Source organism: Anser brachyrhynchus (genome assembly GCF_964034855.1).
Source record: "Anser brachyrhynchus genome assembly, chromosome: 6".
In the NCBI taxonomy this organism is placed as follows: domain Eukaryota; kingdom Metazoa; phylum Chordata; class Aves; order Anseriformes; family Anatidae; genus Anser; species Anser brachyrhynchus.
Genome location: NC_137700.1, coordinates 37,614,583 through 37,902,940, shown reverse-complemented (window position 1 = coordinate 37,902,940; position 288,358 = coordinate 37,614,583). Strand labels below are relative to the sequence as shown.

At 41.7% G+C, this 288,358-nt stretch overlaps 5 protein-coding genes and 1 long non-coding RNA gene across 16 annotated transcripts; 4 read left to right on the top strand and 2 right to left on the bottom strand.

Moving 5' to 3' along the window:
- Positions 1-380: 380 nt before the first annotated feature.
- Positions 381-6,936, bottom strand: KCNK18 (potassium two pore domain channel subfamily K member 18). The gene is made up of 2 exons (XM_080597220.1): positions 5,763-6,936; positions 381-2,891 (listed from the first exon to the last, which is right to left on the bottom strand). Exons 1-2 carry the CDS (start codon positions 5,902-5,904, stop codon positions 2,065-2,067), a joined length of 969 nt encoding a protein of 322 aa, XP_080453346.1. The 5' UTR covers positions 5,905-6,936; the 3' UTR covers positions 381-2,064.
- Positions 6,937-37,927: 30,991 nt separating this feature from the next.
- On the top strand, positions 37,928-44,930 carry VAX1 (ventral anterior homeobox 1). Of its 2 annotated transcripts, XM_080596700.1 has the most exons (3): positions 37,928-38,761; positions 40,173-40,360; positions 41,457-44,930. In XM_080596700.1, exons 1-3 carry the CDS (start codon positions 38,524-38,526, stop codon positions 42,012-42,014), a joined length of 984 nt encoding a protein of 327 aa, XP_080452826.1. In that variant the 5' UTR covers positions 37,928-38,523; the 3' UTR covers positions 42,015-44,930. The 2 variants fall into 2 exon arrangements, with proteins under 2 accessions (XP_080452826.1, XP_080452825.1); XM_080596699.1 differs by having other exon boundaries at positions 40,173-41,595.
- Positions 44,931-90,641: 45,711 nt separating this feature from the next.
- SHTN1 (shootin 1) lies at positions 90,642-152,417 on the top strand. Of its 3 annotated transcripts, XM_080597618.1 has the most exons (17): positions 90,642-90,843; positions 98,968-99,020; positions 106,262-106,322; positions 110,737-110,831; positions 112,970-113,138; positions 115,971-116,068; positions 117,074-117,155; positions 119,199-119,293; positions 130,385-130,531; positions 131,812-131,965; positions 132,879-132,984; positions 134,663-134,745; positions 138,117-138,226; positions 138,886-138,939; positions 141,161-141,281; positions 142,179-142,362; positions 150,447-152,417. In XM_080597618.1, exons 1-17 carry the CDS (start codon positions 90,786-90,788, stop codon positions 150,658-150,660), a joined length of 1,884 nt encoding a protein of 627 aa, XP_080453744.1. In that variant the 5' UTR covers positions 90,642-90,785; the 3' UTR covers positions 150,661-152,417. The 3 variants fall into 3 exon arrangements, with proteins under 3 accessions (XP_080453744.1, XP_080453745.1, XP_080453743.1); XM_080597619.1 differs by lacking the exon at positions 98,968-99,020 and having other exon boundaries at positions 90,822-90,843; XM_080597617.1 differs by lacking the exons at positions 90,642-90,843; positions 98,968-99,020 and adding an exon at positions 104,364-104,765.
- ENO4 (enolase 4) lies at positions 151,369-174,048 on the bottom strand. 6 transcript variants are annotated; one of them, XM_080597621.1, is made up of 15 exons: positions 173,883-174,043; positions 172,369-172,927; positions 171,171-171,299; positions 169,826-170,016; positions 168,184-168,311; positions 165,938-166,107; positions 165,567-165,704; positions 164,051-164,116; positions 163,258-163,320; positions 160,707-160,874; positions 159,170-159,295; positions 156,768-156,963; positions 155,705-155,772; positions 155,049-155,166; positions 151,369-153,177 (listed from the first exon to the last, which is right to left on the bottom strand). In XM_080597621.1, exons 2-15 carry the CDS (start codon positions 172,513-172,515, stop codon positions 153,002-153,004), a joined length of 1,884 nt encoding a protein of 627 aa, XP_080453747.1. In that variant the 5' UTR covers positions 172,516-172,927; positions 173,883-174,043; the 3' UTR covers positions 151,369-153,001. The 6 variants fall into 6 exon arrangements, with proteins under 6 accessions (XP_080453747.1, XP_080453748.1, XP_080453746.1 ...); XM_080597622.1 differs by having other exon boundaries at positions 165,567-165,698; positions 172,369-174,048; XM_080597620.1 differs by having other exon boundaries at positions 172,369-174,046.
- Positions 172,235-180,966, top strand: LOC308197346. Its single transcript, XR_013952834.1, has 3 exons — positions 172,235-172,364; positions 176,927-176,974; positions 179,935-180,966. It is a non-coding gene; the product is annotated as an uncharacterized lncRNA (long non-coding RNA).
- A 5,399-nt stretch (positions 180,967-186,365) lies between these two features.
- On the top strand, positions 186,366-277,414 carry HSPA12A (heat shock protein family A (Hsp70) member 12A). 3 transcript variants are annotated; one of them, XM_080597611.1, is made up of 13 exons: positions 186,366-186,398; positions 193,334-193,445; positions 229,362-229,447; positions 231,750-231,877; positions 238,517-238,703; positions 239,615-239,719; positions 242,341-242,457; positions 264,484-264,655; positions 267,398-267,484; positions 268,036-268,140; positions 269,244-269,502; positions 270,782-270,885; positions 272,324-277,414. In XM_080597611.1, the coding sequence occupies exons 1-13, from the start codon at positions 186,381-186,383 to the stop codon at positions 272,956-272,958; spliced, it is 2,115 nt and encodes a 704-aa protein (XP_080453737.1). In that variant the 5' UTR covers positions 186,366-186,380; the 3' UTR covers positions 272,959-277,414. The 3 variants fall into 3 exon arrangements, with proteins under 3 accessions (XP_080453737.1, XP_080453736.1, XP_080453738.1); XM_080597610.1 differs by lacking the exon at positions 186,366-186,398 and adding an exon at positions 189,911-189,943; XM_080597612.1 differs by lacking the exons at positions 186,366-186,398; positions 193,334-193,445 and adding an exon at positions 214,628-216,137.
- Positions 277,415-288,358: the final 10,944 nt, after the last annotated feature.

The following is a 288,358-nucleotide window of genomic DNA, read 5'->3' as shown; positions in this document are numbered from 1 at the left end:
CTAATTTTCCTTTACCCTTTGTGAGGTGAAGGACCAGAGCTGCACATTGTATTCAAGAGGCAAGAACATCATGATCTTACAGAGGGCCATGGTGATGTGATTTGTTCTCTCTACTTCTATAAAATATTCTCTTATCCCCCACAACTGACATGTTCTATGTTAAGTAAAGCAGTTTACTGCCATCCCTTGGCCATAATGAGAATGATTTTATTCATGACCCTTTTTGCAAGTCCAGCCAAACTTCCCTAAATCCTTAAAATAAATGTGATGATATGAAGGTACAACATCTATGAGAAGTCTATAGGGGCCAGATTCTGGATTAATCCTTTGGCATAAAAGACATCTCAATGATATGGGAGAGACTCGTCCTTTGGCAGAAAGACCAGTTCTTACTAATGCTGGCAGTGTTAGGCATATCACAAGGAAAAACCCCGAGGAGCAGGAAGTGTAGTCCTCTGATCCAAAGCCCATTAAATAATATGAAACTTTCCATTGATTTCTGAGAACTTTGGCACAGGTCCAAAGTCCTACACTGATTTTAATCCAAAGACATAAAATGAGGTAATATGAGAGTAGTCTGTATGGAAGGACTTTGTACACGATATCAAAGTCAGGGCAGACATTAAAAAGTTAACCAGAGTTCCTTCCAAATGCTATCTTCTTTATTGTTGTCCTTATAAAGCACTTTTTTATATACCCTCATTCATTATATACATTGCATATCACCAGTTCTTAATCTCAGTTAATTAGTGATAACAAGGACAATATATGTTACTGTTCACAGTGATTGTAACAGAGTTAGGATGTCATGTAAATACTCTGAACTTCTCATCTTCAAATGGCAAACTTGCTATGGAAAACAATGTACATTCTCCCACAATCAAGCATGCTTTAATATCTAATGATGTCATTCACATTCAGTGTGCATGCATATAATTTACACACTAAGAGGCAGTTAATTAAAGTCAGTGGTTTCTTTTATAAACTATGTTTTTTTGACATAAAAAATGATAGCTTGACTCAAATTATGAATAATATAAGCAAAATCTTGAAAAAACATATTCCCACACTTCTGTGCTTCAGTACAGAATCCTTACCACATCCCAGAGAAATAGGTAGACTTCTCTTTCTATGAGTGGGTGAAGGACCCACAGAAGTCAAGCACTTTGTGCAGAGTAAAACCCGAATTAAAGGAGAGAACTTTTGGGATTGGTGTCCCCAGGCCATCACATTTCTTTAATGGCAAAGGTGGAGTTTCATTCCATGGCTACAGTCACCCGGAGGTCCTTCATGCCTTGACCCAGGTGGCCCTCTCAAGGGCAGAACTTGTCTCAGGCACTGTTATGGCTGGACACCATGAATCACACCTTGACTCTGGGCTGAGTACAGATGTGATAAGTGAAGGTGGAAAATAGTACAGAGAGATGAGCAACTTTCTGACTGATTTATGGACCAGGGACAGAGAAAGAGGTGAAAATACCTTTCTTTAATTTTAAATTTTCTCTGGACGGCACAAAGATGCTTGCAATACACGCAACCATGATGGACCAGCAGCTGGGTTCACACTTCTTCTCCCCAGCTCTCTCTGCTGATGAATCCTGTTACCACAGCATGTGCTCGCAGTTCGGCACGGACAGCCACGACCCAGCTGTCCCTGGCTGCAGGCAGGGTGCCAGGACGAGACAGGGATCTGGGCTCTGCATGGAGAAGTGCTAAAAAAAAACCTCAGTTGGCTTGTTGTGGAAGAGAGGACAGGAAGCCTGCTGAAAGTCAGAGCTTTGCAAAAGGTGCTGGGGAGCGCCGGCAGGGAGAGCTTTCTGCTCTTTCATCATGCATTATCTGCTTTTATTATTTAGGAGATGGGACCCTTGTTGGAAAGTACTCCCTGGAGATGCCTACACCAAGTGTCTCCTGAGGCATCCAGCCAGTTTACAGCAGATTAGCATGGGGAATCAGAAGAAAATGTGCCTTCTGCAAGCCCAAGGCAGAGAGTGGAAATGCACAAGAACAGTTTCATCTCATCGCAGGGGCAAATGCATATGAGTGAGGGAGAAATGACTACGCTTATTTTGGATATAACTTCTTTGGATATACCTTCTTTGATGGCATCTTTTTCTCTCCACAAAATGAAATCACCTTTTTATATAAGACAATTAAGCGGTCCTGGCCCAGCTTAAAAGCAATGAAGACAATTTCCATGCCGATAATAATATAGAGGGAGAAAAACAAGAAAAACTTGGGATGTTCCAGTTGTGTATCTCCAAACCCAATAGTTGTCAAGGTGATAAAGCAGAAATAAAAGGCTTCCTGAAAATCCAATCTGGTTTCCCAGTTTGGAAGAATGGCAGCTGCACAGGAAATGTACACGAAGATAACCAGAACCATTAACACAATGGGCACATCTAATTTTTCTAACTCTTTTCCTATTTTGTCAAAATTCTCAATTACTCTGGACATTGTTTTTCCCCTGTCTAGTTCAGGACATGAGCTCCATCTCTCTATGCTTTTACTTCTTGATGGCTTTTTGTATTCATTTTCTCTGGCAATTAACAGCTCAAAAATTTCAGCATTGCGATATTGGACCGGCTTTCTTTTAACAGCTGACTGATTTTTCAACATTTCCACAATATTCAAGGGTTCATTTGCAGCTACTTTAGACAGCACTCTGGATTTTGATCTATCCCCTCTGTTACATGTGGATCCGGAACAGAGTTTAAAGGCTAGAAGTTTTGACTGTAGCTTTCTGAATTCGTTGTAAGACTTGGACAAGACAGTCGCAAGGATGTCTCCCATGTCTGTCAGGACCAAGAACATCAAAGGGATGCCAAATAAAGCATACAACATGCAGAGATATTTTCCAGTCCTTGTCACAGGATAGGTATTACCATAACCTTGAACAAAAAAAAAAAAAAAAAAAAAAAGTGAAAGAGAGAGAAGGGAGAAAGGGAGAGAGAGAGAACGTTACTTATTACACCTGTACTGGACTTTTTACTGACATCAATTTTACTGAGCCATTTTTTAGTCCAGAGCATACTGTCTTTTTTGGCTTTGCTTTGAAGCTGTTCAAATTTCTGCCTTGCAGCCTGGTTACTGATGCAGGCATCTGCCCTCTCCAGGACCGTGGAGGTTTGGAATTTCCCAGTTCTGTTGAATTAACTCTTCCTACCATACCCGCATGGGCTCTTTGACTTACCTGACTCTTAACAAGAGGCCATTTAGGGAGAAGAAGCTAGAATTTGGGGCAAGTCCATGACCAGGGTCCAACCCATGCTCTGATGGAGAAGAGGAAGATTTCCATATCTGGGAATATTGGCTAGGCAAGGTCCAGAGGGGGAGACAGCAGGAGAGATCCTGCTTTTCTTTGCCAAAACTGCTTATCGTGAATGGTAAGCTAGTAGTGTAATATGAAATTGTTCCTAGTTCATCAGATCTAGCTCTAATGGCATGCCTTGTATTGACATTTTATTTGTACTGGCTTCATAGTTCTCAGAGGCTCTTACATGTACACAGAAAAACAAAGGATCAAGTGAAGAAACATCTGTTTATCACATGAGGAAATGCATGCTTATCCCGGAGTACCAAAGCTTACAAATATCAATTACAACACATAGGAAAGTACTACCAACCACATGGCCTTTGTGATCCATAAAATGGTAGCAGAAGATATACCCTCTCCCTAAATTCAACTTGGGTATTTAATTTTTCTTCCCCTAACAGTTGGATGTGAATGTCAGTTTGTAAATTAGTGCTTTTCCCTTACAGTGTTAGAAAACATCTGCATTACATTAATTTTATTAGTTTAACAACCATTTTTCTCCTCATCCTCCAGAAAGACATAAAGCATTTCTTCTCCCCGTTCAAGCACATTGTTCTTTTTTAGGTGACCTCCCAGGTCAGGTACTCAGCCCGTGAGGTTATCAGCTGGGATGCTGGAGTGTGGATTTCTTCCTGTCCTCCGACCATTCACTAATGGTCTGAATCCAGCCTTGGCCCCTGCTTTGCTGTGGGACACTGACAGACTATTTATTCTCTGTCAGTCTGTTCTCCAGTGGTTCATCGGGAATGCTAATACTGCTGAAACAACTGGGGAAGATTAATTATAGCAGTTATTGCACAGAGTGACTTCTCAATTTCCATACATTAGAAATACCTTATGAAGTTCTGACCACCGATCTCTAGCCTGGATGCTCGCTTCTGCTAGATAATTAAAGGTAGCTGGGTGGGCTCTCACCTGAAGTGATTTACCAATTCCTAATACTGCAGATAACAAACCCACCACAACAGAAATAGCCATCTCTTAGCAAGAAATAATCCAGGCTTCCTACCGGTCCCAAAACCCAGCTCAAAACCTGAGGCTCCTGTGTGAATGCTCACTGCTATGAAGACCAAAAATAATGTAGTTTAGAAATTTTAGAAATAAATGGATCGCTTGGGCCAGTGTGTATGGAAACATCTCTACAGTCCCACGTAAATGGAGATGGGAAAGTATTTCTAGGCAAGAAGTCTTCAACAATATGGTTTTCCACCTGTTTGCTGAAGTCAAAGCTTTCTGGTAAGAGGCACTTCGAAATGTTTCTGGTGTTGTGTTTGTACTAAGAAATATTTACTTGGAGGAAGGTACAAGTCTGTATCTCCAGCATGTGTCTGAACTCTTAAGCTATTCAAATGTGCCTGTGGAATAAAAAATGTGTCATTACCTCCCTGAGACAGAAGCACTCCAGCGTGTAGCACTGAGAGAAGCACACTCTACGAGAGCCAGCTGTACTCAGGGGCTGCAGTACGCTGCTTGAAGGCAGTCACCAAAGTCATCAGAGACAGAGGTTCAAGCCTCTGCTGTGACTGAGCCAGCAGATCCTACATGCTCCAGTGAACTTATTAACTCTCTCCTTATTCCTTGTGGAGAATAATCAGGTTTTATTTTGCCTTAAGATGCATACCTGTGCTGGGATCTTGAGTATATCCTAATGCGGTGGAGAAACGTATTTGTAATTTGATCCAATGCCGTGGGACTATTTCCCACCCAGCCTTAATGCTGACAAAATATTTAGATAGTGTCTGCATTCGCCAGCATTTGAGAAAGATTAGCAAAAGGACAAAAGTAACTTTGGAAATGAGCATGAGGAGTTGTATTTAGCAATGCAGCGTGAGCCAAAACCGTAACAGATGTTCCTATTTGATCTAGGTCATGCTTTGAAATATGAAGGCAGAAGGAAAGATTTCAGAGGTGTGATTTAAGCAGCGCTGTGTGCTGTTAGCCCAGAGAACTGTGAACAACAACAACACAGTCAATTATAGATCCAGAGGTTTACAAAGCAACATTAGACATAAACAACAGGGAAGCAATTTAAAAACAATATACACATAATGAATTGCCTCTTTCAGTAAAGAAAACATTACCCAGCATAGCACACAATAGCGGCAGGAATAAGGTTTGATTGAAAAATTGAGCTTTCTTTCATTTCAATGTAATAGTTCTGTGCATATGTCATATATGAGCACATGCTACAGTATGCATGCAATGCTGCTACTAATCAGCACATAGCATCGCTATTGCTTAAATTCTGACTTGTCCCTGGGGCTCAGCTACACCTCTGAAACCCGTGTTTGCTGCACCCCTCGCAGACCCATTATCAACACGCATGAGAAAAATTCAGGTGGGGTTGGAGGTTCTTTTTTTTTTTTCCTAATTCCCTGGTAGAAATACATTAGAGAAAGCAGTGTGGCATTTGGTTCTGTAAGGGTTACTTTACCTCTGGACTTACCCACAGTGGTGAATACTGTGCAGCAGAAGAAGAGAGACCCAAAGAAACTCCATATATCTTTTGGATTGACAAACCAGTCTCGTTTAGCTGTGCTGAGCAGTCTATGGATTTCTTCCTTAAACGACTCCTCGTTTTCCGTCATGTTATCTGTTACGGTAACAGCAGAAACTGAGAGTTTGCAGAACTCCAGTCAAGGAGCAGCCTAGGTTTATTATTCCAGGGATTTTACTCCAGCTGAGCGTTTGCTCCTAGTCCTTTAGAAGATAAAAAGATTCACCTCACACACCCCATTGAAAAAATGAGGTGGGTCCACTGGCTCATTGTGATAGCACAGCTTCCTGAGCAAAAGTCCAAGCCCACGTATGATCCCCATCACAGATCCAGGAGGGTTTCGAGCCCATATCCTCCACTCTACCCCTCCATCAGCACAAGTGGGTCTGGGGAGCAGCACCACACCTGCCTGCACCCGAGCGTCCCATCGCCAGAGGGATGCCCAGGTAGGGATCCTCGGAGCTGGGACAAGGGAGCAGGGAGAGACTTTCTGAGACAGAGAACCCAGCCCCCAGCAGGCAGAGGGAAACAGCACGGAAATCTCAGCTGCTCCTGGACCTTAGGGAACTAGGGCAAAAAGGGACAACACAAGCACATCACAAAAAGTCTTTTAAGTATTTACAGGCAGGAGCACAGGGACCAAGGAAGCTTGCAGTCAAAATCACAGTTAAGGAAGATAAGCAGGCAACAGCAGTCATCAGCTAAGCACAGAGAAAATCCCATTTGCAGGCTCAGCCGTTATTACTTTGAAGAATGTCTTCAAAAGCCAAAAATCTCATTCAGAAAGCAAAGGAATGAGTAACTCTGTGTACAATTAAGTTATTTTGCTGTTCTGGTACATACCTGATAAATTTCTGGAGATGTACCACAGATTCTGCAGAAAATTTCTATATTCTTCACTTAAATTTACCTTCCGGTTACCTTCAATGTGGGAAAACATGAGAGCCCCAAGAAAAGCATAGATCACGAGAGACAGAATGAAGCAGGCATGTGGAAATACTGCCCAAAATATTTTTTTGCATGCCCTTTTACCTCGCAGAGGCTGTGATGTTGATGCCATCCTAAGCTCTTTTTTTTTTCTCTCTTTTTTTTTTTTTTTAATTTTGTGGAGAAGATAGCTTTTAGAGACAAGGAGGAGGACGTGAAAGCTTTTGCATCCTAGAAAAGCTTCTCCCGTGAAAACAGGGATTGTTCTGCCTCAGGCTTTCAGATCACATGTCTTATAAGTGAAGATTGCACTACAGTCCCAATGGAAAAGGAGCACAACTCATCAAGCCTTGAAACATTTCTCAGTCGAAAATATGCCCCTGTATCCCCGAACCACTACTGCCCAGCCACTGCTGCAATGCACGTGGATTACCAGCTTCAGTGGGTTTCTCTTCGGGCCAATTTGTCTTTAAGGTTTCCTTTTCTGAACTACAGTTTCTCACTGATACAGAAGAAACATATTTCTAGCTCCCCAGAGGGAAAATGCACACTGTGAGTGACAGATTTCTATAAAGATTTCTCCCAGAAGTGGAGAAAAAAAAAAAAGAGCTAAGAAGGTTTTTGGTCAGTTCTCATGTGATTAAAATCTTCCCATTAATTTGAACTCCCATTCACCTTAGTAAGCAAGAACTGACATTCAGTTCAGGGTTACTGATCCTTTCAAACTGTATCCAACATTAAAAATATTTTTTTTCCTTTCATCCATCACTGTAAAACACTTAGAGCAATGAACACTGCTCTTGATAATGTTAATAGTGGTAGTAAGGGGAGTTGGACTTGCCTGAAAGAGCTGTTAAATATTTCATTAAAAACGGAGACAGCCGTGCCCAGCCAAGACCTTCTGAGATATTTGCAAGCTAAACGTCCACGCTATGAAGAAATACTACATGGTTGTAGTGATTTCTTCTGGGTCAAACTCTCAGCAAATTGGATCACAAGATATCACATGCCTGTTAGTATGGCAGCCTCCACTATAGAAAAGAGGCTTTCAGGGCTAAGACAAAAATAAGCCTGTGTGCTTGCTACTTTTCTGGTTTTCTGATTATTTGACCCAGTAGTGCTTTTTTTTACAATACCTTCATAAATCCTCTTATTGCAATCTTTTTTTTTTTTTTTCACCGTCCTGAAACACGGGGTTAAAAACTGTTAATATTCATACTTAATGAAAAGCAACAGGACCTTCTGGGAGGCTGCACTTCAAGACAGCGTGCTGAGATTCAGTGCCCTTACCAGGGGAACAAGGGACATGGAGCAGCCAGCGGGGCAGGTGACAGAGCAAGGTGGCGGTGGGCAGCGTACCCCATGCTGGAAGGACAAGGCTGGCTTCTCTGGGCGAGTTTTGTACAGAGTGGGTAACAGTGACGTACAAGCTGGCAGAGGTTACTTGGATTTCTACAGATGTGTTGACAAAGTCCCTCGTTCTCAGAAAGGGCTTATTAAAACTGGAGAAATTTCAAACAGCGATGAGCACGATTGAAAGTACGGACAGCTTTCATGAGGAATGACCAAGCAGTGTCTTTGACCCTTGAGAAAAAAAAAAAAAAACCAACAAGCAAACAATGAAACAAGAACACAAACAAAAAACCTGAGGGATATGTAGGAGCAGTCTTCAAACTCATGCGTGGTCCAAACTAATGGAGAGAGTGGGTAAGGGATCAGCTCTTCTGGGACCAGAATTGGGGACCATCAAATGAAGCAAGTAGAAACCTGGTTCAAAACAAACAAAAGAAGATGATTTTCACCTAGCTGGAAAACTCCAAAGGATGTTGGGTTTCTATACATTAAAGAAGAGGGTGGAGAGAAGTTTAGAAGCACAGTCATTCAATGTTACCAACAGGTAAACCAAAGTGGGTTCAGCAACCCTCTGAACTGAAAATAATTGGCAACTGGGAAAGTGAAATGGGACACTGGGCCAAATGGGCCTTATGTCTGAGGCAGTATACTCACATTTGTGTCCTTATAAAAAAGGCTCTTTGCCCAGTATGGCAATTCTGACACAATTTGTCCTGTGGATTTTTTCATCTGCATCTCAAACATAAGCCTCTTTCCTCCAAAGTGCTTTAAAAACTTCTTGGCCTCCTATACATGGTAGGATTGCAAAGTATTGAGCAATTCCCAGGAGCTTCTCAGCCATTTCCAACACCAGAATCCGAGCTTGTGACAACAAGAAAATTTAATAAAAATACATTTTGAAATGATTTTTACATTATTTGCTTAATCTAAACCATTTCCCACTATTGCCGTATTACATATTCGAACTCAGTTGCTTAAAAGCAAATCCCACTAACCACAAGTTATTCCAAATTGAGTTACTGTTACTTCTATTGAGAGATTTTTGCAATATGCATTTCCTATTCTTGTTAATGGACAGCAAACCTGCACTTTTCCTAACTTCCATTACTTTGATTAGGGCAAATGTGGGTGTTCTGAAGGTGCTCCTTGAAAGGAAAGTTTGTGACCACAGCTGTAAGGTTTAATTATTCCAGTACAAACACACACACATTAGAAGTCATGCTTTATCTGACTTTCTTGGATTACAGAGGTTAAATGAGGAAGGTCACTGTTTGTGCAGTGAGAAGGTTTTCAATAATCGATAAAGCTCATCAGGCATCGAGACACCTAGCACGCTGTCACAGACCTGCTGTGTTTATTTCTGCTCTACGAAGGGCTGTTGGACCCCGTGCACTGTGCTGGCCAATACTCAACAGTATGACACCTTCCTCTTTTTTTATGAACAAAGCCAAAGACTTGAAAGGGAGTGATTAAATAAGTAGCCTTATTAAAAAATAAATGAATAAAAGGCATCAGACTAAACTTTTTGCCTTTTTTTTTTTTTTCGCGTCCAGCACTGATGGTTTGATAAAGAACTAAGACCCCAGCTTGGCAGCACTTCATGACCAAGAGAATTTAAAATGATCAGTGTGAGACTGGATGTTAACAAGGATCACAGAGGATTTTATCTATTGCTGCTCACATACACACCACGGAGAATATTTCCAGAATGCCCTGAATACTCAGCTCCCCGAGCAAACAGGAGTGTTTCCGTATAACAGTGATATCAGCCCCCCCCGCAACAAACAAGCCACAGGTAGCAGCAGGAGTTGTACCAACACGAGCCCAAGTCTGGGTTCTGGGTGAGCATCACTGTATTTGCCCCCCAGAAGCAGGTCACCCCACCCAGTGAGGATGGACGGGGGGTGTCAGTGGGGTTTCAGATGTGGTGTTTGGGGGCCTTGCCAGCTCGCATAGACCCCGCTCCTTCCCACCCACTGCCCCTTGAGACCTGTCCCTGGGACAGTCCACAAACAGCACAGCATGCACAACCCGCCAGACGAGTGGCACGTGCTTTCCAAGCACCCTGAGCTCATTTTTCTCCTCCCTACCCCAATAATATTCCTCTGGAGGATGAATTCCCCTGTTCCCTCCTGGCACCTCCTGCTTTCCCCGCCGGCCCCTTGCACCTCGGACGGCTGGGGATGGATGGAGAAATGCGCTAATTGGCTGTGTAGAGTCTCTTGGATTCCCCGGGGGAAGGTTTAGCTTGCTTTGTATCCACCTGTAAAAGTCTCAGCTCTTGCTTGAGTCAAGTGCTTGAGCTTATAACCTCTGGGAATATTTGAGAGCACTCAGGACTAGCATCCTGACACTGCATATAATGCTAAGTGGATTCAAAGATGTCCAGGACTCTCACCCTGAACTGGAGAACTTCCTATTGCATTCTTTGCTCACACGAAAGCCAAGCAAACAGTACCCATCGTTTCATCTATGAGAGACAAACCCACTTCACATCACCCCCATGCTCCAGGAGCAGCCCAGAGTCAAGTACTCCTCCCCAGTCCTTCTCTTTTTTTTTTTTTTAGCACAGATGAAAGTGTCATGGCCAGAAAACACCCCAGACCTCTCACTTCTTCACCTGGCGACTCAGCAGCAGGACCAGCCACCCGATTCATTCTTCACCCCTTCTCCCCGTGCTGGTGGGCTGGGTAGAAGGGCTGCCCTCTCCTTCATCCTGCCCCTGCTGTCGGGGCCGCGTGCTAAAGGGGACTGACGGGTGCTTGAGCCCAAGCGGGGAAGCTGCTCCTGGACAGACAAGACCCCCTCAGCCCCCAACCTTCCTTCCCGGTCTCCAGCCCCTTTCTCAAGTGCCGTGGAAGAGCAGAACCGACCCCTGACAGACGCAGTGCAGCAATTCCTAATTAGCGCGGGGAAGGCTTTGCAAATGAAGCTGGGCACCGCTACCTCCCAGCGACGCGTACGCTGCTCATTTATCGGCGTGACTCACTTGGATGATGCGATAACACTTCGTGGTGTTGCAGCAGGCAGAAAGGTTAATATCGCAGTGAGTCACCGGGGTAAGACCTCACCGCAAGTGAGAGGCGGCGCAGGAGCCCTGGGCTTGCAGATAAGCAGAGGGGATTACCGAGGTTCAGCTACATGTCTTATGCCAAAGTCTTTACTGAGTTAATGTAGTGAACGTAATGCTGGTATAGTGGAGGCTATCTCAGCCCAGTAGTTTCATTTTAAGGCAAACAAGCTCCCCGTGGAGAGATCGGAAAACTGCTTCTTTGGAATTTAATTAACATTAGAGCATGTGAGATTATATGCTGCATAAAAGCTAAGCATCATGATTCATGTCAACAGAGCAATTTTACACCATTTGAACTGAAAAAAACCCACAACCCCACAACTTAGAGTCAAGACGACTAGTCCACTCTGCTCCTTAAATAAATAAAGAGATTTATTCTTTGTTATTATTAATGTGGCACCATACGTATATAAGCAGTTTAACAGAGGGGATTGTAAAACCTCATATACAGGAACAAGCTTTTAGCTGTCAATATCCACCAGCATGCATCCCACATCGTCTCCGTGAGTGGCAGAGACCCTCGCAATTCTCAGCATGCGGAGTGCTAATGTAAAACCATCTACTGAACTTCTTTCTAATGTCAGAAGCATGTTCATTTAAACCCAGCACAGATAAGCAGGATGTAGCACTGGCTATTACCAATAACATTGAGGTCAAAGCTGTATCTGAAACAACTCCAAGGCTGAAGAACAATTAATCCCAAAACTACGACGTGCACAGTACTTTCTACTCTCAGCCGTCCCCTGCGCCGTATAAACCGCAGGCTGGAGGATGCTGACGATCAGACACCTTTCTGCTTCCCATCACTGGCAATCAGATGTGATTTGTCATCAGATGGGATTTGTCAATGGCCCAGAGTTTCCTGAACTTCAGGCTAAATTTTCCACCACTTACTTTCATCCCAATAATTCTAATGACACTCTAAGCTATTTCTCTTCCCCTTTCTGTATTACGTAGTCTTACAATATTTTAATTCCATTATCCTACCGCTCATTAGTCGTTGTGGATGCAAGGGGTGGAAGATTGTTTCAGAGATGGGTGTGCCTTGCGCTATCATCGAGTTGACACTTCAAATTTCTTTCAGTTCTGCTGATTTCCTTTAGCTCTGAGCAGGGATACACGAATTTTTCAAACCCTGTCCCACCCATTTCAGCTAATACACCATTAATTAGCTTACCCTTTGTTATGTTGGCCCCTTTAAATGTTTTTAGCAGGCATGGGAATAGCTCCTAAGTGCTTTTTAGTGACTCAGTAAACAACATTTTACCACGTTAGTGGGGAACACTCTTTCAAGCTCTATACCCGTCAAGTGTAGCTTCACATGTTTAATTAGTTTAAGCCACAATTCCTTAGTGATGCGATCCTGGCTGTGTTGATGAGGAAGACTGCATTACAAAAATGCCTTCTACAAAAATGATATATATTTTTTTCTTTGATGGAAAGGAATGTAGCATCAAGAACTGCATGCAAAATTGCCCATCACTTCTGAGGAACTTGTTATAAAAAAACAAGTGCGTGGAATGAAGCCTTTTCTGCCACCCATCTCAATAATTAAGTATCTTGCAGCACTGCAGGATGAGTCACCTGGCCCAAAGGCTCTCTCTGTGCAGCGAACCCAGCAGGATCACGAAGGCCACCTCGCGCCACCGAGACTGTCTGGCACCTCCTGCCCAGCACTCAGCCTGCTGGCCCAAAGCCACAGAAATGGCACTGACCCAACAGAGCCTTCTCCGTGGCTGCCAGGGAATCTGAGACATAGGGTGGAGCGGGTTAACGGCAGGCTGAATGTAAATTCGGGGGGGTCATGGTCATCCTGTGCTCTGTAAGATGGGGCCTGAGGACAGAGCTACAGCCTGGTGCAAGCTTGGACTGGGAGGTGGGGGCTTCGGATTTGATCTAAACTAAAAGGTGTGCGAAACTATCAGAAAGAAAAGGGTCATGGGCTGGGCAGCTGAGTGAATCGTTTGCATAGGCATTATACCAGGGGGTTCAGAGGGACCCGAAGGTCCTGGGTGTGCACAGCAGGGGGGAGGCAGGACTGGAGGTGAGTGCATGTCCCTATACAGCACCTTACAGCCCCAAGTGCCTCTGTTCCCCCTCTGCCTTCCTCACGCTATGAACTGGAAGGCGATGTAGAGCACACCAGCTGCATTTCACACACACAGGAGCTGGAAAGGCTCCGTGTCCCCACCCCACCGAGCTCCTGGCAGCCAGCACCAAACAGACATCCCTTGGCAGACTGCCTCGCGAGGGTTGCTGCCTTGTCCCAGCTTTTTCAGGCTAACTGCTGGTGACACAAGGACTACAGGTGGTAGCTGTTCTCATGCTGCCCTCTCGTGCACTCTTCAAGAGGTTTTTGCTCAGCCACTTACCTCCACCTGGCAGCACAAGGCTATCATCTCACTGGAGCTGGTGGGTAGCACATCGCGCCTGCCAGGATTTCTAGGTCATTGTGCCAGCACTTCCTTCCAGATTATCAAAGACCTCTGCCTGTGGAGGCATGCATATACACACCAGATTTCGGTAGTGTGCAGAACTCAGTATGTTCTCCCTGGGTCACCCCATTGCTAAGGAGAGGTCAATGGGATCCTTTCTCCCGTGCAGCCCGTGAAAGCTGCTGGAGCCTAGGAGGTCCTGAGAGAAGAGAGATCTGGTCACAGCACTGGACAATTTAGAGCAAAACAGAATAGTTCACTTGGAAAGGATCCGCAAAGGTGATCAAGTCCACCTGCCTGATCACTTCAGGGCTAACCAGAGGTTAAAGCATATTATTAGGGGCATTATCCAAATGCCCCTTGAACATTGATAGGCATGGGGCATCAATAAGGTGTTAGAAGACCAGCCTTAGCAGCTGGCTCAAATGCTTGCCCCAAAGCAGTCCCCATCACATTACACCTGCAGAGCAGCTCCTCTGGCTGATCAGCCACATCTCAAATAGCTCAGAGGTGCAGCACACAACGCGGGCCGCCTGCAAGAGCTGCAGAGCCACAGGCTACGGACAACAGCAAGGCCTAATGAGAGCACATTGCTCAGGGAGGCTCTGGGTAACGGGGGGGCCTTAATGCCCTTAAGGACAAGAGGCAATGGCAAGGAAAAATGTGATTAAATACGAGGGAGAAAAAATGACAAGGACTGTGGTTAAATGGCAGAGAAGCTGTAAAATCTCAGTCCTTGGAGACTTTCACCATCCAGCTGGATTAGGCCATGCGCAGCCTGATCTAGTTTTGAAGTTAGGACCAGAGACCTCCAAAGAGCCCTTCCAACCTATATTCCTCTTTAATTCCATTTATTCTAGCACCAAGATATGTTTTGTTTCCTTGTCCAAGTACAACCATTAGAAAGCAGCCATCTCTAAGAAATTAATCAGTCATTAGATCAAATCTTCCACAGCACAGCAGCTGCGATGCCGGTAGTGTTGTAGGCACTGCTCTTTAAAACACCAGCAGGCAGGCAGCTAGAAATGGTCAGGGAGGATCCGTCTGGGACCCCAAAATCTGTGGCAAAAAGGAGAGGATCTGTATTTTTTTTTTCCTGAACTTGGTTCCTGCAGCTGCAAGTGTTTGTGATAGGGCACTTGCAGCTGGGATGACAGCTCAAAAGCCAAAAAAAAGTAAGTAGGGAGCATCACAACCCATGCTCAGACCCCAGAAACATGGAAGAAGTGGCCAGATGCTCCTCCTGAATCTGGATTTCAGAAGACACTGCTCTGTAGCCTTCACCTCCCCCTCTGCAGGTCCCAGCTCCCTTCCTGATGCCAGAGCCAGGACCCCGGTTCTGCTGTTCAATCCAAGCTGTCACCATACAGGAACAACAGCCTCTGAGCTTCTCAAAGCACACTTTTATGTGGAGGGACTAAATCCTGCCCCATCTAAGCACTTAGATGACACACAGTAATTTCTGGTGCATTACCTGCTGGCCGAGTTCTCTGAATGCTGCTCTCAGGTGATTTCTCTGCATTTACTGGTACCTCTAGGAGTTACCCTGAGAAGGAACAAGAGCTGCCAGGACATGTTACAGGCCAATATTTGTAAAAACATTTCCACTGAACAAGGAATTTGCTAAAAGCTGCAGAACGTTTCAGCCTGTGTGTCATCTCAAAGCCAGTAGCCTTGGCCAGAAGTGAGATTTGCTCCCAAATGTGCAGGAAGAGGGATACCAAAGGACCCCTTTCCTGAATTTCATTTCAGCCTTGCAGAGAAGCTCTCTCCTTCCTTGCGGTCAGATGTTTACGTAAATAAAAGTAAATTGTCTTGGGAAGTGCCCTCTGCAGTTTTGGACCTTTGTCACCCTTCTGAGAATATCATAATTTTTGTTCATTAATTTGAGACTGAGGTTGCTTGCAGTCCAACACTAATAGCAGAAATATTCCATTTATACCAATTAAGCATTCAACTTAATGCTTTTATATAGCTGATTTGTAGCAGAATTTGGTCAGACTGCTTCCATTTAAACTTATGTAACCCATTTTAATGGGTATGAAAGCAGAACTAGCTTTTTTCCTTTAATAAGGCATTGCAGATGTTCTGTCTGTAGACTCATCACTCCGACCATGCTCCTGCTTCCTGCTTGTCTTCTCTCTCACTTCTGTCCCAGAACTTGCTGCTCTCTGCTGTCTTTTAGGAGAAGCGTACACCCTGTATGCCATGCACTATTGCAAAGGGAGTTCTACCCAGCCCAGGCCAGAGTGGACTATTTTAAAGCCATGCTTAAGATGGGCGAGTTGAATATTCAGAATTGTAAGGGTAAAGGCTGCTAGTGTAACATTGACACATCCCCTTTCACATTTCCATGGACTTAACATGTTTAATTTATATGAACACATCCTATTCTTTTTTTGCCAGGATTGTGGCCGCATTGAATACACAACATGGGTACAGCTCACTTAGTGACCACCTACACAATATTTATTTCACCTTTAGGTCTATTTATTAAATGCATTTCCTGCAGCAGACCTGCAATATGACATATTTCAGTCTGAACATCTAAGCTGCGATCGTGCCTCCAGAAAAAGCACAATCTGCTTCTCCTTGGGGATAGCCCTGACCGCTTTCTTTCCTGTAACATCCAGTTCCTCTCACCATGGTAGGGCAGACACCCCTGGAGGAAGATATGGGGGGTGCAGGTTGAGGCTGTGGTCACCACCGCCACAAAAAGGAGGTTGGTCAGGAACAGGACGTGTGAATTGTTCATGCCACAGCGAGCCATTCCTGCCAGCCCCTTTCCCAGAGCAACTCCAGGGCATCCACAGGCTGAGCTTGTGCTACCTAACACGTACCCAAAGTATTTGTATCAGCACGACTGCCCCTGCTAAGAAAGAACACGCTGGCTGCATGGCCCTGTTGTGCCAGAGGGAGTTTCTGTGCTGCAAAACCACCTTGGGCTTCCCTACTGCAAGCAGCTGGAAGCAAGTTCCTATGAACAGAAAGCATGAAGTGGCCTTGTTAAGGATGGGATGTGTGAGAAGCTGAGACAGTGAGACTGCAGGGCACATCTGTCCACTTTAAGATGAAACCTCTACCTTCCTGAAGAAGAAAGCCAGTTTAAGATGTTCTCACCTCTACATATGTATTCCCACCTTGCCCAGTTCTCAGCAAGCTCCTGCAAACACTTGTGCTGGACCAGCAGAGCAGGGACGAATTGTGGGGTAGGAACAAGCAGCCAGAGCACTGGATTCACGGCCAAAACACCTGGGTGTAGAAATGCACCCTGGCAACAAACACCTCTGTCTGTGCAGCCCGATGGCAGAGGGCTTCCCATGCAGCACGTCTGACATCCCTCACCCAGAGCTTGACATCTCCCCCTCCTCTTCCCATCTGCAGCAGCTTAGGAGAGGGTAGGAGAACACGGCAAGCACGGAGTTCTTCCCCAGAACAGCCTTTCAGCCTCGAGCACCCTGAAGTTCGTGGACTCCCCGGGCCAGCGGTGGCCTCTCTGTGAGGGGGGAACCATCTCAAGCATCCCCAAGACCTCGAGTGGGACAGGCGCCCACCGAGAGCGGGAGGAGGCTGCTGAGGAAACCTGCCTCCGGGCCGGGCTGGGGGCGTTTCACCCACATGCAGGGCACGGTTCGGGGCAGAAAACAGCAGCAGGCGCCCGGGAGCGGGCGGCAGGAGGCAGCGGGGCCCCGACATCCCCCGAGCAGCCGCCAGAGGGGGCTCGGAGCCCGCCGGCCTCGGAGGCGGCCGCGGCGCGGGGGGGGGAAGGCAGGAGCCGGGCTTCGCCGATGCCGCCCGGGGGCCAAGGCTGGGCCGTGATCCGCTGCCGAAGCCCCTGGCAGCCCCGTTTCCAGGGAGGGTTTTTATTTTTCTGGCAGCCATCCGTGTGCAGGGGGCTTTTCGTGGAGGCGTGGGGGCACCTGCCGTGGTTGCGCGTAGCCCCCCGGGAGGGCGAGCAGGCCGATGTGGCGGGGCACGAGCAGTGCCCTGGGAGCCTGCAGGGGAACTCCTGGCACCACCTACACACACAGCGATGCGTTACCTCCCCTTCCATCTCCCCTCGTAGATCCGTGCTTGAAGGGCGGGTAACGTTGCTAGGGCTCAGCTGGAGGTATTTGGGGTTGATCTGCCGCTGCCGTGAGGTGTAGCCGGAGAAGAGCACAGACAGCAGTGCCAAGGGGTTATCGGGCACCGCCATGCCTGTGCTTGCCCTTGCTTTCCTGGGTGCACTGGCTCCTTTCTTTTCGTCTGGAGCACAGCTCCAAAAGGCAGGCCCCCTCCTTTTGCAGGCAATGCAAAGGAAACCCCCAGAGAACCAGCTTTTTGCAACTGTACCTATGGCAAATGCTGGCTGGCTATCCCCTAGCCGGCCTGCAGCCATCCAGCTGCTTGGAGAAGTGTCATTTTAACCATAAAAAGCGAGAACCCAAGATAACATTAATCTCCCCCTTGAATCTCATCTGGATCTCGCTCCCATCTGACCTCTAGGCTACTGTGAGATGAACGAGGGACGGAGAGATACCAGGACAGCCGTAGGCGAGCTTCGCATCCCCTCACCCAGCTTAAGAGCATCTTGCTTCCTCCTCGCCAGCTCTCCCCCACACCACACAGGGGTACGTGGGCCCTGTTGTGGTGCCAGCGATGTCCCCTGCCCGGGGCAGCCTCTTGCCTTCCCCGAGTTGTGTCCCCATAGGGGATGAGCTGGCTAAGGGCAGCTGCTCTACCACACCCCCTTAGGATTTCTTGCCACATGTTCCCGACACATTTAAAGGATGAAGGGCTCATAAAACCCTGCTGCTGGGTTTCATTCATGCCCACACCACTTTGGGGTCTGTCACTGATTTTTTTTTTGACAGGCGGTATCCCTTCTAATCACCTCCCGGCCAAGCCAGGTCCTGTTCCAGGTTGTTCCTGACCTGTGGAAATAAACCTGTGGGAAATGAGAAGCTAATGTGCACAGTTCATTGTGAGACAGATGTAAAACTGCCAGAACAAGCCTTTGGATCTGGGCATGGATTTTAAAGTAGGATTATCAGCCTGTTGTAAGTGAAATAGGAAAATACATCTCCTACAGTGGTGTAAAGTGTGGAGAAGGAGAACTTTCCTTTCTGTAGTCCCTCCCTCACTCTGGGATCAGAGCTGCTTGTACTGCCTTTCCTTTGAACCACTATTTCAGTCATTTAAGAGAGATTCCAGATGCGCTCGGAAAACCACAAATGTCATAGGGGGCAGAACCACATTTCTGTTACAAATCTGGGTGTGTTCTTTCATTTTGGCCAGTGGCTGGAAAGAAGTCCTGCCCCAAGCCGGATGGGTTATCTCTTTCAACACATGCCTAGCAAGCAAAGTGAGGGGCGAGTTCTCCTTTTAATTTCTGGGACTGGGACCTGAACTGAGCTGCGATGTCCACAGGCCAGCCAGTGCCAGGGGTCTGCCCCGTGCCGCAGGGTATGACACCGCTCAGCATCCCTTAGGCTGAACTTTTGTGTAATTATTCCCCTTGCAGCAAAAGCTTTGAAAATACTGGAGAGGGGGGCCCTGCTTTACACAGGTCTTTTCTCCCCTTCAGCAGTTCAGCTGGGTGTCAGCCCTGGCTCGGGTGACTTCGGAAATAAACACGAGGAGCAAACCTCGCAGTTGTTGAAGCATCTCCCAGGGTTGCCTGTAACGTATTTGCCAGCATCAAAGACTTTTCAGAAGTCTGTAAAATATAACATTTTACTGTGATTTTTTTCTTCAATAGCTACACGAATTGGTTGTCCCAGTTGTGCAGATTCCACTGGGGCAGGAGGTGTTCTGATTATTCCCTTTGTTTATGGTATTAGACTTAGACTATTGTTGATCTCATTGTTCTTATTTGCAACGTGTTTGCCTCACCGGGACAGTAATTGTGGCAGGCAAGTTGGAGACCAATCCACAGAGCTGAACGTTCAGAACTGCAAAAGAAAGGCTCCAATTTTTCAAGCAGCGGGCGTATTACTCCTCCACTTGGATTATTAAATTCTAATTATAGCCTGTTGATACAGTTACAATGTTGTTTGTAAATCTAAATACAGTTCTCCAAAGCCTGTACTGATATGCATTTTATTTCTTAACCTGTTGATGCTTGGTAAAAAAAATACGAGCTTGCCTAACCGAGCAGGTGGAGGCTGGTTTGCTCCCAGTGCAGCTCTCTTTTCCTCTCTTCTCTTCTATTGGGTGTGTTGGTGAATGGTGTGGGCAACGCCGAGAACAACAGGACCAATGCATTGCACACGATGTGGTGGTACCTGTGCACTCACCAGAGCAGGGGTCGGGAAGAAATTTTCCCTTAGGTAAGAGTGGCAAGGACTCGTGGGCTTTTTGGAGCTGGGGAATGGCAGTTGGTCTTGTTTTTTTCTGCCGCTCGGGCAGTTACCCAAGCTCTTCTGGGAACGGCATCTTAACAATTCCCCCCTTACACTAGCAATTTCTTTAGTGCCTTCTGTTCCTTTTCTGTAATGTTTTCTGGGTTTGGGGCTCTTTCAAGAGAGTTCTGGTTCATCGCCCCGCGGAACAAGGTGTTTAGAAGGGCATATTGTGCAGTAGGGTTGCTTGAATCCACAGGCAGGGAATTCCTATAAACCAAGTATCAATGAGGCTTTCATCCCTGATGGCCAGGATGAGACTCCGTGCCCTTTCAAGCCCTTTTCTTCCCCCTACCCTAATGTTAAGCACAGGGAAGGCAGAGATGCCTGAGCCAGGCGGTGCGAGCAGCACTCCCAGGCGCTGTGTCTCACACTGTCTCTGGAGCTCTGTGCACTTGCAGCATCTTCCCTCACCTAGACAAGCAAAGGAGGGCTTCACAGTGAGACTTTGCCAGCATGGATGATTGCCGACATGTCGCAATAGTGGGAAGGGCCGGGGAGTGTTGAGGGGGTTTGACAGATGGAGGGGGGGAAGCGACCCAATTCCTCCCTTCACCCTTGTCACTCAGGGTGCACCAGGGAAGGAAGGGAGGGAGCAGCCCCTCCTGGCAGGAACGAAACAAAGGTCCCCGAGAGATCTTCACGGAGCTAACTGCCCGGGACAGCTCCGACAGGGATTTGGGATGCCGAGGTGTGAGCAGTGGGCAGCCGCAGCAGGTACCACCGGGGGCTGGGGGGGGGAATCCTGCCTCCTCCCCTCCTGAGAGCATCCAGCCGAGCTCACAGGCTTGGCCTGAGCAAGCGTGGGGCAGGGGAGGGGTAATAGGGGCTGGAAGATCCAGGACATGCTGACGGCTGGGAGGGGGACTGGGACAGGGACGGGGACTGGGACGGGGACGGGGATGGGGACGGGGACGGGGACGGGGACGGGGATGGGGACGGGGACGGGGACGGGGATGGGGACGGGGACGGGGATGGGGATGGGGACGGGGACGGGGACGGGGACGGGGATGGGGATGGGGATGGGGATGGGGATGGGGATGGGGATGGGGATGGGGATGGGGATGGGGATGGGGATGGGGATGGGGATGGGGATGGGGATGGGGATGGGGATGGGGATGGGGATGGGGATGGGGTGCCTGTGTCGGGAGTGGGGGGGGGAGCAGAGGGCTCCATCTCCTCCAGCCTGCCTCCACATCTCACCAGAGCCCGCACGGAGGACACTTTCCGCCTTGTGGCAGCACAAAACTACCAAACCCGGCTGAGGGGTTGCGGGGGCTCCTGCTGGACGTCAGGGCCGGCCGGGGCAGCCAGGCTCTGCTTCACCCGAAGGGCATTCGTGCGGCTTACAAACACCTCGAAGGCCTCCCGAAAGCCGGAGGGACAGGAGGTAACCCATCGCACTGCCCCATAGCCCAGCTGCAGCCGTGCCGAGCCGAGCCGTGCCGTGCCGGGCGGGGCCGCTGCCCGCTCCAAGCGCACCCCCGATAAGAAAAGGGCCGTCGGGGGAGCCGGGGGGACCCGTGCGGCTCCGGGACTGGCCTGCCCACCCTGGACCCCCCCCCCCCCCCCCCAGCACCCCCCCGGCTTGGCTGCTCGGCGCGGGGTGTCCCGGGGGGCGCGGATCCGGCCCGGAGCCCCCCCCCCCGACGTGCGGCCGGCGCCGTGTGCGAGGCCTGCCGGAGCCCGGGGAGCAAAGAAGGGGGTGAATCCAAGCCCCAAACCGCCGGCTGTGGGATGAGGAGGCGAGGGGAGGGAGACGGGGCCGGGTCCTGAGTGCGGTTGGGCGCTGGAGCCCACCCGCGGCTCCGGCGAGAGGACACGCAGCGCCTCCCGGGCACGGCATTAACGCTTTAAAACGGGTTGCCAACGCCGCTCAGTCCCCCCGTGAAATAACCAGCCGGTGGGGCTCCGCTGGGGGACGCTGGAAACGCAAAGGGTCCCCCCACGGCATCATCCGGCGCTGGGGACCGGCCCCGCTGCGCCCCACGCGAGTCCCCCGCGCCCCACGCGTGCCGCCCGGGCTGTGTCCGCACGGGGGTGGCGGGGCTGGGGCTTTCCTTCCTTCCGTCTTTCCATCCCTCCTTCCTTCCTTCCATCCTTCCTTCCTTCCATCCTTCCCTCCCCCGAGAGATGCTCGGCGTGGCCTCTCCTAAACCCACGCCGCTGGGGTACGCGAGGAGCGTCGAAGACGGAGAAAAACGCTTTTAGGGGAAAAGTGGGAAATATCACACGAATGTTTCAGCGGGGTTTGCTTTTCAGAAACCAGCCCCGCCACCGGCCGTTCAAAAGGCAAAGGCAGACCCCGCAGACTCGTCTCTCCGGGAAGGTAAAAGTGGGGCGGCCGCCACGGGCCGGGATTTTAAAGCAGCCCGTGAAGCGCCCGGTGCCCCCAGCTAGCTAAAAAAATCCTTCCCTTAATTCTCCTGAACTGCTCAGCATCTGAGAGGGGTTTGGCTTCAAAGCAATGGTTTCAAAGGGGAAACTGCCGGCACCTGAAACGATTGTGGCTGCGCTCCCACGGGCGGGCACGTTGCTGAGCCACGGAAACGTGTCGCGAACCTCCCCAAAGTTGTCTCTACTCGAGAGAAATGAATTCGCTTCACGTGCCAAAAAGGATGTCAAAGCCGCGTTTCTCGTTTTCTGTATTTTCCTCCTCCCCCGCTCTATTTTCGTTTCTTCTTCTTTTCCTGTTAAAAACCTGCTCTGTGCTCTGAATGGGATAAAGGAGAGGGGGCTAAAGGAAACCCCACGAACTCCGCCTGCCATTTATCTTTTCTTTCCTAGTTTCCCCCGAGCAGAACAAAACCCAAAGCCACGGTTTTCCCCCGGATGCCGGACCCCGTCCTCGGCTGCTTCTGCGACCGGTGACGGTCTCTGGGCTGGGGGGGAGCCGGGCCGTGAGCAAGAACCGGGGAGCCCATCCCCGTGTGGGCAGGGGGCGCGCGGCCCTAAACCCGCTCCATCCTGGGAGGTGGCATGCATGGGAAAGAAAAACAAAAAAAAAAAAAGGAAAAGAAAGGAAAAAGAAAAAATAAAAAAGGGAAAATGTAAAAAAAAAAAAAAAAAAAGAAAGAGAAAAAAAGAAAAAAGAAAAGAAAAAAAAAGAAAAAAAAAGAGGGAAAGGGAAAAAAAGTGTGGGGGGGGTGTTTCCCCATTGCGCCCGTGTCCTCAATAGGAACCCTGCGGCTCCCTCCCCGACCCCCGGCCAGGGGGCGTCGGGGGCTTCGGCCCCGGGGGCTGCAGGAGCGTGGGGCGGCCACGCAGGGGCGGGGCGCGCGTGGGGGCGGAGCGGGAGTGGGAAGGGACGGGACGGGACGGGACGGGACGGGACGGGACGGGACGGGACGGGATGGGATGGGATGGGATGGGACGGGACGGGACGGGATGGGATGGGATGGGATGGGATGGGATGGGATGGGATGGGATGGGATGGGATGGGATGGGATGGGATGGGATGGGATGGGACGGGGGTGGATGGAGCAGAGCGGGCGGGATACGCGTGGGGACAACGGGTCGGTCCCACCAGGATGGGCAGCCCCGGGACCGAGGCATCGCCGGCCCGCAAGCACCGCCCCGGCACAGCCCGCTTTACGGGAGAGCTTCCCCTCCACTCCCGCCTTTTCCTTTTTTTATTTTTATTTTTAAAATAAAAATATATTTTTCCCCCCAGCTCTAACTTAGCACAGCTTAAAGCAAAGCTAGAGCCAATAAACATCAAGCAGCACTCTCCCACCGAACCGCTTCCTAAAAGAAAGCCCTCCAACCTGGGGCTGGTGCCTGGTGCTGCAGGGTGCGGGGGGAGAAAGAGCTGCTCCTGCCGGCACAGGGAAGGGAGCACACAGCGGAGCCGGTGGACTCTAAACCCTCTGGTGTATGTGGCAGGTAAATGAATGAAAATGTTCTCCAGAAAAAGAAAAAAAAAAAAAAGAAAAGAAAAAGAAAAAAAAGTTATTAGAAACCACCACCTATTCCATCCCCCCAAGACTGTCTGTACAATTTCCCGTACAAGATCTATCTAACACACCAACCGGAGACTGGTTTCTGGGTTGGGTGGCCCTCTGCTCTGACCGTGGTCCAGATGTGCAGTACTTGCTGTGCCATCCCACTTGTTCCGTATCAGCTACGGTTCCCCCAAACCGGAGTGAATAACCAAACCAATCCCTGCTGATCCTGCTTTCCCCGCCGCAAACGAGGTGATCTCATTGTGCAGCTAATTCTAAACTGCCTGGCAGCTTGCCTGTCAGACCACGAACGTACTAAAATCAGAGCAAATTCTCCATTTAATAGCGCCTGGACGGAGCAACTAATCCATGCTAAACTGGTAATGGACATCGGTGTCAACAGGTACGCAGTGAAAGCCAACTACTCTGCACTCAATGGAAGACACTTGCCTTCTGAATGAGGAATTATGTGCAAAACGCAATGTGCTAAAGGATCCAAATTAAATTCATGCTTCGGTTAATTCAGATTAATTTTCCTTATTGCCCTTGCCCACCAGACAACCAAACCTCTGTTTATATCTGCTCTTTTTCTTTTAAGCAGTTGATACAAATCCCTTCTCCTGGGGAGTGTTGCAAGATGCACACATTAAGGATTGTGATTCACTCAGGCACTAATTAGAGTTCTATAAATACCTGGGATGGATTTTTATATCACTGTTATTACTACAAACATTATTTGGAGATATTGGATCCACTGTAGGACTGTGTTTCCAGTGCTTTTTCACTAATATGCTGCAAGCAACATTCCAACTAATCACCTTAATGGAAATTAGAGATGAAAATGGTCTATTAGGCTATCTAATCTATCCTCACTCAGTAGTATTTTCTTACATTTTTCAGTCCAGCTTTAAATTTAAAAACAATCCATGAGAATTACTCTGTAGTCTTGAGAGGCTGTTATACCACCAAGTAGTTCAGAAAAGAGACAAAATATTAAAAAGACTTGCTGGAAAACGTTTTCTGATGGTCAACAGTACAGTCTTTCTTTGGGTTTTATTTTAACCCATAGCTTTAAGTTGCTCATTCCTCTGACAACTTAAATATGTGTTCTCTCTTCTCCGTCTGTACACCTGTCACCATGACCCTATCACGTCCTTAATGTCATTTTTATTTTCCCCAAAGAAGGTTATTAAAGAAGTGCAGGTTCAGCTCGGACCTCATTCCAGACAGGAAATTGACTGCTAAATATGTACAAAATCTTAATCTTTTTATTTATTTATCTATTTATTTATTTCATTAGGTACATTGATGACAAGAATCAAAATCTTTCTTGCAGATTTTTTTCTCTGAAGTGACAGGAGAAGTTGGATTTATTTATTTATTTATCTATTCATTTATTTATTTTGGTTCAGCCCAGCATGCATTCACTGCTGTTTTCTCTATCCAGCCTTTACATGTACCCAAAGAGAACAAATGTATGGAGCTTTCTGGGTCAGGTTAGTACATTTTATGTCACATTTTCCATGTAATTTTACCTCCCGAGTAAGGGGATGGTGCCATTTACCCTTTCCTTGGCGGCGCTCCTCCTGGCCTGGGGAGCTGCTGCCCATCCTCCCCATAACCACCCTCCATCACACTCCCCACCTGACACAGCAGGGATACAGAAGATGGCAACTGGGGAAAAAAAAAAGCCATTTTCTGGGAATTGTTCGATTACATCTGCCTCATCACCTAGCCCCTAGCTGTGGAGAAGCAGCCATGGCATGAGGATGACGTGCAAGGGCAGGGTGAGGAAGCAGCTCAAGCAGGTTCTGCCACCCACATGGCGCTCACCGTGCTGTCACACACCTTTCTCTTGCCCAGTAAAACCATGGCCCATTTCTTTTGTACTCTGGTGTGACATGGCCTAGCCCTTTTGTTGTTGGCCGGAGGATTACACAAATTTAGGCACGAAACAAGCGTGTTCCTTAATGGCCTCCTTTCCTCCGTGAGCTGTACTCTGATTAGGTGACACGCGGTTCTCTCCTCCAGTCTAAACTGAATGCAGCCCGGTAATTGCCCGAGAAACAATAAAACATATATGAGACAAAACATTCATTTACACCACTTTATTTCTCTAACAATGAGAGAATCTGGGATGGGTCATTGTTAAAGATTACTATTTCCTGCGCTGTAATAAATGTCTCGTCTTCCCTGATGCTTGTTTATTTTATAAATGTCTCTGCTTTGGCTTTCATATTTAGCTACCAGCAGGACACCATTATCCCCTGACAGCATTCTGTTCCTTCTCCATTGTTATTACCGCTGAAGCGATGCTATATTGCTGTGCCCGGCCCGGATGGTAGGGCTTTCTTATCTTGCTTTTCCCATTGCTTTTCTGACCTGGACTCCCGACGCGGCACAGAGCATAGGTGGCGGTGTTTAAAAAGCAGTGCTTTCATGAAGTATTAGCAATTCTGGCTTTTACTTTAAAAAGCCAAAAAAAAAAAACCTGTTCTTTATTATTATTTTTTTCAAGCAGCATTGGGAAGGAGCTGGGTTTACCTGCACTGCAGACCTGAGGCTGGAGGGCACATCCCTGCGGTGCCTGGGCAGCGGGGCCACCAGGGGACCCAGGGGGCAGCCGCAGGGGTGGCAGAGGAGGGAGGTGAAACTGCTGCCCCATGCAGGGATGCAGCCTGCAATGGACCAGGAAGAAGTGGCAGCAAGGGCTGGGACAGGATCCTGACCCTTGCCCGTGCACTTTTGACAAGGACTCGGGGTGCCAACCCTGCTGGGTCCACATGTCTGAACAGACCTGAGTGCCTGCGAGACCAGCAGCGCAGGGCCGGCTGCAGAGCTCCTTGAAGTCAATGAGAGCATCTCCGCTGATTTCAAGGACTTTGGATTAGACTCTTTAACATCCACAAATGAAAGATACTGTATTAGAGCGAGCTGCTATTATTTAGGGCCATGCTATCCGCTGCCCATCTGTTCTGTTGCTCTCGGGGCATCAGCGACAAACCAGCAAAACCAACAGCAGCCTATCTGTCAAAGCCCCATTATGTACCACACTCTTCTTCTTTTAAGTGCTGAAATCTAATAATCCACCTAACTCTCATGGCCTTCAGAAGCGCACACTGCATTCCCTTTAACATGGCTATCTCCCTCTTATTTATTTATTTATTTTTAAATGAAATTCCCAAGTGGAGGTATCAAGGTTTTCCTACAGCCCCATTTCATTTAAAAAAATAATTGGATCGTTATTTACTTTAAGAACCAAACTTCAACAGTAAGTAATTTCTAGAGATGTGTCAAGTGGCTCAGCATAAAAGTTAATCTTGATCTATTGGTTTGTTAGATATGTTTACATCCAATCAGTTAGCTCTCCTTAAACAAAAGTGATTTAAAGCTCTTTCTGGAGAGCATGAAAATGATTCCCCCAGCACTTACATTCTCAGGGCCATAATCCAACAAAAGCAGGCTTATCTTTAAGCATATGAGTAGTCTTGCCAAAGTCAATGGGGCTCCAGATGTGTTTAAAGATAAACACATACTTAAGTGCTTCACTGTATTGGAACTCTTTGAATGTTTTGTTTACATTTCATTTCAATAGTGGACTTTAAATTTTGTATACAGCAGAAGAGGATTGCGGCTGGATGTTATTTTAAAATATGATTTTTAGGAGGGTGAAAAGGGAGTTCCTAGCATCTAGCATATATTTTTTAATGATTCACTTTGGTTATTTCAAATGTTACAAGTCAGTATGGTTTGATTTGATTTACTTCGGGCTTCAGGACAGAAGTGCGGCAGGCATGGAAGTGAGCAGCAAAGCCCCGCAGGTCTCTGGTCCTGCACTGCTCCAGGCTCCTTTTGCCACTCCAGGAATGTCACCTCACCTGCTTTTGCCCCGTCTTACCTCTGCAAAAATGAAGAACTTCAAGATTTCCTTTACCTCTTTGCAGCTGCCATTTAATGCTTGGGCAGTGATTTGACAATAGAAGAATCTGAAAGCTTCTTCTGCAGAAAAAATAAAATGGAGAGAGATAAGTGATCGCAAAACTACTTGGGCAAAATATGCTTCTCTGAGTCATCTACATGTCCCAGGGATCAACTTATTAAACAACAACTTTGTGTAAACATCTTAGCATTTCTGAGAATGAGCCCAGTTATGCTGGATGACTGAGCTCCTGATGAAGGCGTAGCAGCAAAATCACCCCAGCGAGGCAAACCAAGTGAGGTGAGCTTTCTAACACAACTACGCATGGGTAGCTGACCTGTGGTGCTGGATTCGTGGAAAAGCTCTGGGCTGGGTTCAGTGGGAGGAAAGCTGCATGGGTTACTCCAGCCCAAAGTTCTACAAATCTCTCTGGTTTTGCCCATCTGACACGCAGCTCTTTTCAGCAGCTCACCTTTCCTTTTCTCCTTTGCCACGTCTGTTCTGCTGGGAAACTTGCTGCCTTCTTTATTGCCTTGAAGTCCGGCTTTTCTGCTGTTCTCTACATCTGTGCAGTCATTTCTCCTTTTCCTTCTGAATCAGAGCACCACTCCAAACAACTCCGTGAAGTACATCTATTATCCCTTTTCTCTGCAAAGCATTTTTGACTCATCATATGTAATGCTCTATATAAAAATAAAACACATTGTGCTGTCTTAATAGCATAATTCTTAAACAGTTATGGCCTCATTCTCCTTCATTCAAAGCGCATAATTCCCGTTGACAGTAGTAGGAGCTCTGCCAACACAATGGTGAATTAGTTCCCATGATAAAGGGAGAGAGTCAGACACTGAAAGGTCCAATTCTGCTCTTCATTAAAAGGAAATGAAGGTGTAACGTGCCCCAAGATAGACAAAAATTACATGCAATGGCTTCATACTAACCAGGCAGTAGGCTGCTGGCTGAACTTGCATTGGAATTGACCGTCACTTGGCAGAAGTCTAAATTAAGAGTAATTTTAATAATGTGAGCAGCCTTGTGTCTCCATGGAAGAGCTTCAGGTCAGCTCTCAGAGCTGGGTTGGGGAAGGCTGCGATGTCTGAACCTCAGCTTCGCTTGCAGGTATGTGGGGATCTGAGCGAGCCTTCCAGGAACGTGCCCTTTGAGCACACAACAAGTAATATTTGTCCTTCACAGTCAGCTGCCACATGTGTGTGTCGTATGTGCCTTACAAAAAGGCAGGGAGTGGGTAGCATCGTTTCCAAGCCTTACAACTCAACAATGTATCTTGGCAGGTATTCAACATCCCCACTGAACAACAACTCTGCTTTCTGAATATTTTCTTTCCTTTCTTGGTGGATGGTCTTAGATTTAGAGCACGGCCCGAAGGATCTCATTCTGTCCTGTTGGCATCACTGACAAAACACAACATTCTCTGTGCTTCTTTGCTTCCACAAATAATAAAATAAAATAAAATAAAATAAAATAAAATAAAATAAAATAAAATAAAATAAAATAAAATAAAATAAAATAAATAAAATAAAATAAAATAAAACAAAACAAAACAAAACAAAACAAAACAAAACAAAACAAAACAAAATAAAATAAAATAAAATAAAATAAAATAAAATAAAATAAAATAAAATAAAAATCTTATTCCATCTATACAAATAAAATAAAACACCTGTCTTCTCTTACACACTTAATCTTGTTCAGGTTGCGAATACAGTCCCAAAGCCAGTGCTCAAGACTTCAACAGTCTTTGCTTTACAACACACAGCTTGCTGAGCCATCCTCCAAGTCTGGGGTTACGTGCCAGCAGAAGATAGCTCGCACCCTTAGCCTCACACCATACTAGACATCGGTTGCGCCTTCCCACCTCCAAAGTCCCGACCATGCGTAGAACTAGTGGAGAAGCTTCCACTGGCTCGATAGAAGCATATTTTGGATCCGATAATCCCTACACCTCTGCCATTCCTACTAAGGCTAAAGCTGAAGCTAAAATGTGGTTTCCCACACTTTTGGTAGCAGAAGACACCTAAGAAAATGGTTTCATGAACTGTTTTCCCACTTCCCCTGTGATGTGATTATGCCGAAGTGCTTGCCTCTCCCACTGATCACAGGCTTACTTTTTTCTTACTAGTGGCACAAGTTAGGTATCAGTAAGTAGTAACTTACTACTTACTCAAAAGTACCAAGCTAGTCATTTCCTACACAGTGCCACCAGGCTTGCTGATATATTATAGACCGTCCAACTCAAGATACTTCAAAGAAGAACAAGCCAAAACCCCAAACCAATGCACTTCTTTTTGTGCATCACTCCTTTGGATGATGAATTTCCAGCCAGGGGTGTAAGACTCAATCATTCTGATCACTGTCTTCAACCCCGTGTAATGAGATAATCCTAACAATGTCCAATTCACTTTAAAATCAAGCCAAGGTATTTGCCTCCGTAACCTTCTGCAGCAGCAACTCCCATAGGTGACAAGACATGTGTCTGGGCACTTGCTCTTCATTCTCAATTTGCTGCTTTTTAATTTAACTTGGTGCTTGTTTTCATACATTGTGATAAAATAAAAAGAAAATCTGATGCTATGTTCTTGAGAACTTTGACTTCCACAATCAGCTCCACTTTAATCTTCTTCCCTGCAAATAATTCCAGACTTTGCCATCTCTCATGTATTAATCCTATCAGCACTGTAATTATTTTCATTATCATTTCTTGAGCATTTTCGGACTCTGCTATATACTTAACAAGAGAAGAGGATAAAAATATGAACAGAGCATTAATGTGGATCTGTGGTATAATCCTGTGTTATCCTGGTAGCTTTGGCATTCTGCTGTATCTTTATTTAATAAATAAAAACAAAAAAAAATTTTAAGCTGCTGCCATAGATTGATGGGAATCAGACACTGATGACTCCCGGTGCAGGTTCTTTTTCCTCAGAGATTCCTGGAAATTCAGAGCTTTTGTGATTGTTGGAGCTATATGGCTAGTCACTGATGATACCTTGCATTTAGCCATGTTCAGACTTTTCTGCCACCATGATCCTCAGTCTCCCAGTGTGTTTAAATCCATCATGTAAAGTATCCACCATAAATTCACCTATTCTCCTATAGGTTTTAACAAATCAGATTACATTGTTGTTGGTTTTTTTTTTTTTTTTTTTGCTACATTTTCCATCATTTTCCTTGACAAAGAGTTAGGAATTCTAATGAACCGTTACTTCAGGTGTCCTTTTAAACATTGTTATATTTCAGGTAACAAAATCCCTCCAGGATTCAAGCTACAGATTCAGTCTAAAAGATTACTGCAAATGTGGCCACATTTCTCTTCATGGTATGAATTAACCATCAAGATCTATAGTTCAAGATTTCCCTATGTAACCTGTAGATCAGCATTCTTGTTTGTTGGACATAACCAAAACACTCAGGTAGACAAACCCCTCCAAAGCAGATTTGATTTTTTTTATAGTTTGTCCTTGTGGCTTCTGTTGAAATTGCCTGTTTTCCTATGGGAGAAGTACTAGATAATAGGGTAAAAACAACAATAAAACATCAAAATATGTAATTTCAATATTTCCACCAAGTCTGCTGGATATTATGTCACACTGGCCTTGTGATGATGGCAGAGTTTATCTCACTCCAGCGTGAAGGGCTGCCTTCTGTTCTCTGAAATCACCCTGGTTGTTGGATGGTGCCTCTGGAGCAGATTGTGCTCAACGAGACAGTCCTGTCCAGCCTTCCCCTGGCTCCTGGAGACCCTGATGACAAGTATTTGAGACATGCTTTGTGCTGATCTGATCCACCTGAAGCTTCAAAATGAAAGAATTGAATTGTTTTAACTCAAACTGAGCCAAAAGTTTTGCTTTTGATGCAGAATAAATGTTAAATGTTAAAAATCGGGGTGCTAAAATGAGCACACATCAGGTCTGCTCCCCTGACCACATCACCTTAGCAAGCTTTTTGTGAGTTGTTTAAACCTTCAAGCTTGCTTGTATTTACTATGGGAATGAATAGGATTGCAAGAGCTTCAGCACCAGTAGTGAGGGCTCGTGGGCTAGCAGCTTTTGAGGGTTTTACTCATGAGTGCTGAAGCAAAGCTGGTACGGCTAATTCCCCTGTCTGCAGAGGGAGAAGTGAAGGCAGAGGGAGTTTGAGTGTTCAGGTGCTGATGGCTACAGAGGGAGTTGGTGACACGGCCAAGGCTGAAACCAAAGGCTCTCAATTTGCTGTCAGAGAACAAACAGTATTTCCCCTTAATTCACAGTTTTCCCTGATGAAAAGAATCATGTCTCACAGTTTTCTCTCGCCATTGTTCAGATGACTCACATATGCCATGGGCATGATACAGGCAATGAAGCTTTGCATTAATCTACTGTCCAGATTGATAACTCTAAGGGGCAGCTCATAATGACCAAAATGTGATTAATCACGAGACACATGTGATACCCATGCTCATTATTACTGGCTTCCAGGACAGCACTGCTGACTCCTGCCAATACGCTCAGTTTCGTATCTGGAAGAGACAATGCTGCAATTACTGCCAAAGTATGCAGGAAAATTAGGCAGTAACTAGTTCTGTATTCTGCATCAGGCTAGGGAAAGGGAGTGTAGAAAAGAATGGGAATGTAATAGCTACAAGGAATATCAAATCCTCTCTGGATCTGATGCTTTATTTTAAATAGATGTTGTCTGATATGGCCCTGTAGTTTAAGCAGTTGTCTTGTAGAATGCTTTGTTGAAGAGGAACGTATAGGGCACTGGCATGATGGGTACAGCACCTGAAAAGGAGCTCATGAGGCATATTTGGAAAAAAGCTTCTTCATATCAATGGACTTTTCCTGCAGATCTATTTTTATGATGTTGCCTCCTTGTAAGACAGAGAGAGATTATTCTCTTGCTGTACTACCTGTTAGAGTTCTCATGCTCCTGTAGTAATAATTTCTCATAAACCACCCCGATATCTTTTGTACCATGTGTTGGTGATCAAAACAAATACATCTGGGCATCAGTCCTTAGGAAAGTGGAATTAATGATGTTTCTATACATTTCAACTACCACAAACATGAGAGCCTTTTCTTCCACCACTCAAAGATGACCTGAGTCAAAGACTTCAAACCAAAGACCTTGTAAAACTTCCAGATACAGACATGATCCTATTTTTTAAGGATCTTGCTCACCTGTGTTGGGAGAGGCACATTTTCTATTCTCTCTGGCAGGCGATGGGGCCAGTTCCCACTAGAACAACTGACCATCTTCTGTTACAGATTAAAGTGCATGCCTCCTAAATGTCTCCCAAACACACAGTGGTGTTTATATGCTGAAATTTCCAGAGTTCAGCTTAAATTGAAATGACTGTTTCCTCCCTAGGAGTGAGTCAAGTGCCAGAGCAAGACAGTTGTTAGTTAGACTGTGCTTTGTGTTTCAGGAAGGTGCTCAAAGCTCGTGGCGACTAGCATAGCGCTGGAACCTGTATGAAAGGAGAGGAACTTTGCGATGAGCTTCTTGTCATCATGAAGACCATCTTCTTCTCAGCTCAGAGGTTGTGTCTCTCACTCTGGATGGAAACCTCCTGTCCCAGAGAAACATTGTGTGTGCACACAACAATGAGATTTGTTGTTTCTCCTACATTTGCCTTTCACAGTGACCAGGAGGTTGGATGTGCAGTAACAAGTCCTTGACATTTCCCCACAAAGTGTCATTATGAGTAACTCTACCGTATTCCCTGCTAATTAGGAATAACCAGGAAGGCGCACAGGGCCCAAGATACCCGTTCGTTTCCCCTGTGCTAAATGCTTAACCAAAACACGTGCCTTGCAGTCAACTGTTTCCAAATGCATCTGTAAGTTCAGAAGATGCATCTCATCAAAATAATTAGGCAAATGAACGGAAGGAAAATCTGCTTAGGGATATTAAATATAGAGAAAAGTCTTTTGATTCAGAATGTCTCTGAGCCGTGCATTTTCAATTCAGCACAGAGAGTGTGCTGGCAAAGCTTCTGCTCTTCTTACATCCACTCCTGCTGGGCAGCGATGGGTGCCTGTCACAGGCAGCATACCAGCATGGATGTTTAGGTCAACACACCTTTCTTGTGAGTGCTGGGCTGGCTCCGCCTTCCTCTTCAGCTTAGAGGACCCACCAGAGACAGCCACCAAAGAAAAAGCCTGTTAGGATGACTCTGCAGTCCAGAAATAGCAAAGGAGGGCAAGAGCAGACTCCTCCACCAGATGGAAGCTCAAAAGGAACATTATTTGGATAGGAATCCATGTTACATAGTAAATTAAGTGAATTAAGCACAGGATCATTTTGGTTAATCTTCACGTGCAAGCCTTAACTGTGGCATAAAACAGTTTAGGAAGTAGTAGCATAATGGGCACCTTTCCTACCCATTGTTCAAAAGACCAGGAAATAGAGATAAAAATAGCAGAAATAATGGCAGTCAATGAGAAACAAAGTTCTCAATTTTTTGCATTCTGGTACTCCACAAACTAATGAACTACAAATGCAAAGCAACAAGGTGGTCTACTTAGCAAAGTACGGTCAGGGAGTACGTGTGGAGTGTGCTAAGGCATTTGTAAGCAATATTTAAAGGGAAAAGAGGTAACCCCTAATCTGCTTATCCAGTGGTACATGGGTAAGCGTGCTAAAGCTAAGGAGATCCCTGGAGCTATGGAAGTAAGAAGGGAAAGTCAGGAACCTTGTTTCAGGTCACAAAAGAACATCATATACAAGAATGTTTTGTATAAGTCTATTACAGAGAAAAAAAAATGAGAATAGGAGAAAAGAAGATTAGTGACCCAAAGGAAGCTGACATTATAGATGGTAAATTTTTTAATTTCCCAAGGTTGTTCTGTACTTTGCTGTTTGTTCCAGATGAGTGGACTTCAATTAAAGTAACTGAGCTGTATGGAGATGAAATTGTCTGCTCACTACTGGTTTCCTGCAGGATTGGACTCATAATTTGAATAACAGATCTTCAGCAATACTGTGTGTTTGTAATGTATGGAGGCAAATTTAGCTGATTTGATGGGGAAAGCTTTCTTATAGAACTGTTTTCTGTGGACCAAATGGGGTTTGTAATGCAGTAATTACATACAAAATTCCCTTGTCCTTCACTGAGCTTTGCACAAGTCCTCATTGTACATAAAAAAGGCAGATTATCATACAAATAAAATATTTAGTGTCCAGATATTCTGCTTCAAACAGTGTAATTGAGTTCAGTAGCTCCGTGTTTATTATTATGACATATGCCTAGACATTAGCATAAGGAATAACATGGGGTAAAATGTCATACATACTCCCACACATCCATACAAATATAATTATAATTGCTTTCTGTATTTCACAAACCTTCTACATGATTCATTATGCCTGTTATTTCTAAAAAAATATATATATAAATAAATTATTCGTGATGTAAAAAATGTTTGAAACAGAACTTTGTTTTATTTAGCATTAAGTAAACATGTCCAGCAAGGATTGTTGACGCTGCCTTGCCTACGTATGCATGCGCACATATATATTTATGTGTATCAGGCAGCAAAGCTTACTAGTTGCTTACCTGCCAAACACAAACCTACACCTCAGCCACATGAAAATGTTCTCACTAATCAGCAGCCACTTGTTGCACCTCTCCTGAGACGACCAAAGCTCTCTTAAATGTACAGTTCTGCAAGCATCCCTTCGCACAACAGGCCTTCACACAGCATCACAGGCTCATGGAGGAAACGAGCTCACTCCATCCTCTCTATGTATCTGCATGAAGCCTCGCACAATGGGGCTGTGATTTATTTGGGGCCTCTGGGTACGACCGCCGTACAAGTAGTAACTAATGACAACAGACCACCAGAGATTGCCGACATTCAGCTGCTGTAAGGAAAAATAAAAGCTGGTCCATAACATCTGGTTATATCCATAAGCATTCCTGAAATGGCAGGACCTGATTAAACTCTTGGGGGCGTCTCCGCAATGGCAGGCTGACTTCTCAGACAACCACAATAAAAAGAAATTATTTTGTTATTTGTGGAAAAAAGACCAAGATCTAAGTTCTCCAGTAGAGAACGACTCTCTCAAATGTATTTGTGAACTGTTTTTCTTTTCTTTTCTTTTCTTTTCTTTTCTTTTCTTTTCTTTTCTTTTCTTTTCTTTTCTTTTCTTTTCTTTTCTTTTCTTTTCTTTTCTTTTCTTTTCTTTTCTTTTCTTTTCTTTTCTTTTCTTTTCTTTTCTTTTCTTTTCTTTTCTTTTCTTTTCTTTTCTTTTCTTTTCTTTTCTTTTCTTTTCTTTTCTTTTCTTTTCTTTTCTTTTCTTTTCTTTTTCCCTTTCCTTTCTTTTTCCCTTTCCTTTCTTTTTCCCTTTCCTTTCTTTTTCCCTTTCCTTTCTTTTTCCCTTTCCTTTCTTTTCCCTTTCCTTTCTTTTCCTTTCTTTCTATTCTTTTCTTTTCTTTCTATTCTTTTCCCTTCTTTTTTTTTACTTTTGTTTTCTTTCTTTTTTCCTTTATTTCCTTTTCCTTCCTCTTTTCCTTCCTTTTTTCTTTTTTCTTTCACCTTCCTTAATTTTCCATTCCTTTTTCTTTTTTCTTTCTTTCTTTCTTTTTTCCTCTTTCCTTACTTTTCTTTTTCTTCCTTTCTTTCTCTCTCTTTCCCATCCTTTGTCGTCCTTTCTTTTCTTTCTTTGCTCTCTCTTCTTTCTTTTCTTTCTCTTCCTCTATTTTTCTTTCTTTTTTTCCTTTCCTTTCTTTTTCCCCTTCCCTCCTTTCCTTCCCCTTCTCCTCCCTTCTCCCCCTTTCCTTCTCTCCCTTACCCATCCTTTCTTTTCCCTTCCTCTCCCTCCCTCCCCTGTTTTTCCCTCCCCTGACGTTCCCACTTAGGACTCCCAAGCCCAGGCCGACTGGGACGGAGCAGGAGGTGCTGGGTGGCGCAGGATGAGGCCCTCAGGGTGGGCTGGGGCGCTGTGGGGGTGCAGCAGGCTGGTGGCCCCAGGTGGGTGCCCCGGCCCTGGGCAGCGCCCGGTGGCGGCTCGGCTGCGGGGTGAGGCGTTCTCAGGGAAAATTCCTCCCGTCGCTCTCAGGCCCCTAAACTCTTTGTGAATGGGGCCAGTGCAACATGTGGCCTTTCACCTCGCCCGAGAACCACTGCCAGACAGCCACACTCAGAGAATTGTTTGTTAATAGTCCAATTAGATAATTGCCATCTTTCACTCCTTTTGCTCTACATTTCCCATAAAGGAATGAATAAGGAGAGCAGCATGAAGAGGGCTTCTGCCCTGCAAGGTGACAAGAAGGACTGGAGCATGCTCTTTGCACAAGGCCATTTGCTTGAATTGAATCATTGTAGCCTAATCAATGGTCTTATTGGATTACTGGCTGTTGCGGTTCTCAAAGATATTGTAGCAGAGACAATGAAATAGCTAGAGTAAAACTTTTTTCCCCTTTAGTGGATCACGCAGTTGAGATTTTTCACGGGCTATCTCTCCCTCTCCCTCTTTCTCCCCCTCTCTCTCCTTCTCCCCCCCTCCTGGATCCACTGCACACAAAGCTGGCTCTTTTTTTTTTTTTTTCCCTTTTTTTTTTTTTTTTCCTTCAATGAGCAGGCTCTGCGAATAGGTTCAGTGTTGGTGAAGGTGCAGAATTAGCACACACACACACACACGCCCGCCCGCATGCACACACACACACACACACGCAGAGGGAGAAGCACAAAAAGCGAGTGTCGGGACTGAAATAAGGAGAGGTAGGAGTTTAAGATGGCTGTCTGTGGGGAGATGTGTTGAGGAGGATTTCTGCCGGCCAAGAGGACCTGCTGCCTCGGACAGAGCTGCCTGGAGGAAGAACTTTTTGGGGTGTGTGCGCGCTGGCGATCTGTTTGTTTGTTTGGCATCCAGGGGGCTGCCCCCCCCCTCCCTGCAACTGCATTTTTCCAGCCCTTCCTCGCAGCTTTATTCAGATTTATTTGGCGTGCTTTGGAGAAAGCCACTATATAATCGGGAGGTCAAAGGCATACTGAAGAAAGTTAATAATGGCTGCTAATGGTGCTAACAATTCAGGGTGAATCTTGTCAAAAGTTTTTTTTTTTTTTCCCTCTCCCCCCCCCCCTTTTTTTTTTCCTCTTTTTTTTTTTTTTTTTTCTGGAAGTCTCAGTCTTTTGATTGTGTGTTTCCTGAAAGCAAGACCAATCATTTCAGTTTATTCACTGGCTAAACTCTACTTGATTGGGGACAAGCACACAAACCATCCATTACGATCTGATATATTATCCAAACAATTTAGTGTATTCATGAGGTAACCTAAATGTGGAGGCTGCAAAATTACCCGTAATCAATTGAAACAGCGAGTGCGCGTCCCTCTGTGTGTCTAACAACTACATGTCTCTGTAATAAGGCAGACATTAAATCATTTTAGAGTTGTACTGTTGAGTACCTGATCACTGGGCGCTCTGGGAAGCTGGACAGTCACATTAGGACGCTGGGACTGAGGAAGCCGCTGCTTTTCCAGTGGGATAAAACCCGACCTTCCTTACTCGAGGTGCTTTACAGATCCCCACCGATCTGACCCTAAGCCGTGCAATATCCAGCATAGACTTCGTCTTCTTCTGCTATCGCTACTCCTTTTTTTTTGTTGTTGGTGGTGGTGGTTTTATTTTTGCTCGTTTTTGCTTTTTTGTTTTTTATTGCACTACATGTTTGGGAAACAAGACAAAATGGACGTTAGATGCAGTTCAGAGACTGAAGCTAACCGGGTCTCGAAGAACGGACATAAAGAGGGCAAGGAAAGCAAAGGGTCTGAAGGAAATATTTCTACTTCTTTTTTGAAGGATCAGCAAGGGACTTTTTCTGCCTCTGCAGCTACGGAAGACTGTAATAAAAGTAAATCTAGTTCTGCTGACCCGGACTATTGCAGGAGGATCCTAGTTAGAGGTATGACTCGGAGGTATTTCGGGGAGGGGGGGGAGAGGAAGGTGAGCAGCGCTCACACCCGGCCGATTTATTTCTCCCGTGGGCTCGGCTTTGCCCTGTCCCTGCTCTTGGACACCCGGGGGCCAGAAGCCCCCGAGCTGAGCCCGCTCCTGCGGGGGGCTCCCCGCAGCCCCCCGAGCGGAGCTGCCCCCGCGGAGCTGCCCCCCGAGCCCCGCATCCCGGGGGCAGGACGGATTTTTAATCAACCATCAGCCTTCAAATGGACGGAGGGGTTTGTTGGGTTTTTTTTTCTTAATTTTTTAATTTTATATAATTTGTTTTCCTCGGCCCTCGTCTCCCTCGCGGTAAACGAACGAAATCGTTCGGCCGGGGAAAAAAAATAAAAATGAAAATGAAAATCGGGTTTGCCAAGGTGCGTTTGGGGGGAGGAGGGAGAGAACGGAGCGGTAACAAAATTAGCGAGAAGCAGGCCTTGTAAACAATAATTAATCCTTGCGCGACCGAGTGACCCAGAGAAGGGTCAGATTAAAATGATGTGCTCGGCTCTGCTTTAACACGTACCGGGGAGGCAAAATCCCGGGAAAGAAGTTGGGAAGGTTTTAACGTAGCGCGAACCTGGCCCTGGCTTGACGGTCGCCTTAATAAGATTTGTCCCGCTTTCTTTCGGTCTTCGGTGCTACCGGAAAAGTGAGGTTTCGGCGGGCCGTCGGGTGCCTCGTTTTGTGTTTCCTTTTTTTTTTTTTTTTTTTTTTTTTTTCCTCCTGTTCGCCAAAAAAAAACAAACCCCGGCAGCGGCGGCTGGAGGAGTCCCCGGGGTGGCGGTGGGCAGGCGGCCAGCCCGTGCCCGGGAGGCTCCCGCCTGCTTTGGCGCACGGGAAACTTTTAAAAAATTATTTTTATTTTTTTAATTAAAAAAAAAAAAAAAGACGATTTTATATTTTAAAGGCAAGCGGGAGGGGGCTTCCAGCAACCCCCTACCCGGAGCCCGGGGGGAACAAAGGGTAGCCCAGCCCTGCGGTCACAAAGCCCGGCCTGGAGCATCTCTCCCCGGCCTCCCAGAGGGGCCGGGGTGATGCCGCAGTGCCGTACTGTCAGCGCGATGTGCTCAAGCCAATTTTAAATGGGCTGAGGGGATTATTTCCAGAGCCCTGGGCCCCATCGCCCCCTCCTCCCTTCTCTGGTGGGTTGTTGGGTTTTTTTTTCGTTTTTTTTTTTTTTTCCCTTCCTTGGGTGCAGTGGCCAGGTGCAATCTGGGGGTCCCCTCTCCGTCCTCCCTCGGGTCTCGGTCTCGAAAGCGCTGCCAGCGGCTTTCTGCTTGCCTCGGGAAGGAAAAAAAAAATAAAGAAAGGAAAAAAAAAAAAAAAAAAGGAGGTTTCCTGGGTGTAAAACTGCCTGCGCCTTTCTTTGCCAGATGCCAAAGGTTCAATCCGAGAGATTATTCTGCCTAAGGGGCTTGATCTGGACCGTCCCAAGCGGACCCGCACCTCCTTCACGGCCGAGCAGCTCTACCGCCTGGAGATGGAGTTCCAGCGGTGCCAGTACGTCGTGGGGCGGGAGCGCACCGAGCTCGCCCGGCAGCTCAACCTCTCCGAGACTCAGGTACCCCTCGGGACGGGGTCTCCGGTTCCTTCCGTGGGGCTGAAAATGGGGCCCGGGCCGGCCCCGGTCTCTCCGCGGCCCTGCGCGTTTTTTGCGCGCCCCCGCGCAGGCCCCGGGAGCCGTGGCGCAGGGCTGGAGGGGCAGAGCCGCCCCCGGGAGCCCACCCACGCGTGTCCGGCCGTGGGGGGGCCTCGTGGTGGGGGGGGAGCAATAAGGGGAGGCCCGCGGGGATGCGCCCGGGGTGCCCCGGGGGATGCGAGGGTGGCCGGGGACACGCGTGTCCCCGCGGTTGCGTGGGGTCGTGGGGGCTCGGCCACGCAGCCAAACCCACCCGTGGACAAGGGGAAGAGAGGGGAGGCCGAGCCGTCAGCTCCTAAATTTGGGGGGGGGGGGTGCCTTCCCCTGCGGGCTGCTGGATTTAGGGACCTGTCCTCTGATGGCTGCGCCCTGCTGGGTGCCACGGGTCGGGGCCGGGGGCTGCAGGCTCCGAGCCCCGCAGGGCTGCTGGGGGAGGGGGGGGGCTCGCCCCGTCCCACCGCCCCCGTCCCGCCGGGAGACGCAGGAGCGGGGCAGAGCCACCAAAAGACGGGCTTGTGCGAGCCGGTTTCATCCTCCTGCAAAACATCACCCAACAAGAAATGCCCCTGACAAGCTAATTAGCTTTTTTTTTTTTCCTTTCCCCTGCCGGCTGGGAGTGACAAGTTCAATAGCTGGGGGGTTCCGGGCACCTCCGTGCTGTTGGGTTTGGGTTGTGTTTTTTTTTGAGGGGGACGCTTTTTTGTTTTTATTGTTTTTTAGGGGAGAGCAGGTTGAGCAGGTTCCTTTGGAAAGCCAAACATTGCGCAAACGGGCCAGGAGGCGACGCCGCCCGGGGGTGCCCCGAGGGGCTGCTCTCAGCCCAGGACCCGCACCCTGAGCAGGGCCAGGGAGGCCCTGCGGGGACCGGGGGAAGCACCGGGGGCCTGCCGGGGAGACGACCCCCCCCCCGAGGGCACCCGACGGGGGGGGCAGCAGGCGGGATGCGGGGCGCAGCGCCGCGGGACCCCCCTCATTTTCCCCTCTGACCCTGCCTTTCCCCCCCCTCCCCGTCCCGCAGGTAAAAGTGTGGTTCCAAAACCGGCGCACCAAGCAGAAAAAGGACCAGGGCAAGGACTCGGAGCTGCGCTCCGTCGTCTCCGAGACCGCCGCCACCTGCAGCGTCCTGCGGCTGCTGGAGCAGGGCCGCCTGCTCTCCCCGCCGGGGCTACCGGGCCTCCTGCCCCCCTGCGGCACCGGGCCGCTGGGCTCGGCTCTGCGGGGACCCGGCCTGGCCGCGGGCACCGGCAGCTCGGCGGCGGCGGCGGCGGCGGGGGCGGCTCCCCCCGGGGGCTCCCCGCATCCTGCGGCCGGCGGCAGCGCGGCGGGGCCGCCCCCCCCGGGGGCGCTGCACGGAGCCGCCGCCGCCGCCGCCGCCGGCCCGGGGCTCTTCGGGCTGCCGGTGCCGTCGCTGCTGGGCTCGGTGGCCGGCCGGCTGGCCTCGGCGCCCCTGGCCGTGGCCGGTTCCCTGGCGGGCAACTTGCAGGAACTGTCGGCCCGCTACCTGAGCTCGTCCGCCTTCGAGCCCTACTCCCGGACCAGCAATAAAGAGAGCGCGGAGAAAAAAGCGCTGGACTGACTCCGAGCGACTCGGCCCGTATTTATATTTAGAGTATCTATTTGTGGCGGTATTTATGGGACAGGCGGCGGCCCCCTCCCGCCCGACCTTCCTCCCTCCCCTCTTCCCCTTCCTCCCTCGCCACCGCCTTCCAGCCCCGCGGCTCGGCTCGGCACGGCACGGCACAGCTTGGCACGGCTCGGCAAGGCACGGCTCGGCACGGCACGGCACGGCTCGGCTCAGCTTGGCACGGCTCGGCACGGCTCGGCACGGTTCCCTCCGCGGGCCGGGGCACAGCGAGGGGCGAACCCCCCCCCCACTCCCCCCCCACCCCGCCTCCCCCGGCTCTCCCTGCCCCGCCGGGCCCGGGGCGCGTCTGTCGGCCCGGGGAGGGGGGTCAGTCTGTCTGTCCGTCTGTCTGTCTGTCTGTCTGTCTGTTCGGCTGCTCTGACACCGGGAGGAAAGGCAGAGCGGACGGGGCGAGCTTTGGCCGGGCTGTCGGGGACCGGCTCCGGCCAATGCCAAGCGAGGGAGAAGGATTTCGGGGAGAGGAAGATGGAGCTGCCAGGTGACGCCCGGTTATTTTTATTTTCCTTTTTTTTTTTTCTTTTTTTTTTCTTTTTTTTTTTTTCATTTTTCCCAGACTTCAGTGACTCTTAAGCACAAAGGTCGGGGGGCTCCACCTGGGGCCCCGTCCCATACACGCTCGCTGCACTCCGCACCGACATCCTCGCTGCTTGCCCTTCGCACCAGCCAGGAAAACCTCCAGCAACTTTTTTTCTTTTTTTTTTTCGTGACAAATCTTGAATGTGGGAAGGGCCGGAACGGACTGCCTCGAAAATACACGCACGGAGCGGGGAGACAGAAATCAGTGGCTGTAGAGATTTGGGATCAAACTCTCTCCCTTCGAGAAATCACAGCGTCCCTTTTTGTATTCCCACGGGTCAGTCCTGCCGACCTGGTCTGCAAAAGCAAAGCTGCAGATAAATAGTGGAAGTCGCGACTCGATTTGCTTCCACATCTGTTGCGATGGTAATTTTTTTTTCCTATTTGATTTTTTTTTTCCCAAATAATTTCAATGCGCATCTAAATCAAAAAAATCGTTAGCCTTTCTTCCTCCTTAAAAAAACCCTCTCGTATATCGCTCACACTTCAATTAAAACGAACGTAAAATATACGAAGCATATCTTTTCTTGTTATTTTTGTACTTTAAAATACACCTATGTAACAATTTTTTTTCTTCTTCTTCATGATCCTTACTGCTGTCTTCTCCACAGACAAATGTATTTCATCTTATAGTATTCCGGATTGTTTCTTGTTCAATTTCAGTACTTGAATTTGCCAGAAAAGGGATGCTGTACTTAGCTAGTTACTCGGGAAAATTATTTCTTTGCTTTGGTTTTAAGTTTCTTTCCTTTCTTTAAACTTTAACACATGGCGTTTACAAACTGTACAAATACGTGCCACCAAACTGTAACCAAAAAAAAAATTACAAAAAGTGGAATGGTTGCTGTAGTATATAGAATTAATTATAGACCAGAACTGGACAGAAAGAGCTGGACAGAAAGAAAATAGTAATTTTATTGTAAATTATTTACGTCTGAAGTTTCTAGGCAACTAGTTGGAAAAATAATGAATGAATCGAGCGCTGAGCCCTTGCTACTAACTTTTGTTCTGAATGTTTTGGATATTTGGATGTTTTGTATTTATGTGGTGAGAGTGAAATATATTATATCTATATGACAACGGAATTAGGTGTATTTTCGTCTTATATTTGGAGCACCCAACTTACCTTCACCTAATACTTGCGCTGCCAAAAAAAAAAAATCCTATCCCTCCATAATAGTCCTAATTTTAATTTTTTATTTAAATTTATTCATTTTGTTGTTGTTGTTAAATTTTTATGTTTTGTAGTGGGTGGCTGAGAGGTCTGTCTCACGGGGCGGGAGCTCCTCTCCTTGCCCTGAGCAGCCGGGGTGGTTCGGGGCACCACGCTCCCCCGAGCCCTGGCATCCCCGGCTCCCACCCGGTGCCCGGGGTGCCCCCAGCCCCATCCCCGGACCCCATCCCCTCTCGGGGAGCTGAGGGGGTGCCTGGCGGGGCAGGGGCTGGGCCTGGTGCGGACCAAGGACCCCGCAGTGTGCGTGTGCCGGCGTGTGGGGATCCCCACACGTACGTGCACATCTCTGGGTGGGCAGAAAGGGGTTGTATGGGGTTTATCGCAGCCATTGCTCCCAGCCCCCTTGGCAGCCCAGCCCCGAGACTCCCATGCAGGGCAGCCGGAATGGGGCAGAAACCACGTTTTTCAGAGCCCCCCCCCACAGGCCCTGGCTCTTGCAGGGCCACTGTGAGGCGTCAAACTGCGGCCACCCCGCACCAGTACCACCCAGTACCACCCCACAGCACCCCATACCATCAGCCCTGCCTGGTCCTGGGCTCTGCTGGGCACCCAGCCCACACTGGGCGCATGTACTGCTCAGGGAGAAGAGGGAATGGTGTGGTGGTGATGGTGATTTTTGTGTTATTATTTACTTTTTGTTTTTTGAAATGTGTTGAAATGATTTGGGGACGGAAAGGCAATGTGGGCGAAGGAGGGTTTCACAGGTGACATTTGAAGAGGTGACATAGAAACTGATGGTCAAGGCTGAAAAAGTTTGGGGAGGGGAAGCAGTGTTAAAAAGAGCTGAGTGTGACAGCACGGACCTGCCCGGGGGAGATGATAGTTTTTGGTCTCTGCTTTGCCTGCATGGGCTGCGTGGCCCCAGACAAAGAGAGGAGCCCTGGCTCAGGCTGCCCGTGCCAAGGAGGTGATCCCCGACCTTCCCGGGCTCCTCTGCCATGAATTTACCTCGCCTCGCAGGGACCTCTCTGCTGCTGAGACAGGGCCACTTTGTCACCCAAATCTGGGGTCACACCACATCACAGAGCTGCCTTGTGTGCCTCCACCCAAAAAGAGAATTTCTCTGCTATTTTATTTTTTTAGCTGGAGTCAGTGGGGTGTTTCATGTCTCCTCACGTATGTACTGTGAGGCCCTTTCTCCTGGCCTGAGGTCCCTGGGCTGGAACCACGTTCAGTGAAAGCCCTTTGCTCCTCACCTAAAGCAATTTAAGCCAGTGTCCAGCTAAATTGTCCACACAAACAGTAAAGCAGCAATTTTACTTATTTTACAGCTCTGCAGTAAACACATGAAGAGTAAATATTTATATGATTACCACTATTATTAATTATTTCTAAATATTTCTGAATAAATGCATGCCTCTAGGTGCAATGGGGACTTGTCTAAGCATTCAAGTAAAGGAACAGTTGAAGACTTTTTTTTTTCCCTTGTCCTTTTTTTTTTTTTTTTTTTTTTTTCTGTCTCCTTCAAGTCCCACCTGTCCCAGCTTCCTCCTGGAGGCTGCCTTCAGCTGGAAGCAGAGCAAATGCCTCTCCACCCCATCAGGGAGGGAGGCAATTTGAAGCTTCCCGCACCTCCCTGGGCTTCCTGGGTGCCCGAATACCCTCTGTGCAGCAGGAAAAACTGAAACACGTTGGTCTGATTTCTGTAAAACGAGGGTGGGAATGCCACCTGTGGCTGCTGTTGCACAGAACGAATTAAAAACCATGCACACACACATCCCCGCGTGCAGGACGTCTGCATCAAAAGCCTGCTGACAAGCGGTAGTCCCATTTCTTTTTTTGCCAGCCGCACCAAAGCTGTCCCGAACCTGGGTGCTTGTGGTTATTGATATGTTGAATTTCGTGCTTCTGGAGCAACAAACACGAGCCACCTTCCTGAAACTATCTGCTGCTGAAGGGCTGTGTTGCGTCTCGTGCAGTACCTCTATTTGTGCCCATCACCGCAGCATCTGAGCTCAAACTGGGGGATACTGGGCTCGTGCAGAGGGAGCACAAGTGCGTGTGAGTTGTGGGGGGGTATATTTAGCAGGAAAGCAAGTAAACAAAATATAAACCTATCCCCAGTGTGATTTTTTTAAAGGAAATCATAAAAAGTACTTCTGCGGCCGGCAGACTTCATCAAACTTTCCTTTAACAGCAGCCACACTTGGGACTTAGGGTGGTGAAGCAGTAACAAAGACAAAGGACTATTTCAGTTCATTCAGCTGCACCCGAGGAATATTTTCACAGGTACCTGGACACCAGGCCTGGTCCTGTGGCTCTCAGGAAGGCAAAACTCCCAGGATCAGCTCCGGAGCACCCACGGAGAACACAAAACAATGTTAGCCAAGTCCATGTAGGGAAAAGAGGAATTAGTCTATTTAGAGGATTTTTTCAAAAGCATTTGCCCACCCACTTAACATAGGCCCTGCTTTATTTGCTGCTCCTCCGTATCCCTCATGCCAGGGATTAGTGCAGCCTCTGGCCACTTTGTCTCCATTTGCAACCCTGTCGTCAGCCCGAGATACATGACCTTGTGACATGTAAAAAAGCACACAAGGTCCCTGATTAACTTCAGAGTATTTTATTTCTTTAGAGAAAAGAAAAACACTTCAAAAGAATAACTCTTGAACAGAATCAAGTCACAGTCACTGGCAAGTGTTTAACAAAATTACCGGGGAAGCTGAAGTGAAATCCATCGATGTAATGCTGTCGATGCAGCAGCCATACTACGAACCGTGACCCTGCATCGTAGCCATGGTCCAGAGGGCTGCCAACAAGAACCATTTCTGATGCATATGTAAGAACTCTGGAATAAGTACTTTATTCCCCACATTATTTTTTTTTGTAATAATTACTCAGAAACTTAAGCACAGTGTTTATTACCCTTCTATACGTTGCTCTTAGTATCAATGTTTTTCTTCCTATCAGTATGAATGACATTCTAATTCGAATGTTAACTCTTAACAATTTCTAGTGGCAGTGAGTTGCACAGTCAATCATAAAGAGAACAAAATATATTACATTTTGCATATCCATCTTCTACTTTTTATCACCATGACTAGTTCCATGTTCTGTCATTAAAAGCAGGCGAAACAGATGTTCACAAGCTACCTTCTGAAACCACTTCCTTTTTAATTCTCTTTTAATGTTACCTCTTCTTAGTCTCCTTTCTACATGAACAATCAGAATCCTTTCAACTTCTTTTCATACACAGTTCTTGCAAACTGCACTTAATATAACTGTTTGCCGAGAGGGGCTGCCTTTTCTTTCTTATTCTCCCCGTGGAAAAAAAAAAAAAAAAGTGATAAATTCCCAGAGCCTTTTTCTCCAACTATCTGCAGCCCATTCTTCTGTTTGATCCCCCTGCTGTGAGCAAAGATGAAAACATCGCACCAGTAAGGACTCACCCAGAACACAAACCTGGGCCTGGCACATGGTGTTATGGCCAACAGAAGAGGACTGGATCACAGGCCTCATCTTCTGTGTTGCCAGAGCCTGGGTGAATCAAATGGGATTTCTATCTTTCTACTGAAGCAGCTACTCGAGGAACCAAGCGTAGCAGAGGAGAAATAACGCAGCCCAGCCTAAACAATGTGGAGCCATAGGGTTTGTTGCGAAACAGGGTACGTTTATCCCATAGCAATGTCTTGCTGAAACGCATCATGGAAAATGCATGAAAAACAGACTGTGAGATTGTCTGAAAACCAATGCGAAACTGATTTTAAATTTATCCCACCCACTCCCCCTCCCCCCGAAAAGAAAAGAAAAGAAAAGAAAAGAAAAGAAAAGAAAAGAAAAGAAAAGAAAAGAAAAGAAAAGAAAAGAAAAGAAAAGAAAAGAAAAGAAAAGAAAAGAAAAGAAAAGAAAAGAAAAGAAAAGAAAAGAAAAGAAAAGAAAAGAAAAGAAAAGAAAAGAAAAGAAAAGAAAAGAAAAGAAAAGAAAAGAAAAGAAAAGAAAAGAAAAGAAAAGAAAATGAATGCTAACACAAATTTGAATATTTTCTAAGGTGGGTATTCCTTACATATTCAGTAATTCTCTTTCAATTTCTATTGGCCTGTTTGCACATGGTGACCCCTGTGAATCTGTAGAAGGTTTTGCAAGGAAAACCTCATGGTGTTCCTGTTTTGTTTTGTTTGTTCGTTTTAATCTTTCTTTTGTTGTTGTTGTTGTTGTTGTTGTTGTTGTTTGTTTTTGTTTTGTTTCCCCCCCCCCGTAAATTCCTCTCCTTAGTTGTTTTGTTTGTTTGTTTGTTTGTTTTGTCTTAATTTAGAGCACAGAAAAAGCAGAAATATAGAAAGAAACTCATGCATGTCAGGGGTTGGAGCTTCAGGGATTCAGACTGGACATTGGGAAGGAAGCCAGCTAGAACAGACAAAGCTGAGGAAGGTTAATGAGATCACATCCAGGAAAAGGTTGAAGATAGCCATACAGCAAGTCAAATGAAAGAAGCCCTCAGCCTGCAAACAAAAATGCTGTCAGAGAGAGAAGGGGAAGGACAAAATTGCTTGTGTACAGAAGAATAGAAGGATGTCCTCGTGGCTTAGACCCTAGCCTGAAATTAAGGACAGGAGACCAGCCCTTGTTTCTGTCAGATTTTCTGTCTAACCCTAAGGTCATTGTCAGCTATTGGTCAGCTACTTTCTTGCTGTCTTTCCTGTGGAACAGGAATACCGATACTCATTTAAACATATGTAGAAGGTAGTATCAATGTGCATTACTTCAATGAAGGTGAGGCACTGTGACCAAAAATTTAACAGCCACCATAGTCAGTTCCTATTCATTGCTTGCCATCATTCCCTGACACTAGCCCTGATCTTTCTTCCTTCTTCTTTTCCAGCTCAGTCTCCATAATTTAAAGCCTCCAAAGTGTGCCTACTACTAGATGGTCATAATCTCCTTGAGGCCTTTAAAGAATTTCATGAACCTAATCCTAAATGGAAATCAGAAGTAAGTAGGAGAAGAAATTATGTCTTTCCATAAAGAGCTAAGGAGGGATAAACAGGCAATCCTAGGCATTCTGAGTGCACACTCCGAGATAATCTCTATACTTTTCTGGACACGGCATTGTGAACATCTTCAAGATCAGCTGATTACTGAGATGAATTAGTAAATAAGAACCCATTTCATCAGGTGTTGAGGAGGACTTTAATTGTGCTCAAGCTCCAAATGTGAAACTTCATACCATGGCCACAGCTGTTAAAACAACAGAGTCTTATGGAAACAGTCTTGGATTACTGGCCCCATGGAGTGAAACATTTTTAATGAAAAGGGATTATGCTTATTATTTCTTAGTGCCTTGTGTCTTCTTAGACATTCTGATTGTATTATTTTTATTTACTGAGAGAACTGATATTCACTCCCACTTAAATGTGGTTTTGTGCATATATAATACTTTCTTCCTTGGCATAGTTCTGATATTGTCTTACAGAAAATAGTGTGAGATAAATGAATTAGTTGTTCTTTATTAAGTCCAAGATCCCAAGAAACTCGAGGTGTTTATTTCCCTCCCACTTGCCAATTCTGCTATTGATTTACTCGATGAAAGCAGATCCCTTGTCACATAGAATTTAAATAGTGTTTTGTGAGCAGATGATCTCCACAAATAATATGGATACTTCAGTCTTAGTACAGGCCCTTTATGTTCTGGATAACTTTTCTTTTTCAAGTGCATCAAGAGAGCCAATAGGGGAAAAATCCAGGGAAATTATTTAAACTTTTAAGCATGAAATTTATCTCTTGCTAAGAGAAAGCACCAGACATAAACTATATTTCCAGCTCATACCTTAGGCTGTATTACGTTTCTAATATGAGCTCCTGAAGTTTTTATCCAGAATCATGGTAGCCAGATTTACCAGCAAAAGTTCTCCAGGGAAACTTCTTGTACTGTTTACATGGAATCTTCACAGACACAAAGTCTAAGATCTATACATAAAAGAAGAAATATCTATATGACTACCTCATCAGGCAATGGAAACTTTCCTATGGCACATCTCTTAAATGTCTAAGAAGTATGTACATCACTAACAACAAACATGTCAAAGCTATTTGAGCAGGCCAGATTAATGGGAAAAAGATGAAACTAAACGAATATAGTATTTGCTATAAATCTACTTCAAAAAACAAGTAAAGAAGAAATATTTTCATTCTAATGGAAGATGCCGAAATTCTGTTCTTCAGAATATGTCCCCAGAAATTTCTGTGAACAGGAGTTCTGACTATGCAGTTACCTTTTGTGAGCTCTGGGGGACAGTGAACACTGCCTCTGTGATAGGATGGTGTTACTGTCTCAAAACTTTTTCATGCTGAGCCAAACCTTGCATCCATGTGGACATAATTAGTATGAAACCTAAGGTTTGAGCTTTATCTCTGTCTTGTCATCTGTTGGACAGCCTGTCCCATGAATCTAAGTGGGGAAAACGCAATGCAGTCCTTCAGAGCGCCAGCTCAGCCAATGAGCACAGAAGGCATGATGCTTTCAGATGAAGGCTATTGTCTTTTTCTACAAGAGTGCCCTGAGAACCGGTGATGCTACAAAAATAAATAAATAGCAATATCAGTAATATTCCCAGGATGCCTTTGTGTATGCTCAGAGAGAAACCTGCTCCCATGCAGTGTAGCAAGCCCAGTCATGCCTGGGAAGCTGCTGAGGGTCCTCACGTTGTCTTTCTCCATAAGGAGCCCAACGAAGGCACAGACTTAACCGCGGCTGAGAGCGTGCCCACAACCTGCCATCTCCACCGAGCACCATTGCAAGAAGTGTGCCAATGAAGCACACCCTCCTGTTTCCATGCAGGGAGACAGCAGAGCCCCATGCCCTGCATCTCCAGTAGCCCCCACGTTCCCTGCATCCCCAGCAGCCCCACATCTCCCGCATCTCCGCATCCTGGAGCTCAGCACCGCGGACAGCGGCGGCCCCAATGCCCGGCTCTGGCTGAGCCCGGCAGGCACTGGGCACAGTCCTGGCCCCCGGCCACCGGCCAGAGCAGGCTCACAGCCTCGGCATCGCTCACAACAGGCCTCTGAGAGCTCTGGGCATGCGAGGTCTTTAATTAGAAGTGTTCGTAGCCCTTTCCAAATCTACAGTTGTTGCACGTCTGGGAATCTTCCACTGGGAGGTTATCACGTGTTGGTGGAGCCCGCGGGACCAGGACATGCAGGTCTTGACTGGCGTTCACCGAGCCCCAGTTCCAACACTGTGCCCATTTGCATTCCCTGTACACTCTGCTCCCACACTTGTTTAGTTTATGCTGTAAGATTTGCAGGTATAAACTCTCTCCTGCTATGCATTTGCATAATTAGGCCAGTCAGTAAGCAGTGCTTTAATATGAATAGCAATAATGCACAGCTTTTCAACACCTGAACATATAGTAAATACTGAAAACTCTACAGCCAGAAGTTCAAGCCCTTCAATGAACTGTAATGCTAGTTTATATTAAAACCAAGATAAATGATAATTTTCTACCTGTTTGTTTGGTCTCACCGCCTAGACAGCAGATACAACCCTTAACAGATGCTTATGCATACAGCACCACTATAAAATACCACTGTATTAACAACAACAAAAAAAAGGTTTACAGAATTCATCTCTTTGAGAGCTTCGTTTACTCTCTGGCTGTATTTATATGCTTTATGCTTTTGCTAAGAAGAATCCTTGAAACAGCCCAAACTTCATAGGTAATTGGTATGCTTCTGCAGGTAACACAGAAGGCAAGATGGAAAATTGCATTGACAAATTAGCTTTTCAATGTGCATTTGTGCCAGCCAAAACAGTGACAATCCCAAGAGCAGAACAAATCCAGGGCAGACAGTTAACAGTAAAGGAACAAATGCACAAAGCGACTTATCTCCTGAAAGCTGCATCAGCATGGAGGGGTTCCTGAGGAAATATTTCTGCCTATTTACATAACTTCCAAAAGTATATAGTTGGGAAATACTGGCTTTTTCAGATCAGGATCTTGAGATGGCTCTAGTGTAGTAAACTTTCGTGGAAAGCAGAGTATTTTTTACCTTGGGTACTCTAAACTTTATTGCTTAAGATTTAACAGCAAAGTCAACAAAACCTTTAGCTAGGATTTTCTTGACATTTCATAAAGAATTATTACATGTTCCATTGTAAAGGATGTGGAAGGGTCTGTAGCATTAGAGGCAATATGTCACAGATACCAAAAGAAAGAGAAAACATAACTCAGCTTATGCAAAATAAAATTCTTATATGCGATCTGCTTCCTGTTTATCAGATTCAGATTAACAAAGTGAGGGACTCCGTACTTGCAGGGTTTGATTGGGCAGGCAGTGGTGGTCAGCACAGCATGGGATTACCCAATAGTGTGTGGGTTAATATCAAATCTTCTAGCTACAGGCAACCTTTTCTTGAATACCAACCAAATGAGAACGCTGCCTTTTAATACATCTTGCAACTAGGCTAGCAAGTAATAATTTTAGTCTTGATTAATGTAAGAGTTTATCTGCTGGAGAATACCTAAAGCAATTTTCTAGAACCACTGCACTGCAAAACAGTGTAGGACTTTAATTCATCTTTTTCTGTAGGTAGAACTGTTTATTAATTATGGACTAATTTCTCTCTGCATTCAGGATTATTTCTGGTCCAGAATTCAATGGGATTCAGAAGGTATGCATTGCTGTGCTTTAATCCAAATAATAATTTTGAGAGAGAGAGACGAAACTTCGTTTCTGGAGCAAAGTATTCTATAACTTACTAATTGTAGGTCAACTGAAACACTGGACACTGTCTAAAATAGGATGCTCACTAGATGATCAGTAGTTACTATAGCTTGGTCTATGCTATGTAAATACACAGCTCCACGTGCATCTGCACACAGTGTGCTTTGAGGGAAAGAGACAACAGCACAGTCAGCACCATTTTTTTCATGGGTCATGTTGGGACAAAGTAAAAAAGAGTCATCGGTGAAATTTTCCAAAATGTTGTAGAAAAAAGAAATATTCTTACTGGCAGAATATAACTCATCAGCCTTACATGGCTAGCCATTTTTTACAGGAGAGTAAAATTTTAAAAAGAGAAGTTTGGAAATCTCTCAGTGGAGAACTTTTAGCTTGTATTGTAGAGATGCATTAGAGAAAGCCGAAGGGAAAGCAAACAATTTCAAAGCCTTGGAGTACAAATTACCATTTAGCTGGTACTTAATACTGGAGCATGATCCTGTAGCCCCATTTACCACGAATTCTTGCTGACTGTATTTGGCAGCATAAGGCCTTGGGGGTCAAGGTGCTCAGTTTCCAGTTTTGCCCTTTCGGTCTCAGAAGTAAGGAAGTATTTCAAACCTTGTGCTTCAAAAAGAATTTAAGAAATGCACAAGAGAGCCAACTTTTAAATGAACTGGAAAGATTTTATGAGGACAGAAGATCAACAAGTGACCAGGACTCCAACTGTGAAAGAAAATGTGAGAAACAGGCACCTCTTCTAGTGTGAAATTGGTCTAATTCTTGGGGCCTTTAGAGTGGCAGTATCAAACAACTGGCCAATATCGTGTACACTTTCCACCATCCACATGGCATCAACTCCATTACCACATTCTGTGAAGCAGTCAAATTTGCCACAGGTTTGTTTAACCCCTCATTTGAAAGTGGGATGGAAATTTCTTCCCTCACTGAGGACTGAATGTGCTTTTCCTAACATACCTGGGAAGCCAGTCTTAACACACAGCTCTGTCTTACACAAAAACAACTCTCCAGGAGCAAAATAAAACAAACAACAACAAAAAGCAACCCGCAACCTTATGTATCCAGGAGCCATATGAAGCAAGGATACAGGTGTACCTGATCCCTGGGCTGTGGGTGAAACTGATTTTAGGGGGCTGCAGGACGGGCATGTGGTGTGTAAGCCTCCTGAATACAGCAGTGTCTTGAAAGAAGAAGCACCAGCCTAGACAAAGGTCCAAGGTAATTATAAGTTGCTGATCATTGATACAGGGCTAGCAAAAAGGGGGAAGACTGGCACAGTGCCTTTTATATTTAGACACAAGATGTATTCATTTACAAGAACTGATAATGCCTTCTGATAATTTGGGAGTCTTCTAGGTGTAATTAATGAAACTGACTAGAACTTTGATAAACGCAGATGTGATCTATGGTTCACGGGTCTACTGCGTGCTTTTGTCCTGTGTTTTTCTCTGCACCGTCACCTGGAGGAATAGGTGTCACTGGGTCTGGTTGCTGGCTCTGTCATCATTTTCATTCTGTGCTTGCACTGTTAGAACTCCAAATCCACCACCATGACTCTATGGTAGCAAAAAATGCAGCATGCATTTCCTCATCCCCTGAGAGGCAACCCTTGTTAGCCCCACCGCCTTCACTGTTTTATTGACAGCATGCAGAAGTAGCCTTGCAGTGTGTGTATGCATGTGTGCCTGTGTGAGTGATTATGTCTCTCTCTGGTGGGCAAGCCAGGTAAAACTGCTTTGTAGTAAACGTGCAAACAGAGAGACAGAACTGTGAGATTCCTTAAACCACCGACCTGATCCCCTTAACAACACAAATTCATATCAGATCCTGGCTCACAAAGCAGTATTGATCATCCTTCTAAAGGCAGGAATCTCCGCAACGATATTATTGAAGGAAGGAGGAACATTTTGTTGAGAAGCTGTATTTCAAGCAAAATAACCCTCCAAAGCGCATTCACTTTCAAATCAGTAACATGCAAGTACAGCTAACTCACAAAACAGCAGCCAGTTATGTACGCAGATTTCAATGAGGCTTTTACAAGAAACAATGGCTCTGTTTTTAAGGGTGGTTGCCCTGTTGAAGTGCATTTCTCTGAATGGATACAATGCTGTAGTGCTGAATGGATTCAATGGTGCTGTCTCAAACATGTCCAGGAGTGTCTAGAAGTGGGTGGAGGTAGAAAGAGCTGGTGGGACCCTTCTTGGGGTTGACTCAGGCAGTCTCCTCCAATCCTTTCTTTGCTCTGGCAGGGGCCGAGGTTTTCTTTCCCTTTCCCTCCACAACAAGCTTCCTTCTCTGCGTGCATATTCCCCGTCTGGAAATAATAGAATGAAATTTAAAAAATGTGGGCTTAAAAAATTCAGGCATAACTCTGCACGAATGAGGTGTCTGGGTAGCAGAAGAATCTCCAAAGAGAAGTGAGTAATATCTTGGCACCTTGGCTATTCGAAACTGGTAAGGAAAAAATACATACACAGATAGAATATAATGTAGGAATCAATCCTGCCTTGGCCTCTGTAAGGAAAACAAGTGACCTTAATGATCTATTCTCTCTCTAGAGCACTCACACAGAAAGCCGTGCTCGTTCCAATTCAGCTGTGTGCCCAGCACACAGCACAATGGACCTCACTCCTCGGGAAGCTCTAAGTGCCACTGCAATACAAATAAACAAGTTCTGCACAAGATGGTGAGGGCACCAGCAGCCTACAAAAAGCAGCTCTTGGGGCCACACGAAGACTGGGAGTGGGGGGTTGTGCAGCAGCGGCGCTACTCAAGGAAATTCACTTCCCTCACTGAAGAATACACTTCAGTTCAAAATGCATGCCTCCTTTTTGCCTTTATCAAATTTCACATGCACATTCCTATGTGTGTCAAAATCACAACATAATGGCTGCAAGCTTATAGGTGACGCCACCGAACAATGCCATAAAATATAAGAGATGAGGCAGAAATATATAAATAGCTGCAGGCCATGATCTGCTCTCACTGTTTGTGTGCAGCTCTATTAATACTAATAGGAGTTAAGTGTGCAGAATAAAGTGACTGCTATCGTCCCTTAGCTCTGCCAGCAGTTCTTAAGTACTGCAGCGGTCCGGCATAGCTTCTCCGTGCTATGCAGAGCTGTGTCAGCCAGAATGCACAAGCTACAGCTGGACCCCAGGAAATAATACACTCCTTCTGGTCTTGCCTTATGTAGGGTGTTTTTGAGGTTCCTGCCTCCAGTCTGACCAGGATCAACTGTAACTTCTAACCAGTAAGAATAATAATAGTATCTTGGTGTGCTTACGCCTTTTCCAGGCTAGTGATTCTTTGGCGTAACTTGTAAATGAGATTGTAAATGGTGTTAGAATTGCAATTGGGTATCCTGCAAAACGGCCTTGCAATTTTCCAGCTAAGAAAGCCACAGTCAATGTATGTGGCAGACCTGGCAGGCCTATGTACCACCCATCCCATGGCTGTTTTTTTCTGTGTTCAGCATCGTCCATTATCCTCCAGGTTCTGAGGAGGGACGTACAGACCCTGCAGCAACAGACCTAGTCTGCTCCCGAGGCAGCACAGGAGATTACTTGTGACCTACCAAACATCCTGTGAAATAAGCAGCACAGACAGCTGGAGGAGCCACCTTCCTTCTCATTGTCTTTTCACCAACATCTCGTCTTCTCCGGATGTAGGGGAAAGTGGTGGCTGGAGCTGCTGGTGGGAGGCCTGTCCCTGGCTGCTCTGCTCCAGCAGGGCCGTGCGGTGCAGGGCTGCGTGCTGAAGGCGATGCTCTCCTTGCTGCAGGTGCTGGGCGGCCTCTGCTAGGCTGGGACGAGGCTGCTGGACACTTGCAGTGCTGGCGGGACACGGCAGGCAGCTTGTGCAGCAGCACAGCACGAGCTTCCCAAAGGAACTCCTGGTCTGTGTTTGGGATGACATTTGAGGGCTGGGGTGTGAGGGGTCCTGAGTGCTTCAAAAGATGGGCAAGTCGCTCGATGCTGGGGAGGATGGTGAACAAAAAATGTACAAAATAGGGAAATAGGGTGGTGTATTTGTTGATGCTGTTGGGTGTGTTTGTTTATTTGGTTTTGGTAGCATGTATTTAAAGAAAGCTGCTGGATAGCTCTCAGGGTGTATCACTCTCCTCTTTGCTATCTTTTAAAATTCGGGCAGCCTGGTGGCACAGGGAAGCTGGTCAGCCAACCTCCCCTTCTCGCTACTTCTTTGTTCTTAGTCCACATTTTCCAAACCATGTTCTGATGTGTTTTCAAATTCACTTTTAACTACAGCACACCTAACCTCCTGCCCCGCTCCCACTGTTAGCAGGGGAAGGTTTCTATTAACTTCAACATGCATTGAACCAGGCCTTCGAGGAGAAGTTACCGTGTGAGCTGCTAAAAGCTTTTTTTTCTTCTGGAAGGGTTAAACGCATACACACGTGCTCACACACACCCCAGAAAAGCCTCCTTCTCTCTGCATACTCCCCCTTAGAAGACACCACCCTTGGGCGCCGCCTCCAGCACCGCAGGCACACAGCTTGGGCACAGGGTGAGGCTGCCCTGCTCCCCCTTGCCAGCACCACGCCGTACTGCTCAGCCCCACACAGCCACAGCCCTCACGCCCTTACAGACCCCAGACGCAAAAGCAGACACTGTTGGGGGCCTGGGACACAATTCACGTATCATCCTTGGGGGATTTCAGCGCCCATGCAGGAGGGGCACGCTAAGGCGAGGCAGTTGCTGCAAAATGAAAACTACAGTCAGAGCTGTGAGGTAAATTTGCTTCTAATCCACAATTTAAAGGGAGTGGTTTCTCCCTCTTGCCCCTACCGCGATGCCCACTACGCAGGCTGGGTACTTAGACTTGGCTCTAGGAGCAGGAGCTGAAGCTTACTGTGCCTTTTGAAAGAAAATATTGGAGGGCCTGTTATATCTCTTTATTAATAGGTTTTGACTAATCCTCTATTCATTGATGTCCATTATGAGATTATACGGCTAAAATTAAGTTAGTACATACAGTATGTCTACAATGAATTCAATAATTGTGTGTTTCTAAAGGAAAAAATGGTTCAATAATTATGGCTGAGACCAGCAACTGGCATCACAGTCTTTGTTGACGGAGGAATATTGCTAAAGTGGGGCAGCTTTTCTTTGCCTTTACACGTTAAACCCCAAAACTGAGGTGGTTCTGCTCACTTGGAAGAAATGTTAAAAAGTGTTAATAGTGTGCACAGGGCACAAACATGCATTTTGAGGAGGAATCAAAAGCCCCAAGCTGGCATCAGCGAGAAATCTGGTGGCAGGAGCTATTCTCCGAGAAGAGATTTATTAGCAGTTACATTTGTGGTTTATTTCTGTCAATAGGATTTGTATTATGGGAAAATATGTCACATGGTCTAAATCCTTTTTGAAATGACTGTATAAGTGAAAAACTAAATAGCTAAATAGCTTTCCCCCCCCCCGCCCCAACGCAACTAATTATATGTATTTTTAAGAGGTCTTTTAAGTGCACATATTTGCTTTAGACTCTGGCTATATCTCATAGCTTCATAGGCTGGCTTCTGCAGAACTTAGCTCCAAGATGAGCCAACTCCGTGACATAATTAAACAGAGAGGGAGGATGTCGTTAATTACTCAGTCCCCAAACCTCAGCAAGCCAGACTTTGAAGCACCAGAGGCGCTGCTGGGATCTTGGCCCCTCACTTCTGTTTTAGGGTATTGTATCCATGGAAAGTGCCATGGAGAGCAGCCCCATAGGTCCCCATCTTCCTCATGTCTTGTCTGTTTACATGGGACCTCTTTGAGACAAGGGTTTTGTTATTTGAGAAGTGTGTGCTGCAGTTGTGCCCGAATGTTGTACCTGTTGTCACCAACAAAACCAACCTGCGTGACTTGTTTCTAGGAGGTTTCCTGCATCTGACACCCACTGCTTTGTATTAACCACAGTTTATTTTAAATCTGGTGCTTATTATGACCAGGCTTGGATGATACAGACGGCTTCTATGCTTAAAACATGAGAAGACAAAAATAGCATACCTAGAGAGCTCTTCCTGCCTGACTACTACGTACATGGACACAGTCAGGTTACAGGTGCCCACATGAGGAGCTTCCAAGAGATGCAGAAGCTCAGCGTAAAAATAAAAAAATAAAAAACAACCAAGTACAGAAGGTAAGTCATGCTTCCAAGAAAAGTCAATGCTTTACGTTTCAAATGGCTACATACCGTGCTGAGCAGACGAATTTGAAGAACTTTGCAGGACACTTGCTTCTAACTGAAACTGTTTTTATTTCTCCTGAAATCTCTCCCTTGTTTTTGGCAGTTTCACGGTGTTACAGCTGCTCTTGCCCTGCTGGCTGTCCCTGCTCACCCAACTTTGCTGCTTGCAGGCTGCATTACCCCTGGGGAGGCTGGTGGACCAGATCTCAGATCTCAGGCATGGTCACGTCTGCAGTCCTTAGCTCCTATTGACTCAGCCGCACCTCTACTGAGCTAAGGGCTGCAGAACCTGGCCTACCCGCACAGGTAATACCTGTGTTTCAAAGGGGAATCATCGGAGGAGCAGCTCCAAGGAGCAGAACAAAGCAACAGTGAGAACCCCCATCCCTGCACCCTCTGTCTTGATAGTGAGTGAAACCCTGCCCTCAGCAAAGTCTGAGAGATTATTGCCTCTGACTTACAGAAGCAGGCATTTCACATTTTAAATGGATTTGATATGATCTTTGCAGACTCCTGAAAGAGCTACAATGCTATCACAAATGATTTCCCTCTCCGAATATGATATATTGAGCTGACTCATGCCACTCACATTAGCTGTATTGCTTTTTAAATCCAGGCTTTCCATCTACTCTGGTCCCTAGCATGTGCACCAGGCCTAGACAGATCTTGATTTTATTTTCTGTTGCTCCTCTTTTTGTCCTCGCATTTACTAGTAGAAACTGGTAACCTCTGGAGCAATGGATGACCACTACAGTGCTCCCAGACTTCAAGCTGGTGGCTCTGAGGAAGCACCACCTACATTTTTCTCATTTAAGTTCCCCCATGTACCGTTTTGCTTTAATTTTTGGTTTTGTGGTGGCAATGGATAAGAGGCAGAGCACCCCAGGCTGGCTAAAGAAACCCTTACAGAGAGAAAGCCTCCCTGGAAAAGCAGGTGAAGCCCTTCACTCCCAAACCCCCGCAGCATCTGAGCAGCCAGCGAGCTCCCTGCCAGCCACGGAACAGCAAGGGGGGAAGGAGAGGAGTGCAGTGGGGCAGGCAGCCGGCTGGGTCTTACAGCCATAAAGTTTCAGACAGTGATTTTTTTTGGCGGAATTGCTTTAAATATTTTTTATTCTTGTCCTGCCGGTCCAAAATCTGGAGCAATGCCAAGCCTCGTGGGTAGCTGGTGCCCTCAGATCTCTTCTTTCGTACACTGGCACTTGCCCGATGAGAGTTTGCACTGTGTAACTGTAAGAGTGAACACTAAATCCCTTGCTATTTGCAGTCTACGGATTGACATTCACGCAAGACATTCACCTAACCATTCTGAATAGCAAACCAATTTGAAAAAAAAAAAAAGGAAGAAAATTCTTTCTCTCATATACCCATGAAAAGAAAAAGAGATAAAGTCCTTGAATACATTACTGGCTATAAATCAGCCCAGCCTTCATAATCATGCACAGAGACGGAGCAGAGGAGAACAAACACAAATGATGTGTGTCTGTTTGCAGAAAACTAACCTGGTGGAGTAACAGAAAAACAACTAGGAAAAAATCCATTATGAAAATATTTTTCATTCTGTCAGCTTTTGCCTTTGTCAGACAAGAAGTAAAAAGGCAGGAGAGCATGATATTAAGATGCCACTACCTAATAATTTCTTGATAATTGCCCTTCAAGAGCAAATGACAATGAAATGAGTAAGGTAGAGCTTTCACCCACTCTATCCTGATTTAGGCAGTCTGCTTTGGTACACACTTCCTTTGAGTAAACAGTACCTATAGTTATACAGGATCTATTCTCCCATTGATGTACCAGGGATTTATGTAGGTGAGTCCCATTAATGCTAATGGAAGTTATGTGTGTAATTCCCCTTTTTCAGCAATGAGAGAATAGACCTTTATGTTTCTAAAGTAATTACAGCCTTAGCTCTGGCCAGGCTGTTCTCCCCACCCTCCCCCCTTTGATAACTTCTTTGCTTCCCTCCCCAGCATTGACTCTGGGAGAAAAAAAAAGGGATAAATTCCTCCATTCAGAAAGGAAAATTGGAGAAATAGCTGAAAGGTGAAACAAATGTAACTAGATCCACTCATTGTGTGGAGGAAATGCAAATACAGGAAGCCAAGCTACATCCCCTAGGTTTGCTGTGCTTTTGGGGACAGAAGTAGATTCATTTTCCTTAAATTGTGCATTCACTGCATATTCACTATTTTCTGGGCATTAAAGTTATTTAGAGAGAATAAGCTGGTTTTCTTGCGGGTGAGATGGGGACTTGGGCACTTTATTCTTGATCTGTTTTAGAAAAACGTCACCTCTTGATATTTTTGCAGAAAAAAAAAAAAGTAAAGAGTAAACTGAATGGAGATTTTTGAGAACGAATTAGTTGTTTCACAGAAACCACTGTCATTATCTGAGTTGGAGATGGGGGACAGCACACCCCATCTGAGAGCTTAAACAGTCTGGAGTTTCATGACACCTCCTTTACTAGGGGGTTTGATGCCAGCAGGTTTCACTGTACATACAGTCAGACTCCTAAGTTTTAAATATGATGTTTTTCCATTCCTGATTTTATGACAGATTATCTCTGAAAGTCGTGTGCTAGTCCTTTTATTAAATCTCTCTATCTTTAAAGCGCAGGTACTAATATTTTCCCTTCAGAGTAGATAGATGGGAAGTCAATCGCATTGATATATAGGGGGTGTGTAGAGAACAGCTATATTATTTATCTGTTTAGTCACTCTAGACACATCTGTCAAGAAAACCACAGGAGTTACACTTTGCATCCTTTTGGACAGACCAAGTTGGCTCTGCAGCTCCAGCACTGGCTGTTTTGTTATTGCAGCGCTGTCTCGAGGAACCTCACAAGAAAAAGGGAGCATCCCAGGTCCTGGCATGCCTGACACAGGAGGTGGCAAGGCTGGCAGAAGACCCTTGAAGATCTGAGCTTGCTGCTCCTGGGCTCTTGGTGGCAGGGAGGGACATGGGAAGGGCACCTCTGTGCCTTTCTTCCCTCTGCCGTAGCAGATCGCACCACATGCACCACGAGCCCTCCTCCCCAGCCACAGCACAGCCACCTAGATTTTGGGTCGCTGACATGTACAAGAAGGGACGAGGACATTTCAGCACCCTGGCAATGTGCTGCCCTCCTCTGCTCTGGTCTGCCCGTGCCTCGCTGCCACAGCTGCATGCAGAGCCAGCAGCACTTGGGAGCTGCTTTGGGCAGGTGTGAGTGTGGCTGATGTTTTCACTTACCTGCCAGAAAAGCCAAAAAATGTAAGTTCAAAGGCAGAAGCATATCTTTAGAAATTCATGGAGGCTACGTATCACACGACACAAAGTGTAGTGGTGCAGCCGCAAGGGCAAGAAATCCCATGGCACACACTGCCTCCGCTGCTTTATTTCATTTAAATTCTTCATCATTTTTGTAGCTGCAACAGAAATCAACAGGCACAGACAGGACCCAGCAGGATTGTGCCCCCATTTAGGAATCCTATTTTACTAATCTGCCATAAAAAGGAGCTGTATACTCCTGCGGGTCTTTGCCACCTGGCAGGGCTAACAGCAAATACCCAACAGCTTCCTACAGGCTAACCCCGACTTTAATACCCCTCCTGCCACATCAAGAGAAGAAAGGAAGAGTGGGTGGAAACTTTTTTTAAGTATCAAATCAGTCAGAATGCTGATTTATTTTCTTAAAAGCTCGCTGGAGATTAACCCCTGTGACATTTACAACACACATAGATTAACTGGATTGAAATACCACTGGAGCTGTGACTGTGAGGGGGAGCAGAGGGAAATGACTGGAATGGGGAGAAAAAACAAGTTCAACATATGCACTCACCTCCCCGAGTGGTGTTCAGAGGCCACTTCTCTCCCTGTTATTTTTTAGTGCAGTAGCAGTGAGGGGAAATCACAGCTTCACATATCTCAGGCTGGTACCAGTCCACAAGCCTCGTCTGAAAGCTCACCCCTTAAGCAGCCTGAGGAAAAACAAGAACTGGTGCTCTGGAGCAGTTATTTTTCACTCGTGTTGAAAAGAAAAACTACTAATACGACTTTGTTTTTCCTTTTCCTATCTATCCAGCCTGTTTCTCAGGGAAAACCCTCGCTTTGCAGTAAACTTCTCCTGCTCTGGATCCTGTGCAACTCAAGAACCCCGCAAGGTCCATGGGAGGCACAGGTGGGGTCACAGCAACATTTCTTGCTTTGTCCATTCACTCTCTTCTGCTGAAACCTGGTGTGACTTCAGGCCTGGTTTGTAACAAGAACTTTTTATGTTGTAACGCCTCAAATATGCCACCCTTTCCAAGGGCAGACCCCCACTTGTAGACAGCTCCCTGCGCACACCTCAGGGCAGGCATGTGGAAGCACACTGCCGCCTGCCAAAATCCTGCTCCCAGAGCCACTCTGAATTCCTTCTTCTTGCCTTTGTTTGTACAGCTAAAAAGTAAATTAAAATAGAAATAAACCCACAAAGCATTCAATGTCATTACAATATACTGTGGTCCTGCGCTGTTCCTAGTATAAATATATCTTACCTCAACATTTTTAAGCTGCTGGCACAGAAGGTGCCAAGCCAAAGACAGAGCCACTTGTCTTATGACAGCAGTGGATCAGTTGTTCATTTTGAAAATGATAACCACACAAGACCACACAAGATAACCACATTTGCTATAGTTTCTTTATTTGGGGTTAAAAAACACTCATTTTTCAAAATACAAGCATGGAAAATGCTGGCAATTCTAGCTGCAGACCTTCCAACAGCAAAGATGTTTTAGGAGATGAACATGATAAAGCATCAAATTTTGCTGTTTTGTCCAAATGGGTACGTGGCATTTCTCCAGCATGTTGCATTCTTAGGGCTGGTTTGTTTCGTAGACAGTAATCATGCGACTGTTGTGTCTTTTACCTTCCTACAAGTCCTTTTCCTCTGAGCAGCCAGTCTCTGCTGGTTAAGGGATCTGTCATTTTATATGCCTCGGGTTTTTTTCTTGCATTGCAAACACTCATGAAAAAGTACATCTGAGTAGTTGTTCTTTGGTGAAAGAATTGCTACTGTAGTTTCTTTTCTGTGTACATTGATGTTCTGTGGAAGCTTTTATTACTGGGTTTTTACATTTAACACCTTGAAACACTTCCATGAAAAGAGTCTCCTAAGTGTTTTGCCCTTGCCTAGAGCAGTGTCCAATGAAAAAAATTCATTACGAACAGATGCAGAGATGAAAATATACCAAATGTATTCTGTCTAAAATCTTGCATTCAGCGCGATTATAATAATACACACACTTTATATCTTTCTACTTTATCAGCCTGTGGGAGGCAAACTCCTTTGACCTATGAAGTTGATCTGTGAACTGTGTCAAAAAATTCAAAACCTCACGGTTGAGGTTTGTGCATTCTATTAGCATAATTTACCACCCAAGCTGTAAATGTACACTTTGTACAATGGCATGCTGAACAGATAGCATTTTACAACGTCCTAAGGGGGAGTGTTTATATCTAACATTTCTTGTGCGCGTTTGATTATAAGTTTACCATAATAGCTGCCTTTTTTCCCCCCCCTTTTTCATTCCTCCCCCCACCCCCCAACCCAGCTGCTCTGGAAGTGCCTAATAGAAATGTCCTCTCTACTTCATGCCCTGGCTGCTTATTTGTGCCACGGAAAGGGCGAGCAGAACACGCCGGGAAGTGTGCTTCGGCCTGGCCTTATCCTGCTCCTGCGGGTGGTGGGAGCAGCAGTATCGGGCCCTTGGGTTGCATTTGGGTCTCTCCCCCAATGTTCTCGGCCTTACAGGACACAGTCCGTGCTTCCCAGGCCCTACAGGACACAGTCCGTGCGTCCCCGGCCCTACAGGCCCTACAGGACGCAGCCCATGCATCGCCGGCCCTACAGGACGCAGTCTGTTAGCAACCACAACGTGGAAGAGGAATCCGAACCTGGGCCTGACGCAGGCCGCAGCTTTTTGTGTGGAAGGGGCGTTTGCAGAGCTTGCTTCACCACTACCACAGCTTTGTACGGCCGGCTCTGAACCGGGAGGATGATGTGTGCCGTCCCCCCTCCGCCACAACCCTCCGGCTACACCCTCCCTTTTTTTAATTCCTGAAATTAAAATGTGTTGGAATGCTCAGTGCCGCTTTTCACTCTCTTTTGAATGGGCCCTTTAGTTTTTCACACCAAGGTGTCCTTTGGGGTGCCAGGTCAGGCTACCAAAACAGCTTCTAGGAGGGGATTAGGACCAATTAACATCTTTGTACACAAAAGCCACTGGCAGCTGAACAGGCGGCCTGGTGGCCTGCTCGGGAGCTGCATTTTAAACAGGGGCCTTCTGTACTTGAGCTCAAGTGGGAAGAGGCGGAGAAAGTTTTTATTTATAATTGAAAATGCTGCTCCTGGATAAAGTCTAATGAAAGGCAGAGTGGTGTTCAAAAGTATCTAACAAATACCATTTGAATATTGGCCTTTATTGTATAATTTCCATCAAGGATAGCGTAACAATATAGTCATTTCTCCTACATATTGAGATGGAGTGATTTTTCTCATAGAGGAAAACAGCTTCATCCGCACGTTGCATCGGCCCTTCTGGTTTTCATTTCTTGTTTTAAATTCAGCTATACATTAAAGGATGGCTGCTCAGGAGTCATACACATCCATAAATTTTGGTGCTTTCTGGAGGGAATTCTGCCACTCATACACCTGATCCACCAAAGCTCAAGCCTACAGGAAAAAAAGCGTGAATTTAAGTACGTGCATTGGGATGGAGGGGGAGGGAGACCTACAAGGGAATCGCTGTGTTTTACACAAGTAAATTTGCATTTACACTCCTCGGGTTCGTGCAAAGGGGGAAAAAAAATAAAGGGCTCCACGTCCAAACTGTTGAATTAAGCCAAGCCAGATCCTCAGTAGAGGTAATGGACTTTGCAGTTTGGCCCCGGGTTTTTGCACCTGACTTAATATCTGTACTCGTGCCCCGCTTTGTTTTCAGTGCCTATCACTTCTAAATCATCACTCTTGCAATCTGATCAGGCATTAAAGCAAGGGAAAGGGAAAGAAATATATGGTGTGTGAACTACTATTGTACGAAACCCAGTAATTTACAAAGGCTTGTAAGTGGGAGTTTTGTGAATTCTAAGCGATACTATGTTATAAAGATTGTAATGAGACTGATTTCTGTATTTTGAGGATGAGTCTTTTTCGAATACAATATTTGTAATCACCACATAAACATCTCTCCTCCCCCTTTCATAATAGTAATAACAGTGCAGTTTCGCATATTTTTATCTCTTGGAATGAAAAGTCATTTCTAGAAGTTTTTTTAACCATGTGTTTGGTAGGAAAAAGACTCGTGATAGGAAATAATAGCATGAATGTAGCAAGTCCTCCAGGCAATCTGGTACCAATATCCTGACTGATATGATTCCTCTGGAAGGATGGTGCACATAAGTTTCTGTGAAACTAAATGAAAGCAAATAAGACAGCGACTAAGAGCCCAGTCTGTATTGGCTTAGCTGAACTGATGTATGTGAAGGATGGGGTCTGTCAGTAGAGCACTGGACGTCATTTGTTACAGTGTTTATTCACTCATTTTTGGTACGTAGCTAAAATATGGATTTCTCTCTTGGTTGACGTGAATAGAAAAACCCTAATCACGATCATTTTCAACCTCCCAGTTCATACAAATAATGAGAGATTCCACTTAGTGTGGCGTTCTGCAGCAAACATTAATACACTCTATGTGTGGCTTTGCCCCGTCCTACCCCCTCTTTAGTTTCAGATACTGTATTGTATTTCTTCCGACATGTTGATTCTACCTAATGTTAAATGGTAATTGGCAGTAGTATAGGTGGGGAGAGAAACATTGTTATATTTTGTTCATTTTTCACACTTCAGCAGTTATCCCTTTCTCTCCCTGGCTGTACGCTTATTAGTGTATGAAATGCAGGTGTGTGGGAAATGGCAAGCACACATTGACAGGTTATTTTGTTGGCCACTGCCTAATTAGTAGCATAGTGGATGCACCCTGCTAAGCTTTAGTGTGGTGCAGTAGAGCTGGTCTGTTCTAATTTCCTCACAGCTTTGATATTCAGCAAGAGATTGACGGTTAGCACAAAGAGCCAAAGCGCGACGGAGGCCTGCAGAAACAATGGCCCTTCTTGCTTGTAGACACCACAGATGTGAGAGAAAGCTGACTAAAAACAATTGGCCGACACTGTCTAATTGTCTCCAATGTCAGCATCATTAATGTTTTCCCATGTAAAAAGTAAAAGGCCAAGGTTGTATCCTCCCTTTATTTTGAGTCACATGATTATGTAACTTACTGAGATTCAGATTAAGTGTTAATTGTATTTGTGCAATAAAGAAACTGAAGCTACCTTGAATTTAATGAATATGTACTTAATTAATTTTGACAGCCTTTATCTTTATTACCTATTGAATAATCACAATCAGAATTAATAACATTTATAGGCAATTAAAATTACAGCCTATTTAATGATAATATATGTTTACATCTTTTGCTGAGATACAAATTATGAATACTTATTAGCAAAGAAGTTGTTTCCCTGCCAGGAGGGTTTCTTGTCTGTGTTAACAGCAACAAACAACAATAATCAGTTCAATGTGTAATAGTGCCTTTCACATCAGACAATCTCCCAAAGCGCTACACAAGGGCACATGAGAAAAGGCTTCGCAGATAAAGGTAATCACTAAATGGCAAAAATTGTAGTGTGCCTGGAACAAATGCTTCAAAATCACACACAATAAGACAAGTCCGACAATATTTTAGCAGTTTTAAAGCTTTATTTCCTCACAGGAAAAAAAAAAAAAAAGAGTAAAAAATATGAAAGGTCCATCAAGGGTGCAACATCAAATTCCTTGCTGACCCAGTAATACCTGATCAGAGTTTCAGCAGCCAGAATGGCTCTGCCGTTATCACCGTGCCTTCCTAGGCTGGCAGTAGCTAGCAAGTTTTTTGGCCCCAGAATTTTATGTAGAAAGCCTAGTTCGCCGGTACGGTGGAGTGAGAAAAAACACACCTCTGGTTTCACCAGTGCCTGCAGGAGTAGAGAGTATGATGGGAAAAACAGTAACACACACAAATAAGGATGCTTCGGAACTGTGAATTCTCTCTGCCACCAGCAAAGAACAGTAGGATCTCTGCAAATTAAAAGAAAAAGGATATGGAAAGGATCAGGCCTGGGTTTTGAAGGGTATAACTAAAATCATCCAGTGCATCAGAGACAACCACGTGGTGCATAAGCCCACGCTGCATACAGCTGCACACACACACTGTGTTAGCCTGCATGAGTCTCTTCACTCTTTGAATGTTTATTTGCGTCTCTCCCATTCAGAAAACGGCAAGTTGCACTATAACCACACAGCCACTGTCCTCAGAGACACGCACAACATGCCAGACTCCATTATGTGTGTGTTCGTCCCAGTCAGTAGGAGGCCAAGGTGTCTAACAGCTCAGGACGGCCACCGCTGATGAAAGAGGTGATGGTGGCCTTCCAGGTGAACTCGCTGCTGCTGCTGCATGGCCTTGGCCAGCCTCACAAGGTTACCAGCAACAGAAGGAATACGGAGAGCTCCCAGAAGGCAGCATGTTTGGTGACACCATGCAGTTGGCTCCTCGGGCATCATCCCAGCAGTCTTCGCACTCCCAAACAGTCCCACAGGCCCCCACCCCTCAGCACTGTAGCACAACTCATCATCTTGGTTAATGCTAATTAAAAAATAATAATTGTCTAGTGAGCTGCAACACAGCCCGCATGTTATTTCAGATATTTAAAAAGTTGTAAAGGAACTCTGAAATTACAATTTCCATCTAAGGCCACAGCATGCCTAGGAGATGCCCAGAGCCACCTCCAGTGAGGTGCAAATTTGGCCTATCAAGAGGGAATGGGCCCTAAGCAGCAAGTCTGAGTCCCTTGTCCTCAGGGATGCTGATATCCCCCTGGACCTCTTTTAGCAGTATAGATACAGCCTCTGTAACAAATTCTCAAGGGGCAATCATTAGAAGCCATCAACAACTACCTAACCTGTCTTAGAAAAGCGCGTAACTGTATACCTCCAAAACACTGCCCTGTTCAGTTTGTGAAGAGAATGAAACAAAAAATCTGAAAAGGGGAAAAAAAAAATAAAAAGGAGCAAGTAGTGTGAAGTAGAGAGTTCAAAGGAAAAGGCAGATAGGCTGCTCTAGAAGTGGGTCTCTGAAAGCTGTCAGGGCCACGCTGATCTCAGGTGGTTGCCTGCCTGGGCTGATGAGCATCGGGCTCCTGGGCTGGGACCCGAGCTGTTCCAGCAGAGGCCACCTGGCAATTAGCGGGGAAGCAAGATCTTTCCCTGGCTCCTAGCTGCACCTGTGGTTACTCTGCTGAGTGCCATGACTGTATTTAAAGCAGCCCCACAGAGGGGCCTATTTTCATTTGGTTTGTCTTAGCTTGGTTTGAGTGTCTCCCTGCTTGGTGTCCTGTGGTTTTAGCTGGTTTCTCCCTCCCTTTGTGTCACTGGTGGGTGCATCTTGGTCTCAGATTTTATCTTAACTATTGGGATGGCTTATGGCACCGGAGTCTTTTCTATGTTGCAGTTTATCTCAAATAAGTGACTTTGTATAAAAAATACTAGCTTTCTGCTACTGACTGCTGTGAATCCTTGCAGAAGTAAACTGCAGGGCATCTGGAGACTGAGCTCTAGAAAGGGTTATAGTGAGCCTCTGGGTGTGGGGAATGGGAAGGCCTCTTTCCTCTGAGCAGAGGTCCTAAGCAGGCAGTGCCTTTCTGGAAACGAAGCATGAAGGTAAAAGAGAGGGCCTGTACTTCATGCCATGGTGATCCTAATAGCACACAGATGTTTACACCCAAGTATTTGAGTCAAGCTTAGAGCACCTCTTGCCAGGCACTTGCCAGTCATGGTGCCTATGTGGAGTGAATGGAAGGAGGTGTACTTGAGCTGTGTTTTCCTGCTAAGGAAGGAACAGATTGTGTGCTGGGAAGGAGGAGGAGGGGAGTGTGACAAGTGAGCAAAGGGCTAGAAGATGCTTGGTGAACAGGGAGCCTACGATTCAGAGAGACTAAAAGCTTTGCTTGCTCATCCTATCAAAATGAGAATGGAAAAGGAGGAATTATTGCTCTTCACAAGTATGCATGGAAAAGAGCCTCAAGGGAAAAAAGCTGCTTAGGCTATCAGGTGAGGCTGGTGTGATGAATAGCTTGTTAGATGCCTTCTAACCACTGGCTTAGTATCTGTGTAGCCTTGCAATCAGGGTAAGAATAAGCAGTATCTACCTGGTCCTAAAAGGAAGCTTGAGAAGTGTATGAAAGGCATGGTGTGAGATGATGCATAGGGCTGAACAGGGCATCCTGGATGTCGTCTTTTAGCTCAGCCTCCCTGTGCAGCAGGTGATCAGGCCAGAGGGGCTGTGTACAAAGAGCTTTGGTGGGAGAAAAAGGAGTTTTCTGCCTGTCCTGACTTGAGAAGCTGAGCTGTTAAAGTGGAGTGGTAAATGGTGAAGTAAACTTGGAATGGCAAAAATTGACTGAACTAATTCAGGTCTCTGAAGAAATGCACGATAACATTCATGAGGTTTATGTAGATCACTTAAGGGCTTTTTACCAACCATTTAAAAATGAATTGTATGCCTGACTCCCAGGTAAGATTTCTGTTAATTTGCCTCCTGTGCGGAAAGAGGTCAATATATGACCAGTTACTGCTGGGCATTGACAGAAAACAAAGCAAACAGTGCATTGCTTTATAATAGCTATGGTGTATGAAATCATTATGCTAACTTATAAAATCAATTGGTGCCTATATGTTTTGCTGTTTGTTAAGCTCTGAAGTGTATACACAGTAGTTACACAGCATTGAATGCCTGCTGCAATCTCTTGTATTCATGTGAGAGATCCCATCCTTTAATGCTGTAATTCATCAACTTTGTTACACTTGAGACTTTGGCTTTTCTTTTTGATCAAGAATAAAGAGGAGAATTACTCATCCTTTCTGCAGTGGTGTGCTCTTGCATTGGCTTCTCTCACCTCAGAAATGCATACTTAGTTGTATCTAAGATAATTGGGAGCTCAATTTGGGCTGAATATTTACCTTTTCTGCACTGTAAACAGGTGCAAGGAGACTGAACTACTTGCATGCCTACTCAGAAAGCGAAAATAGGAACAGATGCCGCTTGTATCAGAAAGCGACCTGGGAGGCCAGAGGTATGTTAGACTTCTGATGGAATGACAGCCAAAGGTAAGACCTTGCAGGCTCTTCTAGAGCTGATTATTTCCAGGGATTTTATTTGCTGTTGTAAATGTCCTGGGGCTCAGGTTTAACCATGTCATTAATTTTTGGTTGCTGGTTGTATGACTGCTTTTCTAACTTGCCCAGTGGTGCAATATACTGCAGACTGAGCATACCTGCAAGCGGTCCAGAGGAACTGAGAAAGTGCCCTTGCATCAGTAAATAAATGATAATACAAGACTCAAATACAATACAAATCTGGAAGCAATGATGCAGGCTTTTAAAAATGTGGGTCCCTCCTTTCTCAGATACCACTTCCTCTGAAGCCATTCTTCCTGTAATTGTGGTTTGCATTAACAAATGAGTCTTCAGGTGTCTTTTCCTCACTTAGTTTACCCTTTGCATGAAATTAAAGGTCTCTGAAACTTCTAGGGAATTTTCTTTTCCTTATCGTGGCAGAGTAAACAATGTGCTACTGAATGAGTTGTTCAAAGTGAAGCTCTGTCATTATAAACTGCCCTTTGCATGCCTCGGAGCTCTAGTGGTTGCACAACACGCCCCAATATAGCTATACTTGACAACAAAATGATGGAATGTGAGCACTTGTCCAAAAAAAAAAAAGGCAGCCATACCAAAAATCACAGGTTTTGTCTGAATTGTACATCACTGGGAAAAAGCTTCCTCTTGCTGCAAGATTTGAAGAAGTCTTTAAGTGGCAGTGCCTTCACCACCTAAACTTCTGATGTTGCTATAGGATACAGGATTCCTTTGCCCCAACGGGAGCTTCTGCACCTAGTAAGTCCCAACTTGCTCTTGCAAAATGGTTAGGGTTTTGCCTCTAGAAATTACACTGCATTTCCTGCCAAAAGTGCAGACTATCTAGGTTTCAAAAGCCAATCCTCTGCAAGTACTCTCCTTACCTTTTTTCAGTGCCTATTTTATGTTTTCTTAGTGTTCTGAGTATTCACCTGAATGCATTTTGTTTATATTAATAAAAGGCAGCTTAAATGGTCGTGTTTCATCCATTGCTATGGTACCCATCAGAGATCAATAAATGAAGCAAATCTTACTAGAAATAAGGAGGCCAAGGAAAGAAGTGTAGGTGAGTTTTATGGTATCATTCACTCAGATAATGTTAGTCTGCAGTAATGTAGGCAAGAACAACAGTATTGACTTGTAATCCATTATGAACCAAGGTGTTAGCTTTGTTACAAGGTCTTGTTTTCATTTTTAAGACTTCCCAGTGGCTTTTAGTACTTTACATCTTCATTAAGGATTTTAAAAGCAAAGATCTTTGCTTACATTTAAAATACTTTCCTAGTGCTGTGATGAAGCACAGTCACTTGCTAATGGATTTCTGAATGCCATTTTCATTATAATATTTTTATAAGACCCCTCTCTTCTTCTATTATTACATTTGCTTTTGTAAAATGGTTGAGACTGCTCATCATGTACTTTAGGTCCTTTAAATATGGTCCTTTAAATATTGTTCCTGTTTACCATTATGGGAGAGAGTTGGTGTTTTATTTATATAAGAATAAAACCATAATCCAGTTTGTATTTGGCAGCTAAGTGTGTTTATGCAGCACCTACATTTATTCCCAGGGCGGATAGTAGGCTGTCCTCCTTCAGTATGAATCAGTCATGCAGTTAACTTTGAACTCTATACACAGAATATTGGCTGAAGCATTAGTCAATGCAGTCTTCATACTTGTAAGTGTCCGGGGATTCCATAATGACATAAAAGTAAACTTGGCTGCATAGGATAAGTGGTGTTATTTAGGGGAGATGAAGCATCGACAGCTTGACCATCTCGAGCTTGACTGTAGTGTTTGAGTGAAGGTGAATGAAATGCTGCAGTCTTGGCTGTGTATGAGCACCTGCTGATGGCAGAGGAGGCACACAACAATCTTAGACAAGGTAATCTGGGGTCTCTCCCTGTTCCTAGGAGGGCAGTCTGGGGGCTTTTGTACAGAAACTGCCCTTTATTAATACCCCTTAGATTACCCCTTAAATCACTTAAATTCTCTCCTGAACTGTATCATAACAAAGTGGAAAGGCAATTGTTCTCATTATAATACTAGCATTTCAATAGCACTGTCACTATCATCTACTACAGTTATCTTGGTTATTTTCATTTAGTGGGAGGTAGAGCTGATTTTTGTTCCCTGGCTATAGTTCTCCAAGTTAACGGCCATAGAGATGCACTTGTATCTTGAATAAGAATAATCTAAAATGTATGTGGTTCCTGGCTCCCCAGGATACTGAGCAACTCTATGAAACAATGATGAAGAATGACTGTTGTAAATATCAGTGATCTTGAGTTAAGATAGAGAATTTTATTGCAGAGCTTTTATGATGTATTTTTACTAGTGTTTTTCAGTTACTCCTGCCCCGGTATGTCAACAAGCTGACTTAGTGTCTCTGGATTTGCTCCAATGGGTAGAAGTCAAGGAAAAAAAAGAAATTCTTGGGCTAGATGAGAGTTATACTCTGCCTTAATGCATCTTTTAACTGATCTGTCAGAAACATTTCAGACCTATTAATCCTGAGAAATCTTCTTTCAGTGCATCCCTGTGATTCATGCTGATAGCTCTCCTCTCTTGGAGCAATGATAACAATGGTTTATAGAATTCCTGCATAGTTAAAAGCAGATGCTACCCTGAGGAGGGTGATGAATCCCACATGTTGAATGTGCCAAAGCAAGGACAAAAGGCCCAGAGCCTTGAGCCCAAGGGCTGCTGATAGGCAACAGGAGACAGAAAAACAGCACCAGAGGCTGTCTAATGACAGTACTGGTAGCGCTTCCTTTCTACCGGTTTCTATTTGCATTATCTATCGAAGCTGACTTTTTTGGAGGTGGATGAGGGTGGAGAGGTTTAATTGGTATCTACCATCTCCAGACATTTTTGTGACAGCTAGGATGATGAGAGCAGGGTTTAGCTAGAGCTGGATAGGTGCCACTGTAACACCAGTGACTGGTTACTGAACGCAGCCCTGAGCGATTCCAGGTGGGGAGTCCCTGTCCCAGCTCCAAAGGGTGGGCATCATGACCAGAGTAACCCTGGAGCCTGAAGGTGGCTGGAAGATACTGCACCAGTCATGGCTTTGATCTGCTGAGCAGCTGAAAGAAGTGAAGAGGGCAGAAAGGCAGGGGGAGACAAAGTACACACTCTAAGGCTGATTCTTAATCTGCTGTTTAATATTGCCCGGCTTGTTGAACTCATTCCTACTGTGACCTGATCAGACCTTCTGTTTGTTAGATTTCCCCCCCCCCCATCAGATCCACTTCTGTCCAACTCGTACTGCTTGAACATTTGTAGGTATCTCCACCTTGATGCAGTCCCACTGAGGCAGGTGACTCTGTGCTAGACATCAGAGCCAGAGAGTGTTGGGTATTTTGAAGATATTTTTCTCCTGTACTCTTGATGAGAGGGTGATTTTCTGATGTTTGGCAAAAGCCAGTTGGTTCTTAACCTGGAATTAAGGCTAAACATGTTTTGAGAGCATACCTAGATATTAACTGTACAGATTAGACACGAAGGCCATAAAGTATTAGAAGCAGGAGAACAAGGAAACTTATATTTATTGAAAGTGTGGCTGGCTTTTAGTAACTCAGGGTGTACGGGAGTGTGTTTTAGTGTGATGGCGTAAGATGAGATGAACATTCAAATACCAAAGTGTTCATCTTTACATTGCCAGCCCAGACTGGGTCCAGGTTTATTTGCTAGTGTAAATAGCAAAATTCTGGAAAGGCTGAAAGACATCAGCATCCGTCCATGCTGCTGACTTGTATATACGAGTTGAGGGTGGAATAGAATTTGTAGTGTTTTTTGAGTACAGTCCATGTTTAGCAGAAAAAGTAAGGATAGGGACTGGCTCACCATCAGTGTGTGTCAAGGACTTTATCAGGTCCGGCTGGGCTTCAGACTTCTTACTGACAGAGCCTGCAGGGAGGGGAGCTCTGAGAGCAGCGGTGGCAGCCCTCCAGGACAGGCAGTGCCTCTCACCTCAGCACGCTGCCTTTGTTCCCAGCCTCTTCCTGCCAGCAGGCTTGACTGGAGGATCTGCCCTTACTTCCACAAAATACAGCTAGTTCCTCTCTGCGAGTCGAGTGCTGCTTTGATGGGGCAGAACACGCTGTTCGCACCAGCTAGTCAAGCTGGACTGTGTCCCGCACAGTACACAAACGCCTTTTTTTACCAGCCACACCAGAATGCCTTCTGTACCGGTTTAACAAATGCATGCTAGTTAGACATCATTCTTGATGGAAGTAAAACATAAAAGTATTCTTTTTGCCAAGTGTTTGTTCCAAAGAAATCTGCTGTTCGCTAAAGACTGCCTGTCCTTGGCTGTTCTGCCTCCAGACAGGCGCGTGCGGGGGTGCGCTCGTGTTTGCTGGGAGCAGCAGCAGCAGGGTTTTTTGTAAAAGCTGTTGTGGCTGTAGGTCAGTTCATCTGGTGTGGGACCCCAGGATGTGTCAGTGATATTCTCACGGAAGGGAAATGCTAGGCCTGTTCCACCAGCTCGTCTGCAGAGCTCCTGGAGCTGGACCAGGACGGTGGTGCGCAGCCCGTGCGGACGGATGCTCTGCGGCCTGACTGCAGTGACAGCAGGGAGGGAAGCAGCTCTGCATCTCCCCCCGCTCAAACTTGCAGCTGTAACCCTGCCACAAGACAGGAATGCGTGTTGCACCAGCCCAGGCTAACAGAGGGGTTAATGCCCAATTGGCTGTGCTCCCCCTTTGCTTCCTTTTTCCTGCACCTGCCACTGCAAATTCCTGCTCCCCCGAGGAACTGCCAAGATTATATCCTTTGTTAAGGGCCGCTCAGACCCAAATCTTTCATTTGCAATGCTGAGCACCTAACTTGGGCTCCTTGAAAGGGCAGCAATTTTGTGTTTGTCTTAGAATACCACCTAGAGGCCTTAGCTGACTTCGGGTGGATAAATGCTCAGTTTTTTCCAGAAATCGCCATCTTTGGGGTTTTTCTCTAACTGGATGCTCCAGAAATGAAAGCTGTGGGAAAGCTCATCACACAGGATTTTTGTTTCCTCCTGGCAGAGACCAGAAGAGCTTTGCCAGTGTTACTGAGCTGTGCAAACTCCTCACAGCAGGGACTGCTGTTTTGCAGGGACAACTTTGCAGATGTGCGTTATTACATCAAACATAAGAGGGAATGTGGCCATTACCCCATGCTCTGGTTGCCTTTCCTGGATGGTTTGGAGTTGAAGGGAATGCAGGCTACTTGACTACTGAGTCTGAGGGTGTCTCATAGAAATATCTAAAAATCCAAATGGAAAATGAAAACGTGCTGAAGCTGTGGATCAGCATGTGCAGAAGAGCATGGAGCACCATTCCCGAGAGTAGCCCTACAGGGTAGCCAGCAGTGAGAAATGGGTCTCTTTCCTACTGTAAGCAGTGTCCTACTGCTTAGCTGATGCTGTGGTTTTGGTGCTCAGAGGTAGCTCTGTAACATCAGGGCCCTGTGGCACCATGCTCGGGCTCAAGTGGCTCTTGTAGGATTGAGATCCCCTTGGTATTTCTTCCCGATGTGTTAGGAAGCTGGATGGGTTTTCTGTAAGTAGCCAGGTGGTGCTTTCTTATTCTAGCTGGGATTGCTTAGCTGGCATGCTTTGTTCTGAAAAGTGCAAAAAATAAATTGTAACACCTGATGTACTCAGTCTTCTTTTTAATTCACATGTGCAACTGCTTGCCGCTATGAGGATGGATGTTTTTAACCTTGTACCATAAACCCATGCTTAAAGTTAGACTTTACCTCCCTGTATTCCTGAAAAAATGTATATTCAGTGTAGAAAATGGACCTATATTGTCAGCAAACAATATAAAGGGTCTTAGATAATGCAAACAGTAACCTTATTTAAAAAATAAATAAATAAAATAATTGTCTTTAATAGCATGTTTCCTTAACTACCTCTTATGAGCTTTGGTATTTAACTGTATCTTTCATTTCCTGCAACAAGGTGGGCAGGGTTGCTATTAATCATGGCAGAGGAAGGAATAAGGCATGTCCCACAGGGAAAATTGTGGTCACGTAACAAAGGCTGCGTCCTCCAGTGTACAGGTAAGGTAAGACAATCCAGGCTTGCTGTGACAACAAACTTGCAAGCACTTCAAAGTTGGGTAATTCTTGAGGTTATATTTCTGGATGTTATTTCTAAAGTTTTAGCATGTTAAAACCTAGAGGAAGGACAGGGAGACAGGAATAGTAAAGCCAAACTGCGGCCAAGGCATCTCCTGGACACCACAGGCATCCCTGACTAGTGTTTAAGAGCAAGGGTGAGATGCTAGAGCTTCTCAACCAGGGGATGATTTCTTTTTCTTAAGGTATCCAAAATACGTGGCAATATAAACACTGAAATAATCCCAAAATATGGCTTTAAGCAGAAACTTGTCACTAAAATCTTGAGTCTTAATCATTGTATTTTTGGCAATGCTATAAGCAAAGACGTACTAGCCCCTACGATGACATGTACCTGGCATTAGGAGACCTGCTTTTCATTTAGTCTGAAAGCATTTACAGCATGTACAGAAAGGTTTTGTTTCCCATACATTTTTATGTAAACGTGGTGCTGTGTCTTTACAGGGAGAGTATATATATATATTAATTTTTCTAAGGCCCTATTAATTGGCAGTCCCCGAGGTTAGCCTTCTGTAAAGGTTTGCTGGTATACACCGCCCACTAACCAAACCTTTTTCAGTGTCTATAGCCCTTGGCATTACCTATGAGATCATTCACCGAATGGTTTAAAGATTGTTTTTTGTCAGTGTTCAGAGACACTTAGCACAGCACATTGGTGTCACCACCTTTGGATCTAGGCCTTAAAAGAAAACAGCCATGGAAAGAAATGCTGTCTCTTCAGCTTCTTTATTTGAAGAATAACATTTTTAAGATCAAAGCTAAGCTATCTTGTGTGAGCTCCTCTACAGAATTTCAGCTCAGGAATGCAAAACCAGTGTGATTATTATTTAGCATCTCAGCTGGACTTCTGCACGTCGTCTTTAAGTGGCTTTTACTGCAGAATAGGCTGATCTCCTGCACTGGCTGCCTTTCTCTAACGTGTTGTTGAACACTTCTGTACGAAGCCAGCGATGATTCAGAGTTTAACACTTGGCCCTTTGCCTACGGATGTGCAGCGGCAGCACGAGTGATGGGGAGGATGGCGATGGAAACAGCAGCCTGAAGGAGCCACCGTGGGAATCGCGCGCGGGGCAGCGCAGCGCATCCTGCGGCACGCTGCCTGCCATCGCCTGCCTGCCAGCGGGAGCGCGATGCCAAGTGCACAGGGACACGCACAGGGGGCACTGCTCGGATTTCTGATCCCACCAGCATGTTCACTCTTTTTTTCCCCAGATTTGGACTATGGGCTTGGAAATACTGCTTGGGTTGTGCTTTGTGTGTGCATTTTCTCTAAGTGTTTTCATCTTATCAGGAATTGCTTTGCATAGACAATGTAATTTACATATCCGTCTTCCTTCAGGAACAGAAGGAGAAAATAATAGAATAAGGGATGGGGCAGTTGTTTTGGCTCCTAGTGCCAAGTGTAAGTGCCTACCATAGCAATGGGAAGTAAGTTTTATTATTTCCTGTTTAGTACATAATCAACAAGGGCAAGTGTTGCAGTTCTGCATACAAGACAGCGTGGGGAGCTGGTGCAAGTAGGAGGTGGAGACAGGTGATGGTGTTGGAAAGTTCTGCTGCAAGTATTGAGCTAGGAGCTCAAAGTAGCTCAAGCCCTACTTTATAACAGTTTTCCCATCCCTGCAGATCAGGGATGTGGATCAGAGGCCACAGCTGCAGGTCAGAATGAGACAGTCGAGTCAGAAGTATCCAGCACAAATCGGATCACGAGCATCTCATTCTGAATTTCTCAGCTGAACGCTTTGGGGGAATGATGCAAGATGGCTATGCTGAAAGCGGCAGTGGCACTGCAAGCTGTTTCTCTGAACAAAACAGCAGAATTTCTCTATTCCTTTCTACCTTTCATCCTTGGGAATAGTGTTGTCAGTGAAACCTTTGGTTTATTAATGCTCATCTTTAAATTGCTTTTTGTCTTTCAGTTATCTTCCAGTTACTGTCACCTCACATTGTAGGCGGTGTTCACAGGAACTTCTTTCAGGGAGAGGAAAATGATGATTAACCCCTAGTTTGCCTTTCAATTGCCTCTTGATTTTAATAAGACATGAAAGGCAAAAATCTGAGACATCTGTTGTTTCTTTCAGACATTTCCACAGAGACATTAGATAGCATTTCAAGCACTCAGCTGACAAAATTCACCTTGAGAGAACACCGATTTATCAGATTGCTGCATTCCACTTTTGTATGATGTAGTGTTTTTCTGAGGCTTCCTTCATTTTTGCACTAGAACAATGTTTTCATGCAACTTGATAGTATTTTATTATATACGATGAAACATATACTTTATATGCAGTACATGAAGGAAGTTAGTTAAAAAGTGCAATTAATCCCCCAAATCTTCAGATCAGCTCTAGAGATGTGGCTGTAGCATGATTTGCCATCAGCTTTACTAAGCTGTAGTGTAGGATCAGTGTACAAAGTGAATGCACTGGTGGAGTGAGATCATGCTACATACTGCTTCTGGTGAAAGAAATGGCATGTGGTGTCATCCAAGCAATATGGCAACTTCACTTCCTTAAGATGGGGTAAATAAAGTCATTTTAAAGTCAATATTGTAGTCAATATTTCAGTAAAAAATGAACATTTTTTTCCTCTCTCCTGACCAGCCCTTTACAAACTTCTTGGAATTTCTAATGCAAGGGAATGGGTTTGATTCATTGCACAATTTCTCTCTGTTCATTGCATTGCCAGTAACAGTGCTTGAGGATACTGGGGGAGCTGCCCTGTGGTATGGCACATCTGCAAAGTGAAAACTTGCAAAGGATGCTGGTTTTTGTATGTGATAATGAACAGCTGGGTAAGTGGCAGAATTTGTTACCTTATGGAAGTAAACTTGTTTATTCCTTGGTCCCTTTACTTCTGCCTTGTTGAAGGACTTCCAGAAATGCTAGTTAACCTCGTGAGAGCCCTTGTGTCAACTTTGAGCATTGTCTCTGGCCCTAAATTCTTACAAAGTACCTAAATTTTTGCTGTCATGAGTTAACAGAACTCTACAGCATACATTAATGCCATGGTGATTTTTATCAGCAAAATACCTGGCATAATTATCTTAGCAGAGCGAGTGTGGTCAAGTGGTGTAATGTAATCCAACACTACCTAAAGAATGCATGTGACAGCTTTGTTTTGCAAGAAGGGAGGAGAAGGGCTTGTTGGAAGGAGAGCTCAAATGCTCTTTAATTCAAGGAACTAGCATCTGACCCTAATTATGTAGTGAAAACAGAGGTAGTGCAAGCACCAGAAAGTGGACAAGTCTGCAACAGGAACAAAAGCATCAACTGCTGTTGAGGTCTTTGCAAAGATCCTCTGAGAGGGGGAGAGAGGGAGACAAAGTGGCTCCAGTTGCACATAAATACTTGATGGAAAGTGTGCTGAGGAACAGGGCATTGGGTTATTTCTCATAAGATGTAAAATTGCTTAATATAAGCGAAATGAATTGCCCTTCATGCAGAAATTAATTATGAAGGTAACTTTACAGAGTAGGGTAATAAGGGTGTAAGCAAAATAACGCTGGCATTGAATTTAAAAGCTGTGCATAATGAGTGGTTTATTAACATGTCTATGATCATCAGTACCAGGAGACCTTGACTGTTGTACAGTAACATACTTAAGTTTCTAACTAATTTTATTTCGTTTGACCCGATGCTAGTTGTTTTTTCAAAGAACAAGATAGCACTATCATCTTCAGGAGTAACTTACTCCTTGTAACTTTTTATTCATTGACACTTGGTTAGATTTCAGTGGGTTCCTTCCCTAGGATTTCTCCCATGGAAAACACTTGTGCACACTGAAATCTAAGTCTATTCTTGTTCCATAATTAAATGATGAGCACAGAGATACTTGGCTAAGATTACATGGCTAAGATTTTATTTTTTTTTCCACCCAAGCTGTTAGATTATTCCTTCTTCCTAGGGGAAAAAAAAAAAAGGTGGCTTCTTTACTATTGTCATTTATCATGATTACACAGCCTGTCAGGTAACATACTGTAACTGTTTAGGAGGATCAGAGCAGGGACTATTGGGAGTAAATGCTGTTAAACTATGTGCAGGTGAGCTATATGCAGCCCAGATACTTGTTAACAGGCAATTATTTCCAGACAGCTGCTAAGACTGTGTGGTGTAACTTCTTTTGTACCAGGGAACATCAGATTCTCCTTCAAGCCAGTATGTTCACATGAAGCCTCACCTTCTCATGTCTCCTCTTTGCAGAGCACCATGGAAGAGACAGCACTGCTATGTTCCTGATGCAGCCCAGGAAACCATTAACCTCCTTTGTGGCAAGGGCACTTTGCTCACTTCGGTTTACCTTGGTGTCCACCATGATCCCCAGGTCCTTCTCTGCAGAGCTGCTTTCCAGCTGGGTGCCCCCAGCATGTGCTGGGGCCTGGGGTTGTTCCTCCCCAGTGGCAGGGCCTCGCGCTTCCCCTTGCTGAACTTTGTGAGGTTCCTGTCATCTCCCCAGCCTGTCCAGGTCCCTCTGGAAGGCCACACGCCTCTCCGCTGTATCAGCCACTCTCCTCGGTCCTGTGTTGTCTGCAGACCTGCTGAGGGTGCACTCTGCCCCACCATCCAGGCCATTAATGAAGATATTAATCAGGACAGAGTCCAGTACTGGCCCCTGGCTACATGGTTTGTTACTGGCCTCCGACTAGACTTCATGTGACTGATCACCACCCTCCAGGCATGGCCATTCAGCTGCTTTTCCATCCACCTCGTGCATGCCCACCCAGCCCGTACTTCAACTGTGAGAACCTCATACTTCTCTGTGAGGACCAAGAGAGTGTTTAGAAACTCTCATCAGCATCCTTAACACAGAGTTGTTAGGCCTGTTTGAATAAAACCGGGGACATTTTATATTAAAGGGATTGTTAAAATTAGATTTACAATGGTAGGAGAGCTAACACATTGCAGAGTCTTTTATATGTCAAAAAGAAAGTTTAACATTTATCAATCAATATTCAGTGTGAAATGTTTCATATGAAGCCACGTGAAACAGATTTGGGAACTGTCAGAGGGGCGACCAGCTTGGACTACAGAGCTGTTACTGGCAGAGCTGTCAGAGGTTTTTGTTTCTGTTTTCAGTGACTCTGGTCACTGGTGTAACATCCATGGCAAAAAGACATCTTGCAGCTGCTTTAGAGAAGTGACATGCTGCCGAAGCCAGGGACCCATTCCTTCCCCTAAACTGGATTACACAGCCTGGAGCAACCACAGTAACTTAGTTTCTAAGATGACTGCACCACTACAGGACAAAATGTTTCTTGCCACCACATTCCTGTACAAACCCTCTTAATCTCTGTTCTAGTGGCCCATTTTATTCAGAGCTACAGAATAAACCAGGAAAACTCCAAAGGAACAAAAATGAGTCCCTGCAATAAATAACTGCTGGAGGTTAGCACAGCCTCCACAGTGTGATACTGGTGAAACTGGTTCCCACATCTCAGGACCCAGCTTCATTTTTCTGGCTTTCCAAGAGCGTGGTATTTGTTCCTGCCAGACTGGAAGCAAATGAGCTCTCTTGTTTTGCTGGTAGGAACACAGTGAATCACTTCTGAGCTATTTGCTGTCTCTAAATGTGTCCTCGCATGTGTTGGCAGGTGTTCAGCACTCAGTGGGAGAACCTCGCCACCTGTCTGTCCTCGTAGATAAAGGGAGCACCTATTTCAACCAAATTATACGAGGTGAGCATCCGTAAAGTAGGGTGTACTGCTCTGAAGGGTGGGTTGCTATAATTCACCTCGTTAGATTTTATAGTTGTAAATTTAATATGTGGGGTTGTTAATTACAGCATAATTAAAGCATTTTAAAATGCCATGCTAAAAATTTAATCTTCTTCTGATTTATCCTCCAATCACTTAATGCCTTTTTGTGCAGATAGATGTATTTGCCATCCTAGAAGGGAGTAACTAGGAAAGATCATGCCAGTGTCTCTAATCAAATGGTTAAGTTTTTCAAATGAATCCATATTATGTGTGTTCTTTTTTTAATCATACTTATACTCTGGTTTGAATGTGTGTTGATTAGTCAGTTGTCATCTTAGGGAAACAAGAAGTGCTTATATTTACCCAGATATATTATGTTAGTCATTATTCAACACTGATTGGTTTGATGGAAAAACATACATTACTTCAGCAGATAATCTGCTTAGTCTTATTCATAGTGTCAATTATATACTCAAATAGCTATTGCAATTTCAATTTTTATGGAGTTTATTAACAGTTGTTTATCCGTGCAGTGATTACGTAGTTCATATTTCCTTCCTCCCCCTCCCCTCCAAATTATGTCTGCTCTGAAAGTGCTAAACATGTGGCTGTAGTCGTGCCCTGAGGGTAAGTGCAGCCTGTAGCTGCAACCCCTTCCACAAGGCAGCTCTCCTCAATAGTAGGATGACAAATCCTCAAGAATTCCTTAAGGCTTTGCAGGGATGGATGGATGTCACTGCTTCAGAAGAGAATGCCCTTCTCTCTCAGCCACGGCAGGTCCGCTGCTCCATTCTTTGCCATTCGTTGTTGAAGATGCTAGGGATATGTGGGTAAGATCGTCTTCGTGTCCATTAAACTTGTTGTCCAGATGAGGAACAGGAATAACCACGTTCTAGCATGGATAATAAGGACAGTAAATTTGATGGTAGTACCTATTTGGTAAGGTACCACACTCTGTTCCTGCATGTGCAGTTATGTACAGTGTTCTGATAAACAGCTAATTCAGGAGAAAAAAAAAATCTGTAAGGATGAATAGATAGGGTTCATAATCTGCACTCTCTGGATGATTCCAGATCAAAACCACTCATTCACAAGGCAGGTGTTTCTAATGCCCTTCACTCAAAATCCTACGAATTGAGGAGATTTTATGTCAATAAGTGAATAATCACTAGCATTTGCTTCAGTTTGTCATTCTGTGAAATTTTCAGCTTGCAAAGTCTGGCTGTGTGAACACTCATGAAAGTCCCATCCAAGGACTTTGGACTTGCACAAAACGTGTTTTTAATCATAAAAAAAATCAAAAACATTAACCAAGCCAATTATTAGTAAGATTCTGCACAGGTACAACAGTCTGAGGTACACATTCATGTTGGGAGCTGTTTGTTTTTCTGAGCTCCAAGCATTAGTGAAAACTATAGAAGGTGCCCAACATCTCACTAAGATCTATCCCAAAGAAAGACAAAAACTTAAGCCTTTCAGTACTTTTCTTTACCTTCCAGTGTCTATATTTTTATCCTATTTATACAGTTGCTGACTATTGAGGATAACATGCAGATTCTTACCCATTGCAGCTTTGTGATCTTTGTTATTTGATTTTTCTCTTACTTTTTGATACGGCCCTAACTGTGTGATTCCCTTCATGCTGCTTGCTTTGAATAGTTTTTCTTACTCACCTCAGCATCTGTTCCTGTAGGTATTGCAAAGGAAGGCCTCTGGAGCAGTGCATAGAGGGGAAACAATGATTCCTTTGGGTTTTGTCTATTTTAGCAGCTTCTTAAAACAGTGAACATCATTCGTGTTCCATCCTGTGCACTGGTTATTTCACTGCTGGTAGGTTTTAATGCATATGGATGTTATTTTATAAAAACCTCTTGCAAGAACTGAAGCCACTCTAGTAGTGAGTATTGTTTACTGGCAAATCCTGAAAATTTTCTTTTTGTTCCTCTTAGCATTTGTTCATATTTAGAGTGTTTGTTTGTGGTGATACTGGAAGCCTCTGGTAACAGAAGTGCAGGAAAGCAGTATAAGTTGTAACAAGTAAACAAACACTTGTATTGTTTGCACACAACTTAAACAGATGGGGAGCAGCCCTGATGAAAGGATATGCACGCGTATAGCATATTAAATGTCATCGGTAGGAGCAAGTCAGTAAAAAGCTGCAGTTAGCAATGTGAACCTCTGGAAAAATTCCAAAAGTTGATGAGCAAGTACCTCCTGAAATATCAAAACCTGGTAGAAGCAGGAAGAAATGAAGGAGCAATGGAAGTCCCAAACTGCCTTGTGATCAGGAGAGTGAGGGGAAAAAAAGAAACTGGGAATAACATCAAAAGTTTCAAATGTACCTAGCTCTTTGGCACTGTCCCTCCTGGTCTCGTAGGTCTGAACATAAGACCTGCTCTGTTCTCTTGTCAACAGGCACAGGGACAGGCTTGTGGCCAGTCTGTTATGGAAGGGGCTGAGCCTGAGAAGGAAGCCAGGCAGCAATGGTGGGCTGGGTGGTGGGCAGGGGAAGGGCAGTGGCCAAGCTCTGCTGCTTCTCACTGCAAGAAGGACATTGAGGCCCTGGAGCACGTCCTGGGCTCGAAGGGCCTGGAACACAATTCCTGTGGGGAGCGGCTGAGGGAACTGGGGTTGTTTAGTCCGGAGAAGAGGAGGCTCAGGGCAGACCTCATTGCTCTCTACAGGTACATGAAAGGAAGGTGTGGGGAGCTGGGAATCGGCCTCTTCTCACAGGTAACTAGTGATAGGACTAGAGAGAATGGCCTCAGGTTGCACCAGGGGAGGTTCAGGTTGGAAATGAGGAGACATTTCTTCTCAGAAAGAGCAGTCAGGCATTGGGACGGGTTGCCCAGGGAGGTGGTGGAGTCACTGTCCCTGGGGGTGTTTAAGGAAAGGTTGGACGTGGTGCTTAGGGACATGGTTTAGTGGGTGACATTGGTAGTAGGGTCGTGGTTGGACCAGATGATCTTGGAGGCTGACCTTTATGATTCTATGCCAAGAAGGTAATGCCTGGAGCTGCTGCCCCCACTGCTCTTGCTCAGGGATGCTGCCCCAGAAGATGCACCTAGGTTGGGACTCTGTTGGTGCCCCTCTGTGACAGGAGCTGAGCCATGGCTGTACCCAATCCCAAGTTGGGGAGCCCACATAGACCTGGGCACGGCCCAGGGAGCAGCAGGTGCAAGGAATAAAGCTATCCTGCTGCAAGGGGAACAGCAACAAAGGGCTTTGAACAAATGTCAGTCTGATTTCCGATAAAGCTTATAAACATCATCTGTGAATAACAGGGGGTGGGAGCAGAGATCTGTGAAGACTGAATCATCCCCTCAGAACACAGACTTTGCAAACCCTTCTGAATATATGGCTTGGATTACCATGTTGAAAGATTCAGCAGGTATTGTCATTGAGCTCTAGTTTTCTCTCCCATCCCTCTTGTAGCTTAGTCAAAGTCCCTCACCAGTTCCTGTGTATACGTGAACCTGCCTTGAAATATGGGATTGCTTATAAAGCACTGGAAGGACTGCAGGGGAGGTCTTTTATGAGGTTAGCCTTGGTGTGGATGATGGGAGCTGGAGGCAGAGCAGTGACATTTGCTCTCAGTCCCATCACCCACAGAGGCAGTCAGAACGGCAAAGACCCACGGGCCTTATAAACCTGTTAGAAGCTTCTGAAGATTTCACCTTCCCCCTCACTTGTAGCCTATTCCAGTGCTTTCACTAACAGAACCTTTTTTAATACCCAGCCCCTCTTGTCTCCACTCTTACAATTTAAACCTTGCACTAATTATCAGTTCTCCAATCCAATGGTTATTGAGGACAGTTTATTAACAACTTTATGATAGTCTTTAACTATTATTATATATTATTATTCTTTCCCTCAATTTTCTCTACAGCAAATAATCTCCCCAAATACACCCTTTTTTCTTGCAGACACTCCCCAACTGGCCTGTGTTTCAATTAGAAGTGTGTTGTTAGAAGCTAGCATGCTTTCTCTCTGATGTCCCACCAGACCTAAGCACAATAGGAAGAAACCACGGTGTCTTAAGTATGTATTCGTCCAGTATTTCTCTTTTATTTACAGACATATATTGACTTAATTTACTCTTAACTTCCCCAAACAATGCACTCATTTTTACTCATCCCTGTATAGAAAAGTATATGTATAGAACAGTATAGAATTGTGTAGAATAGTATAGAGTTGTGTAAAATGATACCCAGCTAAAATCATTGCTCCGCTTGGACAAGATCTGAGTGTTAATCCCACTTCCTGAAGTGCTTCTAAACTTCACTGTTTTTTTAAAAAATTTCCTACCAAGTAGCACATGTGATTCTCAAAACTTTGCACAGTCTGTGACAAAACTACAAAAATAATATAAAAATATGGTGACTCCATCTGAATTTTCATCTCCAAAAGGATGTGGATATACTTGATGTCATCCATTGACTTGGATTTTCCAGCAGAAAGTGACTCAGTCCTCAATTTTTCCCCCAGTACTGGTGCTGCCTGTGAACTGGACAAGTTTTCAAACACATTTAGACTTAGCTTTCCAGTTTAACAATGCAGAAATAATATTCTTGAAATGCTGTGACTGAAAACTGGCTATTTATGTTCAAAGTACAATGTTGCTTCTCTTTCTCTGCTACAGGAAGCAATAATTACCTAATCCCTATTTAAACATTGTGAAATCCCATGTTGGATGCTTGAAGTGCCTGCGCAAACTTTTATGATCTTAATGGTTTACAGCATCAGCTATCAGATCACAATGTAGGCATTATTACACAGAACAGTATAGGCATTACAGACTCTTATTTAAAGTAACTTGGAAACAATGAACTGAATTCATAATCGGGGGAAATGCTACTGGAGGTGTTAAGTCCTTGTAGAGCACAAGGTCCATTAGCAAGTACAACAAGTACATTAGCAAATTTAGTATGAGTTCATTTCTCTGCTGTCTGCTAACCTGAAAAAGTTAGCTTGAGAAGCAAGCCTATTTGACAATGCTTGATGAATTATTAGTTAATACCTTTGAGGAACAATGTTAGAGTGGCATCCCTCCTACTATTGCAACCAAAAGGGTCTGCAACAAGGACACACTTGCTTTAAATGCTTACTGTAACTTGATGTAGGTCCAAATGAATAACAGCAATAAGAACAATGCTCAAGCTGCAATATTGAAGTTATGGGTGGGAAGTCTTTTGACCCATAATACTTTAACTTGAATAAATAAATAAAATAATGGAAGAATTGGCTTACTGTCTCTGTGAATATCAAAGAGATTTTATGCCTTTCTGGCAGCTCACAACAGACAGAACATTGTTGCAAGATGAAGATGTCCGGTGTCTTGGCACAGTAAGCAACCCTACAATGATTATTTTGCAAATCCTGCTACGGCGCTGTATAAAAGAAATTGGTCTGGGAATGGAGGGGATGATATCAGCAAAGGGAAGGGGAGTTGGAATGAAACCTCTGGCTGAAGGGAAGCCAACAGCCGGCCCAAGAAAGGATGCTAAACATGAAAACACTGGCAAAACTGCTCTGACTTAAAGTGGGGGCTATTCAAAACTGAGGTCAGCCCAGAACTCCGAAGACTTAAATAGGACCTCTGTGTTCTTCAAAATGGAGGCATTTATTGATGTGTGACTTTACTTGTAGTTTTTATGTTCAGCTTCTGGTCGCAGACACAGAATGTAGTTGAGTCTTTTCCACTAGGCTGAAAAGCCCTCAAGTACCAATGATTTTTTCCTCTGAAATTAACATAATCAAATAATTTGTTTCATTTTTGCTCAATTAAAAAGACCAGGAGTTTGCAGTCTCTCGTTGCAAAGCCCTCTCCTCAAACCTTGGATTGCTTTTTTCTTTTGCTTTCTCTGTAAATGACTCTACCATCTTTTGAAGAACTGGATACAGTATCATTATTTTGGTCTTGTCAATGTCACAGAACAATTTTTTTTTCTGGTTGAAAGCGAACATCCAGTTCTGCTGCTGCAGCACCTTACCGGCAGCATGTATGTAATTACTCACACGCTTTGCCTCCCACGACCTCTGCAGAGCCTTTGTTTTCCAAGGTAATTTCCATTCTTTGCGTATGACTCTCTTTAGGAGCATGGATTTATAATTTCACTTCTGTGTAGTTAAACGTGTTTTGTGCTGACTAGTTCAAAACAAGCTGACTAGCTTCTGAACTTTCCACATGCCTTACCTGAGCATATCACCCTTTGAGACACTGGTACAGCTCACATGGCTCTCTGTGCTCCTTTCCGGGATGTTACACATGCTATTAACCAGCCTAGGACAGATAACACTGTAAAACATCAATACAAAGTCTCTTCATGTTTTAAAGGTTTATTAGGTCACGAAGACTAGAGTATACTGTCAGGGAAGGAGGAGGCAGGAGGACTGAGCAACAATTTGTAGTGAGGTCTTCTTCCCTTCCTTCACAGATGTTTCTAACTAATGCTGCCATGTCTGTGATGTGCAGATTTCTGACAGCCATGGTGATCTATGGGTTTTGCCAAGGGAGATGGATGAGCTGTGCCTTTCCCATGCTTAAAGAGTAAATATGCAGAATGTTGTTCAGTTCACCACTACTGTGGGCCACAACTTCGGTGTGACTGACAAAGAGTTCTTGGAGACTGAGATCTACTTCAAATTCACTCTAGTGTTGTGCACTGTGAATGGGGTGTGGCACAGCATTTGGCTAGTTAACATCAAAAGCAGTAACTTTATTTCAAACTTGTGGCTTTTGAGTTTCTGAAGTTCAACAGAAAATGGGCAGAACCAAATTCTGCAGTGTAGCTACAGTGTGTTTTTGATATCAGTCTTCAGATGGGCTGGGTAGGGTGACTCTTTCAATGCAGAGCTCATTGCTGGATCTTTTCTTTTTCGAACTGGAGAACAGCAGGCAGAACTTCAGATGAATGAGGCAAAAGTGGTTTCTGTCAAAGCGCTCTGCCGTCATGTTGTCCAAAAGTTTTGGTCATGTTGGCCTGCAGTTGCTTCCCTAAACCCCTTGGAAACATTAATGTAACAGTGTGTTGGTTGGTTGGTTTTTTATCTTGTTCATTTTCAATGTACCAATGCTAAGCTCAGAGAGTAGTTTTACACTCCCACCACTCCTTTGGGTGGCACGTCAATCCAAGTAGAAGGCTGTTCTACACAAACTTTACTGAAAGGGCTGATAGGCATTGGAATGGGCTGCCCAGGGTAGTGGTTGAGTCACCATCCCTGGAGATCTTTAAAAGACATTTAGATGTAGAGCTTAGTGATATGGTTTAGTGGAGGACTTCTTAGTGTTAGGTCAGAGGTTGAGGTCAGAGGTTGGACTAGGCGATCTTGGAGGTCTCTTCCAACCTAGATGACTGTGATCCTTTGAAAGCGTGCCAAAGTGCTCATCAAAAGCCCCACAGCTGGGCTGTAGGATGGCACACAGCTGCTTCCCTTCTGGCTGGCCGTGCTCACCCCTCCAGTCAGGACAAGGCCAACGCGACCAGCAGGTCCATCTCCTCTGCCCCGTGCCGTGTGGGGGGGGTTCCCTCCTACCCCTCCATACCATCCAGACCCCACTGCCTGTCCTGCCTTCCCAAGGCTCCCACCGTCCCCTCAGCACCCCTGTTACCCCCCCCCTCAGCGCCGCCAACCCCTCGGGGACCCCCGGCGCGGGCGGGAAGCCCCCGTGAGCCCGGCGCCCGCGTGTCCGGGCCGGGGGGAGCCGTGGGGCGGCGGGGAGCCGGCCGGGCGGTGCCGGGCGGTGCCGGGCGGTGCCGGGGCCCGGCAGCGATCGGTGCCGCCGCCGCCCCCCGCACATGCTCACTGGGGCGCCGCGGGAGTCTGGGCATGTGCAGAGCCGGCCGGGCCGGGCCGCTCGCCGAGCCCGCCCCGGGGCTGCGGCCGCCGCCCGGGGAAGGCGCCAGGTGCGAGCGGCGCTAGGTGCGGCGGAGCGGAGCCGGGCGGGATGAACAGCTCGGACGAGGAGAAGCAGCTGGAGCTGCTGGCCAGCCTCAAGGAGCGAGGTAAGGGCCGGGCCGGGCCGGGCTCTGGGCCGGGGGGCTCGCCCCCGGCTGGCGCTGAGGGCAGCGGCTGCGCCCCCCGGTACCGCCCCGGGCTGAGGGCGGCCGGCGGGGGACGGGGCGCGGCCTGGGAGCGGCTCCCGCCAGGGCTCCGCTCGTTTCTAGGCCCTTGCAGGGGAAAAAACAAAAAGCCTGAATAATGTGAGAGAGCTGGGGATGGAACGAGGGAGCTGGGGGTTAAATGAGGGAGCTGACACGCTGTGGGTGACCCCCCCGGAGGTGCCTCGCCTGCCCGCACCTGCGCTGCTTTCCACCTGCTCAGGGTGGGCACCGAAGCGATGGGGGCGTAGGGTGAGGGGCTCCCTGCATGGGCCAGGGCTGCTGTTAACCCGGGTTTTAACACCTCATGGCCTGCCTGGCTGTCAGGCTGGTAACCCCTGGGTGACACCGATGAGCCCAGGTGTCTGCACCCTCACACGCAGCTCCCTGGGAGACCACCTCAGCAGCAGGGCTGGCCAGCTTCGAGAGGTGAAAGTCCAGCTGCACCGAGGGCTTTCTCTGGAGGGTTACCTTCATGGGAAGCTCCTTGCTGTGTCTGAACTTTGTGTCCGTCTGCGCCTGTTGTGTGTCAGGGCCTGTCACACCAACCCATCAAGCACCTCCCGTTCCAGTCCTCATCGGTGTGCAAACTTCCCGGTGGTAGCTCAGGGCCAGCCCTGGTACGCCGTGAGTTTCTGCAGAGCCTTTGTAGCTCCAGTGTAAATGAACGAACGCGTTTGTCTTGGGCTGGTCGGTTTCCCCGTGTGAGTCACTATCCGGCAGAGAAGTCCAGTGCTTCGGCCTTATGGATGGTCGGCTCCACGAGTGTGGTGTTTGGTTAGAAAACTAAAACATTGTAATATTTTGTATTCTGTAAGAAAGGGTGTGGAAAAGAGCTTGGATACTCAGAAGGTAGCCCATTTTTCTACCTCCCCTGGTCAGTCTATGTCCAAACCAAGCTGGTCTGGAACAGTTTCTACCTTGTCTGATTAAACAGGAGCTTCTCTTGACCAAACTTCAGGTGGATATCTGTGATCACTGGCCTTGGCATTTGGTTTTTTTTGCTTGTTCCCGTACACTCAGTACTGGAAACTCACAATTATTGGCTTCCCCAGATAGATTCTGCCTTTCAAGGATTACAGGTGGTTTAAAACTCATGGTCATATTTATACCGTGAGACCAAAAAATAAGGCTAAAAAGCTGTTTTTTTCCTGACAGACTGCATCCTTCCAGTACTGTTGGTTCCAGAAGAGCTGTCTGTGCCAAAACGACAGTTGTTAAAATGACAATAATCAGTTGCTAACAAGGCAGGTTTGGGTTACTCTTCAGAGAAATCCTAGCTTCTTGAAATTGGTTAGAATCTTCTTGTTGACTTAGTGGGACTGGGGTTTCGGTTTTGAAATCTGAAAGTCTTCTGCTCTGGTAGACTGAGTCACCACTGATGTGTAAAGAAAGTTTATGAGACTCCAAGAGTAAGTTCAAAGGAAAGATGCTGTAACTCGAGCGCTGGCTGTCCTAGATCCTCTTAAGCTATTGAAACAGAAACTAACAGGCAGATCCTGACCTGTAAGGGTCTGTTCTTGATGGATGTTCCCCAAAATTAGGAGTGTTAGTAATTTGTTGTGAGACTAGCAAGCGTTTTTGTAATTGTATGGCTGCCTAGAATTTTCCCTCTGTTCCACTTTCAGGTATAGATAATATTACTCTGAAAGTAAGTGCAAATGATGGAAGGATCTGCAGTCCCTGAACACCTGGGGTGCTGGGTGTACATTTTGTTCAGGAGTCCTGTATTTATAGCATTTAAAGTGTTACATGGCTTCAGCTTACTGTAACATTCTGGCCTGTTGTCAGGTTTCTGGATAACGCCTGTTGATTTGAAAGAGTTTGAAGACATTCATTCCATTGCCCTTGTTCAGGTTCTCTTTCAGGATGTGTTTTCCTAGTGTTGAGAAACAACCTGGCACGTAACGCCGGGTAACCGAACGGGCTGGGAGGCGATGCGAAAGGCAGAGGAGAAGGCAGCAGCCCGTACGTGGCTGATGGCTGTAACGTTTCTACTGCTGCTTATCCTTTTCCCAAGCAAGGTCAGCAGATCGCACCTGAGGCAGGTGTTTCACGGCAGCCACGCAATTGTCAGTGGCAGCTGTGACACTGACTGGTGTCTGGGCAAATCCACTTGGCTGCGGGGCAGGGCTCTGAGCAGCGGCAAGGACGCCGAGGCTGTCTGTGAGCGTGATGTGCTTGTCTTTCACCCACGCCGAATTTTCCAAGTCCTGCATATTAGAGTTGGATACCTGACACTGCTCCTTCTTCAGCTTGCTCTGTTACCGAGTCTGAGGTGAGCATCGTGGAGAAACACGATCTCTGTGTTGATAGTTCGGACTTACAGAACTAAAACTCAAACAATACTTTAAATAGCTTTGAGATGGCTTGATTAGATAAAGCAGATCTGCTGTAAACATTAGTGTTACCTAAAGGTACTCTCAGTGATATCTCCAGCAGGGCACGTTTCCATTTAACTGGCCCGTATAATCCCTATGGGTGAGACTCAAATTGAAAACCAAATGCTTCTGGAAACAAAATGAGGTGGGCAAAACCTTGCCTTACCAATGGCTCGGTGTAGGACCCAGCAAACCAGCCTAGCAGCTGCCCCAACCGTGATCGATTTGCAGCATGGAAGATTGCCTTGTTTGTCTTTGGTTTGATTGGCACTGCCGGAACTTTGCTCTTAAAGAAATGCCTTCAGCTGCGGTCACATCTTTGTTTGGATGAAAACAGCAGCCAGCAACCACAACAGCTGGAGTTACATTCTACATAAAACTACACCTGCCACTATCACAGTCAAATTTCTGGCGACTTTGCTAGATTACTGTAGTTAACTGGTGTTAACTAGTTACTACTGTTAACTACACAGATACTAAACATGATTTTCTTCACCTGTTTTAAAGGTCTTATCGTACTTTGTGTTTGTTGACTTTTTTGATGAAGTGTGATGATTTCCCGTCTCTAACCCCACACGTTGTACCTATGGTTTTTTGGTTTTTAGATCTGCTCATTCTCTTTAAAAAACAAAAAAGTGCCAGAAACTTTGAATATGCCTTCTAAAGGACAGACCACCAGTCTGGCACAAACATCGCAGGGTATCACTTTTACAGCATGTGATATTGACAAGCTCTTAATGCAATTTGACAAACTTATTCTTTGCGGCAGAGGAGTAACTTTTATGGCCAGGGGAATTTCTTTATTCAGGGTAGGATATCCTGTTGGCTGCTCTGTTCTCTTCTGTAGTCACCTGCTCTGCAGATTTTATTCCACATACCTGTGTGTGCCTTTGTACACAGTAGCCGTCATTCCCCACCAAAACCCTTCCTGCTTGAACGCTTTCTTCATCTGTTAAGAGTGTACAAGCGTTTCCCACTTCAGTTGCTTGTCTGTAACCCCGCCTGGTTTTCAGAAACTTGTGAAGGCAAATCTTTCCATATGAGCTGATTAGGCTTTATCAGCCTGTAGTATGTTTAATTTCCCTTTCTGGCATACAGGGAGCCGTAGGACTGCAGGATACAAATTTGGAGTCTCAGTAAAAAAAAAAAAAAAAACCTTTGTACATAGTTGTACAGATTTGAGTAAAATTAAAGCATGTGGGAACATGGATGCAGTATCTGACTTAGTCTTCATTTTTAATGCTTGCCTTTGTATACTTACATGTGATTTTTCTTTTAAGGAACTGCTTGGTATCTGAACATTACAGCTTGCACGTGGCTAGTGCCACCAATGCCACGCTGCATCCTGCTGGGTTTACCTGGGTTTAGCAGAAGGGATCTTTGCAGAAGATCTTTGTGCATAAAATGGGGAACAATGGAAAAATCCAGTGCTTTTGACCTTTATTTTCACTCCTGGCAACAGTTCCCAGGCCTTGCGCACGCTTTGCTCGTCAGCAGGTCGTTGCTTTTTGAGAGAGGGTTTGTGCAGCAGGTTTGGCCCCACTCCCTGTTTTCCAAGTGCCAAGTTTTGGGAGTGCGGCAGGAGCCACACCGACGAAGCTTCTGGTGTCGTCCTGCTACAGGGGTCCTTCTCTCTTTAGGGATCCGTCCGAAGCTGCCGAAGGCCAGGCGTGAATTCCCTTCTCCCAGCGAAGTGACTCCATTAGGATAGCTCAGCTCACCCAGGGCACTGCAGGCTTTGGCTCCTGCCTGTGCCCGCACAGACATGCCTGCCTGCAGTCCAGGGAGCAGCGAGGGAATGCCCTGCTTTTTTGGACAGCTCTGCTTGCTTGTTGATCAAGTGAGGTTGAAATGCTGAATCTGAGGTTGGATTATGTGCTGATTTGACACGGAAGGGACCTCAGTCTGCTTGAAGACTGCCCTGGTTTACAATATAAAAGCTAAAGTATAGGAATGCAGCATTGCTAAGGTTTTTCTTCTTCCTGTTTTTTAATATGCAGCTTTAGAAGGGAGTTTGATTAACTTTTTAATTATAAAAGGAGTGGGAAGTCTGACCATCTCGCTCTGTATACATGAAGGTGTCTTTTCTGGTTGTTCGTTAGGAATTATAGTCATTACATACTCCTCCCCTTGTGACCTTGTTTTAGTAATAAGTGCTTTTTAGCATAGTAAGTATCCAATATAAAAACATCTAATTGAGATAATACCTATCATCTGTTGGCAAGTCCAGGTTCGGGAGACAGGCTGACAACTAAAAATCGGAAGACTAAGATATAATTAAAGGAGCCGTGGTACACAGAGCTACCTGCTTAATTGAGTACCGACGAAGTCTGCTGATGGGTGCTTCCAGGACAGCCCGTCCTGGCCAGGGAGCAGTTGGTGAGCGAGCAAGGACGTGTTAAGGAGGAGCAGGCTGTGTTTGCCCGTGCTTTGGCTAGTTTAAAATAAGAACAAGGTTGGCTGCGAGTATGTTTTGGGTGGGTTAAGAGCTGTAGCCCAAAATATTCTGTTCTCCTCTTCCCAAATATTTTGTTTCCTTAGTCTTGAAATCAACTCGTAGCGTTGCCCTCCGCCTGCATGAAGATAGTCTGAAGCAAAGAAGTGTCATTGGGACCCTGCTGAATTATTTCCGTAAGACCGCTGTGTATCAGGAATAATTCTGTTCAGGATAAACTGAAGTCAGTGTCAGAGAATGGCAGTATCTCAAGGTATCTGATGCATATTTGGTATGCTTCTTCAGGGTTCACTGGAGACTAGTGGCTACAAAATAGGATTTTTACTGTCAGTATGTGTTACAGTGAAGATTTTTCAAGAAAATGATGCATAGTTGTTCTGGAATTTTAGTAGCACCTTTGGTAAAGCATCTTCACTTGTTTGTTTCACTCACCACTAATCTTTATTCTAGGGTAATTTAAGTATAGCATAATCTGAATGAGTCAAGAGGAGATGTAAGAAGTTTTCAGATGCCATTATCAGGTGTGCTGTGTGAAAGCCTCCACAGATTAGGGAGAAATTCCTGGCTCTCAGAGGAGGGTTAGGCAAGTCCTTGCACAACAGGGTATGTGGTTTGTCAGTCTGTCAAAATGGGGATACCACCTCTGGTCTGCCAAAGAGGTTTTCAAGGCTAAATGATCTATTTGAAATTGGCAACGTATAAAGTGATGCCTGGTTGCTGCTGGTGTTCGCTTCAGAGTGAAGAGATCGTTACCACCTTTGTGCAGGTTAGTGCTTCACTGAACCTTACCCAGGCTCTTGACTTTTATTTGAGGTGGTCTCAAAACTTCATTGTACATAAAACACTGGAAAAGCTTTCTATAAAACCACTATAAAAAAAAAACAACAACAACAACAAAAAAAACACCTCTAATATTTAAAAAATAAGCATAACAAATCCACCAGCTTTTCATTTGCCCTTCATAATTTCAAAGTTCTCTTCTGCCTTTGTGGAGAAGCTGATATACAGCAGAAAAAGTGTGTGGTCATGTTTAAATTATTAGCTCAGTTTCCAGGCCTGGTAAAAACAGCAGTTTCTTCACTAGTGTTTAATAAACCAATCCTGAAAATCCCAAAGGTGGGATCTGTATGGAAGCATCATCCAGAAGTTGCTTCCCATGACGAAAGATGTTAAATAAGGTACTGGAACCTTCCTGCTTGCTAGCTGTATTGAAGGAAAAGATCATTGTTAATGACAGTAAGGGGTGGCCATGGTAAAAAGACACCACAGAAGGCTGCAGCACAAGCCTGGCGTGAAGCACCTGATGATTTTGTGGTTTTATGCCTTGACAAATGTGTCCTGCGTTACCATCTGCAGTACGAGAGGGAAGGGCTTCCTCAACCATGGCATTCGGATCCCCATCACGCGGAGGTGAGCTGTTCCACGGGGTGCCAGGGCGTTGTGTAAGTTCATCTCGTGCTGTGCTTTGCGGTAACTTGTTCTCGTGCCTGAAGGGCTTATGGCTTCAGAGTTGTTGGTTTGTGGAGCGCGTGGGGAAAGCTGTCAAGGGTGGGACAAGGCTGCGTTTGCATTTTTCAGTCGTTCGCAAAGCGGTGCGTGGCAAGTAGCAGTTTGCCTTAAGAAAGGCACGCAAGCACCGACAGCTTTCAAGTTCAAAGAGGCTGTATCTGGGGATACAGCGCATCCTTTTCTTGCCTCTCGGTGCCAGGTGCTGGAAATCTCTGCCTTCCTTTTCCTAAGAGGACCACAGAAATGGCTTAGCAGGGGGATGGTGATCGAGAGGCATGGCTTTTACACTCCTGTGCGAGAAGTAGGTCTTGTTTCACTTTATGTGCCCTTTCTTGCACAATCCTAGCCAAGGAGCTACAGCCTCTGAATCCCAGATTCCTTGTACCTCACTCCTGCACCTCTAAAATGAAGTAACCTTGGAGAAAAGAAGGGCACTTTGATTATTATTTAAAAAAATAATGAAACAATTGATGTATTTCTGTGCTGGTAATGAGAGTAATAGACATGGCTAAGACAAGCAGAGCAGCAGTGTCTTGGTCCTAGCTTTCAGAATTGAGTTGTATTAATTTTGTTTCAACAGATTTTGAAACACTGGGGATAGAGGAGAACAGTAGTGCAAAGTGGAACCTTATTTCTAAGAGCTGCTTGTTTGAAAGTTTGGATATTTAAGCTAGAAGGGAGTAGCAGGTTTTCAAGTGGCTAATCCACCAGACTCTGCATGTTGATGCCTTCAGATGTAGGTGGTGTGAAGTTTAAGAGAAATATCCAACATCTCCGTCAGCTGAAAACTATATATTCCAACCCTTTATCCATTTGTAATTAAGATGGCTTAAAATAACACTGGTATAGTAGTGTAGCTTTTGCTTATATCCGAGAAAAAATGTGAAGGGTGTTTAGGTTCTTTATAGTAACAATAAAATCTCTATGGCCTTGAAGGCCAAACAGTCCGTACGGGACACGCTGAAAGAACGATAGGATCGGGATCCTGTGGCAATGAAGGTATGTAGAAGGTATACATAAATAAGGCATGAAGGTAGTAGAATGAGTGGTTTACTGTATATTTTTGTGTGCCCTTTTTAACCAGGAAGCTTATTTGGTAGCCGATTAACTGTTTCTGCGTGTTATTTACTGATTTGAAACAACAGACCTCCACATCCTGGAGGCTGATCCCTTCCCTGCTGATCCCTGCAGCTGAGTTCTTGTGTGATCTTGGGTAAATCATGCAGTCTTTTCATGTCTCCATTGTGGGGTGCAAAAGAAAAACGTATAAGGTGCCTAGCTACTCTGAAGGTACGCAGGTGTATGTATGCATAACAGCGCTGCACCAGCCATGCTTTCTAGCATTGATCTGTAACCTGAGCCAGTGCGGGCTTAAGCTGGTGTCTGCAAGGCAGTGCGTTCACCTTGTAATTTCTGAACTCAATCAATAAGATTGTTTAACTCTCCATTGATCAAAAATTGATTGTTTTGGGAGCCACCATCTTTTTCAGACACTTTCCAATTACTTCAATTCTAAAAGGATATCCTGTTCATCCAGGGGCTGTTAATGAAGTTTATGACCCATGCTATTTAAGAAGTCTGTGTAGATAGCCAGAAGAGTTTCAAAATGAATGAAATAGCTAATCTGAGTAAAAGAGAGACTGCAGTGTTAACCTTTTTTTTTTCTTTATTTTTCTTCTATAGCTATTGGCGAATATGAAGAGCTTAGAGCAGAAAATAAGAAAACGAAAGAGGAGGTTTGTATCCAAGGATTATTTCTCTAATACTAAAGTGCTACATATCAGAACACTTTATTGATGGAGAGAGGTTGTCCTCTGCTTTTGTGAGCTCAGCTGATCGTTTCCAACAGCGTCACTGATCAGTACTTCTTGTTTTAGGTAATAATGTAAGTAACTCCCAGCAGCTGTTCCAGATGTTCTACTCCAGAAACGTTGCTATAACTGTGTGTATGTATATTTAGATGACTGCTGCTATAGCTGGTTTGTGTATGGTTACAGTGTCAGCATGGAACAACTGGAGTGTTTAGATATTCTTAGGACAACTTGTTTCCCTTAGCTCTAAACAATGTTTTGTAACAACTTGATTTGCACACTGGAACTGACTGAAAACAGAATAGAACAACCCCTGCCCTTGCTCAGCCCCTCTAAAAATTCAGAGTGTAGGAATATGATTCCTGAAGATACTCAGTCCTCTCTCTCCACAAAATGCCTTTTGATAGGAGAGGAAGATGTCTTATCTCAGTCTGCACAGCGGTACTGCAGCATAAAACAGATTTGCAGTGTATCACATATCCTTTTGTGAAATATGTATGCCTGTCTAACTTGAAAAGAGACTTTGAATGTATGGACTGAACTTCATATGTTACTGCAGGCTTTATTTTTTAAAGTGCGTAAGTCCTGTAGTACAAAAATAATGTCCACTTTCTAGGTTGTCTATTGTAATTACGATAAGCTGTCTTCCTAGTAGGGAAATAAGTAAGCACATTCGGCCAGGTCTCTCTTCTCACCCAGGACTCTTGATCATTGAAGACACTTCTTTTCTGTGAGGAAACCAGCAAGAAGAGAGAACTTGGAGAGAGGCTTGATGGCAGTGTTGTGCTGTGTAAACCATTGTCAACGTGCAAAAGGGTTTTAGCAGATACCTGCCAAAAGAAACTGTGGCCAGTGGAAGTCTCTTATCAGTTCTGGATAGTGAGGAGGGCAGTGGCAGTACTGCTCCTCTGTACTGCAAACAGAAATTTCCCCTTTCTGCAGTATCAGTGAGCTGAAGATGGAAGCTGTATGTTAATTTTCAAATCTTTATTAGCTGCCAGGGCATGTAGGTTTAGTTTTGCTTTTTGTCAAGTCATTTCTGAAGGGGTCATTTTAGCCTGCTTGTTTTAAATGTTGCAATTCAAGGCTGTAACCTTGTCCTTCAACTATTTTCTCATTATTAAAGAAAACTTGAAGCTTATCTTCACATTTGAGCAATCGTTATGCCTACATCCACTGAGCTCAGCATATTCTGCTTCACTCCCTCTTACCTACTGACTTTCTTGTGTCTTCTGCTGTGCTTGTCGCTGCATTCCCATTCTCCTGTCCTGTACCAGACCCTCAGATATCCCAGGAAACCTGTCCTCAATGTTCACTACCTGGAAAACTGTGGCAGTTAACTTCCTAGTGCTCAGGAGAAAAGGAGGGTGAAACTGAGGCAGACCACAAGCCCATCTGTAAGGGCTGTAAGATCGTGTAGAGTAACCTCCCCAGAGAGCTCTCCCGGCCTCCAAATCATTTGTAGCCCAGGGACTTGTTGAGCTGTCTGTGTTCTCTGTGTGTTCTCTGTGTGTCTCCCCTCGAGCCCATGTTGATGGCTTGACTTCCACCACATGTGAGGAGTTCCACAGCTGGACTGCCTGCTGCATGGAGAAGGAGCTCTCCAGCTTTGTCCTGAAACTTACTCCTGCTACACCCACATTGGTGTTTCTTCAGCAAAGCTTTCTTTATGTTGGGGAAAGGGCAGGGATTGTTGAGGAGGGTTTCCTTGAACTTCATTTGTATTTACAAAATTTTTTTCAGAGGCAATTGAAATGAAAAGATTTGCTGCCAAAATCAAGATGAAATGTTCTGAGCTTACTACTTGCATTCTGCTTTTCTTTCTTCCTTACTCCTCTTTTTCACAAGATTTCTTTCTTATAACTGCTTCTCTGTAGTCACTCCCACGGGTTTCTTTGGAAACCTGGTATGACGTTTTTCAAAATACTTGCACAACAGTTGGGCATCCTCCAGCACCGAGCACGTGCTGAACTCATTTGCCCAACTAGAAGATGGGGAGGGTGAGAACCTCCATCCTGCAGGTTGGTGAGCTTATGTAAGCAGTTCTGCTTAATGGTTTAAGTGCTTGGACTCAAGTGGTTAAGTGGGAGGCCCTGAGTGCATTTCTTCTGCATGAAAAGAATCCACCGATACAGAGTTCATGGTTATGTTTACTTACAGCGCTAATACTGGCAGAAACTATTGGAGGGCTGGGTAATCCTGAAAGCTCATTAACACCTCTGTAACTTTATATCTTAGTTTATGCTTTGTAGGGTTAAACCTGATCTGGAGGAATTATAGCACAGGCTACCTCTGTCTGTGGATCTTGGAAGTTGTGAGTAAATTCCAGTACAATTTCTGCCGTTGTCAGTCAGTATGAGTGTAAACTCCCTCTGTATCCATTAGGGACACAATTGCATTGACAGGAGGAAGGTAAGATAATTTTTTAAGGCAGATTTGTAGATGATTTGTGGAAAGTACCATGGAGTTAGATAATAGTCTGTGTGTATATGCTTTTGACACACTCAGTGGAATTTTTTTCTAAGTCACCAGGACACCTGTGTGGCTCTGGAAGCTGAGCTATGTCCGTTTAATTAATGGAACAATGATCCTACTTTATATTAGAAACAAGGAACTAAGCGCCTTGCAGGCAGCTAACTTAAAATCACATGTAATTTTAATTTTTGAAAATTTTTGAAACTGTGTACTTTTTATTCCTTTTTTTTTTTTCAAAATTGGAAAGTCAATTGATTTTTACGTATGCTACTTTGCTCAAAACGCTACCACTTAAGAGGATGCTACTAACGTTGAAAATTCAGGAGCAAAAAATCAGATCTTTGATCCACAGTGTCTCTTCCCCATTCCCTTTTTTTAAATTGCTGATTTGGAGAGCTCTGGTGGGGCCTTTGACAAAACTAGCCCAGGCATTTTTTTATTAGTATTTTTAAGTACTTAAAAAAAAAAAAAGGGAGCAAAAATGACACCAGCAGATTACTTCTCTTAGGTCACCCTTTGAATCGAAGTAACCAACTAAGCATGTGTAATAGTTCACAAAAAGAAATAAATAGATAACTAGTGCTCAGTTGCACACACGTGTAGTTAATATGCAGTTCTGACGTATTCAGAGTCAGATCATGAATAAATATTTGACTACTTGCTAATCAGACAGAAATGACTCTGAACACTGGTTTTGACAGTGTTTTGTCATTCTGCCAGTAGGAGAAAAAAAAAAAGCAAGACAGCTTTCCCAAACAGTAGGTGTAATACTGTATCTCTGATAGATCATTCATGGTGTTTGCTCTGTTAAAGCACACATACAGAGTGGATTATATGTTTTGTCACCAAATGGGAACAGAGAAGGGATTCTGCCTCAATGACATGCTCATTCTTTCAAGGAGCATAGCAAATGTCATAGGATACTTGTGCACGCTGTGCCAAACTCATAATTTTAGAGCAAGCATTAAATCTGCATAAATTTTACAATTTGTGTAAAAGGGACAGAATGTATCTTGTGTTGCTTAGCAATGGCTTAATTGACGATATGGCTACCATGTGAACTTCTTGCATTTTAATATCTGGGCTGAACAGTCTCCTCCTTGTTTTTGCCCTTTGAAGGCCCTTTTCTGAAGTCAGTAGGACCTCATGTACAAAGTAGCTGGCAAAATAGAAGACTGTTAGATGAGAATAGACAAGAAACCCACTAATTGTCTCCCTGAAATCAGTGGCAGAGGGTCATCAGGTGGGTGGGAGCGGGTGCGCAGACCTGTGTACCCGCAGCCTTCCAGTTGCATTGCATTCATTCATTGCGTGGCTGCATTCACTGACTACCCGACATCGTCATGTGGTATCAGGATCCCGTGCTGGCATGGAGCTCTCTTGGTATTGTGCTAGCTCCGAGTACACGCCGAGTCCATTTACTGCCATCACCTTGCTGTATAGGCAGTATTTGGTGTGAACACCCATACTTGACACGTAGATGATTTGTTTCTAAGTAGTCAGCATGTTAGTCGGTTCTCTCCATTAGAGCTGAAAGTATTGCCTCATATTGTGTGCCTAAAGGCAAAAATCTCTAATGGAGCTGGTCTGGCAAAGCTCCTGAAATTGGTTCTTTAAAGATGAAGAATCATAAGGAATTAGTTGCAAAATGAATTTTGGAAACTGAACTGTGACTTGTTTCTGAAAGTACAAATGCGATGACTTTTCATTACCAAGTAATGAACATTGACTCCTGCAGCTAGCTCAGGACTGAAATGTCTGTTGTCTATTACCCTTGGTTTTTATTGGGATAATGATGCTATAAATATTAGATTAAAAAGATTGGAAGCAAAATGATATAAAAGCTTATTTTGCTCTGCAGAGAAGCTAGAACTCTTAACGGATTAAAACCAGAACGAATGACTGACAGTCTGGGAGTAGTCTACTGTTTTTTTCCATTTGAGGGTACTCTTGAGTTTGGAGCTATCAGTTACTACTGACAAGGAGATAAATGCTTGAAAACTGTTTCTCTCCAACAATTCATGCACTTGAATGTGAAAAGTGAACAGTGTATTTTACAGGAGTATAACACCACTCTTCTAACATTTAGGGTGAGTTATCTGCTGGTTAATTAACAGTTCTGTTGTATATGCCTCAGACTGCTTTTTTGACATGAGGTGGCTGTGAATTTTTACAGCTCCTGTGCTTTGTTGAGAGCAGCTAGCATACCTAAATTTGATATCTGTAAATACCTCATGATTTCAAGCGAAGATCTAGTTCTTTGAAGGGGAGATCGTGTTCATTATTATTAATCTTAATTATTTTATATGAACAGTTTACATAATTTCAAGTTTTAAACAGTGCAGGAAGTTAAAGACAATTTCAACTTCTCCTAATTTTTAGCAAAATTGGAGATCAACAAATTTTTGTTTTTGCAGGACCGTGTAATGGCCCTGCTTGAACAGGTCTGATTGCAAGACAAAAGGCAAAGTGCTTTCCATTGATCATTTCAGCAAGGGCAACAATCTCCCATTCTCTTTTTCTTCCTGCTCTTTCATTCTGAAGCACGGTAGCAGCAAAAGGAAAATATTCAGAAAGCTGCAACTGGGAGCAGGAATTGCTCTGCTGAGCCCCAAACCTGCAGACCCTGATTGTGCAGAGAAACGTGTAGCTATCCGCAGAATAGTCGGCTTGTCGTGGTCCAAATGGAGCTCTCTGCAAATAGCACTCAAGGTGAAGTGGAACAGGTCATTTAACTTCCCCTTTCTCTGCACAGGGAAAGCTGTTACACCTTACAGCACGTTACTGGAGGATTTCAAAAGGAGTTTCTTCTACTGCTGGGATAGGGAGCGTACTGCGTCCTGTCCATCAGGGTTTCCGTCAGTAGGGAAGTATCTTGTTGATTTACGCAGGCAACAGATTAAATCTTTAAAATGCTATTCTTAAAATGCTATTTTTCTTTTCCTAACTGAGCATTAAAAGCACTTTCTCACTTGATGTGCAGCGGGCTGTAAGCTTGCAGAGCACAGAGAAGTCCGTGGGTGAAGTATGCCAGGGTGGTACAGTGTCTCTGTTGTAAAATGTGAAGAGGCAGCAGCAGCGGCTCACACTGCTCCCCCTTTGCAGTGCAGCTGTGCTCTGCAGAAACAGTCAGAAACACTTCCTTTCTGGGTCTTTTACTGCCTTCTGTTCTTAGACTGTGCTTCTACCGGTAAGGTAAGACACATTTCTGCTGAGGAAGCTGGGAGGGAGGGCAGCAAGCAGCAAGATTCATGCACGATTTCCCTTCCCCACTTTTCCTATGCAGGACAACCATAACTGCTTCTTTATTAACAACCCACAGCGTCAGATGAAACAGCGAGTCCTCGTCCGGCACAGCTTGCTCCTTCTGCAGCTCTTCCTTGTTTCACAGACCTTCCCTCCTGCTCAGCCACTGTCCCTCGTCTCGTCACCCCAGTGCCACAAGAGGAGAGCTTGCTTGTCGAGGGCAGCTCCTGCTGCTCCCAGACGGCCGTCGGCAGCGGCTTCCAGTGCCGGCGTGGAGGTTACTCCTGTGGCGACACCGCTGGCATCCTCCCCCTGATCCTTCTTTGGGCCTCATCCAAAGTTCCTTGGGGCTGATAGAAGGGCTCTCTTGAATTTGGCTGCCCTTGAATTGCGCTGTCTCCCTTCTTGTTACTTAACAGCAGGCTCCTTTCCCAGCCAGCTCAAAGTGGGTCCTCATGTGGAAAAAGTGAAAATCGAGCAAAATCATTTCGGCTTTCTTCTTTTCCCAATTCTGTTCCAGTGATTGGCATCCTTGTAATTGCAGGAGTAGTTGCGCTGTGAGGAACTCAGTCACACAGATCTCTTCCAGAAGTTAATTTTTGATCTTGAACGTGCACAGCCGCATGTGAGGAAGAATGCCCGGTGCACCATGAGCGTGAAACACGTTATGTGCCAGTCATACTTCCCCTTGGGTCATGGGGTTTTCACAGTGCGGTTAATCACTGACTGTGGCTCTTGTGAAGTTTACTCACTTCTCTGGAATCTTTCATTTGCTTATAAGTGGGGTTTTATTAGAAAAGTCTATTTAATGTCTGTTTTGTTCCTTGAAGAAACCTTTTTGTCATAAGATCAGTGGCTGCAACCCTATGTAGTGTTAGCATTAACCTGAAAATTAATAAAACTGAGGTGGTGAGAAATCATCAAGGTATGAAAAAGAGTATCCTTCCCTTCTCAAGGGTTACTCTTTGCTCACAGTGTTAGGAAACTGAGAGGGATGTCCCTGTTATTGGTCTGGGGTATTTTTTTGCACATGGTAGGTATGGAAATGTATAGCATTGCCTAAATCTATTTGTGTTAAAGAAACTAGACTTAAAGCATATTCATGACATGCAAAATATTACTTTTTCTGTTGTGTGGTACATGGATGACTGTTTATACCAGTCTGGGATAAATGTAGCTTTTCTAAAATATTTCCAGAGTAGCTTGGAATTGGAGCCTAAAATCAAGTATAACTTGTCATTTTTGTTGAGAAATACTCTGAGTAACAACTTTTATATTTAGCGCTCCCACCAATCCTGTATGACTGAAAGCAAAAATAATGCTTTGATAGGCTTCTGTACATTATTGTTCAGCAGCTGATCTTGTTGATTTTCACATGTTGTAGCTGACTGCTAATTAAAATAACTGGTGTTTCAGTGTTTCACTTCAGTTTTCTCTTTTCCTAGTGTGACAAAATCAAACAAGAACGAGATGAGGCTGTCAAGAAACTGGAGGAGTTCCAGAAAAGTAAGTTGATATGTTAGTGGAAGTTTGTTTCTATAGACTTACGAATATAGATCTGCAAACTATAAAGCAGTGTTAAGAATGCCGAGAGCGAGGTCCGCTTGCTGTTTCTCCTTCAAAGCCTCGTTTGAAGCAGTTAATCCGGTAAGATTTTGGTCATCGTCAGACTGACTGGTGTCACAGCACTTACAGGTTGACCCAGGTGGCCATTCGTAAGGTGCAGAGTGGTGAAAAAAACAGTGGTACAAACGTGGCTCTAACTCACCAGGGTTCTGCAAGTGACATTGGGAATAATATGTGCTTGGATTGAGGAGGATTTGACCCTACTGCTGAAACTGCTGCTGCTGAGGATAATATTTTTATCATGAAGACAGAAAAATTACTTTAAGCATAGACATACCATTAAAGGTTTTTAGGCTGCACTGATGTCCCTTGATAACTTTTCGGGCAAGTTCCGTCTTGTCTGGGCTGTGAGAATGTCAATATTCAGTTTTACACTTTTATGGTAATGGTTCTATTGAAACTGTACGGTGTCTGGAAGCAACAAAGCACATCTAATGGGAGTGGAAGTATTCTAGTGGAATAGCTCCTTAGAAGAGACAATTACAATAGGATTGTGGTCTGTTATGTCTGGTTTGTGCCAGTACGGTGAACTGCACGATGAAGCATTAGAAATGTGGATGAAGTTAATGCAGGATAAGGAAATCACATGGTCTATACTTTTGTGTGTGTTAATAGAGGAATTTGCTCACTTCTATTTTATAATTGTTCATATGATACAATTATGGAAAATAGTGTAAGATCAACAGGAATCATCTACTGCCTTAAATGATCTTAGATAACTATTCTGTGAGGCAAGAATGTTCTCTAAGAAGTCTAATTCCTCTGGAAAAAATTGCAGCCTGTTTTGTTTTTGTTATGATAAAGGAATACCAGAGTGTGGCAGAAAATGTCAAGTAGTTAAGACTTAAAATTTGAAGTAATATTTGATGTTGTAAAATTTTATAGGTTTCTTTTATCTTCCTTTCACACTTTTAAAGGACATACCTTGTAAACATAGTGATAAAATGCCAGGAATATTAGGATTTTAAGGCAATAATAGAGCCCATTATTTGAACGACAATATAAAAGGCAATTATATTGATGAAGAGCTACATCGGCTTTGTGTCTGTGAATAAACTTGGCCTGTACTCAGCTTCTATTTGTTCTCCTGGCATAAACACATATTGTGTGTGATTCCAGTTTAATGGGGCCCCGTTTGTATGCCAAGCAGCTGCATTTTAGGCCCTATTGCGTGATTTCATAGCTCTCTGAAAATTGGTTCTATTGAGCACAAGAGATAGAAGGTGGTGGTGGGGGGGAAAGCTTCAACACACAATCATTTCTTTTCAATTGGAGCCAGCAAGGTTGATGACAACATGACCATTGTGTTATAATGATAAGACCACTAAGGATCTGTACCTCTCATCAAGGCTTTCACACAACAGCAGATACAATTTAATTCACTGCTCTGTCAGCAGTGCTGATACCATTATGCCGTCTGTCTCCACAGTTATAATCACTGTCCTCCGAGAAATGCAGTTGAAATGATCTTGAGCAGTCAAAGAAACTCTCAATTAAGGCTGCCACTTCCAATGTGTCAGATTGTGTCTTATGCACTTGGTACAATTTTCACTTCCAATCCTGTTTATTTACAATGTCTACCAGTAATTACGCTTAACATGTCATTTAGTGAGGGTGCCCCTGCCAAGGAGATTGTTGGGTGCTGCAGTACCATTGAGTGGGAGTTTCTCGCAGTCAATGCCATCAGCGGCTTTTAGTCCCTGATGGGATGCAGTAGTAATGTTGATAATGCAAGTATCGTGCTCATCAAGTCATAATTAGATGCCACTCAAATGTGCCACTTGTAATAACAGTGTTGATTCATGTTTTCTCGGTGACTGCAACTACTAATTAGTTAAGTGGTTTTTGGTTGGCCTGCATTTGCTGCGGATTATTATTACCCCTGAAAAAAACTGTCAAGGTTAGAGATGTTTCAGGCCACTTAGTGCTGCTTTATGAATTTTAATATTGACATAATAAGAACTTTGGACAGACTTAGGAAATAATATATTTTTGTATTTAATTTTGAAAGAATTTTTTCCCCTGAGTTAATCATAATTGCAGGTTAATTAAGCTTAAATGAACCAAGAGTAATCTCTAGTTCTACCATGTGAGCCCGATCCTTGTTTCCCAACTTTAGCTGGCTTTGCTTGAGGGCATTCGATTCCCGTCTGTGAAATGGGAGCAGCGCTGTATCTCCGCTGGTCCCTCATCCCGACTGAAGCACTTCATTGCTCCAAATTCCTAGAGCTAGGTGGAATGAAAGCAGAACCAGTATGGATGTGTATGTGTTACCTGAAGCTTTTCCTCTTCTAGATTAAATGTAGCATCGTGTATGGCATGCTTAGAGCACATAACTTCTCTAAAACCAGAAAAAAAATGAAAATCCAAGACAACCAAAGAAAGGTGGGGTGGTTCTGCTCTTAGAAGACTTTGTGAATACAGTTTGTGGACCAAGATTTCCCAGTTCTCCCCTGCTCTATTTTTTTTTCCTGCTTTAAAGGGGAGTTAGCAGACAGCACTTGAGAGAAGCTCTGGTTTTTGAGCCCCAGGCCTTTGGATCAGACAATTTAAGGAACACCATGAAAACTGCTTATATATTATATACCTTATTTCTTACATGCAGCTACCGATTTCATAGCAAACTCCAATGTGTTGCTGGTTTCCTGTGTCATTAACTATAATGTTAGTTAATGCTGGATAAGCAGCAGTAAAGCTGCATAAATAGACTTTGTCAACAGGCTGCGCTTTCCTATTCAAAAGGCCTGTTTTGTAGTTATTAAGATGATCTCTGGATATATCAGAGGGGGTTAAGTATCTCTCTTCAGTTTTTAGGCAAAAGTCTTAGAAGAAGGCAGAAGGCACATACTATCCAGTGGTATGAAATGGTTAGTTTTTAAACCTTATCTCTATGAAAATGGAAGGAAATACTAGAGAAAGTCCTCCTTATTCCTACTGTATTCTGCCAGCCTTGTTCCTCTTTCAAAGTGGTAAGCTGAAAATGGTCCTTGCTGCTCACTGAACTTCTGACACTGGGCTGAAAGGAACCTGCCATGAAGTGCCTTGCAGAATTAGAGTCCAGCTGTCCTTAGAAATGGGAAATTTGGTTTCCTGCTTTGCCTCAGAACCGCTGTGCATCTTGAAACTTTGTCACGTAGAAGGCTTTCAACACTAGTTAAATACCTACATATTGCTGAAAGTTGAGGAGAATCGCAAGCAAAAATGCACTTGTGCTTTTAAAATTCCTCTAACTTGCATCGTTCTCCTATGTTACTAAATAAGCTTTGTTCTTTAACTTCATGGTCAAGTTCATCCTGTAGGATTGTGAAGGCAGGGTGTGAGACCACAGCGCTCACCTCAGTGCACACTCAAGTGCAAAGAGACCTTAGATAAGCAATTGAGACGCTACAGCTATATGGTAATGTGGAACTTGGGTTGTTCAGCTGAAGTTGTCAAAAGTCATACAGTGCGAGCAGTGTTGAATTTCCATCAGTATTGCGTCCATCAGGGCATACCCCAGCTGCTACAGCAGGCTTCAAAGCTGATAGGGCAGAAAGAGGGGAAGGAGCAGGGCTGTGCTAGTCATTTAAACTGATTCTTTGGAGCACGTGTTGCATGAGGCATCACAAGTATAGAAGCTTCGGTCACTCCTTTCTCTGTTTCCTAGTAAGCCCTAGGTCTGTGCTGTACATCCATCCTGCAGCTTTTCTTCTGCCTTGTGTTCAGCAACTGTGATGATGTTCAAAATACTATTTAAACCCGAGGACTGGAAGGTGAGAATAATATCTTTGTAAACTGAGTTAATCTTGCTGTTTCTGAAGATCAAAACATCAATATTTTTAAAGTTGCATCCATGCCAAATGTTCAGGAGAATTACTACGGCAATCTTAAGGAGCAATCCTAATGATATGACTCCACTTAGGACTACAGCTTAGGACTTCGCCAGTTTAGGACTACAATTTTTCAAGTGTTAATGAAATAAATGTTAATGAAATAATTTTTTCAGGTGTTAATGAAATAAATGAAGATGGCCAGGGAGGCTTCTGTTGGCCTTCTACTTCCTTAAGTTTTTGTTCCATTCTCCAGTTCCATCTCTAAGGCTGCAGGCACGGCTTCAGAGAGTTGCTTAAAGCAACCATCCAAATATTCAGTGTTCAAAGCAATTTCTGTCTGTACAGATGTTCTAATTATGTACTTCCCAGTGTTTGAAATTTTTACATAGAAGGTTAACAGAAAAAGATGTAATATTTCTGATCATGGGATGCATGTGTCAAATGCAGGAAAACACTGACTAATGTTTAAATTCTCCTCCTAGTTTCTCACATGGTTATTGAGGAAGTAAACTGTATTCAGAATCATCTTGAAATTGAGAAGACGTGCCGTGAAAGTGCTGAGGCTTTGGCTTCTAAGGTGAGAACTACGGTGATTCCGTTTCATCTGATTTCCTTTTTTTTTTTTTTTTGTTAAAACTTGATATTGTGTGCATGTCCCATATATGTTTTTGCATAATCTTGTAGATCTGTGAAATTGTTTTGAAGTGGCAAAAACTGTAAGTCATATGGGAGATGCGAAATACAGTTCCTGCCCTTGGGGGGGAAAAATACCCATTTTAATTTAATTTCTATTTTGGAACAGTAAGTCATGGACCATCTTGCTGATATCTAGTTTTTATATGCATTTAGGTTAAATGGAAAACAAGTTTTAGAACTGTCCTGCGTGAGATATAAAACAATAATGAGCATTTCAGTGTCTAAATCAAATGGAAAAAGTCAACCACTGCATTACATTTCAGGTGATTGTTTATGAAAGCAAAGCAAGGGCAGGGGAAAGGTGACCTCCGCTGCTCTGTTGATTGCGTCTAGTCTGATGAATTTAGCAAGTGTGTAATTTTCTATATTCCATCTCATCAGAAGTGCATTATTATTAAAGAATGTTTTTATCTCTGTGTTATATATTTTTGGTTGTGTAAAATGCATCTGAGCCACTTCATCAGAAAATGGATTACAGCAATTTTGAACCAAATTTCATTAGCAATGCTGACTGCCTTCTCCCTCCCCCCACTCCCCATCCCCTGCCCAAAGTACATCTTTAGATATGGTAAAAATCACACCAGCAAGAAATCACTTTAATTTAGATGCATTAGCAATGTACTTTCTGGAGGTATTTACTTAATTGTTTGCATAATGACACTATATTAGAATTCGTAAGATAGACAATCAGCATCTAAGTAAGAAAATGAATGTATTTATGTAACTTTTCTTCTTCTCTGCACTTTTTCTGTAATGGAGGTCCAGGGGCAGTTCCAAGACTGACTTTATCCCCTAGGGGTGCTTTGCCAAAGTGGATTTGTTTGTTGCCATAAACCATGTAAGGTTCCCCACACCACCCTGCCTACTTGCTCCGTTTTGTTCTTTGGGAATGAGGTGAAGTTCTTGAATGAACCTCCTGTAGTTAGGGGGCCGAGGAAAGAATCAAAGATGATTGCTCAGGCAAGAGTTCAGGGCAAGCCTAACCGTTCAGTATGTGTTTTATTTCAATGCAAAAGCTGGACTTGTGAACTACACGTTGACCTGGATATGTTGCATGTCATTAGTGGAAAATTGAACCTCATTCTTAGAGCTGAATGCAGATAATGCTTGGCCGGTGGGTGGGCAGACACCCCAACACCCACCTCACCACTCCTGAGATTATGCTGAGCCTGCTGAGACGTGGGGTGTCTAGATGCAGAGCAGCGAAAGAAATTTGGAGAGTGAACATTTGCAGCAATCCCCATTGTTCGTTTTTTCCTGGTGCTTTGGTCCAGATGGAAATACACTATAAAACCTCTTCTGTATCAACCACCAACCAGGCATGTGCTTAAGCATCCACCCTGGAGTGGTTTCTGGCTTGTGGTCTGACACACAAGGAATTGGTGTGTGGTATAGCTTTCATTTTACATATCTTGACTTTACGGTAGTAACTCCTGAGAATTGAAAATAATCTGAAATAATTTTATAGTAATTTTGTCCACATTGGAAGTGTAATTGTAGTGTGTATTATTTGTAGTTCATAAGCAAAAAAAGCTGATTTTCTGTGACCAGTTGATACAGCTGGCAAAATCAGACGAGCTTTCAGGAGCACAGTCCCTTTGTTCAGATCATTCAGTTAGGGCTCTTGTTGATACTGGTACATGCTGAAGGGTTCAGAGCTGAAGCAGCTATCAAAAAGGCAGCATAGCATTAAATAAACTTGATAGTTGATTTGATTTAAATCTATACAGGGTACTTATTAGTCAAAAGTACCAGAGAGGAATATGTCTTCCCTGATGGAAGGAGGGCATAGTTGAAGTATCATGTTGAATTCAAACCTTTTCAGAGGAGAAAGAGGGGAAGTTTCCCATCTTTAGACCATTTTAATGTTGAATGGAACATTTAAGCAAATGTCACTTTGTCTTGCTCTTTGTTTGCTAGCACTTTCAAATAAGGGTGAAAAAAGCTATTTTTTTCCTTGCACAGCAGCATAAAGATAGACTAACTAGCTTCTTACTGTTTGCACTTCTGAACTTTCAGCTGAACAAAGAAAACAAGACCTTGAAAAGAATTAGTATGCTTTATATGGCAAAACTGGGCCCGGAAATTATCACTGAAGAGATTAACATTGATGAGGAAGATCCAGCCCCAGATACAGAAGCCAGCTCTGGATCATGCAATTCTGTGCGTTGTCAACAGCAAATAAAAGGTAAGCGTTGTTGCTGAGCCTACAACACCAGAGCAGGCATGCTCTAAAGGATGGCTGCATTGGCCTGAGACTAGAGATCCATCTGGCTCTGTGTCAGGCTTCTCAGAGTGGACATCAAAGGATTTCCAGGGAGGACTGTAAGGACATGGTAGGCCTGTAGTGATAATGCATAATGTATATGATGGATATATGTCCTGCTAAGTAAATTACAGGAAAATGGGATCTACGCAGCCAAGAGAGCTCAACGTTACTGAGTTGGTAAAAGAAACGTTTCTTTAGGTCCGTAACGAAGTGAAAGGTAAGCGGAAGGACAAGGTCACCTCGGTATTTACTTCAATTGTAGTGTCACTATTTCAAAGATTGTAAAGCAGGACTCTCCATTGATATTGCCATTGTGTACCTTTGTATACACAAACTTTGTTCATATTCCAGAGTTCCTGCCAAACAAGCAAATTAGAAAGGGACTGTTGTACCAGGGAAAACAGCAAAGCTTGGGAACATGGAAGTACACTGCTATGAGAAGTCTGTGCAATATGCAGAAATTTCTCGGTTCTTTTTGATAGGCTATTTGTGTTTTGTTAGTAGAAAATTTGCCTTTCTTTCTAGTCTAACCCCACAGTGAAGTAATTGTGATTTTGTATATATCTTGCTATATCACAGTGTCCAGAAAAGGGGAATGCCCACATTCTTCATTCTGATACAGAGAGAGATTAAATGGTTTCACTTAAACAAGCAAAAACATTCATTTTTTTAATAAGTTACAGTAGCAAACACCGTGCAAGTACAAATGTCTTGAACTCAACCTGACCTTGTTGATTGTTGTCCGTTTGAATGTTGTAGCCTCAGTGAAGCAGTACAAAGTATCACTGGAAAAAAACAAACACAACAAACACTAGTATTTTAAAAATGTTTAAAAAACTAAAACAGTAAACCTCACAGAACACCCAAGAAATAAGATGTCGTATACCTTTTTATAATAAACAATTTTACGTACTCCAGGTGTAGGAAAGGAGGCAGAGAATGGTGTGACCCACATCATGCAACCCATCCGAATCTCAAATAAGATTCTGGAGTTCCTCCTGTCTTTTAATGGAGAAAGATGTCAAGGATACTGTTAGAAGGGGCAGAGATTCTGGCTGCAGGTCAAAGGACAACGTTGTTAGGAAGGGTAGCAGGACCAAATGAGAAAAATATTTGAAGAAATGCTCTGCTGTATATGGTCTGTGCCTTGCCGAAGCATTCATTAAAGAATAAATGTGGCAGGAGTTGTAAAGGATTTAGAAATCTTGACTTCTGTTCCTTTCTCCGGCACAATTATTAAATGTTAATGGTCCTACTTTTACAAGTTCTGAGTATTTTAAAAGCATTGGCATCCCATTTGCTAGAGGAAAAGATATTCTGTTCCTGTGCCTGGAGAAAAGTGGGTGTATGTATGGTAGCAGAGTGATCTGACCACATGTACCAAAAAGCAATATCAGGGCTCTGTCCCCAGACTAAGCCAAACTGTGTGGCATTAGTCTTGAGGGAAAAATCTGGTAGCATCTAGGATTATCTGCGAAGCGTAAGATCACGTGCAATGAAAGAGGTGTTTTCAAATCTCCCCTTGATGCTCTCTGGTGTTACCCAAGTTGGTATGGATACGCTTCCTTCTCTATATGTTGAGGTTGATATATGTACTGTAGCGCCTGACTTAACCCAGTTACCATAAATTTCAGAATCTTTTTTCCATTAATTTCACTGGAAAGCGCACATCCGTAAAACAGAAGATTTGGTTCAAGAATCTTCTGGGAGAACAAGAATTTTTCTTTCCTTTTCAATGTCTGTGCCATTAATTGAGAGGAAAATAAATTTGAAGCTCCTGAACTGGGAGGGGAGGGGAGGGGAGGGGAGGAGGAATTGACATTTAGGAGATCTGAAACCAAACAAAATGACATCCAGTATGTTGTCGTCATCTGCAATTGATTAGCAACAATTTTCTTAACTGGTGGCTGGTATTCAATGAACAGCAGTGCTATGAAATACTGGAAGCAGGTGGGGAATGAGAGCACTTACTGAAAGCTAATATATATCAATAAATTCATATTTTGTGGTGTTTTTCTGTTAACCTAAACCTTGATATATTATGTATGCAAACTGATCTCCTGTTAAGAAGTGATTATAATCAAATGGTTTATTCCATTGTGAATTTAATTTATTTCATATTTTGATAATTAAGGAACAAAAATTCTGAGGGGAAAATTACAAGCATTAGCTCTTCCATCAGTAAAGGTTATATTCTGACTCTGTTCACATGTTACAAAGACTAAAAATTGGCAGCTGTTCAGGACAATTTCTTCAGTGGAAACCTCCCAAGTATTAACTGCCTGTTGTTGTGTTTATTTCCCTTGTGACGAGAACTCATGATCCCAAAAGAACTGAAGTACATTATTTTGTTTTAAAGGACGCCTATTAAAAATTGCTTTCTGCTACCTGAGTACCAGAGTCTCTGTGATGTGACAGTCTCCTAAGTAGGGCTGAGGACACTCTGTGGTGACAGGATTGGCCCCGTTATAGCATGAAATGAATCATTCAGAATGCAAATGAAGGTGGCAGTGCTGAACAAGGCACATTACCTCAATAGAGTAAATCTGAAACTGGAGCCTGATGATAGATCTGTTACTTGACACTTCTGCGAAGTTCCTAAATTATTGAGGATGCACCGTGAATGCATCTGATGCTTTGCATACAGTTGTTTTGTACTTGATTGTGCTTGCACTGCTCTGACATTTCTTCTGTTGTTTTCTTCCAAGAATAAAATAAAAATATGTTTTCATTTCCTTCCTCAAACTGCAGAGCTGCGAGATCAAATCATATCTGTTCATGAGGAAAAGAAGACCTTAGCCATTGAACTGGAAAACCTGAGGTGCAAACTTGTAGAAGTAATTGAAGAAGTATGTATTGTACCATGGAAGGCGAGACCACGTTAGCGTGTAGTTGGTACTTTTTGTATCTAATTTTGCTAAAAACACTCAGTTGTGAAGTTAATTGAATACTATCTAATCGAAAGTCCTGCCAGCCTGCCCATATGAGGTACCACTTAGGGCACACATCTAGAAGGGGCCTTCTATGTCAGAGCCCAATCTGCTGCTGTTGCTGGCAGATGATTCTTCATAATCTGTTCTAATGCCCATATTTTCATTATCTCCCCTTCCTGACATCCTCTCACCCATCAGCCTGCAGTACAATTTTTTTTCCCCTTAAACCTATCCAAATGCAAGAAATATTTTTGGAGAATTCGCGGTTTAATCACTGTTGCTACTTCATTGAGCATATCCTTGAGTTTAGCCATTGGCAGTGTCCTGTCATGGCAATTAGACCAGCAAATTGGCTTTTTGAGCCAGCAGTTTCATTCCTTCTTGAAAACTGGATAAGCCATGTACTGATGCAAATCAGGACTTAGTGGTTCTTCCTGTCTGTGCAACACTTGCATTCAGAAAGAGACAGCTGACAGCTCTTGAACAATGAACAGAGCCCAGGGAAGGGAAAAAAAAAAACAAAACAAAACACAAATACAACAAAAAATCCAGCAGCCTGTCTATATTAAAGGCAAGCAGTCAAGGGCGAGCTAGTAACTTTTTAACCAGGTGCTATGGTGCCTCATCCTGAAAGACTCAAAAGATTTTACATTTGTAGCTGTGGCTGGTACGTGCTGTGAGAATGGACCATGGGAGTGCCGTGTGAAGGATTGGTTCATAACCTTTTAATGCTGTCTGTGATAGGGATCTGTAAATTAGGGTGAAAATTCTTCCTATCCCACAGGAAACTAACATCAAGCTAAACCTAAGAAACAAAATTACTGAAAGCGAAATGTTGCTTGCAATGTGTAATGTGTTGTATGCCTTATGCCACTAATTAAAATAGTCTTATTTTTTAATTTGTTCTTTATAATTTTCTAGGTGAATAAAGTGAAAGAAGAAAAGGCTGTTTTGACAACAGAAGTTAATAAGCAGCAAAAACTGTTGGAAAAATGTAACAGAGGTGTGTGGTCTCAGCAGGTTTTGTAAATGTTTGAATATTCTGCAAAGGATATATCAGAGTTTTTATGTTATAGTTCAAAGGACATGTTGCAGAACAGTGACTATAGTCCAGATCTGACACTTGGTCTCATTGCTACAGATGCCGGGTAAACACATGGACTGTTCTAGACTGTCTCTACTCCAGGAAAATGTGCCAGTATAAATAGCAGGTTGAATGGGAGAATAGGAAGACTTTTTGCTCTGTGGCAGAAACAGCAGAATAGGGCAGACACATTCCCACTGCCTGAAATCGTTCTGATTTATTTTCAAGTTGTTCCTCTGCAGTTGTGTTCTACCTGCTTACCCAGGGAGAAAAATAAAGAGCTCTCAAAACTTTTCCAAGGGTTTCTGAAAGTTTTGTTGGGTAAAGGGAACTGCCAAGGCTGCTACTGGATAACTGACACAGAAGAATGAAATGTTTTATTTTTTCTGAAAAAGAACAGCCCCTTGTTTTAAGTTTGCCTGTTATCCAGAAAAGATGAGTTACACAAGGTTAGGTCCTAATGTGCTGGCAACATAAAGCAAGATTTTTTTGTATGCTTGAAACGAGTTACTGAAGTATCTTTTTGATACCTACTGTATTCTGTGTCTATGTGGTGCTGTCTTGGAGCTATGCAATTGATACATACAGTCGGAGTTGGTGAATTTATCTTAAATATAAGTGTGGTGGTTTCTTTTAACCATCATTTTGAGAGTCAGATGGGCTGGGATGTGTATCCTACTGTCTGGCCTATGCTTACCTTTAAAAATTGTTGTTACACTTGCTTCTAAAGAAGCAAGGAACTTATGTAAGATACTGTTAGAAATCCAATGGCATCACTCTGGACTTACTGTCTTTGGCCAGTAAGAGCTAAAGCTTATTAGGAAAGTACAAGCAGTCAGTGAGACAGAATTTGTATATGATGCTTGATCTGGACTGAGATGTGTTTGGAATAGTTTGGGGAAGCATGTCCCATAGTTAGCTTTAGCCACCCATGTGAGGCTTGCTTTTGTGAGCACAGTTTAAATACAGGCAATGCAAGATTGCACGGCTTTCTTCTTCAGGCCCCTTGAAATCTCTTGCAAAGGGATGTGCCAAACCTCCCTCAAACCAGGTAGGCAAATACAGTTGCCTCCAAAATACCTTGGTAGGTTGAACAAGGCTCTCTGGAGACTTTGATTGCTGTTGCCCAAAGAGGTAAGCAAGATACTATCTGTGGTACCTTCGTGTCTGTTATTGGAGTTTTGAGCTTGAGCTCCACCAGAAGATGCTCTCTCTACCTGTAGTTATTCCTCGACTGGAACAGGTAACTTGATCCTTGACTCATAAGTATCACTCCATACAGATGAAAATGTTATTTATATGTCAGTCTATTCACTAATAAGAGTCAACAACCCTGGAGCAACAGGAGAGGGAAGAGGAGAAAAAGTGAACTTTTATGCCTGCCTGGATTTCCTAGGATAGAGAACCTGTTCCCTTTTCTGGGTAGACTATTCTAGACACCCAGTTGTCACGTACTCTTTATTACATCTCAAAGAGCAGTGATGAGAAATAGTAATTCTGTGAGAGTTATCCAGAAAAAAATATAGATATTGTTTAATTCTCATTTTGCAATTGTAAGCTATAAATATTCTGGTGTTTTTTTTAAGATGGTAGTAGGTAATATGTAGCCTATAAGCTTCATAAGAAGGGGGAAGAAAATCACATCCTATTGTAGGCAAAAAACATTCTAAAAGATTTTTCAAGTGTTAAAATACCTGTATGTGCAGATGTGCATGGGGCGATGATGTGCATGCACGGGTATAAAGTAGTGTGTATGTATAGTGAGGTTTAAAGCAAAACGGATAAATATTGCAGTGTGTGCTGTATGCAGAAACATAAAACTAAGTTATATCTTTGTTCAAGGATTCACGGTACTGGGGAAACACAGCCTATCTGGATAAATCAAGCAGTACTTTCTTCTTATTTGATGGTTTGTTATCCATTCTGCTTCTAATTCTGATTTTCTTTCATTCTTGTAAACAGTGTCTGTGCTGGCCGTAGAGGAATACGAAGAGCTTCATGTAAACTTTGAACTGGAAAAGAACCTACGGAAGAAAGCAGAGTCGTTTGCCCAAGAGGTGAGCAATTAAGTAAAAGGGATGTCTGGCCAAAACCTTACTACTAACATAGTTGACTTGATTTCAGTTCCTCGTTCTCATAGAAATATTGGCTTTGAATTTCCACGCACTACTTAACTAACACACATACTTCATCTGTAAAATGGATTTACTATTTCAACAGAATTTATAAACCTTTACAGAATTATCCATGTACTCTTACCTCTGTCTTTTTTTAAAGTGCAGCTTTAAGTTTATTATGGGCTTAATCAGCTACAACATTTCAGTAGTGATTGGGTCTGGGAAAGATGAGTTGCCTTTCTACAGATACAATTTAAAGCATTTTGTTTTTCCTGGAGAAAAAAAAAGTGAATTCACAAAAAAAAAGTAAAAAGAAAGGTGCAAAATACAGTATTGTTTGAGGTTTATGCAAGTTTGGCTACTTATTTAAAATATGCTTTTTGAATAACCTATTGCAAAGAACATTCTAGTTGGGGAAAAAAAAACAAACAACCAAACAAAAAACAAAACAAAACAAAAAAACCACAAACATTGCTTCTGTATGCTAAAAAAGGTATGAACTCCCAAAGAGGAAAAGAGGTGCTGGATAGCATTATGGAACGGCTAGCAATTCCACAGATGAATTCTAGCTGGCGAAACTCTTTGCCTCAGAAAATGCTGCCAAACTCTTTCATTCTGTTGATAGAGCAAAGCCTGATAAAATTATAAGGGTGGTGTTTTGTTTTGTTTTGTTTTGTTTTCTTCCTCATGTTTTTTCTGTTTGCAGTTTGGATTTTGAGAGCTCTGTACTTGGGTTATGTTTTCAAGCTTTTCTAACCTGTGCCCTGTGTACAATGTTTTCCTTAGTAAAAGTTGGACTTCCTAAGTAATTGCTTTTTAAGGAACTCTGTTTTTTAAAGAAAGCCATTATCCATCAAAATTACAGGTAATTATTATTGAAATACTGTAAATAAGGAAAATATCTGATTTCAGATTTTGAAACCAGGGCTGCCAGTAAACAGATATTTAGCCTTCAGGAGTCAACTTTGTCTGTGTAGAGAGCTCTTGTGCTTTCTGTTTTTGCTGCTGCTGTTTTTTTTTTTTCTTTTCCTCTCTCTCTTTCACAAAAAGATATTTATTTGATTACTCCTGTACATCTAACTGCATTCAGTCAATGACAGTAAGCAAGGGCATATATTCATTTGGAAACTCTACAGAAAACACTGAAAGTGTTTATTGTGTTCTGTTAATCGTGTGTGTTGTGCTGGCTATTTGATTTCTTCGAGTATGAATAGAATAACAACATTTTAAACAAAACATTTTGTGGGTTTGAGATAAACTGTATACAAATTAAAAAATCTGGAAGCAAGGGGTGAGGAAGTCGACCAGATGTTGCTTGTGCTCGCTCTCTCTGTCACCGTGTGCTCTCTCTGACTGTGCCATGTACAGAGGTTGAAGAACTTCATGGCAGCTGAGCCAAGGGTACTGCTTCTCTTTCTCCTTATTCCACCTATTGCAGCACTTCCCTGTTCACCCCTTTGTAAGGCCACTGCGGTGACCCTCCAGGAAACACATACCTACAGTCTCCTGCCTGTTGTCAGTATCTCTGCCATGTGTCAAAAATAGAACTGTACTTCAAGCAAAGCTCAAACAGCTGACATATTTTTTTCCCAAGAGGAGAAGAAATGATAGAAGTGAAAATAATTTACTAGTTATTAAAACTAACTCTAATTTGGGCTATGGAGGTGGACGTTGCAGAACACTGTTAGAGTCAATTGATGTGAGAGAAAAATCGCTCAAGAGCAGTGATTTCTGAAATCAGAGACTGTATGTACAATCTCCTCCAGACTCCACTTTTACAGAGCTCTGTGAGATGAAGCCCAAATTCATCTGTGCAGAGCTGGACATCTCCCTTGGCCATGGCTTCAGTGCCATTGGGGCATTTAGATTTTGGTCAAAGGTTCACTGTGGGTTTTTTTTTTTTTCAGAAATAAAAAAGAGACCTGCAAATTTCAGTGAAGTTATTTACAACAGACACGTTTATTAGCAACTAAACGTTTTTAGGCAAAATGTTTGTGTTGTTTAAATATTCATTTGGTTTTTTTTGTTTTTTTCAAGACTGTTACTGGTCTGTGCAGGCATTAATTTTTTTAGCAGTTTTTGTTGGCTGTGATGTCTGCAGAACTGCTATTTTCAGAAAATAAATTTCTAAGAATTAAGCACATTCATTTAGCATGCATTATTACAACATCTATTTTACATCTCTTACTGTTGCTCGGCTTTTTCTTCTGAAGTAGGGAACAATGACGTGCTTCTGTTCATTAACCGGCAGTAAAAGATTGTATGTAAAGGTCTTACATCTCTCAGAAATGAGTAATTTGTAATTGCATAGTTAAGTTGGTTTTCAGGTCATAAAAGAATATTATCTGATACTCTGGGCCCAGAATGTTGCCTTTGTTCAGATTCATAACTGCAATATTCAGACAGCTACACATTTTGAAAGATGATATTTAAGGTATTTTTAGTATTTGAATAACAAACCAACAGGCAAATTGGTTAAGTACAATGCCAAAGAAATCCAGGTTATTTGTGAACAAGTACATGTTTTTTTTTTTTTTGTGCCATTATTTATGGATGTGGAAATATGCATAAATGAAATATGAAAATATGGGCTGCTGTTGTGGCAGATTGACAATGTAGCTCTTCAGCTGAGGCTTTTCATTCCTTGAAGTCCTTCCGGCGTTTGTTAGGACAGTGAGCTTCAGGCCTGCATTAGTCTTCCCTTTGTGTACCTCTTTTCCTTTTGTGTCATGCAATTCAGAAAGATTTTTGGATTCTTTTTTTTTTTTTTTTTTTAAAAATACAGAAGCGTGTGACTACAAAGCCACCGCTCAGTTGTGGTTGGGGAAATGGCAGTGTTTCAAATTAGTTTAAAAATCTGTGATTGTTGGCCTGGCTTCCCAGTGGAAGGCTTTCACTGGCCTTCTGTTTTCTCTGCCCATATAAAAAGTTTCTTTGAAACACAGATCCTGCTGGATTTTTTGCTTGAGTTGTACAGAAGGCACAGCGGTTTGTTGGGATAAGCCGTGCGATGCTGAGGGAAGGGAGGACTTCGAGCAAAGGGCAACACCCTGGGCTGAGTGCTTCGTGCTTGACTTGCTCGGAGTGCTTTGAGAAAGGAACCGATCCCTGAGTAATGCACATGCCACTGCAGTGCTGTGGCGTAGTCTGTAGAATAGCACATTTTAGCATGTTGCATTAGTTCAGGGTATCTCCAACAGCCTGGATATGGACGTAACATCTACAGAGGGTCTTGTTTGGTGGGGGGCACGTCGACTTTTTCAGGGCTCAGGCATCTGAAGCCTCCCCTGCCAGGGGTGTTGGCCCATGGGTTCAGATCAGCCCCCTGCTCCTCACTGTGGCCTCCTGGGCTGCAGCTGGAGGAGCCCACGCGAGTGGCTGGCTCAGACTTTTCCAAGGGATGCCCTTTCCATCCTGTGCTTCTGCAAGAGATGAGGATTTGCCCCAGGATGTGAGCAACTGGGAGTGCAGGTGTGACAGAGAACAGAAGGTGAGTGTGTGCAGGAGCAAGTGCAGGCAGGGGGAAAAGACAGGGAGAGGGAGGGAGCAAGTGCACATGGGAGTGAGAGAACACTTGAAAATCAGAGCTTTTGATTAAAAAAAAATCAAATACAGCTTTAATTATAGTCATGCTGCTGGCACCACCATAATATATATTTAATTAATCAAAAATGATCCAACTTCAAACATTAGAATTCATGCTCTTTAGAGGTTCTAAAGAAACTGAGTAAATATTGTCAGCCGTGGTGTGGAGAGGGGGAAGGAAAAAGAAAGAGGGTTTGAAGTGAGTCACAATCCATTGTGAAAGGTACAGGAATCTGCATAAAAGAACTAAATAAATAGAGTGTGTAAGGGGCGGGGGCATGGAAAAATCTGTACCTACCTGAATAAAACAGGGTTGTTAACACAGGAATCTTGGCAAGCTTAACTAGAATTCTAGTGTCATGTTTTAAGAGACACTTTAAGATCTCTCAGCTCTTTGTAGAGCAGTTTATAAGCAAACAAAGGAAGGCAGAGAGTATCTTGAAGGCCATCGCAATAATATAGAGGCTAGCCCTGAAAAGCACTCTTCCACAAAGATGAGCAAAATACAATACATTCAGCCAAAGCAAGCCAAAAGGGGTGGAACACAGTGCAAGATGTAAATTGAAAGTCTTAGCAATGTGAAAATCCCAGGAGTTTAACAAAAATAATCTGGCATAAATGGTTTATTAAGCATACAACCTGCCTTGCAACAATATTTTGTAAAGTGAACGGTTTATTACTGTCGTGTGTGCTGGCATGGGGACAACCCCTGCACCTAAAATTCCTTTGGAAGCCTCCCCGAGAAGAGGCAGCATGCTCTCAAAGTTAGTGGCGAGCCCCTGTTTTCTCTTCGCTGCATCTCGGGTAAATAGAAAGGGAGTGTTGAGCTGTTAGGTAAAATTTTAGGGTTCCTCTCACTTCTGTGACTAGCACAGGCTTTTTTCAAATCACGCAACTTGGAAAAAATGAAGGGCTTCCCAAGTGTTTATGGTTATCTGTGAAATATTTTGTGGGTTGAGAGGTTGCATTCAAAGGAGCTGTCATCCAGATGTATTGAAAATGAAAGTGAGTCTGTAACGTGCGTTGTTCCATCTTTCCCTGACTTCCCCCCAACTCTCAGCACTTAGGGATGCATGCAAAAAGTAGGCTATGCCTACGTCTGTGTTTGTACTTATCTATAACGCAATAACATCTTTGCATTTCACTTGTTTACCTCAAAATGTCTCTATCCCTTACCTGTGCCAGTTCACAGCTGACATTACTGGGACTGAATCTTCCAGTATTGAATGATAAAAGGTGGCTGTTATTTTATAGGAAAAATTACTGCCCTTCTTCACAGATGTCTGCACTGCTCATGGGGTTGTGTGCTATGAATTTTGTTGTCTCAATGACTTGTGCTAGACATGAGCTCTCAAAGAACTCTTCGTTAGATGCATTTGTGACCTTTTGGGTTAATTTGTGAGGACTTCTGCATTAACGTGCTACATCTGTGAGAGGATACAGCAAACCCAGCATTCCTAGAGAAGTCCGTGCTTACAAGTACTGTGCTCTGTGCATTACCAATAGTTGGACAGAAACTGGTGGCCAAAGATAATTAATTTGCAGTCCAACTGATTGAACTGGAAATAATAGTTAAAGAGACATGGTAAGTGGTTAGTACTTCAATTCACCTAAGCTTGAATGTTACCACTTTTGAAGCATGATGCAACACTAACACGTTTCATCAGGCTTTTTCCCCAGAACAGGCTTGTGAAATGGTAACAGATGTACGTTCTAGGAAACTCTCTCTTTGGTCTTTCTCTCTCTTTGTGTGTCTGTGTCTGTTCAGGCACTTACTCTATCGGGGAAAAAAGTGAAGAGGTTTCCTCCTCTTTCATGTGGTGTGTGATCTATTTCTGAGTATATTAGATGGTGTCTAAATGCTGTAGGACTGTGAGCCTTACAGCTTGTATTTCTACACTTGTACCGTGGCAAAAAGAAAACTGTTAACTATGGGAGATTAGAAGATGAATAAATAAGTAACATAAGTAAAAAAAGAGAATCTTTTTTTCTTTTCCTTCCTTTATTTTGAGCCTTGGGCAGTTGTAGTTCATAAGCAAATAATGGAAGAGTGCTGTAGTTTGACAATCCCTCTTCTATGAAGCAGGCTGTGCAGTAATACTGTGTTTTTTAGGAAGTCACAATGCCGATGAGGATTGTCTTCTCACCTTTGAAATACAAGATCCAAACACCTCTTTGGTGAAAAGCAACTGTTGGGCGTCAAATAGGGTTAACTCACCTACTCCAGTTCCCGCATTCTGAGTAAATTAGTTAGACCTCTTCTTTTCAGCCACAAAACTTGATAATGCTCTGTCTTGTAAAAACAAAATCAGATCTTAACAATAACTATTTTGCATTATCTGGAAAGAGGAGAGTGGCTGTTGGCTGCTGATTACTGCACGTTGCTTATACTTGTGTCCTGTTTTGTGATCAAGTTGGTCAATTTTCTATGGCAGTTTGAAAATCTAGTGTTAGTTTTTAGCACCGCTGAAAATCCCAGGCTATGAGGGTCACAGCGCATTACTAGAAATGCATCGCTGTGGTTTCCCATACGTCACATCATTTTTGTTAGCTGTCGGAGCAGTCTTGTCTTTGTCTGACATCTCATGATAGTTACTCTATAGAAGCAGATCTGAGGCAAGAATATAAGCACCAGATACAAAACTTTCAGATCAGAGTAATGCCACGTGCACTTAAAGCTAAGCACGTGCTGAAGCAAGTTTTTTGGATTGTATCCCAACTATAGAACCCATTTATTTGGTGTAGCTTTTCTCCTGAGTAGCACTTCAGAAACCTATGAACACACTAAAACACAAAGGCTTTGTAACTCCTCCTGGGCAAATGTCATTGCTTGATATGCGGCATTGAGCCTGAGTGTAGAGAGAGCATTTCTAGGTCAGTGTCCAAACTATGGTTGAGTTTCTTAATGTGTTTTAATGAGATATGTCTGTTTCTCAGCTCTTCCATCAAAAAACACTAGCCATTGTTTCCTGCTGTAAAATTCATATGCAGTGAAGCTTACAGGCCCAGATGTCCTTCATAAAGCAGCACGGTTAAGCAGTCACGAGGTTGAAGTGTGTGCGTATATATTTTTTTCCTGATTAGCCACTGAACTAAAATCCACACCTGGAATTATATTTTGAACCAGAGTACCTCCTGAATTTAGAGCCACGTAGTGCCCTGTCAAGCCATAATCTGTCAATCACTCTTTCTCCCACATCACATAAAATCCTGCAGACAGCCTGTTCCTTTGGGGATGTACAAGTGCCTTGAGCCTTCCTCTTTTGGGGACTTACTTCACTTCTGGACACAGGAATATAAGGCTTCAGGGTATCCATATTGCAAAAGACATTGTCTGCTGTAAATTATGGCACATGTAAATGGATGCTTTACCACTCCATGAGGATGATGTGTTGATTCCTCACGAGGGGATGGAGCAGTGCTGCCAGGGATTTGACATGAGGACCAACTGGTCAGTTGACTGATTTTGTTCTCTTTCCTATTTGAGGCTTCCAAGGTTTGACTCTGCCTTGATACATACCTGTCTTGGCAGTGCTAGGTTAAAGGTTGGACCAGATGATCCTAGAGGTCTTTTCCAACCTAAATGACTGTATGATTCTATTGGTACTGTATTTATAGCTGATAATGTTTCCTGTTGATTTTTCTTTCACTTTATGCTGCCCATGATTACGTTGTTATAGCAGTGCTGCGGTACTTGGGCATTATTCTTCTCTTTCAAGCTGGAGCTAAGCCAAAAATGTTATTCCATATAGTGAGTACTCGAATGATTTATAGGAACATAACAACGTATGGATATTGAAGCATTTCCTTTGGCCTCATTTTGCTCCTGGGAGAAGTGGTAGTTGGAAAGCATCCAGTTGTACTCTGAACGTTACTTGAACAAGGATCACAGTTCCCAGGGACCTGACACCAGCAGAGTTGCTTTCTAACTTTTCTTAATGAGGAAGAATTCCTTTGGTAACTCTGCTGTAAACAAAAACCAGCTGCAGCAAACGTTGTGTGGGTAACGGTTAGAGCAGGGCTCTGAGAACGAGGTGTGGCCTCATTGAGGTCAAGGGAAGAGCTTTTATTATTTTCAGGATTTCATCCCCCCTCTCTTTCTCCCTCCCCCGGTTTTTGTGCAAACCCCGCCGATGGAACGTAGCCAAGTCCCAGATTTTCTGCACTTCAGAGCTTCCGTTTGTGAACTCGGGGAAAGATGTGCAGCTGGTTTGTGCAACACTTGGAGATTTTTAAAAAGATGATGATAGGTGTAAGTCCTTTGTGGTCTGCCTTTAGTCGCAGTCATGGTTTCAGTAGATTTCCCCAGCACTGACTGATGTTTTTAGCCTTGTTTGGGATACTCTGCAGGTAATTGTCTAGCAGGTGCCAGGGTCGGAACTAATCCATCAATTGGTTAAGTTCCACCTGGTCTAAATAATCCTGTTAGTAGCTTTTTTGTCCTTTCAGCAGTTGCTTTAATTAATATTCAGGGCTGTGCAGGCAGATGGGTTTCTACCCTGCTGAAGCAAGAAGTGACTGTTGTCAATTTTAAATTAGAATTGATTTGAAGGGTCTTTTTTTGTCCCATTTCAAACACACAGAGCAACCTCTCAAAAACTTACGATCGGCTCATCACCAGCTCTCTTTCTGCTTTATCAGCCCTGACCATCTTGTCTATTTTGTCCTTTCCGTTTAGAATATGCTGGTACTTCAAGTTACAGGCGTGTAAGTAACTTCTGGAATGGATGGGACTCCCCACTAGAGATTGGTTCCCACATGTTTGATTGCAAAATTAAGTTAAAAGATATTTGGGATTTTTTTGGTGGTGAAGACCCTTTCACATTTATTGTAAGCAGTGACATATTCACCATATCGTGAAAAAAACTTACAAAGTGAATGGAAAATGCAGGACTTCTTGTGAAAACTTCCCAATGAAAAGGTTTCATGTAGTTCTTCAAGAGAACTTTTTAAATTTCCTTCTAGAAATGCATGTAACGAAGTGAATATGTGTTTTCTACACTTGGTGAAGTATCTGCTGAAGTCATTATATGCGATTTCTTTTTGTTTTGGTAGGTTTCTGCTCCTTCAGGCTGGAGCAACCCTGTTCTGCTGGTCTTAGTGACAGAAACATAGGGAAAAATCTGGAATTAAGGCCTCAAAACACTTCTCCAGTTCAAAATAAATAAATAAAATGAATAAAACTCAGGTTTTCATGTTGCTTTGAAAGTTCACTGTAGATAAGCTGTCCAGTTTGCACAGAGGTGGCTTATAGAGAGATGTTGATTCTTTCAGGGTTAAATAACTTTTTGACTGATTTAACAGGAGACAGGAGGCTTTGATACAGCGTTGAGTTCTGTAGTGAGGATTAGAAAACGGGACTTCTGAGGAGTAACTGAAGAAATTGGGGTTATTTAGTCTGGAGAAGAGGAGGCTGAGGGGAAATTCTACTATTACCTGAAAGGAGGTTGCAGCGAGGAAGGTGTCAGTCCCTTTTCTCATGTGACAAGTGATAGGACACGAGGAAATGGTCTCAGGTTGCACTGGGGGAGGTTAAGATTGGACGGTAGGAAGAATTCCTTCAGAGACCGTGGTCAGGCATTGGAACGGGGCTGCCTGGGGAAGAGGTGGAGTTCCCATCCCTGGAGGGGTTAAGAGGTGCATGGATGTGGCACTAGGGGACATGGATAGTGGTGGGACTTGGTGGGTCAGGTTGATGGCTGGACTTCATGATCTTGAAGGTCTTTTCCAACCTAAAAGGTTCTATGGGTCAGAGGTGTAGTCTAAAGCATGGTTTTTTTTTTTGTTTTTTTTTTTTTTGTTTTTTTTTTTTTTTTCCAAAGAGCAGTCTCTTTTAAGAATTTAAGATGTTAAACAAATAGCAGAGTTGCAATACCAAAGCAAACCCTTACAGGTTGGTGTGGGTAGCTTTGATTCCAACCTTTTAGCCTCTAGTACTAGAGTCTGTGTTCATTGTTTCCTTTTCACTGAATGCTTCCAGTTCTTATGACTTCCCTCATGGCACTGCTTTGCCCGATGAAGTGTTCACTATTGGTTTTATTTGTATATAGACATCGAGTCAACATCAGTTGACTCTTCTTGGCATGCAGGGTCAAGCAGGATACGTTGTGAGTTCAGCGCAGGCAGGGGGCTTCTCATGCTGTACCTACTGTTAGAAAGAGAGTTGCTTTCTAGAAAGACTCAGTTAAAGTGTCTGCAAATCACAGGGCAGAGTGCTCACTTACAAATCTGAGTCAGATGATGTTTCTTTACAATCTGACTATATTTTAAAATCAGCTGGCAGTGCAGTAGCACTGGGCAGGAAGAAACCATTCATCAGCATGTAGTGTCTGTAACTTTGGCTTGTGAGTAAGTAGTGTGGGAACCTGGAAAGATCTCATGGAACTTTTGTGTTTCTAATATTTTATTTTAAAACTATCTTCTTGCTTTTGCTGTGCTATAGGACAGTGTTTCAACAGTCCGAGGGAGTCTCTGGCTGTTCTCAGTTCTCCTGCCATAAGTGGCATGCTTTGCTGGCCTGTGCACACTCATCTGCAGTCTTGGCGTGGCCCGGTCCCCATTGCTGCTGTAACAACAGGGACAGGATCCTGTGGAAGCTCTTGTTGCTTGGTGGGCACCCAGAGACAGCAGGATGCAGAATAAATTCACTGAGTAATTTTTGGGGCGGGAAATGGTTGTTGTTTTGTTTTGTTTTTCTCCAAGTTCCCAAACATACTGAAAGGAGCAGATCTTAGGGAAACTGCACATGCTGACAGCCTCTGCATCTCTCAGGTGAAGCCTAGAGAGAGGTGTGGTATTTGTGTCAGCGTCACGCTTCTAGACTGTTGGATTTTTTTTTTCCTAATGTATCCATTCCCTGCATCAAAAATATAACTGGTGAAGAGAAAAGAACACAAGCATTAGAAGTAGAAGGCTGAAATTGATCTGAAATGCCTTTTCCAAGGGTGTCTACACACTGATTACACAAACATGAGCTGAAATTCATTTCCCAAAGGCACTTCATCATTCACATACCCAGGTAACAGTACAGTAAGAGGGCTTTATGCCAAGGCTTGCTGATGTGTATGAGATGTCTATGAATTCACAAGCTATTTCTTCCTTCACCCTGAGTTCTTTTAATCTTTCCAGAGCTCCAGAATTGGATTATTCATGTTTCCAGGAAACAAAATTCAGATGTATTTAAATTATTTACGCTGCCAGCATGCAGGTAATAGAGGTGCTGCAGTGCGTTGTTCTGGTTCCTTTCAGTGTGAGCTCAGCTCGTGTAAATTTTATTCTCAGACTCCCTTTCCCCTTCCTTCTCACCATCTTCCCCTCCACCCCTACCATATTAATACAGCATTAACTTCTTCACTTTTTTTCCAGCTGCCTTTTTTTTCCCCCAAGGATAGCTTTAGACTCTGCTTAACTATTGTTTTTGTTTGGGGGTGGGTTTTGTTTTGGCAGATGTTTATTGAACAAAACAAGATGAAAAGGCAAAGTCAGCTGCTTCTGCAAAACGCTGCTCCTGATCAGCAGCTTTTGAAGGCTTTGGATGACAATGCTAAGCTAACCCATACATTAGAGGAAGAGAGACTTCAACACCAACAAAAGGTAAAACTAGATTACTTTTCATCTAATGGAGAAATCTTTGACATCCTTCTGAATTTAAGGACTGCTGTGAATTGTCATGGATTTGTGGTTAAGAATTATTTGCTATCTCGCCCCGTGGAAGAGTTTACAGTCTAAAAATTAAACTTCAGAGAAAATAGTGATTCCCTCCTTCTGGGTCACTAGTAAGACATGAGTATAACAATTGAAGGTTTTTCAGCCTGAATGCTCTGGGTTTGGGGAGTATTTTTTTCTGGATGTCTCTAAAGCACAAGCTTAATTATAAGCATTAAGTGAAGTTTCTTGAAGCGGAGAAGAGATGACAGAACAGGTGATGTAAACTAAGACAATCATAGGTGAGAGGTAAGCAGTTCCTGTTAGCAGTCTGGTCTCTTGCTAAAGAAATTCATTGCATAGAGCAGCCAGACATACTGGAACCAGGGAAAAGCTAGGCTGCAAAATGTCATGATAGGATCTAAAGTGCAATGATCTAAATAAATATAGCCTTTGAAAATGGATGCCTAGATCAGTCTTTAACCGGGATAAATCGTCACTGCTTCACCAAAAGCCTGAAATTGAGTTTTCACTTAGCTGTGAGGTCCGTTCTTAAATCTCTGGTAATGGAGTGCTAGGAAGAGGTACACCATTCCTGGGCTTTTATGAATGCAACAGTATTTAGACTATGTAATCTCATATGCTTCTGAACTAGTATTTTGGAAGAATAGTTGCCTGTTTATAGAAAACCTCTGTATCTTTGTCTCCTTGAAGTCTAGAGCAAATTGTATATATTTAAGGAGTTGGGAACGATTGCTGCGCTTCACCTGACTGCTGCCTCTAACGCTGATGTTCCACGCTTCACCCACTGACATCTGCGTGAATTGAGACAAGGGAGTTTAAATAGCCAAGCTATCAGTGGAAGCAGTCAGTAAGAGAACAAAAATGGTAATATTCTCATGCTTCAAATGAAGAAATAGTCCGAAACAAAATTCATGTGTTAAAAACTTCTTAAAAAGAAAAAGGGAAAGGCTTACAGCTGAAGTACTTTGGTCTAAAAGACGTATTTTAGGAAGGAGATGAGAGAATTTAGGGTTAGGATAGAAAATTCTGACGTTTCTCAGAAAAATCTGTCTAGCTCTTATTCAAAATTTGTCCTCTCTCTAGGGGTTGTAGTTCATTCCTATACTGCAACGTCATGTTCTCAGGAATAACTATGCCTAATTTGTTAAAAGGAAGGACAAAACCCACCTTTTATTGTAATTAATGCTGTTGTTTGCCAATTGTAGATCAAAGAATTGGAAGAGAAGCTGGAAAATCAAGCACTGCATAAGGAGATCAGTCGTCTTAAACAGCAGCTAGAACTTTTAGAGGAAGATAAAAAGGAGCTAGAGCTTAAGTGTCAGAGCTCTGAAGAAAAAGCAAGAGACTTAAAGCATACAGGTAACATCACGTAGTAACTTTCATTTTAGAACTACAATCAGGTGTGTGAGTGGTGCATGTCTAAAAGAATTACATGTTGGATTTGAGACCCAAGAAGCAACAGCTTCTCTAGCTGGGATCCAAATCTGTGCTTCACACAAGAGTTTCAGCAGTTGCCTTCAACCACAGAACAATCATGTCCAGAATGCATGTGAAAGAATAACCTTGTGAAGTTCAGTAAGGTATAAAAATGCTGTTCTAAGCCTGCCCTCAGTCTTCTTACAACTGGATGTATACATCTGAATGGGTTTCTACGTGAAAGAATCATTCATATTCATCCAAAATGTATCCTCTTTCCTACTTTTAAAAATCAGCAAAATGGAATGAGGAAAATTATTTATTTATTGCTCTGTATTTAAAACTGTTTTTAAGAAGGGCCCCTGGTGTGTGTGCCTCGCTATAAGGAGGGCCTATTTTTTATTTTGGTGTGCCTTTGCTTTTAGCCTTTATTCAGCTTAAGGGCTAAGCAGGTGCTAGTTTACGATAGCTGGTGAGGAAAGCATCTGAACCCCTGTCAGAGAAGGCCAAAACCCCTGTCCTTAGGTAAGACTACATGTATAACCATGCTTTTCTGAAACATATCCTTAAGAGCAGTATTATCTTTTAAGCTTGTTAGCAGTGTTGCTTGGAAGAGCTGTTTTGTGTTGGAGCTTTACATCAGCTAGCCTTAAAAATATGTCTAGGCAGGCCTATGAGTTCTTCTCAGCTGTCTTAGAAAAGATATTACCCAAAATAGGACTTCCTAGCAACTGAGTGGTTTAGTTTTTTGGTTAATTAGTAGCTTTTTTTTGGTGTAAGACATCAGAATCGCTTTTAGAGTAGATGTGTGAGAATCAGAGAACTGACTCTTATTTTTTTCATTTCTCTTGCACAGTTGATGAACTTCAAAAACGAGTACACCAGTCTGAAAATCCTCCGCCTCCTCCTCCCCCACCTCCGCCTCCTCCTCTTCCTCCTCCGCCTCCTCCTAACCCTATACGGTAAGTGTTTAAATCAAGCGTCAAGCATTAATGTTCTTTGCTAAAGCAGAATACATCACATGAGCTTGCATGCAAGGAAGAAACGTGTCTTTAAATAAAAAAAGATTTTCTCTGTCTGCCTTGGACTTCATTTCTTCCACTCTGCCAGCAGGACACTCTCCTGTCCCACCTGCTAACAGATTTGCACCCTGACCAATTGTGAACAGTGTCTGCCATCACAAGCCTAATCAATTGTCTAGACTGTGACTTCGGAGGAGAGATACCTGACTCCTAAATTTAGGAGTTTTTTTTTTTCCTGTTCACCTGATAGCTGTAATTATAGACTTGTGAAGTGCTTGTCTGAATCTGCAGCTAAGAATATCCCTTTGAACCAAAGGGTATGTTGGATTATTAGTGTGTGCCCCTTCCTGTCAGATACCAGTGATGAAAATGCAGTTTTCAGTTCCAACAATTGTTTTCAAAACTTAAAAACAAAAACAAACAAAAAAAACCCACAAAACAACAACAGCAAAAGAAAAAAAAAAGGAAAAAAAAAAAACAAAAACACCCCATCATTAAGCAGTTTGGGCAAAATCATCAAAATTAAGACTGAATTTTTTAAAGGACCATAAAAAAGCTGACCAATATGATGTATCGGGCAGTAGGCCCAAATATGTGGAGCCCTAAATAAAATATTTACTACAATGCACTGCTGTAATAGAACGTACGTACAGGAGTCTTGCTAACTGCTGGGTTAAATAATGATTAGTAGGCAGAATTCAACCCTTTGTGCATGGTGCTCTGTTTCTAGAAATCCAGTCTAAACTATTTCTGAACAATTGTGTTCCATCTTTTGCTCCTTTTACCTTCGTTAACTCATTTGATTTGCCTGCTTCTTTCTCACTAATAGAATGAATTAGCTTGGGGGTGGTGGTGGTTTGTTTTTTAAGCTTGGGTCCTTTACTAATTGGGATGGATAGCACTATCCATTTTAAGCGCTGTAGTAGCTAAATCAGAGTATTTCTTTCAAGTACTGTGAAGTTTATGTGAGCAAAGGTTGTTTCAGAACCTAGGCACTGGATGCTTTTTTCCTGGGAAAGAGCTTTGACCCCTTATCTTAGGGAGCTCACTGGGCTCTGTAAGGAGCACTGGGGAGGGTTAGGCCCCACTAACACCTTCGTTGCATGTAGGAGCTTATGCTCGGGCTCTAAGATGAATCATTTCCTCGTCTGGACTTTTACGTTTTGACTGTAGTGAAGGGATAATTATTTGACACTATAAGAAGATTACAAACTTGGAGTTGGTGAGGAGATACTGATCACCATATTTAAGTGTCCTCTGGAGAATAATACTTCACTTTAACATCTACAGCTCTTCCTTCCTTTTTTTATGCTGGAACAGCTTCAGTTTGTCATGTGTCACAATGAGACACTGTCTTTTAATATTCAAATCTGAAGTGTTTTGATTTGTGCCTAATGTCTGTTAAAAAGAAATACATTTCTCTGGTGCGTTTTGATGGGAGGCATTGTGGGGGGTAATTCAGTACGTACATCTGCATTCAAGAACAGTTAAATGAGTCTTTTGTAAGTAGCTGTATAATCAGGTATAAGCAAGCTGTTTGTGTGTCATGTTCAGGGTTCATTCTAGCAGTGTGTAACAGAGGACAGAATGACAATCTGCAGTTTCATTTTCCTCAAAGGTCTCTCATGTCAATGATTCGCAAGAGATCTCACTCCAGCACCAATGTGAGCAAGAAGGAGAAACCTCCTCAGCAGGAGTCAGGTATGGCTCATCCTTTCTCGAGTTCTGTGGATTGTTCACTAGATAATACAAACCAAGCTAGTGAAAATGAACTTTGGGTACAGATAGTTGTGCAAATGCTCGCAATTGTCAACGTAACAATTACTGTCTGTGTCCCAGCATATTCATCTGCCTTGCAGTCCAGAAGTGTGGTTGCAGCCTAGGTATTATGAGCTCTGAGACTGCAGATGGTAACTTTGGCATCGTAGCTTTGGTCATGCAAGCTTCCTTGAGATCCCAAATGAATTTCCATAGCCCTCTTAAGCTATCTGTGCCCCCACAACTGAGCTTGCAGTCAGCATCAAATTTGTTTTTTCCAAACGGGTTTTAGTATGAACAATCTTTGAGGCTGCAGATCAAAAACCTTAGGGGAAGACCTAGCACTTGCTGTAATCATAAAAAAGTTCTTATCTTTCTGCTTCTCGCTGTCATGCTTGTCAGATATGTTGGAACACTGATTTCACTCACTGATGTGGCAGAAACATGTATCTTCCTTCCTTTTTTTTTTTTTTCCTCCCCCCACTGGGGAGAGGGTGGTCATGTTTGTTACAGACTTGCAGAAGGACCTGACGAGGTGAGCACTCAGCTGGGTACGCAGATGTGTTGTGTGAAATGGATGGGGAGAGATTTTGGGTTCAATTTAGGCTCCATGCTGTTGGTATAACTAGCATGACGCCAAGCAGCTTGAGTTTCACCCTAGCAATTGCTACTGCCAGTAGCAGTTACACTACAACAGCATTAAGAGGCTCGACTAATGTGTAGTGGACACACTACAGCGTGTAGGTGCAGCCACAGCACGTCCAGTGCTCTGCACGTCCACAGGTTATCTGGAAGAAGCAGAAGAACAAACCTAGCAATCATTAAGCGAAGCACAGGCTATACACTGGACAACACAGGGAAGTTTCCGGCTTAGAATGGCTTCTTTTTTTGTGAGTTCTCCCCTCCAAAGCCTTTCCACAGAGCTAGTTTAAATGCTTCAGTTTTCATCCCTCGATTCATATCTTCTGAAATTACCACTCAAAGCTGACCGCAATGCTAATCCTTTAATAATACTAAAGAACTAAAACAAAACAGTCTTGCACTGTGGTGGCTCTGCATGCCAAGTAACAGCTGAAATTGCATTTTATTGTTGTTAATGGAAGCTGGAAACTTATTAGGTTGAGAACGGGAGTTAAGTACAGATTTACGAGTGATCATGCCTGCCTGAAGAGTCAGAGCTAGTCAGACAAGTGTTGCCAGTTAAATAACCAAGGTTTTCCTCTTTGTTTCTCTCTTCCTTCTGGAACAGCAGGAGTTTGTTTGCATTGAATTGCTTAACTCGTTTGGTGCCACTTAAACAAAGAAGGGGCCTGCAGAAGGGAACCAGGCTGAAATTATAGGTATAGGGTATGACTGTTAAGGAAAAATCGCTGTTAGCAGATGGCAGCAGTGTTGCAAGCACGGCTGGATTATCGGATGGGACCAACAAGCAGGAAGTGGGGGAAAGGAAGCATTACCACTCCCGTTAGTTAGGTGAGGAAACGAGGAGTGGAGTGGATTTGGGCAGGTTCCTTGGGGAACCTTTGGGAACTGGTTACCAGTCTGAGAGAAATAATGTTGCTGGTCTGGGAAACATGAGAGACGTGACCTTGTACTGAGATCCCTGATGAAGAGTCAATCTTATCTTTCAGTAACAGTTCAATTATGTTGCCTTCTTTTATCAAGTTTCCTTACCTTGAAGCATCCTAGGTGTTTTGATTACACCTCTTTGTTGAGACTGTTGCAAACAGTGATTGCAGGAAATATTATGAAATTTACAATGAGTTCTCAAAACTTTATTCTTTCATTATTAGCAAACTTTAGCAGTTCTGACCTTTCTTCAATCATATATGAACTGCTTCTTCTCCTAATAGAGCTTAATAGTTCTTAAAATAAAAATAAAGAAGGGGAAAGTTATTTGTTGATCTAGTTATTATGTTCACCCCGAGGCTTGTTTTGACCCTTGTTAAGGACTTAGAATGAGTGGTTTCTATCCCGTACCACCAATTAAGCTTTTATATTTGAAACAGCCTGTTTGTGAAATTAAAGTCTGACATTAAATTGGATTACAATACAGAAACTGCATTTTTATGAATCATCAATAGTACTCTGACAAGTGAGAGAGCAAAAGTCTATTTAAAATTCCTGTTATATAAGGTACAATGTTGTAGCTTTGAATAGCATCAACCATATTTCTCCATGTATTCTGTTTAAGTAGTCTTTTTTTTCCTCTTTTCAGTATGTCACATTAAGTGTCTTTTGTTATGTTACCCAGAGGGCTGATAAGTTAACAGGCATTGGTTAGGTTCATCACGCAGCCTCTAGTTCCACCTGAGTACTTTGCAGGCCTGATACAGAATCTCTTGAAAATCAGACAGTTTAAGTTTTGCCCTTTAACTCAATATTATTAAATGTGTGGTTTTAGTTTGGTCAAAGATGTTGACATAGCATTTCAGCAAAGTTCTTAAGCCCATGTGAAATACAAGCGATGTGGTGGCCCTGTAACGGGCTGCCTGTAGGCCCTGTTGGGCAGGATCAGCTTGTCCTGTGTTAATGAAGCTGTGGAAATGTCTCCTGAGCTGCAACGAATGCAATCAGTGGCAGTGGGGCCATATTCTGTAGTCCTTGGTACTTCAGCCTATGGCACTGAGCTTTCGCAGTTCCCACACAGTTAGTGGAGTTAGGGCATCCCTTGAGTTTTTGGGGATCTGGGCCCTGCTTCTGTCCAGACCACGTGCAGACTCTGCTCTTTGGCATCTGAGAAGTCCCCAGCTGCATCCTCACCATGCGTACACTGCCCTTTTATCCTTGAAGAGATTGCAATGGTTTAGCTGATAGAAAATATCCCAAATAGCCCTGAATCCAGTAACTAGAATTCCTGATAACTAGAGGTAAGATGGCTGGCTTCTGCCATCACACAGAAAATGGGAACGCCTTTTAGGTGTATATAGTGTAAGTTAGCCCCTCGTTGTGGGGAACACTGAGGGTAAGACAGAGAGAGGTCTTTTAAGGAAGACCCTGTGAACAAACTACTTATTCAGAGAAAAATAAGGTTATATATTTATGCTTATCATTTATGTTTTTAATAAAATTGAGCAAAAAGCATTGATTTGGATAGTGCATGAGCACCATACATGCAGGCAGGAAGGACTGCTGCAGGTAAATGCCAGCTCATCACTGAAACTAATGCATGATTATGGTGACTGGCTATGTCTGGCAAACAAGCTGTCAACGAGGCTATCTGTTTAACATGTTTTTTGTTTCTTTTTTTTTCTTTCTAATATTCCTCTGTAGTTCATATTTGGAATGTGATATGCTCTTTGATTTTGGAACAGGTGAAGAAGTAACAGATCTGAAGAGACAAGCTGTTGAAGAAATGATGGACAGAATTAAAAAGGGAGTTCATCTGAGACCAGTCAACCAGTCAAGCAGACCTAAAACAAAGGTTTGGAATAAATTGCAAAGCAATGCTATTAACTGAGCATAGTAATTTATACTGAAAACAAATCAGATTTTCTACAAAGCATACAAAAGAATACATTTGCCTTGCTTTCCTCTTTTGCTCTGCTTGATTTTGAATAAAACAAATTAGGGCAGCATATATCTGAAGGAAAAAAAAGTGAGACCAACAGTACATAAGTAGAAGCCCAGTTTCTTTGACACAGAAAGGAACTGAAAGCAAACCTATTGTAAACAAATGGCTGCAGAGAAAGAAAAAGCACAGAGGGAATAACTGAATTGGTTAAAGGGAAAGATCAAGAAGTATACTGTATTTAGCAATGTTTTTATGCAGCACTCCTAACCATATTCATGCACTGATGCTATACAATACTGCTTGCTGTCTTCATAGAAGTATAATCTTTCTTTACGTGTGGGCTGGGATTTACCATGTTAATTGTTGAGCTGAGGCTCTTCTCTTCCACTATATAAGCAAATAGCTTGAATGTTAGCCACAGACTTGTGAGAGGGCAGAGCACGGGAAGGTGATACAATTGCATGCCTGTGCAGTAGATCCTTGTGCAAAGTCTGCCACGGTCCGTTTCAGCTGGGCCAGATCAGTAAGCACGTGTTTTTTTAACATATGTTTGTTATGTTTGTTTACAGCCAGAGACACCAAAGCCTTCTGAAAGTGCAATGAAAGAATTAAAAGGGATTCTGGTAAGAAAACGTGCAATTTATATTTCAGTGTTTTCTTCACTTTGAGCTGACAGACCTGCCGTGCAAAATAGCTAAGTATTTGAAAGCTCTGCATTAGTATTTTGGTTTGAAGCTGCAGTTCTCTAGTGAATCCCCTGAACATCCCCCACTTTTGACTTTGGTCCTACTGAAAAAATGGTTTTTGTCTTGTTAAGAGTTTAATTTGGAGAAAACTAACTTGTTAACTCAGCTCCAGGTTTGTACGTTCCTGCCGCTAGGGGGGCTGTTATGTTCTGCACCTGCCATAGGACCTTTGGAAACTTTCCAAGTACTCACAGTAGGGATACTTAGGGAGGGAAAGGCACCTGCATAAATGTAGTCCAAAGTAACACCCCTGGACTGCACAGGTAGTAGATGGAGGGTTCTCATCAAATTTCTTGTTAGCATAGACATAGCTTAAATGGAACAAGAGCTCTATAGTCTGTCTGTATTTGTATGCAGAAGAAACAGATTCTGAATAGCTCTCCAAATACCTGTTTGTCAGTAAACAGAGACGTTATAAGGCTTGTATTTGGTCCTGCTCAAGTAATGTGCTTAAGCTGGCTGTTGTTCTGTCCTTAACTCGTACATTGCATTGCTTATTTAACTGGTCGCTTCTTGTGCACAAGTGCTAACATTGTATGAAACAGTCAGAAGTAGCCATAGTTCTTGCTCCCTGATTTTTGTAATCCCAAAGCTTTTAAAGCTGAAGTGCAACTTTGGTGTGTCAAGTGAAATTTTGCCTTTGTAATGTGAAATACTGTAAAATTCTGCCTATATCAAAGCAAAACACTTCAAATCCGCTCCACAGCAGGTAGGACTGTTTATCTGATCATCCATTATAGCACCTAAATATCCTTTTTAAAAATTAACTTCAGTATTTTTTGGGATGATGCAAGATACAGCAAAGGAGTACAGCAAAGGGAGTAGCCACTGCGATGATAATAACTAACAGTGATTCTAAATCGTGAGTGTGGGACCAAGGACGTGTTAAACTGACTGTTCTCCAGTCATGTGAAAGCAGCAGAAGAAGGGAAGAAACGATCTAGAGAGCTACCAGACCTTAATGCCACGCTGTAATTAGAGGGACACATAATTAAACGTGGAGGTAAATAGAAAAGGAATAAAATGTGACGTGGAGATTGTTTTAAAAGGAACTCCATAAGTATATCCATGGTTTGCTATGGTGTGCTATTTGGACCTGTGTGGAATCAACAGCCCCGCTGAAGGTCCTTTCGTTTCCTAATAGCTGTTTTATTTCTTTGACACTGTACCACTGACATCAGGGGAGACTTGATTATGTGCTTCAGAGGAAGCAGAAAGAGACCTACAGTCACTGTACTTCTGTGTCTAGCTTGCTGCTTGTGAGCCCTTTAGGATTTTTGCAATATAAGACATACTATATAAAATCCAGTTCCAGTCTGTTCTTGAGACCAGTCATTATGCACAGTCAGACAACAAACATGGGGGTGGGATGTGATGGAGTAAACGTTTGTTGTTACTATGCTAATTATGCATTTCATGTAGACCTCCATATAATTGTTACAAACAAAACATTTATGTTCTGTAAATTGCAGAGTTGGAGCAACTCGGTTGCTCAAGTTGCTTTCAGATATGTATGTTTGCACAGATAGGGAGCACGCTGCTCCTTAATAACGCACCTCCTCAGCTAAGTTTCCACCCAGTATACGGAAATAGGCCCAATTTTATGCCAGATCAGCTAGATTATAGGATATAGTAATGTTGCAGTTACATCTAGTACATGATGACTTTTTCAGATGTGTGCGCACCCAAGCACAACACAAAAATGTACTCAAGTGCAAAACATGCTGGAACAGTGAAATATGTGGCTTTTTGCTAATAGAGGCAATGGACAGTGTTTTAAGATCTTTTAAGGGGGAGGAAGGTGGTAGTTCTCTGCAAACACTGAAGTTTGTTCATTGGTTATCCACGGCATCTTTAAGCCTTGTATCAACCCTCTAAGGTAGGTAAGCGTGGTTAATCCATAGATAGGGAAAGCCCAGATAAGGGGAGGAACGGTAGCCAGGGCCCCGATGTTGTGCTAAAGGGAGAGCTTTGCACTCTAATTTAGAGGTGCAGTTGTTTTCCCAAAGTTTAAAAGGTTCTCATGTTGGGCATATGGGGTGTTTGGCAGGGCTCAATATATACTCAGAGAGCTTTTCATGCCTATTTCCTGCCATAGGAAACACTGAACAAATCCACTAGTTCCCGAAGCTTGAAGTCCCTTGAGACAGACAGCGGTGAAACAGAGCTAGAACGAGTTCTGCGACGCCGGAAAGTGACTACTGACCAGGACAGTGGCGGTAAGTGGCTTGACTGCTTCAGAGGCCTCTTCCTACCCCTGCATTAAGTGACTCTTGAAGCTTTACTTTCTCTTCCAGACCATTGCCGTTTCAGCCATTACAGAGAGCCCTGCCTACTTCTACATTGACTCACGTCCCCATTATGCCTCTTGCTTTTCATCCCCATTTTCTCCAAGAGATGCCTCTGTCAGGATTTTCTGTGTATGCAGCCACATACACACAGATGCCTCTGTCCTGACGGAGCTCTGACAGTGTTACTGGAGCATTACTAGCCTGAGCTTCCAGTGAAAATGTTCTGGAAAGTAATGGTAACCAGAGCAATGGGGTTAGGACTGCTGTTTTGAATTAACCTCCTCTGCAGAGCAAGGGCTCTGCAGTTTTTAAGATATCTTTATCACCATCTCTAAGAAACCGTTGATGTTCTGCATGGTTAGAAAGGCCGTCTGTGCAAGTGTAAGTCCATGCCATCGTCCGTGCAGATGTGGCTGGTTTTAATGTCAGTGAATAGTTTTAGCTCGGACTTTGTAGGTAGCCAGTTCACTGATTACTCATTAGTATAAGAACATATCTTTTGTAAGTGGGCTACCTCTCACCCCAGCTGCACTTCAGGCTGGGAGAGCACTGATGATTAGTGACTTGGTAGTGCTGTGTTGACAGCAGGACTTAGAGCCACGGAAAGCAGGGGGATCGAGTGCACAACTGTGTCAATACAGCAGGCTGCGACAGTGGAACAAGAAAGGCTTAATTTTAAGGCTGAGAGAAGAGAAGCTGCAGATAGGGTGTTTTGATGCTCTTAAAAAATCTGTTTTGATTTCTGCAGGTGACTTGAATACTGTTCTTCTTACCTGTTGTTTCTAGAGCAATCAACAGAAGCATTAAACTTTCTTTGGGTTTTAGGTCCCACTGGAGTCCTGGCCACATCAGAATCAAAATCTGAGCCTGTGCTAGGTTCAGAAGCCAGTGCTGCACAAACGGCGTTGAACAAGAAAGATCTGGAGACAGAATTCAGTACCAAAGTATCGGATTCAGGTCCTGTTTCTAACCAGCTTAAAGGTGTCGCAGGTTCCAAGGCTACGTTACAGTAAGTAGCATATGATTTCCTAGGTATATTTCAGTACCAGATCTGTTTAGCTGATGTGTTCTGAAAGTGAGTTTACATCAATTTTGGTTAATAGGATAAATGTACTATCTATAGCTGTTTATCAGTGACTCCTCAAATAACTCACAGTCTCACTTAGGAGATGAATTCTATGTACGAAAGCTCTTTTCCTGTAGAATCTGTGAACATTGCTCGTAAAAAAGTTCATCTTCTCTGCCACAAGAAAAGAAAGAGGGATAGCAAAGTTGAAGGTATTTTCCATATCCTGAAGAGAAGAGGGAAATTATATAATTAACTCTTGATCCAAGAAAAAAAAAAGTTCTTGAGCACAGTTTTTTCAAAACCAGAATCATTTAAGTCATATTGGTCTCTATGCAGCTGTGCAGTTTCTGTTGGATCAAAATGAATGCAGACTGTTACTCCTAAATCTCAAGATAAATATTATTCAGAGAAAAAAAAAAAAGCAATTAGTACAGTATTTGCACAGACAATGTCACAACAGATCGAAGATCCAAGGTGCCAGTTAAGCATCAAAGAGTTAAACCTGCTTCAGAAGTATTTATTTCAGATGGATCCGGTGGAGAATTGGCTTGCTTTGTAACAATACCAAGCTGCTTTTGAAATGAGGCTGTGTGCTTGCTTCAGTTCCAGGATGTCTGTCAGTTTGTCACTTCAAGAGAAGGAAAGAGATGAGACAGACCAGCAGCATATTGTAATCTTGGCTAATTAAACCTCTGTTTTCCTGTTCTATCAGTTAAAAAATGCCACCAGTATCAATTCTAGCAAGTCTCCATTACGTAGTTCAAAGGAGTAAGTCACGACGAATGAGCTGGAAATTCAGTTCACATCTATTTTTATGAACTGATATTTACTTCACTCTGAAGTACCTTTATGATTTAATTTTGAATGGATAGAGCCCAATTTCCTTCCTATGCCCTGCAGTCTTACTTAATTCACACTGAGTTTTAAAAGCAGAATGCTTTTTCCAATCATACGTATTTTCCCCTTTTATTTCATTAAAGTATCTTTAGAAGAAAGATGATCTTCATTTTAATTTAATCAGAAAGAAGGTTTGTTCAACAGGTAATTTGACAGGAATGATGCCATTGCATTTTCTTGAACTGCCAGAAAGGTTCACCCTGACAGAAAGGTGAGGTGGGTCCTGAAAATACTGCTTGTAGTTTGTGGATTTTGACGATTTTGAACAGATAACCTTAATCAGAAAACACAGCAGCTCCTACCATCTTTAGTCTACCTTTTATTCCACCAAACTAAGTGCAAATTGCATTTACAAGAAAGGAAATGAAATAATTGCAGGCCCCAAGGTCTTGCAGAATGTGTGGTGAATTGACAGTGAAAAGGATCTTGTGTTGACAGTCACAGTTGTTATGTGTTATAAAAGCATATGTGAAGCTCAATTTATTTCTCAGCTTGCCTATTCAGTGACATCCTAAAAGACGCGTTTCACTTTAATTTATCTGTTTAAAGCATTAAAACAAACGTGAAGGGCCAGATTTCGCAGTGCTGAAGGGCTTCTTTGCACCACGTCACTGGTGTAAACCTGCTTAATTGGAAAGGTTCATCACTGAGGATGGTTTTCCAATGAGAGGAGGTGCTGGGGCTCTCATATGCATCTGCTGGGCTAGCAGGGAGGACTGGAAATAGCCAAGATGCTTCACACCGTGTTGCAGTGCAATTACTTTTCTTTTTCTCCTGGGTACAGTTTGTAGCAGAGGTTAGGGGCTGCCTCCCGACTCCAGGGTGCGTAGTGCTGTGTTGAAACGTGGCTCGTTTGAAGCAGCCATCAGAAGGAAGTTCGTTTGTCTAACACGTCTGACAACTTAGAGTTCTAATTAGGCAGCTTTCTAGACTGGGGCATCTGTGCAAGCAGTTCAGGTTGGATCAGCAGTGCAATTCTGAAGCAAATCTCCCTGTTGTCCTATTTGTTACGCTTTCATTTGTGTTCTGGAGTGGTTTCAGTGCACAAACCAGATCCCTGGATTCACTGGTTGGGAAAACAGTTCTTCTTGCGCCGCGCTATTCCCCAAAGTTGCCTGTGTTAACGAAGCAGTGTGCAGCTTTCAGCAGATACCCGTAGTGACAAAGGCGTAGCAAGGATTTGTTGTGGAACTTCTCCTTATTCATACCGAGGTGAAACAATGCGGCTGTCTCATCATTTGCAATTCCTTGAAGTCTGACAAAGGTGGGACCTCCTTCCGCTGTTCTCAGCAGCTGAACAAACCGTTACAGCACGGCAGAGGAGTGCACGTCTCACAGTTACCAGGGGGCTCTTCCAGTGCAGTATTTACTCTTTTTTCTTCAGCAAGATGTTAACGTACAGCTTCTTATACAAAACCTTATAGGTAGTCATGCATGAGATATTTCTATTTGCTACACTGTCCGTTTACTAAGCCTTGTAATCTGAAGGAGTAACACAGATTGTTAAATGCTAACAGCCCTGTTCATCTTTATTCACTTTGAGTTACAGCTAAGCACACCTGTCCTCCTGGAGAAGGAAGGGCACGTGTTTGAAAAAGACACGGCCTTGAAAATAAGTCTGTGAACAATACTCAGAAGTCAGCTCATTGAGTAAAACCCTGGTGTGCCCCCCAGGTCAGTGGCAACCTAACCTAAACAGCAGTGTGAGAGCGGAATTTGGTCTGTGGCTGAAGCAGGACGCCCCACACAGAGCGGTTCTTGGAGGGGTGAAGTGCTCGCAAGGCACCCGCCAGCCGCTGAAGTTAGTTGCCGAAGGAAGGGGTTGTGGAAAAAAGCTGTAACGTAAACAAGTGGAGGCGGATTCGGAAATTTCCGGGTAACAAAACTGATGGATGACACTTGGGCCACAGAAGTTAATTCAGAAGAAAAACGTAGGGTTGGGGCCACAGAAGTTAATTCAGAAGAAAAACGTAGGGTTGGACCACAAGGCTGTGCGTTACTTCGGTACAGGCCATCGCTAGAAGAAAGGCCTGCAGCCACACGCAGCTGACTTGGAATGTCTGCAGTTTAGCTCAGGTGGTGGCGAGGGGGAAGACACAAACAATGTGTGTCCTATCGGGAAATTGAGGCCTTACCTCCGTATTCAGGTAACTTCCTCTACAAATCTCTTCCCAAATGTTTAACCCAGCGTGAGTGTAATTCTGTGACAATTGCTGAGAAGAGCAAGGTGACAATTTAGCTCCCTCGGGAGCACAGGGAGCTCCCGTGACTCCCCGCGGTGTGCAGACACAGAAGGGAAAGGTGTGTCTGGCTCTGCCCCTAGGTGGTTGTTTTTTTCTGTTCCTTCCCCCCCGAATTTTGTAAACATTTTGTTTCTGGGCACCAGAGATCTCCGTTAACAGAGGGACCCACAGAGAGGGCTAGTCTTAATCTCATGATTTTATACAATTAAAGGATTTGTCTTCCTCCTCCTGGCTGTAATCTTAGTAGCCCTGAACCACCTACCAGCTCAGCGGGAAGCAGCTCAGCCCCAGCTAGGCAGAACTACAAAGGTTTTCCAGGGCAGCTTGAGCATGGGCAATTTAGTTTGAACAACACAGGAAGAAAACAATGGGATGTTCTGGAAGTTTGGGATCTCCTTGGTTTTAAGAGCTGTAAAAGCTCCCGTCGCACACGTTTCTTAGACTGTACTCTCCGTGTGCTCCAACTCTCAGCGCAGGCAGAAGCTCTTCAAGATTCATTACGGAAATTAATTTGCCAATGTTTTCGATCATTTTCCAAAAAGTACCTAAAATAGGAACAATTGCCCCTGACTTGATCTGCCATACTAAAGATCTACAGACACATTCTGTTCACTGCTGTGTTGACCACTTCTACTCAGCTGGGTTTAGCAGAGGCATTCCTGAAATGGAGAAAGTTCCTTGTGCTTCCTTCATAAATACCCAGCATTATACCCTGTCGTAGGAGGGAACCAACAGGCTTGTTCACTAGTGTCATGGTTTGTGTCCCCTGCAACTTGCATTTGACAAATGGATGGATTTTGTTGTTGTTGTTCCTCTAAGACTTTTCATGCTTGTAATGGGTGTATTCCTTACCGTTGTTTGGTTTTAGCCTTTGGGCCTCTCGCATTCCGTTGCTATGTTAAAAATCCTGAAGTATTTAATAAACACATCTTTAGCTTTTATTCTCAGTGCAAGTTTTTGAGGAGGACAAAACCAACTGCTGGTGTCTGGCAGGCTCCTGGGGTGGCGGTGGGGTGAGCAGAGTCTGGAGCGGTGCCCTGTGGTGCTGCACCAGGTCAGAGGCTGGTGGAGATGAGCGTTTCCACTTTTCCTTGTAGTAAGTGTAAGTGCTTTGTTGCACGAGTGGTGTTTGTCTTCAGCTATGGGGATCTTGTAGGAAAACAGGAACGGTGGGGTCAAGGCGGGCGGCACTTAGCCAGGTAACAAGCTGTGGTTGGCACGTAGCCCTGGTTTTTAAGCTTTATTGAAGATGCAGCTGGTGGTGAGCAAGTGACAAATTAACTTAATGCCTCGAATCTCATCTTTTGGGCAGGGAGGAACAGCTCTGGTTGCGTTTTATTTGGGGTTTAAAAGCAGCTTGGCTTTGAAGAGAGATTACAGGTATTTCAGTAGGGACCTTGCTGAAAGGCAGAGTACTGATTTGACGGCATGCTAATGTTGGCTTTTCTATCCGAAATTACCTCATGCTAGCCTAGGTTCCAGGCAGAGTACCAGCCTTCAGTTCCACGTGCTTAACGGTGTACTTGCAAAACCAGTCTTTGCTGAAAAGGACTTTTGCCACTATTTTCTATATATGGTGTAAAAACCAGCTTTTCCTACAGTGTTTTCTTTGAATGGTTTCCTTTAGCCTTGGATGAGACTTCATTCAAAAAATGTTGGTGAAACTTACATGAAGTTCTGGTTTCTGATGGAAATACGTTCAATGATTTCATGAATAGAGCACCAAGCAAGGTTAAATAATACTAAGGTTATAATATTAACCCGAGAAAACAAACGAAATCCAGGTCTCAGTTGACAATCCAATCCTTAGTTTGTCCTTTTGTTCTCCTACTATAAATTATTTACAAAAGGCACAGCAGCACGAGTTCACAGGTAGCCCGTCGGTCGTAACCCTTTATTTTTATATCTTCTGTAACTGTATGAATGGAAAATAATGCTTTTGATACTCTTACATCACAAGCAGTCCTTCTCAAAGCTGCATGGGACTTTGCATATCCTATACAGTTGATCTCAAATGCATTTATTATCCAAATCTGGATTTCACAGTACAGAATTTTGTATTTAGTCATCATTGTTTGTAAGCCTGCATATATTTTTATGTATGAATGAGTACCATAGAACCAGGGTCTCAGTTTCTGGCTTAAATCTATAGCTGGACAAGTAACAGGAGTACTGATAACAACGTTAACAATCTTAATGAGGGAAGAGTTTTGTATAGAGCTCGATAGAGCTACCTTGGCTGGACAAATTTGTAATTGTTCAGCACTGTGGCTAACTCCATCTATACTAATTGCTTTTGCAAGCTTTATTTGTAGCAGCAAAAACAGTTTTTTTTTGAAAGAGGGCTCCAAAATTATGTTCATTCTTGCACTGAAACTTTATTATGCCTGCATTCTGCTCTTGACAACTATAGAAAGGGAGCTATGAATACCTGATAAATAGGGTTAATAATTTTAACAATACCTCAGCTCTGACAGGAGCACTGTCAGGCTGGTGCTGCAACAGTGTAAAGGATTTGAAGAAGGGAATGCTGGTACAACCAAGTCTGAATAGTAATTCTTATTTTTATGCTTGAAACGCTGATTTAATCACTGGTTTTCTCCATTAAACTACTTTATATCGACATCTTTCATTTTTCTGTCCTTTGAAGGTGGTAAATATGATTGCCGTTTTATCCATTTTTGTTATAACTGAAACAGACTTCAGAGCGCTTGGCTGTGCATCAGTTGTTGGAATGCTGCCATACACTAATGCAGACTCCCCACTGTGAGCCCAGTGAAGAATTATACTTTGATTCACCAGATTGTATTAAATAGTCCAGCTGTTGGGATTTGAAAGATAGTTACCTCCAAAGTGAAATAAAAATGAACTTGGCATTTATGGCTTTGACCATTTTTATAGTGTTGGGCAATCAGCTTTTCAGAGGTAGCACTTTTTAAAATAACCCTCTTCTGGTTACACTGCTTTAAAAAGTTTAATTTGCTGTAACATTCAAAATACTCCACCTTGTATTTTCCGGAATGATTGGCAACTTTTGCATAAAATAAGCATTATTTGCCGTATGAAATCACTAGCTTCTGATGATAATCAAATGAGCCTGAAACTGTATCTATTAGCGCCAATTTCTGAATTAATTAACTTATACCAAAGTTCTAATGTTAAGAGACAATTCTTGTAATTAAAGCTTGAACGTGGAATTTCATTTGATACATCCAGTACATCTCAGCAGCAAACTGAGTAAATTCTTTCTGAAATGGAAAGTGCAGCGACTGTGGTTTCTGTGATCATTTACATATTTTTAACCCGTACATTTACTCTCTCCCACTCAGGTAGAGAGAGCCAGCACACTCTCAACCCCATGCTCCAGTTGTTGAGTGGGGTGACCTCTCTTCTCTTTGTCGTTTTCTCTAGGACAAAGACTGTCACAATAAAGGGCAGTTCACAGCAGATGGATCCACTAGATGAATTTCTTTCTTTGGCCTCCAGTTGATTCTACTTTTTCCTTTCAAGAGTGTTATCTTAGCAGTATGGAAGGCCATTCCTTATGAGTAAGCATGAAAAATAATAATTAAACAAAAAAAAAAACCCTCTGAACTACTAAATACGGTTGCATTCAGCAACTCTTCAGTTCGGCTTCCCATGAGAGCTGAACCACGTGCCCGTGTAGGACCTGTCTACGCTAAGGTTTCTGCACTGCTCCATTTTGGTGGCTGTAGCCGCGTCAGTGCAGACGTCTGTCCTGTACCCGTACCACAGCGTAAGGCCCTACCTATCTGAAGAGGTGCTGAGTGTGCAGGTGTCACTGCCCTGTGGAGCATCTCCAAGCACGTCGGGTTACGTGCCCACAGGTATATAGGGCCAACGTGCCCTGAAACCATGAGGAAGGGCAAGTGTAAGCCCACGCGTGTAAGCTGTCTGCCTGCCCGAATGGCAAGGTGGGTCCTGCGGGCAGCCTGCAGGTGGCGTGGGGAACACCCTGGCTTGTGACACCTTCATTCAGGTCAGGCTTTGCCTGTTTGCCTTGCTTTGCGTTGGTCTATTCTAGCTAATCTAAGGGTTTACCTGCACATTTTCAACACTAGTACAAAGCTTTTGAATATAAACAAATGCTTTTTGTGTTCATGCCAGCCTCAACAAATAACCCTGGTGCCTCTGACCTTTCCTTCCTCGCTCAGAGGGCTTTTCCTCTGCAAGAACTTGTGCTGCAAGCAATCGAGACACAGCCCCGTTCTGAAGTAGGCAACGTAGGTCTAAAGCCCCTCTGTATTTCAGCAAATCCAGTGGTGAATTTTCAGAAATGGTTTGCACTCACTCCCAGTGAGACCACTGGCAGCCTGTTGGTGCTGAGCTGCAGCAGAAAATCTGGTTGTGCTGCCTCTAGCTCCCTGTCATGCAGTAGGGTGCAGGCTAGGGAGCGCCTGTGCAAGCTGCTCGGGGATGCAGGCGTGGAGAAGAAGCCGTGTTCTTCCAGGCTGCAGGACCAGTACCTCTAGCTGACAGAAACTGGTAGCATTTTCGCTGGGTGCAGCTGCTGTGTTGGACATGGGCAACCTAAATGCAGCTCTGAGATGAGCAGAGTGAAAAGAAATTCTTAAGATTATCTTTAAAATTACTCTTTCATAGTCTAAGTTTGTTTCTATTGTTAAATATCTTACAGGGCTAGCTTAATTGATTCAGGAAATGTGAATGTTGCATTTTGTGCACTGCTACCTGTATGTAGGGGCTGTAATGTGTAATAGATTTATTATCTGTTCACTAGGCTAGTGGACCAGTTCTGGTCACATACGCTACTAATAATAGAAATGCTTTTCTGTATATTTATATTGTTTCTCCTAAATACGTGAATTGCTATCTGTATTCATGTATTTATTCTTTTTCCTTTAGATCACCTAGTCATATGGAATCCACAAGAAAAGCTTCTAGTAGTGAAAAAGGGACAGAATCCATTGTAGTTTTAGATCCTGTTGCCACCGGTGGGGATCGGATGTCTGAAAACACACCGCATCAGAACAAAACAAAAGAAGAAAAAAGCAAGCCACTGCCTAAAGAAACTAACGTAGAGAAAATGAAGGAGATAGACGACAGTTCTAACTGTTGAAACCTGTTCTGAAAAAGGCCGTAACTTTGGGGAATCATTATCTGGACATGTAAATTGCTTAGGTGTGTTACTAGGGGCTACAGTCTGTGCTCCAAAGTTTTCAGTAATGCAGGTTGAAATGGTCTTTTGTATGCAGCTTTGTTACAAGCATTAGTGTTAAACAACTATGTATCGCTCAAACTCCCTTTCCCATTTTAGTTTTGCAGGTATGGTTAATGTTTTCTTAGATATTGACCGTTACCTTCCTTTTTCTTAAAACTGTGTTTGAAAAAGGCTTTTTTAATTATTCTTTTATTGAGAAGATCCTTCGTTAAAGGACCATTCCAAAGCCTGCCGGAAGCCCCTTGCATCCCTCTTGAATTGGTCAGGCTTTGGGTTAGACCTTACGAAGGTGATTACACTCACCTCAGCTTTAGTACAGGGGTATTATTAAAAAAAAAACAAAAACAAACAGGTTTTAGACACATTGCTTTAAGAATACTTTGATACCTACCTAAAACAAGGTCTTGTAGGTCTCCTTTCTGCCTTCTCCACAGAGGCCACTTTGATGAAATTGAAAGCACAAGCATAACACTTCTGTTTCAGTTTCCCCAGTAGAGAGCTAGCCCACAGACTGAAAAGCAGAGGCAGTGCGGCATGTCTCTTTGGTACCAAGACTTCTGGTAACAACAGCCAACGGCAGAAGTTTGTGGATAGAGACCGGTGCTCTTATTTGGATTAGCACTTCTTCAAAGGAGGATTTATCTCCTGTTTTTCTTTTTTTTTTTGATTTTTTTTTTTTTTGTTTTAGTCTGATGTAGCAGTTTGGTACTGATGCAGCTGGAATCTGCATGTGCTGCTGCAAAAAGTAAGTTATCCTAGGCTCCCATGAGTATGGACTTTGGAATCAACATTTTTGAGAACTCCCAGGTAAAACCCAGTAGCATTAATACAGACGCCTTTGCTTTGAACCTAGTATGGAGCGGTGGGGTGGCATTAAGATCTTCATTTGGTAACACTCTAGATTTCTGCTAGATTTCTGTATTTGGTAGCACAAATTCCACTTTCCCTCAGCCCTTATTCCCTATGAAGACAGTGAGATAGGTACCTAACTGATCTGCTGCACTGCCAGTTCACTTACCATTGTAGTTTCTTTTTAAATCCAACGTGGTATCGCATTCTTTTATAATGAACAAACAAATGTAATCAGGGATTTACCTAAGGAAGATCGGTGTAACTGAAAATTGGGTGGTCACGTACCTGAATGCACTTGGGTTATTTTTTATTTAATGAATTGAAACATTGATAGTATTGAAGGATGAATGTTCTGAGTTTGTTAGTTTGGCTCTGCATGCAGTTGTCTGGTGCTTTTCCTGAAAATAAAATGATAGTAACGAATGTGGTAGTTTCACATCTTTTCTGGTGTTTTTGCATGTTTGCTAAGAAAAATCTTGGATTTGATCTAATTACTGAATATGTTTAATTCCTAAACTTAGGGAAATTTGTCTCCTTATTTGATACCTTGCTTTCTGGAGGGCAGCGGTGGTTTTGGTGGTTAATTTTTCACTTACGTATCTGTTACATTGAATTTTAAATGCAACATTTTATATATGTATTTTTCCTCAAATTACTACTGCTGTATTATATGTTCAAATTTTCAAATTATTCAAAACCAGAAGTTTCAAAAAATTCTTTTAAACTATTTGTTACCTACGATATAAATTATTTATTTATCTTTTCACTGTTGCTTATTAAAAAGACTACTGACAAGTTTCCCAGACCTTGTGAAGTTGACTTGTTATTCCCTGCCTCAGACTGAAGCAGGCTTCCTATTGATGCAAATTACAGCTTTGTGCCCTACATTTGGGGTTTGCACTGATGCACTTGTATTGATAGCTAGCTAGAACTGGAGCAAAATTTCCCTTGTAGGCTAGATCTAAGAGCAGCATTGAGGTTGTGCGGGGGGGTGGGGAGGGGCTGGAGCAGCAAAACAGTCAAGGCCTTTGTTTTTTGTAAAATGTGTTTTTTTTACTGTTTGTCAATAGCTTACTCTTTGTGTGGAGAGAGATCTCTACTTTCTCAAAACAAACATTTAGTTTTGAAGTTAACACAGAAGTATTTGTTTGGTCAACTTGTAAATACAGCACAGAATTTTGCAGTATTTTCAAACTGTAGTCACTGTTCAGTTATCTTGGTTTCAGCTGGAAGTAATGGTCTCCTGGGAAAAGAAGCTAATATTTGAATGCTTAAAATTTTTAGCTGAAGTACTTGAAAATAAATTGATTGAGTAGCAGCCAATATATGAGTTCCTTACCAACATTAATTTTCAGAAATTTACCCAAAAGTTAATTTGGGGGGCAACCTAGGTTAGTGTGTTGTTATTTGGGAGATGTGCAGGCAAACTGTGAACCTGCAGGGCTGGCTGAGAGAGCTGTGGAGGCAACGAATCCTGCGCTGGGGGAGGAATTACATCAGACAGTTCTTTTTCTGGCTGTGTTTCTTCAGCAAAATCAGTAAACTCAAAATTTGCTTCAAACCCTGTAACAAAAGAGAAAAAAGAAGCCTGTTCTTACGTTTGCTGAAATTTAGTTTCTTGAAATGTTCTCTGATGCACTCAGAATTTTTTTTTTAGAAAAAAAACTTCCACACCATGCTTACACAAGTCTCTAAACACCATTAGAAGTCTGGGCCTAAGAAATAAGGGAGCAGCACTGCTGCACTTTGCAGGAAGAGGACATAGTGCAGGCCAGGTTGGATGGGGCTCTGGGCAACCTGGCCTAGTGGAAGGCAGAGGGTTGGAACCAGATGGTCTTTAAGGTCGCTTCCAACCCAAACCATTCTATGATTCACAACAGCCTGAGCCGGGTATTTATTGTGGTCCCTTCTTCGCTAATCATCTCACCTTGCTGCTTTCCACCTTGGCTCTTGCTGCCCCCCCTTTTTATTTTTATTTATTTATTTTTATTTTTTTTGAACATCCTTCTTCCTCTGCACCTCCTGCAAAGGTTCCCATCGGCTGTCTGTGTCTGCGTGGCAGCAGGCAGAGCTGAGGGCTCCTGTTGTTGTGGTGCTCCCGAGCCCAGCTGCAGGCCTGCTTCACTCAGTCCTGGGGGGACTCCTGATGGGTCAATGTCACCTCCCAGCTACGCACCACTTACAGAGTCCTCTACTGCTCAGCTCTCCAGTGTATTTTGTAGCTCGCAGCCCAGCCAAATGAAGAGTTTGGTATGCGGCTCAGACATGCCATCTCAATATTTCCCTGCTGTTGATTTAGTTACTGGATTTTATTTCTGCCAAATGATTAACGGTCTCAGGAATTGATGCTATTTCATTTTATGAGATATAGTTTTAAATATTTGTCAAACTCGAGCTCTTTTGTTTAGACTACCTCCATTTGAATAGGGAATATATTAATATTGTTGAGGCAGTTCAAGGTCACAGTTGTTTATAATGATCTGTCTTGCTTTTGAAAACATTCTGTGAAACTCATCCAAATGAATTTTTCTGTTTTTTTATAATGACTATAAATGAGCAAATGGGAGATTTCCAAAATTCGTAATACTTTTCAGTATTTTATAAAAAATACTTTGTTATATAATGTTTGCTTGTGAAATGCGGATATGCCACTCACAGAACACAAAATGATGAGAAACAAGATCAAATGACTTAATTCTCCTTCGTTTTTCTTTTACTTAGCCATAATAAATTTGTGCAAACCCTTTCCTTCATTTCTTCCCCTCCTTCCCCTCAAGCCTGTATCCTTTTATTCTGTCTTCATTGATACCTGAGCAAGGGAGAAGTGGCTCTAATGACCAGTTAAGTATTTAACAGCATAGAAAATGGTGTATAAAGAATATGCAGATCATGAAATGCAGACAGATGCATACAAGTGGCTAAGGCTGAATGTGCATCCTCAACTTGGATTTTTCTTGGGTTTTATTTCGTGCTTACCCATGCAACTGTAGCTTTCCAAACACATTTTGCGGGACGTGGAACACAAAGGGGTTGTGAAATGACATTTTGTTAGCAATATATGTTTAGGGGCTTGAGGGAGGTGGGGTATTTGCCCTAAAATTCCATTTTGGCAGCTTTTTGGAGTTATATGCGTGGTTTTTGTTTCGTTCCTTTTGCATCGTGGGCTTCAAGACTCCTACCAATTAATTCTGGAAAAAGGCTTAATGTAGGCTACTCCTCAAGAAGGAGTCTATTTTAACATTCAGTAAACAGATAATCCATTAGGACAACAATATACATTGTGGCAAGTGCTATCCTAGGTTTTTTTTGTCAGCGCTTATTTATAGTCTTTTGATTTCGCTTCCCTCCTGTGGTGCAGTTTCAATCATTCTCCCTCCAATCTTTGTTCTCGTATTCATTGCAAGCTGAAAACAAAGTAAGAAAGAAGCTCATACGTAGCGTTCTATTCTTGGCCAGTTCTTCCTCTATAGCAAGAAGGCGGTTGTATTTGGTCACCCTTTCTCCACGGGAAAGACCTCCCAACTTGATAAACCTGGCACCCAGTCCAACAGCCTTAAAACAAGAAAGTGCGTATTTTAAAACTATATGGTTTGGGAAGTGATGTCATTTGTAATTATTATACACGGTATCCTACTTCTAACTTAACAATCTTATCTTTTTACAAATAATAAATGTCCTTGATGAAAGACTTGCTGGATACAAACAATAATTTTCACTGGCATACAATAGGAAATTTTATTTGTAAATGTAGCTTTAATACAAAAGACTAAATATTATCACTGTTAAATTTTTTTAGATATAGTATTATTACCATTCAGAAATGTTTTAACTCACTTTTTTTTATAAACTAATGCAACCAAATAGATTCTATGCACTTTTGAATATACTCCCTGATTTGGCAAATTTACTGTGTGTTCTCTTCAGACTCAATTAGCTCTCTGTGGGGGGACAAAAGCAACTCTAGAAAAAGCCCATTTCGTAAAATGTTGTTTCTTTCTCACACAGAAACAGGCTTTCTCCTAAAAAAAAATAGTTCATGTTAAAAGCAGTATTTTGGCAATTCTGCAATTGAACAGCTTTCAATACTTACCAGATCCACAAGGCTATCATCAGAAGATTCTCCATCTGGACTTCCTAATATGGTAATATGTCTTTGACCTATATATAACAGAAGTGTAAAACCTTCATTAGTATATATTTTATAAATTCGACACATAAATTGGACTTCTTTTTTTTTTCCTCCCCCCTTTGGGCATTTTGTGGTTAAATGCAAACAGGAGTAAAACCAATGAAACCCATCTCATAAAAATGTAGACTATATTAGTTTGCTACCACTATGGCATTAACAGTACATTTTGTTTTATTTTCAGCATGGATAAGGGAATATCTAACATGCTATCCTACATCTTATCTCTAGCTGATGTTTCTGGTAACGTATTCTACAAGCCAGGAGGCTGTTCTATTTATTTTAAATATGCTCTTTACTATAGTAATGATTTTTCTTCACTATACGTTTACCCTCATGACTGCATGAAATGTTTAGATTGCTATTTACTCGCTTTGATATAGTTATTTTGAGCTTTTTGAAGGAATAAGGAGAAGGAAATTATAAAATTGGATACATTAAATTTGTCCATCTATTCCTTGGCTATAAAGGTAAATAAAATAAAATAAAAAAAAAACTACAAAGAGAAATCTTACATATGAAACTGCACAAGTACTGTTACCACAAAGGCTCAATAATATGTAGTCAATAATCTATGTAAACTGCAGTTTTAAACATTTTGGACTTGTTTGGGTTTCTTAGTTATTAATGCTAATATTAGTCAAAATTCAGATTATTGTTATTCAGATCATTTGTTTTATTTAAATTCTATTATCTAGCTGTACAACACTTATCTGCAGTGTCAAAGGGCATCCACATTCAAAACATCCACAATATATTAACTTGCTATAGTTGAAGCCTGCATCCTGTTTTAAGCTCGCGAACACAGATTTGTGAATCAAAACATGAATTTTAGTTTATTCTGACAAACGCTTTCTAAATTTGAAGTGGTGATTATTAAATAAAAATATGTAATATTTATGGATGTAGCAACACTATTTATTGACTTGTAGGGTTTGAAAGCAAGCATTTTAACTCCTCTACTCACCGTCCAGAAGTCCAGTAAATTCTATGAGGTCTGATACTTTGGTTTGATTAATATATTTTAGGACAACACCACTGCACATCGGTACGTTCATGCTCTGGTCTATTTTAAGTTTGGAAATATTTGTGGCAGCATCTTCAGCAATCAGGTAACATTTGGAACCAAGAGCACAACAAATGTTATTCCATTGTTGTCTGTCCTGCATAAACAATCAAGTAAATATCCGCAGTTTAAAACAACAAAATGAATGCAAATCCTAATTGAGCTAAAAATTAAAAAATAAAATACAAAATTAGTTTGGCTTTAATGCTAAAGATACTCTCCACTATAAGCATATATTTTATATTTTAAATCTGTCAACCAAACAAAAATAAAATACAGGAATTTTGTTTGAATTTTAAGATTTTGCTGGAAAACAAATCTTCTAATCTGGAATTAATCAAAGCTAGTTGCACACAGGCACAGTTTTAAATATTTCAAATTATTTGTATGAGTTTGCTATTTTAATCACCTTTCCTGAATTGTATTTATTTTTTCATGGACTATAAAATAATTTTCCATTGTTTTATTTAAAGGTCTCATTATTGTGATAATATGTGAAGTGTCATAATCTTTATTTGAATATAAAATAAGGAAACAGGAGGCAGCCATAGGCTCAGTGACAGATATGAGGAGAGGATGATCAGACCTGCAGGGAACAGCTAAATACAACACTCTCTTTCTAGCAAAGCTCCATTTTTTAGGAGCTTTGTTTCTTGATTTTAATGCACTGAGATTTAAAGAGAAATAGAGGATAAAAATAAGTAAATAATTTGAAATAAGAAATTTACAAATTATTTTTTCTTTATGTCCACAGCATGCAAACTTCTCATATTACAAACATTAATTTTCTAGTTAATAATTCTGATAGGGATAATTCTTGGTGTGTGGATCACAGAAATTTGTACCTATATACTTGCAATCTGTATGAAAGTCCATTCTTATGAAGCTTTCAAGCCCATATGTAACAGAAAATGAAGTTTTTGATGCATGGACAAATGCTTAAATTTAAGCACTAAAGTGGTCTGCTGTCTGGAATTGCTGAACTGGTACCAGGGCTAATCCTCAAGGACCTAATTATCTGTGGCAAGGATGTAGCTTAGGTAAACTGCAGATTTCTGAGGAGGGGAGGAGGAGAGGCGTTTTCCTTAACAGTACTCTATTTCAAACTTTACTTCACTATCTGTTGCAATTCTTCTGCAGATTTTCCTATTGCAACTATATTTTTTCATAAGAATTTTCAAGAAAGTTTGCAGCCCTGGTAGGAGTGGGGAATAATCTGGTGTTTTGGAATATAGAAGTCAGTTTGAAACAGTGCAGGGAAGCAAGGCTACCTAGAGTAAGGTAATAACATACACCGATATTTGAAAAATAAGCTTTTAAAGTTTCAGCTAAAAACTAGATTTTGCAGATCACCTGTTTCAGAATTAGTGATTCAGGCACTTGGCAGATTCATAAAGACACCTTGGTTCCCCCTTCATTCATACTCATCATGTTATTTTTTTTGTAAGAAAAACAAAAGTCATGTATTTTATGTTTAAAAAAAAAAAAAGGTGTACAATTCCACAGCAAGAATAAGTTTTTATTAAGTTGTGCAGCTGTAGAATCTAGGTCACAATTGTAGCTTCTGCTTCAATTACATTTTTATCTTTTTGTGTAATATATGGAAGCTGAATTGTATGCATAAATGCTTATATTTGAGGTTGTGCAATTTCTTTCATCCATCAATAACCTGGTAACATGCTTAAGAGTATTCTACTTTATTGTTTTAATCTGTTGCCAACACTTGATTAACCCCTCGAACTTTGATCACAGTGATAAAATACACTTTTAAAATTCTGCTGAGCAATGGTGCCAGTTACAGGTTTGTTCTGGCTTCGGGTATAAATCTCAATTGTAAAGAATAGCTGTGATGTGAATTTTTTTCAGTTGTTCTAAGAAACATATAACCATGTCCAAATTTTTAGTTTCTCCTGTTTAATGTAATAACATTTATATATTACTTGAATTTTGTAATTTGATTTTACAATACAATTTTAATTATTTACTTAAATAAGAAGGAAAATGTAATAAAAAGGACTGTGGTTTAGCAAGCAGAATCAGATAAAAAAAAAAGCATTTTCCTGTTATTCCTTAAAATATTTGTACTATCCATATTCTGTTCGTGCCAAGATTATTTTCTATCAGGAATTAGGTCAAACATATAGAAAAATGTTGTTGCCAATTACAGATATGCAAATGAATTATTACCTACCCTTTTTTATACTGGTATTTCTGTACTTAAACACTCTAAAAACAGAAGCTTCATATTTTGTATGTTTTGTAAAAATGTGAAAAATTCACTGGTCTCACATAAACTATCTTACCTCTTTCCTTAAGGGATCTACTAATGCAATAATAGAAGGAAATTTATTAATCAGTTCCACATACACGTCAACCATTTCATCAGGACTTTTGAATGTTCCAGTAAGTATTTCATATTTTCCTTTAACCTAGTAAAGTAAAAAGTGTAAAAGATAAGAGTGGTAATACTTCAAAAAACAGATTAGTAATGTAAGCTTGCAGGTCTTGTAACACTAGTGTCTCCATGAAGGCAGTGCATTGTGTGTTCTTCAATAAGCGCATATTCACTTGTCTACTTTATTCTATGTCTGTGTGCACATTGTTACAGAAATATTTGCCTACAGTAACAGTACGTTGCAGTGGTCTCATGCCAAAGGTATCATTCCCGAAACAAGGGAGATCTCTTCCAGCACTTTCTAGGCAATGCTGACAGTTTTACACAACTTTGTCATAAAATTGGCAGTACTTGATATTTTTATTATATCTTGTATGAGAAATCTTTGTGTTTAAAAAAAAAAGTTAATTCTTATTTCTCATTTTCATTAAAAATATTGCTGTGAGAATGGAACATACCCTCAGTACTCAAAAATAAGACAATACCTTTCCTTGCTTCTTTGTCCTCTCAGAGAAAAAAAAAAAAAAGTTTTCAACTAGTCTAACCATTATGGGAAGTATAAGCTGCAACATATGAGGATGATTAAGGGTCACTGGCACTGTCAAATTGTGCCAGAAAAAACACCGCTTTACTGACTTTAACAGTACAATAACAAAGTTACAGAATTGCTGATAATTATTACTGATAATTCATTCATTAAGATTTCAATCATTCTGAAATAGGATTAAGACATCATAAACTGTCAGGAGAGCAACACTGTTTCACAAAATATACTACTAGTAGAAGATTTGCTGATACAGTACACCTAAACATGCAAAATCTCACGAAATACTAAACCAAATAGAATAGCAAGTTTCTTTTTCTGCTTAAAAAAAAAAAAGGAAAAAAAAAAGATTGATCTTGGAAATAGGGGCAAGAACACGAGGACTTCAGCTGGAGATAAATACACTTTATCTTAAAAAAAAAATCTTGAAAAATTAATAAACAGAGAAAAGGAATAAAGCTGGCTGATGCAGGCAGGCTTACGTCACTCGAACGTAAAGGTTAAATCATGAAAGTAACAGATTTTTGCAGGCAGGACACAAGGCATAACGGGGGGTTGCCTTGGTCCACTGAGCCTTATTCCAGGCAAGGTGCATCAGTATGCTGGTACAGCTGCAGAGGAGGAATGCGTGTCAGCGTTCTCACAGCTCCCACTGCACTGGGCGACTGGAAGGAGGTCAGCATGGCTTGTCTCCTTGCTCTTACAATCCAGTAATGTATCTGCTACGTTTGCAGGACTGATTCAAAGACAATTTATAAATGCTGAGACAAAACTTTTGGTTTGCTTGTGGAAAACAGATTTGGAAGCTTCTAAGTGAGTTTGCAATACAATAGTAAATTGTTAACAAATAACTGTATTTCTTTAAAATAAAACAACAAAACATATACTGAAAATAACTTACGTAATCCATTAATTCATGAGCAGCACAATTTATTGCTAAATACATGTCTGTTCCTAGCTCCAGACCTATGTTGTTGCAAGCTGTTTGCATTAGGAGTAGAGGTTGTTCTAGATTATCCCATCCTGTTATTAGGCAGCCTAAGTGTGATACTCTTTTTAAGGGTGGTGGCTGGAAATAAAACAAAAATAATCTATTTATTTACACATAAATAATACTTACATATGTATTCACTGTCAGTACAACCTGCCTTCAGTCATCAAAATATAAATCTGTTCTCACAAATTGCATTAGGAACTTTAAGGACAATTCTCTATGAATGAGGGGTTACCAAGCGCTAATAGAAAACAAATCATCCTTGGAACTGTGTCTAGTCATGTAGTTCCCATTTTTATATGGCCAGTACTGGTTTACAAAATCATTTTCAAGGCACACCTAACAATCACCAAATTGTCATGGATACTGTGGAAAAGCTTCTGGTGCTATGGAGCATCCCTTTACCACAGAAATATATTCTCCAGTTTTAAACTGCTTTTACTCATTCATCCTCAATGACAACTTTGATATTGCCTTTCTAGGATGCTCAAGAAATACTGGAATGTTCCAAGTATTCTGGAAGGAACAAATTTCATAGAGGGGAAATACCTCTAGCACAGCAGTATTGAGTTGTCTGCCTCGAGAACAGTATTCCTGTAAAAAGCCATGATCAGATTTGCATTGAGCAAATGTTTCATGTGTTCTGTATTTTTTTTTTCTCTGCAAGTTTTCAAACACTGATTTTGACTGTGAAAGTCTGTGGATTTGGGATTATAAAGAATAACACCAAGTTGCCCAGAAAGCAACAGGGTAAAATCCTGTGTTTGTCTGGAGAAGTCATTCGGAAGGCACCAGTTTTGACAAGAGCTAGAGAACTAAGTAGAGTGGACAGAACAGAGACCTTCATATGAATGTTCCTTCATATAAAAAAATGTAGAAAGAAACCTCTGGTCAGATTGGTATGAAATCATTCTGTAGCAATCTGCAAGAAGGGAGAAAGAATCTATTTGACTTGGAGCACTACGTTGCTGCAATAGACAGTAATAGATGGTGTACTCTTCCTGCATTTAACGTGACATAGCACTTAAGTTTGCTTTTTTATGTGATTTGTCCCCATATGATGCACCTTGTTGCATTCTATTAAAAGCACTGTTTATCTTTACAAAACATTTTTCCACAGTCTTGACTTCTATAACCTAAACAACTGCTTTCTAGCATTAAATATTTAAACAAGCAAAAGGCCCATAGGTGATCAAACAAACCAACAAAACAAAGAAAAAGATTTAAGATATGACAACTATTTTTAAATGTGCTTTTAAAAAATATATTTAAACATTTCATATATGATAGGGCTGCACCATAAATGCTCAAAACATCAGTTATTCAATTGTTTCAGCCTCAAAATAAGTCTGACTAAAATGAAGTTTTCGCTATTATAAAGAAAAGCCTAGGAAACTTTAGTAACCAGTCCTTCATTCTAGGACACCAACATACTGAAAAAAAAAAGGTGCAAATTCTTGTTTAAATGATTTCTTTCACCGCCTATTTTGTCATTTGTCCTTTTTTTCCTCAAAAAAAAAAAAATCAAATTAGCATGATGTTTTTATCACTTTAAAATTCAGTCCCACTTCTATCTCCTTCAGTTTTCTCCTATTGAAATAAATTCTTTTTTTCAGAGAATCTAATGCATCGCTTCCTTAGGTTTACCTTAAGAATTACTTTAGCTTGCTACTGCAGTACACAGAGAGATAAGAATGTGGAAATTAACCACCAGAAAAATAGTGGCCAGCTGATTAGCGATGACAGATTTTGTGTGGTTTAAGCGACAAAACTGTTTGAAAACTTCTGCTCATCCTGTCTTGTATACTCCACAAACGCAGCAGTTCTTACCTGATAATATTTTAATTAGCTCAGAAAGGAAAGCAAAACCAACATGACATTTCCGTCTATTTTTTTGAAAACTCATCAATAAATTACAGATTTTAAAGTAAACAAACAACAATAAAAACAACAACAAAGATCATTTGAATCAGATAAAATAATGCCCTGCCACTACTGCAAGTGCTGCCCTTCAGCTACTTGTTCCTATCTGCCATTATCGATAACCTCACACAGGAACTGGAAACTTAATGTAGCATGACTAAGATGGGAGTTGTTTCCAGAGGTAGCAAAGAGCACAATATGCAAGTCTTACAGGTAATAGTTTCGGGCTTACAAGAACAAAGGGCATGTATTCTGCTGGTGCTACAGGCCCACATTTGGATGACTTAACAAGGTAAGAAAAATGTCTAGGTTCCAGAAGAATTCCCTTTCTGTTAATGTTCTACAAGAAGGCAAGGTATAGTCAGAGGCATCTAAATTACCATGTAAAATATGGCCATTTGGAGTATTTAAAAGTCTTGCCTTGACCTTTCCAAAGTGGTAATGTAGATTAATGTTTCATTTCTTAAGAACATTTTGGTTCCCTGCTGTTGTTAATACCTTGTTGAAGGCTTAAAATGAAAATCTCTTTTCTTACCGGAGCTTTCTTCCCTGTATTAGGTGCTTTGCCTTTCTTATTGTCTGCTAGTTGAGGACTGGGCTGTTGGGAAGGTAGGAAGAAAGAAACAATGAAAAAATGCCATGGAAAAGCCCCAAAATTACAAAGAGATATCAGATTTAAAAAAATCTCTATTTTTTAGACCAAAAGTCTAAATTTTGGTCTAAAGAGATTGCAAGTATTTAATTTAGGATATAGCATTTAAGACAAAGAAACTATAAGCAACTACCTGGTTTTATTTTGTGGTGGTAATTCATTTCAAGTGCTTATTTCTATCCTGGCATTACCGTAACCATCATCTGTTTTTCAAAATATTCCCGCCTACCTATCAGTAATACCAGGGTTCCAGCAAATGAAAATCTAGACTCTGTACTAGGAGAAATCTAACAACCTCACTTTGCAAAAAGCATATACAAGTACCAAGCTTGGTATTATACTGCAATAATAATAATACCTTGACAAAGATATGTTACGTGTGTGTGAGCCTTAGCAGGATCAGAACCATACGTTCACTCTGATACCATTCTGAACCTTTCCTGGTTCAAATAATGAAAGTCTTCCTATGCCTAGAACAATGCTTTATTCTATCTTCATTAATTTAATATCACTAAATGGCCAATGTTTTATTCATCTGTCAGAGAAACAAATCTTCTATTCTGTGCCATAAGACTAAATGTGATAACGTGCTAAATGTTCTATGTTTAAGCTTAAACAGACAATAGTAGTAGAAATGTCAAATGGAGTACATCACATTAACACATTTTTATTGTACCACTTTGCCTGCAGGCTCCAACAGTCTCATCACTTCTTTCTGTACATCCAGAACTCTTTCTATGCCCTGAAATGAAACAACGGTATTCTTCAAAAGAAAGATAAATTATTTCATTCTAGCAGCTTAAATCAGAAAAGAGGGCACACTTCTAAATGCAGACCTCTATATAAAGTCTTAAAAAACAAAACAAAACAACAACTCTTATAGACTTCCATAACAGTATCTCCCACCCACAAGTGCAGTCCAGTGTCCAATGATAACGGGTTAGTAGCAGTGGAATGAACAGAATTATTTGATTATGCTGCTGAATAAAAAAGTAAGAGAAGTGGTCTCTTGGCCAAAAAGAAGTAAACAATATCCTGGTCTACCTAATATCTGACAAGTGAAAAGATCTTAATCACTGTCCACGATTGTGATTTCTCTAAGAGTTCCTAACTGAAAACTCTGACAACATTTCCAGAAAGCAGGAAAAGAATCGCTGTCTTTGTTTTTTACATTGGGGAATGGAGGAACGCTCCAGCTAAACGAATCCACTGCTTTTAACACAAGGCTGTTTTTCCTTTTCCACTGAGTTAGGAAAAGTTTAATGCTAACTTTGTAAATCACAGTTCACGTTTTCTTAAACTGTGCCAGTAAAGGCAAACTGAAGGGGGCAGAAGTCAGTTACAGCTGACAACATGTCAACACAGGAGGACCTGCTACGCTTACTGCACTGCAGCAAGCAGCTTGCTACTTTCCCATGAGCACTAGGAGGCATTAAGTCTTTGAGAGGTACAAAATTGGTAACCTTATTAAGAGCTCTTGGTGACAATTCTAAAAATCTAAAGGAAAAGGAAAAAGAAAGAGAATCGAGCTCAGCTATTTGTTCAGGTCACCAGCATACAAAGTAGAAATCACAGCCCTAACGTAGGCATCTTGTGCAGATACATTCTTTAATGCAACACATGGCTAAACAAAAAGAGGGTGTTGACCCAGTCTGTCTCATCCATCCTTCTTGCCCCTTGAATAGATTTTGTTCTGCTTTGTATTCCTGTCTATCTTCACAATTTCATTTTTAAAGAAATTTTTTCCCAAAGATTTTAAGCTCTGCTGTGAATTTGTTGAGTTTTTTTGTTTTGTATGCACTGCAGATCAACTCATACTATTTATAATCGACTAATAAAAAATCACATTTTAAAAAAGACTAGTCTGTTATTGTTGTATAACAGAATTCTTTTACAGAGTCTTCAGTGCACCGCTTTTTCCTGTATACTAACACATGCATTTTAAACTTCAAATCTTTCTGTATCTTCATTTAAATCTTCATCTGTTTACTACTTTTAATGTTCCTTGTGTTAGAACTCTGCACTAACATTCATTAAAACTTTGACCTTGTGAATAAACAAAAAATGAAAAATATAGATTCTAAGGACTGTATTGAAAAGATCTATATACTCACATACATATATAGTTTGTGAAATTTATGGAATGTACATTAATATTTATTAAAAAAAACACTAAAACAACAAAACAGTACCTGCTTGAGTGATAACTGAGCTGGTGGTATGAGCATAACTTCTTTCACTAATTGCAGTTTTGCAGGTGAAAATTTTTCACAGTTCAACAGAGTAATCATTGGACGTGGCAGAGTCATTTCTTTAGGTGAATCCTGTAATTGGGAGTACCGTGTGAAAAAAGTGTTAAAAAACAGAATCATTTATATATATATATAAATGTTTATTTTAGTTATGGCACAGGGCCAGTTCAAAGCCTATTACAGGCAACTGTCTTATGGGTGTATTTTATGAGGTATATTTAATCCTACTTTCGCGAGGGACTCCTGACTTCAGAATTCTAGAATTGTGGTAACTAGAATAAAACAAACAAAATGACAAAAGTCCCACGTACCTGATTATATTTCAGCAGTGCTATATGTAAGTACAATGGGATATGATTAATAGTGGCACCAGCCTTAGCTACAGCAAGTGATGTTCCCCCAATAGCTAAGCTGCCACAAAGCACTGGCTCAATGGGTTCTGCAGGCGGGATTGTTCTCTCTGTACTCGACATCTTCTTCCCTGTGAGACAGAGAGTAGCAGCTAAACATTTTATTGGTTTAAAACATGTACTTATGTACCATGGTTGTGCAAGTAAAAAAAAAGTCACGTTTTGGTAGTGTAGTCAATATATAACAGAAGAGTCAGTTCATTTTTTTCCTTAAACTTGTCATTTGCTTTATACGAAATGATGTTACAAGTAAGTAAAGTATCTGTCCTCACTCTGCTTTCAAATGTGATTCAAATCTCCTTTAGAGCTCTTTCAGCCACTGAAGTCTATGTTTATATGCAGTAATGTCATACCATTTTTCAGGTTCTTTTCATCAACATGTTTTCAGTAGTCTTTATTGGCCTCCTTATATGCTCAGCTTTTGCATAAACATCTTGGAATATTACATTATAAGCTGACTGGAAGTACGCATACTTGATTTCTTCTAATAATGAGCGTGAAAAAAATTTAGGCCTATTACAGTTGAGTTTTCCATAAAGAGAACAGATCAGGTCTTTTAAATATTCCATACACGTAGTCTTGTTTAATTTTCAAAAGAGCTTACTTCCCTTTCAGATACAGTAGCATAACTTTTGTCAAAATGCTTGAAACCCAGCAGTTCCCACTACTGTACTTGTTACCTACACTTCTTACCAGTAAGCACCTATGTGAAGTAAGATGTCCGATTCTCAAAATTCATATGCATTGGGTACTTTTTTGTAAATCTGACCAGCTACTTTGGTTCCTAATAGGAGTGACATACACATGTTAATTTGCTGTGGAAGTTTTCAATAAAATATAAATGCTGCGGGATACAACTCTGCTAGGCAATAAAATATGCCTAAGGACCTTAAGCGGATATGCAGATTACACCATACATCATTCACATACTGCACGTAACTTCCGTACCTCTTACATTGAGGATAAAGAGCTACACACACAGTACACTGGTAACCTAGTGCTGAGCAACTCCAGTAAACTGCTCCGTCTTCCAGAGCTTCCTTCCACTACACTACTTTTTAACCTGCAAAAATGGCAACATGGATGCTACCTCTGAAAGCACCTGCTGCTGGAAGTTGCCATCCATTACTGCTCTCCTGTCACAACAAGAAGCCACAATCATTGACTCCTAATACTCAGATATTGGTTCCAGCAATAGTATTGCAGTCAATGTCACAAATACAAAGAAATTAAAATGAATGAAAACAAGTAATATAAGTATCAGTAGAACCTTAACTAAGCACACAATATACAGCATGATGATATCTAGATGGACCTGACAGCTTCTGATGTTTTGTTTCAGGTGAAAGACGAACTTAGAGTACACATATAGAACATATTAATTGGGAGGTCTTACTAGTATTTTATGAGAGTTCAAACTAAATTGGTAAGTAGATGATAATTTGCCAAAATTTTATGCCATTCAAATAAATGACAACAGGAAGATCTTTTTTTTTCTGAGGATAATGCATACATGGAGGTAACATAGCATGCTTTTTTCTTTTTTTTTTGGCTATATATAGTAATCCTGTTTCTCTACTCTTGCACCATTTTTTTCTTCAGTAGCATTGCCTACTTACTTCTTTTTTTCACTTTGTATTTCCTGTCTTTCCCATGTCATCCCCTTCCTTTTTTCTTTTTCACTTTTCACCTTTATTTCCTCCTTTTGTCAGTGTTAGCCACAACTTTCCCTTCCTCCCTTCCCCTTTCCGTTCTTTTCAACTTCTATCTTCATTCTATTTCCATTTTCCTTTTCAGTTCTATGATTCTTTTCTTTCCTTATCATTTTCATTTTTATTCTTCATTTGCATCCTCCTCCATTCTTATTCCTCACTCTGAAGAGTAATAACCTCCTGTCTAAGACAACTGTAAAACAAAGGCAGAAACTCTGTTCAACAAATGCAAGCGAATGATGAGAAAACTGTGTGTTTCCCTCTCTCATTTCTGAAGGAGAAACTGCTGTGAGCAGAAAGAAGATTTAGGACAGAGTAACTGAAGACCTGAACATGTGACACTACTCTTTAGTGTCCACAGAAGTATTTTAGCATCTTTATCAATATCGGTATTACAGGTCTTACAGAAAATATTAAAAGGAAATAAACTAAAACCTGGTTTTGCTGCTTTTTTTCCCCCAGATAGTGCCACTGCTGATGGAGCACAGGAAAGAGGGGCTGCTGCTGCTTCTTCTTCCTTTTGAATTTCTTTTTTTTCTTCTACCTTTTTTCTAAAGTATTCACTGAGAGAAAAGGCATAAAGATTATTGGTTCAAAATAGTGGTAGGCATGTGAAAAGTAGACACACTATACTTGCTAAAGATGCTGGGAGATGGATTAAGAGGATCTGTTTGAGTTTCTGCCATGGTCTCCTTGTGTGAAGCTGAGTAAGTCAATAAATGACTGTCTTCTGGTAGTTACCTGCATCACTGGGTAATGAAAAAAAAGAACCCATAAGCAGGTATAACAAATGTTAGTGTGAAGGACAAATTTGCATTGCATGGGTAGTAACAGACAGTAATCCTGTCATAACTTTATGACATATAACAATTTAGCCTAAATTGCTAATCCAGGATGTAAGTTGTACGCTGTCATCTGCGTGGTTGCAAACTCTGAGTGGCTGCATTTCAACTACATGCATGAAATGGAAATTGCATACATGGTCACACAGACACCCAATTCAGACAAATGGAGCACATAAGCTACGTAAGGTAACATTAAGTAATGTATTAGTCTTATTTAGATTCACTTTAGATGGAAGAATTTCTTTCAAAATGAGTCCTCATTCTCTTGAGAAAGATTTCCAGCTAATCCATTTGGAAGGCAATTAGGTCTGTTTGCCACAGTTTGTGTTAAGTGTGGCAACCCAACAGCTACCCCTCCAGGAAAGCATCACTGCATTCAGCCAGGCAGCTGACAGAAACACTTCCAACTACAGACAGAACAGGATGGCATGCCGCACTACTGCTTCCTGGGTGAAGGAGGCCGTAACATCGCCAGGTGGTTTCTCTAAGGCTAGTACAGGTACATTCAGATACATTTGATGTTTTTACCGCAGGGCTTTTTTTCTTATAAACAAAAATATTTCTTTGTAATGGAAAAATACAGCCATTCATTTTCACTTGAGATTCTCCTATGAAATATTTGCATGAAACAATACATATGACTGTTTACTAGAAAAACTTTGTTTCCAAGAAAGAGTAGAATACCAGCTAAAAGCAATTAATTACTCCAAATAAAAATCCCTTAGGAGTACCCTGCCCAGAAAAAACACTCTGATAGATCCTGAAAACACTATCTATCTACCTATCTGTTCTGTGGATCTAGCTCAGTGCAGAAGACATAACACAAAGGCCTTCCATACCACTTTTTTTTCTGCAGTGCAATGAACAGAACAAGCAGAATTGCAATCGGAAGAAGCTCCCGCCCTGGATTAAACTGGCACCGAATGAGTTTCTTACACTCATTAACATGTTCAAGCATTTTTTCTCAGGCTCCTAGTTTCCCCCCCCCCAAAAAAAAATCTAATTCCTATAAATTTTATTAAATAAGGCTAATTTTCATATCATAATTATGAAGAAGCAGGAAATAATATACTTTAATATATCTTAAATGCACTTCATATTCTAAAAATATACAAAAATATTAGAAGCATTATTGTATATGTTTTTCATTTACATATAAATTAACAGTATTTTAAATGCAGTAACTTGTTTTGCAGTAACATAAAAGAGTAGAAAACACATGCAAGACCTACCCAAGCATCTTATCAACTTCACACTGGTCAGTAGGCTTCAAGTCCCTTAACATCATGTTCAGGGATTCATTCACCCATTCCACAGCAGTGGCAACAGTGTCACTTCTTTCTTTCTCATCACCTTCCTTTATTTCAGGTGAAGCATTTTCAGGCACGTGAGAATGAGAAGACATTATAGCAGAACAAATCCTCTGCAAAATAACGTAAAAAGACTTAGAGCACTATTTCATTTCTAATTTGGATATTTGAAAGAATAAGAAGTAGATGTCCTTACCAGCTCTACAAGCACCTATCTGCAGAACTACTGTTTGTTCCACTGAACTGATCTCTTTTCATCCAGCACCTCCTTCCTGGTCTCTTACACGCTGGTAGTCACAGACCTTATTCAAGTTTCTCCATCTAAATTATAACTGCTCAGGCAAAAACCTTGTGACAGATCTGCTTTACATATGCCATTTGTTATCAGAACAGAGTTATTTTAAAGATCATACTGTCATTATGACATCTTCTATTGCAGTTGTTGTTAGCTTGTTGTATCATGATTCATCAGCATTTATGTTTAATGCCATCACTCATGATCACTTACTTGTTGTCTTATTTAGGTATTTTAAGCTTATCTTTCTGTACCACAGAAGGATGAACAATACTTACAAAACTCACCCAATCATCTACAGATATCACAGAGCTGCCTGTATTAATAGTATTTACTTTACATACTGTGAATATCTTTGAAATTATATTTAATTTCTTTAAATTGGCTCCTTTTAGGGATCAAGAATGGAATGAGTCATAGTTTAAGTGCAGGTGAAATATATGTTTGACTTAATTATCACCCACATCATCTCAAAGTAAAAGTTCCTTCACCTACACTTTGTTGACACTGTGCTATACTTTTCTTTAACATTGCCACAAAAATAGAAATATAAGGATCTGAAAACAAAAACAAACAAAAAAAAAGTCGATAGTAAATGCACTTACAGGGCTGGACGTGGCTGTAAGGAAAAGCAACACGATACATTGTTAAGACAGACAAAAGTTTAACATAGAAAGATGCTCTGTCACATTACACTCACAAAGTAAACAAGTATTGTCCAAAAAGTATTGTCTAATTCACAGAGCATAAAGTTTTCATAGTTGTTGTCAGTGGCTAACTTTTCATGACTTTTTTTTCATGGCATTTTTTGAGTACATACAACATTATGTACTCAACTGGTGAGTCACGGAGATTCATCTTTTCACTAAAGATGCAAACTAAAACATTCGCTAGGATATGAGTAGAATAGTACATCTCCCTGATACTGTCTTATTAAATAAAATAAATAAAACAGGAAGAAGGAGCTCATACCTTCTCGTAGTTTTTAACTGTACAGTGTATTTCCACTTCTAATGTTGGTTTACCAACTCCATCAAGAACTTTTCTTCCAGCTAATTTGCATATTACTGGAGCTTTTGAAAATGTAGAAAAGTAGTTAGCCTTAAATGAAAGAGAAAGAACCCATCAGAAGTCAGTTGCAATGCAAAAAGGTTTTTATTCCATTAAACAAATTTAAATTATATCCACCATTGCGCAAATCTATTTTTATGTCCCAATCTTCAACATACTTGTGTTACACTGCACATTTACTTCTACAGCATCTACTTAAGAATCATTCCAGGGAACAGATCCAAATTATATGTAAAGTCCAAAGTCATATCCAGGTTAGATGAACATGTGCTTTATTTTACAAAGCCAGTGATGGGTATCATCAAGTATCTCCTTAGCCCTCCCAGAAAATAGGCATTTGCCCAAAGCTTACTTGGATTTACACTATATAACAAAAACAATCATTGTGCTTGCAATTCATGTGCTACCCATCTTCCCCTGGTGATGGCAAAACACCTGGAGATGGGAAACAGTGAAATGCTTCACCTTACACCCTATTTGTATTGCTTGTAGTTGCTGTATCATCACTAACAGATGTTTCATTAGTAGGACTCCCTACAGTATTTTGTCAAGTTGATACCAGATGTAAGTGGTGTGAGGCCCACACTCTTTCCAAGAAGAGCTGAAACATGCCCAGTCTCTTTTATTGCAACTGGCCCATGGCATCAGTGTGCTGAGCAGCAGTTTTACTAGGGATGCCCACCAACAGCCTCCCAAGGCAAAGTACTCTCCCTTTGCACTGAGACCAGCAACCAGCGTATAACAAAAAGCTATGATGCTGCACAGAACTATTTGGACCAGCATCATCGTGCCAGTGGCCCCAAGAGGCAAAAATGAAAGAAAATTGCCCGAGGCAGTGGCAAGCCCAGTGTTTAAGTGTACTTTTAGCCACAGAAACCTCGGGCTCCTCTCATCAGCAGCCATTGGGCTTCTAAGGGGCACCAGGGCAGGTCACAGCTGGGGCTGCCAGAAGACACCCGAGAGGGGCCTACGGGCAGGTGGGGGGCCGCGGGGAACCTCGGCCAAGCCTCCGCCCGCCCAGAGGCAGCACCAGCACCGCGGCCTCCCTCAGGAGCAGCCAGAGCGGGCGCCTCACGCACTGCGGCCCCCCCGGAGGTACCAAGGCCCCGTAGAGATCTGCGGGGCATAGCGGGAAGAGGGCGTTGAGCGCCTCCTCCACCCGCTGCGGCACTCGGTGGCCCCGGTAATACTCCGCCGCCTCCCGCCGCAGCTCCGCGAGCCGCCCGCCGCCACCACACGGCTCCATGGCAGCGCCCGCCGGCCGTGGCGACAAAATGGCGGCGCCCCCCTTCTCTCGCGAGAGACGAGCGCCGTTGGCCCCGAGGCGGGAAGCGCGGCGCTGAGGGGGGAATGGCGCCGGGCGGGCCCCGGGCCGGGGGGGAAGGCAGCGCCGTGTGAGGGCGGCAGCGCCCCCGGCGGTCCTGCGGCTGCCTCCGGGCGTCCTGCGGCACCAGCGGGGGTCCTACGGCTGCCCCCGGGGGTCCCGCAGCTGCCCCCCCGGCGACAGGGAGGGGCGGTGTTTGTTTGGTGTCTTTCCCTCGTGCCGCGCTGGCTCTTTCCTCGGAAGCTGGTTATGATCCTCCAAGTCAGAATGCCTGGGGCAGGCGCTCTTTAGTTTTAAAAGTCGCCGAACAACGAAATTGTGTAAGATTATCATCCTGAAAGAGAGACAGATTATGGTTTGTGAAATGTCTAGTGAGGATAACGCTGCAAAATGCCCCAGTAACTCTACTTCTGCATTTAAAAGCCCTTTACTTTCAATGAAAAGAAACGTTTCACAACCTAAATGATCATTTTTAGTCTGCAATTTCCTACAAAAACTTTCACTTTGTTACACTGTTCATTGGTAATTTTGTTGAAGTAACTGAAAATGGAGATACTTAAAAAGCTGTTAGCTGCACACTTCCTCAGCTCTAAAATCAATATGTGTAGACCTTTGCTCATTGTATGTTCACTTCTCTGGGTTGGGCAATAATGAAGAAAAATCCCTACTGAATCATTTTCTTTCCCTTTCACATCCTTCAGAAATAGCACGGTACCTCTCTAGAGAGTTAAACCCTCTTTTTTTTTTTTTTTCCATCTTTTTTTAATCCCTTAGCCTTTTCCTCCGAAGAAGTTTTTAAACTGACACTAGCCGTGCCTTAAAGAGGGGAAAGAGAATAAATATCTGGTGAGGTTTCGCTGGCTGAGAGCAGTTCAGTGCGGTGGGCCGCTGCTCCTCAGGGCGCGTTGCTCTTCCTGAGGGGCTTGTGCGGGCTCTCAGCTGGGTGTTATGAGAGGAATGGACTCAGACCGGCATTGCTCTTGCCCACAGCATTCAAGTTTTAATTACATAATTCTTTACGAACGTACTTCTCAAGGTGATGGTGCTTGTTCGGTGCTTCCTGGTCATCATCTTCTAGACCATATGACGTGATTTGGCAGAGGTACCTGCTGCTAAATTTCAGTTGCCTTTAACTCACTTTCCCACCTTCCGCCTTTTAAAATGTGTTGTGGAGAAACAGCATTGTTTGTTGCTGTATTGGTATTGATTAATAGTCTGAGAAAAGAAACTTGTCAATTTTCCCTTGCTAGCTTCAGGAAAACAAAGAATCAAAGGAGATTAATACTCACTTTTTAAAATTACCATACACTCTTTTTTTTTTTTTTTTTTAGTTAACCATTTGAAATGCTAGTAAGGATTCCCCTCCAGATTTATCATTTTAGGTTCACAGTCAACTGAATGTTACGTGAATTATCTGCAGCGTCGTCTAATTTCCATTAACAGTAATAGGAACTGCAAGCATGCAGAAAGAGGATGACTTATCCTATGATCCTACCTATTATGAAGTATTTAACTGATTAAGGTTAGGGTACTGCAAGCCACTTCATACCATCGGTGAACTCTCTGCAACCCCATTATCTTCATTAGGCTTGTGTGGGTGTAATTAATTGGTGTTTAGTTAACAGTTGTGTTGAATGAAAAGAATTTAGTTCTATTTCTCTTAGTTTTATTGGCCCCATAGTGCTAACAGGCTAAAGTGTAATTAAAAACTCACTAATCAAAGTATATGTAGCGAGCTCCAAGAAACCCACACAGTGGGCAAAAGCATGTGACTGGTGTGGATCTGTCCTTCGAGAAATGAATAGGTGCAAATGATGCCCTGTAGTAGCTCTTTTTAATTTTTGAACAATAAAGATGACTCACTTATATCAGCATGTACATTTAAAAGGTACCAAACCACCAATGTTGTAAGCTTGCTATCATCACTTTCCTAGGGGTGGCCAGTAACACCATGTTCTGTTTATATGTTTATATTCGTGTAATATTTTGGGTGGATGGAGAAATCAGTTTTGTGTTTCTTTCCAGAGAAGCTGTACGTCATTTTTTTTAAAACTGCTTTTGCCTTTGCTCTAACTCCTTTGCCAGGAAATCAGTTATTATCAGCTACTCCTCATGTATGATGCACTACTGTTTGCATTACTTTTTTCCCAAGTTGCTTTATATCTCACTTGAGTCTTTATGTGTGGTGCCAATCAACATGCTATTGGGCACTCTAAAACCAAGTATACCATGGCGTGCTTACGTGTTGCGTAAAGGGTCTGATTTTTGCCATTCTGAAATGTTGCTCTAAAGACATAAAAGTGCCCCTTAAATCAATTAAGATCATGGTCTCACTGCCATCTGTGTTCTTGTAGGATTTCACAGAAGAGTAATGTGTGCTCATTCCACTGACAGGGTCTTCTTTGAAGTCAAGTCTGAGTACATAAAAACTGCATGACATTTCCAATAAAATCAGGATTGCCTTTTTAGTTTGGCAATACAAATACTCTTACACACGTGTATTACTATTTTTGAGGCATTTTAGTTTTTTGAAAAAGCTTTTAAAAATTCTTTTTACACACAAAAATACTTGTGTAGTGGTTTTTTTTTTTTTAATATTTTATGTAGGATAAACATCAGTAACGAAGTTCAATATGGTTTTACGTAAAAGACTAAACCAAAGCTTTCGTCCTAGAATGTGTAACATTTAGATTGGACTTTATGTCTAGATAAAAAATGTACAAGAACTTGGGTAACGTATATAATAAATATTTGGAAATTTCTGATGACTATTAGGTCATGTTTTTTTCTCTAGTGTTGTTAATTTCCAGAATACTCATATAAGTGTTCATTTGCCTTGAGTAATCATTCTCCACTCCAATGGTTACTTCAAGTTGAGTGGATTTTAATACTAATTTATTTCTAAAGTTTGAGGATTTTTCCTGTGGGTCTGTTCGGCTCATGCTGAGCGAGGGTGAGCCCAGCCTTCCCACAAGAGGCCGCAGAGCTAAAACATGAGAGCTGATAGGCTTTGATTTATCATTCCAATTCTAAAGGTAATTTGGAATGTGAAGTACTTAAGGTCAAGTCTTTCAGCTGATTTTTGAGTTTACAAAAGATTGCCCTCAAATTTTTGTGATGCAGCTGTTCTTATTTTTTTGTTTGTTTTTCTGTAATGCACCAGTTGTGGAGGAATACTGTGATAGTTTTAGTCTAGGATATCAGGAATTTATTACATGATTTCTTTGCACATGCATTTTGAAGTGTCTTTTATGAGCTTTAAAATATTATTGAAGCCTACCTAGTTTCAGGACCTTGACGTGATGGACTATAAGGATCTTTGTCAGGATCGTTTCAACAGGATACTCCGAAATGTTAATACGCTTATAAATATATACAGACTTAGAATGTTACCAGGCTTTGTGACATTCATGTTAAATATTTTCTATGACATGAAAATAAGAATGTATTCTCATGCATCAGTTACAATACAGTTTTAAAGATCATGTGGCAAGGTGGCCATAATGCATTTGCAATTTATACAAACCAGCAAGCAAATTCAGAGATGAGCAGGAGGTAGAAAAGCAGGAACATGTACCTAAGTTTTCTAGTTCTGATGCTGGGTTATTGATTCTAGGTAAAAACTTTTATGTAAATCAGTGGAATTTATTCTTTTTCATCATCTCTTTTTTATGGTCAGAATGGTTTCCTTGGATGTGCTACTTTGAACCTGCGGCATAATGGAAATCATAAAAAGCAACATATTAGAAGGAAATTACTCGTTTTTAATTTTCTGGCCCCAGTTTGTTGAAATGAGATAACTCGATGGGAAAAGCTTATCTGATACCTTTTAAAGGTTCTAAGCACTAAAACATCTTTATTTATTTATTTTTTTATTTAAAATCTTTCAATTTCCAAAGAGCATTTCCAACATTTTTTTTTTAAATCTGAATTTATTTTAGTTTCACACTTTGGGCTTTGGGTCTTCCTCTTACCTGTTATATTGGATTAGAAATTCAATAAATTTGGAAATTTGGTCAACCATTTGAGAAGCAGTACTTGCAGTTCCAAGTACAGAAACTTTGGGGATGGTTGGAAGTAATCTGTAGTTTATCTGCTACTGACTATCTGTTACTGATCAAAGGCTTACACGACTAAGAAGTGAAGCTGGATTGGTGCAGATGATCTGTTGATATGTGGGATACGTAAAAAATAAAGTTTGAAATCAGAGTTATTTGGACATGTGTAACAGTTGAAGTGAATGTTGTGATGAGTGAGAAATAAGGTTAATTGAGTTCTCGATTCATGTAACTTACTCAAAGATTTTAAGAGAAACGTTTCTGTTTCTTTCTAGGAAAAGCAAAGCTGGTAGCAGAGGGATTTAAGGAGTTCAAATAAAAAGGTAATTTTTGCATTACTGTTCAGAATGGGGGCTTTCCTATGTCCTATGACTTTTTTCTTAAACACATTTTTTGGGACAAACTGAGTATGGAAGAAACGGAAGAATGGCGTTTTTTTTCCCCATGGTATATCTCCTGATTTTTACAACCCTAATCGCTTGGGGCATGTCTTGAACTTTTAACCTTCTTTCCCCAGCACTGATGCTGTGAATAATGGACTCTCCTGCTTGACACATAACTAGATTGCAGTTCAAAGTGGATGTCACAAACACTATTGCACCATCTGGAGCAAAAGCTTGACTATCATTTTGGGATAAGCCCATAAGATTACGTGAATTTATAACTGACTTTATTATTACCATTGCACTAGTTTTGGTATCTGTAATACAAAAATTTTTTTGGTAGCAAACTTGCCTCATGTTGCTGATATTTTTGCACAAAACCCCCAGATTTTCAGGTCTCAGATGAAATCTGATTTTTTTTTCTTATAAACAAGATTTAAATAGTCCCCTTGAGGCTAGAGAAATACTGTGTGAATTGTGGTACTAAAACTCTCTATTTCCCTCTATTTCCATGATTTCCATTGTTACCTTTAATAGTTTTTTTCATTTCAAAACTTGTTTAGTAAAAAGCGTGAGAGAAATATTGCTCCTACACATTAAATAAAAAAATAAACTTAGATGTAAACTGAAAACCTTTTTGAGAATATGCCTTCAGAAGAATATGCAATATTCACAGTTCCTTGTAAGATATTCAACCATATGTTTGAATGACATCCTGCTGATACAGTGAAATATACCTTCTTTTGAGGAACAACAGATCTACTGAATTGCATTACTCTTTGAGAGTGTATTCATCCACAAAATACTGTTTTTGCAAATTTAGTGTATTGCTAGAATTATATTAAAACCTAGTTCTTTGGCATGTCTGAAAGCACAGATTTTGAGTGAGCTTGAACATGTCTGACTTTCCTCAAAAGTCAACAAGACTTGTAAATCCATAGCATTTCTTACAGAGTAGCTTGAAGTTAGGTAGATCTGTGAACATGAGGTCAGTCTGGTGGTTTTGAAGTGTTTTGGAAAAGATTGGAGAAATAGTTTGTCGTGGTGCATTTGCACAGGGGGGTTTAGTTCAGATTTCAAATATTACTATTTTCTAAAATTAAGCAGTGGCTGATACAGACATAGAGATAGTGGCTGTTTCTAATGCAAAACCTCCCTTCATTTTCTGCTTCAAGAGTTAATAGACAGTTTTCAAGAATGATACATGGAGAAATGGGGAGGTGCTTTACTTCTGAATGTGACTTCCTTTAGTAAAATATTTTTGATTCAGATTTTTGATTCAATATTTCATATTCCCTAGAGCGGAAAGGAACATCTCTTAAACAAGCTTTCACAAAACATGATCTTTCCTTCTTGAAGCTTTACTGAGACATAAATTACAAAATCACAACTGCTTAGGTTGGAAGGACCTCCTGAGACTGTCTTTTCCAACCATCCTGCTCAAGCAGGGTCAGCCCAGGACTGTGTCCAGTCGAGTTTTGATTATTCAAAGCAGGGAGACTACACAGCCTCTCTGAGCTTCTGTGCTGGTGTTTGACCACCCTCACAACAAAAAACATTTTCTTGTGCTCAGACTGAATGTCCCATTTTTTAATTTGTGCCCATTGCCTCTTGTTGTGTCAGCGGGTGCTAAGGAGGCTGGCTTTCTCCTCTTCGTTACCTCCCATCAGGTATTTATACAGATAGATAAATAAGGAGAGAGCCTTCAAGCTGAGAAGTTCAACTTCTACTAATAAGAAGGGTGCACCAGTCCTTTAATCATCTCTGTGCTGAACACACTCCACTAAGTTCTTGCATCAGTTGCACTAATGGAAATTGCATTACCGTGTATTGACATAGCATATTTAGTTATGCTAGTGTACGAAAGTTTATGGCTTGATATTGCATAACTGGAACACTGCTTAAGAATAGAGTTCATTTTCAGGCTCTAGATTACTATCAGGATTTGTATAATTATTAAAAATCATGTGTGTAACCGCCTGAAAATATTACAGACTCATTCGTTGTACCTTTAACTGTGATACAGGACTTCTATTTTCTAGTCTTCATTTCTTACAAAAAGTTACTGAAAGCAACATGAGGGCAGGAACTGATAGAGAGAATTGTTTGACAGAAAACCCTCTAGAACTGGAGAAAGATATTGCATCTGCAACTGTGCGTTTTGTGAAATGTATCAAGAGCAGTGAAACGGACAGTATGTAAAACACATCAGGCAGAAAGCAATCAGTATACATAATGTGTCCAAACACCCATCATAAAAATCACCACTTTCCACAGCAAAGAAAGAGGGTATATTTGTTGTTAACTGTTGATGTCTCTTGAGCAGGCCGAGAGCAAAACATGCACAACTATTTGTCAGTGTCGTGTAATAAATGCTTCTGGTTCCTGACTTTGCCAGTTAATTGGTACTCAGTTACTTGCTCCATTCATGGGGAGGGAAATAGTCCAACACACACAATCTCTGGCAACGCAGGCTGTGTTTCAATGCAGTGAAATTATTTTGAGAAGTGCCTGATGCTAGTATTCTATTTTAAAGTTAAATGAAATCCTAGCAGTTGGGTTATTACAAGCTTAAATCCACAAAGGACTATCAGATCATTTACTCTTGACCTCCTGCGTATACCAAGCACTGTGTTGTTTTTTGCATGTGATCTATAAGATTAAAGGGTTTTAGGTTTTAATTTGAGAATAATTGCTGCCTGCTTGCAGCATAGTATCTTAATAAAGAACATAGCTCTTAATTAACAATTTTGTATGTTTTAATTCTCCTTTATTCTGTGAGCGTAGACTGTAACAGGCAAGGAAATGAGCACAGGAACATCTTTAATTCCCCGGCTACTTGTCAAAAGATAGTAGAGCTTTTCTTTTGTGTTTCCTACTTACACACAGTCATTTTTCAGGACTGCCATGAAGTGTTTGTGAAGCTACTGCACCAGCCTGCCCCGTGATGGGAGTTCATTCAAAGGCCATGTTGTTTCAGGACAAGCATGAGTAGCAATTACCACTTCCAGCTTTCTCTAGAAGTGTGAGTTTTTGTCAAGGGCTCCAGAGTCAGTCTGCTAGCCTAAGCTTCAGACACAAAGGAAGATCAGTTATTCTCAATTTCCTGTGTCACAGTTCTTGATGTTGAAGTTTTAGATAGAAATTCTACTCTCTCTGGCAACTTGTGGGACTGTATATTTGGAAAAAAAAAAAAAAGAAAAAAGAAAATGAAGCTGTTGCAATTAGTGACTTTCCAAAAACACTTGCAAAAAGAACAGGAAGAAACTGTATTTCAGACATCTGTTCAACTCTTTACCTCTTTGCTATAAAGCATTGTATCAGCCAACGAAGTAATTCTGAATAAGTTATATAGTGGGCTTTACAAATCACTGGTTAGTTTAATTGGATGCCTGCACTATAATTCGCTCAGCTCATCAGCTGAGTTGTATATAACAAAACCTAACTATAACGTTAGTTCCAATATAGTAGTTCCGTTTTTGAAATGCTTAATGTATAAACCTCCCGTGCATTTTATTCTCTGCTTCATGTAATTAAACTAGTGTGAGTCTGGTTCAATTACATCACAAGATTAGAGCCTGGCTCTTTCCAGGTATCTTCAGTCACATTAATTTGTGTGCTTGTAATCTTGTGATATTGCGTAAAACAACCATCATGTAGCTGCCTATCTTAGAGTTGCTCACCAAAGAATGAAGAATTTGCCTGACTAATTTCAAGGGGATTAAATTCATGGCACTATCCAATAACTGCACCCACTTTTTCATGCCACTCTAAGCTTTCCTTAAGCATCTTCTGTATATAGACAATATTTTAAGAATTAAAAGAAATTGTGTTAGTTTTTTTTTTTAAGAAATGGAATAGGAAATGGGGAAAAGGCAAAAGAGGCAATTAAGTAATATTATCTCCCAAAGGTAAAATTAGTGACGTGAAAATCCAAACTAAATGAGAAAAAATATCCTTATGTGAATTGTGTGTGTTTGTAGTTTAGCTTCTTTAAAAAGTCATGGAAATATAAAATATGCAGAAATAGGTGCCCGCAAAGCACGATCATCCAGGAGAGCTGGCCACAGTAAACTTGCTGTGTATACACACAGATACATCCATATATAGGAGCTGCTTCTTTTTGCCTCCTTGTTCTTGAACTTCACTAAGAGCTTTCAATTGCTCTGACATTTTCAGCCAAAGAAGTAATAGTTGTTGCCGAGCAGTATTCTACAGGCAATTATCTTATCTGATCGTTGGAGCAATCCCCACTAGAAAGGAACCAATACGATCAAGTTAAATCATTACAGGAAGGCAAGAGAAACAGAGGGAGGAACAAACCGAGAAAAAGGGGCTCATCTCATTAATGGGTGCCTGTGCTGCAGGGTTCAGAACAGCAGACAATGAATTTAGCATGTAAGACAAAGCTGTGGAGTTGCCTCCTGTAGCTGTTGACAGGTCTGAATCCTCTCTTCCAGAGCCTATTGTGGCTACAGTGTGAGGCACCTGCAGAACATGTGCCAAAACTAGGCAGGGAGCACGAGCTTTTCGATAAGCTGTCATCTCTCTCTCCCTTCAGCCACCCCTCTGGTTTCCAGCGGGAGAAGAGAAGCCGTACTGGAGAACTAGACTGGAAAACACTCATGTGATGGGAAAAGGGGTCAGATATAGATACCTTACTGTTACCAACTTTCTGCGCCTTGTACAATTCAGCTTTTTCCACACTTCCTAAAGAGCATTTATTCCCTGTGCCTAATACTGCTTTTAAGCTAATGACCTCTGAACAACTGCATCGTGGGGATAGGCAAGCCACCATCTGATTATTGTCAGCAAATACATTTTTAATGTTTATGCCTTCCTCTTTCTGCTCTAGAAAGAAAGATACAGATTTTGTTTTCATTAATAGAGTGGTAAGCAATGATTTGAATACTGCCAAAGTTGCCCCTCTTGCTCTTACAGGTGAGTCAAGAGATCACGCCAGGCTTCCTACGGGGATTTCAAGACTTGGTCTTGTGCTTTAAAAATCTATATTTAGAAGTCCGTGTTGGTTTAATGTTTCTAGAGTGGCCTTGAAGCCTACACATACTTGTTTAAGAAGAGAATGATTGCACTTGTTTGTTTATGTTCAGACACAGCAAGAACTTATATGGAATAATCTGTGGATCCTAAAGCATTTACTAAGGAAGGTTTTTTATTCATCCTGGAAAAGGACAGTCCTTATGTGTGTGAGCATATTCATGTATACACCTTGTGTCTGTGTGCATTGGTCGCATCTCCACCAGCATTGTGCAGATGTGGGGTACACGTGTACTGGTATAACTTTATTCTGGCATTTTGGATACAAACTTTGCTATGTCTCAGTCACAGTACGGGAGATCTGTGGGGTATCTGAGGTACTCTGAGGTATGATCTCCTGGTTATCCCTGTCAGGTGGTATGTAGGAGTGCAGTGCTTCTTCTTTTGTACTCAGGTCAGGGTTGAGGATGGGGACTGGCTTGTTTAGCAAACTGAATATACAGGAGAAAGGTGCATAGCCACGTTTTTTTCCTGGTATGGCATTGACATGGCTTGGAATGCTCAGGGACCAGAACCTTGGAGTATGCCAACACATGAGAAAAGGACAAAGCTGCTATTTCAGTTTCTAATACGTGAAACTGAGAAAGAAGATAACCTTCCAATGGCTGCAAAGTGAGTCTGGTGAGTTGGGATTTGAACCAAAATCTTCATCCCAAGTACTTTATTAGAAAGATCTGGTTTATTTTGATCTGATTTAGAAGGTTCAAGTAATAGTCCTTACCACTACAACTGTTTCTGGTAACATACATCTATTACAGACTGAGGGAACAAATTCCAAAACCAGAGGTAATATAATCCTTATCTGGCCCAAGCAGTCAGCCCCAGTGCTATATTTTGTAGCATCCATTGGAGGAAGGAGGAGTCTAATGGGTTAAGGGAAATAAAGGATTGTGGCATATTCATGGAAAACAGGCATAAAATATCTGAGGACTGGACATCCTTCCACATCCTGTCTATTTCTTTCTTCAAAAGTGTGTGTATGATTATTTCATTTTCTTGTGCCCCTTATCCCCCAAAAAAATGTGCCAGGATTTTGGTCAAGAATTCATGTATTATGGAAGCTCTTCCATTAAAGAACCTGCAGAAAAAAATTAAATAGTAATAAACTCTCTCAAGGCTGCATATTCATCTGTATGAATAAATAACTTTCCACATACAGATTGCTGCCAGTGGTGGCTCAGTTAAGGTAGGTCATTAATATGCCTGAGTGGTAATTTTTGATAATGTTTTATCAAAGATAAAATGCAGTAATTTAAAGAAATGATAAGGAAAGAAGAGGACAGCATATTCCTAGACATTCATCCTTTTATTTTGCTGTAGCTTTTGACAGCTCCAGCAAAGTGTTGCAAATTTACTGGATAGGTACCTATATTGTTATATGTAGCAGAAAAGAGCAAATATACAAGGAATGTACTTAGAGCAATCAGATGAATATGTGATTGTGCGTCTCTTTATTGCGGTATGGGTTATGCATCCTTTCCCTTTCAGATGTCCCTTTAGGCACGTTGCAGGTAAGGTCGCATTTAGTTGTTTGTTCACTCCCCAACACACTCCCCAAAAGGCAAGAGTTTGTGCCTGATTGTTTAAGACCTTCCCCGTGCTTTGAACATGTCTAGTTCCCTTGGAAAAACATTCTCTGCATCCCCATCCCCCTTTAGAGAAAACAAGTGAACTATTCATGCAAAAAAGTGTGTGTGTGGTTGGGAGAGTGGGGGGGCGTGCAATGCCACCGACAAACCCTATTGAAATGCACTGGCTGTTCATTTACATTCACACTTTTTTTAATAAAAATGTTAACTAATGATGTTAAATGCTTTGCCAAAGGTCCTGGCGGGTCAGTTGCCGAAGTGCCATTTCTGCCTAATTAGGGCTCTTGTGGCAGCCCAGGGGCCTCCTGATGCAGTGGGTGACAAGCCGGGAGCTGACAGCTTCAATCGGCTCCAACAGGAAGGTTGGGCTGGTCATGTTTTCTAACTCAGCCAGGTGTTAGCTGAATGTAGGGGGGGTCTTGGCCAGACCTGGGCATTCGTTTGATCTTCCCTTCTTTCACTTGCTCTATTTTGAGCTCTTCCCTTTGCCTGTCCCGTCTTGTGTCAAGGTCAAGAATGAGCTTGACTAAATCAGCAATTTCATTTATCTCTGAGAGATCATTAGCAGCCCTTCTCCCTCCCCTCCCCACATAAACCTTAGGCACTGGTGCAGAAACAGCACTGGTTCCATAAACCAGGCACTGAGCAGTCCAAATGTAGAAAGACATACGGAGGAATAAATGCAGATCCTTCCACAAATAAAATCCTTTCTACTTCTCTGTTGCAAACCTCTTCTTTATTATTAACACATATTAACATTTTCCATCAAAACATCCTAATAACCCTGAAAATGTGAAATGTTTCAGGAAAAAAAGCCTAGAAGATATTTAAAATCCTATTTTCTCCTTTTTAAATCCTATTTAAAATCCTATTTTGTTTTGTTAAAAACAATAACAAAAAACAGAATATAGAGGTTTCCCTTTGACCTCACCTGTTTCTTAGCAGCACCATGACCATCTTCACATGTGGCCACATGCTTTTGATAGTTGGCCAGTCCTAGGTGTCTTGACATCTGACAACTGTAAAATCAGGTCATCAGCATATTGGGGAATTGGCTTTTTTAATGGGTATCTTCACTTGGTTAATCAATAGCGCTTAGACTTCAGCTGAGTTATGCTACTTTATGTTAACTGAGAAAATAGCCCTTTATTTCGAAAGCATAAACACACTGCTGATGATGGTATAAATGACTCAGGATTTTAAAATGCTTTACCAAGTAATAGCACAGTGTTTATATATTTGTATATAGAGACAGGATGAACCTAATATTGAGTTGATGTTCTGTTTTTCAGATCTTATTACTATATTTCAGACTTTTTCAGACTTCTCAGTTTAATCAGATGAATTGAGCTAGTCCCTACTTATATAAAAGTCACTACATGCAGGAATTTCTTTGGTTTCTATGGAATGAAACCACTGCTGAGGAAAAAAGGTAGCACCTGGATGGTAACAGCCAACTGGTTAATAACACTCAATGATATTAAGGACAGGAAACAATAAGAGAATTTATATCACTTGATGGCTGTAGTCATAATGTAATGATAGTTTTGCTTGTTTAAACAGGAAGACTATAACAGGAAGGAATTGCATCCTTTCTTGTTAATGATGTAAAACTTTATTTATTTATTTTTTCTTTGCCCTTATCTCTGATCCAAAAGTCAAAGGCAACTCAAAGAAATTCAGCTCTGGAGAAAACAAATACCTTTCTGTTTTATTTAGCAAAATTGTAGCTACGAAACAGTATAAAATTGGACCTGACAGCTGACAAGCAGTTATGCTTTATGAGAGCATGAACAATTGAAGTATTTTATTAAATATTTGTTGTCAATGGGGACAACTATTATAGTAGCACAACATTCCATGTAGGGAGTCTTAAAAGTTTTCTTATGTAGTTTATTAAGATGGTATTCCTGCCTCTCAAAAGAGGTCAGTATTGAAATAAAGAGGTAATGTTGGGACATGCATTTTTTTTCGGGAGAGAATTTAACTGGAAAATATAATGAGTCACGTTACTCAATATCTTGTCTGATCTTCTTTCTGGATCTGCACTGTACAATGAAATACATTTCATTATATTAGCATAAGAAGAACTTGGCACTCAGGACAGTTGTTGGCTAGGTAGCAAGTCTACTGGGTAATTTCAAGAGAGGATTTTTTTTTTCTTTTGATATGATTTTTCATTGATACTTGGAGTCAAAGAACATGAAGCAAAATGCTTGCTGTTTCTTTATTACTAATTCCAAACATTCTAAAAGAATTTTAGCCATTCCTTTTAATTGTTTACTGTTTTTGGAAGGTTGGTAATAATGACAGTCAATAAGACTGTATTGCCAGATAGTTCCAATGGGAGCATTATGATTATGCAAATGTGCACAGGTACTACCAAAAATACCAATTACCAATTTGCTAATATCAAATCACGATTTTCTGCATTCTGTCCTCTGTTTTCCTATATACTTTGTCTTGATATCTTCTGCCTTGTAATATACAGATCCTCAGTAGGTTTCAGAAGCACATGTATGTCTAAAAGAGTAGGGAATTGGTTTCTGTTGTCCTATGAAAAAAAAAAATAATAATCTGTGTGATAGAATACAAATTGAAAAAAAAATACACATCAAATGTAAATTGTTAACATCTTAAAGTGCAGTTCCTGTAAAGCTGTTATGAGAAGTTGTTCAAATGAAAAAAACAGTAAGAAAATGGAGAACACAATGAAGGTAATGGTATTTTTTTGAAGTTATTGAAATCTGTCTTTGTCTCTCTGTTTTATTGTATCTACATATTGCAGCACACCTAATAGCCTAAAACACATGTATAATTCATGAATCTTATGATGGATATGTGGGGAAGACAACCCTTCTCTACAAACACATTTCTTCTACTCTACTGTTCTGGGAACGTGCCCAGAAATTCCTGCTGCTGTAGCCTACTCCAGACTACATACGGTTATATGAAACTGCAGCATCCATCAATCCAAGCGTAGTGCCTTGTAGTTGATCTTCATAAAGTAGACAAAGTGAATTGAACAAAGGACAGTGAATCAGGTTTCGCTCTGAATTTCCTCTGAATTTCCTCTCCGTTTGTGAGATTCAGAAATGTATCTTCACCAGTTTGCTCCTTAAGCTGAAATAGCACACCAAAGCTGAATATTGACATTGCAAAAGTTCAGTTCTTTCCTTCTTTATGATTAACTAGTTCAAGTGTGTATTGTTCTGAAAAGTGCTTTCATTATTTCATATTGTTTTAAGTTTTCCAGTGTGTTTTTGCACAGATGAAGAATAATTCTGTTCACCGAAATGCTTTGTACGTGAATCTGTGAAAAAGTTTTTTTTTATTCACTCATCCTGACCAAAAAGAAGAAGAAAAGCCTTGCACAAATAGGAAAAATTCGGCTCTTCTGCAGAAATCTTTGCTGCTCAGAGCAATTGCTCTTGCTTCCACAAGCTGGATCTCAATATTGCTCAGAACTGGTACTTATTTTCGACTATGGCTGTCTGTTAGGAATAGTCATGACCTAGGAGATTCAGTGTGTGTTGGCAACCCCTCCTGCTCTCACCGACTGGCACGTTAGGGGAAGGTAGTGCCTGTCACCTTCTTAATAGAGTCGTCTTAATTCATTTGCAGTTTAGGGCAGGAACAAACTGAGAGTCCTGATCAATGACCCATGAACCCAGTGAAGATTCACCCAGTGACCTGCAGTTAGCAATGATTCAAGGCTTTAATGAATCTATATTTTTCCACTCTTCTCATGTTTTCAATCTTTCATTTCTTTCTTCATATCAGATCAGTAGAATCCATCTGTTAAAGCTAAGTACAGTGGCATGAGGTCTGAAAAGGTCAGGAGCAGAACAGATTTCTTTCCTCCAGATGGAAGCTTTAAAACAACAGGGAATAATTACATATAAGTGCAAGAATGCTCAGGTAACTGATCGGATTTTATCTGCCTGATCCTTGCATGATGCGAATAGAAGATCGACCTGTCCCTGAACTCTTCTGGCAGCTTCACGGAATGACTTAAACGAGATCAGCTAAAATGATTATACTAGACGGGTTTTAATGATTAGTCAAACCAATTCATCAGCTTGTTTCTCATTGGTACTTTCATTCCATCACGACACACAGGCTGGCTTTACAGACCAGCTGCATCTTGTTGCCAAAGCAATTTGAAATTTTTGAGGTAAATCTTTTGAGTTTATTGGGGAAGGTGCTTCACGAAATTCCTGTGCACAAGATATCCATGATGCGATGCATCAGCAGTGGACAGTCATTGAGTTAAGTTTCTGGAATTCTTTATGTCTTAAGAGTGAGCTTTTGGCAAAATTAGGTCATTCCCAAAAAGTTTCTAAATCCTTCTCTGTTCATATACAGTTGGGTTTTTGGATCAGCTCATGAGTCCTATTTTACACAGTAACAGTGCAAAGTCGCTATAAAAGCTGTAACAGGTGTATGCATGGAGAGTTAAGGCTTGAGCTTATTTGTAACCATATTTAAAAGATACAGCTGTGTCCTAATTTAATGATTGAGGCTATTAATATTATTTTCTTTCCAGGATGCATGGTTTTGTATTCCACTGCTTTGCAAAAACTGTGTAACTATTTTTCTGGCCATTGACACTCCCTTATAAATAAAATGTACGACCTTAAAATCACTTTAATTCCTATTTGTACAATGTGACATGGCTTGTGAATTTGACCAGTAGATTAAAAAATCAGAATGCTAACACTGGAAGGGGCTGAAGCCTTCCAAACTCACAGAAACATCTGTTGTATTAAAGATAGAGTTAAATAGGGAGAATCTGAAATAAAATCAGTCTAAAATATTCCCATCCTGATCCTAAGTATCTGAAAAGCCCAGAATGCTTCATCTAAACTTTAGGGGGTCTGTTGAGGAAAGAGGATATTCCAGCTGAACATAATAGAACAAATTCCAGAATGATTAGAGACTGTGCTGTCTAATTAATTAGCTTTTGTGGTAGTTAATTAAGTGGTCAAGAGTAGTATATGAGGCAATAAAGTCTTCTTTTAGTATTTAGCAGAACCAAAGCCTCTTTATAGGGAACTGACAGTGATGTCATTCTGTTACACTGCGAAACTTGCAGAAACACAGTTGTTAACATGTTTTAAGTTCTGTAATGTTTTTAAACAGGAGAATAACAGTTAAGCTCGTGAAAGAAAATCTTGTAATTAGTATTTGGGCAAAATTAATACGTATAGACCTGTCTTCTCAATTAGCCTCACAGATAACCAAGCAAGGATTTAAAATTCTACTTCCTATCAATAAAATGAACTGGATTCACTCCAAGGTAGAAGACCTTTGTTTCATAGAGAACAAAGATGGAATTTTATGCTATTTTTAGTAGAGTTCATGTTGTGTATCACAGAAAGGTTGAGGCTGCAAGAGACTTCTGGAGATCTTGTAGCCCAACCCCGATGCTCAAGCAGGGTCACCTGGAGCATGTTGCACATGATCCCATCCAGGTGGGCATTGAATATCTGCAGAGAAGGAGATTCCACGACATCTCTTGGCAAACTGTTCCAATGCAAACTATATATATATATATTTTTTAAAAAAATTGTGAACATAAACCAACATAGTAGCTCCAGGACTTTTGCAAGATTGCTTGGGATGTCACTGTAAATTCCTTGGCATAAGTTTTAAATTTCTTGCCTGTACTCAGTAAGCTAAAAACAATGAGTATTATGGATAGCATTTTGGATGTCACTGTTGACTATTTACTGTTAATTAGCTGTCTTTCAGTTTCTGTTTTTATGGGATGACAGCCTGATCACTGCACAGCTTCCTTTGAGTGCTGTCTTACTTGACAGCAAAAAAAGGTACAGTGGTAAACAGCCATGGCATCTGAGTTTGGTCTCTGAATAACTGGAAAGAGGGAGGTTCTGATGTAGGTGTGCTTAGTCCTTACTCTTCCTGAGGACAGCCAGGTCAGATGCCTAAGGCCCCCTACTGTCTCCAGAAGGGTTTGTTGCATCTAGAGGAGATTTCATACAGGTTCACACTGAACACTGGTGCAATGTGCAGCCGTCACGTTGCTAGCACCCAGGCATGAGGAGGCTGAGTACACATACTTTGCCAGCCCACATACGATGCTATAATGCTAGCTTGCTTAATAGGGTTGTGCATCAGATGGCACACCGCAGGGACAGAAGGCAGAGATCTACGGGGAATAAAACCAGGAAGAAATGAAGGGGGTGGAAGGAGTGAATCAGGTGTCCGTCACCCTACAATGACTTGTATTGAGTGGGTAAGTGCTAATAGGTGATACCAATCCTGAACCTTTTCCATATAAACACTTTCCCAAATATATGTCATTTTTCCATTTATATGTTCCAATACAGCAACTACACAATGTTCCCTGTTCACTTACCTATCTTTTTATTGAGATCTTCTCCAGCTTGTGGTAATACATTTCTTTTCTTTCTTCTTCTTCTATTATTCACAGTTAAAGACTTGTACTATATCTCCAAACCTTTCTGATAGATTCCATAGAGAAGAAAACGATTCAGGGGAAAAATCTTTGAATGCATTTTTTGAAAAATATTAGGACTAAAGCTACCTTAAAACTCCCTGCAGGTTTAATGAGAGTGCCTGTTAAATTTTCTGGGTATAGAAGAATAATTTGCTAAACAAAATCCCTGCTATTGTACCTTGGTTGCCTATCGTTTTTTTTCTTTTTTCTTTTAAACTTCAGAATAAATGAAAAAATTGATCTGTGTGGTCACTGAAACATTAAATTGTCTTATCTGTCACTTGTTCAACATTGGCTTCTTAAAAGGGAAAACAACAATCACAATCAGCAGTTTCTCAGTGCCTAGAAGAAAATAGAAGCTATAAATGGACAGATGAATTATGTGCTTCCAGTGGTTTTCAAGGGAAGCATTTACTGAGGGAGAAAATTGTTTTAATCTTATAACAACTAAGGAGTGTGGAGTTTGTAAAAACATGGAACACCTACACATAAACTTAATTTTTGTTGCATAGGAACATATACAAAGTAGCTTTCAACAAAAATGGTTGGGGAAACAAGCTCTTTCATTGTTTGCTATGTTATTTTATATCTTTAACAAATCTCTGTGAAGCACTCAGGGAAACCTAAACACAGTGGGTCAGTTGAGTGTTCAGCCTTAACAGTACTGAAGAAAAAAATAGCAGTGAATCTTCTTTTAAAATGGAAATAAGCATAAATTTGGGTTGTGTGGTGTGAATCTTTTCTTTCCTTATTTTGAGAGAGTGGGGGAAAAGAATAGGAGGATGCTAGAATCAAACCCAAACAAAGAGCAGCCTCTGCATTCTTGTTTTTCAGTTTTCTGTCCTGTGTATATGGATTTTGCTAAGGATCAACTGAAGCAAAATACAGATTTGTAAACCTGCCACTAGGAGGCATTTACATCCTCTTGCTTTGGCTAATTAATCCTGGCTATTGGAGCACCCTCTCCCTCCGATTTTTTCCCCTCTTGTCCAGCTGTTTGCATTCAACAGCAGAATGAAACCAAATAAATTCTCAGGAGGGAAAAGATTAGAAAGATTTCATGAATCAGATTTTTCATTGTTGCTTGGAGGAATTAAGTAAATGAAGGCATGGATATCCAAAATAATATAAACTATCAATTATAAAGATAGAACTATAACCTCTGAATCCCCATGTTAGGATGGGACAGTAATAAGATCCATAATCTGTTCCTTAAAATTAAGTTATTTTTGACTGAAAATCTGGAAGCCAGGTAAGGCTAAGTAAAGTTATCCTTTTTAACATCGTTGTAATGTACTGCTAAGGGTAACCATGGGATTTTATTATGGTTGCTCTCTGTGCTGGAGTGAGAGAACTGCTTAATTTACCAGAAATACTGGGAAGAGTATTTACCAGAAATACTGAAGAAGATTGTTGAGGACTGAGAAGTGAGGATGAGCTTTTGTTTTCTGTTCCAATGTGTGTGAATGAGGGGCTGAAAGGTAACTGTTCTGTACAAAACATTGATTTTTGCTTGAGATGGTTTATCTGCCAAATAAATCCAAAAAGTTTCCTTTTTCTGTAGAAGTGTGTGGATGCGTTACTCTGATGTCAGCTGGAAATGTTGATCCCATTTCTACTTCCACTGATGTTAAAGTAGATGTGTAAGATCCACTATTGAGAGCTGTGAGCTAAAGCTAAGAAAGGAGAAGTAAACTGGGGGGAATGATTTTAGAAAGGTGATTTTGTTCTGGAGAGCTCTTGAAGGCTTCCTAACCCTCCTTGCACACAGGGGTACAACTTTACCTACAGCCAAGATGCCAAGCTTGTTCCCACCTGGTTTGTTTTGGCAAAGCCACGCTGTGGGAGGTGGGTGCAGCCCGAGACTCCACTAGTGCAATCACTTTGAAGACAGAGTACAGTTCCTTAAGGATTAGGGAAAGAACAGTAGCAAAAGCTGTTTCTAGCTGATGGTAGCATGCGTGAAGGTATTTGCATTGTTCCAAATGCACCAAGTAGGATATTATGAGTGGAATACGGCAAATAAAATCAAGGAGGTCATGGGAGCAGGAAGGCTCAACTTGTCTGGTGGAAACAGATAACCAGGGATTCAGTCCTGGTGGGGAATTCTGACAGCTGTTTTTACTTATGGGTTCATTTGACCGTAGGCAAAGCCAAGGGGTGAACAGTCTCTGCAGCTTTTTATTTCACCAGAAATAGCAGTCAACGACAGTTTGCTGAAACTGCTGTACCTAGAGAAGAAAAATGCATACAGAAAGCAGATGCATGCTCTGTTCTGCAGTGGTGTGACCAATGACTGCTACAGAAGCTTCAGTGTGGGGCTAATTCATGACATATCTGAATTCTCATACAGTTTTCTAAGACGTGGCAGGGGATATTGATACCTACCAGTCTTTGATATATATATTGAATGCTCCAAGCATTTGACTTCTCATTTTCTTGTCTTTTCTACAACACATTGCCAGTGCTGAATACGTTATCTGATGGAGAGCAAGACTTACATTTTGTTTAAAGGGTATTTGCACGAATTAGTACTTCAGGTTTTAAACAGAACGTCTGCTTGGGTCTTATCCACTGTCACATACAAAATGACATTTTCAGTTTAATTTTATTTGCTTACTTGGATTAGATGGGCTGTATATACTTCCTCATGTTTTTGTGTTTGCATCTCTGCATTTTCTTTGTTTCATTACATCTAAAGATTTTCCAGCCTAGCTGTTGCTTAAGGATCAGCACATAAAGAAATAGGTGATCTTAAGGTCCCTTCCAACCCAAGCCACTCTATGATTCTCTGAAATGCAATTGCACATTATTAACAGATAGTCAGGCAGTGCAATAGGAATGACTATGTGATATTTACAATCAGAAATCCTCCTTACATATAAGGACTGTGGTTTTCATTTGTAGTGAAAGATGAACTAGTTAATGCCTTAAGGAGCAGACGTCTGTGTTCCAACAGATGTGGTCCTGTAAACAAATTTTGTTTGTCAATGGAGATTCTGCCAAAGGGAGCTCTTCCATCAAATAAACAATAAGATTCTAATTATTGTAAATGTACATCTTATCCATTTTTTTTCCCTCAGCCTTATTTTGCCGGACTTTTTGTCTACATTTGTGAGGAAAAATTTTAAAAGGTGCTAATTTATTATACTTTTGTTTATACAGAGTTATTGTATGGGAATCCCTCAGAAGGTCACATGCATCAGTGGAAGCCTGCTGCATCCCTCACTGTGGAATCAGTGGTACACGTGGCCATACGGAGGCTCTCTGCGTGGAGGTATTTCTCTGTTCTTGGTCTTACTTTCTAAAGGCGATGAAACATCAGACCAGATACAGAAATGTTAGGAATAACCAAACTTCTTGTTAACATACCTGTTGATGAAAAGCAGTGGGAAGGATGATGATGATGAGAAGGGGAGGGAATTAAACATATGGAACAATCTAGCAAACTAGAGTTTGTAAATAACTGCAGCCTTGAGGCTTTTAATATGCCAGTCACCAGCCTTCTCCACTGAGAGTGGCTGAAGTGTTTACGGTGCTTTTTTTGGGTGGATGACATTTAAAACCTCAGTCATCCTTTCATTTTAAGTAACTGCACACAAACATGTATTTATGAAATGTAATTTTTGATTGCCACAAAGAGAGACTCAGAAGTAGGTATAAATCATTTCATAAGTGTTACCTTCACCATAAGTACTTATTGCCTTTAGATCCTATAAATTGAGGAAAAAAAATCAGAATTCATGTAGTTGTTTCTGTGGTTTTAAGAGATGACCAATAATAGCATATAGGAAAAGGGAAAAGGTAAGGTCAACAAAATCTTTCTTTAGGAAATATTGACCAGATCTCCAAGTTCTCATCCTATTACTTTTTCTTGCAAAAATCTCATGACAAAGTTAAACTTATAATACTGACCTCTTAAGTCACCGCTTTTAGACACGTGAGATTCCACATGCTGGGGCACACATTTTTGTGAAAGGTTAGGTGATAAGCATATGTCCAGCCATTAAAAAGCTGAGTCCTGCAGCACTTAGCCTTAAGAGGGGAGCACGCCTTCTAGCAGGGCTCGTCAGCACTGGGTCCTGCTAAACAGCATATTCCCCAGCTGCAGTGCCAGCACCATGACCTTTCTTTTGCTCCTTGACCCACACGTCAGATGCAGCTGGTCAGATAATCACAGATCAGACTGACCACCTGCATCTGATGTGTGGGATCCAAAAGTGGGAGAGAGCCATGGTAGTGCCATATAAAAATGTGCAATGCCGGCAGTGACAGAGTGTGATACAAAAGAATGAGTCAGTGCATGAGACTTGACAGGTCTGCTTTATAGCACAGCTGGGGATTCACCAGATCCCACAGCACAGGGAGTGGGAAGGGAAGTGCTTTGTGTGCTGCCAATGCCCCCTCTTTGCAGAACAATCCTTAGAAGTCTGTTTCTGCCTGCATAACTTACCAGCCTACCTAATGAGATTTGCTGTGCAAATGCCACAGCTAAATTTGTCTTACAGATAGTGGGGAAAACACTTTAGTCTAAGAAAACATGATTTTTTGCCTCTTCCCCGTTTGTTTCATAGAGAGCTCTTGTTAAGCATTCAGTTTTTGAGTCAATGTTATCAAAGCTACATGTTTTGACAGGTTCTCTCCTGTGTGTGTGTATATGGAAAGGTTCTTCATGTACCTCCTAAGTTGAGAGATATAATTTGAACAGAGAAAATTATGGTTCATAAAGTGCTCTTGTTAGGTGACATGACTATGCTTAGTCCACTGCAGGACAGCCTACACAGAGAAATGCATATTTCCATACAAATTACAGTATACTGCAGCCAAGAGATCAATTAGAATGTCTGCGACCAAGAACTCTCAAGTGTCTCCATTCAGTCTGCCATTCAAACGAGACGAGAAATGCGTTCAATTGGTGTAAAGAATTTGAACTCTTTCAGGGAATGTGTAGAGACTGCCGGAAAGTGGCATTCCCTGCGGGGTGGGACTTGCAGATTCTGTGAGATCCAGCAGGGAATTTTAAGGGTTCTGTAACCTAACATTTTGTTTCCCGTTGAGAGAACAATTGCAGAACCTGCTGAATATTGTGGAAAAAATGATGATTTTTCATTGGTCAAATATAACCGTTTTTGCTGGCTCTACCATGTGCTTTATCAGTCAACTCAATTGTCTTAAATCTGTGGTATAATTCATTTGAAAGGGACTCAGAGGACCTCACAAGCTATGTTGCAGATACAGTACCAGTATCTCTAGCGGTGAAATGCAGGTCATCTGGAATGAAATGTCATAGGAATGAAACATCATAACTATTTAACAATGCACAGTAACATTTCAAAGAGTAAGACAGGAAATTCATTTAGAAATAAAACAAAAAAAACTTGAAAATGTGTAAAGTGTATATTTTAAGGGAGATGAGTATGACATTGTCTGCTCATTTGATAACTGCCTTGAGATATTCAGTTGACCAGAAATTCTCAAAAATTGAGCTTAACAATTCAAAATACCTATCTTTCATCAAGATGATCTAAGATCCTTCCCTTTGACTAGATCTGTAAAGTTCAATTCTTACTCAAGTCAATGAAAAGCTCCCCTTGACTTCAGTAAAACAGAAGCAGAAAGCAGTATAAGACATGAAACTTATCCCAGTTTGGGGATATTCTTACTAAATGAGGAAGTCATTGAATGTAATAGAATTTAAATATTAAAAATACCTCTAATAATTATTTCTGTATAATGCAATAATTTGTTATATTATTAATGGCTATGTAGTTTATACTTTAAATAGTACAACATTCATATACATTACAATTTTCTTAAAATATACCTTTTCTATAGTATTTTTTATTTTTATCACAGAATGATTTGAAATATTTTTGCTGCATTTTAAACAAGAATGCTTCTCTCAGGGGCTAGTGAAGCTTTTTTTTTTCATGGCTAGCTTTTGCCCTTTAAATTATTGTTTGACTGTAGGAAATAAGTTAAACTAAACAAAACAATTTATTGTAATAAAAGGTACTGAATAAAAAAAAACTTTTATTCAGTTGTAAAATTTTTCATTCGTGATTTATTAAGGGTTTTCTCAGACCCAGGATTGGTAATGTGAGTCATAAACTTTTGAGAAGGTGCAGGCATTTTCTCTAGGACTCCAAATTTCCTGATAAGCTTTTTAAGTCATTTCCTGAGCCAAAAATTTCATAATATTTTAGGCTGTATCTTCTTGCTGTTTTTGAGATCGCTTTACAAAAGGCCTATTTTTCATGATGATGATATGACTGTGGGGTGTCCAGTTCTGTACAGCCTTCTTCATAAAGGGTATCGGAGCTGTCCTCTGGTAGAAATTGGCTCAGGTGCAATACTACGCATGGGCTTGCAGCATGTTAGGCCTCGAATTCTCAGAAGCAAGTTGTGTTTAGCAGCTCAGTTGACTCTGGTCAAAACCTTCGCCTCTCCCTCTGGGCCTTTTATGCTACAGAAAGTTCCCCCAGCCTTTGGAGAGGTGTGGGATGACTTTCTTGGCCAGGTCGGGGGAAGGTGATGGGCTGCCAAGCACAGGCTGGGGCAGCAGGCCCATGGACAGGCCTCGGACCAGGCTGGAGGCAGGCCGAGGGTCCCAGGGAGCACAGGGACCTCGATGGGTTATAGCGAGCACCCAGCCTTACCCAGGAGCTGGTGGGTGCATGGTGCCTTAGCTTAATTTACTTGTCTTCCTTTGCACGCCTGTGGTACATGCACTGCTGATCTTAGTGTTGTACAGTCCTATTTTGCCGCCCCCTCCCCACAGATAACTGGCTTCAGCTCCAGGACGGCCGGTCATTATACAAAGCAACAGGACGCCCTCGTCTGGATTACTGTGTCCAGCTGCAAGGCTTTGTGTAGAAAGTGACACAGAAAGCATCAAACCAAGGGAGGTGGGAAAGACGAGGGACTTCGAAAGGCTTCTTTATACCCTGTGTTTTATGGAAAATAATAGGAAGCGTGTAATACAGAATATGTTGAACAACCTGTGGGATATTCCAATGTATCCGTCCTCCCTGTATGACAGCTAAGGGCTGCACTGTAAAATTGAAAGGAAAATGAATATATAAAAGCCATGAATTTTACACTTTTATATATATTTGTGTGTATATATATGCCAGAAGGAAAACAGATTTGATTTCTGATGAACATTAGATCAGAAATATATATAGCAAGACATAATGTAAGTACATTCATGATTGGGTCAGGAAGACCTTTTTCCATGGATGTGCAATAACAAATACCTAGAGTGAGCTTTGAACTCTGTCTTCTACAAGCAAATTGCTTCTTATTTGAAAGTAGCAAACTGAGTATTGCTTAGATGCTGCTGCAATCCTCATGAACAGACAGCCTTTTAAATCAACCCCCTGCTTCTAACTGTGCAGTTACAGCCATGAGTCTGTACCTGTGACAGCCTCCCATGTCAGTCAAATTCTTAAAGAAGACTATCCTAGATAAAATGCTACATTAGGCTCTTGACGTTCCTGGACAAAATTGACTTCCTAGCACTGTGAAGCCAGATGGATTTCTTTTATCATGTTTAGCTGTTTAAAAAAAAAAAATATCTGCATGGAAGGACAAGAAGTAGAGTGACTTTTACCAACCGTTTATCATTGGATTGGCCAGAAACCTTGCATGAGTATTTCAAAGGGAGGAAGTGGCAGTAGTGGAATACAGAAATTGAGGTGTGGTCTTGCTGTTCTGTTGATAGATCCAACAGCAGATGCACTAAGAAGTATTTGCTTTTCAGTCCTTTCCCCTAAATTTAATATTCATTATAATTAGTACCTATGTGAGATTTCCTTTCCTAGTGCAGCTCTGTCTAAGCCCAGAGCTCTGAGCAATGCAAGGGAAGTGCCTGAGGGACTTTCAGTGGGTTGGCTCACTGGGATCCATAGCAGAACACTTGGGGTTCAGACAGCAAGGTACTGCTAGAAGATAAAGGACTGAGTGCATGTCTAGGAGACCATCTTCTCTTTCTCAACTCACAGAAGCAACTGAACATGAGATTGATAAAGTTAGCTGTATAAACACACACTGAACGTGGATATTACATAAAGGCAGTCACTTTGAAATTGCCTGGTCACAGCTGGATGATCTTTGAACTAATTATAATTAGCCAAGTGTACTGTGTATACTAAGTGTACAATGTAGTCATGAGCAGAACTGGTAAATCCTGTGTTGGCATACCTGCAAAGGATATCACAATGGAATACAAGGGTTATTAAAATTTAATTATTTCAAGAACTCATCTCTTTTGGATTAAAGAAAATGGGAGGGTGGCAGTGATCTGAATTAGAATCAGTCCACTATTAAAATAAAACAATCAAAATACAGTACATTTTGAAGAATTTTATTGAAAAAAAATCAACTTTAATTCAAAGGGTGAATCACATTATGTACTTCCTTTTTTAAAAATGGAATGGTGTAGCTTTCAATAAATAACCTGAAAACTTAAAGTTTATATGTTATTAGCTTCCTAGAAATTAAAGCTATGAAAGATTTATGAAATCATCCTAGGATTATTGCATCCTAGGATTATTGCATCCTAGGTGTATTTTAATAAATATTGTCGTTGATGTGATGAACCACACGATGGCAGTGCATTGTTGGATAAAGATTAGGAGTCTGCTAACCTAATCAGAAGACCAACCTCGTGGGTTATACTTTTGTGTAGTGTTACAAAAACTTTTTTCTTTTGGGGTCATTGAATCCTAATTTTAGCACAAGACTGATTTTCCCAAGGATCTGGTTAAATATATCCACAAATAAGCTCTTTTAAAAACAACAGAAGCTTCTTTCAAATAAACCCAAAAGCGTTAGAGTAAATTGAAGAGGTTTCAGCCTCTTCTAGATTCCAAATTCTATGACCTTGTGAGCAGTAGATCGTCTTTGAATGTAAAATATAACTCCATGTTTCCACTCCTGATGAAGCCAATATTGAAACGGTTGTTGTATTTAGTGAGAATTGGATTAGCTTTATAATTAGGGACATCAAAGAAAGATCACACTTCTAATGTGCTTTGTAAGAAGCACCACAGAACAGCCTTTGAAGGGTCACTTGGAAGAGTCTGGGTCAATACATGTGACTCTTTCAAAAGGTGTGCACTCTAGTTTCATCTGAGGCCAGCGCCTCTCTTGAGGTGCAGAAAGAAGCAGCAATTAACTCACTGCAGATAAGAAGAAATAGTGTCTGAGTGCTTAGAGTCTGATCTTTCCTCAGCGCCAACTATTAATAACTGCTAAACTGAGCATTTCATGCAAGCTAAGTTTTTGTACGTGACCTTTTGCTTTGGTCATTAACTGCTGAGTCAAGCACCCTCTGCATTGGCTCTGGCTGTTCCTGTAAAGCAAAAAAAAAAAAAAGGAAGGTGGGAAGAGAATGATACTGCAAAATTGCACTGTCTTATTTATCTATTTATTTATTTTTCAAAAATTATCATACCCATAATCCACAGCATGAATTTAAAACCATTGCAAAACAAACAACAGCACCAAAAAAAGAAAGAAATACGCCAGGGTTTTAAATGGGAAACACCCCATCTCCCCCCATTTGTTGAAATTTTCCTTTATTCTAATGTGTGAAGAATGAGCGTCATGGTGTGGTTTGACAGTCAGTTGCGTTCTGGAAGATTAGGGGCGAAACAAATTCCAGAACTGGGACTCCTTCCCTTCCCCCTTCTGCATGAAGGGCTGTTAGCTTAATGCTTTGTCTTAGCTCTTACACAGCGAAGTGAGAGAGGCTGTTTCTGAGGTAACCACGCTGGTCATTTTGGCTGAGATTTTCAAAGGTGTGTAAAATTTTTGAACTTTATCTCCCACTGAGCTTATCTTTCGTTAGGAGCCATAGAAGAATCCCAGCTTTGTGGTTTTACAGACAATTATTTAAATACAGATGTTAATTGAAGAACTTGCACAGTTGCAGTCAATATTAGCTATATGTCTGACATTTTGCAGTGAGCATGGACTGCTGATTACCCTGTGCAAGCAGGGCATCTCATAAGGTTTGTGAGCTGCTTAGGCCATGTTTTTTTTTCATGATAGGACCTTGGGGAGTGGCTGCAGGCTGGGTGAATAGCTGACAGTAGCAGCCAGCTTCCATCTGCTCTTCCTTCCTAGGTGACACCCCACAATTTCCAAGGATGCATGACAGGCAAGGAGCTCAGTGTCCTCCAGAAAACAAAACAAAATCAGCAGCTAGAAACAGGTTGCATGAGCTGCTAAGGGAGCACACCTGTGCCCTGCTGCTATCTGTCCCAAACTCACATACAGGCACAGAGCAGTTTCAGGCCACGGACAACACTTCATCTATGCAGGTGCAGTGAAACTAGAGCTTCCAAGAAGCACGAACATGCTGTATGGTTAGCTACAGTGTGCCAGAACCCAGCAAATGCCATTCTCTGGCAGCACGTGTGTGATACGTTCCCTTGGAAAAACTGGACACTTCTAAACCAGCTGAAGAGGTTGCCATGAAGCTGTTCTTTAAGCCCAGAAAGTTATTTCCAGTCTGTTATACCTCTTGATGCTTGCCTTTAAGAAAATTTTCAAATATTTTGTGGTGTGTAGCATATTCCTCTTCATCCTGTTACACCTTTTTTAGTTGTAGTAAAAAATTACCTCGCACTACTCTGAACGTGACTCCATATTTTTTAGATTCTTGTCAAATGTTAGGTACTGCTAGTTACACTCATGTTAGTTAGCCACTGCTATCTGAAAGTAATTAAATATGTACTACTCAGGCACCTTATTCATTTTTACTTCTCTCTGAATGCCCTCCAAATAGGCTTTGTTACAGTCTTAAAGATTAACAACAAGGATTTAATCCTGTTTCGCAATTTCCAAGTCATCTTAATGTAGCTCTACAAATAACTAGTAACATGAAGACAATAGCAGGTCCAGCAAAAGATTAAAAGAGCAACATGATTCTGAATAAGCTGTAAGTGTTTGTAAGAAATAATTTTTTTAGTTGCTCTTTTGGCTTAAGACACATCTGGGAAAAACAGCAATGCTAATGTGTTTCATAGGAAAAAAATGGCATTTAGAGTTTTCAACAAATGGAATCTGTGTGACTACTGATATGAAAAGCAAAATGTGTATTTGATGAAAGTAAGAACAAAGTATGTTTATCTGTAGAAAACTTTGATGTTTATTTCAATAGAGGTTTTCCGAAAAAAGGTGAAAATTTGCACTTCTGAAAATCTTTTCTGTACCAAAAGGCAACAAGGAGCTGTTGATATAGTTTTTTACCGATATTTGTTTATGCACATAGTTACATATTAGACACAGGCAATTTTCTATGTTGGCTTAAGGAAGGTCGGGTCTTTCCCATTCATGTGGAGCTGGAGGCTATTCATTCATTCCCTGTCATTACTTGAGAATTTTTCATTGTCTTGAATGGCAAAAGTTTGCAGGTGGCAAAAACAGCAGACACCTTCTGGTGCATTTCTGAGCTGACACAAGTTATTCAAGTGGGAGGGTGAATAGTTTCTGCCCCATGGTGAAGCTGTCTTTTTTTTTTTTTTTCTTACTCCCCAAACTACTGTAGTGTGTAATTAGGACTTCAAATTTGTATTTTTATCATAAGCAAGGAAAACAATCAGCATTTAGCAAAAGAAACAATATACAAGATAAAATATTAACTGTAATAAAAGCATGTCACAAGGTAGCACTGCTATATTTTATGGTAGCCCTTGGACATAAGTTTCAAGCATATTATACATTCTGTGACATGTCTTCTGTATGTCTTCTCTGATATATTTGTGCTGGTAAACCTAATTCCAGTCTCTCGACACAGCTGCAACACATAACTGCCATACATTCTAACGCTGAAAAGAAATAAAGAAGAAAAATGTTAATAAAAGCTAAATAATTTTAAATGAAAACTTTAGGATAGTCAGTAAAATCCAGAAATTAGGATTTCAGGGCAGATGCTTGTCTGTCAGTGATTGCTACCTCTGAATGCCAGACATTTTTGGTTCCCTTAGCTGGCTGCTTTTTGTTCTCAAAACTTTCTGTAAGAGTTGTCCGGCTGCTGAAATGGACCTGTTAGTTAGAGGGTGGGTGTTTGCTGTTCCTTGCTTGGGCCTAAGTAAATGTCTCTTGTCTGCATAAAAGTGCTTCCAGAAATACACAGGACATCTTCAAGAAATAGAGAAGTTATTAGTGTCACCCTTGATTTTGTATTCATACCAGAGCCTCTTCCTATACTAACCTGCTCATGTCTGCAAAGTATGATTTTGATGTGTATATTATTGAAGGGCAAGGGATAATTTTGGCAGTTGACTAGCCGTTGCCTGTTTGGGAACGTTCTGTCTCACCATTTGATATTCTTCTAGCATGTCATTTCTTCCAGCTTCTTGGCGTACGTACATAGCTTGTTCGTAATTCTTCGGGATACCTTCTGGTTATAGACATTTGTTAGATGTTGGAATTAAGGTTCTCTCTTCTGCCCTTGAATACTACCCGGGGAGTCAAATCAGGCTCTTAGAGTTACTAGTCTTACAATGGAAAATCTTTTAATCTGCCATGCTTGGGGGGATTTTTCATCTTTCCTATTTCTACTGACTTTTTCCCAAGCCTTCTAAGAGATCATCGTGTAGCCTGGATGTGCTTTGTTTGAATGAATATGGTAAATTATTTTATTTAAAGAAATGTTGAACTCTGAGGCACTATTTGTTCTCAATTAACATGAAATAATTTTATGAAAAAACTGTGATTTGCAATCTATTATTGTACTATTAAGTTGATGAGTTGTGTGTCAACAAAGCATTCTCCTAAAGTTGTCTGTCAGCTCTGTCCAATCCCAATCTTAACAATTTCCTGTTATGTGGAAAAATGTCTTTAAGTCATTCTTATCATGCACTTTGAACCCTACTCAGTTCTTATACAATTTATGTGACAGTATGAACTGAACACTTCTCCAGGTCAGTGTCGTGTTTAAGAGCTTTGTATCTGAGACGTAATTTTTTAATTCTGTTCCCCATACATCTTAGCCTTTTATTTATTTATTGATAGCAGCTGAGCAGTACGTGCTTCACCAGTGACAACGTGCTTTTTTGTTGTTGTTGTTGGGAACACTTCAGAATTTAGCAGTGTGTACACGATATTCACATTATACCCCTGAAGTTACCTTGCATTTGTTTTCCTCTTGCATTGTAGGACGCTGTTACTAATCCAGGATGAAATCATCATACATTACGAGTGTCTCCTGATTTTAGCTATGCATCATATTTCATAGTGTTGTTTGTCTGAAACACTGTATTTGTGTTTCTGTAACACTGGGAATAAAACAATGAAATTGCTTCAGATTTACACTCCTAAAATTGTAAGCAGAATTTGATTGATTTCCTCCACAAAGTGAAGCTTGCACATTAACTTGGCTAAAGAAAAAGGTCATATCAAAGGGCACAAATTAATCAGCTGGGACAGTGCCATTAGCTATGCACTAAGCACTGGCTGTGTATTTCTGCAGCTCCTAGCCTCAATTTTTTTTGACATGTTGAGCACCATGCATGGGGATGCTGAAAAAGCAGGGATAGTAAGAACAACACTGAGAAGGTCTGAATATTTTGTCAGTGATTGAGTGCTTATAGACTTTTGTGAAAAGCACTGAATGAAGTCTTGAGGCTACTTCACTTACACACAAGGATAAAAGGTAAGCTAAAGATACAGATTTGCTGTAAAATTCAGGCCTTGGGACAAACAGGGTTTGGGTTGAGCAGTGTGGCATCTTTTGTTGCCCTTGTGAAATGTGGGGACGCGATCACAGATTTGTTCTCTCCGATCAGTTTAGCTTTTATTTTAGATTTCTGCTGATTGTTCTTGCATTCGGGTTTTGTGTGTGGTTTTGCTTCTGTTTACAAGATGTGTCCAGCTCCTCACCAACATTGGCAATTGTGGTTTTGGATCCTAATTGGACCTGTGGTATGTGTTCGGGCCTAAAGGGGCAAATCAAAATAACATTTGTTTAAGAATGTTACCAGGTTCAGGTTTGTCTGTCAAGTCAAAGTCTGTGTACAGTTGTTTTCCATTTTGTTCTCGCCTGAGTGTGTTTAACTTCCATTGGCTTTAAAGAGGGTCATGCAAGGTTGTTAAGGGACAAAACAAGCACTGCACAAATGAAATAGATAATGAGAGTGGAGTTTCTGAAGATGATGTTGTGCCATTCTGAAGATGTCCTTGGCTGTTTCAGAATGCTTAGATAGCAAGAGCCGCCAGGAATGCTTTTATCATCTGTGCTTGCCCAAGAGTCTGCAACCTTTCCTTTCAGATGCTGGCCTTACACAGTTTTCTGTGCCTCTGTCACCTCTTGAGTAGATTAGTGTAGTACACGGTATCTTGAATAATGCACTGCAGTCATTGGAAGCTTTGGCTGCTGTGGAAAGTGGTTGCTGCCTTATTTGAAGAGGTTGATTCAAGTGTTCAAAGTCCTGAACAGTTTGAATCCAGCATGAGTTTGAAATCATCTGTCTGGAAGGCCTAACTGCAGGAGCTGATGTAACTGCAAGAGCGCAGGATTATAGCCTCACCCTTCCTCCCTCCTCTGAATCTTAAGGGACTTAGATACAAGGAGTTAGGGATCCTTGACCCCGTTGACATGGGGTCATTGACATAGCTTCCATCTTTTGCACATTTGAGCTTTTGATCACAGCATATTTTTCTAGTCTCATAAGGTTTTCCTGAAGAAATGATTGATTTCAGTAGGAAGGAGAGAGGAGCCTTTATTGATGAAGCTGCAGAGTTTAATTTGGGCCTTTTTAGCAGAGTTTCGTAGCTCCTGCCTGCTGGTTTGTGGGGATGGCTGTCATGCAAACAAGTATGAAGTTCTGGTCAAACTTTTTTCTTGTACTGCAAAACTACATGCCCTTGTTCCCCATTGGTTACTTTTAAAATATAAATCTACATTTGCTTTAAGCTTTGTATCATCAGCCTATTTAAAATAGGTCTGTATATTAAATCTGGCATCTCTGCAGTACTGGAGTGTGTACTTCAGATTATGTTACACTGCAGAACCAAGCAGTGGAGACAGCCTGGCAGTTTACCTGAAAAAAAATACTAAGGAGGTAAGTATCCCTCAGTAGGTTCATGCTATGTTGTCCCCCCTCTTTCCAGATTCAAGGTGTCTTACGTTGCCACTAACAACCTCTTCTGAATTCTGAACAGACTTTGTGTTTTAGAGAGTGTTTAGGAGATCTTGGCCCTAAAGAAGTGTTTTCAATAGACCTTTAAAGGCATTTGAACACCTCAGTGCCTGTCTCCCACGAGCCTTGCAGCCAGATGGAGTCCTCAGCTCCAGCAATCCCTCAAGCATTTATAGGGAAGAGATGGGCAACCAAAGTCCTCACAGATGTCAGCTGTGTGGAGAGAAAATCTTACTAGGCCAAGACAGTAACAGCAACTGTGATAGGACTAAGATGGTCTCTGGGCAAGCAGGCACTTCCTGGGGGATTCCCAGACATGGAATTTTATCTGGAGTTAGAGGCTTTTGTCTAAACGAGCACCGTGAGTGTGTGAACAAGCTGCACGAAGAAAATGGTAAACGAGCATACAGAATGCTGAGAACTCCTGAGAATGACTTGGAAAGGTCTTGAGCTTCGGTATCCCTCTTGCAAGAGAAAGTTTGTCTCTTTGTCAGAACACCCATTTGTCTGAAAGCAAGGAAAAATAGGCACTGGTTTCTTCCGCTGTGTACGTCTGTACAGCGAGTCACCTTTTGGCTTTGGCATGCTCAGAGCACCTGAAAGGATCAGAAGGAGCTAGCAGTGAAAACATGGGAACTTGTACTCTTAAAATACTGTTTCTGAACCCAAGACATCAGCTAGAGCTGAAGCTGCAGGCAGATTACTAGCTGTGAAGGAATAGCAGCATCTGCCAGTTGGCAATAACTTAGGTACCTGCACACTTAGAAATACGCTAATGTAGCACTACGAGAAAACAGTGATCCCTAAAAGATGAATGAGAGCCTCGAAAGGGGCTGATCCATAGCTCCTGGTGCCCCTACTCGGCTGTGCTGGTTGAGAAGGGCCAGCCAAGCACTACAATCCAAAAAGCCTTTGACAAGGAGATTCAGCAGTGAATTGAAAAGATCTATGATTGCAGCTATTCATTCAGAATTGTTTTGCCTGTAAACAATATCACATCAGAAGGGAGTTATGGTATGCATCCATGTAAAACTTGTTCATACATACCACAAAAAATTTCACATTTAAGTACAACTGATTCCCTTCTTTGTTGATAGTAACTGCATGTCCTTAAAACTGTAAGTCCTTAAAAGTCCTTGAAATTTCAAATACCTATGTTATAAACCGTTTGGAGGAGCATGGACTCCCAGGCCGCCCAGCGCTGTTTTGCTTGCTGATCGCTTATTCAATAAACTAATTCTTTCTGGCTAACAGAGTAATTTACAACACCTATAGGAAGACAGTTTTAAGAGAACTATCTCAAGGTAAATTTAGTATTTGTTCCAGCAAATATCCTTATAATTGCAAGCAGAGCATAAAATCTTACAGAAGCTCTCCACACACACGGATGCACAAGAACATACATTACAGGGGAAAATGTTTGTGCCAATGGGTTTGTCAAAGGACCTAGAAATGGAGACAGCTTTCCGGCTGGCTTTGCAAAGCAATTTTACGATTATCTCCTTTGATTTTTCAATGAAGGTTAGGTGTCTGGCTGAATTTGAAAATAAAGATGGTCATCTAGCTATCTGCGAGTGCTCTAAATACTAGATATTTCCTCTTTCAAATGTTGAGTTTCTGCATCTCAGAGAAAGCAGCAGCAAGTTAGACTCTTTGAAACTCTAAAATTAACCATTCAGAATTAGAGTGCTTCTGAACTATTGTTTTCCCTAGCTTAGTGAGAGATGGCGAGTCCTCACAGCACCCATGCGGTGCTATGGAAAACAAGTTATGGATGCCTGTGAAAAACTGACTTTAAAACCTCTTGTTTGAGTTGCTTCGAGTGCAAAATTGAGATGATGAGAGTTAAGTGTGCTGCTTTTGTAGTAATTTAATATCTAGCGCTGAAAAGCTTGAACCAGGAAGGCTGACCATAAATAGCCATTCACGGCAATGTTTGCATTGTTCACGTGCCCATTGTCTGCATAGGCAGTTTACAACTGGGAATACAATTTTAAGTTAATGTTATTCCAGACCCATTTATCTGCCAAAAATACTCCTCAGATCTTGCATCAGCGAACAGGAAGATGTATTTGATACAAGCACCCTATTTTCCCTGTAGCTATATACAGTATTTCATGTCTTATTAACATAATATATCCACAGTGAAGTTTATAGGCCTTGACGGATAGCACCTCGGGTGAGAAAAAGGATGACAGAGAAAATTTACTTTTACAGCGTCCGTCTTTCTGGATCTGTTCTTGGACAGCTTGACACCAAAGGCTATAAACATAGACTGGAATCCAAAACCTTTTCTGCGGTGACCTTGTTTTAGAAAACACTTTTCTTACCTCCTCCTGCTTATTTCTCTCTCGGCAGTCACTCCTTGTGGTACATTCCTTGCCATGTGATCCTTCTGTTTCTTGAGCAATGCCTTCATTTTTTTTTGTGTTGTTTACTACCTGTTTTTATTTAAATCATGCAATCTGAAGACCTACTTTATGCTGGTACACAAATTGTGTTAGTGAACCATTTGATTTGATGTAGGCTTGTCTCCTCCTTTTCTTTTCTATTTCTTTGGCAGAAAGCTTTTCCGGGAGGAGAGCTGTGCCTATATCAAGCACTGCATTAAATTATACTTTAGTGGCAGTAGTTTGGTACATTCAAATTTAAAATTGCCCATTCTTTATATTAGTAAAAGAAGGTCACTACTGTCTAAATAACAGAGCAGTCATATGCAAGCTCAAGGCAAAGGATTGAAAATATGGACTCAGCCAAAAATATAGTCCTCCGAAAGAGAGATGTCAAATGGATTTAAACAGTATTTTTACACATTTCACTATTTATAAACAGTGTCAAGTACTACTTTTCACGTGAAAGGTTATGCTGCCGTTCTAAACAAACTGAATACAGCTTGCTTTAGTGATGGCTTTTATGTTGTGCTTGCTCCCTGTCAATATGACATTTTTTCTGCTGAACTGATTTTAAAGAAGCACCTACATTTACTTTCACTGCCCTTTGTTTCAAAGAGAGGACAACAAGGATGAACAAAGATCATCTGAGGTGTGAACACATTAATCTCTGTGCATTTGATCTGTTTGGGCTTCCAAATGTCCTTGCTCAGACCTGCTGTTGTTGCCTGATCCTGAAAACAATCTAGTCTCCCTCTCAGCATGTTCTGTCCTCATGTTTTCTTAAAACCAAAAAAACAAACAAACAAAAAAACCAAAACAAACAAACAAACAAAAAAACTATTATGTAGACCTCTTAAAACATCTGAATCCAAATTTTGTGACAGTCATACTGGTGCTGTAGACAATCAGTTTCTGTGTAACAGCACTGATTAATGAAGTGTGAACTCAAGAATATTGGAAATATTAGTAAACATTACATCCACTGTTACAGATTCCAGATATGGGGACAGCTATCGTCAGTGTTTGATGGCCCGATTTAAAAATAATTGAAACCAATGGGAAATTTTCCATTGGTTTGAAAAGACTTCAGATCCAGCTGAAAGAAGCTGTGATCACAGTTGCCATCATGTCTTAAGTGCAAAAAGGAATGGGCATATTTTTGGGGTCAGTGAAAATTCCCATTTTATAAGATACATATGCATGCATAGTATACTAAAATAATTACTTCTGACTTTTCCAAAATGATAATTTTCACCAATAAATAAATAAATAAATAACAAATTTTATTGCAAATAATGGGGTCAATATTATGTGATGATTCTTTTGCAATGAAATAGAAAATTAAAATGATTATATTTCTTCAAGGAATTAAGACAGCTTTATGGCAATTAAGTTTTAAAAAGGGGCAACATTTAAAGTGTTAGTTTTTCTCCTAAACAAATTCTTGGTTTATTCAATTACCAGGACCAAGCACTTCAGCAATGATTTAGCCTAAACACTTAGAGGAATGTCAACAAGATTCTTTTCTGCTGGCAAAGATGACTGAAATAATAAATCATTATTGAAAATACCACAAGCAAAATCAACAGATTTTTTTTTAAGAGGATGTTTCTTGCATTGTATGTTCCACTTGAAAGATTTTGGTGCAGATTGTTGTATTTAAATGAAAATGGACAAATAACAGCATTCTCCAAGTCACTGCTTTGTTTCATCAAAGCAAGATTTGAATTACCGTTTCCGATTTCAATTACTTTTGTAAGCCAGTAGAGCTCTGCTGTCTTCTTTCTTTATCTATGATTGAATTCTGAAGTCAGGGACAGACTGTATTCTTGTTTACATTTGTGTAAATACAGGAAATAGCTTATTTTTGTTTCTATTTTTTATGTACCCAGTGTAGTAATTAAATCAACATTCGTTTATAGAAACTGTTTCAGTGATGTTAATCTTGTATAAGATGAACTACTTTTCTTAAAAAGAGTCCTATCTTTGTAATATGATTGTTGAGCTGTTAGTTATTACATAGTTTGACTTTTTAATTACTTACTGCCGCTCAAAATAATTCCTCACCTTTACAGGAATAATATGACTTACAGATTCATAACCTTCATTTTTGCATACTAGACTCCATGGTTAGAAATCCTCAAAAACTGGTGTCAGTGTCTTCCTTCAGAAAGAATTTACAACCAGTGATAGAGTGGTATAACCTTATGGAATTGGTATCCCTTCGGTGACAACGAAGAAAAAAACATCAGAGGTCTCATCTGTCTCATGCTGAGACAGATATCAAGATAGCAAGCGGAAAGCCTCCCTCTGTTCATTTGGGATATTAGATACTTTCATTTATGGACTTGTGCCCTCATTAAGGATTCCAAAAATAGAAGTATGTGGTAGTTAAAAAAGAATGTGCAGAGACAAGTGGCACATTAAGATTTTGAGGAAATGTTGGTGATACTCAAGATACTGTTAATTTCAGATATTTTAGGCAAAAGTAAATATTTTACTCAGTCACTGACTGATTTAGTCCTTTAATTTTTCCAAATGTGTTAGTTATCGGAATGTTCTTAAATGTTTTGTAAGAACATATTTCAATAAGGGGGTTCATACTAACATACCCACTTCCACTACATCTCGGAGTATTTCTATTTTTTTCTTCTTATCTGTGTAATTTACTATGCTTTGTCTACCAATGACTGAATAAATAGTACCATTGTAAGTCCTAAGTATAATTTCTGTAAATATATATATTTTAAAGTTATTCTCTGGAAAAAAAAAATCTAACATCACTTATATTTGAATATTACATTTCAAGATCCTTTCTAAGGCATGTTTTTATAAGAGACCTTTAAGAGTTTAGACTTTTCTTTTTGGAGAACATACTTAGAAGCAAAAATCAAATCATACAATGTTCATGTGCATGAAATTTTAAAGGTTGTAAAGCCTATGAAAACATGTATATTAGAGTAAAAACATTTCCAGTATTCACTAGGCACCTCTTTTGAGTGTCAGAGGGCTTTGGGTTATTTTTCATTTCCCTTCAAAATCTAAAATGTTTTGCAGCCCTGCTACCTTGCTGAATTGGAGGTTAGTGAATTCATTAAGATTTACTCCAGTAAGTAATCAACGTGTTCAGCCTAAGGTGTAGGTATAGATTCCCCTGTGTACTTCAAATAGTTTCTTGTAAAGCCGATCATGTCATTTATTGTTTGCTCTATGACTTTGTTAGGCTTCTTTAGCATTTCTTCAGTTGGCCTCTAAGCTTCTTTTATTCCTCTCTACATGTGTCTGTCTGCGACCTCTTCTGCCTCCCAGATACAGGGTGAGATGGATGTAATCAAAAGGGCGTTGTAGAGCCCACTCTTCTGATCCGTTCTGTACTAATCCTGATGATCTAGGTTGACATCCTTATATTTACATATTTGCCACATGGTTTCTCAAATGGCTTAGGAAAAAAACCACCCTTAACCAACCTGACATGTACCTACATAAAACCGCAGGGACGGTTTCCCTATGAGTAATGAACCTGTGGAAACTGCGTATCCTTCTAGTTTCAAATTTTCCCCTTGGATAAAGTTTATTTGGAGCATCGTGTCAGTTGTGCTGCCTATCTTTCAACACGTTGCCTTTTCTTTCTACTATTTAATTGGACCACAGGAACTGGACCAGGTAGGAGCCTGGTAACTGTCTTATATTTGATATATTTCTGTGATGATGTTTTTATGTATCACAGGTGCACAATGAGAGATTATGCTCCTCTGTGACTTGTCAAGGCTGATAATTTTCTGAGTTGGCTCTCCTTTACACTGTCAAATTCGTTATAATCAGTCTGGTACAGGATATTTTTAAGGGACCAAATTACTACTCGCCCTGCAAATAACACTGCTATTTTGGTATTGCCATTTAATTCAGTGAAGCAGTCTGCAAAGTATGGCTGTACACAGTAACACCCGGACATGCCTCCTGAGGGGTACAATGTATTCCCTTGAGCAGAGGTCAGAAGAAGTAGGGTATCCAGGATTTTGGCCTGCCCAAAATGGAGTTCCTCATTTTTGCAGGTGGCTGCCACTTTTTTTTGTAGTCACCTGCCGCTTCTGTTCACTTCAGTGGAGACCGATGTGCTCATTACTTATTTAATCACTGTGTATGTTCACAGGAACCAGATAACAAAGCTAGGCTTATGGGTTGATGCACATGCAGCTTTGTTACTTTTGGAAAATGAGAACAGTATGATCTCATGAAGTTATATAATTTATTTTTTATACAACCAAGGTAGAAGAAGAACAGTGAATTTAAGGAAGAATTGAGTTCAGGACATACAATGTGAGTGGAAACTTTTTGGGACTGAATCCGTCTTTCGCCTTGTGCACTTAGCACCTAGCGTTGGGATCCACAATAGGATTCTTGAACATTTACTACGTGTTACCACTGGAGAGACTGTTCATTCAGCATATCTAAATTGTATAGTTTGTAAAAGAGGTGTAAAAACAAAACAAAACAACAACAACAACAGTGGGAGCAGTGGTTAGCAATGGGCTGCCATTTCTGTGTTTGAAAGTACTCTCCAAAGGAGTAATGTATTGCCAGAGATTCATGGACACCAGATCCCCACTTTCAGTTTCTACAGCACAGCAAGTTTCTTGCAGAAACCTCATGCTCTGAAACGGTGAAGAATCCTGTGATCCTGTGCAGGTTCTGTTCTGAGAATGATGCATTTCCAACTGATGCTGGGATACCAGGAACAAGAAATGTATAAAAGAGGTGAAAACTGTATAAACTGTTCTTTTGAAGAAACCCTTCATGTTCGTATGTGCTCATATTTTTCTTTATTGAAAAGCTGTGATAGCGCTGAATAGCTCTTCTTCTTGTCTCTACAAAGATTTCTTGAGTATTAAAATAAGAGGAAAGGGGAAGATAGCAACTTCATCTAGGAAAACACAGATTGCCAATTGACTCGGTAATGAAGTTAATTTCTAAGTTATTAGTACATGAACCAATGTGCAGAGCTGGAGAGGTAAAAGTGCTGTAAAGTGGAAAACCATACAGCTGGAATGAAGGAGGAGGTTGCAATAACTGCGCAGATGACAAAAACATCAGGTATTATATGTTTAATGGTGCTCCAGAAAGTACCTCAGAGGAATCTTTGCAGTATGAAACCATTACCCCAGGCATTTTAATTGAGCAGGTAGACATAGCGTTTGGAGGCATTCCTGAGCTGCCAGTACAGGAGGAATGCTTACCTGCCTTCTCTTCTTTTGCTTTAAATGTGTTGTATCTTTTAAAGATACCACTTTCCCTGGTGCTGGTATTGGGTATGTGGCACACTGATCTCCACGTCTGTAATAAGATCTGTACATCTTGCTGTCAGACGCATTAAAAGCAATATCCAGATGCCTGCATTCCTTCCAGGTCTCTGTGCCTCGCATTTACAGCTCGCTGATTCTCAGTGCTACCCAGCAGCGCCTTGCCGAGCCCCTCATCATCATGCGTGAGAAGCACGTAGCTCTTTTCACTGGCGGGCCACAGTTTTGTGCAGCACTCACACCATGTGAATATGGCCCTGAGAGGGCACTGTAGTGATCTTCAGCCTTCTCATGAAATTTTCATTGATGCTAATGCCTAACATCTATGTGGTAGCTCTGTTAAAATCAGTGAGGTTAGACAGCGATTATTCTTGTACTGTCAATTTATGTTGGCATATCTGAACCCCTTGTGTGATGGATTGAATGGTTTGAGGCTGCAGCTTTCTAGAAACCTAGGAGAAGTGCTCTGTGGATGAAAAATACAGTATATTAAATCACTGTTCTTGATTGTGTTTGAGAGGTATCAATCCCGAGTAGGTGCTTGAGAGGGAACTTGAACAGAAGGCTATCCCAAGCATCCGCAGTAATCGTATTTCTCTGCATAGTCAGACTAATACCGTAATAAATATGGGACCAGGTGCTTGAATTTAACGCTGATGGGTATCTTGGTAGTCTTACAAAAATACTGTGACATTTCAAAGGTTCTTCCTTTGTGCTGCTACTCCCTTGCAACGTACTAAACCAGCTGATGTTGGTTCACTGAGAAGGAGAAAAAATTCTTTCCAGATCCGCACTAAAGCTGAATCTTGTGTAGGGGACAAGCTAATTAGCTCATCTATACATTCGTTAGAGCAGGTGTTCAGAGAATGTAGACGACTTTACTTTTGCTATCCTTTTCAAAATCTATCTGCTGTACGCTTACTTTTTATTTGTTATATTTAGACTCGTTTCCTGTTATGCTTATAAAATTTTCAACCATTAAAACCACAGACTCCAAACAACATATCAAAATGACCATAAAAGTGACAAACTTCCTAAGGAATCAAAACAAAGTGTTTCAAGCCCTCAAGTGGGCTTATTTGTTACGGTAACCCTTTCTGAAAGTGTTTTTTCTTTCATATGAAATGTATTTTTAATTTGTTTTCAATGGAGAGAGTTGACAGGGAAAAAATAATGTACTGTTTTATTTTTCTGTAGCATTTTTCAGTATGATTTAGTTTTATCTATCTAAAGCAAAACACAATTTAAGATGCCTTAGTCCTATGTTTTATATTTTAGATTGCGAGTCTATTTTTTTTTTTTTTACTTGGTTCTTCTCATTAGATTGAAAAGGAGATGCTAAGCTCTCTGGGAAAAGGGTCTTATTTCTGAAACCAGCAGTCACATGCGTTCAAATATTCTCCTGCTGCATTATTCAAAACACCTACAGCTGAGCGCGTAACTTAGGCAACCTGGCTTGATACTGAATAATGTAGTCACTGCCTTGACATTCGGATAGATGTCTGTACCCAGCAAATGCTATTTTTATGCGTGTTGTCTTGTTGCTCGAAGCATCATGGAAGACTTGCCTGCATATAATGCCTTTTTTTTTTTTTCCTGAAAGTATACGATTCGGGTCTGTGTTTGTTTTTCTTGATTGTTTCTTTTGCTTCTCCCCCTTCCTTTGTTAATTATCTCAATGCATTCTAAAGGGTACGATCAATTGCTATTGAAGTGTATTTAATCCGAAGCAAAACTTTGTTGCTATTTAAGCCTCTCGTCAGGAAACCCAGCGCTGGGGTTGTTTGGTTTCTTATTTCCGAGGCCATTTAATGGCAGCATAAATATTCAGCCTGACTATAAATAGGTAATTAAAGCAGCCCATTGGCCAGATGTTCCCCTTTGTTGCATGGCACGGCGCAGGGGGGAGCGCAGGCAGCAGCAATTCCAGTGCACGCCGCCCCTGCTCCTGGCAGATCCTGCAAGCGATCCCTGTGGCCGGGGATCTCCCCAGGGAGCTACGCGTGCAGCTGATGTGCTCAAACGCTGCGGTTCCTGGGAGCCTTTGCGGCGTGCTCCTTCCCTCCCCGCTCCTCAGCGGCTCGGCAAATCCCTTTGGGAGGCAGAGAGCTGGGGAGCCGAGCGTTTGCTCTGGTCGCGACAGCAGGTTTGGGGAGGCAATCTTCGTTTTAGGGCGCGCAGGGCTGGTGCAGGCCTCTGCGGGTCGGCCGTGAACACGTGAGGTGGTTCGCTGGGGTTTTACCTTCGTGCCACAAATTGGCTCCTCAAAGGGAACAAAACACAGGGGCCTGAGCTAATGGCACGAGGGCTCTTGTCAGAGCCACGCTTTGAGGGAGGGAACCTGGGGAAAACCTGGGTTGTGCTGAGTAAGCACCTGCAGGCTGTAGGGTTCTGCTCCAACCTTCTCCAGCCCTCTGGGGCTTCCCCGGATCCTGCCTGGTCACAGCGACAGCTTCGATGGGAGGACTCGGGACAAGCTTTGTGTGAACCTAACAAAGACCTGTGGTGGGTATCGGGGTGATGTCCTGAGCCCAGGAGTCAGGAGGGGCTGAGGCCGTGCTCGCAGTTCGTGCCCTCGGTTATTTGCTCCGTGGGAGCAGCGCTTTCAGAGCACGCATGGCTGCTGAGGCTGGAAAATAAGAACAGACCCAAGAAGCAGGGGAGGGAGACAGGAAAACGCTTCCTCCAGCTGCAGGATCACGCCCGGGAGGATCTCAGCCTCATTTTTCCCCTCGGCTCTCCTCGCTTAGGCAAACTCTCACGGCTGGAGCGCCGGCGGGCGCGTCTCTCTCCCAGGTCCTGCAGCCCCTTCTGATCACCTCCAAACCTCCCGGTACCGGAGCTCGGCCCGGGGGGTGCCAGAGCCCTGTCCAAGGGCACCTCGAGCCCCGCAGCGCCGCCGCCGCCCCCCGCAGCTCGCCGTTCCCCCCCCCCCCCCCCGTCGCGATTAGCCGTGCCGCGGCGGGGAGGGGCCGCGCCGCCCCTGCCAGGGCCGGGGTGGGGCCGGGAGGGAGCCGAGCCGAGCCGGGCCCAGCCGGGCAGCGACAGGAGGAGGAGGAGGAGGAGGTGGAGGAGGTGGAGGAAGGGTGCCCGGCCATGTCGGAGAGCGAGGGCGGCGCGGCAGGTAGGGCGGCCGCCGCAATGCAGGAGCGCGGCGCCGAGCGGGGAGGAGGCGGCCGGAGCCGCCCGGAGGAGGGGTGGGGGGCACTGCCACGGGGGTTTTAGGGGACACCGGGGGGTTTTGGGGGACACCGGGGGCTGCAGACCTGCAGTGACCCCCCCGAGACCCCCCTGAGGCGGCGCTGGCCCGCCCCGTCCCCGGGGGTCGGCGCTGCGGCAGGCGGGGGGGGGGGGGGGGGGGGGGGGCGGGTGCGGGGACAAAGCGGCGGCCTGAGGGGGGCTTGGGGGGCTCTCGGGGGGGAAAGGGGAGTCTGGGCTGGAAATGGGGTGCCCCTGGGGGCGAGGGATAAAGGCAGGGGGTGTCTGTAGCTGGGGGGGGGGGGGCGATGCGGTGCAATAAAACCCGGCGGCAGGGTGGGAGAGCGGGGTGGGGGCGGCCCCGGGGGCTGCGGGTCTCGGCTCGGGACCTGGGGGCCGGATCCTGGCGGGCCCCAAACGAGGGTCCCGTGGTTTTTGGGTCCCTTCGTGATCGCGCTGTGCCTGATGAAACCCATCAACGAGGCTCACTGCAGGATGGGGGGGGTCTGCTTGTGTGGGGAGGAGGCTGGGGAGGGATGGGGGGCCTGGGGGTGAGGTGATCTGTGTGGGGGATGCAGACCCAGGGGGATGCAGGCACAGCCCGGTTGCATCCGATCTCCCCGTCCCTTCTTTCCAACAGCGCTGCAGGGATTTGAGAAAACTAATGCTGAGCCTAAGGTGGCGGTGGTAATTCGTGGGGAAAGTTGAAAGGTTGAGTTTATACGGATCGTGGTGGGATCCGGGGAATGTTTAGAGTAAAATAGCTTAGCCGCAGCGCGTGTGGAATAAAAGGAGGCACAGGGTGTCTGTTTCAAACAACACAACAGTAATAATTAGAAGCTAGTTGAGTCTTCAAGATGATCCTTACAGCATCTTTTCCCCCCTCGTGTTTGTGTTCCTTAAGTGCCTCCCAAAGCAAGTCTCTTCTGTCTGTTTTGTGTGAAGCTGCCTGTAGCAGTTCTCCTGCAAGCAGCTGACAAAGGCGAGGAGAGAGTGACAGGTTCATTTGTCTGTTGGGTGGCAGGGTGTCGTGTGCTTTGTCTTCTGCCAAGTTGCAAGGTTAGGGCAGTGCAGTGCTGAAATCAAGTAACTCGTGGCACAGGGAGAATGTGTGCAGGAGGGGATTTTGTTAGAAGGTGGAATACCAGGTAGTAAATCAATGATTTGTTACGCCAGAAACCTTTATGTACTTTCCAGTCTCTGGAATGCTGAAGCTGTCAGAGAAAAAAAGACTTCAGGGATAAAACGTGGTTTAGGGAGTGTTACTGTATTGACAGTGCTGAAGCTGCAGTCATTTATTGCAGCAGCGTGCAATGCGCAGAAGAAATGTCTGGATGTAAAGCAGCAAAGTGTTGCATGCTCTGAGTGCCAGTCATTGCACAGCTTCGCTTAGCGCAGCATTGCGGTATCTGCAGTTTGCTTAGCATGAGCCTGGATGAAACTGTTCGTGTCCAGGAGCTGTTGCGTGTAAAACTTCTAATTATACCGACTTTCAGCGCTTTTGGCTTAGAACTGGGTGATGCTGATCCAGCTGACAAGTTTGCCTTTACGGCACACACCCAGTAAGGTTTTGGTCTGGGTGTTCAGTTTATTCCCGCTGGGCCAGCAGCAGGGAGGGGGCTGCAAGGCTCCCCGAGGGCTGCTTGAGGCCCCAGGAGCTCTGTCCTGTCCAGGGGCTGCTTTGTCTGGCAGATGTTTGGGGTAGCAGGGTTTTAAGCGGGTCCCGAGGGTGTGACCAGTGTGTCTCAAACTTATCTGCAACCAGGAGCAGGAATAGACTGCAGTGGCTTTGGGTGCCAGCTGAAGTTAGAGCAGCCTTCAGGAGGCTGGCTCTGTGCAAGGAGAGCAGAGTGCTGCCTCAGCTACAAAAGAGCTGGTCCGTGCACATAAACGTCAAGGTTAGGGTTCTGTTACGCTCTCTGACTCTGTCACTGTTGTTTGGGGCAATACGCGAGCTGACTGCTATTTTACCTTGCACTCTTTTCTGCCAAATGCTTTTTGCTATCATCTACTATGATGCCACTTATTCTATCAATAACTGCCCCAAACAACCATAACTTTATTTTAAAAAAGAAATCTTAAAATACTTTTTTTAGTTTGAAGCAAAGGATCCCATCACCTCCATTTTCTGTACCTGAATTACTTTTTGATGTTGTGTAAGGCGGGATTTCAGAAGCGTTTGACTTCAAAGAGTGCAACACTTATGGTTTTAGTAAAGTCTGTCTGTGGCAGGTTTAGTCTGTATGTATTGTGAAAGCAACTTGGCTTATTTGGGTATTTAAAAAAGCTACGCAGGCTCTCAGTGAACAATAATGGAAAATGGGTAAATAATAAAAAACTGCATTCAAGTGATGGTACTCCCAAGGAGAAGAACAAGAGCAGTCATGACCATAAGTGGGTATGAAGCAACCTTTGGGGGGAGCTTGGCTCTATTGCTATTATTTATTTATTTTAAAGTAGATGAGATTTGCCATTAACGATTTCACTAAGCAGCTTCTTTTTATGCGTGTCCATAAATACCATCAATCGCTTACATATTCAGCTTCTATATGATACTTTTAACTCTTCTGTTAACAGCCTTGCTAGTTGAAAGTAGAAATGGGTAAAACTCTAGGTTACGACACTACGGCGCAGACCTGCCCAGCTGTGCTTCCCCTGCAATGAAGGAGATACCAGGAGGACTCGGAATCTGTTTCAGGATGAGCTCTGAAGTCCATGGGCCGTGACTGTAAATGCTCTGCTTGCTTCCCAGATGTTTTCGGGAAGAGTGTGCAGCTGTTTTGTGATGTAAGGCCAAGGATGTTGGGGTTGCGCTCAGGGAATGCTTCTGTCAAATACGAACTTCAGGGATGTGAAATGCCTGTAACATACGTGAAGACTTCTCATTCTTAACTCTACCAAATGTTCTGGCTCCTCGGTCATTAAATTAAAACTGCCTCTACTCAGTCACCAGGCACATTCTGGTCTTAAAAAGAACTTTCCGTAGTTCTCGTTACTCAAAATATGTCAACTATGACCCATTTGCTGTTGTGTTAAGAAACATAGTGATATGCATTTAAAATAAACAAGTATGAGTTTTAAATTTTGCCATAACTATTATTAAAGCAGTAACTTTGCAGTGTTTTAAAATTAGGATGGCAGTGGGTATTAAAACAGGAAATTCCTTCAAAGCCTGCCTCAGAGGGGTTTGAGAAAGGTTTTCATGTAAACGAAAAGGAAAATGCAGTCACTTCGAATAAAAAAGTAAGTAAATAAACTAAAATGCTCAGAACGTGGACGCCGGCACTCAGGCTGGACTGCCTTTGTTCTTGTTTTCTCAGTGCCTTTGCTGAGGACTGCATAAGGGTGTGTCAAGGACACGGGAGATCTGCTTTAGCAACCGCATCGCTTTGGCATCGTTTTGCCCTGGTGCTGGCGTGCTGCTGAGATCTGGTCGTGTGCTGGAGTCGTTTGGGGCTCGCTGGCCCCAGTAGCCCTACTGTGACTGCTCTGCAGCATGCTGGGCACACAGATCGGTTCTGAAAGCATCTCAATTTGCAAGTACAGGAGACCTGGAGAGGGTCTTCCTTCAACTGTTTCTTCTGACACTGATTCTTGAACACTTTGACCAGCGCTTACAGTCTGTGCTCTGGAGATGCAGTTTCCTAGGAATTTTGAGAGGCATTTCAAACAATTTTTATCATTTGGAGTCAAGAGAGTAGTGTGTATGTGACTGCAGTTTTATAGTAACAATTTCATGTAATCTGTGGAAGTTTATTTGCTCTTGTCTCTGAAGAATAACTCTGTCTGTATAGCAGAAATGTGCCCAACCTGCTGTAGTCTTCTTGGGGAAGTTTTTCTCCTTATGGGAGAAGCAAACAGCATAGGGAGTCATCTGTGAGCTCTGCTTTGGTTTGTTCCTTTTTAGATATGTTTCACATCTGTATTGCTTTTCAGGACCCCTCTCTAGGGGTTTGCAGAGCCTCTGTGTGTACTCTGTCTAAGGATTTTAAAGTTCAGAGTGCTCCATGTTCACCTGTTGTGCATGGCCTTTCACCACGAGGCTCTCTGTATTTGTGTGCATGCTTTTCCTCCTGTTTCACGTGAAGTCTGGAGTGGATATTTGGATCTATCCCTCTCTCTTACAACAATCTGGCTGTTTTTCTCTTGTAAGAGGTAATGAGAACATAAAAATCAAAGTTTCTTTAGTGCATCTTTGCCACCTCCTGATCATTGGTTGGGAAATACATTACTGTGACAATCTGATGTTGCAAATTTCATCTTCATTCAAGGGCCCTTGAGGCTTTCTCCATACTTAAAGATCAAAATACCAGTGGTTATGGTAGGCCCCGTTCCTTGTGCCAAACACATCTAACAAATTTAACATCTCTTTCTTAAGTTTCCATGGATACCTTAGCAGAGCACACGCTATAATCAGACCGGTAAGGCATGCCATTTACAAAAGCTTTCAGTATTGTCGTGATGGGACTCCCGTGTTCAAAAATCATCCTTTCACAGTGGCCCTCTTGCTTCCTCAGCTATGCTCATCTTGTGGTTTTAGCCATAGGAGGCTCCATTGCAAGCTGTATCATCTGCGTGTCATCGTGCAAGTGTACCTTTTTGGTGACCATCTGCTGGTTGCCAGTGGTCCCATTGCTGTGACGTGTATGCACGGTCATGGCATTTGAATGGAGTCCTGACGGGTGCTAGTATAAAAACCTCTGGAAATTGATTTCGATCGGTGACTGCATGATTTTGTGATCTGCTCTGCAAATCCTAAACATCAGTTTTCTCTCTTCTGTCCTTAGCTTCTCTCCTCATAAGGTACTTTCGTTTAAGCCTGCTTACTAACCTGTTTTCAGGATCGTAAAATTAAGAAAATAAAGAAACACGCTTATTTTCGATTTAGTTGTAAAGTGTTGCTCATACCCATAGACTGGAGATTCACTTTGCTAATGAATTGTGAAGTTTGACATCACTTTTTGCAGTTGTGCAACTAACGTTCCCTTATTTTCCCATTTTTGAGCAACACCAGCCTTGAAGAATGTTAAGGGATTTATATATCACATCGCTCATGCTGACCACTAGAATAACTACTGCTTCTTACAGTTTGGCTAGTCCTTTTACACTGTCTCCCTCTTTCTTTCTTGTTGTTTGTTTGTTTGTTTTGGGTGAGAAGCAGGGGCAGGGGAAGAGGTTTATTTCTCTGCTGAACACAAGATCCAGAAAAGCCAAACAGTGATTTTTGTTCAGTCTTTTACCAACGTTTCTTTGAGTATCTTGACCTAGAAAGGTAAATCTGGGATTGCTTTCTTTTCGGGATACAGTTACGTCTTGAGAAGATTCTTACGTAGGAACTCATGCTAAAACAGGGAATTTTATAATGCTATAATGTTTTGGTTGTGTTTTTTTAAAAGAAAAAGCAAGCAACCAGCCCACCTTCAGCTGGTAAGTGGTGCATTCCCCAAAGTGCCTAGCATCACACGTGCTCTGTTTTATGCGTGTGGTCCTGGGAACTGGAGCGTAATCTTATTAGTGCCATTCCTGACAACCTTGCAGTGAACCAAGTTGATGAGGTAGATGATGACAGACGTGATGGTGACAGAGAGACAGCAGGAAACCTTTTCTAGGAAGGTTTCTTTACAGAATCTAGGCTCTGTGAACATCTGTGTGTTTTGTTTTCTGTTCCTTAGGTGTTTTCGTGTAGAAGCAAGGAGGGAGGAGATGAGAGGACAGGAAAACGGTGCTTGCTCAGAGGCTAATAGTCCAAGGAAGCCTGAAGGAAGCGGGTTCAGAGGAGTTTGTTGAAGGGACAGCAGATTAGTTAGTGCATACTAAAGGTATCTGTAAGAGAACTGTGCCTGTGGAATATTTAGAATGATCCTGGGGAGTTGTCTTACAGTACATTGAGCCTCAGAATTTGTTGTTAGCCCACACGTACCACAACATGCATCTGCTAACGCAGCCTGCCTTCCCCATCTGCATAAAGCAGAGTCAGTTGTGTTTCTTCTGGCAGTAGGGCATGGGTGCAGAAGAGCCAGAGTTCAGGACATGAGCAGTCTTTGCATGACTGCTGCTGGTGAGTTCGCTGCGCTCCAGGCCCTGCTGTGTGAGCGGGTTCTGATCAAGTGGGAAAAATCTCAGGACTCATAACAACCTGGCAGAGGTTTTACAGACACAGTTGTGTAGGAAGCATGGAAGCATTCGAGGTCTGTTCTGGTCCAGTTTACTGTCAGAAGAGGTGAACTTAGCGCAAGTGTTGTATTCAGAAGGTTATTGCAAGTTCCTGCATGTGGTTTTTAACTTAAGTTTAATAGAACAGAAAATAGGTGGTGTCTTTTAGTTTCCTTTTGCATGTGAGGTGCAGGAAAATGAATAGTATCCCTGAAGCAAGGGACGGGATGAATCTGGGATCGTATTCTGATAGTCTTAACAATAATAGTAAAGACCTTAGAAAGCTTGATAGCATAATGGAAAAGTAATTCCTCCACTCAAACTGTAACCGTGATCGGAAGGGAATGTAAAAACCTAAATGAAGAAGTTCATAGCTTGTAATGAGAAATATGTCTAATTTTTAGATTTTTTTTTAATTTTTATTTTTTATTTTATCCAAAGAATTGGGAGAATTTTTTCTTTAGAAAATTACTGTGCTCTAATTGGTATCATTGCAATGACCGATTATTATGAAAGGGTATCAGGAAACTTGGATTTGTATCAGGGATTAGCTGCGGCTGTATTCATAGAAGGGAAGTACTTTGGAGTCTTCAACAGACTGGATGCCTACTGGCATTTTAAAACAAAGAACTCTGGTTCCGTTGATGTTAATAGCAGCAGGGTCATTAGTTTCAGTGGAAACAGGAGGTTCTTACTTCTGATGTGAAATATGGGATCTTTTTATTATACATGAGGATGTTTAAAGTATTTCTTTGTATGCGCTTCTCTCCATCTTTTTTTTTTCTTGTTGTTCTATAATTATTTTCAAAGGCCATCTTTGTATTTGCAGTAAAATGCTCTAGGTTGTCACATTACATTTGGAAGCTGTGACGTTTTGTGCTTAATGCAAAGCAAAGTCTCGGCAATACGAAAAGCTGAATAAGGTTTTCTTTACCAATGCAGCGGTTGCCAGCTAATAGCAATATGGTAAACCCTTCCTTCCCTGTTGTGCAAACATCATTAGCAAGCTTTGCTTGCAGCAAAATGATTATTGATGCTTGAAATGATATACAATGTTTTGAATGAAAAACAAAGCTTTGAATTCTGTTCTCTTACTGCACGATGTCTACCCTGTCCCCATATTTCTCTCGGTGTATCCTTTTTAAAAATTTTTAATCCAGAGATGTTGGCCAGATGGAAGATGAAGAATTTTGTCAAGATTTTGGTATGACCAGCGAAATGAATGAAATCAGAACCACATATAGCACTCACTCTCACAAGCCTCTGGATGGCTGGATACTGCAGAGAAATGGCCATCAGATATGTGCAAGTGTTTGATCTGTGAAAATGATCAGCACGTGCACAGTGCATTCAGCATTCAGTTAACCTGGATTTATAGATAAAGATCAGCTGCAGTAGTGGCTTTTGTAGTAGGTCTGATGCACCCTGACTTACCATGTCCACCTGGTTTGTCGGCCAACAGATAACTAAGAGGCCGAATGGATTTGCCATATGGAACGGTAGATGCACATTATACAAGTGGAAGAAGGATTGTTGTTTGAGGCATGGTGGTGTAGTGCAGGAATACACAGGAGTTTGGGAGCTTCTGGAAAAGGATTTGGTATCTTGATCTTCCCAGTGGAGTCCCTGAGCTCAGCCAGAGGCTCCAACCTACACAACGAATGGAATTCATTGCGCTGTAGGTCACGGAATGGAACAATTGATTTAGGAATATCCCTTTGTACTTAAACATTATTGTGGAAACACTTCTTAAAATGCTGAAATTATCACCTGAAACAGGGAATAGTATTGATCCTATCATTGATTCAGAAAATCAGTGGAGTTTAATTAGCAAGTGTTAGATTTCTGGTCACGGCAGGAAGATCACAGTGATAAAAGTGACCTTAAGATGCATGGATTGGGATATAGCATACTCACTAGGGTTAATGGTGGTGCCCATTTTCTGGTTAGCAAAACACCTGTAAGAAATCCAGGCCATGAGTGCTGAAGCTTTCAGTTGGAAGTGAGGTCTGCGAAGGTTCAGCAAGTGGACTTCTCTTCCCAGCCATGACTCTACTGCAGAGCATGCCTGGAAGGGTCCACCATGCTGGGGTTTCTGATGGAGAACTTGTGGCTTGATACCTTATTTATTCTTTTATTTTTTTTTTAAAGTTATTTCTTTTCCATGTGATAAACTAGTAACATGAGACATGCTCAAAAATTTCCCCTCTTTTCTGTCCTGGCTGGATTTCTGTGTTTAATGCTGTTTAGCAGCAAATCATTGCTGAATTGCTGTTTTTACTTGTCTTCTTAAATTCTTACCTAGAGAGATCGAACACTTACAAAAACTTTAGCTTATCAGTTTTCTGTGTTACTTGGGTTGCAGGACACCTTCTGTTGGCAGTGAATCCATTAACAACTTCCCTAACATTTGAAGCAGAAAATCTTGCTGATGCCTGGTATTGCTGAATTTTATAAAAGTAAATATTTAATAAAGTTAATGAAAGAGTAGATTTTGTGTAGCTGCTGAAAAAACTCGTAGTGCCAACTTATTACTTATTACCTTTACAACTTATTACAACTTATTGTGACTGTGAGGTTTAGCAGCTGCTTTTCTTAAAGCAGGTTTAAACTTTCTGGCTTAAAACTGATTGTCTGGGACCACAGCAATCCTCCTATGTGATGTTTGAGTGAATTACTAAAACTTATTTATCCAGTCCTGAACAATTGCAGGGGCTCCAAAATGTGCAGGATAGACTTGATAGTCTTCCAGAGGAGACCACCTGCCATTAACTGATTTTTCTAATGAAACAATGAGCTTGGTCCCCTAGATCTATTAGATTTTTAGATCTGTTAGTAAATCACAGCTGAACGTGTTATCAGTGGAAATGTTCATATTAGGTCAGCTAAGTTTTTATTAATTTTGTCGACTTTGCTCTTACTGACTATATTCTGTGTTACTTAAAGATTAATCCTTTGTTGCTTTTTGTCATCAGCTAAGTTGGAAAACTTAGAGAGTGGCTGATCATTTACCGAGAAACAGGAAAATCTAAACTGATTAGGTACTGTAGGAAACCACAGCAAATAAACTCTTGCTTGTGCTTAGATGAAAAGAAGGAGTATTTTAAATTAAATCTGCTAAACCAGCAATTGCAGCTAATACGATAATGGATATGATTCATTATTAATACAGTATCTGCTGATCCCATAATTTTACCAGTTCTCTAAGTGTTAGGGGATTTGGAAATCAGATAGAATCTTCTGAATGTTAAAAAAAAAAAAAAAAGTGCTGAAAAAGACAGACTTAGCTTTTTTCCCTTCCTCTACTGTTCAACTTGAAAATGCACAAGATGTGCTTGGGCAATTGCTTAGGACTAAAGTCAGAAAATGCAATGACATGGTCAAATTCATTCTGTACACATTTAGTTAAACTATCCAATACCCTGATATAGACAGTTGTATTTCAAGTTAATGTTTACAAGCAATGATGTGCCCATACTTTAGTACGTAAGTAAATGAAAGAATTTCTGTTCAAAAAGTTTGCATCATATCTTGGATCAGTTTAAATATTAGTGTAAGTATTTGAAGACTTAATTTGGATTCTAAATCAGGTTGCTCCATTTATTGTGACCTGCAAATTATCAAGAATTAAATGTTTGTTTATCACATGTTATTTAGCTATATATCCTTTCGGAGTGTGTAGTTTGGCACAGATAGTGATCCTTGGTAAACACAGGAGATAAAGCTGGAACTTGAGCTATGCAGGACACGATTGTGTTTTTTTCTTTAAATCAGCCTCAATAAGTCATTTTGCTTTTAGGGGCTGTTCCAAATACCATGATACTGTCCAGGACATAATTTTCTTTTTTTTTTTTTTATTTTTTTTTAATCCTCAAGAAGAGGAATTTACTCCCAGAGACTAGGCATTTTCTTGTATGATTTCAAATCAGGTTCCTTGCAACCCTTTACCCATTCTCTGGCTTTCTTTTAGATTAGCCAATCCCAGCTCTTTAGAAATAAGAGGTTTTTAAATATCCAACTCTTGCTGGAATATCTCTGCATTACTGCTCTTCTGTGACACACATTTCTCCCCCCAAGCAAATGCTAACTCACCGCGTGCTCCCACACACACAAGTTTATTTTAACACCTTTCTCTTTAGATAGGGTAGATAGTACAAACATTTCCTAATTTCATGTGCTTTTCACAACTTTTTCACTACTCGTTAGAAGGACTCTTGGCATTACATCCAAGGTGGATGGCCTGCAAGCATTTTCTGTAAACGCCAACCACTTGGGTAAATGACTTTTTAACTTCCTAGTATTCTGAACTGCGTTCATTCAGTTGTTAGCTCTGCAAGCTCTGGTAGTGTCAGGGCCTCTTTTAACAACAGAGTTACAACAATTAGGGTTGCCCCCATTATTGCACACCATTAGCTAGTGGTGTTATGAAATGATATCAAAACAATTTTAAACTGGTGCAACGTAATGTGACGGCTGCTTGTGCCAAAATGATAGCAACTCTACAGAATCACCGTAATAGTGTGCTTTGGTTAAAATTCTAGTTTGCTACCTGAGAAATTGTAAAATTGTCTTCTATGGTTTTCCTCTCCTGATCCAACAAAACTCCAGGTTGGTAGGGCTCATTGCAGAATTCTTGTTTAGCAGGAGCTGACATTATTCTTATTTGCGGGAGTGGCATATTACTTAGATGAAGTGTAACAATGAATACTAGTGCAGAATGGTCATGTTCTTGGAAATATCTGTTTTGTCCTGGTCAAGAAATACTGATAAATCACTAGGAGTTTAACTTTCCAGCAGAGTTGAGCAATTGTTGAGAATTGGAAAGACTAACTTTTTATACATAAATTTTCAAGAGCATTCTGAAACTCAAAGCTACTTATTTTAAAGATCTTGGATGAAAATATCTAAATCTTTTTTTAAGTGATATTTTCTATGGGTAGCAAAGACAGCCCTCTGATTTCTGCTTAATATGTTCTCGTTGCTGCCAGATATTTTTATAGTTGTGGATAGAGCAAGTGTCTTTGTATACATTTTTCTACTTCTGGATAATCACAAGTTAATTGGGTCAAATAAATTCTTAACAGAGCTCCACCCAAGTTAGTGTGCTGTCATTGGCTGAATATGAATATCACAGTGGTTGTTTAATCGCTGCTCTCTGAGAGACCAAAAAATGTGTAGATTGCCACACGGGATTTTCTGAGCGTCATAGGGAGCTATAAATAGCTTTTCAAGGTACACCCAGGGAAGGCTGATAACTGAAGACAGGCTGGAAAATAGATCACTGAAACATGAATGTTGAAACAGGTAACAGAAAGAACTAGTAGCAAAGAGGAACACTGAAAATACAGATAGTGATTTGGCGTCTACCTTTTTGTCCTCTAAAGAGAGAATCCTAAGAGGGGGAAACTTACCATGTTGTAAAGATGCTGCGTCAGCATTGCAATGTCCTGACCTCCTCAGAAAGTATTGGTTTGGATCCAGCCAGGAAAGACAGCAGGTTGCAAGGAACCTTTTTATTACTAATTCTTTTTTTTTTTTTTTTCCCCTGAAATATTGTTCTTCAGCTCTAAGAAAAATGCCATGTTGATGGTATAGAAACGAATCTGGTTTTGAAAAGAGGAGGAAATTGTGCGAATGGATAAGGAAGCTGATAACAGCATCTGATCCAAATAGAGCTTAATGAATCCAGCAGATTCTGTGCTGTCACAGGCGGATTCTGTGCTGACTGTGGGTTTCTGTATGTTACCACAAAAGGAGTAATGTAATATATTCTTGAAGAACTTGCATAGGAAATGTGAATGTTCTCCTTCTATAAGTGATTCTGAATACCAAACTCAGCATACATATTATAACTTGAATAGAAGTAAATATTGTTTCAAGAGCAATATTAAGATTTGGAGGAAACTTTTCCTGTGGGCAGATTATCCTGCAGTTGTCTACTGCAAAGTTTTTGCATCTTCCCTGGGAAGCCACATGTTTGATTACCAGGAACAACAGGATTCTTCATTGAGTAGCCCTAAGGTCTTTTCTTGCAGGACAGCTCCTGTGTTATCTTAAATTAACGCTCTGACTTAATAGTCCTATGCCTAGGAATTCCTTGCCATCCTTAAATACGCATTTTGTTGTGTGCATTCCAACCTACAAGTACGTTGGATAAAAATATGTTGAAATGTGTTGCTTAATATTTATTGCGATGATAAGGTTTTGCAGTTTTCATGAGATTATATTAGATATAAATCATTTGAGTCATCAGTGCTTAATTATTTTGTTAAACTATTTCATTTTCTGTCATCACAGGGTAAATAATAGAAAGAAAAATACATTTGGCATTTATTTGGTATGTTCCTTTAAATGAAATTTCAGTATTGTGTGCAGGATAGAAATATTTCTTTGATGATTTGTTAATAATGCTTTCCTTTTTCCCAGCTGGGTTCTGTCCTGCAGTAATACTAACAGCTGCAAAATGTTTCTGTGCAGAGCATATTGAAGAATAAAAACAGAGACAGTATTAGGAAGGTTAAAGAATAAAGGTTCATAAAGGAATAATTGCAACTTTTTCTTACTGGGTTGTTAAACTGATATGAACTGCTCTTTTTCTCTTCACATTAGTCTTTTTTTATCTCAACTTGTGTTTAGTTTCTGCATTCACATGTTTAAATCCTAGGCTATTAATGTAAGTGTATGGTATTAAAGCCATTTGTATCAACTATGACTTCTCAATATACTTAGGAAGGCTTCTGAAATTATCCATGGTGATTTAAGAGGCAAAAGAATGGGAGCTAGTCAGGAAGGCCAAACATTTTAACAGTAAAGCTGCAGTTTGCTCTTACCATGTTCTAAGGGGAAAAAATAAATAAAATTATGAGGAGGCTGTGGAATTTGCTTTCTTTTTCAGCAGATTTGTTACAACAGGAAAATTGTATAATGGTATGCAAAGCAACTAGCCTATCCTACTTACTCTGCTTACGGACGCTGAAGAATTTTTGTTTACTTTCAGATGCTGTTTCCACATCTACTTACTCATCACCAGCCAAAAGTTTGGGAGATCCTGGAATAACTCCACTGTCTCCATCACATATTGTGGTAAGAAATGCACTCTTAATATATTCTGTCTGTTGACATGGCTTTCTCCTGCCTGTTCCATGGGAAGTAGTTTCTTTGGAAGGCTGTAATTTCCCCTTGTGCTGATCATTTTTATGCTACCCATAGTTTAAAATTAAATTTTGGTCCCACTGCAGCTAGTGATGGAGCTCCCATTTATTTCATTGGGGTCCCAGTTTTGCTTTTTTTGTCGACTTGTTGAGCTAATAGATTTGTTCCTGTATATTTTTATATCAAAGTGAGGGGATACTTGATCCTCGGCATTCTCACGTTCTGTCCCCATCTTTTCACTGATTTGTTTAGGCAGCACCTGAAAATACTCGTTTTGTTTGGAAAAAAGGATATATACAATACATTAGTAGTATAATCTGAATTCTCAGACAACAGAATCTCTTCCAGCAGAGAGAGAATGAAACTCAGAATAGAACTGATCTAGTTTCCTAAGAAAAATAGCCACCTCTGTAAGCTTTTAGGTACAAGCAAATATCCCATGTACTTAATGTGTTTTAATCTCTTAAACATTGTCTTCATTTTATTGAGAAACTCCCATTAAAATTGAGTCCCACTTGTTTTTAAGATCATCTGCATCATCGATAACACAGTATATGCACTGTATATTTCTTAATATCACAAGAGATCGTGTTTAGAACACATCGCTATCCTTATCAGATTTCTTAGCTTTCTGAATCATGTTCAGGTTGTACAGCATCCTTCTTTGGGATTTCCTGAGTTCTTGCTCATAAATCTAGTTTCCATTCCTTTCTTTCTCCACATACGGTAGAACTTCCACCTCTTATTTCTGCCACGCTGATGATGTGATATCCTCTTCCAGTTAGATTTGCCTCTTGAACTCCTTGAGGAAGACCTATAGATGCATATTGCTCTGGTTTAAAAGATTTATTAGGGAAGTCCAAACAAGTCTTCCATCATTAGATCATTAGAGACCAAACCTTATGCTTTTTTCTCCATTTTAAGTAGCAGGCCTATAGGATGATTTTGGAAAATGTAGGGGTACAACAGAAAGGTGCTGGAAGTAGCAGGCATGAAGCTGCGAAGACACAGGACATAAGTGAGGAAGATGGTGGAACACTGCTCACAGAAAGAGGGCATCTGGCAGTTCCTCTGTAAAAATACCAATTGCTTCAAAATACTGCCGAGAGTACAGGCTGAACAGCAGTGGTGGGGGATTCAAACATGTCCCGTATACTTATGGGTCAGCAGTTCTGCTCCATGGTGGTTTTGCCAAGATGGTGCATGTGTGGGTGGGTGTACTACCCTCCCTCACCATCTGCCTGCCTGAAGCACATAGCTCTTTCACCAGTATTTCCAGCTTCTTGTTCTCTTCCTGGCATGCTGAGCTGTTAGTACTTTAGCCACTATCAGCATTTTAACAACAGTTCCTTACTGTTTGTTACTTAGTGCCTCTTTATGTAGGTGTTATGATAGGCAAGAGCATACTGGGGGATGGCACAATTGAGATGGTGCTTTATATCACATCACATCATTACAATTTGGGCCATAATCCATTCACTTTTTCTAGTTAACACTCCCACATTGCCTTGGACTGTGCTTTCCAGGGACTGGAGGATTACAGGTAAAAGGAGAGACAGTGAATATGAGTCCTCCTTTCTATAAGCAGCTGAACAACTTCCCACATCCTAGCACAGGCAGGAGGAAAGGATACACAGTGTTTCCAAAAGAAGCTTTTTGTAAATTCCTCATTGATAAATAATTATTTTGGGATGTAAAGGTTATTGCTATATGTTGGGTGGTTCTGTCTTTACTACTTTGGAATGGTAGTGGTATCTCAGGGTCAAGGTTATGACCTAGGTAACTCCGAGAACCACTAAGTAAACCCCAAATATAATCCATTGTTGGATATAAACATATCCTTCACTTGTTCAGTTTAAAAAAAAAAAAATCACAACAAAACACTAGGTTACTGGTTTTGTTGTTAGCCATAAGTTTTAATGCTATAGGATAGCAGCTACTCCAACAAATGAGTGTGACAAACTTGTGATTCAATAGAAAATGTATAAAATATCTTCCAGCAAATCTATGATATATCTTCCAGTAAATCTATGATTGTATATTAAATTTCTGCTTCAGTTGGAATATAGATCTTTTTGGCATCAACTTTGTTCACAAATGCAGCTTCAGGGAACTCCTTATTTCCTTTGAAGAGGTATGCATGTCTCAGAGTGCAGAAATCCTGAAGGATAAGACAGATTACAGTTATTCTAATCAATGACTCAGCGTCTGTTTTGCTTCTGCTATTTAACAGAAGGACTCTGATGCAGAGGATGCTGTAGAACAGTTATTTCTCGTTGTTGTGGCTATTGATTTTGGCACAACATCCAGTGGCTACGCCTACAGCTTCACCAAGGAACCAGAATGTATTCATGTAATGAGGTAAGGGCTGCAATGCAGCATTTAGTTTTCAATTGTGGGCTATAGTTATCTATGCAGTAGCTGTAGCTATTTCCTGCAGTACTCTGAAGGGTCTGGATTTCTCTAGTGTTGCTACAGTGTACGCCTTTGTCGTGGCTATAATTTCTTGTTGCATCTTGTTATATTCTAATTTGCTTTAATAAATGATGTGAGAATATCCTCTCTGTTATTTTGCTAAGTTCGTAAGGTGACATGAATAAAAGGAGAGGTTAGTGAATATTTAAAATTGTTTAGGGAGCAGTGATGGCCTTTGCTGTGAGATTATGAGAAACTGCACGTTTATAAAGAGAAACATGGCATTTCCCAGGGTTGGGAAGCAGATATTCAAGGAAAACATTCAAGAAAATGTTTGACTCTCTGGTGCATACAGAACTTGGCAAATCCATGTTAGTAGAAAATAGCCTTGTCATCTACCTTGTCATCATGTGGTAATATCATAGGTGTGTAAGTCCAGTTTTCATAAAAGACTTAAGATCTTAATGGCTTCTTCATGTTTAATAGCATTTAGATGCATAAGCAACTACTGGCAAATAAGGGGAGTGGTAACTGCTTTTGCCAGCATAGCAGGATCCGAGAGCATCATGCAAGCTACTTGATGTAATTTTCTCAAGTGTTCCTGGATAGATAACACATTAGAAGCAGGATAGCAATAGTAAATAAAATGGAACCCAGGGAAAGTGAGTAAGTTGTCCGCAGCTGCCCATCTGCTTCAATCGTGCTTGTATGCAGTTGTGTTATACAAAGTTACTTGCACCCACAAACTGGTAGTCCATTTGGCTGATTTTTAGCATTAAATCTGAGCCAAATCCCTGTTAATGAACCAGTGATACTGGAAAATAAGGAACTGAAAGGCATACATTGGAAAACTAAGGTTTGATGTGAATTCTGTTCTGTATTGTACATATATAAGGGACAAAATTCAGGTACTATTACGTGATTTATTTGTTTATTGATTGAATCAATCAATCAATCAACAATCCTATTTTTTTTTCCTTCTACGATTCTGATGTATATAAGTCTAATGCAATCACATGTATATAAGTCTAATGCAAAAACTATTATGGCAGGTATCTGAAGGCGTTGCACCACAAGACATTTCTGTAGTGTTTTTGATATTTTGGGGGATTTTTAAAAATAACTAAAAGCTTATGTAATTCTTATTAAAGTATCTTTAAAATGCCTATATTGTAATGAGACCAAGGTATAGGTAATATAAGGCATAAACAAGGTATGTATGAGCTTAGGCCACAGAAGTTCTTTCAACAAAGCTGCTGTTGTAGCAGTAGGTAATGTGCTGTTTGTTACACTGTAATGCTGAGAAGGAAAGGACACAAAGATTAACTTGCTGAAGTCCACTGTGATATACTGTAATTTTTCTAAGTAAAGTTGCTAGCTGAATGCAGGCCTTTAAATCTCAGCAGACAGAATTCATTGTGCAGTCAGCCTGCACAGTCACCTTGTATGTGGCTGCAAAGTATTTTAGAGAGGTCTGGCACAACTGGGTGATGGAAAATACTATCTAAAGGGAGGTAAGTTTTGGAATGATAGACACTACAGTGGCAAAGGTACTTGTTTTCAATAAGAACAAGTAATGCTTCAAGGACTTTTTGCATCCCATCCATCTAATGTTCTGCTAATGGCACGGGAAGCTGCCTGATGCTGGAAGTCAAAGGACAGGCCACGCGTTGCTACTTCTGCCGGGTTACAGGGCTGTGGAATCAGAACCCATTTTTATCACTTCCTGTTCTCCCTTTACAGCAGATAATTAATCACATTTCTTAAACCAAATGAACAAAGTGAGGGAAGACATCTCTGAGCTGTACAGAAGTCCTATATATCTTGTTCCGATAATTTCTGTGGATCTTTTACTATGTATAATCCCTTCTGTTTTTAGGAATGTCCCTTAAACCCTTTGGATTCAAAATTTTACCTGTTGGACCTCATTTTGCCATTTGGTTCACACTCCTCTACATTTAATTGCAAACTTGATTCTCCTTCCAGGGTACCAGGCTTTCTGAGGTAGATTGCTGACATATTGAAATCTAGGTGCCAGCTGAGAGTATATTCCAAATCTTAAATGATATTTTACTTCCTGCGGTTCAGAACACCATATTTTTTCTCATGAAAGAAAGGCAGCATGACTGTGATTTCATATCTGTATATATACTATGTGAGATCCTGATTTAAAAAGAAGTTAAATAAATTAATTTAAAAAGAAGAAATGCATCTTGAATTTAAAAAGAAAAACAAAACAGTTTTCCAGGGGTTATTCCAAACAATGGAAAATATTTTAATAACAAAAATATTTTTTATTAAAAAAAAATGAACAACAACAACAAAAAAAACATTGCTCATACTTCTGTCTGTGAATTACTGAAAAAGTTCATAAAATATTCCTGGCAGGGATGGATTTTTGGGAAGATATAGCTGAAATTGAGTTATGAAATATATATGTAAATGCAGATAAAATCATGAAATTCAGTGAAGAGAACTGTATACGTATCAGAATAAGGTTTTAGTGGTTTGGAATGTATTAAGAGGTTCGAACTCTCTACATAGTGATGGCTACATGTAGGACAACTTACAGATATTTCTGCAGACTAAATGTAACTTCCCACCCGTACTCGAGAATGTTTACATTAAAATAAAGCATACCAATGATACATGGTCTTTGCTTCCTAACATATTTTCTGCTTTTCCTCCTTAGTGTTGATCCTTTCCAGACATTTTGATTTCTGGCTGCCTTTTAACAAAGCTGCTTTTCTGTACACGTCTCAATGAAGGGCGAGGTGGGTGTAGTTAGAAGGTCCTGCTTTGGTGAAAGAGCGAACACACAGGGCTTCAGTCCGAAGTTAGACGGTAGTGTTAGGAGGTTACAGTTCTGGTCGTGCAATTAGTATACACACAGTCATAAACATGATTTTGTTTATTAATTTGCTGTGATGCCCAGTACTTAAAAGGAGGAATTTACAGGCATTGACCTGACAAAGATCTTTAAGGCATATACTTAGCTTTAAACCTGTGAATTGCCTCCCTGAGTTCAGTGGCCTAAAGCACGTGTTTGGAGTTGGGCATGGGTGTCTAGACGATCGATGAGTGTCTTTGCCTAGATAACTTTCGTTGCTGTTTTATTAATTTTAGGTAGTATTTCATGCCTGCCAACTCCTTCCCCACAGGTTCTGTGAAGACATTAGTGGTTACCTTCAGGTTCTTGTTGCAGAGTAGAAGTACACGCTACAAGGAGTGCTATTCTCTGCATATCTTGAGGCTGAGTACATGTGTATGAGCAATCTGGCCAGGACTTAAGTAAGCACTTCAATAGGCAGGGCAGTGCCAGAGCCCTAATGAAAGACAGCTCCGTGCTGTCGAACTGGTGAATAACTTCTCCTGTGAAGACAATATGTGAGGTGTTGCAGTTCTGAAAAACTCCAGTTGATCTATAAGCGCTTACGTGTAGTTGAAAGTGTTTTGTCTGCTGGTTAAACAGCAACAAACTGAATTTAAGTATTTCACAGATGGAGAAAAAATAAATGGACAAACGTGATTTTGAAACAAATTGCAGGCTGTATTTGGTAGAAGGGAGAATGTGGTCTTTTTTCAATATAACTCAATCTTGAATCTTTCTTTTTCTTTCTCTTCCCTGTTTGATTGGAATTCTTGGCCGACACACGCTTGCTTTTCTTGTGCATGCACTCTGTGAGGCGTTCAGCTACATGTGATGACCCCGCTGCTTTATTTCCTTGACTGTTGTACTGCAGCACTGGATCAAATTCTCATCACTCTGCAAGGATCTCTCTTTTTCCTCTGTTAGCCAGATTCATGTGTGAGGAAGGGCATTTCTCTAACCTTACTGTACCCTTGTGATCCTTTCCACGCTAGCTTTCATTTCATCTCTTTTCACCTTTGATATACAGTCAGATCCTAAGTGGCTATAAACTGGTCTGCTCTGTTGAGCTGCTCCACTTTGTCAGCCTAGGAGCTGGTCTCAGATGTCCAAATTTAGGCAGAAATCTAACTTAGGTTCTGTTTGAATAGATTTTTAGCTCTGACCCTGCTTTGAGGAGCTATCTCCCACATGCATTTGGAGTGCTGCTGGTTTGTATTATGTCATGCTCTTCACGGATGTTTTTTTTTTCTTTTTTCTTCCCTGAGAGCATTATTACTATTATTTTGCCTGAATCAAACCCACAAAAGAAAACTGCAAGCAGAAGTGTTGAAATGCTAGCTGTGCTGATGGTATTGAAAGAAGCCTCCGTTAACTGGAGTGAAGCTAGGGCTCCATCTGAGAAGAGTGCAGCAGCGAGGAGCTAGCGTGCGCAGGCCTCTGACTGCAGCTGCTTCTTTCTAGAAAAGATGTCACACAGGAATATTTCGAAAGCTCTAACTGCAAACGGTAAAGTCAGACTTCCCATTCTGTTCTCAGTAACCCAGGCTGTGAGCTTCAGCACATGCTGAACAATTACAGTGTCTAATTTCCATTAGAAAATCATCAAGAAGTGAGCACCTAATTCTCTAGACGATTTTGAAAATTTCAGCCTGTGCTACAGAGCATCAATTTGTTTTCATTTAAAGTGCATGTTATGGGTGCTTCTTCCAGAAAGAGAAAATGTGCCTAGCCATAAAGAAAAATAAAAAGGCATTGTTATTAGCCAGCAGCTAAGTACACGTCCTATTTATGGAATTTCCCACCAGTGACTCAGAATGAATCATTAATGATTCCAAGTGAAAAAGATACCAGATTGTCTCCTCTCTGCTCACTGCGGGTGTGTGGGATGTAACATTCTGGTGGAAGAGGCAGCGTTTTCTGCCAGTGGGCTGCGGGACCCCTACTTCTTAGCGTTGGAACCATATGTTAGCTGTAAGACCTGCTCACAGGGTTTGCAGTTAACCAAGTACATCGCTAGCAGCAGGTTGCAGGAAATGCTCTGCAGCAGAGCCCTTGCCAGCTGATAATAGCTGTGGGGCTGAGCAGCAAGACAAGGGAGGTTTAGCAAAGTTTTTTTACCTAGTGGGTGAAGGTGGAAAAACACTCCACTTCTCATCATACTGTTTCTGCATTCAAGTCAGTGGAATTGCACTCTATATTAGAGGAAATTCATGGATGTGGTGGTTCCCTGCCGTCACTGCTACTACTGCAAAAAAGGTCATGTTTTGCTCTGTTTGGTCTAGCTGAATGGTCTCAAGGGTTCCCAACAGTTTATAGGATCCCAATCGTAAGAAGATCCCAATCCTAGCTGCTTATTACTTGGCCAAGTATTAACCCCTTAGATCTATTTTTTTTTTTTTTTTTCCGCATCACTTGTCTGACCTGATCTGGAGGTCAATTAATTTTCAATTGGTTCAACAGTTTCTGAGAGTGAAATGGAAAAAAAAATATTTTTTCTACATGATCTTCCCATGTCACGTAAACAAGTACCAGAGAACAAAGCAATCATTTTCTACTTCAGAACAAGGACTTTGGCAGTAGGACATCATGAAAATGTGTTTTGCTATCTTTAGAAAAAAGTAATCAACATGTGGTTTAGTAATGAATGCAGTTGCCCTTGTGATCTTAACTTGGTTCCTTTTTGAGCTGCATTATGATTATGGCAGATATAATAAAGCAGATTTTCCACTGGTGCTTTTTAAATAAAATCTTGTCTGGTAAGTGTTTGTTTCCCATGCTGAAAGTGTTTGTATATGGGGCGAGAGGAACAGTAACATGAGTTTCTTGTTCTTCCATTCTGCCTTTTTTTTTTTTTTTTTTGAGATTGAGAAGCCAGGAGAAAATCAGAATTTTACAGCTCTCTGTGGTACAGGTTTTTATTGTATGACCTTGTTACTCCCCCACCCCAAAATTCCTGCTTCATTTAATACAAAGTAATGAGGGTCTTCCCATGTTCAGTGTCCTTATTTATTTCCTTATCCAGTCTGTGAAACTAGCATTGTGTTCCTTTCACTGTAATACCTTTGTACTTATCAGATCTTCCCCAAAATACCTTCGTACTTATCAGGTCTTCCCAAAAATGCCTTTGTGATCTTCATAAGATAGGATAGGTGTAGTCGTTGTTTTAAGGGGTAGTAGTGAGCCTCTAATATATTTAGGGGTTGGGGGAGTCTGTTCTAATTTTGACAGACAATTTTTTTCTAAAATTTTAATTACCATTTAGACATTTTAAACACGAATTCCATTAACTTCAGGTGAGTAGAGAGAACTACAATGAGAGCTCAACATCCGCAGATTTTTCCATATGGTATTTATTGCATATGTATGTTCAGTTTAAAAATGTAAGTATAGTGCTGTTTCCTTCTTAACTGTGTGTGGCTTACTCTAGGAAGCCTGTATTCTTATCAAAGACATACTATAATTACATCCTTAAAAACTGTACAACTAACTGTAAAAATTATTATATTCTCTGAAACAAAACTTGCAGTCCTCTTTTCTTGAATGTGAATAAAACCACTTGCTTTTGGTATTTTAAGGATTGAATTTAATATTAATATATCTGAGGGGAAAACTGTGCGTGTAATCTGCTACCAGATTGTTTTCTAACAATATTAAGTTTTTACTACTCTTAAGTGTTAGTATCACTTACTGAAAATGTTTCTCTTGTTGGATAGACGATGGGAAGGTGGAGATCCAGGTGTATCCAACCAGAAGACACCAACTACTATCCTCTTAACACCAGAAAGAAAGTTTCATAGCTTTGGGTATGCAGCAAGAGATTTCTACCATGACTTGGATCCCAATGAATCAAAGCACTGGTTGTATTTCGAGAAGTTTAAGATGAAGCTACATACCACAGGTGTAAGTAATAAGTCTCAGATAATTCTGCATTTGCTACTCACATCATCTTGGCTATGCAGTGCGCTAGATTTTGCCTAAAGATTGTGAACTGGATGTGAAGGAGATCTATTTCTAAGTTTAGAGAGTGAACAAAGTAAATGAAACTTTTCAGTTAGCATATTCCGATTCATTTTGCTTCTTGCTGTGTTTGCCAAGTATATTTTGCCTGTATTCTTTCTAGATCTTAGAAGCTCATTATCTGCCTTTCTTTAATCTTCAAGGCCTAATTTTCTTGGGTGAAACTGACGGCCTTGTAGGGAGTCTGCAAGAGGTCAGTTTGTTCTATAAAATTTATTCAAAGAGCAGAAATAGAATATAAAAGCCATAATGAACTCTTCTGCAAAGGAACAGATTTGTCCAGAGTTCTTTGTAGTAACTGCAAGTGGAAATCATATTGTTAATTTTACATTATTCTGCTGATTATATTTAGGTCTTTCAACTAAACCATTGTAGAGTTTTGGGACTTGGCCAGTACTTTCTGTATTGAGGTATTTTCTGGTTTCATGTGTGGGTGAGAAGTCAAAAATCTATGCTTTTAACTTTTAACTTGGATTAAATATCTTGGATATGCAGCTTTGTTGCAATTAATTACAGATATATCTTATTGTAATTACTTAATACTTGCTCTGTATTGCTCTCTCTGCTTGCAGTTCTTTGTAGACATGGTAGGTGTTTAAAAACAAAATCTAAAATAAACGCTAAATGTCATGCTTCAGGAAATTCAAGTGATGAGTTAGATCCTCTTCAGAACAGTTTTGTCACTTTTTCCTAGCCAGGTGGATAAAGAAGAATTCCCTTTCCTCAAGCACTGGGAATTAATTTTATGTTTATCCTTTCCTTTGAATAACTTCCAGTTATTTTCTTTCATGTAGAACCTTACCATGGAAACAGACCTGACAGCTGCAAATGGCAAAAAAGTCAAAGCACTTGAGATATTTGCTTACGCCCTGCAATTCTTTAAGGAACAGGCATTAAAGGTAGAATAATGCTTCCTTATCTAGATTCTCTATATTTATAACCAGTATAAATGTGAACCTAACATTTCTTACCTTGCTGAGCTTTGACCTCAGTGGTATTTGATGTAAACAAAGCAAGGCAGCTGTAGAAACTCTAGGCAGGCTGTGGACTCCGCAGAACTCACAATAGCCTGCCGTGCTTTCTCCTTGCACAGGGGAAGCTTGATTCAATAATAGTAGCTGTATCACTTTTGATGCTGAGTTCTGAATATTTTCTTATTGGGATAAATATTTTTTTGCTTGTTTTTTTCATGTAAAATGTTGATTCAAAAAGAAAACTCTAGAAGTGTAGGAGCTGAATTTCAGCATTTCATTCAATCTGCATATTTAACTTGCCAAGAATTAAATTTTAGACTGGATTCTGGCCTTGTCCCAAATGCTTCAGCCACTGGGACAATTCAGTGTTCTGTGTTCACTCGAGGTTCTCTCTCATGTTAAAGAGTCAGCACTGTGAAACACAACAGAGGGGGCACCTACCAATCTCTGCTGTCCCAGTCTGACATCATCTTCAGTGACCACAAGGATGTTGGATGAGCTGGATTTATTTAGTTACAGAAAGATTATTAAGAGCTGATTTACAATTGGGTGACTCGAATCTCATTGTACGTTTGTACAGTGATGACTTGCTGAGGTGTACAAGCTGGCTAACACAGTGGAAATAGTGTAATTATGTTAGTGCAATGATCTGTGTGAGCTACTTGAATCGACAGAGCAACAGAGTATGTTAGCCTATGCGGAATTTTTGCATTAGTGCAGATACTCAGCATTCATTATCCAACCATCTTGGGTACCTCTGCACAACACTTTATTCTGTTCCATGCAGCTAAATTGCATTGCGTGTGCCGAAGAGCCACAGGTGGTTTATGGCATTGCAGCCATGTGCTGACCCTTTGCAGGGGTGAATTTCGTGTTGTGCTGTGAAATGTCAGTTGGTTGCTCTCATCCTGAATGCAAGTCTATACAGAAAACCTAACAAGCATTAGGGAGAACCTAAAAGTAAGACAGACATTTGTTAGAGCTTTAATTTGTAAATCTATACTGTGTTCTGATGTGCTGCCTCTATTTACACCATCTTTTTATTTTTAACTACTGTGGCTGTTTTTTGTAGGGCGAATGCATTTTATTTTCTATTTCCAATTTGAAATATTACAATGCTCACATCTTTTAATATTATTCTTGGGTCACAGGGTTGTATTTGTTCTTCTCTTGTGAAATACATGTCTCCACTAAGCAGTTTGTAAATTTAACGTCTCATGTATACAGTCGAATGTGAATTAAGTACACGTTAGTTTCAGATGCACCATTATACTGCCAATGTATAGTAGTTGCTAGGCCAAGCCATAATCAAGCAAGCCTTGTTGATATAAAGCTAACCTACTTTTCTGAATGGGATTAATTTATTTGCTGCAAGATATCAATCTGTTCTTTATGGTTCATAGGAATTATTGTATCATTACAACTCCAAATTCTTATCTTGTCCAAGACTGTGTGCGATGGATTCTTGCATTGAACGTTGAGTCACAGACTTATACCTGTGCATTCATTGCCTGGGGAAATTCTTAGTGACTGTGAATGCTGTGCTGCCTTTCTGGGCTGCATCCTTTCATGATGTTAAAAACATCCCTGTGACTTGTGAGTGCATGCTGAAACTAATCAGACAAGCAGTGTGAATGAACTGTTCCTCTGGACTGTAATCTGTCCGTTCCTGGTGCCCTGTGTGGTATAAAGGTACTACTTTTCTACTGGGGATTTTTGAACTGCAGCATAGCTAAGCAAACACAACACCTTGGCACGGCACATGCAGAAACATTTTTTACATTCTAAAGGCCCGTTGTTCACCTTTATGAACCTTTCCCTGTTTGGATGGAGATTTAGATAGGACATATGGTAATGACATTTTACTTGGAACCTTTCCCAAAACATGTCAGTATATCACCTAATTTGCAAATGCAGTACAGACTTTCCTCTTTTTAAGGGGGGAAAAAAGGACAATAAAAGAACTAAACTACTCTTGAATGCTTGCTTAAAGCAAAATTTTCAAGGAGCAACCAGTCAATTTTTTTAAGGCTTCAACTGTAATTTCCCCTTGTTAACTGAGATGTAAAAGCTTGATTTAAAGGTCAGTGATGTATAAAGAAGGCATTGAAAAATCCAGATTGTAAAACATAATGTTCATCAATACCTCAAATATTTTTCTGTGTATTAACCAAGATGTAAGCATGAATTCTTCAGGCTAACAGCAAATCCCACACTATGAGTAAGAACGTATATAAACATTCCGTAATATTCAGCAGTACATGATCTGTTTTTGGAAAAACTAACTTTTCTACTTCATGTTAAGTGGTAAACTTTTCTGTATGCCTCCTTAAGAAGGTGTCAGCCCCAATCCTGGCTTTTGGCACGGTAAGGCGTTCTTGACAGGTTGGCAGTAATTTAAATGTTTGGATTTATAGCATAGGCGTAGTAGCATAACAGGGAAAAAAATCAGAAGAGAAAGTTTTTGTTACTGGAGCCAGCAAAAAATATTTCCTTATGAAGTTGCCACACATCATTTTGTATTCACATCTTTTTCTTTTATTTAGGAGCTCAGTGACCAAGCAGGCTCTGACTTTGAAAACACTGAAGTAAGATGGGTCATTACAGTGCCTGCTATTTGGAAGCAGCCTGCAAAGCAGTTTATGAGACAAGCTGCCTACAAGGTAAGGTTACAGGGTGAATGTAAAAATGCCCCTTTAAAGCCCTAGCTGATAAGGTAAATGATAAAATGGTATATGGGACAATTAGAACTAGGATAAACTGTATAAAAGTGGTCTAGAAAAGAGTCAGACTAGAAACATTGAAAGAGAAGGTAACTCTAGAAAGCAGTAGCTTCAAGTCATATGTATTCACATTTTAAAAGTTTTTTTCTTTCTATTTACTTACATATAGTGGTGTCCCTCACTGCACACTCTGGTGTTTTGGTCATCTTGTACACTGTATTCCTGCTGAATTCAGTGCACATGGAACAGATGCAGTTTTGAGACCCAAGGGAAAGCTGAATGAAAACAGTGGATGCAGTTTTGTTTTGTTGTTTTCTTTAGGTCATCACAGGCTTTTACAGTAAAAAAAAAATAAAAATAAGGAAGAGTAGGGAAAGCACAGAGCATCCTCAGTGGGACTTTTTTTTTCTTGTTCCCATTTTCCCACAGTAGAAATGAACAGACTGTGAAACAGATAGTCTGGGTATAAAATTAAATTCAAATGTTATTTTCACCAGTAAGATGTTTATCTGCATTTAACCCTTCCCCCTCTCTAGCCCCCCACAAATGTACACATTCCATATTGCATGTCCTTTATTTCAAATTCACTTTGCGTCTGTGATATACTAGATGTATGCATTCTTCTTTTCATCAGGATACTCATTTAGCATTTTGTTTTATTTATTTTTGGTCACAGACTTGCGTAACCCCTTGGCAGCAGATCTGTGATGCACAGTTTGTGAAATATCTAGTAGTTCATGCATAATTTGCAGAGTGCTCCTGGGAAGCACCCAGATTTTTCTAACTCTGTTTCTAACTATCTCTAATGTTGAGCAACATTTTTCTTAACAGTCTTTATTGTGGGATTGCTAATGCTAGTGCCAGAAGCAAAACACTCTTAAAGTTCTGATGGAAGGACACGGTTGTAGGTAAATCTGAAACACTAGAGACCCATTCATTATCTTTGTATATTGTTGTCTGCCTGCTGTCTGTGTGCATGTGTGCTCGTGAAACGGGAACTGTGACAGGAGCAGGGCAGGGCGAGGTAGATCTCTGGGCATCTCTCATTTGTGGCACAATGGAATGTCGTTGATTAGTGTCTGTGTCTGTGGTTTTGTCTGTGATTGTGTTCTTTTATCGGCAAGCTTGTTAAAAAGCAAGGACTGACAAGGCTTTTAACTCGGTGTGTGATCAATTGCAGGAAAACGTAAGCATTTAGGGAAATAATTGAATGTTTACTTGACACACATGGTTGATATTTAAAGTAAAGGGGATGATGACAGAAATGCAGAAGACAGAGTTCTGCGTTGCCATTCAGTCTTTCAGATTCCTATTGCTGGATCCAACACGTGCTTCAAACCAGTGCATACTGATAGAGCAGAAGTTTCAGCCCGTGGTGCTAGCTATCGAAACATGCAAGCGTTATGAAAAGGAAAGCTTGTGTTCATGAGGGTAATTGGAGCATTGAGTGAAGTGTGAAAAGGCAGTGGTAGAGACTTTGTTCCTGGAAACACGCTCAGGTACAACCACTAGTATAAGCTGACAGTTAACTAGTGGGAAGTGAAATGAGGCGTGGAAATTTGCTGAAGTAATCTGTGGCAAGTGGTGTAGCTCTAACAGAATAAAAGTACTGATTATTTCAGTCTTTGGTTCACAATGTAAAGCCCAGCCTTTCTGGAATTCTGAAATGGTTGTCTAGTCAAATCTAAATATTGCATGGAATTCCTAAAGTCAAGTGAAAAGCATTGTAGATGCTTCTGCACTCAAAGTCCATTAGCTTTTGTCCAACCTCCAATCTCAGTGCATCTCTGACATCTCCTCATCAATGTCTTGCTTTAACAAACCATTGCTAGCCTGGCTTCTGTTAATCTGTTGGAGGGCTCCCATGGCTCCCCCTTCCAGTTGCTGTCTGGCTTTGTCATTTGAATGAGTAATCTGGGTGTTCCCTTCGGCTCACAGTTCTTCCTCTGACCTCCCATCCAGCCTAGCAAAATCTTGCTAATTCTGTCCGCACAACAGCTTTTCCTGTCCGTGCATACCGCTGAGCTTTCATCAAAGCTGTCACTGAGTTCGCATCTCTGTTACTGCAACATCATTTCCCTGGCTTTTGCGACTGTAATCAGGCCTATTTTGCATCCCTTCAGAATGCTGCCACTAAAGGGCTTCGTTGCTTCACATTTGACAGAGAATCAGCCTACGGTTGCCTCCATCTGTGTCATCTCAGACATAAGCTGCATGTCCTGGACACAAGTATCTATAATGCTAACTCATTTTTCTCCTCTGAAACCTCTAAAATGTCTTTTTTGTCACACATACAAAAAACTTTACTGTGGTTGACCTACTGGGATTTGTAAACTTCCTTATTGCTTCTTGCTGTTACCCTGCCTGCCCTATCTGTATTCATCTATTGTACTTTTCTTATTATTAACACTTTATTTTTACTTTTCATACTTGAGTTGTTACCTCTGAAACTGGTATTTGTTTATTCTCGTTTGTCTTGCTCTCTGGAACCTCCCAAAGGACTACATTTGGTAGACTGTAGAGATCTGCATGTCTTTACAACTCACTTTGTGATTCAAAATTGCTTTCTTCCCGAATAACAGTCCACAGACACTTCTTGCTGTGTACGTATCCAGAGAGTTCTAACGCTGTGTGACGCCTGTTGAGGTCTGCTCATGTTTGGAGGGAGCTCTGTGGCAAGAGCTGAGGGTGTCATCCCTGTAGGATCCACTTTGGTTTAAAATTACTTTCCCAAAGGAATGTCTGCAGAGATTAGGGTGGATTGCATCTGTGTTCATTACATCTCGAATAATGACTCTTAGGATGCATCAGTCAGGTTTCCCATTTTCTCTACACATGAAGGATTAGGCATCATAAACTGTACTAATTTTTCTTGTTTCTTTATCCTAGTTCTTCTGTTTCAAATTCTTTGCTTTGGTGTAGTTCTTTCAGAAGTGCTGTATTTACCAGCCTTAGAAGGAATCCCATTCTCATGAAGAACTCTCATCGTGAGTAATTAATTCAAATTGCTGAAGTGTTTTCTTGTTTTGGAGACTTTGGCAGCGCAGTCCATTCGGACAGCGTGTGGGAGGACTCCATCCGGCTCATGTGGGTGGGACCTGCCCTTATTCTTGTTCTTGCAGAAGCAAAGGCAGCCAAATGCACCTACCTGCACTGGGCCTGAGGTTTAGATGCCAACATGGAAAGATGCCTTAGGCAATCTAAGCGGCTTTAGGCAAGCCCACTTCCTGCTCATGAACATGACCTGGCACTTACACCTTCATCAGAGTTGTGTGTGAATGTGGACACAAAACCAGGATCCCGCCTCTGTTATCTGAGGTCATGCTGACACAAGAAAATTCAGTGTTTTGTTAGTTTTGTATTACTGGGGGAGAGGGAGAGAAGTACCCACTTGTGGGAAGATGGGACTCTGAAAGTATTCAAGACTATTTTTATAGAAACCCATTGGATGTTGGTAGATGTGAGTAGTTTGTTCAGTCTTAAGAGCACTTTTTTGTCTTAATGTGTTACTATAAGCAGCACTTTCAGTCTCTCTTTCAAATGAAATTCAGGCACTGTAGATTGTTTATCAGAGGAACACAAGATCCAATATTCTTGGCAGAACCTTTCTTTCTAGCAAAGGCATTCTTCCAGCTCGTGTTTCAATACAAATTCTTCGGTCACAGTAAGTGCGGAGCAGAATCTGGAGGCTGGAATTTCTTGAACATGCCAATAGAAATAAAGTTTTAAGGAAGAGTTCGGAGTTTGACATGACTATGTGAATGCAGAAGCTGTAAGATATGAAAGTAAAATACGATATGCAAAATGCACTCAGGACAGACCAAAAGAAAGGGAAAGAGTGTTTTTTCATAAGCTTGCCTCAAATACCTGTAATCTTACAAATATCAGTCAGCTGGTCTACTTAAAGATATTATAGTTTATTTTTTTTCTTTTAATATGAACTGTTGCTTTTGAAATGCAGTTCTAGAGCTCTGGCATAGATTTATATTCCAATTACAAAGAACAAATAAAATTATTTGCATGGTAAGCTTGTATAAATAAGCAGACAGGCAGTCTAGGTTATAGGATTAAGCACGTGAGCCTGGAATTCTAGGGATTTTCCTTGCCTGGCTCTTACACTGAATATTTATTAATATTTTCACATCAGTTTCATCACAGAATGACCATGATGAGAATTATTTAATACATTGTCTTCTGGGCTTACATTTCAGAGATCAGTACTAGCCTGCTCGGTAGGAATATTCAGAGAAAAGTAAACAAATTTGGTAAAAGGGTAATGTGATGACACATGAAACCCCTTGCCAATAAAAATCTGAAGTACTGTGGAACGTAGCATTTAAATAACCATGTTCTCTTTCCAGAGCTTTGAATGAATTGTATCATATCAAAAAGGGATGTTGCAGGGGGGAAAAGCAAACAAACAAAAAAACCCCTCTCTCTCCAAAAACACCTGTCCCTCCAACTACAAAGCAAGATTTTATGATGGGGAATGGGAACAGTGAGCAATATGGAGAATATTGCAACACCTTTTTCCTGTAAATAAATAGTACAGCCTCATTTGGATAGTGTGCGTATGACTGATGTTGCTTCAAAAGGATATTGCTGAACAAGAATAGATTGAGAACAATGAATGTGACAGCACACCTGGAAAGCCTGTGTGAGAACTTAGAAACCAGTCGTAGAAAAGACTAGTGCTATTAACCTTAAAAAGGAAACGTGCTAGATGTTATCCAGAAACATCTTACGTTGTCATCTCCAATCAGTGGTCTCTGTAACATTCATTTGTTTCTGCACACAACTTCTAACATTTTTTTTTTTGTAAAAATAGCAGGAAACCCAGTGCTATTAAAGGCAACATTTTTTCCTCTAAGTGATGAGAATGTAGAAGTCACTGTCAGGAATGAAAAGAGGTTGGGTGCTGAACACTTCTCCAAGAACTGATAGTTAAAGGACTGTGAAGGATATCCCAGCTTGTCACAACATTTTATGAAAAGGGTGAAAGTCCTCAAATGTCAGGATTTAACCAACCTCCAAATGTCTGTGATAAGCCTTAACGCAGAAAACAGTTTTTAGATTGTCCTGTGGAATGTCACTTTCTGGATATTGGAATATCTCCAAGATGATGTTTTAGGCTAAATTTCAGTGTGACCCAGTGTTCCTGTATACTGATGATTACCATTTATTCTTATCTACAGTATTTTTTTGGAAAAAGGGATGTTTTAGATTCTGTCTGTCTTGAAATCAGTTAGGAGGAGCAAGTAAGCCATGTCTTCCAGATGAAATGAGACTCTGGCTTAGAAGGGCTCACTTGGAGCTACCTGCATGGGCTCTGTGTTTTGTAAATCTCTGCAGACTGTAATAAAAATAACACAACTTTTTTTTTTTCTTCTTTTCCGCCCACTGTTGTCTCAGATGCGCGTGTTTGTTCTGTCGTCAAATATTTCTAACAGAAATGAATCTACCTTTTGGAAGGCATTGAATTTTCTTTCATTTGGGGGGGGGGGGGGGGGGGAGGAGAGAGAGAGAAAGAAGATGTTAAAATAATTATGGCCCTCCTAGCTTGTGTTGCAGTGCGTGCTGTCCTCTAAGAGAGGGACTTTCTGAGAGGCAGGAAGCTGCAGACAATGGAGATGTCGGGACAAATACGGAGACTTCCCATGGAGTCTGGTTGCACTTAATGAGAGCTGTAACAGTGTAAAGTAAAAATATAACTGATGAATGAGTAGCTTTAATTAAAGGACAGTAAAATGCATTAATGGTATCTCTCCTGTCACTTAGTGCAGTTCTGCTTATCCGGTCGTGCGAGATGTGCTGTGGTTTGAGAAACCTCTGATAATGTTGACCTAGAAGCAGCAGCTGTGCCTAGCTGCTCTGTCAGGATTTTCGTACAAACAGCAAGAAAAATGAGTTTAGGTCCCATTTCCACCATATATGGAGATGGTAGTGGGAGCAACGGCCCCGTGCCGGGCTATTTACGGATTCCTGAAGTAGCACCGGGCTCCTTGCCAGCATCTGCTACCTAAACCGCCCCCCAGCACAGCGGAGCGAAGCAGCCTGCGTTGTATGCCCGACCTACAGACACCAGTGAGCGATGCTGAGGGAAAAACTCGGTGACCCAAAGGTCCTTTAAAATGTAGGCTACGAGCTTGGATGCGCTCTCACAGTTTGGTCATTTCCCCTCTTCGTTTGATCTAAAAAAACTAGAGGGACTGAACCTGTTTGGTACCTGTGAAGCAACGTGAAATTAAGCTAAGCTTCTTTAAGCGTTGTATTTTTTGGTTTGTAAAGCTTTTGCAACTGAAGTTCATTTCTGTGTCTAGGGACAGAATATATTTTTGTAGTTTATACTTGCTATAAACTACATAAAAAGCCAATGGTGTTCAGGCATAAGTAGCACTGGGAAGCTGATGATTTCTTTAAAAGAGCATTTAGTGGAGGCAAAAGAGGCAGAAGTGTGTTAATGTATCAAGAGTCCTGATTATTTGTAGCTTCTGAGGTTCTCTGGAGTCTATGCTTTCATTTTTGTGGTATTAAGATCTTCTTAATCACAAGGATTAAAATGTTTATGAAGGGATATGTTTGGAAGGATTCTGCATCTTGTAGCTATGATTAATCAAGGAGTGCAAATCTACACAGTGGGAGCTCAGCACAGTGGGAAATGTGTACTAATTGATCTCAGTTTACACATTTTAATTACCCAGCCAGGTCCACATGAAGGCAGAGGCAGTTGACAAAACCATCTGCTAATCCGGTTCTGTAATTTTTTTCTTTGCCACTTCTGAGTCACAAGTTGGAATTTTTGCAGGTTTTCTTTTTGTTTTGCTAAGCAAATAAAATAGGAGGTTTTCCTAGCACTCTAGGTCCAAGTGGGTAGATGGATCTGTGTCTGCCATATAAAGTTGTATGTATCTTCCTTGAGATAGATAAGATAGAGACCCTCTCCTCTAGCAGTTGTCCCTATGAGAATCTCCTCAGTTGTGTGAAGAAACGTGAATGTTACACACAGCAGGGGAACGTGTTTCTCAGGATCTTAAAAATTTTCTGGAAGGACACTGAAACTGATGGAAATAGTGGGAAATCAGAGTCTTTCCACCATCTGGAGGAAAGGCTGTGCTAGATGGGAGTTTCCAGTCAAAAGGCTTTAAGCTACAATCAGCAGTTTAGTAGGGGAGTGCTCTAAGTCCGCAAACAAATGTAAATCAGTGTGGACTTAGTCTAAAATAAATGGGTAGGATTATTTATGCTAAGTTCGTAGAAAGGACAGTAAAGGAGGATAAGTGATCGGTCTAAAAGACATCTTAGGTGCCAGTATTGTACTACAAGACAGAGAAAAGAAATAGCTGAATGTGGAAACTGTGGCAAAAAATATTAAGCCAAAATGTGAAAGCGCCGGGTAAAAAAAAAGATGCCACTTACAGAAAGCTATAGTTAGCATATAGTTTTCTTGGCAAAATAACTCTCAGTAAAGGCCATTTGTGTCGCTTTAATAAAATCAGCCTGAGCCATAGAGACCTAAAAATAGGTTATTTTGAGCAAGGGAGACAGACGACATAAAACACTACGAAGATACTTAAGCAGGAGGAGTTGGGCTTCCCTGTTGCGGTAACCAATGCATGCCTGTGGTACAAAAAGCTTTTCTGCAATAATATAACATGAAAATTTGAAAAGCTTATGAGAATTTAATGACTTCATTTTTCTAATGCATGCTAGTCATAAAACTTGCAACTAATGTTCTCTGCACCTTGGGGAATACAATGTAGTGCAGCAAAAAAATCTTGATGATGCCACTTGGCGATATGCTTCCATTTACGGCATAAATAAACGTGGTCTACTGCAATAAGCATTTGGGGGCAGCAAGTTGTTGTTCAGTGATGTGTGGGTCACCTTCAGTAACACCGATATGGATTTATTTGTTGGCCTGATACCAGTGAAAATTTTGGAGGAATGGAAGGGCAGGAGCACAACAAAAGGAAGTCATCGGAGAGGTTGTGTAGCCTGCTGTGTAAAGAAAAATATGGCTCATTTCAGAGGCTTGCTGTTGTTCCTTACCTTGTAAGAGATCCAGGATTCTTCCAAGTAGAAAACCGTGTCTACTACCTGGGATTACAGAGATTACTGTTGTTTCATTTGCTTATTTCCTCTTCTGCTGCTGCTCTAAAGCAGGAGCTAATTAATATTTTTAAGAGCAGCACTTGGATATAAGTGATGGTGGTGAGGTCAGTGTAAATATCTGAGTTTAAATCTGTTAAAATATCATTCCACTGATACCTTTGAGGTAGATTTATGTGCACATCAAATCTTATCCTAAATTCAGGTATAGGACATGTCTAGACTTCTGAGACCAAATGTGATTTTTCCCTCCTCAAAGCCTGCCCGTTAGTTTCCAGACCATTCCACTTGGACATCTGCTCATCCGGCCCACTTAAAACCCCTGAGTGTCCTTTCTCTGCAAACTACAGAGTTCCTTCCTAGAAAAGGGAAGTGTAATTAGAGGAGGACGTTTTTGGAATTAAGATAGCAAAAGAAGTAATCCTGTCATCACGCCATAAAGAAATGGTAGTACTTCTTCAACTTCGTTTCTGTCTGGGAAGCAGCTGCTTCCAGACATTCATTTTCAGTGGATGTCTCCTGAAGGCAGCGGAGAACAGATACCATTGCTGTGAATATTCAAGCCCTCACTTTCTGCCTTGATAGGGGCAGCAGAATCTTTTTAATTGGGAGAGATTCAGGGCAGTTGTCTCTGCAGTCTGCCTCAGAGCGCAAAGTGGCACCTGAATTTTCACACCACTACTCCCAGTAGCTGGTAAAAGGCAGCCAGAATATTTCCTCTGTTCCCACTGAAGGTGTATGGACGTACCTCCTTCTAGTGAAGCAGATGCCAGTGCAATGGAAGAACAGAAAAGCAGGAGGCTTATGACAGGGATAGATGCTTTGTGACTGCATCAAAAAGCATTAAGAATAGCATGTTTGAAGTTTTGGGTGCACTTATGTGCTGCTGGGAGATGTGGCAGCCGTCTCTGCACAGTCTATTGAAAATAGATGTGAGCTCTCAGAGAGCAATCACAGTTCCAGTGGCTGGCTGGTGCAGATCTGAGCCCGAGCTCACAAGCTTGCTGGAGTAGGTGCACATTAAAAGAGCCGAGCTTTGTTACATTTCTCATGGAGTGACTGAATTGGAGGTGGTGCAGAGCAAGGGCAGAGCAAGTTGTACCTTTACAGTATGTATCTAGATAGATGTAAACATGAATTCTACAGGGCCTTAAAACTGCCTCATCTCCTTCAGTCTCTGTAGCCCCACAGGGTCCAAAAGTTTCTTAGAGTTTCTTGTTGAGAGTCTGTGTCTGCAAACTTCTGTGAAAGTTCGTGACTCTCCACCTTCCCTTGTTCCTCTGTTGCGTTCTCTGGGCTTGTTGCAGTTTTGGCTCTGAGTAAACGTGCTGCAGCAGCACAGTCACCTCCTCACCTCTCAAAGCTGTAGGGGAATCATACAGGCTTTGGAGGATTTTTCAGGAGATAAAGCTGTGGGGAAAGAGAGGAATCAAAGACTAAGGGGGTAAAACAGTGGCAGTTTCCCTTGGCCCTCTTCCCAGACCCTCCCACAGGTGCAATACACACACTTCTCTATGCTTTTATCTCTTTGATTTCCATCTCTCACCTTTGCCAGGGCAGAACACTGAGACCTAAGGACTAGTCTGTAAAAGCCTAAAATCTCTTCCTTGGAGAGTTCAGCATGGTTTTTTGTTGATGATGATGATGATGATGATTTTTTGTATGTTTGTTTTTTCCTTTGAGAAGTAAACAAATGACAACATTCCTTCTACAAGCAAAGATTTTTTTTATCAATGAAAGCATAACTTGAGGTTAAACAGCTTGCACACATTTCTGCGTGATTTGCTCATCTTCTGCATGGACAGTCTGATAGGAGTAAAATAATTCAAGATTTTCCCAAGGGCCTTTTTCTTTGAGTTGTAGAACATGCCTGCTAGTTTTGGAAGGGGGTGATATTCTGCTGTCAGGGTACGATTTTGAATTGTAAATTTTCTGAGGTTTTTGAACTAAGACAAGCCAGTTAAAGGACTTTCTCTCTCTTTGAGAGAGGTGTGACAGAGAGGAGCCCTTTTTATCAGTATTGGATATCCTACAACATGTTGTTTTCTGCAAGAAGACATTTATCTTAGTATTTTGACTAGAAGTGTAGTCTTAATCTTTGTAATACTTACATAGTGAATACTGTATTCCTTCAATATTTTTATGGTTCTGTTAGCATCACTTATAGGAGTTCAACTGTTTTCAGTACTCTTTTTGCTCCCACTGCCTAGGAGAGCTCCATGTTTTCTTGCCTAGTACTTCATAGAGACCAGAAGCCCTTGAGACTGCCTGCTTTTCTTCCTTCTCTGGTTTACGTGATGTATTTTAGGAGTTTCAAAGGCTTGTGTTATATCCTAGATTTAGTGCATTTTATTGTTTTATAAGTGAAAAAAGGGAAATAATTATACAAAGTTCAGAAGGCCTGATAAATATGGGTTTTGGTAGTGGAATCAAACAGTCCTTACAGGCCCAAAGAATTCCAAGTTCAGTTTGCAAATATTATAAACTGTAAAAGTAACGTATATGATCTAAAGTATAGAAATGCACAGGTAGGGCATCCAGACAAGTTCTACTCATGGCAAGGTAACAACAACCCCAAGCAAGATAAATTGAGGCAGTCTGACCATGCTTAGCAAAGGCATCTATCAGAGTGAGACAGCCTAGCCATCTGTAACAAATTGCTGCATCTAATCAGTGACCACATAAATGCAGCAGTTCTGACTGTAGCCAATACTACTTCACAAAATTCATTATTCAAAGAGCATGCTGAAAGTAAAAGTCACGCTTCATTACAGTTCCAGGTGCCACATTTATCTTCTTGCTTTTCAGAGTGAGATAATGCCATGGTTTCTGAACAGCTGGTATGAGGGCCCAACATTACAGGCTGTACTTTACTTCTTATCATAGGATTAGCTTTATTAATAGTTTAGTAAGCAGAAATGAAATATCAAATGGATTCTGCTTTGGTCCAAAACAGCTTGCTAAGTAGCATGATCTGGTATGTGTATCATAGATAGCCAGCCTTGATGTTTTAGAGTCCCAGCACCTACCATTCCAACAAATTCAGTAATAGCTCTGTTCTGAACCTGTACTTGGATATTGAGCTGGATACTCAGAAATTGATATGTTTGCTTTAGGGGATTGTTTCCCCAATTTTTGGCCTGAATTATTTGTAAAATGTTATATGGGAAGCAATATATATATATATATGTGAACACAAAACAATTGAGCTTCAAGATTTGTTTTCTTGTGCTTTTAAGAACAAGACCATATGTCCTCTACAACCAAATATAAGAAAATGAATTAATTAGGAATTGAATTTCCCTCCCTGAAAAGACACTGGACTGAGGCAGAATTTTGGGGGGTTAAATTGTATTAGTGTTTTAAACTCAACTTCTGCATTCTCGATGCGTCAAATTGATAGTTTTCTCTGTATTAAATCATTTCTTAAAATGGTCTTAAAATGGCTGTGATTTAAGGCTCCAGGACCTCTTAGGACAGCTGTGTTTTTTATGTTTTCAGACATAAAAACTGTAGCCTTCATACAAAAAAAGCATAGTGCAAGGAATGTTTCCTTTTGATCCCAGGAGACTGTCTAATTGCAAAGATGACTGAACTTCGTACAGAACTCTGTGAGATCCTGAATAATTGTGGGCTTGTTACAGTGAGTCTGATTCTGCTGTCCTACTGTCAGATCCAAAAGGCTTCTGCTCAGGGATACGGGCAGGGATTTGATGCAGCATTCACAAAGACAAGAAATGAAAAAGGGTGTAGGTCTTTGGGAAACACTCATACCAGCAGGGTTGGTCTGCACCATTTTAGAACCACAGAAGCATTCATTGGAAGTGTTTGGAGATCATCTAGTCTGACTTTCACTTGAAGCAGGGATACTGCCAACAGGAGGTCAGCAGTGGCAAGTTTTAAAAAATCTCCCAGGACAGAGATGCCTCTCTCGGCAACTGTTCCAATGTGGCATCACCTTCCTAGTGAAAAGGATTTTTTGGAATACGCAGTTTGAACTTTGCAAGTTGCACTGTATTGCTGTTGAGAAAAGTTGTGTTAGGCTATCTCTAAATGCCCTTCAAACAATTGCAGGCAGCTATTAGGCTGCTCCTTGACCTCCTCTTCACCAGACTAAACAAACCCAGCTCCTAAAGTCTCTCTTTACACAACGTGTTCTCTTAGTAGCCCTCCTTAAACCCTCTCCAGCTTCTCCACGTTTCTCTTGAACTGATGGGTCCAAAAGTGCTCATTTTATAACCTTTGCAGAGTTCATTCTGTAGCCATTACTCATGGAAATTAGCAATTGTCAATATGTGCTTCATTGTTACTTCTCAGTTTGTGTTATAATTGAGGGCTGTAAGTGATTCCAGTGGTTTCTTTGGCATTGAGAACAACAATAATAGTTTACACAGCGATTATATATTTTCATCTCAACTTTTTGAAGTTGGCTATGCAAGTGTCTTCCATCACAAACCTAAGTAATCAGAAATAAACACTAATCTAAGCCTCTTATCCCTTCAACAAACATACCCGTGCACAAGCTTGTTAATTTATATCATTTGGCAATGTTCACCAAGCCATATAAGTGTGTAAGTGTGAGGTGCCTTTTCTGTCCTGATTTCCAGCAGGATAGAGGATGTCACTGTAAAAATTCCTTCACAGGAGTTCATAGCTTGTGAGTTCCACCCTTGAAGTGAAGGCTGTAGGAAGGCTGTGAATTTTCTGTGGATTAGCTGCCGTGCAAGAGCTTCTTGTATAGGTGGGCACTAGGAGTGCATAAAGCACTGAAAAGCCTACACTTTGGTATTTTAAAAGCAAGGGAAAATTGTGTAAATATATAGTAACAGTTTCTGCTTCATCAAGGCAGAAAGGAAGATATGTGGGTCCTCAAAGAGAGGTCTCGGTAGAATCCCAAAATCCCAAGGACCATTTAAAGGCCAAATTACACAGGTTTGTCTGTCTATGTCTTTCACATTACTTAATCACCTACGTTAGTGCAAAATGAATAAATGAAAACTATTCCAGGGGTCTCTTAATTTACAATTTTGTGCCCCCTCCATTGAACTGGTTGGCTTTTAGGTTTGTTATCTTTCATAATTTGTACTTCCTTTTTCTGCCAAGTGAAGTTTCTAATGTTTTTACCATAACCCGAGATTTCATTTATGCTCTCTCAGGCAGTTTTCTCACCAAGAGATTAATATCTCTGTCCTACCACTTAACTATGCCGACAGGGAAGCTGACACAGAAAGAATTCTGTAGCGTGATAATTATTCATTATGTTTTCACTTCTGAAATGTAAAATATTATCAGTGGCACCAGATCAGACTAGGACGAAGGACAGCCTGTTCTACAAACCCAGTTTTAGGTCAACAGGCAGTAGTGTGAAAATATATGCATTTTTATACATACGTATGCATGTATAGCAATGACATTTAAGTGAAAGCAAAAAGGTCTTGGTTCTGTAAAGCATCAAGTATCTCTGACATTGTAAATATCAGGTCTTTATAGGATCAACCACCACCCAAACACAGTGTCTACAGTATTTAAAAAAGCGAGAGGAAAAAAGAAGTTGTTTCTCAGTTTTCATCTAGGCTCTTAAATCGTGAGGATGAACTTACCAAGGGAGTGGAGCACCCAGCAGCTCTTCCTCCTGCCTTTGGAAAACCCAGTCTCTTCACTCTGCTGTGGTCCTTAAGAGGAATCTGGGTGCATTTGAACGTCGTCTTTCCTCTGTGACTGTTGAGCAGTTATAAGAATCTGTCTTTGAGCAGATAAGTTGCCTGAACTACTAGGGCTGCCTGTCCTTGCTCTGTTGTGTTTACTCACAAGTTACTTACTGTCCTGCTGTATTCTCGTCATTCTGAAGACTAACGGCAGAGCATAGGTGTATGTGATGGCGTAGTGATTTTCACACTTTTTTTTGGTGAAGGCTTCTTAAGCGTCAAGGCTAAAGATACAGCAAAACTGTATGAACTATGCTTTTGATGCAGCTTTGTGACATCCCCTAGCCCCACTGCCTGCCGACCCAGCTTCCCCTTACAAGCCTCTCGGTGATAAAGCTGAGACTCTTTTCCAGTGTTGCTCATCTTCTGTCCTGGCATGCTCTGCCTGTGTAATTAGATCTCAGTCATTTATCTGTGGCATCCCAGTTTGATGCTACAGAACTGAAGAAAGTGTTAGCTAGTGAAAAAGGAGGAGGATTAGAGAAGAGCTCACTTACCGAGGCACTAAGTGGCTGGTTTTATCGTGAATCTGTTAACACAATGAACTGATTAGTTTAAACAGTGTAAATTTCACAAGGCTCTTAATTTCCAACTGCTGTTTTGTGTTGCCTGGATTCAGTCACGCAGTACTTTCTTCACGCAGGCTGCACGATGCTTAACTTGCAATCATGGCTTTCCTATTGTTACTAATTATAATAAATATCTTGCAAAATACAAAAATGTTGATGCTAATTCACAGCTTCTGTTTTTCTGGCTGAATGATGTCGTCCTGCAGGGCTTCATTGCCTAATGAACCACATTATCTTTACAAAGTTATTTCATGGGATCCAACTCCTGAAATTTATCTCTGAGGCCTACAACTATGGTGTTAGTGGAATAACAGGTTTGAAATATTCTTTCTGCCACGCAGAAGAACGGATTGTTACACTCATCTATTCGACAGGGCTGCTTCAGAAGTGAATAGAGTAACGTACCTGGTGGAAGTGGCCAGCTGAAAGCTGAACAAGGACCCAAGGCTGGGGTAGCATGAGCTTCTGAAATCAGTGTCACCACTGAAGCCATCCCACCAGGGAACTGGGATGTTGCTGTCCCTGCAGCTTTTGTACGTGCTAGCTGGCATGTGAAGAAATAAATATTTGCTCTGTATTGGGTTTACGTGGCGAGGGTTTGGTAGTGGGGGGCTGCAGGGGTGGCCACTGTGAGCAGAGCCCAGCAGCTGTCCCGGGTCAGAGCAAAGCCAGCTCCAGCTGCTCCAAAAGGGACCTACCACTGGCCAGAGCCAAGCTATGAGCGAGCCATACAGATTCTTAACCATTTCTCTTTTATAGTTTGAGCCTTTTTTAACAGGCTTTGGTGGGGTTAATACACGTCTGCACCACTTTTTGCCATAATGATGTATCTGACTTTATATAACCTACGGACACATTTCAACCATTTGAGGCTTTTCTGCATATGTTAACATAACATTCTGGCTCAAGAACCATGTGAATCTAGTCCTGTATGTGTGCAGTAAAATGCATCCTTTTTTTCTATTTTTATCATTTCATACTTCCATCTCCCCCACCTCCTGTGCTGCAGAACATAATCAAGGCAGGGCTGTGCATTTCAGAGATGAACAAGTTAAGACTCTTCTGGTGAAAACTAGCATGGATCCATTATAGGACCTGTAATTTGGTCCTTAACCTGATGTTTTTTCCAACGTACCTATAGTTGTTAAAATGCCATAGATATATTCCAGTCTGAGCAGCCTGGTACTTCTAAAGACAGGTGGTTTGGTCAGAGCGGGGACTCCATCTCTGAAGACAATGGTACCAATGGGGTTCTGGAAATGTATATTGGTTGTCTGTATCTGGAAAAGGTCAAAACCAAGTTTTTGGGTAATGTTTAGGGTCCTGCTTAGAATTTGGGGTCATGCATTCTTGTCCGTTCCGTTCAAATTGAATGAATTCCTGATATCAGTGCTAGCTCCCTGTGTGAACTTGGGAAGTCTTTAGAAAAGTCTCTGCCTTTTCATTTGGAATACAATTAGAGATTCGCACTCTGCTCATGTGAACGGGCAGCTCTCCGAGCTGCTGGAGCACCTGTCTAAGAGCGGGTGGCAGTGGATGCCGACCTTCCGCTGCTCGGTTCTGTGCATAGCCACAGGGTGGGTAGGGGACAAAGGGCCCATGGCACAGTCAAGACTCAGTGGTTTGTCCAGTTCCATGTAGCCTCCAGGTGAGTTGAATAATACATTTCTAGCCTGACAAGTCCAATCCAGTGTCAGATCTGCAAGAGTAGCAGCCTAGGAACTGGCCCCAGCTTCAGAGGGGTTTGACAGCTGTGCTGTAAACCTCCATACAGATAGGGACCAAAAGGTCTGGTTTTTGTTTAGCTTAACTCAGATACATCCCTTTTAGATGGAGAAAAGTTTCTGGGAAGTCAGCACAAGACAGTGCAGGATGTTTGTCGCTGCAGTTGTGCTCTGTGCTTTTGTTCTGCATGTTTGGCCCTTTCTGATGCTCTGGTTCCACAGGCAGGCTGGGTCCGTGCAGCCGTGCTGTGTGAGTGCGTGGGCCTGCCTGTGCTACCACACTAACTCCATGGAAGGGTAGAAGCTTCAGAAGTGATTGAAAGTGGGCTGGTGTGTACAGAAAAGCAAGCTTATACGCTGTCTGACAATGGAAGAAGGCGCAGTGTGAGCCAAGAGCCTCTCAGCCCTCTCATCAGTCAGCAGTGACATTTCAGAATTTTAGTATTCAGAGTTTGGCTCTGAAGTTTTTTGAGTAAAGAGGAAATGGATATACATTAGAGAGAGAGAGAGGGAGAGAGAGAGAGAGGATTTCCAGGCAGGTGAAGCTCAAGGCAATAAAGATGAATACAAAATTGATGGGACTGACTCCAGTTAACATATTATTCTATTAATAAATCAGCATCTTAAATTCAACAGATGGAGTGCTATTTTCTGTACACAGTTGTTTTTCTTTCCACTGATTAAGACTTTTAAGTGTCAGTTCTTTTAAGCAATTTTACAGCTCAAAGAAATGATTACACTTTGTGTAAGGCATATTTTTTTTGTTATGGATCATAATGGGATATTTTTTTTTCCTTGTTTGCCTGTAAAAGGATGTCTAATGTATCTAATATAACAGGGTGTCTAATACATACCTTCAAGGGGAAAAAAAAAATCTAACTTTATAACCTAACTAAGAATCTAAATAATTTTCAATAGTTTGGAAGGAAAGTAATAGGAAATGTGCTTTGTACCTGGTCTGTGACCCCATATTTGTGGATGCCCCATCTCTGGAAGTGCTCAAGGCCAGGCTGGATGGGGCTTTGAGCAACCTGATCTGGTGGGAGGCGTCCCTGCCCATGGCAGGGGGTTGGAACTGGATGGTTTTAAGGTCCTTTCCAACCCAAACCATTCTGTGCTTCATTCTGGGATATTTCCTTATATACTATTCATTCTATGGTCAGCTCTGCCTAATAAGTGTAGCCTAATAGAGTGCAGTGAACAGCAGCCTTCTGCCTGGCAGTGTTAGAAAATATCAATGTAAATGTTGAGTAAATGTTGATGCTTCTGATTATGGTGACTTTCAGAGCTGGGAGCTTTTCATTTAGGCCTATCTCATGGCTTTCATTGCACCTTTAAAAAGGCTCAAACTACGTGGAATATTCTACTATAACACTGCCTTTAAGGCCATACAAATTACAGTATTTACGAAAATAAAAAATCATGAATTGCTTTTTTTCATTGGGCATCATGGCATGCAGGGCTGGGTTTTAGAAATATCATCTTTTAATCTGTAGTAATGATAATTCTGCACATCGAACATATGTAATTTAGCTCTCTGGAAATGTTCAGACTGTTATACTGAGTCACAGTCCAGACCTCAGTATTTGCTGATTTCTGGTTAGGCTAACACTTGGCAGCCTACTCTGTGCAGAGAATGAAGAATGTATCTGTGGTCAGCTATGGCTCTCGTACAGTGACACATCCCTGGCGGCAGCAGCAGAGCTAGTGTGCCAAGTTAAGAATTCACCTGTGTCTGGCTGGCAGAGTTATGCATGCCCTACTTGAGGCTTTGAAGCATTCCGAGGTTTGCTGGCGATGGTGCATCTTGGCAAAAGACCAGCAGTGCACTAGCACCAGCTCAGAGACCTGTTTATGCTAGAGTGAGTAAAAGTCTGGAAGTCCCTCTGTCAAAGTATGAAATTCTAGTGCTCCGACAGAGAGCTTGGGGAGCCATTTATTTTCATCTTCTTTGCTTCTTGCAGATGTGTATAAATGCAGCAACCTTCTGGAAAGATTTTTAAGAACTTTCTGATGCTACCAGGATTTTTGTATTTCCATGGTGGGTTTTTCACTTCTGCTGTTTTTGGGAAAACTGCTGTCTGCTTCCTTCACGTTTCATAAGTGATGACTGGGTTTATACTGCTGGCGAGGGAAATTTCCTTATCAGAGTACAGGCAGGACGTGGGTCTGTTACAAAGCCTACAGAAAGCTGCCATAGGCAAAAGCTTTGTAATACATCAGTCCCACTGCCAGAATAATCTGTGTAATGTTAAATTCTGAGATGCTGCTTAGATCATCCTGATCAAGCCTGTTACCTTCTAAATCTCTACTCTTACTTGCAGCAGGACTTGGACAGCAGTGGGCATGGGCATGGAGTGAGGCAGATGGAAAGGAACAAAAGGAAAAGATAGGAAATTCCCAAACTTTTACAGTTAAGATTTTTAGTGAATGCATCACCATTTCTTTGTGTTGACTGCCTGCTGTTTTCAGTGCTCTTTCTCTGCACACTGTTTTCTTCCTGTCCCTTTCCCTTCAGCCGTAGTGGTGAGACAGATGCAGCCTCCTATGTCTTCATCTTCTCAGTGCTTGTATTATAGTAATTGCATTGTTCCATTCCTCCCTAGCAGTGTGTGTCTGTTCATGTTTCTTTCTCATCTCTCCTTCCCCCATTCTGTGCTGTGTGTAGAAATATGTATATATATATATGTATGTATGTATCTACAGTGATGTGCTATCTCTGCTGATCTATGTAGAAAAACCACATATACATTGTATTTTACAAAGTCGGTATTGATCTCTCTATATGCAGGTATACATATTTATTTACATATAAAAATACGTATGCAGGATGCCTAGTACCCTTCGTTGTACACAAATCTTGGTATGGTCTTTTTTTGAGTTGAAATAATGCATTCTTCACTTCTGACTGGCCCATCAAACTCTGTAAGGAAAGCTTTTTAACTACAACAAAAAATGGCTTCATGAAATACTATTAGGATCAACTGTGCTTTGAACCGTTAAAAACTGTCATTTCTGTTGAATGTTTTCCTCAGGAGATACTTGGAATATGTTAAAATAATATCTAGACAGAAAAAGTAGCAAGAATAGCATCTGCTGTACTTGGAGGGGCTGAGAACATGGATCTGAGTCCAAGCTGCAGGTCACTGCCTTCCCCTACTGACGTGCAGGCTGCAATGTGAAAAGTTCATGGTGCAGACTACTGCTGAAGGAGGGGAGGAAGCAAATGTTATCATTAATAGTTAACTGTTTTCTTTTAGCAGAGCCAGTCTTAGAAATGTATAACAAAATCCCCCCTGAACAGATTTCACAATTAATATAATCTTACTTCTTAGTTAGGAATCACCAGTGCATTTCCTATGTGTGCAACTCAGTTCTCGTCACCTCTGCAAAGGCTTTATGATGCAGCCTTTGGATTTTAATATCCCTAGCAACAAACTATTTTTTTTCCCTACAATTTGATTATCTCTTTTAGTGCACGTTAGACACAAGACTAAAAATTGTTTTGTATGTGCTACTAATCTGTGGCCAGTACGCAGAGCACACTGAGCATGCTGATTTCATCCACGTTGCTGGCTCTTAAAAAACACTTGCTGCTGAGATTCAGAGCTCTCACAGGACGTGATAATGGATGTTACATATGTGAAAACTGCAGCAGGGAAGCAAGGAACTATTTCTTCTCCATGCCCATGTTGGATAAGGCAAGAAGCGCTGGCCTTAAAATTGCAGCGAGAAAGATTCAGATGAGACTTCAGGCAAAACTTTGCAAAGGCAAGAACAGTGAAGGACTGGGATAGCTTGAGAGAGCAGGCTGCACATTCTTGGAAATCTTTAACAGCTTAGATAAACATCTGTCAGGAATGACCAAGAATTGATTCCTATCTCGAGTGGTGCCCCTTCCAGTGCTACAGATTGAAGTTTTTTGCTTAGAGGAGCTCATCTGGAGATAACTGATGTTGAAGTGAGCTGGCATGTGGCCAGCCCTGCTTGTGCCTAGTACAGCTGGACCGCTTGGAGGAAAGCTTGGGCTTGTAGCAAGGCACAATCCAAGAGTTTAAATCTTCATCCGCAGTACAGCTCCAGAGCTTTACCTAAGCCTGTGCCTGCAAACATGCTTGCAATCAAGTGGTGTGATGGCAGGGCAGTCTGGCTTGGACCTCTGCTTGACTTTTATATTTGTTAGGATTACTCTGGGCTGCTGTAAATCTGCGTTTTCCAAATTTTGAGAGTTTGGTTGCAAGCATTCTTTTCAATGCATTTTTTTTTTCAGTATGTGTTGCCACATAGATATTAAGGCTTGATACTCTATTTCTAAGAAGTATTTTCCTTCCTAGACAGTTCCATTAATTTCAGCTTTTGCTGATGACTACAGTGAATGTAACCAAAGCATGAGGAATCTAGCAGCAGTAAAGAATGTAAAGTGATCGTAATCCCAGTCACAAAGTGTGCTTTTAAAACCATGAGCACACATTATTATAACCCTTACTTTCTTATTTTTGAATTCATTTGTTGATGTTTGTCTTCTTTTGTAATCAACGAGGAAGATGCTTTCTATAAAAATGCATCTCTCTTACATATTGTAATATAAAGGGAAAAAAAGACTCAGCCAGTAAATGTGAAGAACAATTTTACATCTCCAAGTTTTACCCCAGTGTTGCTTCCTGAACAAGCTTTACTCTGAGTTTCTAGCTGCAGGTGTAAACCGACCAGCAGTTAGCACAGCCCACAGTGCAGGTGTATGAAGGAAACTGAAGTCCAGTCCAAGCTAACAGACTTCCCATGTGATCCTGCCTTCTTTGGGGATGCTCTGAAGCCACCACAATGCATGTGTATAAGTTGAAATGAAGGTTTGCTGGAAAACTGACCATGGAATCAGAAAAATACTCATACATGTATTTGTTTGCTAGCATGCTTTAGTAATCAGGCATTTAACTGAAAAACAACAGCATCCAAAGGAAAAGTTGGGCAGAAAGAGTTGAAAGGTATGATAATCTTTTAACAGAAAATCATAGGAAATGCAGGAGAAAAGAAATGAAAATATAATTTTGTCAATTGCTTTTTGCTACTGTTCTCTAAGCGCAGCTCTGAGAGCGATGTGGTTACATGAGAAGTTGTGGCTTCTTGGAAAATCTTTGTGTCTGAAGACTGAAAATCCAGAAAGCAAAGAGAAAGGATGGCAAACATTAGTTAAGACTGTTTTTAGGCTTCTTCTCATTAGATATTTAGGGAACCTGCCCTGTTCTATTCTGATTCCTTGAAAACAGCATTTCGGAGCTGTTATAACAAGGAATGTACTTAAAATATATTTTGGAATAGAAAAATGATGATTTTAGGTCTATATCTGTGTTATTGGCAAAGGATATCGCATATTCCTATAATCTACACGGTGGGGGGAAGGTCCGTGTCTGCTTTGGCAAGGACTATATATATCTTAAATCTTCTGGGACATAAAGTAAGACATACTTAAAATATCATGGGGAAGAGAGGCCAAAGGTATTATTTCTTAAAGGAGGCTGGGGCCCCTCTTAGCAGGCAGATTCATAGGTTGATTATGTTTTAGGCCCTTCAGCCCAGGTTTCAGGATGCCTTTCTTCCTTTCTCCCCGTCAGGCACCCAGCTGCTCAGTTAGCCAGCGTGGTAAGTGCATGCCTACTTCCCTGTTAGAGCCTGTGAGTTGTGGCTATACGTTGTGGGCAGGACGAGCCCCAGCTCAAGACCTTTAGGGAACAGCAGCAGCTTCTTTGTGCGTTGAACTTGGAGGGCTGACCTGACTGAAACTGGGAGCTGGGGAAATGCTTGTTCACTCGCTGTAGGTTACGGGATTTCCAGCCCTCTTCTCTGATCAATTCTCTCTCACAGGCAGGAATGGCAACTCCCGAAAACCCCGAGCAGCTGATCATTGCCCTGGAACCTGAGGCTGCTTCTATCTACTGCCGAAAGCTTCGCCTTCACCAGATGATAGACCTGAGTAGTAGGGCACCTGTCAATGGCTATAGCCCAAGTGACACAATTGGAACTGGATTTACACAGGGTACTACTTCTATTGACTCACTTCTTATTTTCTTATGCCTAAGTTTGCTTTGTCCATGAGGGCTGTTTTCTAGCCGTGTCTTGTTGTCTCTGCTGTCTTATAATATTTCAAGCTAGCATCAGTTTGCTTTTATGTACGCTATTTTGCTGTTCACTATAATGAGACTAGTTCAAGCATTGATCCCGCAGACGTTTTTGCAGATGCTTGGATTTTAGCATGCAGGTAGCTTCATTGCCTTGCCTATACTGGGATGTTGAGGGAGGTTAGGAGACGCATAGTATTTTCACATCAGTATTTTTCTGCCTTAATTAAAAGTAATACTTCACGTTGTATTATTTTTATTTAACTTTGTTGGAAACAGTTGTGTGTTCAATTAGCTGCATTATCAAAGCAATGTTAAATTACTGGATCTCACTGAGACTTTTAGTCTGAGGTGTTCTTCCAGAGTTTTGGCAGATGCTTTATGATATCATCGTTATGAAATACCATTAAGTACTTCCAACACTCAGCAGAACACACAGTACTGGAATACAGCAATGAATTTATCTACTTGTGTAGAAGAGAAAATAGATATGGCAATTCTGATTTATTGACCTGTGATCAGATGCTCATATCAGTGTTTGAAGATTGATTTACAAAGATTTTGGGGCTTAGTATCCTGACTAAGATTGGAAGGAGGGGAAAAAAAGGACAATAATGAAGCAATGTGGTGTCATTTTTGCATAGCATATTTTCTGTCTGTGAATTGTAACAGTGCAGTGATACAAGTGCTAGTGTGTCAATCTATCCCAGAAGGAATTTTTCAGAATAATTTGCATTTTATCATATTTACTAGGTCAAAACAATACAGGCACATGGAAAACTGTGCCAGCAAACCTATTCCTGTACTTACCAGATTGCCTTTTTCTTAGGCGAAGTCGTTACCTCATTTTCTCATGCCTTGCCTCTCCCAGCTAGCACTTGTCAGATGTGTTCAGCGTTATGGAGGCCTGTGCCGGGCACAGGGCACAATCCCTTCAGGGGCCCCGCACGTTCTCCCCCTTGTTCTCCTTCTGAACTATTCCAGTTCCATGAACTTGCTTGCTACATGGGGATTTGCCTCCAAGAAAATAAATAATCAAAAAAAAAAAAGTTTGGTTAAGGTTTTGAAGCTGGACAGAATCTGGCAGATCACAGATTTCTGCTAATGGGTACCATTCTCTTTCTTGACTTTGTAAGGTAAAAGCTATTGGGGATCAGAAAGGTTTCATGTCAAAATTAATGAAAACAAAGTTTGGAGTGTATTAATTTGGGGTTAGAATTAAAATTTCATAAAGGCATGGCAGGTACCCAAGACAAGCTGAGAACAGCTTAAGGAGAAAAGCCCTTTAAATATAAACAGAGAGGAGCTCTCCAAGGACTGCATTATTGCTACAAAGCCAAAACAAAAATTTTACTGTTCACAGTAGCCGGGGTAACTTTACTTCAGTCGTAGTTAAAGACTGGCTCTTGTGTTTGCTTTTGGCCCACAGAAGGGAATGAAAGGACTCCCATTGACTTCTGTGGGCTCTGTGTCCATTGCTTGGACATATTGCTTGTTCTGTCTTTGAATCCTTTGTCATTTAAGCTGCTGGTGTGAGCTGGTAAGTCAGTACCATGAGGCTAAAAGCTTGCCTGCATCATAGGGTCTTCATGGAGCGGGTATGGGTGAAAGTGAAGCCTCTGGTCTCTTCCTGATGATAGGCACTATAGAAATGAGAAGCAAAATGCATTCAGTGATTGGCCTGTGTTATTTTCAGAAAGAATGATATCTTCATGTATTACAGGGTATCTCTGTTCTTCTGTAATATTTTATGGAAGTGCCTGTGAATGAAAGTGACACAGGAAATCATTTTTTGATTATCCAGTTGTAGAGGTTGATTAAGAAGCATAATAGCCAAGGCTCTCACTACTTTGCTTTCTCATTCCTTGCTTCTTTAAATGCCTAGGTAGAAATTAAGTCTTGTAAGTTAATGCATTGTTATAACATTATAGATTATGTGTAATTTTTAATTGCTATATATTAAAAATGCTGTGCAAGTGTCCTCTATATGTTTATAATAGGCCAAATCCTAGTTATTAGGAAAAATGTAATTTGTTTCCTTATAGAAGAATGGCAGTGCTTTGCAGGCTGTCACATAAGCCCAGGATTTCCATAAGTAAAGGCTGAAATATTTACTATTCTCCTTTATCTGTCATCTGCCTGAGTTAGCGGAGGGTCAGACTTGATGATCACTGGGAGCCCTGAGAAGTTCTGAACCTGTGAAGCTTTCGATGCTTGCTTTGAGACAGGCTGATGTCCTGAAAGGCTCCCGAGGCATTTTTGCCGGAGCACCCCAAATCTGTCGCCAAGTGCTGGCTTTTTGCTGTGCGGAAAAGCTGGCAGCGGAGCGGGGCTGCCGCCTGCTGGTTGAGCCCGGCATATCCTGTGCAAAGTTAAATAAGGGTTATGAAAAAGGACTTGCCTGTGGCTTGCATACTAGGTCGTTTTTTCTAATCCAGTCTGTATCAAGGAAGAACAGAAAATCCAAAAAACTTTCTTTCCTTCTTTCTAGGAGCAATGTTTTAATGTTCCCAATTCTAACGCAGTATTTTTTGTTCATTTGTTTAAATAAGTGATACATAGAGATCTATCAACATGCTTGCACTTGTTTCCTACAGCATATGAGATCAACTTCTTCATATTTTCTTATACTCAGTAATTTTCTCTCTGTCAATGACTAGCTAAGGAACACGTCCGCCGTAATCGACAGAGCCGCACCTTTTTGGTGGAAAATGTCATAGGAGAGATCTGGTCCGAACTGGAAGAAGGTAGTGTCCTTTCTTGAATAAATTTTGATGTCAAGGGTTTTATATTGCAGGCAAACATTGTGTTTCCCACAAATCTGCTGTGTACTGCATTGTTCTACGAATGATTATAAATAGGAAAAGAAGCAAATAGAAGTGCATGCGTGGCTAAGGCTGAGCTGCAGTTCTGTATCCTCTAACAAAAAAGAGTTTTTTCAGGAGATCGCAGAAAGTAACCAAGGATTTAAAATACGAATAGAATATTTCCTCAGAAAAGGTTTTGTAAACATGCCGTAGTATAAATTTGGTAAACCCCTAGAAGGTACATCAGCAGCACGAGCAATTCCGCTAATATCCAGTTTTCGTCTGTGCTAAGCCAATGGCTTTTGTCACCCGAATTTTGTATTTATTATCAATTGCTGCTAATAAATATCAAGTTTTTAGTGTAGACATTCATAACTTTCCACAAGTCATTATCCCTCATGCTTATCATGCCTGTAAGAAGTTTTCATTGCAGTATGTTGTTGTGATAATATTAATGTCAATGTCATTTGCTTATTCCTTTGTCAAACCAGGAGACCGGTACATCGTCGTTGACAGTGGAGGAGGCACGGTGGATATGACTGTCCATCAGATCAGGCTCCCTGAAGGACATCTTAAGGAGCTATATAAGGCAACAGGTAGGTGACACTTCCACTGCTCACTTCATTTATATAATATTTTGACCTGTCAGTAAAGAAAGTTCATGTCTTTATTATTCACTACATTTCACTAACACTTCTTCCTGGAATCAAAATTAGTGTAATTAGCATTCCAAATTAGTGTAACCTAAATGCTGGTCAGCAGAATGGGTTAAAACACTTCATGCTTCTGATACTTTGGGATGGTAAACCTCACTTTGTGAGGATAAGAAACTGCCATCTCCTGTATTACTGATTCCCATTCAGGACATTTTCTGCCATGTTCCTGGTCTGACATCTGTTAGTAGAGTCATCATCTTCCATTCCTTTGAGAGGTCACCTGTACATTTCTGCTCTGTTCCTGTGTTCAGAGAAGTACTGTGGAGGTATGAGAAGCAGTGTCACAACAGTGTCACAACAGGATCCCTGTAAAGTGCCTGTTAGCAGAACAGGAATTTTCCTAGATTTAATGGAAAGCTTATATATTCCAGTAATTTCACAACCAGTGTAACAAGGATGGTCTACAATCCTCTGGCAGAAAAGCATAAAGAGTGCAATGAAGTGCAATTCCTTTAATGACATTCCCTTCCTGAACTCCAAATCCCCTCTGTCTTTGTCTTTGCTAAGCTGTTAACCACATGAGACAACCTGCTAATTGTTGCTGTGTCTCTATACCAAGTTAGTCTTCATCTGTATCATTCATCGCTGAGTGTTCTCGGTCTTGGTGGCTGTAAGACTACATCAGGAAACAACTTAGTAAGAGCAAGCGGGGACACTGTACATCTAGTACGTCAGGTCTATCTACTCCTGAACATAAGTCCAACTCACATCTTCTCGTGTGTGGATAAGACGGCAGTTTCTTCTGCTTGTAATAAAAGTATTTCTGTTTTATGCTGGTAGCATTACACAGTGTAGGTGTAAAAATGAGGCAAAGGTAAGATTATGTTCTGTGTTAGACAAACTGTTATATTTAGAAAAGATACCTCTTTCTTTGGACCTTCTTCTATGACAGTCGTAGTAGTGTCTATCTGGTGTGTATTTGGTCTACTTGAAATCTAATAAGAAGTTCAGGATATTAAAGCTGTGTTTTGTTTGTAATGCAGGTGGGCCATATGGTTCCCTAGGTGTGGACTATGAATTTGAAAAGCTCCTGTGTAAAATATTTGGAGAAGATTTTATTGAGCAATTTAAAATCAAGCGTCCTGCTGCCTGGGTAGATCTGATGATAGCATTCGAGTCCCGTAAACGGGCAGCAGCTCCAGACAGGACCAATCCACTAAACATCACCCTGCCTTTCTCCTTCATTGACTATTATAAGAAGTTTCGAGGCCACAGTGTAGAACATGCCTTGAGGAAAAGCAAGTGAGTAGATGATTAAACTCAAATGGATGCAGAATTAACTACTGTTTGCAGAAACAAATAATTAAAATATCCTAGTTGCATTTAGACTGAAAGACAGTAATGGAAAAATGCAATATAATGATGAGAAAATGGGATTGCCTGAAGTGCAGTTTCCAGAATGCGAAGTTCTGATCAATCTGTTGCAAAAGTTTTTCAATACAATACTTGCACTCTGCTGGTATTGTTTTCCATGACACTCATTAGGCCACCATTGTGTCATTTCACTGAATTCGACTATATATTTTGACTCATATATGCTTACATGTTAATTAGGGAGGTCAGAAAAAATAGAGAATTTGATGTCTAAAAGTTAGTTACCTGGAATCTAAATTTTCAGAGGCTTGGGCCCCAGAATGAATTCAGGATCTTAAGTGAGATGCGTAAATATTTCTGTAGCTTGGGGAAAGTTATGAAAGTTTTTCTTCAGTGAATGTTGAATGTGGCATTCAGGCTGAAACTCCTGCAACTCTTCCTAAACTTATTGGTAAATGTACTTTAAGCCTAAAAGACTTAGATCAGAGTCACTTCCTAAATGAAACTGAGGTTTTGAAATTGTTAACAATTTCTGGAAATACTACTACCCTTCAGAAGACCATCTCCTTCTTATTAATAGTCTTAGTGATGAATCTTAGAGAGAATGTGAAGTGTTTCCTCCCAGATAAACTGAAACTAGTAGAATAACAGGGGATAGAAAATGTAAAGGTGACATAGAACGTGTGTGAATGAAAAGGAAATTACCAAGCTATATGGATGTGCATCGTTGATGGAATAACATAATACCTGTATTCACTTAACGAACATTATTCCTTATCAAATACTGTGCTCCTTTCTGTCTCCTGAGACTTCCTATGCTTGCTTGTTTTCCTTGCTTGTTTCCAATGGCTTTGGCCTGCTACTGCTGTAATCTAAATGTTGTCCGTCTGGGGATGAATTGGTGCTGTTTCAGATGAGCAAACACGGGATTGACTGCCAGCTGTTTCAGAAAGCAGCTGAGCATTGGTAATGGTACAGGAGGCAATCAGGCAAAGAAAACAACAATTAAACAAGCAAAAATAACAATTATCCTTGGAAATTTTATATTGCTCCATTCGGCATGGGGCTGAGGTTAGGTGAGGCACTTTCTTCCAAGCAAACTACATGCCGATTCTGAAAACTCATTTGTTTATTTAGGTGGTGAGTCTTATGAGAGCTTGGCTGTTTCTGTACTCTTTTAATGTCCTTTCTAAATGTTTTTTTGCAGTGTGGATTTTGTGAAGTGGTCTTCCCAGGGAATGCTGAGGATGAGCCCAGATGCAATGAATGCGCTCTTCAAACCCACAATTGACCAGATTGTTCAACACCTTAGTAAGTATCTGTGTGCAATTCCATTTTCTGGCTGAGCTAAGACTGAAGTTTGGCTTACCTGTTTCAAACCAGTAACTGGAGTTATTAGAAAGTGGTTAGGAAAGCAATTTCAAGTAAGGGACATCACCATAACACATCTTACTGCCTAGTTCTAGTGCTAGTTTTTGAGTGTGATTCAGTCCCATTGCTGCCTAAGCTTCAATTATTTTATATTTAAAGGGCTGCATGCTTTCAGAAGGCTGAATTGCACAGATTTAACCCAGATCATACTTTTCTTTTTCCTTTTTCGGGCAAGAACAAAATAATGCCAGAGGCATAATTATTACATGATTGTTACTGTTATTAAGGCCCTAGTTCATTTCTCATCAGTGGAAGGACTTACAGAGCCAAATTTTTTCATGACTGTTCAAACCACTGAGATCTCTAAACACACAAGTAATAAATGGTGCATCATGGTAAAAGAGTTTCCAGACATGGCTTAAGCAGCAATGGATTTATTTATTCAGCAGTGGAAAATGGCATAGGGTTATTGGGAAATTTATTATTTCAACTGTCCCTCATGGAAGATTGGTTTTGTATCAAAGAGAGTATAATATGTGTACTGAGTGAAATATTGCTATTGTACACGTTACAAAGCACTAATCAAATCAAATTTGGAATGGAATATCCAGCTTTGCTCAGTCTGTGTGAGGTATTGTTGGGTAAATTTGAGAGGCCACAAATGAGTAAGACAACTAGGACAGAACAGCTAATATGTGAGCAGGGAGGGGGAGGCCTCAAATATGATTGTTGTGACAGATACCTCAGTCACACTGCATCAGTTATTTGAACGGAGTAAGGCTGAGCCTACAACTGAACTGTATGATTTTCTTGAAAGTAGGGGATGTGGGCTTAAGCTAAGAGAGAACATCTGTAAAAACATAAGGAGGCATTTTGCAGATGGTACACGTTGCAGTTAAGACGGTAGGGTCAGAAATAAAAAGTGAATTTAAAATGGGGTGACTTGTCTGGAATGCTATAAAGGGGATGTGGTTCCGTTAGGTTTGGGAATATCTCACTGATACTTGCAGTGACAAGGTGATGTCTGTTTCCCTGCCACCAGTAATCTGACTGGCAGAATTTGTTTGCAAAAAAATCTGTCTCCCTTGACTGGTACAAGCTAAATGAAAGTTCTGTTTAGAAAGCATAAATGCTACGTCAGATATATCTTGTGCTTTGAGGTAAGTTTTCATTCACAGTCATTGCCCCAGTCAAAGGGAATACAGAAGAGGCTTCAGCAGTGGAACTAGTGCATGCTGACGGTGGAAGTATGATGTAGCAGTTTCAGATCTTGTGCATGTGCATGGGACATTCAGTGCACTCAGACATTAGGAGCTTCACATGCTTTACTTTGTCACAGTGAATTTTTCCTTATTGAATGGGCTCTGTTTCTGTATAGGTGATGTGTTTGAGAAGCCAGAAGTGACCAATGTCAAGTTTCTGTTCCTGGTGGGTGGCTTCGCTGAATCCCCCTTACTCCAACAAGCTGTCCAGGGCGCTTTTGGTTCGAGATGTCGAGTCATCATTCCTCAGGATGTGGGGCTCACTATCCTCAAAGGAGCCGTCCTCTTTGGTCTAGACCCTGCTGTCATCAAAGTGCGACGTTCGCCTCTCACCTACGGTGTGGGTGTGCTGAATCGGTTTGTGGAGGGGAAGCATCCACCAGAGAAGCTGCTAGTCAAAGATGGCACACGCTGGTGCACTGATGTCTTTGACAAATTTATTTCAGCTGACCAATCCGTAGCCCTTGGAGAAACTGTGACACGCAGTTACACACCTGCCAAGCCTTCTCAGTTAGTAATAGTGATCAATATCTATAGCTCAGAACAAGATAATGTCAGCTTCATCACTGAATCTGGAGTGAAAAAGTGTGGCACCCTTCGCCTGGATCTCACAGGAACTGATGCTTCCGTGCCGAACAGGCGGGAGATCAAAACACTTATGCAGTTTGGGGACACTGAGATCAAAGCCATGGCCATTGATGTTGCCACCTCGAAAAGTGTCAAAGTCGGTATCGATTTCTTAAACTACTAACAGATCACGTTCCCCACCATGGCCTGTTTGTGAGACTGGTTGTCCACTATTCCATTTTTTGACTTTCATGTGTCACGTAATCATCTTGAATTTCAGCAGGCTATATGAGAACAGCTAGTAAGGTGGGGTATGTCACGGTTGTGCACTTGGATAACCGAAGGCTGGTTTTTAAAAGACCCTTAAAAAGTCTGGGGAGCAAAAGTTCCAGAGGTAGTAAAAGTTCCTTAGTTGTTCAAGCATGCTTAAAGATCTACCTTTATTCAGTAAATACTGATTATTATTGCATCCTGAAGATTAGTTAAAAAATATTTAAAATCATAATCTCTTTGCCTTGTTCTTGTACTTCTTCCTTTTCCTCCAAAGAAAAATTTGCTAACCCATGTGGTTGTTGTAGGGGGGTATGTGTGGGGTATCTGTTTAAACAGCATCATCCTCTGAACATGGAACAAAATCGTAGGTTACAGCTTTCTTTTGTTCTTTTGATTATGAACGGGACTGTCAAAAATTTAGTGTTGAAAATAAGGTTTGTAAAGAAGTGGGAAATGAGCTTCTTCAGTTCTTAGATCCCACTGAAAACAATATCCTTGGAAAGCCCTAAATTATATTTAGGAAACATACGTATTTTAGGAGCCTACTGTTGGTTTCCCCAGTTTGAGAAAAAGACCTTTCTTGTCAAAGCTTATAGAACTATCTGTTGGATTAAATAGCTAGCATTACCCTCATTATACTGTAGAAAATTATTAAGAGCAAAGTTATTCCCCTTTTTAGGTCTTATAAACTTACATTAACTAGCCTCCACATGAAACCACAGAAACAGGGAATAGATGAAGTTGGAAGGGACTTCCGTATGCTATCTGGTCCAACCCCTCTGCTCTAAGCAGGGTCAGCTAGAAGAGGATGCTCTGTCCAGTCAGGGTTTGAATATCTCCGAAGTTGGAGATGCCTAAAATTCTCTGGGCAGCCTGTTCAGTACTTGACAGCCCTCACTGTAAAAAAGATTTTTTCTTAGGTTTAAAATGAATTTCTTGTATTTCAGTTTGTGCCTGTTGCCTCTTGTTCCTTCACTGAAATACCACTGAGAAGTCTGTCTCCATCTTCTTTAGTGTCTTCTGTCAGATATTTATATGCATTCCTGATCCCCCTGGCAAGCCTTCTCTTCTGGAGTCTACAGTCTCAGCTCTCTCAGCTTCTCCTCATACATCAGACACCAATCCCTTAATCATCATCATAACGCTGTGCCAGACTCAGACTTATGTCCATGTCTCTCTTGTACTGAGAGGCACAGAACTGGATGCCAGATGTGGTCTTGCCAGGGCTGAATAAAGGGGAATAACCACCTTCATTGACCTGCAGGCCGTACTTTTCCTCATGCTGCCCAGCTGTTAGCATTCTTTGCCACAAGGGTACGTTGCTGGCTCATGTAGACTCTGTCTACCAAGACCCTGAAGTCTTTTTTAGCCAAAATGCTTCCCAGCTAGTTGGCCCCCAGCATATAGTGGTGTATGGAGTTATTCCTCCCCAAGTTCAGGACTTTGCATTCCTCCCAGAAATTGACCATTTCTAGTCAATCCCTGTGTTAATGTTTGGAAGTACGGCTAGATGATAGCTGTCCAGGAAGTTTTAAATGATTTAAAAGAGAGAAAATGTCCAGATCAGGAGTACTATCATATATTTTGAGTTGGAAGCATTTTAACCGAGTGAATTAATATATTTCTGGGTTGACTTTAATGTTCATTAAAGTGGAAGACAGAGGCTAAGAGAACAAAACTCCAAATAGCATTAAATAAAGCATTTCTTACATGGTTATGACCACGCAACTCTAACACAAGTGAAATACAATGATGGTTATGGTAGCATCTTGTTTTCCAAATAACAGCATTCTGGAAATATTTTAAGCATGTTCACCTGGAAAATTTCTTCTAAAACTGGAACAGTTTTTATTTTGCTAAATGCTACAGGTGGATGATTTCTGAAACCTAGGATCTGCATCTGCCATGAGCTGAGAGCTTCAGTTTCAAATCTAAATGCAATCCAAATTGGCAGACTGAAACTAACCTGAATTACCCTAAAATGCTGACACTTTCAAAGCATTTATACAGAGCTGCCTGATTACCTGCTGGAATTCATAACATTTTTGAAATTTTGCAATCTTAACTGTTAAACTAAACCTTCCTTTTTAATAGGTTGAGCATGAGTTACATAAACTACTGGGAAATGAAAGCTTTATCAATGATTTCACTGATTTACATTCCAATCCTGCACTTAGCTTTCTGTGTTTATCCTGGAGTTTTGCCACAGTCCAGAGCTGCAGAACTGGTCCACTGCATTTTGTCATTGAGTTTTCTGTGTCTGCTGCAGAATTCCCTAGTAGAATGTGAAATCTGTTCTGCATTCAGCTTTTAAAAAAAAAGAAAAAAAAGAAGGGACTATGGAGAATGCTACTCACAGTATCCGGCTGGATACTTTTCTGTAATTACAAAGTGTGCTTTCTAGCATTCGGTTTCCTGCTGCCTGCTAAATGCTTTAAAAGCTAAATACTGGGATTTTTTGTGTGTTGCTTTCCATGGTTTACAAACAAGAGAAACTTTAAGATGAGTTATGAACAATATAATTTTATGTATATACAATATTTAAATATTGTACAGACTCTTTCTTTCTACAGTGCTATTTTCTTGTATAAAAATGCTCTTTGCCTCTGTTGATTTCATTCAGCTGTTAATTTTAAATAACATAGTTTCTCAATCAGCTTCCATAATTATAGGCCTTTAAAGATGGTAAGATATGAAATGTAAAAGGCTGATCTTATAATAATAGGAAGGAAATGTTGGTGTGTCAGAGAATACAACATTCTTCCTGCAATGCAAGTCATACCAGTTAAGTATATTACACAGATGCACTTGTATTTTGCTGGGATTTTCATTTCTTTGTTTCAGATGGTGACCATTCCAGCAGTTCATCATAATAATGGATGAATCCTCCTGTAAAACCAAGTTAAATTTAGCTTGTATGATCTGGATATACAGCTTCTTCTCTAGGTTTTGGAGTTTTATTAAGGATCTACTCTAATTTTTAAAAAAGTACTTTCCAGAGCCAAGTAACGGTGATTTATAGTAGATGCAGGTAAGCCTGTCTATTGTCTACCACTACAACCTACCAAACACAAAATTCTTAAATAAAAGAAGGCTTCAGTGTCTTTGCATCCTGTGTTAAACTGAACGGGTCCAATTCTACAAGAATTTGTTTCCGTTGGCCTTAGGTTAGTGCAGAATTTGGTTTAGGAAAGTGCTGCAACCCCCCACCACAAACAGGAGGTGAACTGCAAGATCCTGTGATCCATGGGTTTTGTGCTATTTTCAGCCTGTCTGCAGGGAATGCTAACGATAGTTTCTGCAGCTCTTCTAAAGTGTAGTTCCCCACACAGTAGCAATTCTTTGCCCTTTTTTGTTCACCTTTTGTAAGATTCCGTCTGGATCCAAACAGGGGTTTGTTGCTAAAATTATTCTGCTGTAACTGTAAAATATTGAAGAGTTTGCGTATTTTTGCACTTCCTTGTTCAGTCTGATGAGAGCACTATCAAGCTTATCTTTGCAAAGCACTGAACTACCAAGCAAATTCCCAACTGTCCTCATTGCCCTCTTTAAATCCGAGAATGGAAAATTAGCTTGTCTCTCTAAGGAATTAGAATCGTAAGTAGAGCGTTATGCTGTGGTCCGTAGTCTATAACCCAGTTAAAAAAACCTTTACATTGTAAGTGGCAAATGGATGCCCATTTTGATAGAGAATGTTAGGCTGTAAAATTAATAAGAAATTTATTAGGAAATGGGTCATTTTTAGAATAGTAGTTCTGATACTTTTGCAGGAAATTTCCTGCAGAGAATTTTTTTGGTAGGGATTTCAGATGACATTGTGCAACTTAGTGTTGAGAAGACAAGGCCTGCTATCCTTAGGCAAAGCAGAAAGCCCCAACTGAAGTTTTGCTCTAAGCATGAACTTGCAAGTTTGGGTCAAAGTTGCTTAACTCTAGGCTGAAAGTCAGCAACTAATTGTGATAGAACGATTAATTGTGCTAGAATATGATACATGTGCAGTGATGGTTAGGACAGTTAACATTGGTATATTCTTACCAATGAATATATACAGGAGTTTTAATGCATTATTATGAGAAGGCTAATTATGTATTGCAGAGACTTAATCGCCAAGATAACCTGCATATTTATAATATGAAGTGGCTTAAGCGGATGAATAGTATAAAAGTTGTTGGGCATAATGTCACAGTACTCACCTGCTTGAAACAGTCTTAAACTATATTATAAAACCAACCATTGTGGTCTTGTTCACCTCTGTGCAAGATAAATTCAGATTTCACTGATGTTTGGAGCTGTTCACAATTTGTCTGGATTGTATCTTGAGTGTTCTTGTGTCTTCAACCATGTCAAATAAAATACAGTAAAACTAACTTTTCTTTTTGGGTGTTTATGTTTTGATGAAAATGGATATGAAAGACCAAGTGGTTTTACTTACATTTGGATACTCCTTCGTATGCATAACTGAGCAACAGTGCCACCAACAGCATGTGTTGCATGTCAGGTCTCTTCAGCCTTCTAGATGTGTGGACACCAAGAGCCCGTGCAGGCCTGAGATTGCAGTCACTGCTGGTGATTGCTCAAGATTTTAGACAACATCAAAAACAGTTTAGGCTTTTTCTGTAATGATGCTCTGAATGAGAGGGGAGAAATCAAATATGCTCAAGGCTGAAGCCACCATTCTTAGCACTTCTTTCATGACATTCTCTACAAAACTCATAGAGCTTCTTGGTGATAACTAGAAAAACATAATATTGTAGAAAACGCAAACCAAAAAAGCACCATGTAACTGTGGAGGTTCCCTGGTTACAGCCAATGGAGATGAGCATGAAGGAATGTTGAGTAGAGGGTGAAAATCTGGATCGTGTTCACATCCAGGGAAAAGGCAAATTCCCAAAAGTAAGATTGAATAGTTTAGATTTTTATTACAGGATAAACTTAAAATATTTTCCTGAAATATTGCCTGTGGAAGGATGGGAAATACCTCTGAAATGTTAAGTAGATGCTGTTAGATGATGCCAGCACATGGGTTTCTCTTCCAAACCTTTAGGTTGCCACCAGCACTGAGGTATCACTGCAGCTCTCAGGCATTTACACCTGAGTCTGGAGGGGGAGATGAGCCCATACTTTCTCCAGGAAGGCCACCGCCAAGGAGGAGACAGCCGTGCTGTTCCAGCTCAGCCCTGGCTCCTGCCCTCAGCCATGCCAGTACCCCAGCCCGGCTGCGCTGTTGGCCTGCCACACCGTGCATGCCCGCGGCCATACAGCGGCTGGGATGCCTGCAGTCAGTGGCCACCAGGTTGTAGCAGAGCCCTGTGGTGCTTACATTACACCCTTTCTGCTTTGTTGTGCATCTCACCTGTGACACAAGGTACTCTTCAAAACAGGTAACGCAGTAGAAGCAGGGCTGGGCTGCTCCCACCCCTTCTCCTTCAGAACTGGGACTTTGCCCCAGGTACTGGTCTGATGCTCCCAGCCCCTTATGGGAAATCAGCTGCTCTCCTGAAAGCGTGAGAGTTCAGTTCCCTTTTCTTCCTTGTACTAATACTTTAAAGGCAGGTTTGACATAGTGACTTAACATCTCCCTACAGAGTAAATCCCTTTCTACTCTCTATCTTCAAGGTATTTTATTTCACTTGTTGTCCTGAAGGCCTCACACTTATATGTTCCATAGCGATCTCCTGGGTGTGGGTGTGGATTTAGTTCCCAAACACCATTGGCCTCTAAGATCATATTTAGCCATTTCTCTCTTTTCAGCCAGAAGCAGCAGCTGACTCTGCAAATTGTTTTTGTTTGTTTCTTTAGATTACTGTTGTGTTGTTTCTGTGATTTAATTTTTCCTTACGGATGTAATCTGTCAGGTGAAAGGATTTTTGTGCCACATTAGAGCTGATTACTGTTCTGGTTCCAGGCACCTTATAATCCAGAATGTGTTCAAGGTAGATGTCTGCCAGTCACCCATCAATTATTAAGAAAACAGATTCAGCTGCAGTGAGTACCATTTAAGTTTTCATATAAACATTGATGCAGGAATGCTTGCTTGGAGGAAACAGTGAAAATACCACCAGGAGAGAGACTGTTATTTCTAGATATACAATCTAATGACAAATGTTACTCAGTTCCAGTGTTAATTAAAACAAATAGTTACAACCAAAGCATGACTAATAAAAGCAACTGCTACTAGCTTTGGTGGCAGGGCCAGTACACGCCCTTTCAGAGTGAAACATTTCCCTATATGTCACATATTTCCGTGCTGAAACTTGATGTTTCTGTTCGGTTTTATTAACAGGAAAGAATTGGATGAAAAATGGGAACAATTATTGAACCGCACACCTTCAAAAATTCAGTTGCAATCATAAAATGCTATTAAAATTATTGGTAGGACAGCTCCTACAGTTCAAAAAAACCTACATTTTGCCTGCTAATTGAAGGAGCAATGTTACTTTTTTTTTTTTTTTTCAAGTTAAGACATTTCTGAAAACATGCCAAAAATCCTGATACCTGGATACACAGGTACACAATATGTTTGGTCCTGTTTTCCCTCATTAATATAGCAGAACTCATCATCAATGAATCCCTGTGCTCAGGAAACTCCCTTGGTGAACAGGGCTATGTTTGCAGCTTTATAACAGGCACTGTCTTATGCAGGCACCTCCATTTTACGTGAGGGACCAAGGATACGAGTATGGGTTACAGTACTCCAATCCTTGCTTGTGCCTTGCAGAGACACTGAGCCAAAATGGTAGCTTTGTATTTCAGTATTTTTTCTTCTCCATAGTAATTCATGTTAAGGATGCTGTTTGGAGCTGAGGAGCAGCTGCCATTTAGTCTGGCAGAATACAGGATTTTGGACTGTATTTCACCATTAAATTATGAAGTCTGACTCTGGAGGCTGAACTTTAATGTGACATTTTGTGGTGAACTGGTAATGAAAATAAATGGTATACTTGGTAAATGGTAAATACTTGGTACGAGTCTGCTGTAAGAGTTGGTTAAAAACAAATGCATAAAAGATGATTGTTCCCCAGAAAGTCATAAAAATAAACATATCATAAAGGACTGGAGTCTCTTAGCCTTATCAAAGTCTGGTTTATTGCTAATATTATAGTATCAGGGCAATAAACTGGCCAATAATCAGGTATATTTGCATGAATGTGCATGTTCGTTGGGTGTTTCTAGATCTAGGAATGTTTAATAAGGTCCTGCTGCACTGAAGAACTTGTATGATAGCTTGTGTGATATATTTTTTCTGCTAAATGTTGCAGGCCATGTGTCTAAAATTTGGGACTGTTGGCACTAGCTATGGAGACAAGTCAGCGGTGTGTGTGACCTTGCACTAAAATACTACTCAAAGGTGCAAAGATGCAGGGAATGAGCTGAGATGCACAGCAGCCACTACACCCCAACTTCCACCTATTTGCTGCAATGAAGATGTTTTACAAGTGCTCTATGACTATAATTATAAACACCATCCTAATAGGCTAGGTACTGTATTTAACTTGTAATGAACTTGATTTCAGCTAAACATTCAATTAATGTTACTAGTACAATGGGAAATATAATTACAGTCTTCAGGGACACATTAAGAACCAAATTTTGCTTTCAGTGTTGGAGCGCATTGCTCTGATTTCCAGGGGAGGTTTATGTGTGTGCATTCACTGGTAGAATTTGGGCCTTTCACTGGACTTTTCCAAATTTGAAGGTTTTCTCACATGAGAGTGTTTCTATTTAAAATTATAGCCCCGTCTTGATAGGAAGGAATTTGTATAAATCCTACCTTGGTTCTTCCATGGCTATAGAAATCCTTACTGAAATGTACAGTATTTTCACGCCTTCTGCTAATAACCATGGAATAAAACAACCTATAAAACAATCTCCCTGACAGCAGCGTCCAACTTCCCCAAAGGCATTATCCCTTTTCAGTTTCCTAAATAACTCCCTTAAACGTCACCCAAACATCTCTCTCCAGTAGAGCTGATTTGGAGTCTCTTTAGTCAGTGCAAAGAGATGCCTGATTTTCAAGAGGTGCAGCTTGGATAAATTGATGACAGCTACGGATGCTTTGTATAACTGTTTTTCACTCCTGTCAGTTGCCAGTCTTATTATGTACTAATGTTGGATGTCAGCTTTAAAAAGTGAGTCTGTATTTGAGATTTTTCTTGTACAGTTCCATGGGTCTCAATTTTGTATTCTTGGTTTACAAACAAATCATTGAAAGGAAACCTTAAAGTCTAAATTCCCAGAGCATACACTTTTAATCTCTTCTGAATCTTACTGTACATTAAACATTTAAACATTAAACATTAAACATTTATCTCTAATTCTCCAGAATGTTAAATTGCACTTCTAATAGTAAAGATAGTACTACTAGTAAATTGCATCATTTTATTACAAGGGAGTTTACCTCCTCCCTTTACAACAGATTTCACTGCAACCTTAAGTATTGGCTAATGAGGAACACACGATGTCCCTTATGTTTTAATTAATCATACATTGTAATTCTTCTATGGCTTTCCTCCTTGGACTCCTACAGAATTTGAGACCTTAGTTTCTCTGTTTCATTCTTTTAGAACATTTTCTCAGACCCCTCTATTGAAATAAGTTCAGACCACTGAATATCTTATCTTGGGAACATAATCCAAACAGAAAAATACCTTGACTCTTAAATGCATCATCTCAAGCTGAACTGCAATCCAGGCTTTTGTCTCTTCCTCCATATTAACCCAAGGTTGTCTTGCATTGGCATTTTTTCTTCCACTTCTGTCTTACAAAGAATGCCCCAGAAACCCATTCTACCTTGATAACCTTTCACTACTATAAAATATTCCTTAGCTGCAGCTCGTAACTTTGTCACTATTCCTTTTCTTCCTAGATTGCTTCGTGCAGCCCTTACCAGCAGCTACCACTGGTGTCTGAACAGAGCATCTATTTTAACAGCACGCAGCATACAAGCCGGCAGTCTGGAACAGGACGTCACCTGTGTCCTGCTGAAACTGCTGTTTGGCAGCCAGGAGGCAGTTTCCTATGTAAGAATTTTGACAGCGCGGTGGAAATGACATGAACGCTTACGTGAGGGAGCCTTTTCACTGTTTAGGGACTGCTTCAGATCTCATTAAATTCAATAGAAAGGTTTGTACCGACTTCAGGGGAGCTTTGAGTCTAGCCCATCCTGGCTGTTAGCCAAGCCCTCAAATCCTTTGTAGTCAGAGAGATACATATTCAAAAGTAAATATATTTTGAGAAGGTAGCTGGATAGAAAAAAAGTACGATTATATCAGCATCAACAAGAGGTATATCAAAAGCAACTGAACACAGACCTCAGTGATATAAAGGGACCAAGTGTTGTGTATGAAGAAAGTCAGTTAACCACAATTTTTTTTTTTGCAAGCCAAGAAATTCTGTCTTCTTTGTTTAACATATAATTGTATAGGTGCTGGCTATAATTGAAGTAGCATCTATTTTCTGTTTTCTCATTTTTTTCGAGGACTGTACTAACTGAGAGAAGTTTACCAGATGCTCACATCCCAGTTTGGACTGGCTTTGTGCCTAGAGCAGAAGCCACTGAACTAGGACACGGTGTTCCTCACCATGCAATGGCAAAAAAATTGTTTTCAGGATTTTAAGACTGTGGTAGATTGTGGCCACTATGATCCTTTTATCAGTGTCCACAGGTGAGCTGATGTGAAGCCGGGGGAGTGAAAATTACAATATGAGCTTATTCTGTGGATATTGCATGCTGCAGCAGAGCCAACAAGTACAAGGAGGACATTCCTGGATTAAGTGTAAGGAAACCAAAGGACTCAACCTAAGAGGTGTGTAAGTAGTATTTGGGCGTGGAAGGACAGAAGCATTGATATGTTCCAGTAGTAACTGAAGACTGGGGAAGGTTTCAAAGTGGGAAGCAGTGGGGAGACTGACAGCTCTGCATACCAGAGTTTGAATTGCTGAACTACAGTGTTCTTCTAAGGAGCTAGAGAGGTGACTCTCGTTTTCATAACAGCAACAAGGAACATTTCCTTCCCTCTGAGGAATAAGCTCTGCACCTCTACTAAGAACTTCCTTCTGCCATCAGCTGATAAGAGTGGACACTAAACTGAACATATCCTCTTCCTTTGTAGTACAAAGAACAGCCTCTCCACGCCTCCCCCATACAAACACTGCATACTGCATGTGGCATCGCTATTTGCTAACGCATACCAAGGCGTTGGGGTACTGCAGTGTAATGTATCGTTCACAGAGCTTTTACAGATCATCTGGTGTTGGTCTAGATGTTCTTAATGAATCTATTTTCTCAACCCATTGCCCCCTCACACCTTTTCTAGAAGACTATCAACTCCTCAAATTTAGAGTTGAAGGAAGTTAACCATGAACAGAGCTGAATCCAGCAGAAAACGTGCTGGTCCTGCATGACATCTGCAGGGGGTCTTCTACTTAACTGTGCTGTTTCACAAACAACAGTACAGCATCCTCATTCCCTTCACATAATTTTCTTCCATTGTTCCTTGTGTAAGCAAAGGTCGCAGATGGCAGAGGAATCTGCAGTGTGCAACATGTGTAATGTGACTGAGGCTGTTCTAAAACACATTTATATTAATTTTGGAGTTAATTTGTTTTGTCCTAGGGCTGGGGCTGCAAAGTTACTCTCTCCCTAGGCAGTTTTTGTCCTTTGTTGTACTCACCTTCATAAAGTTCTGTGTAGTGTCATCTCTGAGTCTCTGTGGTTGTCCTACCCGCAGAGAACACGGGAGCATTCCCAACCCTTCCTGCCTCTGACAGTCTTGACACATCTGAAGACTATCCCCATGCTTGCCCTGTATCTAGTTCTCTAATTAAACCTTTCAATCATGTTGTGTAGGCATATGATCTTTTTTTTTTTTTTTAACAGTTCCATTGGCAACTTTGAGGATTAGACAGTGGATGCTGGTTTCTTGCAGATAAACATCTCGTTGCTGGAAAGACATTTGGAAACGTAAGCCGCAGTCGATGTATGCACACACAGAGGACTCCTGTTGTGCACATCCTATTAAGAAACAGAAAGCCCTGGCAAAGTGTCAACAAACAACGAAATGTGATGTGAGTAGTTGAGGCATGTTGTATTCTTGACTTTTGCAAACGCTGATTAAAGGCCTTCTTGTGTGCAATCTGAGGGGTGCACATTTAAGCCTTAGGAACTCCTTGCAGTAGTTAAGGTTATATTAGTTGGGTGTGTTTTTGATAGAGTGTTCTTATGTGGTAAACCACAAGTCATGGTTGTGAAACATACTGTGAGTTTTGCACTCATTTTGCTTTTAGAATTGGCATCATTAAAGCATTTTCTTCCAAATCCTATACTGCAGAACTTCCAATAGTCTACTTGTGCTTTACTGAAGCGTGTTGAGCTTTTCAGCTATGTGAAAAATGCTGTGATGAAAAACTTCAGGGAGGGTGAGAAATCTCTAACTTCCTGAAGGACTTGCTGAGGAAGTTTAGGCAGGATGCATTGAGCTTTAGCAGTTTAAAATGTGGTTTTAAACTGCAATAAAGTAGCCTTTTTTGTACTGCAGAAAGCCTGTTTCATTTGGTAGTCACCCTCACTTTTGAGTAGTTGTCAGCACTTCAAGCCCACCTTATGTACTCCCTGTCATTAAATTTTTCTTCTCCTGTGGCTGTTATGGGCCATACTGTGCTTCAGAAAACCAGGATGTAAATGAAGAGTGTTGGAAGACAGTGCTTTAGACTCAGTCACTTAATTGCTATTTTACTCAGAATTGCTGGGTGTGGAAGAATCACAAGCTGTCTTGGTAGATTCTCATTGCTCCATCACCTAAATCAATATGACTGATATGATGCCAACAATGTATGGTAAGCACTATATAGCACTATTTTCAGCTCTGCTTAACTGATGGAGAAAGCAGAATTGCTGTAAACAACAAAACTGCTGACTATAGTGCAAATGCTGTAATAGAGCTGTTTCACCTCTCTTGTTCTACTCCCTCGCAAAGGTGAGACGAAACATTTTCCACATTGTTTCCGTGCCCATAAGCCCTTACATGAACAAAGAAGTCCACAGGGTTGTTATGAAAATCAAAATGTGCCCCAAACCCTAGTGTGCAAATGTCCTTTGATGGAGTTCTGGCTGGGAGTGATAGAACAGCTGGACCTGTTTCGGACAACAAAGCAAAACAAAAACAATTGGAGAAATTCTCCAGATGTCTTGAACACTTCTGGGGGCTTTTGGTGTGTTGTGTTAATCTTCCCAGAGCTCTATTAGCATATTCACTTGTATTTAAATGATTAATTTTCTCTTTATATGCCAACTCTTAATTTTTTGTTCTTTCAAAATTATTGAAATCTATGACAAGAGGTAGGTGATACGAGGAAACGTTTGGTTTCTGGTTAGTTAATCAATTCCATAATATCTCATTCTTTACAATTGCTTTATTTAATAGCACCAATTTCTGCTTTCAGGTCTTGACTTCCCTGTTAAGCATTTAAGTTTCAGATTTTTTTTTTTAATCTTTTAACCTTTATCCCTTTGAATTTTTTTTTCTCAGCCTATAATTTGTTATACAGTCTCCTGTCAGAGGAGGAGGTAGACTAGGTGATTTTTACTGTATTGCAAATTATAATTATTATCGTTATTTGCATTAGTAATGGATTCATTCTTATCACTGAAAACAATTCCATTATCTGATCAGACAGTTATCTTCACACTGTCCGTGATCATATATTTTCATTAGGCACCTCTTTCTCTGTGGGTCAAAAGGAGAATTATTCTTTAGTGCAGTCACTTTTCTCTTCACTCTCAACATTTTCCTTGGTTAAAAAGAAGTTGTTAAACCTCTACAAATGTCCTTTGCAACAAAAATATGCCCTTTTCTGTTGCTGTGTCCCTTCAGACACAGCAAGGAAGGGCACATCTGTGCTATAAACTGCCCTTCAGTGTCCTTTTTGTCAGAGACGCAGGGAGGGGATTTGCAATTCAGGTTCAGTGGGAGGAACAGAGAGGATGATCTTCATGACCCAGCAAAGACATTTTGACTCCATTTTGAATTAAATGAAGGTGTGAGGATTTGTAACCTCTGTTCTGAGATGGAGAAGCATCTTTTCCCAAACCCTCCTTCTCTGTCTTGTGTGAGAGGTGCAGGGTTCGGACTTCAGTTATCGCAGTGAGGTTGCAGAGGAAGCAGACCCACCCTCCTCTCTGATGCCCCATAGGCAGGGGGTATAAATGGTCAGATAGCACCAGTTTCCAAGCTGCCAGCAAAAGAGAGATGAGTAAAGTTGGAGGGAGGTGTGAGGTAAGGCTATGGGTCCTCCTGAGGAACTGAGAGCAGCCTTGGTTGAAAGTGGTGGAGAACTCCCTTCACGCTTCCTCCTGTTAATTTTTTATTCCCTCATCAAATGAGAGATGAGCATTGTCTGACTGAGGAATTAAGGACATCAAGAAAAAGGTCATCAGTATAAGACAAGAGTCTGGGTTTCTTTTTAAGCAGCCACTTTGGGAGTTTTTGTAGCCTGACTGAGACTGTGGTCAGCAAGCTCATTGCTCGGTGCTCAGGGAAGGAAGGCACGGGCTTCTGCCCACCCTCTTGGACAAGACATGTACATGCTCCTAGTGTGCTTAGCATACCACGTAACTGAGGTGATGATTTTATTCCTTCTTCCCAAAGAACTCCGAAAGCTGTGTCTGAGCAGGGCTGCACCAGTGCTCCTGTGAGACCGGGCTGTCTTCAGAAGCGGTGGCTGCTTCCACCTGCTGCCTCCGCCGAGCAAGGAGTGCTGGTGCTCTCACGCGAGGCTTGCTTTCCAAAGGGTATAAACAGTCAGCACTCCCGTGTAAATCAAAACTCCGTTCACGCTCTCAAATTGCATACCCTGAACCGAGGGACCTGAGCCACTAATTGTTCATTGTTGTTGTTTTTAATGAGATCATGTGAGACTGTGTTTATCTAAAATTACATTGTGAAAGAAGACATTGCTTTGCAGGTTTGGATCCCCTGTTTTTTCCCTTCACCTCCATAATTGGTTTGATGTGGAGCAATTATCCACTTAATGCAATTAAAGGTAAGATTTTTCATACGATATGTACCACAACAGTAATTACATAGGCCATAGCACAAAGGGGGACTTGAATACAACTTTTGTCTTTGGGTCTCACATAATAAATGTCTTTAGTATGGTAGCAAGTGTAGTAGCCACTCAGTTGTTGCTGTGCAATTGAATACAACATTTAGACTATTCTAAAGGCTACTTTACAAATTGTTTCTGTTTGTATACAGGCACAATTTAGAAGCAAGTGGCATTTAGGCCATTATTAGTATTTTTTAATTTAGGGCTGTGGGAGCATCACATCAGCCTTCTTCCTCTGCCCCCCACTGATGCCTTCTGTTTGGGCCAATTAAAAATGCTGATATATTTTTCCCCTTTCATTGTCTTCAAACTTGAGAGTGTTTTCAGATGAAAAAAATGGATATCAGAACTTATTGTCTTTTGCCCCCCCTGAAATATATACATATATATATTCTTCAAGGCAATACCTATTTTGTCAAATAAACTGTTTTCAGTTTAAAAAAAAATGAGATTTTTAACAAGTATAGTCTTGTTTTACGACAATTAAATACAACCATACAGCGTATATATTTCTGAAGCATGAGGGTGTAGCAAAACAGCCTGTGATTTACACTCAAATTAAGAACAAAATAGCCTTCAGGCATAACATCATAAAATTCCTATTTGCAGCCTCTAAGGACACATGCCAGAAAGGTATAAAAATAAATATGTGTACATAAGCACTGTCTGCTGTGGCTAGGTGAAGAAAGCTTTAATATGACAAACTAGATTAAAAAAACCTCAGGAGGTCCAGAAAGAAGAATTCATCAATGCTAAATTAAAATACACTCAAGTATTTCTTGAAAGATAGAACCTCATTATTCTACTGATTTATAGAGCGAAGTAATGACTATAGGCAGCATTGTCTAAAGACAACAATGAGTGCTGCTCTATCTCAGTAATAATTAGAGTCACATGAAATCTTCATTTTTTTATTGTTATTAGATGATTTATAAAGTATGAGAGAAATACATTACACATTCTGAAATATAATGAAAATACATGGCCCAAGTTGACTCCCATATTTAAAATTCTGATTGCAATGCTGCCCACCAACAAAATAATAGTAATTTCTAGCAGGAATTATAAAACCTAAACTACAGTACAAAGCATTGTTCACCAAATTACTCATTCCATAACCACAATTATAGCCCATTTGTTTTCTTATGCTGATAACAAAAGATACATTTTAAGATCTGTGCTGTGCTACTCTTCCTTTAATAAAT

What these genes read in the sequence shown, in the direction of transcription:
- SHTN1 (XM_080597617.1), top strand. Translation starts at nt 104,598, where the DNA reads ATGCCAGGGTGGTACAGTGTCTCTGTTGTAAAATGTGAAGAGGCAGCA. An exon ending in ACTGTGCTTCTACCGGTAAG is followed by an intron (nt 104,766 to 106,261) that starts GTAAGACACATT and finishes CTCTTTTCCTAG; the next exon opens with TGTGACAAAATCAAACAAGA. An exon ending in ACTGGAGGAGTTCCAGAAAA is followed by an intron (nt 106,323 to 110,736) that starts GTAAGTTGATAT and finishes TTCTCCTCCTAG; the next exon opens with TTTCTCACATGGTTATTGAG.
- VAX1 (XM_080596699.1), top strand. Translation starts at nt 38,524, where the DNA reads ATGTTTGGGAAACAAGACAAAATGGACGTTAGATGCAGTTCAGAGACT. An exon ending in CAGGAGGATCCTAGTTAGAG is followed by an intron (nt 38,762 to 40,172) that starts GTATGACTCGGA and finishes TTTCTTTGCCAG; the next exon opens with ATGCCAAAGGTTCAATCCGA.
- KCNK18 (XM_080597220.1), bottom strand. Translation starts at nt 5,904, where the DNA reads ATGACGGAAAACGAGGAGTCGTTTAAGGAAGAAATCCATAGACTGCTC. An exon ending in CACAGTATTCACCACTGTGG is followed by an intron (nt 2,892 to 5,762) that starts GTAAGTCCAGAG and finishes TTTTTGTTCAAG; the next exon opens with GTTATGGTAATACCTATCCT.
- ENO4 (XM_080597620.1), bottom strand. Translation starts at nt 172,515, where the DNA reads ATGGAGCCGTGTGGTGGCGGCGGGCGGCTCGCGGAGCTGCGGCGGGAG. An exon ending in CACTGCTGAAATATAATCAG is followed by an intron (nt 165,705 to 165,937) that starts GTACGTGGGACT and finishes CGGTACTCCCAA; the next exon opens with TTACAGGATTCACCTAAAGA. An exon ending in ATTTACTGGACTTCTGGACG is followed by an intron (nt 155,773 to 156,767) that starts GTGAGTAGAGGA and finishes TGTTATATATAG; the next exon opens with GTCAAAGACATATTACCATA.
- HSPA12A (XM_080597611.1), top strand. An exon ending in TGTCTCCATCACATATTGTG is followed by an intron (nt 229,448 to 231,749) that starts GTAAGAAATGCA and finishes GCTATTTAACAG; the next exon opens with AAGGACTCTGATGCAGAGGA. An exon ending in CCAGATTGTTCAACACCTTA is followed by an intron (nt 270,886 to 272,323) that starts GTAAGTATCTGT and finishes GTTTCTGTATAG; the next exon opens with GTGATGTGTTTGAGAAGCCA.